Source organism: Giraffa tippelskirchi, chromosome X (assembly GCF_054371585.1).
Source record: "Giraffa tippelskirchi isolate mGirTip1 chromosome X, T2T-mGirTip1v1.2.pri, whole genome shotgun sequence".
Classification (NCBI taxonomy): Eukaryota; Metazoa; Chordata; class Mammalia; order Artiodactyla; family Giraffidae; genus Giraffa; species Giraffa tippelskirchi.
The window spans coordinates 140,443,647-140,702,198 of record NC_137289.1 but is presented as its reverse complement, the minus strand read 5'-3'; the positions used below and the strand labels follow the sequence as shown (position 1 = coordinate 140,702,198).

The window sequence follows — 258,552 nt, the reverse complement described above, 5'->3', positions numbered from 1 at the left end:
TCTTCTCAAGCTGTGGACCTATTTAACCTTCAGGTCCTCAAAATCCAATTCTTTGAATTTTCCTAGCCCTTTATACATGTTGAGTTTTCATACAACAAAAAATTTGAAAGAACACAACCAAACTTTTTATAATGGGAAAAAGATTTGAATGACATTTCACCAATGGAAATACACAAATGGCCAATAAGCAAATGAAAGCTACTCAACAGTCATTAGAAAAATTCAAATCAAAATAAAGATGAGATACCACTCCAGTCAGTTCACTCGCTCAGTTGTGTCCGACTCTTTGCAACCCCATGAACCACAGCACGCCAGGCCTCCCTGTCCATCACCAACTCCTGGAGTTTACCCAAACTCACGTCCATTGAGTTGGTAATGCCATCCAAAAATCTCATCCTCTGTCATCCCTTTCTCCTCCTGCCCTCAATCTTTCCCAACATCAGGGTCTTTTCAAATGAGTCAGCTCTTTGTATCAGGTGGCCAGAGTTTGGAGTTTCAGCTTCAACATCAGTCCTTCCAATGAACACCCAGGACTGATCTCCTTTAGGATGGACTGGTTGGATCTCCTTGCATTCGAAAGGACTCTCAGGCGTCTTTTCCAACACCACAGTTCAAAAGCATCAGTTCTTTGGTGCTCAGTGTTCTTTATAGTCCAACTCTCACATCCAAACATGACCACTGGAAAAACCATAGCATTGACTAGATGGACCTTTGTTGGCAAAGTAATGTCTCTGCTTTTTAATATGCTGTCTAGGTTAGCGATAACTTTCCTTCCAAGGAGTAAGCGTCTTTTAATTTCATGGCTGCACTCACCATCTACAGTGATTTTGGAGCCAAAGAAAATAAAGTCAGCAACTGTTTCCCCACCTATTTGTCATGAAGTGATGGGACTGGATGCCATGATCTTGGTTTTCTGAATGTTGAGCTTTAAGCCAACTTTTTCACTCTCCTCTTTCACTTTCTTCAAGAGGCTCTTTAGTTCTTCTTCGATTTCTGCCATAAGGGTGGTGTCATCTGCTTATCTGAGGTTATTGATATTTCTCCCGGCAATCTTGATTCCAGCTTGTGCTTCTTCCAGCCCAGCGTTTCTCATGATGTAATCTGCATATAAGTTAAATAAGCAGGGTGACAATATACAGCCTTGATGTCCTCCTTTTCCTATTTGGAACCAGTCTATTGTTCCATGTCCAGTTCTAACTGTTGCTTCTTGACCTGCATACAGGTTTCTTAAGACGCAGGTCAGGTGGTCTGGCATTCCCGTCTCTTTCAGAATTTTCCACAGTTTGTTCTGATCCACACAAAGTCTGGCATAGTCAATAAAGCATAAATAGATGTTTTTCTGGAACTCTCTTGCTTTTTCATGATCCAGTGGATGTTTGCAATTTGATCTCTGGTTCTTCTGCCTTTTCTAAAACCAGCTTGAACATTTGGAAGTTCACGGTTCACATATTGCTGAAGCCTGGCTTGGGGAATTTTGAGCATTACTTTACTAGCGTGTGAGATGAGTGCAATCGTGCAGTAGTTTGAGCATTCTTTGGCATTGCCTTTCTTTGGGATTGGAATGATAACTGACCTTTTCCAGTCTTGTGGCCACTGCAGAGTTTTCCAAATTTGCTGGCATATTGAGTGCAGCACTTTCACAGCATTGTCTTTTAGGATTTGAAATAGCTCAACTGGAATTCCATCACCTTCACTAGCTTTGTTCCTAGTGATGCTTCTTAAGGCCCACTTGACTTCACATTCCAGGATGTCTAGCTCTAGGTGAGTGATCACACCATCGTGATTATCTGGGTCCTGAAGATCTTTTTTGTATAGTTCTTCTGTGTATTCTTGCCACCTCTTCTTAATATCTTCTCCTGTTAGGTCCATACCATTTCTGTCCTTTATTGAGCCCATCTTTGCATGAAATGTTCCCTTGGTAGCTCTAGTTTTCTTGAAAAGATCTCTAGTGTTTCCCATTCTATTGTTTTCCTCTATTTCTTTGCACTGATCGCTGAGGAAGGCTTTCTTATCTCTCCTTGCTATTCTTTGGAACTCTGCATTCAAATGGGTATATCTTTCCTTTTCTCCTTTGCTTTTCACTTCTCTTCCTTTCTCAGCTATTTGTAAGGCCTCCTCAGACAGCCATTTTTCTTTTTTGCATTTCTTTTTCTTGGGGATGGTCTTGATCCCTGTCTCCTGTACTATGTCATGAACCTCCACCCATATTTCATCAGGCACTGTCTATCAGATCTAGTCCCTTAAATCTATTTCTCACTTCCACTGTATAATCGTAAGGGACTTGATTTAGGTCATACCTGAATGGTCTAGTAGTTTTCCCCACTTTCTTCAAGTCTGAATTTGGCAATAAGGAGTTCATGATCTGAACCACAGTCAGCTCCTGGTCTTGTGTTTTTTGCTGACTGTATAGAGCTTCTCTATCTTTGGCTGCAAAGAATATAATCAATCTCATTTCAGTGTTGACAATCTGGTGATGTCCATATGTAGAGTGTTCTCTTGTGTTGTTGGAAGAGCGTGTTTGCTATGACCAGTGCGTTCTCTTGGCAAAACTCTATTAGCCTTTGCCCTGCTTCATTCTGTACTCCAAGGCCATATTTGCCTGTTATTCCAGGTATTTCCTGACTTCCTACTTTTGCATTCCAGTCCCCTATATTGAAAAGGACATCTTTTTTTGGGTATTAGTTCTAAAAGGCCTTGTAGGTCTTCTTAGAACCGTTTAACTTCAGCTTCTTCAGCGTTACTGTTCGGGGCATAGACTTGGATCACCATGATATTGAATGGTTTGCCTTGGAAATGAAGGCAAGGACCCTGCTGGCAGCTGGCGTGGCAAAAGGTGGATCCTTCCATCCACAGGGGCCTCAATTCCAGGGTCTCCCAGCCTTATGGTGGCTCAGAGGAGCAGCGGATGCAACGGCGCAGGAGCGACAGCTGCGATGGTGCAGGAGTGGCCGAGAGGAGCTACCCCACGCCCAAGGTAAGGAGCAGCGGCTGTGCTTTGCTGGAGCAGCCGTGAAGAGATACCCCACGTCCAAGGTAAGAGAAACCCAAGTAAGATGGTAGGCGCTGAGAGAGGGCATCAGAGGGCAGACAGACTGAAACCACAATCACAGACAACTAGCCAATCTGACCACAGCTTGTCTAACTCAGTGAAACTAAGCCATACCATGTGGGGCCACCCAAGATGGACGGGTCATGGTGGAGAGGTCTGACAGAATGCGGTCCACTGGAAACGGAATGGCAAACCACTTCAGTATTCTTGCCTTGAGAACCCCATGAACCATATGAAAAAGCAAGAAGATGGGACACTGAAAGATGAACTCCCCAGGTCGGTAGGTGCCCAATATGCTACTGGAGTTCAGTGGAGAAATAATTCCAGAAAAAATGAAGGGATGGAGCCAAAGCAAAAACAACACCCAGTTGTGGATGTGACTGGTGATGGAAGCAAGGTCCGATGCCATAAAGAGCAATATTGCATAGGAACCTGGAATGTTAGGTCCATGAATCAAGGCAAACTGGAAGTGGTCAAACAGGAGATGACAAGAGTGAATGTTGACATTTTAGGAATCAGTGAACTAAAATGGACTGGAATGGGTGAATTTAACTCAGATGACCATTATATCTACTACTGTGGGCAGGAATCCCTTAGAAGAAATGGAGTAGCCATCATAGTCACATCCACTAGAATTATAATAATTAAAAAGTAGACAATAACAACTATAAACAAGAATGTGAAGAAGCTGGGACTCTCATATACTGCTGGTAGGATTGTACAATGTTGTGCTTGCTTTGGGAAATAGTCCGACAGTTCCTTAAAATGTTGAATGTAGTCACCATAAGACCCTACAATTCCACTTCCAAGTATTTACCTAAGAGAAGTAAATGAAGATACATGTCTACACAAGACACATGTCCATACAGACATAGAAATAACCTGTTAGGTAGGAAGTTAGGCACAAGCAAGAGGAGTGGCCTAGCCGAAAAGGATGCAAGCTGATCTCTAAACTCCATCCCAGACATGCCCAGAAGAGCTTACAGATATGCTGCAAAAATAACCACAGAGACTCTTCCAGCTCCTGCACATGCATTGTAAGCACACAGTGGATACAAACTAACCACAGGGGCTTCTCCAACTCCAGCACATGTGCTGGTGATGCACAGCTGTGTCCTCAAGTAACCTCAGGCAGCTAGGAGCCCATTAAGGGTTCATAAATATTCTACACATACATACATCTGATTATAACAGACTGAATTATGGGAAAGACATGTGCAATAGAGCCTCTTGTTATATAACTTGCAACTGTCAATCAAAATGGTCAGTCCACGCCCACATAAATGCATATGTAAAAACCCTATTTTGCATGTGCCCAGACACACCCCCTTCCCTGATTGGCCTTGAGTGTATACTCATTTGCATTTTGCACAGGGCAGAACCAAGAGAGGGAGACAGGAAGTATAAAAAGGAAAGCCAAGACCTACTCACATATTTTGGGAGTGCTTGTTTAACAGAAGGCTTGTTCACTAGGACTTTAACCAGTTTTTTTTTTTTTTTTAAATCACTGCTATTATGATACATGAGTTGAGATGTCCTGTCAGAACTATAATTAGTCTGTCGTTCAAGGCCTCATGACAAGAGAGAGGGGAATAAACTAACCTGACAAACCCTAAAGGTCCGTCAACAAGTAAAAGGGTAAAGTATTTTGTGTGTGTGTGTGTGTGTGCATGTGTCCATGTGTATGTGCACATGTCTGTGCATGTATGCATGCTTAGTTCCTTTAGTGGAGTACCCCCTTTGTGACCCCTCCCCCCAGGCTATAATCTGGGTTACCATTTGCTTACTCCAGGGATTCTTTGCAACCCAGGAATCAAATCTGAGTCTTATTTCCCCTGCACTGGTATATGGAATTTTTACCACTATACTACCAGGGAAGCCTATATGAAGCAATGTGTGTGCTGTGCTAAGTCACTTCAATCATGTCTCTTTATGACCCAATGGGTCATAGCTTACTAGACTCATCTGTCCATGTGATTTTTCTAGGCAAGAATACTGACTGGAGTGGGTTTGTTCCCTTGTCCGGGGGATCTTCCTGACCCAGGGATTGAATCTGAGTCTCTCACATCTCCAGAATATTGGCAGGCAGCATATTGGCAGGCTACATACAGTCCATGGGGTTGCAAGAGTTGGACACGACCTAGTGACTAAACCAGCACACAGAGATAGAGAGTAAATAAATAGTTGCCTAGGGGGCATGAGGATGGAGAATGACTGCAAATGGGCACAGGGACTTTTTGGGAATAAGAGAACCGTTCTAAAACTGGGTTATGGTGATGGTGGCACAACTGTATAAAATTATTAAAAATCAGGTGGTGCTAGTGGTAAAGAACCGGCCTGCCAATGCAGGAGACATTAGAGACGTAGGTTTGATCCCTGGATCGGAGAAGATCCCCTGGAGGAGGGCATGGCAACCCACTCCAGTATTCTTGCCTGGAGAATCCCATGGACAGAGGAACCTGGTGGGCTACAGTGCATAGGGTCGCACAGAGTTGGACATGACTGAAGCAATTTAGCACACATAAAATGAGTGAATTTTATGACGTAAAATATTTATCTCAATAGTTAAGTAAAATATTCACAAGAAATTAAAAAAAATAAATCTGAGGTAGTGCATTGGGCAGTCCTGAGGATCTGTCTTTTGCTTCTACAGTGTTTGAACGGAACAGATGCAGGGATGCCCCTTCTTCCAGCGCCTGTCCACCCTCCAATATCCTGGGCCTCCAGACAAGCCAACACCTTCTTTTGAGCTTAGCTCCTTACTGACCAACCATGAGCTCCCAGATTCATCAGAATGATGCCACCCAGGTAGAGGCTGCTGTCAACTGCCCAGTCAACATGTATCTGCACGCCTCCTATACCCACCTTTCTGGGCTTATTGCCACCACGATGTTGTGGCTCTGGAGTGCATGGGCCACCTTCTCAAGGAATTTGAAACAGGCTGGAAACTGGTCCCTGGGGCCCTTTGCTGCAGTGCTTCCACCTTGACAAACTTCTCCTCTTCTGGAGCAACAAAATACAAAGAAACTATAAGGAACTAAAAATAACTGCATGCATGTATAGTTGGGACAAATTTTGAACAATAAGAGAAAAAGACTAAAAACCCAACTGCTACTTCTCAAGAATTGGAAGCAAAAACAGGGTGTTGGGAGCAAAAACAAGGTACTGCACATGATCCCTGTACTCAGCACCCCTGGACCCATCGCTACCCTCATTCCATTTAAGAGGCCAGCTCACTCCCCTGTCAGGGAGCCAGTAAGGCAACCTGTTACTAGTTTTCACTCCCTCATGCTTAACCCTAACCCAAAAGGAGCAGGGTAAAACCCAGGATGCTGTGGAAGCCATTGAGCTCAGGGAAAACCACCCGAAACCGGTCTTCATGGACCTGCAGGCCCAGGGCTCTGCCAGCGCAGCCCCCACCTTCTCGACTTCCTGGACAGCAGGAAGCCCCCCTGGTGTCAGGGCTTCTGCCTGAAGGCCCTTTCTACAGCCGCTAGGCAGCTTGTTAACCACCCTGGAGACTTTGCCTAAGCCTTGCACCAAGTGGAAACAATAAAGCTTTTTGTAGCAAAACAAACAAACAAAAAAACCACTTGAATGTTTACATCCTGCTGTAACATTTTCATACCTTTTATAGTCCCAGCCTCCTCCCAGAAGATCCTAAGTTGCATGCAGGGAAGAACTATTCATGCCTTGCTCCTGGTTGTAGCCCCACCATCCATGCTATGCCTTTCACAGAGCAGGAGCTCAAAGAGCTATTGAATATACTGAATAAATTGCTTAGGCAATTTCAAAAAAAAAATCACAGACACTTAAAGTTCTTAAAAATCCTACTCAGCAATAAAACACATTCAACAACATGGATGAACATTATGAAAGAAGCCAGAAACCACTGAGTACACACTATATGATTCCATTTATAAAGTTCTAGAAGAGCGAAAACTAGAAATCTGAACAGTGGTTTTCTGGGAGAGCAGGGGGCAGGCATTGAGTGGGAAGGGGTACAAGAGAACTCTCAAAGGTGATGGCAGTTATATAGGTGTTCAGTTCAATTTAGTTGCTCAGTCATGTCCGACTCTTTGCGACCCCACGTACTGCAGCACACCAGGTTTCCCCGTTCATCACCAACTCCTGGAGTTTACTCAAACTCGTGTCCATCGCGGCAGTAATGTCATCCAAACATCTCATCCTCTGTCGTCCCCTTCTCCTCAAGCCTTCAATCTTTCTCAGCATCCGGGTCATTTCCAATGAGTCAGTTCTTTGCATCAGGTGGCCAAAGTATTAGAGTTTCAGCTTCAGCATCAGTCCTTCCAATGAATATCCAGGACTGATTTCCTTTTGGATTGACAAGTTGGATCTCCTTGCAGTTCAAGCGACTTCTTAAGAGTCTTCTCCAATACTACAGTTCAAATGCATCAATTCTTCGGCACTCAGCTTTCTCACATCCATACATGACTACGGGAAAAACCATAGCTTTGTCTAGATGGACCTTTGTTGGTAAAGTAATGTCTCTGCTTTTTAATATGCTGTCTAGGTTGGTCATAGCTTTCCTTCCAAGGAGTAAGCGTCTTTTAATTTCATGGCTGCACTCACCATCTGCAGTGATTTTTGGAGCCCAAGAAAGTAGTCTCTCACTGTTTCTATTGTTTCCCCATCTACTTGCCATGAAGTGATGGGACTAGATGCCACGATCTTAGTTTTCTGAATGTTGAGGTTTCAGCCAACTTTTTCACTGTCCTCTTTCACTTTCATCAAGAGGCTCTTTAGTTCTTCTTCGCTTTCTGCCATAAGGGTGGTGTCATCTACATATCTGAGGTTATTGATATTTCTCCCGGCAATCTTGATTCCAGCTTGTGCTTCATCCAGCCTGGCTTTTCGCATGATGTACCCTGCATAGAAGTTAAATAAGGAGGGTGACAATATACACCTTGACATACTCCTTTCCTGATTTGGAACCAGTCTGTTGTTTCATGTCCAGTTCTAACTGTTGCTTCTTGACCTGCACACAGATTTCTCAGGAGGCAGGTCAGGTGGTCTGGTATTCCCATCTCTTTCAGAATTTTCCACAGTTTATTGTGATCCACACAGTCAAAGGCTTTGGCATAGTCAATAAAGCAGAAGTAGATGTTTTTCTGGAACTCTCTTGCTTTTTCAATGATCCAATGGATGTTGGCAATTTGATGTCCGGTTCCTCTGCCTTTTCTAAATCCAGCTTGAGCACCTGGAAGTTCACGGTTTACGTACTGTTGGAGCCTGGCTTGGAGAATTTTGAGCATTACTTTGCTAGCGTGTGAGATGAGGTCATACTAACTTCAATGGAAACCCCTGAAATGAGTGTTGGCCCCAAGTCTTCCCCACTCAGCAGGCACTGTTTCCAGGTTGTGTGAGATATCACAGGGAAGTGAGAAAACACTGGATTTTAGGTCAGTGGCCCTGAGCACAAGCCCAGCCTCACCCATCATTACCAGGTGACCCCTGGAAGGTACCCACTATACAGTTCTAAGGTGTGGCCTCAGCTTCTGCAAGTTTAATAACTGTCTGTTCAAACTTACTGAGCAACCCTGCACATCAAAAGAGGCAGAGTATGAGAATGTGCTCTTTAATTTAAAATGTTCCATCAGTCCAGAATTGCTAATCACTGCCTTCCTTGTTGGTTTTCTTTTGCACTTTGTCCTCATGTCTCAGTTAGTCCATTGGAATCTGTCAATTATCCCCCAGCTGCTGTAGAACAAAAGAACCACTTGTTCCCCTTTAATCCAACTGGAGAAATGTACACGGAGTAAAGTCTGTATAAAGGGCACCACCTGGCTCAGCGCTCTACACGTTTATTCCCTGAGTGTCTCAAATGTTCTGCAACAGCTGATTATAGTAATTAGCTTTAAAATAAAGTGTGCTATTGCTAGGTCAGCACAAAATCTAAAGGATGGCATTTGTTCTCACCTTTAAGTTTTTTTTGTATTTTTTTTTCCAATTTTGCACAAAGAACACATACTTCTATTACATTAGGGAAAAGAGTTTAAACAAAAAAGAAAAGAAAAAGGAAAAAATTTTATGCTCATTCTATTTTAGACCAACCATATACAGGTAATACTTTCAAAATACTAAGTAAGAGAACCTATTAGAAAAACTTCTATATATTGTCTTCTTGACAACTCTATGAAGTAGGTGTTATTATTTCTCTCCTTTTCACAGATGAGGAAACAGAGGCACAAAGATGAAGTAATCTACCCAGAGTCACACAACTAGTAAGCGATGGAACTGGGATTTGAACCTAAGCACTTTGGTGTTGAAGTCATGCTTTCAACTAGTAGTCCAGAGGGAAAGACTGTGATTTACTGGTATTACCATCTACCATGGCTTTAAGAGTCCAATTACACAAGCAGGTTCCCTTGGGAGAAACCAGTAGGCAAAAATAATGTGTAATTCATCTGGTTTTCTGTACCAGTTAGCTTTTGCTGCATACCAAACGACCTGAAAACTTAAGTACTTAAAAACTACAACCATCAATTTCACTCATAGTTCTCTGGGTTGGCATTTGGGCTGGACCTTTTTTGGCTGGTATTCTGCCATGCTTAGTTGAGCCATGCCAGTTAACTGCTGGTCAGCTAGATGTCTCTGCCTCTGGAAGTTGGTGGGCTGTCAGATGGGGCAGTAAGATCCCCTGGCCATAGGTATCTTGATCATCCAGCAGTCTTGTCTGGGCTTCTTCACATGCAAGCAGTGGCAGAGTCCCAAGAGTCTCAAGAGTGGATAAGCCTCAGTGAGCAAGAGTTTTTCAAGTCTCTGCTTGCATCACATTTGCTATTGACCTATTATCCAAAGCAAATCACATGGCCAAGCCCAGAGTCAATGTGAGAGGGGACCACTCAAAGGCATGAAGGCAGAGGGGTAACTCATCTGTGGCCATTTACACAATCTACTAATATCTCCATAACCAGACACAGAATCAAGTAAAGAGTAGACACAAAATGACACAAAATGAATGCTTATTGAACTGAATGCTATCGCTCTTTCATAAAAGAACAAAAGAAGACCAACAACCTCCCCCTTCTGTACACAAAAGACACCAGATCATGCAGGTGGAAGAGGCTGACTGACACATTCTCACAGAGGAACACCACGCCCTGGATAATGGAGCCTACCACTTGACAGCCAGCTCCCAATGCAGGATCTTCTCAGCTCGTGGGGTGAGCGGTGTGTTCTTACTGGGGGGCTGCTTCCCTAAAGCTCTTAGAATCCCAGGCTTCGTTCTCATCAATGGTTCCATCAAGCTTCCCAAGGGACCTTTCCTTCTCCACAGCTTCTGTGGTGTCCCTCAGGGACACGTCTCTAAAGCTGCTCCAATTAGCATCCCTGCTCACCCTCTAGTGGTTCCCTAAAGTTCTGCAGCCCTTTGAAGAAAAGGGCACTGGAATTGAAAGAGACACGTGTACCCCAATGTTCATCGCAGCACTGTTTATAATAGCCAGGACATGGAAGCCACCTAGATGTCCATCAGCAGACGAATGGATAAGGAAGCTGTGGTACATATACACGATGGAATATTACTCAGCCATTAAAAAGAAGACATTTGAATCAGTTCTATTGAGATGGATGAAACTGGAGCCCATTATACAGAGTGAAGTAAGCCAGAAAGAAAAACACCAATACAGTATACTAATGCATATATATGGAATTTGAAAGATGGTAACGATAACCCTATATGCGAGACAGAATAAGAGACACAGATGCATAGAACAGTCTTATGGACTCTGAGGGAGAAGGTGAGGGTGGGACGTTCTGAGAGAATAGCATTGAAACATGTATATTATCATATGTGAAACAGAAAACCATTCCAGGTTCGATGCATGAGACAAATGCTCAGGGCTGGGGCAATGGGATGACCCAGAGGGATGGGATGGGGAGAGAGGTGGGAGGAGGGTTCAGGATGGGGAACACATGTAAACCCATGGCTGATTCATGTCAATGTATGGCAAAAATCACTAGAATATTGTAAAGTAATTAGCCCCCAACTAAAATAAATAAATTTATTTAAAAAAAAAAAAAGAAACAATTGTCTTTTAGGTCAGTACTTTCCAATAGGGGGCGATATGTTCCTCAGGGGATACTTGGCACTGTCTAGACATTTTTGGTTGTCACCACTGGAGGAAGGGTGCTGGCATCCTAATGGGTATAGGTCAGGAATGCTGCTAAATATCCTATAATGTGCAGGACAGCCCTCACAATAAAGAATTATTCAGTTTAAAATGTCAATAGCCACAACTGGTAAAGAATCTGCCTGCAATGCAGGAGATCCTGGTTCAATTCCTGGGTCAGGAAGACCTACTGGAGAAGGGATAGGCTACCCACTCCAGTATTCTTGGGCTTCCCTCGTGGCTCAGCTGGTAAAGAATCCGCCTGCAATGTGGGAGACCTGGGTTCGATCCCTGGGTTGGGAAGGTCCCCTGGAGAAGGGAACTGCTATCCTCTCCAGTATTCTGGCCTGGAGAATTCCATGGACTGTATAGTCCATGGGGTCACAAAGACTTGGACGTGACTGAGCCACTTTCACTTTCATTTCACACTTGAGAAACCATGCCTAAGCTCAAAGGAAGCCCTTCTCCATCCTAAGGATGCACCCACTGTCCTGTCCGGGACTGTTACATGGCTGGATCCATCACCCACTCTGAGAAGAATCAATGTCTAAGCAACAGTGCTAAATTCTCTGTGCAACTTAAATCTCAGGAACGGTTCACTGGGCACCCATAATTCCCCAAGTTAGACTGACAAACTAACATCTAAATGGGAGGTTGGTTACCTGTAACATGATCTTATTGTCTCTTTCTATTATCTATGCTCAATGCTACTGATTCTGTGAGTAATTTTCTCAAAAAAAAAAAGAGGAGTGCTTAAAGGTTTTTATTGTGAGCCACTTAATAGCCTCAGGAAAGAAAAATGGCTTCCTATGGAGAAGAGCATTGTGTGACTTCTGTGTGAACCATTCAAACCCTTTGATAAAATGCACATGAGTTGCAAGGAATAGATGACAGGCATTTAGTTTTAACAAAATGATACGTTCCGTGGAGGAAGAGAATTTCTTGCTGTCAGAGAGAACACCAAGAATCGAGGGACTAGAACTACCCAGACATTGATTGCTTTGGCAGCTCCACGTATAAAAGCGACAGGAAATGAAAGCCTTGACTCTAGTCACCCATCTCACTGTGGCATTTTAGCAATGCTAATTAGAAGAGAGGCGCTGACATTTCCCCACCATGAAAGATAAACTAAAATTTACCCAGGAAATTTACTTCTGGTTTTCACAGAAGAATTCTAGAGTAAAGGTGCTTTTTATTAACCCTGGACTTCGTATCTTGCCTGTTCACTTTCTTCGACTCCTGTGTGCTAGTAGCTAGAAACATCCTCCTTGCTCATTCCCCGGAGCTCCTCATTCAAGAGAGAAGCATGGAAAGGAAGGCGGCAGTGAGGGTTCATGGCTCCAGCTGCTCTTTGATTTACTTTAAACCTTTTCTTTCTTCACTTCTTCCCACGACCTGAGGCTTCTCAACACCCTCCTCCACCTGCCCTGCAGCTCCCTCTCCTCTTGTCTTCCTCCTCTTTCCCTCACCCCTGCCTCTGGACCCCAGAGCCCCTGGAGGGCACATGGGGACTAACAGGAATCTCACGCATGATGTGGAGATATGACCCGTGTTGGGGGAAGGTACATAGCTCCCTCCACACCCCACTGGGTTTGTGGTGAAGCTCAAAACAGGATTTGGAACAAAAGGCCCTTTACCCTGGGTCATTCCCCTGAGGCCAAGCCAGTCCTGTGATTTAGACTCATCCAAGGAAGAGCCAAGCATCCTTCCCTAGCCCCTTGCATGGTGAGCCCAGCTTCCCATGTGGGCCGCATCCTCTAAGCTGGCTTCTACTGTGATTGCCTAGACTTCTCCAGGTAAGCCTTGAAACAGCAGGAAGAGATGCCCAGGACCAGGCCTTGGTGGAGGAGTTTCTCAAGCAAAGTTCCCCTGAGGGTTCCTGATGAAGATCCCACTGTTACTGGTTCTTATGCCAAAGTCCTCTCACTTAAGAGGAGAAACTTTAAGGGATTGTGAAGCTGGGCTCTCCATCCAGGCCAGGAACCACCTTTGGTTGAACACCATTAATCTCCATTATGTCACAATGGAGTCAGAATCTGCATTGAGTGGTAACTATGGAGTGTAAGGCATAGCGACAGCTGACATGCTGGGATAAAAGGTCCGAATGCACGTTGAAAAAAACATGGGCTTTTGAGCCATAAATTTCTTTACTAAGTGCCTATTCTGTACTAGACACTGCACTAAGGACTATATATATATATATATATATATATTCCTCACCCCCAAAGGCTGTGTGACTTTGGGCAAGGTAGTTAATTTCTCTGTTTCTGTTTGCTTTACCAGACAGAGATAGCTACCTTGCAAAGTTGTTTTGAGGACTACTTGAAACAGCATGTGGAAAGTTCCTGGCATGTGAAAGCTATCTTAGCTCAAGCTGCTGTAACAAAATACCACGGACTGGGTGGCTTCAAAAGCAGAAATTTATTTTCTCATGGTTCTGGAAACTAGGAGGTCCAGTCCTGGCTGATGTGGTTCCTGGGGAGAGCACGCTTGTTGAGCTACAGGTCTTCAGCTCTCTCTGTGTCCTCACACAGCCTCTCTTCAGTGCATGCGTGCAGAAAGGAAGGGCTCTCTTTCCTCCTCTCTTATAAAGCCACTAATCCCATCATGAGGCTCCTATCCTCATAGTCTAAAGTGAAAGTGAACATGAAGTCGTGTCGAACTCTTTGTGACTCCATGGACTGTAGCCTACCAGGCTCCTCCATCCATCCATGGGATTTTCCAGGCAAGAGTACTGGAGTGGGTTGCCATTTCCTTCTCCAGGGGATCTTCCTGACCCAGGGATCGAACCTGGGTCTCCCGCATTGTAGGCAGATGCTTTTTACTGTCTGAGCCACCAGGGAAGTCCACTCATAGTCTAATCTAACCCTAATTATCTCACAAAGACCTCTCTCTAAATACTATCACTTTGGGGGTTTGGGTTTCATGTGGACTTTGGGGAGACAAACATTCAGTACATAACAGTAAGCAGTAGGTATTAAGTAAATGGTAGCTGTTATTACCACTAAATTATTATTAATAGAACAGGTATTGACACTCAGGAAACAGCTACAACAGCATGACTTGGTCTAAAACAAAGGAAATCTGTCTCAAGCACTCACTCCCCTGAATCAGTACCATCAGAAAGTAAAGCATCAGTTTCTTAGTGTCCGTTCTCAGGCTTCCAGTGCTGGAGCAGCACCAAACTATTTCTCCTTGCTCAATCTTGAGGCTTCTGGTAAAGCAGGGTCCCTCAGCACTGGTTGAGCACCACTGATCTGGGCAGACTGCAATTATGGCTATTAACCATGATCACTTCAACCATCTACAGGGCATTCTCTGTGGTCCTCCCACATCTGAAGTGCTACATGCCTATTCACTTGGCTCCCTTCCAGTTGTGGAATATGCAATCCTGGTTGCTTTTCCGTATTCTGAGGATTCACAGCACCCAGGATCAAGATTCTCCCCTCTTGGCTGATTTCCAAAATATATAAACACCTCACACAACTCAATATCAAAAAAAAAAAAAAACCAAACAAAACACCAATCCAATCAAAAAATGGATGGAATACCTAAATAGACATTTCTCCAAAAAAGACATACAGATGGCAAATAGCCACATGAAAAGATGCTCAACATAGCTAATTATTAGAGAAATGCAAATCAAAATCACAACGAGGTATCACCTCACACCAGTCAGAATGGCCATCATCAAAAAGTCTACAAATAATAAATACTAGAGAGGGTGTGCAGAAAATGGAACCCTCCTACAATGTTGGTGAGAATGTAAATGGATACAGACATTATCGAAGACAATATGGAGGTTTCTCAAAAAAACAAGAAATAGAACTACCGTATGATCCAGCAATTCCACTCCTGGGTCTATATCCAGAAAAGATGAAAATGCTAATTTGAAAAGATACACGCACCCCGATATTCATAGCAGTACTACTTACAATAGCCAAGACATGGAAATAACCTAAATGTCCACTGACAGATAAATGGATAAAGAAAATGTGGTTCATATATGTACAATGGACTATTACTCAGCCATGAAAAGAAGGAAATATTGCCATTTGCAGTAACATAGATGGATCTATGAGAATATCATACTAAGTGAAGGAAGTCAGACAAAGACAAATATTATATGATATCATTTATGTGTGGAATCTAAAACATAATAGAAATGAATCTATTAGCAAATCACAAACAGACACAAACAGAAAAGAAACTTAGGGTTACTAAAGGGGAAATGGAGAGGGGAGAAGGATAGATTAGGAGTATCCTAATTATTTAACAGATACACATTACTGTAATATAAAATAGATAAGCAACATGGAGTTACTGTATAGCACAGGGAACAATGTTTAATATCTTGTAATAACCTATAGTGGAAAATAATCTGGAGATATATATATATATATATATATATATATATACATATATATAAAACTATATACATGTGTGGGACTTCCTTCATAGCTCAGTTGGTTAAGAATCCATCTGCAATGCAGGAGACCCCAGGTTGATTCCTGGGTTGGGAAGATCCGCTGGAGAAGGGATAGACTATCCACTCCAGTATTCTTGGGCTTCCCTTGTGGCTTAGCTGGTAAAGAACCCACTGCAATGCAGGAGACCTGGGTTCGATCCCTGGGTTGGGAAGATCCCCTGGAGAAGGGATAGGCTACCCACTCCAGTATTCTAGCCTGAAGAATTCTATGGACTGTATAGTTCATGGGGTTGCCAAGAGTCAAACACGACTGAGCGACTTTCACTTTCATATATATGTGTATATATATAACTTAATCATTTTGCTATACACCTGAAACTAACACAATGTTGTAAATCAACTACACTTCAATAAAAAAGAAAAAAATATGTGCAAGTGAGGAAGAGCAAAAAACAAAAGATTCTCCTCTCTTTAAATCTCTAAGCAGAAGTCTCTACCCTCCACCTGCTCACATTCTTTGACAGCCAACTCAGTTACAGGTTGTGTTCAGGGCAGGCTGCACACCTCGCAATAAACTCTTCCTTTTCCATCCTGAGAAGGGCAGAAAGTATGTTCATTTCTATCTTGGTGAATCTCAAGTTCAAGAAAATAAGTCAAAAATTAAGTTCTCAATTATTTTCTACATGATTTTCAAAAGGATATTTCCTGATGGAAAGATAAGTGCTATAAAATCTCAACAAATTCAGCTAAAGGGGAAATAAACATCCTCATGTGTTTTCATGGAATATGAACTTTCATAAGTTCTTATGCTTAGTCACTCAGTTGTGTCTGATTCTTTGTGACCCCATGGACTGTAGCTCCCCCAGATTCCTCTCTCCATGGGATTCTCCTGGCTAGAACACTGGAGTGGGTTGCCATTTCCTGTTCCAGGTCATAAGTTCTTAGAAGCTATTTAATCAATATTCCCAGATGAAATATTAAATTCTCTCTGTGTCAATTATACCTTTTACCCCAGCAAATGCAAGCAGAATGTCTGATGAAAAGAACATCAAGCTAAACCTCAAGGAATCTGGATCAAACTCAGTGTCTACTGGGGGTTTCAGCTTCCTCGTCATCAGGGTTCCTTTCATCATGAGCATTCTGCATTGGTTTAAGAAACAATTTCCTGAACTCTAAAGCAGCTACAACATTTAAACATGCTGTTCTGTTCTACATGAGCCCCTTTTCCAAATGCCACTCTATTTCAAAGAGCAGAGAGAACCATCACAAACCATTTAATCCAGCAAACACTGATACAGTGTCAACAGAATTCTTGATAGGTTCAAATATTTCAAAATTCCTTGAGCACCCACTGGCTTGAACCCTTAACCAAGCTTATATGAAATACACTTCTCTTATTTACCAGTGCATTCTTAGGCATCAGTCTTCTGTTGAACCAAAGGGGGAAAGAGATAAAATTTCAATATAGACAGACTGAAGTTTACTTTTTTTGAGGCAAATATTGCCCCCTATTTTATCACCCAAATATTAAAGATTATAATATATAATCTTTGGGCTGAAAAGTAAAAATGGGACACAGAAGTGAAGGCTGTATGGATGAAATGTGACCTGTGCATTCGGATAGAATGTAAAGTAGAAGATGGTATGTGACATAAATCCTCTAATGCCTCTCCTGCAAGAATCTGGGAAACAAGAGTGTGATACTTCAGACTTCCATTTATCTTATCTGGAAAATGGGGATGAAATTATGGATCTCAAAGGGAAGTTGTCACAATAAAATACATTCAAATCAGGAGGATTTACTGAGCGTCTAGTCTGTGTCCCACGCCATGCAGGGCCAAGAGGAAACAGAAGGGCAAGAAAGTCCCTGTGCTGGCCATCACAGATTGCAGCCTCTGTTCTCACTAACCAAACAGGACTGAGCAGATCTCTGCAGATGCCATGAAGGAACCATCTGACCAAAGAATTTGTGAAAATTTTACTGATCATCTCCACAGGAGATCAATTCCATTGCATAGCATACAATATTGTCCTAAAAATATTTGGTTTATATTCCTATAAATAACTCTCCCCACATCTCCTCTCTGAGCCATGTAATTCCACCATCTTCTTCTTCCATCTTGGTTACCACTACCCACCTTACTTGTGTGACGATTTTAGCCCTGTCCTGGCTTCTCTCTTCCATCTTGTGTCTCCCACCCAATACTGAGATCGTAAGCTTCTTGAAGTCAAGTGCTTTATACTGAAGTAGCACAACCAAAAGCACTTTTATAAAAAAAAAAATCTTCCATTCTCTCCAAAACAGCAGACTGATGGTGGGTGGGTGTGAAGAGCTGGAGGCACCCCAAATGCCTTATCCTCAGTAAAATGGCTTTCCCATGTCTGAGGAATACTGCTGGGTGGGCACACACAGGAGCAAGATGCCTGGACAGCAGAAGAAAGGAGAGGAATGGAGGAGGGTGAGTAGCCTGGAGCCATAAGTGGGGTGGCTGGTGGTGTCTGGGCTGAATGGCTGAGAGGACAGACTTGGCAGGAGCTATTACTGGAGTTTTTGAGAGCCATAAGTGTACACAGGCCCTGGCCATGAAGTGCGGATTTGACACAGAAGGAGGGGCGGTAGAAGTAAGGGCAACTGCCCCACTGTGAACTGTGAGGGCTTACGTACAGGTGGCAGCAGGGTGTTTTCTGAAATGAGAACAAAAAATATATTTTCAATCTAAAATTTTTAACATTACCGGATAACAATTCATAAATGTCTTCCACCCTAGAATGACCCTTTCATCCCTCTTTCAGTCTTCTTTGCACTTTTCAAGACTCCGATCAATTTCCATTCCACCCAAGAAGCCTTCTCAGAATTTCTGGCCACAGCAGCTCTTTCCTTCTCTCAACTTACAGGTATAATTTGTATTGTTGACCTGCTTTCTTCGGGTTCTCCCCATCCTGCCATCCATCTAATATATTACTGAATATTATCTAAGTAATCCTTAACCACAGTTTTCATACCTCTACTCAAAAAACTTCACTGGCTTCTCTCTGCCAACAGGAATTTAAAAATGGAAGGGGATCAGTCACTTATGATCATTGGCTCAGTACCTCTCATGTGTCAGCGTTTTCCCAGAGCTTGAGTGAAAGTGGCAGTGTGTCATAATTCATTCCTTTTTCATACTATTTTATAGCTTGTGATCCTGCCCTGCTCATCTACATGCCAATTCAATGCAGCTTCCAAAAATTCAGAGCCAGAGGGGACAAAATTTAAGGCAATAAATATATTATTGTTTTTCAAAGCCTATCATAACCTAACAATCAAAGGGTTATGCACTGTATCATCCCCAGAAATATCTGTATGTTATTAAAAGGAGTCTAAAATCCCCTTTGGAAGGAATTATTCTGAAACTTCCATCGTTAGACCACTGTATGTTGCCTGATCCAGTCACACACTCCCCACTACACGATTTTCCTGAAAGTTTATCCTAACTTCCAGTGAATGTTCAAAGGGTTGGAACCAAAGTTACAACTGGTTCAAGCTCTGTCTTTAACCCTGGCTATATCATCAGAATCCCCAATGCTCCCTCCAGGTCAATTAATTCAGGACCTCAAGGATTGGGCCAGATGTCAGTATTCTGATTCCGATACGTGGCCAGGGTTGCAAGCACTGCTGCATCTTGCTCTCTCAGCAGAAAAGGGGATCTTCCTAGGTCAGCTGGAGGGGGTTCAGGAGCCAGGTCAGTGCACCAGCTCTTGAGAAGGCTGGCCAGGGCAAAGAAGGATGGCAGCTTCAGAGAACCTGGGTACCATGCAGAGGAGTGGGGCTGGGACACCCAAGAAGAGGAGGACACCTGCCCCCTCAAGAAGAAGGGAACCTTGGCCACACACACGCTGCCTCCGGGAGGAACCAGCCACATTTCTACGGCCAGCTAGACATGCAGAATCTTTCTGTTATTCCGAGCATCACGTAGCAGTAAGGAGAATCAGTTAAACTTTCCCGCAACACTCTCTTACTTCTAAAGAAAAAAATCTATTTTATCTGTAATTCTGCAGAGAAATCCTGTTGTCCTCTGACTTAATTTAAACCGCTATTAAATCACTTCTTCTCAATAGATTTTAAAGACAGAAAAGACATCTCAGAATGGCTATGTTTTAACACTGATTTTTGTACCAACCACTCCTGACTGTGGAACCAAGCTCCCAGAATGAATTTTCAGGGAGATTCAGGGTAAAGGTCAGTGAACAAATACAACCTCAAGCAATAAAATTGAAACAATTTGTCAGGCGTGCTTTAGCTCAATACTATAGGTGACACAGAAAGCTGGAGACCAGAGATGATACAGCTCTTGTAATTAAACATGACTGAAATCTTCAGATAACATTATATTTTATTCCTGATAGGGTAACTTCCTCTTTCTACAACATTTAGTCTTTATGGCTTCCAGATATTTCTGCAACTCGAATCCAGTTATTGAAAAAGGACAACAGAGTCTTTACATCCAGAATGTAAATCTGTAGAGTGTTCAATGCTGCAGGGTCAATCACCTCCTCCATAATATATAATAAAAACTAGCCTGGTCATGTAAGTAAACCTCCTGGGCCCCATGACTAAGAGAAAAACAAATCCTTGTGGCCTCCTTGTCCCTAGATCCCAAGACCCTCAAACCCTTATTTCTGTCACACTCCTCCATCCACTCAAGCCACACCCCAAACACCCACCACATGGGCCTGTCCTCTCTCCTCAGCCTGCTGTGAGCATGGGCTCACCCCTGGGTCTCTTGCCCTCAAATTCAACTCCATTCTCCCCAAATGGGGAAACATTCCTGCTCTGTTCTTAAGAGGTCAGCTCTGGGCATTTGAAATAGGGGTGTGCCTTACCCTGTGGGACCACTTTGTCACTGGCACTCTCATGCTCTTGCCCACCAGCCTCAGAACAAATGAAAGACATATGTCTAGATACAAAAGTAGGTACACGTATGTATCTATATTTGTGTGTATGGATATGTATGTGTGTTACTATGAATCAGTGAAAGAAAATAGAGGATCCTCCCCCCCAGCTTCCCTATTATCTCAGCCCATTCCTAGTGTGTAGCTGTGACAAAGAGTTAAAGGGAATAAGCATGCTCACACAAACCGAACAGGACATCTCACTCTAGCACCCTGCATCATTAAGCCGGCCTGCGGTTTTTGAGGCCTCAAGGCTCCAGAGATAACATAATTGAAACTCTGACAGGCCCAAACACTAGGTTGTCAACTTGCCATCATATGGAATGTGCAGGATGGCGTATGCTTGAAAGGAGTCCCGGACACATGAAGCAGGAGGCAAGTACTTCTCCCCTCCACTGGCCTTGTCACGCGAGAGATGGACCACCTGTCCACAGCTTTATCCACACTGTGATTCTCCTGTTTAGAATCTTAGCATTTCCAGATCCAACTGTAAACGTCCAACTCTGTTACCTTGGAAATGAATGGTGGGAGTAAGAGAGTGATGTGGAAGGAAAGTTGACCGCAAAGAGAAGGAAGGGAGGTATTGTACTTTCCTAGACTCAGAAAAACTTGGGGCTGGAGGTTCTGGTTGGCTCATAATGACCTCAAATATGTGATCATCCAACCTATGATCAATGCCTTCTGAAGCAACCCATTCTATTTTCTCACGGCTTTAATCATCAAACCCTTTAAAGTAAGTGTCGACATGGTAAGTGTTACAGAGCATGGATCTTAGCCTGAGTTGTTCACTGATCCAGCTCCAGTGACTAAACAGTACCTGGCAAAGAGCTGTCACTAAACAAATACTTGTTAAATGAATGAGCGCCTCCCAGTGGCTCCCAACAATGATTCTATTTCTACTCTGCAAAATTCAAAAGTCTGTTTTTCTTCACTATGATGGCCTGGCACATTTTTTAAGACAACTATCATGTACCCACCACAACTATTTTCCTTTCCAAGTTTAAATCCCTGGTTCGTTCAGCCATTTCTTATACAGTAGATCATGAGTCCCCCCAGGAAAGATTTATCGGATGCCTGCTGTGCAATCACCACTGGAGAGAGGTGGGACCTTCAAAGAATTCTAGGTGTTATCTACTCCATTCATCAGAGGCTGACTCTCTCATCCACCACGTTGTTCTCCTTTGTCCATGAGGACAAAAATGAAAGGCTTTGGCAAACGAACAACATAAATCCAGGTGAACTGCAGCTTCTATTCTGCCCCAATAAAGCTCTTTGGCTACTTCGTCCCACAGGAGGAGGAGGAGAGAGAGGAGGAGGACAAGGCAGAGGAGAAGGAAGAAATGAGGTTAACTTGGCACTATTTTCATGGCTACATGCAATGGTTCTCAACCTTGGCTTCATGTTGGAATCACTTGGGAAGCCTCAATAAAAGATGGACTCCTGGAAGCCCATCTCAGAGATTCTGACTGAATTGGTCTGAGATGGAGACTGGGCACCAGAATTTTTCAAAGCTCCTCCAAGTGATTCTTTTGTGTAGCCAGGGCTAAGGGCCACTGTGCTTAGGCAAACCCCTGGGGATCAACATATCTCTTTTAAAGAGCTTGGAATTTTTTTTAAAGCTCATTTGAAGACCTATCTGGCTCTTCACCCATTTTAAAAAATACAGTTTAGTTGGACCACAACCACACTCCTTCATGTACACATTGTCTATGGCTGCTTTTGCCCTTCAGGAGCAGAGTGAAGTAGTTGTGATGGAGACTATGTGGCCAGGAAAACCTGAAATATTTACTATCTGGCCCTTTAGAGATAAAGTTTGCTGGCCTCTAGCTGAAAACCAGTATCAAATTCAGTCTAGAGTTTGAGGAATTTATGGCTTTGCTCTTGGAAAAACAAGGCACTCTCAAGAGTCTTCTCTGGCACCACAATTTGAAAGCATCAGTTCTTCAGCGCTCAGCCTTCTTTATGTGAGAGCTCTCACATAAAGAAGGCTGAGCGCTGAAGAACTGATGCTTTCGAACTGTGGTGCCACAGAAGACTCTTGAGAGTCCCTTGGACAGCAAGGAGGTCAAATTAGTCAATCTTAAAGGAGATCAACCCTGAATAATCATTTGAAGGACTGATGCTGAAGCTGAAGATCCAATACTTTATCCACCTGAAGTGAAGAGCTGACTCTTTGGAAAAGACCCTGATGTTGGGAAGGATTGAAGGCAGGAGGAGAAGGGAATGACACAGGATGATATGGGTGGATGGAATCACTGACTCAATGGACAGGAGTTTGAACAAACTCTGGGAGATGGTGAAGGACAGGAAAGCCTGGTGTGCTGCAGTCCATGGGGTCACGAAGAGCTGGGTAAGACTTAGCAATTGAACAACAACAACAAACAGTTTGAGGAATTTATGGCTTTTCTCTTGGAAAATCAAGGCACCATTATTTGTTATTAATATTGGACCTTCCTACCTATTATGGTCCTGGACCCATTACTACTTCCCATAGTTGAGAAAAACTGCCAATATTTTGCCAATATCACCTATCGCAACTCTTAAGATGAGAAGCAATAAGTTCTATTCTGTCACATGATTGTATATAGTAGAAAACCTAACATCACCTATGATTGCATTTGGTAATTCTCATTAACAGGTGGTTACTGACCAGAATGAGTATGCATTTTATACATGTTTACATATTTTCTCTCTGAGCAGACTGTGTGCAGCCAAGCTTCCTACTCCATTCTCTAAATCTACAAGCTATGAAAACCTAAGCTTATAATATATAACACATTTGATATACAGCATGTACTATTTAGAATATACCATATGGTATATGGGGCTTCCCTGGTGGCTCAATGGAAAAGAATTTGCCTGCAATGCAGGAGACACAGGGGACGCGGGTTCGATCCCCGGGTTGGGAAGATCTTCTGGAGAAGCGAATGGCTACCCACTCCAGTATTCTTGCCTGGAGAATTCCATGGACAGAGGAGCCTGGTGGGCTACAGTCCATGGGGTTACAAAGAGTCAGACACAACTGAGCGACTAAACACACATACACACATGGTATATACTAGGCAAGCTGTATATGTGAGGCAGACAGCCCTGCATGGTCTCTTGGGTGTTTCTGGATCCCACCCTGCAGATGTCTCTAAAGCTTATGGTCAATGATCCATGGGAAATGAGCCTTAAAATGAACGTGTTTCACTGAAACTTTAGGCATGAAGAATATACAGGAAGACACTTGTAAGAATATCTGCCCTACTCAATTGTTCCTAGATGGTTTCCACATTGTGAATAATATGAATCTCTAAATTCATGCAACATGATCTGCTGATAACACGGCCTGAATGTTTATGAGTAATTATGACAATGCACTTCTGCCCCAGGTGAATTAGAATATCTTTCTCTATTATCTGCATAGTTGACACGAGCTTTCTCAGAGACTCATTTTCCATGGGACATTGATAAGTCCTAGAAATTGCCAGAAACAGCCAGAGAAACTGCAGCGAAGCCTGGAACTGCCTCACTCCCAGACTTGTTGTGGTCTTGGGAGCTTGACAGTTCAGAGGATGCAACGCTGAGTTGAGCTGAGCTGAGCTGCCGGCACTCCTCAGAAATTAAGTGTGTAATCATGCCTCCTGCATCACAGTCACTCTTGTTTCAGTCAGTAAGCCTGTGAAGAAAATGGAATCATTAACTAGAATAGTAAAATCAGAGGAAGCATTTTAATGCATTTACTATATGAAATGCTTTCACCACTGCAAAGTCCTTTGATGGAAGTGTAGAAAATTGCTGAGAATTTACAAAGGTAGAATGATCTTCAGTTCAGTTCAGTCGCTCAGTTGTGTCCGACTCTGCGACTCCATGAATTGCAGCATGCCAGGCCTCTCTGTCCATCACCAACTCCCGGAGTCTACCCAAACCCATGTCCATCGAGTTGGTGATGCCATCCAACCATCTCATCCTCTGTCGTCCCCTTCTCCTCCTGCCCCCACTCCTACCCAGCATTAGGGTCTTTTCCAGTGAGTCAACTCTTCGCATGAGGGGGCCAAAGTATTGGAGTTTCAGCTTCAACATCAGTCCTTCCAATGAACACCCAGGATTGATCTCTTTTAGGATGGGCTGGTTGGATCTCCTTGCAGTCCAAGGGACTCTCAAGAGTCTTCTCCAACACCACAGTTCAAAAGCATCAATTCTTCACCGCTCAGCTTTCTTCACCACCCAACTCTCACATCCATACATGAACACTGGAAAAACCATAGCCTTGACTAGACGGACCTTTGTTGGCAAAGTAATGTCTCTGCTTTTAAATATGCTATCTAGGTTGGCCATAACCTTCCTTCCAAGGAGTAAGCATCTTTTAATTTCATGGCTGCAATCACCATCAGCAGTGATTTTGGAGCCCCAAAAAATAAAGCCTGACACTGTTTCCACTGTTTCCCCATCTATTTCCCATGAAGTGATGGGACCAGATGCCATGATCCTAGTTTTCTGAACGTTGAGCTTTAAGCCAGCTTTTTCACTCTCCTCTTTCACTTTCATCTTCAGAGCTACTCCTAAACATTATACCAATTCGCTTTGAATCACAAGTAATAAATGGCTATACAGTGGGTCCCGTGCACAAATACACAATTTATTAACATGTATTTTGACAAGACAATATGAGGACCCATTTCGATTACCTTAAAGTCACAAATACAGAGACCCAGGTGCACATTTGCCTTGTCTTGGAGTGGCTGAGAAACCATCTCCCAGCTCCACCTCAGCTGAACTGTCATCTCATTACTCAGCATTGAGAGGCACTGCTTCCTGGTCCCTCAAGTGTAACTGCCAACATCATCATTGATTTCTGGAAATCCGCTTCAAATGATCACAAAGAGCTGTTGCTGGACTTTTAGTGTCAAGTATGTGTTTTCTGTCATCTATTTTCAAAAGCAATCTACCTATGGTAGATTCTGTCAGAATGTGCAGTTAAACCAGAAGACCCCATTTTCACATGTAGCATAACATAGTTTAGTACATCAAGTCACAGAAAAATAATTATTCTGATTCCAGCTGTTCTTTCCCTTCTAGAATGTCCCACATCTCAGCCAGCCATGGTAGAAAAGGATTTGACCCTAGCACATCACTTCTGAGCAGGGAACATCATGCTCTGTTTTTCTGCCTTGCAGAGTGGCCCACGTATCAGGTGAAAATGGTGGAGGTGGGATTTGATGTGTGCTATACTGGCTCTAAGGCCATATTATTTGTGCTTCACGATAATGCTTACTAGCTAGAGTAAGAATGGTATAAATCTTTTAATAAGTCAGTTGGTCACCTGATACCCTGTTGGTCAAATCCAAAGTTAAACAGTCACCATATGACCCAGCAGTTCCACTCTTAGATATATACCCAACAGGAGTGAAAATGTAAGTTCACACAAAACTGCGTGAATATTCTTTCCAGAATTATTCGTAAGAGTCCAGCATTGGAGACAACCCAAATGTCCATCAACTGATAAATGGATAAACAAAATGCAGCATTTCCATACAATGGACTACTATTCTGCCATAGAAAGGAAGAAAATTTGGATACATGCTACAATATGGGTGAACCTCAAAAATATTACGCTAAGTGAAAGAAGCCAGACACCAAAGACCACATGCCTATAACTATGCTTATAGGAAATGTTCAGAAAAGGAAAATCTTTAGAGACAAAAAGTAGATTAGGAGCTGGGGGGATGGGGGTGGGGAATGGGGAGTGACTGCTAATGGGTATAGCATTTCTTTGGGGGTGATGAAAACATCTGGATTAGATTGTGGTGATAGTTGATAACTTTGTGAATATACTAAAATCCACTGAAGTGTAAACTGTGAAAAGGTGAGTTTTATGGTATGTGAATGTCATATCATATTTTAAGAAGGAAGGAAGGAAACCCTAGGAATAAGAGGCAATACCAAGGAAAAGACAAACTGAATGGGGTGGGAAGATAGCTCTTCAAGTCTGAGATTCAGCCCTCACTGGAGAGAGTGGGGCTGCAGCCCACTGGGTGGCAGAGAAATTGGCCATGTTGCCCTGGGCCAGAGCTGATTTCTGAAACAAGCCAAGAGCCATGGCCAGGAGCTGTGGGCCAGGGCTGAGAAGCTGGAAATCCCCCCACAAGGAGCCAGCAGGACAAGATGGTAGGAAGAAAACTGGCCACAGGGTGCTGATGAAATTCATTGGAAAGCTGCCCTTAGGGGTGCTGTCAAATTTGTAGGAAGCTGGCAAGGGCACTGGCTGGACTCTCCAGAAAGTCACAAGGGTGCTACCCACAGGAGATGCTGCTGAGCTCACGGGAAAACCAGTCCTTCCATGGAGGGGCTGCCCCTGAGCCCCATGGCTGGGGCACCTGAGAAACTTGCCATGAAGCTGCTTGCAGGGGTGCCACTGAAAGTCACTGGGGTGAGCTCCACCAGGGGTCCCACATGCCAGCCCAATACTGCAGGAAGAAGAAGCAAAGTACACACAAACCAGGAAAAGAAGTCCCTTCCTCCTCCAGGTTCTCCCCAGGACCCTCTACCCACAAAGCTTAACCCAAGGCCAGCTGACAATGGAGCAACGTTCCAGGACCACAACCAGGGCAACAAAGAGTGGATTTGGAGCTGAGAGGCAAGAGATTGATAAGAGGAACACATCCTAATGGTTGTTATTCAAAGAAAAAAGTTCATATTCAAGTGAGTTTAGAAAACACTGCTTAATATGCCACCATTAAAATACACACTAGCATTTTAGCAGCACTGAGGCATGGGGAAGAGCCCTACTGAACTCTGCTCCACGTAGCATTTCCAAAACTCGTTTGATCACAACTATGTTTGTCCTGATAACTGACACCCTGCAGAATCCTCCCTGGTAAACCCTGGGTGTGGTATGGGGAGACTGGCGTGCAATACCCAGCACAGGAGTGAAGCAACACTGCTGGCGAGCAGCTTGTGTGCCTTCGCAGAATCACATGGAGCCCGTCTGCTATTGAAGGGACTCCTCTGGAACAGAATGCGCACAAATGGAGTCATCTGGCTGGGCTCCTTCGTGGCATTTCCATTGCTTTATTTACTGCACAAAAACCATAAGTTCTGCAGACTGTGGAAATACAGTTTTTTAGGTAACTAAAAATATCCTGAATGCCATTTGGCCATTGCTGTATTTCCCAACACCTTCTGCTCACCCAGAATTGGCTCTAAATTACCCCTTGATGGTGCAATGGAAAGAGGATGGGATTTAAAAGCTGGAACTGATGGCATTAGGGTCAGGAGCCTTTGAATGCTATAATCCTGCCTGACCACTCACCCCATTTTCCCTTTTGGCGTTCCTGAGGGAACTAGAAGCACAAAAAGGAATGAGTATAAATGAAAACACTGTTTATTATCTGCACACTGGAAGGGGCAGATTGCAGCTAGGGGAAAGGTAAGCATAGGTGGGCTGGTGGGGGGAGAGCCCCTACATCGTTCAGTCTTGTGTTCAAAACCCAGTTCCATCCCTCTTTTGAACAAGATAGGGAAGGAAAATATAACTTTTCCTCTACCCTTTCATATTTTCATCTGGGGCCCCATTAACCAAAGACAGATTAGCAAGAGAAAACGAACAGGTTTGTTAACATGCATACATGGGAGAGATCTAGGGGAAAGTGAGTAACTTGCAGAGCTGGCTTACAATTCAGGCTTGAACATAGGCTTAAATCAACTATACTTCAATTAGACAAAAAAGAATTCAGGCTTAAATATCATCTTCGACTAAAGACAAAAGAGAGAAGGGTATGTAGGGGACGCCAGTTATGGGGAAGTAATAGGAAAAATACAGCGAATAAGAGTAAGCACTGATATGCAGATTTAAGCCAGTACATCCTCTTTTGATAAGGGGACATAAGTGACAATTCAAGCTACCAGAAAGATTCAGATTATCTATATAGAATGTAGAGGATTTGAGCACTCTCTTGGGTTATTTGCCCTGGGAGAGGCCAGCTGCCATATTGTAAGCTGGCCTATGCAAAGACTGATGTTGTCAGGAACTGATGGAGGCTTCTGACCAACAGCCATGAGTATCTGAGACCTCCTGACCACACCACATGAGTGGGCCATCTTGGAAGCAAATCCTCCAGCTTCAGTCAAGTCATCAAATGACTGAAGCCTCAGTGATAGCTTGGCTATGACCCCGTGAGAGACCCTGAGCCAGAACCACTGGCCAAACTACTCCCATATTCCTAACCCTCAGAAACTACGTGATGATAAATTTTCATTTTAAGTCATTAAATTTTGAAGCAATGTGTTACACAGCAATAGATAACTAAGACTCTCCAAATGCCGTTGCTGTTGTTCAGTTGCTAAGTTGTGTCTGATTCTTTGCAACCCCATGAACTGCAGCATGCCAGGCTTCCCTGTCCTCCACTATCTCCTGGAGCTTGCTCAAACTAATGTCCATTGAGTCAATGATGCCATCCAACCATCTCATCCTCTGTCGTCCCCTTCTCCTCCTGCCCTCCATCTTTCCCAGCATCAGGGTCTTTTCCAATGAGTCAGCTCTTCACATCAGGTGCCCAAAGTATTGGAGCTTCAGCATCAGTCCTTCCAACGAATATTCAGGACTGATTTCCTTTAGGATGGACTGGTTGGATCTCCTTGCTGTCCAACGGACTCTCAAGAGTCTTCAACATCACAGTTTGAAAGCATCAATTCTTTGGTGTTCAGCCTTCTTTATAATCCAAGTCTCACATCCATACATGACTATTGGAAAAATCATAGTGTTGACTATATGGACCTTTGTCAGCAAAGTGATATAATTCTGAGGAAATGATTCTGAACTCTAGGATTTCACCTCATTTTTAAACACACACACAAATAGTGTGCATGTGTGCGTGCTCAGTTGTATCTGACTCTTTGTGACCCCATGGACTGTAGCCCACCAGACTCCTCTGTCCATGGAAGTTTCTAGGCAAGAATACTGGAGTGGGTTGCCATTTCCTTCTCTAGGGAATCTTCCTGATCCAGGGATCAAACCTGCGTCCCCTGCATCTCCTGCACTGGCAGGTGGATTCTTTCCCACTGCACCACCTGGGAAGCCCTTAACACATACAGAAATAGCCTCGAATACAATTCTCTGGTCATGATATCTGGTGAAACCAGGATTAAGATCTCCAAAATCCATTATATCACAACTACATTCCTTGTATTTATTCCCATATTCATTCATTCAGCAAATATTATCAAGCACTAACTATGTGCCAGGCAATGTTCTAGGCGGTGAGGATACAACAATAAGCAAGACAGGTAAAAACCTCTGCCCTCATGGGACTTAGATATTTGTGAAAGAGAAACAACAATATGTAGAATATTAGGCAGCAATAAGAGCTAAGGAGACAGAACAAAGCAGTGAGTTTGATCAATCAAACTTCACTTCTGGCTCTCGGAGCAATCCAGGGCACTTTCCTCTGTGAGGTGATTCAGAGAAAGGCTCTTTTCATCTTCTGGTTCTTCTGGCTCCACCTCTAAAGGGTCTCAGAATCCTCTAAAGATGACCAGCCAATGAGGACAGTAACAGAGGAGCAGGTACACTTGTATCTCAATCACCTCCAACCAAAAGTGGCCACATTCTTTCCACTCACAAACCACAATGGTAAAATGTTATGCGGCCCCACGAAGATACAAAGCACTCTGGGAAATGTAGCCCTAACAAAAGCTCTTTGCTGCAAAGGGGTGCTGAATCTGAAGTCGGGAGCCATTTTTCTCCAGTCCAGTCTTATTCATCTACTCCAGCTCTGCCTGTTCTATCTGTTGGGTCAGACTTAAGCCCAGGCCTATCATGCCAAGGAGGAAAAATGTCTCCTACATTGATATTAAAATCCCATCACAGAAAATTCAATTCTTTTTCTGAGTCATTTCTCTACTTTTTTTTAACATCTTGCCAAAAATGCAGTCCCCTGAAGTGGTGATGTATGTAGTTCTCAATCCTTAGAGCGGCTTACTGGATTTCCTTTTTTATTCCCTGAGATAAGAAATAACAGCTTAGCTGGGAACTCACAACTCTTAATGAGAGAAGAGAAGGGAGGCAGAGTGGACATGTGCCAATAACCACTCACAGCTCTGCTACGAGTGAGTGGTTGGGTTCTCCATCACAAACTTGAAACTACTCCTGGCATCTTCTTAACTGCCTACCAACAGCACCTCTCCCAAGTCAAGGAAATACTTGACAAATGTGTATTAGCTGCATATAGTTCTTCTCAAAGAGAAAAAAAGAGCCCCAGTTAATTGCACAAGCAACTAAATGTCAGGAGTAATCACTGAGATGAGAGTGGTTCATCAAAGCAAGTCAGGAAAGAGGAGTCTATTTAAAAGCTAAATGGGGTTCTAAAAGGTAGACCCTGAAAAGAGTGACTTCCAGGCTGATTTTATTTTAATGCAAATATCCACTCTTTCCTCTCACTCACTATGATTATTTTATACAAATTGCATTATATCAGTCGTTAGCGAAATACAGGCATAAGCTTCATTTTCACTTCCTAGGACCAAAAATGACTTTGGAGGGGCCAAATTGGATTTTTTTAAAAACATCTTTTAAACCTTCCTATGTTCTGGAAGTACCAGATGCAAACTCAGAGACACATTGCCTTAGGTGATACTCTCAGTGTTTCTAACTTCAACCTGCAACCTTCTACGCTAAAGAAATTTGTTCACCCAAAACAATTTACTGGCTTCCCCTTGGAAAGGCATATTTCTATAAAAAAGTGAATTAATTTGTTAATCCACAAGAATAAAGAAAAACTCCCTGGGTTTTTATTAGCAATCACATCTGTTTCAGTTCTATCCTGGAAACAATGTGTAAAATGTCACTACACAGACAGAATGCTGCAGTCATTTTAACCCAGGCGATGCTAGAATACATGTTGGTCTTGGTGTTTCTCTCTGTGACATTAGAATGAGACACTGCATGAGAATAATACTCTCATCCCAGAGATGCTTCTTCAAGTCATTCGAGGGCTGTTCCTTGGAAACCAGCTTGCAACCCGGTCAGGACTCTGTCTATCATTGACAAAGGCTTCAAGAGAGGATATATCTAAAAGATGAGGCTGATTTTTTTAGGTGGCTTAAAAACCACCTTTGAAAAATGTATTGTTTTCTAGGATTTCTGTAAAAGAGTACCACAAACCTGATGGCTTTAAACAGAGGAAATTTATTCTCTTCCAGTTCTGGAGGCTAGAAGTCCAAGATCAAGATGTTGGCAAGGCCATGTTCCCTCCAAAGTCTGTAGGAGAGAATCCATCCTTGTCTCATCCAGTTTCCCATGGCCCCAGGTGTTCCATGGCTTATGGCAGCAACACTCCAGTCTGTCTCCATCTTCACCTGGCCATCTTCTCCCTGGAGGTCTTGGTTCTTCACTCTCCATTTTCCTCTTCTTATAAGGATGCCAGTCCTAATGGATTGGGGCCTGCTCTAGTGACCTCATCTTAACTTCATTACATCACTGAAGACCCTCTGTCCACACATTCCAAACCCTATTTCCTCACATTCACAGGTACCAGGGATTAGGACTTACAATTCAACTCAGAAGGTACTCCAGAGAAGGGGTTCAAAACAACGTTGAAAGATCATAAAACCCTCTAAGCTACTGTGAAGGTGCTACACTCAATATGCCAGCAAATTTGGAAAACTCAGCAGTGGCCACAGGACTGGAAAAGGTCAGTTTTCATTCCAATCCCTAAGAAAGGCAATGTCAAAGAATGTTCAAACTGCCACACAATTGCACTCATCTCACACACTAGCAAAGTAATGCTCAAATTGTCCAAGCCAGGCTTCAACAGTACATAAACCGTGAACTTCAGGTGCTCAAGCTGGATTTAGAAAAGGCAGAGGAACCAGAGATCAAATTGCCAACATCTGCTGGATCATCGAAAAAGCAAGAGAGTTCCAGAAAAACATCTACTTCTGCTTTACTGACTACACTAAAGCCTTTGACTGTGTGGATCACAATAAACTGTGGAAAATTCTGAAAGAGATGGGAATACCAGACCACCTGACCTGCCTCCTGAGAAATCTGTATGCAGGTCAAGAAGCAACAGTTAGAACTGGGCATAGAACAACAGACTGGTTCTAAATCAGGAAAGGAGTACGTCAAGGCTGTATATTGTCACCCTGCTTATTTAACTTATATGCAGAGTACATCATGTGAAATGCCGGGCTGGATGAAGCACAAGCTGGAATCAATATTGCCGGGAGAAATAGCAATAACCTCAGATATGCAGATACCACCACCCTTATGACAGAAAGCGAAGAGGAACTAAAGAGCCTCTTGATGAAAATGAAAGAGGACAGTGAAAAAGCTGGCTTAAAACTCAACATTCAGAAAACTAAGATCATGGCATCTGGTCCCATCACTTCATGGAAATAGATGGGGAAACAATGGAAACAGTGACAGACTTTATTTTCTTGGGCTCCAAAATCACTGCGGATGGTGACTGCAGCCATGAAATTAAAAGACACTTGCTCCTTGGAAGAAAAGCTATGACCAATCTAGACAGCATGTTAAAAAGCAGAGAGATTACTTTGCCAACAAAGGTCCGTCTAGTCAAAGCTACGGTTTTTCCAGTAGTCATGTATGGATGTGAGAGTTGGACTATAAAGAAAGCTGAGTGCTGAAGAACTGATGCTTTTGAACTGTGGTGTTGGAGAAGACTTTTGAGAGTCCCCTGGACTGCAAGGAGATTCAACCAGTCCATCCTAAAGGAAATCAGTCCTGAATATTCATTGGAAGGACTGATGCTGAAGCTGAAACTCCAATACTTTGGCCACCTGATGCGAAGAACTGACTTATTTGAAAAGACCCTGATGCTGGGAAAGATTGAAGGCAGGAGGAGAAGGGGATGACAGAGGATGAGATGGTTGGATAGCATCACCAATTTGATGGACATGAGTTTGAGCAAGCTCCGGGAGTTGGTGATGGACAGGGAGGCCTGGCGTGCTGCAGTCTATGGGGTCGCAAAGAGTCGGACACGACTGAGCAACTGAACTGAAGCTACTGCAAGGACTTTGCAAAGTAATATTTACAGAGCCTAAAGCAAGAATACAAATGGAAGGCCACATTCCATAATCCTAAAGAAATAGCACTTACAAACTAAGCTAGAGCCACAGCCTGGCCCACGATCCCACCTAACATCCCACAGCCAGTTACCTCAGAGAGGCTCACAGAGCTGAGGCTCCTCCAGCAGCAGCTGTACGGTTGAGTCCAGACAACAGAATGGTTCTCACTGGGCAGAGTGCAGTGGTAGCAAGACCCAGGGCTGACTGGACCTGCCCCAAATCAACCAGGTCCTTGAGGAGCCAGAGGGAAGTTCTAAGAATTTTATGACACTCCGCCAGCTGAGCAGAAGGGAAGGAGGGAATGCAGTTATCTGCAAAACCCTGTTTGCCTAATCACTCTTTTGGAATGACTGGGGCAGTCAAGTTTTAATGAAAGCAGCCAGTCTTTTTTGGGTTTTCTGGAGCAGAGGCAGTTCTTCCCACCACCCACACACACACTTACAGGCTTTTAACCAACCATTCTCTGGACCGGTGTGATGTGGGGGGTGGGGGGTCTTTCTGGGGAGCCTAGGTCATCCAGTGCATCTCTCCCATAATTCCCAGTAAAAAGTTACTGTACTTTTTAGATTGTTTTTAAAACTGCAAAATTCATAAAACTTGTTTAAACTTTCAAACTTTATGAGTTCAAAAAATTCTAATGTCACCTTTCATTGCTTGTAATGTGTGGGGCCCAGAGCAAGGGTCCCTCGTATCCTAGTCTAAGGGCAGAACTGAGGCCTGGTTGTTATTTGTTTAAAAGAAGAATCCTTGTTCCTTTATAAGCCCTAGTGTGCATGCATGCTCAGTCATGTCCAACTATTTGCGACCCCATGGACTGTAGCCTGCCAGGCTCCTCTGTCCATGGGATTCTCCAGGCAAGAATACTGGAGTGAGTTGCCATGCCCTCCTCCAGAGGATCTTCCCAATCTAGGGATCGAACCTGGGTCTCCTGCATTGCAGGCAGATTCTTTACCATCTAAGCCAACAGGGAAGCCCATAAGCCCCAGCTGTGTGCTTTGTCGCTCAGTCATGTCCGACTCTTTGCAACTCCATGGACTGTAGCCCACCAGGCTCCTCTGTCCATGGGGATTCTCCAGACAAGAATACTGGAGTGGATTGTCATGCCTTCCTCCAGGGGATCTTCCCAAGCCAGGGACTGAACCCATATCTTCTGCATTGCAGGTGGATTCTTTACCAGGGAAGCCCATAAGCCCCAGTGAAAGAAGTGAAAATGGCTCAGTCAAGTCCAACTCTTTGCAACCCCATGGACTGTAGTCCATGGAATTCTCTAGGCCAGGATACTGGAGTGGGTAGCCTTTTCCTTTTCCAGGGCATCTTTTCAACCCACGGATTGAACCCAGATCTCCCACATTGCAGGCGGATTCTTTACCAGCTGAGCCACAAGAGAAGCCCAAGAATACTGGAGTGAGTAACCTTATCCCTTCTCCAGCACATCTTCCCGACCCAGGAATAGAACCAGGGTCTCCTGCATTGCAGGCGGATTCTTTACCAAATCAGCTATCAGGGAAGCCCTAAGAGGGAGGTACAATTCTTGCAAGGCTTCCACTTTGGAGGAAAGGCAGCCCACACCCATCTCACCAGTAGGGGGCAAAGTGGTTACTGAGGCAAGTCTGACCCCGCTGACCAAACTGTCACTGGCCAATCCAGCCAGGTTCTTCCAAAAGCAAGACACCTGTTCCACTTGATTCTCGGGCAGGGCAACCCAGTTTAAAACACTTTAGTGGAGGCAGGAAAGTGCAGACTGGGCCAAGGTTGTGAGGTTGCAAAATCTGAGGTTGATAGGCTTTTAGGGGACTTTCATTTTTCCTTTGGTTTATCTTTTAACCAGCCCCACCATCCTGCTTTCTGCTCCCAAACTCATTTCTTCCCCCCACCCCCCAATTCCCACCAGTTCCTGGGCCCAGAGGCCTTTTGGGCTTGCCACCTCCTATCAGGAAAGTACACTGTCTGATAAATGCATTTATGCTGACATGTTAGTACATTTAAACATTTTTCTTTCCAAGGTTATTGACTTTTAAAGTGAAACATGGGAAGAGGGGCAACGCTTAACCCAAAGGGAAAACTCTAATAATTGAATTGTAGATGTCAGAAGATATATTATGTTTATACTGGGAATTTTCCTAGTACTTCTCCCTTTATGGCATATAAGTCATTACCTACTCCACTGAAGGTAAAGCTTGTCCTTGTTTTATTATTATTATTTCAATGTTTACATGAAATATTAACTAATTATATTATTAAATAAGTTTAATTATATAATGAATTTATTAGGCTCAGTTGGTAAGCCATTCTAAAACTCGAATTCTTTGCACATACACAGTGGATGGTGTAAGAGCAGAAACAATAGTTCTTCCTGTCTAATAAAACCTTGCATTTCTAGTTTATACTTGGACATCTGATCCTGGGAGCAACTCTGCATAAGGTGTGCTGGATAGTTAGTATGGTCTGTTATTCCCATTTTACAGAAGAGGAAATTGAGGCTTAGGGAACGTAAGTGTCTTGCCGAAGTTCATGTAATTAAATGAAGGGAAGAGGTGAGGTAGGGCTCAAACTGATCTTTTCACTTCAAGCCTGGGAGATATATATTAGCATACAGATAAGAAGAGAGAAATGAGAAAATGTGATGCCAATAGACAACTCCTAAAAAGCAGACATTACAATGTGAACTCTGTAGACAGAGATGTAATAATATCTCACATAGAAATTGAGGTATCCTCCTGAACTTTATCTGAAAGGAAAGTCTTCAGTTGCAATAAACTTACAAACTAGAAGAGCTCAAAAAGTTCTCCAGCTTTGTTAGTGAAAATAGATCTGTCTTTAAGTGGCACAGGCCATGTCCTCTACTCTCAACTAAAAGTACTCTAGGACAATCAGAAAAAAATGGATATGGAATCTGATTACTTTTTTAAAAAAGAGAAAATCAAAAAGAAATGTGAAAGTAGCTTGCTGGGAACCCTCTACAGAGTAGTTCCTCCTAGAGATGGAAAATGAGAAGAAAGTTACTGTCCTTTGACACACATTAGCTTAGACCAGGCACAAAGGAAACTCTTGCTCCTTCTGAAAGGTACATTTCACCTGTAGTGCCCTCAGCCACGTGATTAGAGTCTGACTGCCCCAGTTCTCCACCTGTCCCTGTCTCCATGACTTTTGTCATGAGATTTTTGTAGTTCACCTCACTAATGATGCAGAGTCTATTTCCTCACTCCCTTCAATCTGAGCTCACCCAAGGGCTTTGGCCAGTAGACGAAGCCTAGGCCATAGGAGGCCTTGCATGTTCCCACTTGCTCTGCAACTGCCATGAGAACACACCTCTGATAACCTGCTGGAGGATGAAAGATACATGGAACACAGCCACAGTCAACCTGGCCGAGGTCAGTCTAAATCAGCCAATAGCCAGCTGACCCCCCGACAAGAGAGCGAGCCCCAGAACTCTGAGACATATGAGTGAGTCAGGTCATGATCAGCCAAGCCCAGCCTACAGGAACCTACAGCCAGCCAAGCTACAGATGTATGAGAAGCCCAGCCAAGACCAGGAGAGCCACCTACCAAACAACCCCAAATGTGCAAACAATAGCTCTTGTTATTGCTCAAAGACTGAAGTTTGTTTGTCATGCATTACTGGAGTAGTAGATAACTGATACAGAGTCCTAGCTTTTTGGCTCCACTCTTGTTGAAGGAGAGTCTAGAAAGCCAAAGACAGCTTCATGATACCTTACTACTCAACAGTTTCATGGGGCAGCCAACCAATCCACTTCTTGTAGCATCTTCCCTCTGTCCCTGAAAGGATGCAAACCTCATTAACTCTGTAGGTTAAGCTCTCTTGGTATCTTTCAGGAGTAGACCAGCCCTGACCACATGAATCATGGAGATACAAAAGAATGAGGAAAGTCTACACTTGTTAAGGACACTTGGTGGTAGCACAGCATGGTTTCATTTATATGAACAATTACAATAAAATATATATGCATGTACAGAAAAGGACCTGAAAGGACCTTACATACTGAGGCTCCAAAAAGGTTTTTTCCAAGGAGACTAGGTTGCATTACAGGTTAATATTCTTCTTTTGCTTGCGCATAATATCTAATAATTTCCTGAAATAAACCTGAATTTGTTTAATTTTAACAAAGAGAAATATAAACCAGGAAAGAAACAATAAAACTTTAAAAGAAAAAGAACAAATATTTAAATTTATTTTGGGGGGTTGAGTGGATTATTATCATTTATAGTTTAAATCAATCATGCAGAATTGTCAGATGAAAATTAGCTGACATTTCAAAAGCAGAAATCATGGGAAAATTCTGAAAAGCAGACAAAATTACTTGCAGACATATAAATAGTTGCCAGGAGCACCCAAATTAGCAATGATTTAAAAAACAAGAGAAAGACTGGGTATAAACTTTTTCCAATGAATTTCTGCCTAGAGCAAGGGTGAGCAAACTTTTTCTGTAAAGGGCCTAATATTAAGGAAATATTTGAGGCTTTGTGGGCCAGACTGCCTGTTACAACTACTCTGCCATTGTTACACAAAAGTAGCCACAGACACTCTGTGAATGAATAAGCATAAGTGTGTCCCAATAAAACTTTATTTATAAAGGCAAGTGGCACACCAGGCCTGGCCCACTGCCGTAGTTTGCCTACCTTTGGCACAGACAAACTGCTGGCATAACAGTAGTAGCTAATGATCATATTGACAATAACTTACTATGTCATCGGGATGAAGTGTTCTCTGCATCAGCAGGCCCTGTTCACCTTTGCCTGTTGTCAAATCCTTTTCCTTCTTTATGTCTCAACAACCTCTTCAAAAAGCCTGAGACTGTTTATCTTAGAAGGATGTTATAGTCACCTATTTATTGATATTTGTCCTTCTCCTCCACTAGGCTAAGAGTACCTAACAGCAAGATTATGCCTAAATCACTTTTATATCCCCACAGCCTTGTGGAGAACCTGGACCATAGTAGATGCTTAATAAATGAATGCGCAGTAAATGATTCAGCAAAACAACAGTCACATCAAGACAATGAGAAGACAAGCCACAGACTGGGAGAAAATATTTGCAAAAGATACCTCTGATGAAGACTGCTACCCAAAATATATAAAGATCTCTTAAAATCCAACAATAAGAAAACGAACAATCCAGTTAAAAAATGGGCACTAGATTTGAACAGACACCTCATAAAAGGCAGATGGCAAACAAGCATATGAAAAGATGCTCAACATCCTATGTGTTCAGGGAACTGAAAATTAAAACAACAGTGAGATACCACTATATACCTATTAGAATGGCCCAAATCCAGAATACCAACCACACCAAATGCTGGTGAGGAAATGAAGCAAAAGGAACTCGCATTTATTGCTGGTGGGCTTACAAAATGATACAGCCACTTTGCAGACAGTTTGGCAGTTTCTTACAAAACTAAACATACTCTCCAAATAATTCAGCAATAGTCTTTGGTATTTACCCAAAGACTTATGTCCAGACATACCTTATGTTCACCCAAAAACCTGAATACAGATATTTATAGCAACTTTATTTATAATTGCCCAAACTCAGAAGCAGCCAAGATGTCCTTCAGTAGGTGAATGGATAAACTGTGGAAAATCCAAACAGTGAAATATTATTTAGCACTAAAAAGAAATGAGCTGTTAAGCAAAGAAAAGATATGGAGGAGGCTTAAATGCATTGACTAAGTGAAGGATGCCAGTCTGAAAAGGCTACATACTATATGATTCCAACTATATTATATTCTGAAAAAGGCAAAACTGTGGAGATGGTAAAAATATGAGTGGTTGCCAGGAGCTGGGGGCAAGGGGAAAGGATGAATAGGTGGAACACAGAGAATTTTTAGGGCTGTGAAAATACCCTGCATAATATTATAACAATGCATGCATGTTGTCAAAATCCATAGAATGTACCACACCAAGAGTGAACCACAATGTAAACTATGGACTTTGGGTGATGATGATGTGTCATTGCAGGTTCAGTGATTCTAACAAACGTACCTCTCTGGTGGGGGATGTTGAAAGTAAGGGAGGCTGGGCGTGTGTGGGGAAAGAGGTGTATGGGAAATCTCTGTATTTTTCTCTCAGTGTTGCTGTGAACCTAAAACCAGTCTAAAAAACAAAATCTACTTAAAACACACACACAATTACATCATTATTGCAAGTACTGTCTCAGCCTCTTCTATGGTCCTTTAGGAGACATTTAAGGCTAATTACGCATAAGCAATGGTTTTTAAGATCTAACTCCAAAAGAATAAGTAACAAAAGAAAAAAAACTGATAAATTGGACTTTAATCAAATTTAAAACTTTTGTGCTGCACATCAAAAAAGTCAAAAGACAACTCACAGAACTGGAAAATATTTTTTACAAATCATGTATCTAACAACGGACTGTTACATAGAATATGTAAAGAACTCTCACAACTCAAGAATAAAAAGGCAAATACGTCAATTTTTAAGTGGGAAAAGGATTCAAATAGACATTTCTTGAAAGTGTACAAATAATTATTTCCTAGTGCAAGAGTGAAATACTTCAATAATAATGACTGCTAATACTATTAATTTTATGTTAAAAAGCAATTATTAAATTCTCTCAAATAAATAAATAGGGAAAGGGACTGACAAGAAAAGTGACTACTGAGAGAATGCATTAAATGAATACCTTTAGGAAAACCCTTATAATGGTTTATCCCCACCAATGTTATATAATTTTAATAGTGATTAGATTATATGTAATTCTAATTTCTGCAGAATTGTTCAATGGACATTGTCATAACATTAATCAAAGTAAGCTTTAAGAATTTAATTTTTTAAAACCGTTACAGATATAAAAACACAGTGGGGAACTCTCAGGCCAACTTCTGCAGGAAAGTTTGACACTGCAAAGTTAAGTAGGAAAGCAAAGCCTCAAGATGCTTTAGTCCCGTGGCCCGTAACTACTAACACAAATACTTGTCTTCAATTCCAAGGCCATTCCAATTCAGAGGAACTGAGCCAGAGTCCTGGATACAGAGAAAGGGGGGCCTGCGGTAGGCAGGAGTAGGAGCTGCCTGTCTCTCCCTTCCCCCACACCACTGCCACCAAACCTCTGTGAATGGCATGGATCTGGGCCAAAGCAGGAGGAGAAATGCATCCCAATATTAAATCAAGATTGGAGGAGCCAACTCTGGGGAACAATCATCTACTTAAAATTTTAGATGTTTTTTAAAATATTTGAAATTCAAGTTACCACCTGGGATCCCTTCTTAGCCATCTGTAATCCTTTTTGGACTAAGACAGGTTTAAACTGATATTTAAAATAAAATTTTTCTTTATATATCTATTTTTTAATGTTAGAAACGATAATATCAAAATTTCCACTTTTCCTACCCACTTTGTAGGTTGTGGGTTCCATCTTGCAACAGGCATTTAACAATTAATTTTTATCAACCTCCATAGCAAAGTGAATAAATACAGAACTGTAAAAAAGAGCACTCTCTTGTTTTTACCAAGTCTGTCTCCAAAGTCCCTTGATTTAAACAGAAAAAGAATTTATTTCCTTTAAAAAGAAATAGCACTTGAATAATCAAAAATAAGGAATGTCAAAATGGGAGAAAATAATTGCAAGTGAAGCAACTGACAAAGGATTAATCTCCAAATTATGCAAACAGTCCAGGCAGCTCAATATCAGAAAAACAAATAACCCAATCAAAAAATGGACAGAAGACCTAAACAGACATTCCTCTAAAGAATATAGACAGATGATTAATAAACATATGAAAAAATGCTCAACACTGCTTATTATTAGAGAAATGCAAATCAAAACTACAATGAGGTATCATCTTATACCAGTCAGAATGGCCATCATCAAAAAATCTATAAACAATAAATGTTGAAGAGGATGTGGAGAAAAGGGAATCCTCTTACACTGTTGGTGGGAATGTAAACTGATACAGCCACTATGGAGAACAGTATGGATATTTCTGTTTTAAAAAAATCTAGTAATAAAACTACCATATGACCCAGCAATCCCACTACTGGGCATATACTCTGAGAGAACCACAGTTCTAAAAGACTCATGTACCCCAATGTTCATTGCAGCACTATTTACAATAGCCAGGACATGGAAGCAACCTAGATGTCCATCGACAGATGAATGAATAAAGAAGTTGTGGTACATATATACAATGGAATATTACTCAGCCATGATAAAAAAGCAAATGTGAGCCAGTTCCAGTGAGGTGGATGAACCTAGACCCTATTATACAGAGTGAAGTAAGTCAGAGAAGAACAAATATTGTATATTAACACATATATAGGGAACCTAGAAAGATGGTACTGATGAACCTATCTGTAGGGCAGCAATAGAGATGTAGACATAGAGAACAGACTTGTGGACACAGCAGGGGAAGGAGAGGGTGGGACAAATTGAAAGAGTAGCATTGAAACATCTACACTTGCCATCTAACTCCACAAGATTTAGATCAGGTGCTGCTGCAGCTGCTGACTTTCAGACCCCCCTGACAGGAGTTCAGGGTGAAGAGCAGAAATGAGGCACCCTGTGCTGGAAGAAAAACTGACAGCATAAGTCTTTAGATAGATAGTTTCAGGAATTGATTTTATTAGCCCAATGCTATCTCCTCATATCTACAAAAGCACTGAAATCTATCATGGTGACAAAATATGGGAAATTGCTGTATGATGCAGAGAGCTCAACCCAGTGCTCTGTGATAACCTAGAGGAGTGGGATGGGGTGGTAGGTGGAAGGGAGGTTCAAGAGGGAGGGAATATACATATACCTATGGCTGATTTGTGTTGATGTATGGCAGAAACCAATTCAACGTTGTAAAGCAATTACCCCAATTAAAAATAAATTTTAAAAACTAAGGAATGAAAAAGTTATACCAAATCCAGTCAACCAATAAATAGTCAAGCTTTTTTCCAGCTAATTAAAAAGTAGAAAAGAATCTGGTTTCCATTCCATTATAATTATATTCCTTTCAACAAAAGTGTGATAAGCTACGAGATCATGACAAAATGCTATTACTTAATTCTAATATTTTCAGTCATTTCAAATGTGTTCAATTCTATTCTATACATTTCCAAAAGTCTTGTCTTACTCTCAACACTTTAACTATTATTGGGAACTTCATAATTCCTAAAGCATTAGTTTCTGACTTAAGTGAACCTTTTGCAAATATATTTTGTTCATATTAACTAGAAAAGAAAAAATAATCCTATTACAATCACTTAGACTAATAACAAAAGAATATACAAAGATGCTCTTAGGAAAACTTGTCAAAGACTTGGAAATGGGCGAAAGATAACTGAATGTCCTTTCAATGGAGGGAGTGTTGAGTATTTTCCAGCCAACCTTCCCAGGATTATTTAATTTAATTCAATAGGAGTGTGCACCTTTGATTGACTGTCATTACATTGACTGGGCTGTTTTACAACTCTGCAAGGGTAGAATTTGTGGAAAACTGTAAATAATCAAATTAATTGCTCTCCACTGAAATGCCAGTTCATTTTGTCTAGTAGAAATACAATGAATTTCTGTCCCATAGAAAGAATGATCTCAAACATTACGTTTTGTTGCCACATAGGATAGCACTATATCTATCTATATGTAAAACAAGCCGTGTACCTAATTTCACATTTTCTAGTAGCACATTTAAAAAGGTAAGAGGTAAAATTCATTTTAATATATTTTAAGTCAATATATTCAAAATATTATCAATTCAACAAGTAATCAACTTTTAAAATCCAGAGATATTTTATATTCTTTTTTACACTAAGTCTTCAAAATCTAGTGTGCAGTATTTTACAAGTACAGCACATCTCAATGCATACTAGCCACAATTCCAGTGCTCAAGAGCCCATTATAGTTAGTGGCAACCATATTGGATGGCACAGCTATAGTTTTTCTCGTCTGCATAGGTCTGGATGGTTTAACTATCACATCTTCCTATGCAACTATTTGCTAAAACACTTCCGGCATTAACTTTAGATACTTCTTTAGCACCTACTATGTGCCTGGCTGTTCATTGCTCACTAGGGCAAATATAAAAACTGTGTAATGGATTTCCTCTGCCCTTAAAGAGTAAGGTGAGATAAGATATATAATTATTAAAAATAACTGTATAAATGAATTCTTGAATTTAGTGGATAATAGAGAAGCAAGAAATCAATACAGATAGGCATAGTTGAGGAGGAGGAGAAGATTTGGAAGGGAAGAAGGGAGTCAAGGATATTCAAGGCTTAATAAAACAGGATGAGAAAGGAAAGGGGTATGTTGGAACTTAGACAAAACAGGAAGTTACTGGCCTGATTTTGTCAAAGTATTTATTTGGTTTAGATCGTGGTTTTCATAATATACCCTTGCTCTTTGGTGGACAAATTAAAGTAACTTTAGAATGAAAACAGATGTTCTATGTTGTACAATCTCAACTGTGTTCTACATATGCATTTTAAAATACAGTAGGCAAACACCCAAAAATGGCCCTTGGATGACTAGATTGATTATGGTGGGGTATAGGATGATCCTACTTCTTTGAACTTTGTTATCCCTTTCATTTTTTTTTCAATAATCAGGTGAAATTTTTATAATTAGAAAAAATATGTATTATTTTGGAAAAATATGTATTATTTTGGAAAAAAATGTATTATGGAAAAATGTTGCACTTATATCTGATGACTCCAGAAATTCTGAAATGAGACTGAACAAATAGGTATGTCTAACCACTAGGTGGCGCCAGTGGTAAAGAATCCGTCTGCCAACACAGGGGACGCAAGAGAGGCAGGTTTGATCCCTAGGTCCGGAAGATCCCCTAGAGTTAGGAAATGGCAACCTGCTTCAGTATTCTTGCCTGGAAAATTCCATGGACAGAGGAGCCTGGTGGGCTACAGTCCATGGGGCAACAGAGTCGGACACGACTGAGCAACTAAGCACAAACACACAACCACTCCAGTATGATCTCCTGAGGTTTTAAAAACAGGAACAAGAGTCCCGGGCTTTTCATATCACATATTTCATAACAAATGGCTATTGGACTGATATACAGTGGAGTAAGCTTTCCTCCATTTCCCATGAATTTTGTCTTGCAACTATGAGAGAAGTCAAGCACTGCTCAAGTTAATAAGTGGCCATGTAGGGTTGATTTTACTTTTGGAAAAGCAGCTTGCTGAAGGTGTCCACCTCACTGTTTAATAAGGTTAATAGCTAATGGTTTTTACTGAGATGGTTGTTCACTTGATCACTCAGCGTCTACTGGTCACGCAACTGATGGCGATGTTAAACACAGCTTTCAATCTTTAACCCTCATCTTTATGATTTAGCTTATAGAACAAACTGTTGTCATATTTTCCAGTCAACTTGATCAAACAGCTCTTGAAGGATCACTGGGTTATTTACTTTCACTTTGTCCACCTTACCTCTAGCACCGTCATTATATCTTATCCTTATTTGCTTTTGATATTTACTAATTACTATTAACCATTGCCCTTTGTCTACTTCATTCTCGCATTCTGACTCTTTCCACCTACTCAGCTATTTCTCCTCCTTCCCACATAGTCTCCTGCTTTAGCCCAGTAGTTTCAAGTTGACTTCTTGAAATACGCCTGGCACATTTTCAAAATGTTAGGACACTTGGTAGACTTACAATGAGATGGCTGTTTAAGTGTGGTAACTCCTTATCAATCAATAAAGTTAGCAATTTTTACTGATCAACCACTGTATTTATGGTTTTATGGCACTATACAGACTTTCTTTTTTTTTTTTTTTAAGCAAATGTGGACCTAAAGAAGTCCTGAATAGCTTGCTTGTGCTCATGGAATCAAGCAGAGAAAAGCATGAACTATAGAAAATAGCATATAAATATATACATGCCTTCACTGTAGTGCTCTTTATGCTATTGAAAACACTAGAAACAATCTAATTATCCAACAGAGGGATGGGGGGGAATTATGTATTTGTGTGTGTGTGTGTGTACATATATATATATATAAACAGTGAAATATCATGCAACTATTTGAATAGTGATTGATATCATTTGTGTTACTAAGAATAGTCTTTTAACATGATTTGCTTTTACATACATGATCCCACTCACTTTCCTGTCTCTGGATCTTTAACGGTCCTCTGTTACCTGGATGAGATACCTTTTCTCTCCCCTACCTGCCAATCTCCCCATCTCCAAAACCGAGTGCTACATATGCATCAACAAGCGTTTACTGTGCACGGTGCCAGTTGGCACTTGCTCTCATGGAGCTCATGGTCAAATAATCACACAAATAAATATATGGTCACATCTGGAATGAGTGCTGTACAGTAAGTCCCCTACATATGAATGAATCTCCTTTCAAGAGTGTGTTTGTAAGTCCAATTTGTTTGTAAGTCAAAATTAGCCTAGGTACCCATCTAACACAATTGGCTATATAGTACTGTGCTGTAGTAGGTTTATAATACTTTTCACACCAATAATAAATTAAAAACAAACACAAAAACTAGAGAAAATATTTCTTATCTTACAGTACAGTACCTTGTAAAGTTCTGTACAGCACAACGGCTGGCATATAGGGGCTGGCATCAAGTGAACAGGAAAGAAGAGTTACTGACTGGAGGAGGGAGAGGAGGTGGGAGATGGTAGAGCTGAGGGATTGTCAGCAATAGGAGACGGAGGGCAAGGTGCAATTTCACTTACATCTGACATGACTGGACATGGGAACCCAAGTTCACATCTTTGCGAGTTTCCAACTCTAAGGTTTGTGTGTAGGGGATTTACTGGTAAAGCAACAGATGTACAAAAGATAGTAATCTAGGGAAGTCTTCCCTGGGGAAGCGACACTTGAGCTGGGACCTAAAGAAAAAGTAAGATTTATGAAGCAGTGGGGGTAGACAGCAGGGGGAGCAATGTGTGCAAGGACCCTGCTAGAGAAAATGCATGGGGTTTTCAGAGAACTGAAAACTGGTCAGTGTGGCCACAAAATAGGGAATGATAAGGAAATACTTTGAAACAAAGTAGAGAAGTAGACAACACTGCAGCTAATATAAGACTTCGTGGTGTATATTGAACAGAGCAATGGGAAGTTACTGAAGGACTTGAAAGTTGAGAAGTAGAAAGGTGATGTCATCAAACTTGAACTCTGAAAAGCTCGTACTGGCTTCAGTGCAGAGACTGGATTGGAAAGAACACTGGGTAGACACTGGGAGACCAGTTATGAGTCTAGGACATTGATCTGGGTGATAGTTCTAGCTTGATCTAGGAAGCTGGCTGTGGAGATAGAAGGAGATGGATCTGAGAGGTACTTAGAGGATACAGTTAGTGGGGCTTGATAATAGACCAAAATGGAGAATGAAGGGAAGAAGTGGCCAGGATGACTTCTGGGTTTCTGGCTTGTGGAACTGGATAGACAGTAGTGTCATTCATTAGAAGATGAGGTTCAGGGTTGAAGATCATAAGTTTGGTTAAGTTTGGCCCTCCCATTATGGGCTTATAGATAGTTACTGAAGTCATGGGCATAGATGAGACTGTCTAGGAGGAAAGGATATAGTGAGAAGAGAGGAGGGTCTGAACTGAGTCTTAAGGAACTCCAGTATCAGATGGAAGATGCAACTGCAGAGGCAAAGGAAAAAAAAATGGTTAGAGAGACCAGCAAAACCACAAGAGTGGTGTCTCAAAACCAAGAGTGCCAAAAGCCTTCCATAATCTTTCCAAACAGTGGTGATTTGTCAGCCTCAAAACTTTAGCTAAACATTTTTATAGCACCTTTGCACTTTATATTCCTTTCCACATATATATTATGGCTACTTGTGCACATATCATAATACCACCATTAGAGTGGAGGATCCTTAAAGGCAGAGGCTGTGCCTTTTTTAATCTTTGTGTCTACAACAAATAGCACAGTGTTGATTATATGGTGTGTTCAATAATTATCTGTTAAAAGAATGAATGGATTATGGGATGATAAGTCATTCAAAATTTAGTCAGAGAACTATTGTGACATCCAATGATGTTAATGGCTCCTTCAAAACTGAGGTTTTAGAGATGTACAATACTGTACCCTACTGAGAGGATCTAAGATAAGATGCCTTAGGATGTATAGCATTTTCAACAATACTCAGCAATGCCAGAGAAGTCAAAGTAAAGCCAAATCTGTAGTCTATCTATAATGACTATAGTTACGGTCCACAACATTTTTTGAAATGGACTTCTCCAAGATTGTTGGGACCAATAATCATTTTCAAATTCGCATTGATAAGCTACAGTGAAAACTGGGTCTAATAGTCACATGGTCAATTTACATAACAATCCCTTCATTAAGAAACTTCAAAACTTGTGGTGGGAGGGGATTTCAGAAGCCATTTGGGGGATTGTGGGGTAGGGTGGGGGGATTGTTCAAATCACTGGGAATCTATGTCCAAAGCAGACATCATTAGACTAACTAAACTATAGGAAGTTGTCAACTAGTTTTCATGTAAATAATCTGTTTCTTTCTCTGTACTCCCAGCCTTCTCTCCCCACTACTGGCTCCACTTAAGTCCCATTCAACCATTCAGAAACAAAGTCCAATCAACCAGTGTGGCTGGAACATTTATGGACAGCTCCATGAAACAAGAAGGACCTGAGTGGGGCCTTAAAGAATGGGCAAATCTTCGGTAGGCAGTATATGAAGGAGAAGAGTCAAGCACATTTTTGCTGAGCGGTGGGGCTGAGGAGGAGTCTGAGGGGCCTGGTGTTCAAGAGACCCTAACCTGGCCACAGTAATGAGTTCAGCTAGGAGGCAGGGCCATCTATGGTCACATTAAGAAGGTTCTCAAATGTTTGATGCCTGAGTTTAAATGTTATTCTGAGTTGGTGGAGAATCTGTATTGCAACTGGATATGAAGGGGGGTGGGAGGAGGAGAATGTCAGCATCACACATGGAACTCTTTCAAACTACACACAGTCTCCCTTCACTGCAGCTGCACACTATTGCTGTAAGGACACAGCATGCAGATAAAACTCTCAAAGGCACAGAAAAACTTGCTAACTGTGATAAGAAATTAACCCGCTCACCCCTGGGCTTTGCATTTACCTTCCTGTTCCCTCATTCTGATGGCCTCTGAAGCTTCTCCCTCATCCTCTTTAGCTGAAAACAACTCAGAGTCTTTTTCTTTGTATTTCCATGGCAGAGTAGAGACAGACATTTTCCAAAATTACATTAGCAATCACTAAGATAAATCAAACAAAAAAGGTAAGAAGAACACAAAAAGTCAATTTTCCCAAGTAAGGATTTGGAGTCCAGAATTACCTAAGCTAGGTAATGTCACTGAAGCAGTATGCCTGAAGTGTCCTACTGTTAAAGGAGCATCTTCCATACAGGAACTCGGATCCCTACATAAGGGAATTCAATTCAATACAGAGCATACAGGGCTTCCCAGTTGGCTCAGTGGTAAAGAATCCACCTGCAATGAAGGAGGCGTAGGAGATGCAGGTTCACTCCCTGAGCTGGGAAGATCCCCAGGAGGAGGGCATGGCAACCCACTCCAGTATTCTTGCCTGGGAAATTCCATGGACAGAGGAGCCTGGTGGGCTACAGTCCATGGGGCAACAGAGAGTCAGACATGACTGATGTGACTGAGCATAGAGCATACAACTCTCACTAAATCCCTCTCTCCTCTCCTATTCTCAGCATCCCCAAACTCCCAGGAGCTTTTCCCTATTGAACCTGAGAAGTTACTGTCATCTGTGCTGTCCACTCCCACCATCCTTCTCCCTTGACTGTTTCTCTTTTCCATAAACCATCCCATGTATCACTCCACCACACCAAATATCACAAAGTCTGTGCTACAAACTCTGTTGTAGGCAAGAAAAGACTAAAGGCTATGCCTAAATGTCACACTTTTATCTGAACCCATTCTCCCAATTCCTTGTCTGACCCTAAGCTCTGTGGTCATCAAGCTCTGCATGTTTTTCAGCACCCAGGAAAACTGCCAATATTCACAAATCCGACCTTATTCTTTTTCAAGCCTCCTGTATCTGCTTGAGGCCAGTTTCTAAGCTCCAGGTTCCTGACAGAGGTACATACTTACTTCACACCCAAAGAAGAATACCCAGTAAACAACATAAATCATGTCCATAAAACTACTTGGTCTCCCACCCTTGAATTGACCCTCTCAGCCTACTCCTCTTCCTCTACTCCCAGCTTCCCTACTCTTAGCATGTACCTGGAAAAGATGTTCTCATACAATTTCACAATACAACACTTTCTTAACAGAAAGTGTTTCTTAACTTTCTTACAACACTTTATTAGAAGACTAAGATAAATTCTGAAAGAAAGCTGGCAAATATTAAGAGGAAGGAAAAAGACAGAGAAAATTAGGTAACAACTAGTGGCAAAGGTCTGTTTTAAAAAGGTCCTAAAAGTGTTTACGAACTTCCCTTTCATTATACTTATTTGGGAAAATATATTAAAAGTTCTATGAATACAATTCCCTCAAGAACTCTTAGTATTCATCTGGAAGTGAGGAGCAAGCATAATGTCCTGCTTGAGTGTCCTGCAGAAGACTGTAAGTACTTGTGGCCTAGTTGAAAAGAGAAATCCACTCTTGTGGATCATTTCCAAATTCGGCCACCAAAAATTCCCTCATTCTTGTACACACACGCCACTCCTCCCATCAAGAGGTGGACCCATTTTCTCTTGGACTGATCTTGTAATTTGCTTTGGCCAGTAGAATGAGGCAGAAGTGACTTCTAGTACTGCTAAGAACTACAAGAACTTTAAGACCTTAAAAAGAGTTGTAATTTTGGCTTTTGCCTTTTGGGGAATCAGTTGACAGGTTAAAAATTTCAGGCTAGGCCACTAAGAAGAAAGAGAAGAAAGAGGCCCAGCTATTCATCCCCCAACCACTCCAGCTGAATACAGGAAGACCGCATCTACCAGAAGAACTACCCAGCAGAGCTCAGGCAACTCAGAAAACCCATGAGAAATACTAAATTGCTATGGTCTTCAGCCACTTAGGTTTTGAGGGAATCTATTATACTGCCATAGAAAACTGAGATCTGTTTATTAATTCAGCCCACTTCAGTCAAAGATATCAACATATCTGGATCCCAGATAACCTCTTAGTGTTCCTAGTTTTTATGTTTGAACTGTCCTTTTGTTATTGGAGTGTTCTTTATTGATCTCAAACCATGCGGGAAGCCTGGCGTGCTGCAGTGTATGGGGTCGCAAAGAGTCGGACACAACTGAGCAACTGTACTGACGGATTCCAAAGAGTTTCAGTTTCAAATATTATGCCCCATTGTTTCCATAAGAACAGTCAAACTTATTAGAGCTTACTTTGAGTTCACAAGCTCTGACCATTTTATCTATATTACTCCTTTAATATAGTTAATCCTCTAACTTCCTCCTCGATTCCGAAGATACTTTGGATTTTATTATTGAACTGAATTTTAAATTTTACTTTCAAAGCATCCTGTGCCTATATTTGCTGTGATAATTTCCTCTTGAATGTGTTTTACAAGTTTATTCATGCTTTTCAAATGTAAATTCGATGATGTGAGAGCAACGTGTATTCAGACAATAGCATTCATCAGATGTCACCAGTGAAATGAAAAGATTCTCCAGGGATTCAACTCTAGTCCTTCTCTCTTCCTTACACTATAGAATCTCAGCATGGCTTTATCAATGTCAATGACTTAAACTAGCATTTGTAAAATGATGACTCACAAATCTAGACTTTCCATTTGGACTTCTCTCCTTATATTCAGATATCATTCCAACTGCCTATCAGGTATCTCTACTCAGATGCTCTACAGGCTTCATAAACTCACCATCTCCAAAATGGAATTCATTGTCCCCCAAAACTTATCCTTCCTCCCTTAATCTTTCACTCAATGAATGATAGCAGCATTCTTCCAGAAATCTGGTGTCAGGAAGGAAAAAAAATTCCCCTCTACCTTTCTAGGTTCTTCTGACTGGTCTAAGAACTAAATTGACATGAGGCAGATTAACAGGAAAAAGTTAAACAGAAGTTTAATAGCATTTATACGTGGGAGAGACCCAGGAAAACTGAGAACCTCATTAAAATGGCTGAAACCCTTAAATTCTGCGCTATCTTCAGCTAAAGATAAAAGAAGATGTTGTGGGTAGGCGTTTTGGACATCAAAGGGGAGAAAGGCAAATTGACATGGAGATGGGAAAACAAACATTTTATAAACAAAGGTTTGTTAGGCCATGCAGAGACATTGGGACAGAGAGAAGAATTTTAACAGATTTTGCTGCATTCCTCCCTGTCTACATACCTAGTTCATACTATAGTTATCTATGGAGATAGTCTCCTTCCTGGAACAAGTCCTCTATCTATGATCTTTAGGCAGCTAGAGGGAAGCTCAAAAGTTCCTCCTGAGTCTTTTGAGCCTTGATTGTTTTCAATTAAAAATGATCCACATGCCACAGAGATATTTGGGGGTAGCAAGTTTTGTTCCCCCACAAATGTGGGTCTCCCCCACCAGACCAGAAGCCCTAAGACCCATTCATCCCTACATCTCCAAATTCTAACATATGATCTAATATATTGTAGTGCCCAGTGTTTCTTTTCAATTAATAATTGAATGAACAATGTTTCCATCTGGTTCTATTAACCCCATAAGAAATATCACCCCTGTCTAAGCCAACCAAATGTGCCAATATTTTCAGCACCATCTAGTCATGTTCAAGGTAAGACTTCATGAGGAACCTTGTTACCACAAGTAGGAGGAGTAGGAACCAAATGAGCCACCACCGGCCACATATGCTTGGGAAAATCTTGGCCTCTACATGCCATGACACATAGCCTTCCTTACATGGGCTTGCCAGGTGGCACTAGTGGTAAACAACCAGCCTGCCAATGGAGGAGACTTAAAAGATGAGGGTTCAATCCCTGGGTGGGGGGAGATCCCCTGGAGGAGGCCATGGCAACCCACTCCAGTATTCTTGCCTGGAGAATTCCATGGACAGAGGAGCCTGGCAGGCTACAGTCCATGGGGTTGCAAAGAGTCAGACATGACTGAAGTAACTTAGCACTCACTCGCACTAGGACTGACAGAAGACCTTTGAACCGGTTGCATGATGGACCCACTGCCTCAGTGCCTGAGCCCTACTGAATCCAAGCTCCTTTCTGAGCAAAACACATCACCTTCCTAATTACAGGAATGAGACTTCTTCCCAGTCATTCATGCTGCCATGCCCCCAAGGTATTCTTGTAGTTCACAGTTGTATAATATCAAATGCCTCTATCTTATGGAAAACAAGTTTTTTTAAACATTTTTTTTTTTCCTGATTACAGAAGTCCAGCCAGTTCTAAGTAGTTTAACTTAACGATAACTCAGTTCAAATCTATGAACTTTTTAATGCACCGTGTTGCAGATGTTAATCCCTCTTTCCTTTTGGGTCACATATACAAACCCATGCCCTTCCTGGTTCATAATGCCCCTCTTCCTCTCTCTGTAGGCTCCTGGAGGTCCCACCTGCTTCAAACCCAAGCCAGTCTGGGTCACAGGTATTTTGAGTTTGTCTTGCTAGCCTAAATGTCTTTCACTTTCTTGGAAGGATCATGACTGACAGTTTTGTGAAAAATATTTTTAACATTTATGTCTGTAATAACTGCTTTTTTTATTCAAGACTAATTAATAGTATCTTAAATAATTATTTGATCTGGCAATTTCTTTATGAAATCAAGCACAATCTCAGATATATATGAAATATCCTCTGGGTTTATCATTCTAGACTCTAAAAAGTAACTATTTTTTTGTTCAAAAACATTTGCCTTTCTGGAGTTTGGCGTGATTATAGTGGGTTCATTCAAAATATTCTATTAATACAGTACTTCCCATTTCATAATATCTGAATAAAAAAGCAATTTAATTTCCCTGAAAACAATTTTTGGCATTAAAATTCATTATATCTATTTACATAATTATAGCGAAAGCTCAATGAAAACCACCAATCTATTTAACATCTTCTGCTTGATGAAGCACATTAGAACATGAATATTCAGTCAAAAGACAGGTTTTTTTTTTTTTATTACCAGGCTGTGTTATGCTATTTCTATAACAAATCTTACCGCCCTCTACCCATCCTTTGTCTTTCTGTACATAATTTATAAAACTATGCTATTATAAGTTGAACTAGGGAGGGGAGATTTAACACTTGTGAAATGTGGATTATAAATAAATCAATGCCAATGTGCTATCAGCAAAGGTCTTAACATATGTACTTTACTTAATAAAGTAAAATAAAAGTATTAATAGTTTATAAGAGAATGGATAACGCTCAAACATCAGAAAAAAATAATTCAGTCTGGCAAATCTTTTCACTTAAGCCAGAAAGTAATCTTTGGATTTATAAATTTAACACAATCCCTATCGAAATTCTAGCTGCATTTTTCTTTTTTTTTGCAGAAATTAACAAACTGATCTTAAAATTCATATGGAAATGCAAGGGACCCATAATAACCAAAACAATCTGAAAAAGAAAAACAAAGCTGGAGAACTCACATTTCCCGATTTCAAATTTTATCGCAAAGTTACAGTAATCAAGATAGCATGGTACTGGCATAAGGGCAGACATATAGATTAATGGACTACAATTTAGAGCCTAGAAATATGCCCTTACATTTATGCATCTATGGTCAATTGTTTTTTATAAGGGTTCCAAGACAATATGCAAAAGAATGAAGTTGGACCCCTACCCCACACTACACAGAAAAATTAACTTAAAATGGATCCCTAAGAGATAAAACCATAAAACACTTAGAAGAGATCATAGGAGTACATCTTCATGACTTTGGGTTAGAAATGATTTCTCATATATGACACTAAAAACACAAATGACAAAAGAAAAAAGTAACAAATTGGACGTCATCAAGATTAATGATTTTGTGCTTCAAAGGAGACCATTAAAAAAGTGAAACAACCCACAAAATGGGAGAAAAACATTTGCAAATCACGTATCTGTTATCTAAAATATGTAAAAATCTCTTACCACTCAATAATAAAAAGACTAGTAATTTATGTAAAAAATGGGCAAAGGATTTGAATAGACATTTCTCCAATGGAGACATACAAATAAGCAATAAGCACATGACAAGATGTTCAACGTCATTAATCATCAGGGAAATGTAAATCAAAACCACAGTAAGATATCACTTCATACCCACTAGGATGGTTATAATCAAAAAGATGGAGAATAACAAGTGTTGTAGAGGATGTAGAAAAACCAGAACTTGCACACACTGCTGGTGGGAATGCACAATGGGAACACTTTGGAAAACAGTTTTACAGTTCTTCAAAGACTTAAACACTGTGTTACGATATGACCCAGTGATTTTACTCTTGGGTATATACCCAACAAAAATGAAAACATATTTCCACATAAAAACTTGCACACAAATGTTCATAACAGCACTATATCAAAATAAGCAAAAAGTGGAAACACTCTAAATGTCCACCACCTGATGAATGGTTAAAAATTTGGTGCATCCATTTTTTCAGTGTTCTTGGACCCAATTCCAACGTGTGTTGGTTTCCCACACAACACCACGCAATTCTTGGACACCAGCAGTGTGCTCGAAAACTCAACTCAATTTCATCACTATCTGCTCAGAGATAGCCTCAGAGTCCACAGGTTAGAGGTTCAGTCCTACAAGAATATTCCTGTCCTCCACTCCAAACACCATCTGCAACCCCAGGTTATCTGTGCTTCTGAGCAACTGACAATAAACCAGAGGTCTCCATGACTCCCTCCTTGGATTCAATTACTTTGGTAGAGTGGCTCACAGAACTCAGAGAAACGTTTTATTTACTAAAGCACCAGGATATTACAACAGGATAGAATTCAGGAATAGCCAAGATGGAAGAGTTGCATAGGGTGAGGGACGAAGAAAGGGCACGGAGCTTCCCCGCCCTCCCTATCCGAGTGTCCTACTCTCCCCAAATCTCCAAGTGTTCACCAATCCAGAAGCTCTTCAAACCCAATCCTTTTGGGGTTTTAAGGAGGCTTCATTACATAGGCAGGAAACCATTAACGAAAAGATTTAACTACATCATTGGCCATTGGCAACTGATTCAGCCTCCAGCCCTACTTCCTTCCCAAGAGATCAGGGGTGGGACTGAAAGTTTTAACTCTCTAACCAAGTAGTTGGCTCCACTGGCACCAACCCGCATCCTTAGGTGCTTTCCAAAAGTCAACCATTAACATAACAAAGACCCTTTGCTACTCTCATCAGTTAGGAAATGTCAAGGGTCTCAAGAGCTCTGTGCAAGAAAACAGCTGAAGGCCAAATACATAGTTCTCATAACTCAGGATATCATATCCATGCAGTGGAATATAATTCAGGAATAAAAAGAATGAAATACTGAATTGCAGAAACATGCAAGGGCTAATGAAAAATCCACTCAGAAAATACCACATATTACACGATTCCATTTATATGAAATGTCCCGAATAGGCAAACCTATAGAGACAGAAAGCAAATTAGTGATTTAGTGCCGGGAAGGACAGATGGGGTGAGTAATGGGAAGTACAACCCAGATTTCTTCTAGAGGGAATGAAAACTAGATTGTGATTATGGTTGCACATCCTGGGAATATAAGCAAAAAATGAATCATACACTTTAGGTGAATTGTGTGGTATGTGAATTGTATCTCAATCCAGCTGTTAAAAAATAAAAAAATAAAGTCATCTTTATCCCATCTCATGTCCAAATTCATTACAAAATCTGAATTAGGAAATAAGAATTAGGAAAGGTTTATGAACTTCCTTTTTTTCCCTTAATAGTTTTGATCTTTAGCTGAACATTTTGTAACTGATGTGTCCGCTAAATTGATCCTATTCCTCTCCCCAATGCTAATTTCATCAAATTTCCCTTCATTTGTTCTTTCCCCCATGGAGATCAGTACTCTTGTACTTAAACGATGCAATCCCAAATGACTCATTTATCTCTTGAGTGGCAAGCAGCATTGCCACAAGAAACCATTTTTCTTTTGATTTAGAAGACTTGGACAGTCTGCAATCTACATTTTGCTTCCTGATAGACTGCTCAGATAATATTTCTTTACTTCTGTCAGGAAAACTTGTGAAAGACTTTGAAATGGACCAAAAAAATTATTTTCTGGGTGCGCCACTGGTACATCTTTCCAGGTTATCTGATTCTAGAGAGGCTTGTGCCTTTCATTGTCTTTGAGATATTTTACAACTCTATGCACTATTTGTTGTTGTTTAGCCTCTAAGTCATGTCCGACTCTTTTGTGACCCCACGGACTGTAGCCCACCTGGCTCCTCTGTCCATGGAATTTCCCAGGCAAGAATACTGGAGTGGGTTTCCATTTCCTTCTCCAGGGGATCTTCTCGCCTCAGGGATCTAACTTGAGTCTCTTGTATTACAGGTGGATTCTTAACCGCTGAACCACCAGGTAAGCTCTTCCATTGTGTCATAGCTGGCCATAATGTTAGCACAATAGCTAATATACAGTTGATGCTCAATAAATTTTTGTTAATCTTTTTTCTCTTTTACTACATATCTGGAAGTCATATCTATTGTCAGAGGAGTCCCCTGATGTACAGTTAGTTTGTGTCTTCCTAAATCAGGTCTGTGTTTTTGGCACTGCCTTTCACCAAGAATATCACACACAGCAGATCTGGCCTCAATTCACGTGATTTGAGGACTTGCATTTTACACACGAACTCCATTATTTTCAGTCTCAGTAAAAATGCACCAAAACCAGGGAGAAAAAAAATGTCAAAATAAACAATTCTATAATTGAATAACACACCGGTCAGCCCACTGCCCATCTCCCCGATCATCACTAGCAGGCATGGGAGGATGCCACAATTTCCCATCTAAGAACTTCACTGTGCCTTTGTAAGTTAATTTCCAGTCTTCATGAAGCTAAAGGAGTTGTCATTAAGAGGATCGGTGATTCAGCCTTTTCTCATTCTTGGCAGGTTTAAGGCATAAAAAGAAGGCAAGGGGTGGATGCATAATAAAATGAGGTGCTAACTCTATTATAAATAAAGAGGAGCAGCTTTACAATTATGAAGCAGTAAAGAAGTCTCTCTTCCCCATCACCAAGTTTTGACTGTAATCTAGGAACTAAGGCTTGTCCTTAAATGATGTGTTGTTTACTCATTCATTCATTCACTCATTCAATCAACATTGATTAAGCACCTGCTAGGGGTCTGGTACCTGGGCAATATAGCAGATACCAAAGGTGCCCTGAAGAGAATTCCCTTATAAGCTAAAGGACTGTCCTAATGGCCACTTTTAGTGGACTAAAGACTTTTAGGACTGCACTCACCTGCATATCCTGGAGGTGCCAGGATGGGAGTGGGTAGATAAAAGACCCCGACTTCCTACTCCTCAGGACACTGCACCATAGACTCTCTCAAAGCCTCAGAGGGCTTGGCCCTCTGTTGCCTACAGTGGTTTCCCACTCATCCATGCATCTTTTGATTGCCTTTCCACCTTCCCTTTCTTCATGGAATCAACTCCAAAACAAACCATCTGCACCCTAATCCTTGTCTTGGGGTCTGTTTGGGGGGAAATCCAAGCTAAGCCAGAAAATGTCTGTATCCACATTTGTGTGTGTATGTGTGTGTGTGTGTGTGTGTGTGTGTGTGTGTGTGTGGTTGCTACCAAACCAAACTTGGGTCTACTCCCCAGCAAAGCCAATCTACTGACACCAGACTGTGGTGAAAGAAAGTACAGCGTTTATTGCAGGGCCAAGCACGGAGAATGGGCAGCTTATGCTCAAAAGATCTGAACTCCTCAATGGCTTTCAAGAAAGGGTTTTTAAAGGCAACATTTGGGGTGAGAGTTGCAGCTCATGGAATTTCTTTTGATTGGTTGATGGTAAAGTAACAGGGTAATGTTTCTGAAATCTTAATCACAGCCTTCTGGTTTAAAGGTCCTTCCTTCACAGGTTGTAATTCCCTTTAGTACTCTTTGACCCTTCAGGAAAGCCTGATTCACCTACATATCTACTTGTGAGGGGGTGCTGTGAAGGGCAATGAGAGACAGGATCATGAATGGAGGTGAATCCTCACCACAGCCCTCCTCCTCCCTTCTGAGGACACTCTGGTTAGAGGCAGCAGTGTGGGTATATCCAGGAGGACTGCATTTTAAAACACATCTGCAGTTCAGGTCATGCTCAGCTATGGTTCACAATGGCACAGCCAGTCACACAGCACTTAGAGGATAACAAGAAGGGACCAAGGGAGCCTCCCCTATTTCTCAAATGCACCTGAGCAGCACTGCCCAACAGAAATAGAATATGTACCTCAAATGCAAGCCACAGATGGAATTTAATGTTTCTAGTTAACATATGAAATTTAAAAATTTTTAAAAAGGTGAAAATAATTTTAATTTTGTGTTTCATTTAAATAATATATCCAAAATATTATTTCAACATGTAGTCAATATAAAAATTACTATTAAGATCTTTCCCTTTCTTTTCCTAAGTCTTTGAAACCTTGTGTGTATTTTACATTTACAACACACTTCAATCCAAACTAGGCACAGTTCAAATGCTCAATAGCCACATGAAGTTCATGGCTACAGTACTGGATGTTGCTGGCCTGAGGGAAGTTGACCCTGAAAAAGAACAGGCCCTTAGATAATAACCCCTCATACACAGCGTTTCATGTAGCAGCTCAACCAAGGCTCTCAATAGCAATCAAAGACCAAGGCAAGCAGGAGTAAGCCATGGAAGAGGAATAAGGAATGAGCCAGAAGCCAACCCTCCTCTGAGAGATAATTGTGTGTGTAGGCAGCCCCACTGTCTGGGCCACATCTGCTGTGTCAAAACCCAATTTGGATTCCTACTTTCTACTGTGTCAGGAACAAGTTGTACTTCCTGGTCTCTTTATTTCCTGCTATTATTCCTTCTATAAGTTTCTTTTTTAAAATAAGAAAAAAAAATCTTATTCTGCTTATTTGCTGTGAGCCATGGAGTTCCTTGCCTCTGATCTGGGGGTCTTATATCTTCTGCCAACATTCACGGAACTATGTGTAGGCTAGCTTGTTAGGAAGGTAAACTCCCAGCCCCTCTACAGTTCTTGATATTATCATCCCATCCCTCAACATTTAAGGAAGGTTCGACTCCTCCAATTTGATTTACTAACCCCATAGAGCTCTTAACACTTCTTATTTCTACTTAGTCTTTACCATTTATCATAGAGAATATTTTGTTTTAATTTTCCATGTGTCTATTTTAACATCTCCAACTCCCCACCACCAATGTTGCTCTATGCACAATATTCCTTTAAATTTTTGCTTATTGACTTACTGATTTTTGCCCCATAAATGTGAAAGAGACATTTCGCACCTTGTGATGATGGAGTCCTCCCTGTGCCTTTCCTACCATAAGATGTGAGGATGATGCACGTCCTCCTTTCCTCCCTCACATCCTCTCCTTCCCCCAACCACCCAAACTCTCCCTCAGCATCCCTTTTTCCTAGAGTCACTTACCACACTTTCCTTTTCATAACGCTAAAACCCATCAACTCAGTGAAATCCAGCCTACTGAATCTGGAGTTATGGGATACAGAAGCTAAAGAAGATCATTTTTAAATAAGATCAGTGAACGCCCAGAACACATTCATCTTCAGAATGCCTCAGGAAAAAAATTTTCCCTTCACCAAAGCAAATCCCTTTGGAAGGAGGCTGCACTATTGGGACTAAAGTTAACAGGCCTCCAGTTCTTTTCCTCATAGGAAAATGCATCGTTATGGCATGAGTCCATCAGCAGACACGGGATGTTAACCATTTTATGGCAAGTAAAGTGGAAAGGAAAGTGCAGTCACTCCATCGTGTCTGACTCTTTGCAACCCCATGAACTGTAGCCTACCAGGTTCCTCCGTCCATGGGATTTTCCAGGCAAAGGTACTGGAGTGGGTTGCCATTTCATTCTCCAGGGGATCTTCTCGACCCAGGGATAGAACCCGGGTCTCCCACATTGCAGGCAGATGCTTTACCGTCTAAGCCACTGGCTGCTGCTACTACTAAGTTGCTTCAGTCGTGTCTGACTCTGTGCGACCCCATAGACAGCAGCCCACCAGGCTCCCCCGTCCCTGGGATTCTCCAGGCAAGAACACTGGAGTGTGTTGCCAAGTCACCAAGGAAGCAAGTAATTACACCAGAAAATTTCAATTAGTTTAAGCTACTCAACACTTAACACTTGAAAAGGTACAGAAATAATTTTTTATTCTCTACATTTAAGTGATTCTTATCTTTCTTTCCTTCTTACCTCTTCTTTTTTCCCCTCCCCTTCTTCCTTTTTTTCAAGTCCACAGCATTAAACATGCATTTTTCAGAGCTTTTCAAATTGCAATGGACAAATGTGTAATGATCTTTACTACCTGGATGGAGTACATGGTAAGCAGCTCAGATTAATCTGTAATATCAAAATATTATAGGTTTTCCTGGGCTTCCCTGGTGGCTCAGTGATAAAGAATCTGTCTGCCAATGCAGGAAATGCGGGTTTCATCTCTGGGTGGGGAAGATCTCCTGGAGAAGGAAATGGCAAACCACTCTAGTAGTCTTGCCTGGAAAATCCCATAGACAGAGGAGCCTGGTGGACTACATTCCATGAGGTTGCAAAACAGTCAGACACGACTTAGGGACTAAACAACAACAAATAGGTTATCTCAGTGGCATAGAATTGTTCTCAGACCACAAGATTCGTCTACAATCTGATTAAGGGTGAACATATCTATATGAAATGGAGCACTGCTGTCTGTAAAGGGAGTAGGAAGTTAAGGTAGATTGAACTGAAACTTCCCCTCACTCCCTGCCTTCATTATCAGGGTTAGAGGTAGGAAAAATACTGAACTTTAGAGAACTTCACTGTAGTGTGGTTCATCATCACTGTCATGGAGAGGTTGAACCCTGAAGCTCAAGATGAGTAAGCACTGAATATAGCATGAGCCATGTTGCTATGGATGGAATTCCAGCTGAGCTATTTCAGAGGACAAGATGGTTGGATGGCAACACCAACTCCATGGAAATGAACTTGAGCTCTGGGAGATGGTGAAGGACAGGAAAGCCTGGCATGCTACAGTCCATGGGGTCACAAAGAGTTGGACATGACTGAGCAACTCAATAACAACAACATGTTGCTCTTACTGGGAAATTTTCAAATAATCTTTGGAAGGTGATTAGGGCCCTAGGTGAAGAATGGTGTTCAATTTTTAGGAACCTAACAGGGAAATCATCCGCAGTTTGCCATTTTTTTGCCCACCCCATTCACAGGACCAGAGTATCCCACACTGTAGTACCAGCTGAAGTGGAGAGAAAAGCTCCTCACATCCAGTACACTACTGGGAAGTCTGAATTCAAAAGTCCCAAGAAGAGATAAGGGCTTTACTATTCTACAGGGAGGGTTAGCAATCCACAGGCATGTGCCAGAAAGGAGGCCTTCAATGGAGATGCTCTTAGAGAGAGAGGACTTGAGAGGTAGGACAGCTAGAGAACAAGGGGACATTCACGTACTCCAATGGCTTGGACAGTGAGCACTTTGCCTCTATGTATAATACAAAGGACCGAGCAAGCCTCAGTCACAGTTCAGTTCAGTTCAGTTGCTCTGTCATGTCCAACTCTTTGCGACCCCATGGACTACAGCACGCCAGGCCTCCCTGTCCATCACCAACTCCCGGAGTTTACTTAAATTCATGTCCATTGAACCGGTGATGCCATCCAACCATCTCATCCTCTGTCGTCCCCTTCTCCTCCTGCCTTCAATCTTTCCCAGCATCAGGGTCTTTTCAAATGAGTCAGGTCTTTGCATCAGGTGGCCAAAGTATTGGAGTTTCAGCTTCAACATCAGTCCTTCCAATGAATATTCAGGACTGATTTCCTTTAGGATGGACTGGTTGGATCTCCTTGCAGTCCAAGGGACTCTCAAGAGTTTTCTCCAACACCACAGTTCAAAAGCATCAGTTCTTCAGTGCTCAGCTTTCTTTATAGTCCAACTCTCACATACATACATGACTACTGGAAAAACCATAGCTTTGACTAGACGGACCTTTGTTGGCAAAGTAACATCTCTGCTTTTTAATATGCTGTCTAGGTTGGTCATAACTTTTCTTCTGAGGGGCGTATTTTAATTTCATGGCTGCAGTCACCATCCGCAGTGATTTTGGAGCCCAAGAAAATAAGGTGTGTCACTGTTTCCATTGTTTCCCCATCTATTTGTCATTAAGTGAGGGGGCTGGATGCCATGATCTTAGTTTTCTGAATGTTGAGTTTTAAGCCAACTTTTTCACTCTCCCTTTCACTTTCATCAAGAGGCTCTTTATTTCTTCACTTCACTTTCTGCCATAAGGGTGGTGTCATCTACATATCTGAGCTTATTGATATTTCTCCCAGCAATCTTGATTCCAGCTTGTGTTTCATCCAGTCCAGCGTTTCTCATGATGTCCTCTGCATATAAGTTAAATAAGTAGGGTGACAGTATACAGCCTTGACGTACTCCTTTTCCTATTTGGAACCAGTCTGTTTTTCCATGTCCAGTTGTAACTGTTGCTTCCTGATCTGCATACAGATTTCTCTCTAAGAGGCAGGTCATGATCATGATGACATATTCTTTTTCAAGTGTTAATTCGTTCCTCAATACAGGCAACTTGGCACACTTTTGGAGATACTGTGGGTTCAGTTTCAGACCACCACAACAAATCAAATATCTCAATAAACCGAGTCACACCTGTTTTTTGGTTTCCCAATGCATGTAAAAGTTATGTTTAAGCTATGCTATAGTCTACTGAGTGTGCAATAGTATGATATCTTAAAAAAACTATATTCAATACATACCTTCATTACAAAATACTTCCCTGCTAAAAATGGAAACCATCATCTGGACCTTCAGCTAATTTTAATCTTTTGCTGGTAAAGGGTCTTGCCTTAATGTGGATGGCTGCTGACTATTCAAGATGGTGTCTGCTGAAGACTAAGGTGGCTGTGGCAATTTCTTAAAATAAGACAACAATGAAGTTTGCCATATAGATTGACTCCTCCTTTCATGAACAATTTATCTGCTGCTGTCTTACATAAGTGCAATTCATGGTGCCCCAAACAATTCCAATAGTAACAAAGATCACTGATCACAGATCACCATAACAAATAATAATGAAAATGTTTGAAATATTTCAAGAATTACCAAAATGTAACACAAAGACACAAAGTGAACAAATACTATTGGAAAAAATGGTGCCAACAGACTTGGTCAACAAAGGATTGCGACAAACCTTCAAATTGTAAAATACTCATTATTTGCAAAATACAATATAACAGGTATGCCTGTACATAGAATAGTGTTAAAAAGACATTATTCTGAGGCTCCCTGGTGGCTCAGTAATAAAGAATTTGCCTGCCATTACAGGAGACATGGGTTTGATCCCTGGTCCAGGAAGATTCTACATGCCATGGGGCAACTAAGCCACAACTACTGAGCCTGTGCTCTGGAGCCCAGGAACCACAACTACTGAGCCCACACACCTAGAGCCTGTGTTCCACAACAAGAGAGGCCACTGCAATGAGAAGCCCACGCACCACAACGAAAAGAGTAGCCCCCACCTGCTGCAACTAGAGAAAGCCCACATGCAGCAACGAACACCCAGTATAGTCAAAAATAAATACAAATTAAAATATATTATTCTTATTTTAGACATGAGAAAAAATGAGGCACACAGCCTAAGAGTGAAGTGGAAAATCAAAGAGAATGGAAATGGGAACAGAGCAGGCACTAGTTTTCAGGTTTGTCAGCAAGAAAATCCATCAAACACCGTCAAACAGCAAACCAAAACAATGTCAAACAGCAGACAAAGCTAGAAGAACTTCCACACCGTCGGTGTAGCAGATGCCATCTGCGACCCACCCATATCCCTGTACTTACCACTTCCATGCACACCAATCTGGCTTCCAATGCCCGTGCCTGCAATTCTCTTCCATGGACTTTCTTTGGCTGCCAGAGCAGCCCTTTCCACTGGAGGTGCTGAGGGATTAACATCGCCCTGGGAATAACAAGAGTGGGTGGATGAATATGCCAGCTCTCATACCTCTCAGGAGAGCTGACCCTGAGGTGTGTGTTCTATATTGGTTTCCCAGGATTTCCTCAGTGATACTGCACACAGGTTGACCACAGCAGTAACTAGCATAATCACCCAACCTGTATTTGCTTCCTTCTTTTCACCATCTCACTTCCCCACTCCCCAGCAGTGTTTCTTAGAATTAACTCACTAGAGAACTATTTGCATGGAATTTTGGTCTCAAGATCTTCTTCTTGAGGGGACCCATACTAAGAAAACAGTCTATCCTGTGAAACTAGAACAGTGACAAACATGTATTGGTGTCGTCTAATTCCAATAAATTCACATAACAGAATTCATTCAAGAACTAGTCTGCCAAACATCAACATGAATCAGCCATAGGTATACATGTTGATGTTTGGCAGAAACCAACACAATACTACATAGCAATTATGCTTCAATTAAAAAAAAAAGAGCTAGTCTGGAAAAGATTAGTTTCTATCACCCATTTCCTGGGCTATACTAGCTAGTGGAAAATCTGCAGAATATGACCTGTATCTCACCCTCTCTCATCCCTATATTCCAGGCCATGCCCCACTAAGTTATTTCCAGGAATCTCTGAATGTGTCTCATGTATGCTGCAAAAAAACCAGTCAGGACCCTGCCACTTGAGCTGGCTCTATCCCCTGCCCAATGCCCTCAGTAAGGGGTCATCATCCCCAAAGAGGCAAGAATATACAATGGAGAAAAGACAGTTTCTTCAGCAAGTGGTGCTGGGAAAGTAGGACAGCCACATGTATATCAACGAAGTTAGAACACACTCTCACACCATACACAAAAATAAACTCAAAATGGCTTAAAGACTTAAGTATAAGACACCATGAAACTCCTGGAAGAGAATATAGGCAAAATGTTCTCTGACATAACCGTACCAATGTTTTCTTAAATCAGTCTCCCAAGGCAGTAGAAATAAAAGCCAAAATAAACAAATGGGAGTTAATCAAACTTAGAAGCTTTTCCACAGCAAAGAAAACCATAAACAAAACAAAAATACAACCTATGGACTGGGAGGAAATATTTGCAAATGATGTGACCAACAAGGGCTTAACTTCCAAAATATACAAACAGCTCGTACAACTCCACAACAACAACAATACAAACAACCCACTTGAAAAATGTGCAAAAGACCTAGGGAGACATTCTCAAAGAAGACACACAGATGGCCAATAGGAACATGAAAAGATGCTCATCATCACTAATTATTAGAGAAATGCAAATCAAATATTTTTTTGTACAGTTCTTGTGTGTATTTTTACCACCTATTCTTACTATCTTCTACTTCTATTAGGTCCATACCATCTCTGTCCTTTATTGAGCCCATCTTTGCATGAAATGTTTCCTTGGTAGCTCTAATTTTCTTGAAGAGATCTCTAGTCTTTCCCATTCTATTGTTTTCCTCTATTTTTTTGCATTGATCACCGAGGAAGACTTTCTTATCTCTCCTTGCTATTCTTTGGAACTCTGCATTCAAATGGGTATATCTTTCCTTTTCCCCTTTGCTTTTGGCTTCTCTTTTTTTACACAGCTATTTGTAAGACCTCCTCAGACAGCCATTTTGCTTTTTTGCATTTCTTTTTCTAGGGGATGGTCTTGCTCCCTGTCTCCTGTACAATGTCACGAACCAAAAAAGATCTTCATGACCCAGATAACCACGATGGTGTGATCACTCATCTAGAGCCAGACATCCTGGAATGTGAAGTCAAGTGGGCCTTAGGAAGCATCACTATGAACAAAGCTAGTGGAGGTGACGGAATTCCAGTTGAGCTATTTCAAATCCTGAAAGATGATGCTGTGAAAGTGCTGCAATCAATATGCCAGCAAATCTGGAAAACTCAGCAGTGGCCACAGGATTGGAAAAGGTCAGTGTTTATTCCAATCCCTAAGAAAGGCAATGCCAAAGAATGCTCAAACTACCACACAATTGCACTCATCTCACACGCTAGCAAAGTAATGCTCAAAATTCTCCAAGCCAGGCTTCAACAGTACATGAACCGTGAACTTCCAGATGTTCAAGCTGGTTTTAGAAAAGGCAGAGGAACCAGAGATCAAATTGCCAACATCTGCTGGATCATCGAAAAAGCAAGAGAATTCCAGAAAAACCTCTGTTTCTGCTTCATTGACTATGCCAAAGCCTTTGACTGTGTGGATCACAATAAACTGTGGAAAATTCTGAAAGAGATGGGAATACCAGACCATCTGACCTGCCTCTTGAGAAACCTGTATGCAGGTCAGGAAGCAAAAGTTAGAACTGAACGTGGTACAACAGACTGGTTCCAAATAGGAAAAGGAGTACGTCAAGGCTGTATACTGTCACCCTGCTTAGTTAACTTATATGCAGAGACCATCATGAGAAACGCTGGGCTGGATGAAGCACAAGCTGGAATCAAGATTGCCGGGAGAAATATCAATAACCTCAGATATGCAGATGACACCACCCTTATGGCAGAAAGTGAAGAGGAACTAAAAAGCCTCTTGATGAAAGTGAAAGAGGAGAGTGAAAAAGTTGGCTTAAAACTCAACATTCAGAAAACAAAGATCATGGCATCCAGTCCCATCACTTCATGGCAAATAGATGGAGAAACAGTGGAAACAGTGGCAGACTTAATTTTTTGGGGCTCCAAAATCACTGCAGCATGAAATTAAAAGACGTTTACTCCTTGGAAGGAAAGTTATGTCCAACCTAGACAGCATATTAAAAAGCAGAGACGTTACTTTGCCAACAAAGGTCCGTCTAGTCAAAGCTATGGTTTTTCCAGCAGTCATGTATGGATGTGAGAGTTGGACTATAAAGAAAGCTGAGCACCGAAGAATTGATGCTTTTGAACTGTGGTGTTGGAGAAGACTCTTGAGAGTCCCTTGGACTGCAAGGAGATCCAACCAGTCCATCCTAAAGGAGTTGTCCTGACTGTTCATTGGAGGGACTGATGCTGACGTTGAAACTCCAATACTTTGGCCACCTGATGCAAAGACCTGACTCATTTGAAAAGACCCTGATGCTGGGAAAGATTGAAGGTGAGAGGAGAAGGGGACGACAGAGGATGAGATGGTTGGATGGCATCACCCACTCAATGGACATGAGTTTGAGTAAACTCCGGGAGTTGGTGATGGACAGGGAGGCTTGGCGTGCTGCAGTCCACGGGGTCACAAAGAGTTGGACACGACTGAGCGACTGAACTAAACTAAAATCTACAATGAGGTACCACCTCTTACCAGTCAGAATGGCCATCATAAAATAGTTTGCAAATAATAAATGCTGGAGAGGGTGTGGAGCAAAGGGAACCCTCTTACACTGTTGGTGGGGATGTAAATCGGTACAGCCACTCTGGAAAACGGTGTGGAGGTTCCTCTAAAAAACTAAAAATAGAGTTGCCATATGATCCAGGAATTCTATTCCTGGGCATCTATCTAGACAAAACTATAATTTGAAAAAATACATGCACCCCTATGTTCATAGCAGCACTATTTACAATAGCCAAGACATGGAAACAATCTAAATGTCCATTGACAGATGAATGTATAAAGATACCATACATATACAATGCAGTATGACTCAGCCAGGAGAATGAATGAAATAATGCCATTTGCAGAACATGGATGCAACTAGAGATTATCATATTAGGTGAAATAAGTCAAAAAAAGAAAAATACAAATGCTATCACTTATATGTAGAATCTAAAAAATAACACAAATGAACATAGCTACGGAACAGAAAGACTCAGAGAGAACAGACTTGTAGGTGCCAAGCGGGAGGGGAGAGGGAAGGACTGGGAGTGTGGGATTAGTAGATTCAAACTATTATATGTAGGATAGATAAACAACAAAGTAGGTCCAACTGTATAGCACAGGGAACTATATTCAATATCCTTTGATAAACCGTACTGGAAAAGAATATGAAAAAGAATATATATATATAAGCGAATCACTTTGCTGAAATCAGCACAGCTTAAATTAATGGATTGTAAATCAAGTGTACGTCAATAAAAATTTTTTTAAAAATAAAACTAAATTAAAAAGAAAGGATCACCATCCCTTCCCTGGAGTTCTTATCACACTGAGGTTACACTGAGCTCCATAGGAAGGGAGAAGAATGCCCCCTGTCCTGTCTTAGTCACACTTTTGTCACTTGGGCACCTACATGGTATTGTGTTTCTGAGTCATGTAAGCTCTTTGTGAAAATGCCCCTCTGGCATCTGCTGCCTGTAGCCCCTTCAAGCAGTTACCGCAATCATGATCCCCTGGGGCCATTACAGAGAGCATCTCCAAGACTGGATCATGCTGCCCTCTCCAAAGTCTTCTCCCATAATCATACCTCAGCTCCCTTGATCTTATTCCTCCCCAAACTCCTCTGCCTATAGACCTTTGGTGCCTCATTAGTTATCTCTTCCCAGAAATATATGAATTGCAGGACTGCTCACAGCTGGGGCCTCAGCAGGGATTCACACTTCACTTATTGTCTAACACAGACACATACATATCATCCACACTCTCTATCTTCCCTCAGTCCACCTCAAAAATCAGAGCTAAAATGACTTTGGGCCTGGAATCAATTGGATACAGTGATGAATTGGTCTGATAATTCCCATCATAAGACCAACTCTATAATGTGTGGTCACAGACTCAGTCACTTTTCGTTCTGTTCTGTCTGAAATTCTATAACCTTTACTAAACAACATAATGTACCTTTACTTTGCCCTGGAAATTTTGCAAAGACTATTGGTCCAAAGTCATAAAGTTCTGACCTGATTAGATTTGAGTGGCTGATGCGAAAAAACAGAGGTCCAGGAGTTCTAAAGTATTTCAAGCAGAGTATAATTGGAATGTTAAGAAAAGATCAAGAGGTAACAAATTGAACACAGAAACACATGAAATCTGAAAGATGTTCAAATGCCACATCCTCTTTAAATCCCATCCCGTTCCCTTCACACACACACCCGTAGTCATGCACGTGCCCAAGAGGCCACTTGCTCACTTGAATAGGCACATAGCGCTTGGCTCAACATGGACAGGGTAGCATCTGATTCTGAAATCAGATGCTCTGGGATCAAGTCTGTGACTTGGATGAATTACTTGACCCCTATGTGCTTCAGTTTCCTCATATGAAAATGAACATATAGTCCTAATGAATTAAAGTGATTCATATAGTCCTAATGATTTTAAAGTGCTTAAAATAGTAGCTCACAGAGTAAGCACTATATATACGGTATTTATTTTGCTATCTTCTGTTTTATATTTCATTACCTGAACATTTGTCTTAATCTTTCTACTAGATTTTAGATGTCAGAGGACAGAAATCACATCTTCATATTAATATTTCTCTTGCATTTGCAAGATGCTTGACAATAAATGTCCACAGAATTTGACATGATTTAGTGTCCACCAAAACTGAGGCCTCCTCCAGGCCCATAGGGAATGTTTTTATCACAGCATGATGCCACAATGATGAAATTAATTCAGTATAACAGAAGTAGACAGAAATGAAGTTTGAAATAATATGCAAATGTAGGACTAGGATGAAGGATTTACTGACACTAAACCCAAGTAACAGAAAAGGACCAACTGATGCCACCAAGATCCCTCTAACAATCCCAGCAATGCTTGAGGGGATCCTGTTTCCTTGTATTTCTCACAAGATAAGCCAGAATCTTCAAACTGGGTACTCATTACAAAACTAAAAGGAAACAAATAATCTAAAAATTCATTAAAGCATAAAAAATGTGTGTATTTTGCATGTACCAAAGAGAATGAAGTGAAAGTGTTAGTTGCTCAGTCGTGCCCAATTCTTCACGACGCCATGGACTGCAGCGCACCAGGCTCCTCCATCCATGGGATTTTCCAAGCAAGGATACTGGAGTGGTTTGCCATTTCTTCCTCACGGGATCTTCCCGACACAGGGATTGAACCCGGGTCTCCTAAACTGCAGGCAGATTCTTTACTGACTGAGCTACCAGGGAAGCCACCAAAGAGAATAGGCTCATCCAAATTTATCAAAGGTCCTTCATACACTGGAAGGAATGAAATACACGAATTCTTACTGCTCCACCATCTGCAATGACAGGGACCATTTATTTCATACTTATTCTGGGCCAAGCTATTTAAACATATATGTTGATACCTTCCAAGTGACAGATTAAATACATATCTAAATTTGTTCCTTCCACCAAATTACACTAAACTTTTAAAAAATCCCTTTTTGATAAGTATGAGGAAAGGAGAAGAGAAAATCAATTTTTGAAAGTTGGCCAAGTAAGGTACTAGAGGACCTCTTTAAAAATACTACTCTTCAGAGTGAATTTGAATGGTTAGGCTAAGTAACTAAATTTTTCCATTTCTGATTTCATTCGCAGTGATATGGTCTATGGTGTGAAGCAAAGTTTTTGATGCCTCAATGGAAAAGTAATACTTAATGGCATATCAGAAAATTTTAATTTAATTATGAGTGAAAGTAATTATCTTTTTGTCAGCATCAATACATCATTTAAATATCTTTAGACATCTGTGATTGCATAGGCAAAGTTCACAGCTTAGGGAACTATTAAAAATGTCCTTTGCTTGCTTGCTGAGTTGCTCAGTCATGTCCAACTCCTTGTGACCCCATGGATTGCAGCCCCCAAGGCTCCTCTGTCCATGAGATTTCCCAGGCAAGAATACTGGAGTGGGTTGCCATTTACTTCTCCAATGGATCTTCCCAACCCAGGGATCAAACCTGCATCTCCTGTGTCTCCTGCATTGCAGGCAGATTCTTTACCCGCTAAGCCATCGGGGTAGCCAAAGATATAAGCTACTATGTCCAGCAAGTTTAAATGATCAGAAAGATTAGGTTGCAGTCCCCAAATGTATTTGCCAATAATGAAATATAATTTTTTATTTTCCACTTTTGAGATATAATTGACATATACACCATATAAGTTTAAGGTGCTTAATGTAACTAGCAAAATGATCTGACTTACATACATCATGAAGTGATTACCACAGTAAGTTTAGTGAACATCCATTGGAAAGATGATTTTTTAAATAGCATAATGAATTATCTGATCCCCTTATGTTTAAAATCCCTAGTGGCCACTAAAATATGAGAAATATATTACCTATGAATTAACAATCAGGTTTTTCGATGGCAAGAAATTTTCCTTCTCTTTCATGAATAAATTTGTAAAAGTAGTTTAGAGTCTAGAAAATAAGTTGGTCTACTTATAAATATACGTCTACTTTCTCAGTTGCTAACACCATCGTCCTGGGTAAGTCTACAGATAAGACTTCAAAATGGAAGTGGACCAGAATGTGCCAGCTTAAAATATACCTCTTTGGTATAAATATTATCTTGAGGCTGATTATTTTTAAGGAACAGCAGACACACAGAAGTAGCTCTGAAAACAGAGCAGAAGTTACTGTTTTGTTAGAGACATTTACATTTATGAGGGAAACCTCCATTTGTAAGGGCATTTCCCTCTCTGTACCAGGAAACAGAGGATGACAAAAACTCTAGAAACTTATTAATGGCGAACGCTTGGAGGTCAATCTGTATTAACAACCTTACTCGTGTTTGCTGTACTTTTCCTAACATCCTCCCATAACTGGCTCCCTTCTCCCAACATCTCCTTTTGTCTTTAGTTGGAGATGGTGTTTATAACAGCTTGGGCCATGCCAGGGAGTTACTCAGTTCCTCTGGGTCTCTCCCGTCTATCCAGCAGGCGTGCATGTCATCGAACTTCTGTTTGCTTTTCTCCTGTTAATCTTTTATTACAGAGAAGTTTCTTCCCTTGTGGCTCAGCTGGTAAAGAATCCGCCTGCAATGCGGGAGACCCGGGTTCAATCCCTGGGTTGGGAAGATCCCCTGGAGAAGGGAAAGGCTACCCACTCCAGTGTTCTGGCCTGGAGAATTCCATGGACTGTACAGTCCATGGGGTCGCAAAGAGTCAGATACGACTGAGTGACTTTCACTTTCACTTTTCAGCCAAGAACCTGGAAAGGTAGAAGGAAAATGACTTTTCCTACCCTACAAAATAATATTTATTAAATATATATATATATATATATATATATATGCTGTTCCAATAAGAACATTTCTCACCACAGGTGATAATAAAGCCAACTCAAACTCATTTATATTAAAAAGGAACATTATTGACTTAACTGAAAAGTAGAGGGAAGGAATTCTAGTTTCAGTCACAGTTGTATAAAAAAATAACAGCAGGACTCACTACAGTCCATGCCTTGACTTGATAACATCTATACACACCTTTCTTTTCACACCTAATTTTAAAAATGTATCCTTCCAACATTATGCAACTATTTAATGACCCACCAAAAATGTACTCGCTCCCTTCCTAAAAGGATATAGCCCAATGTTAAGTCTCATTAAGTTATTACACTCAAGATGCCCAGGTGATGTCTCCCAGACAAGCCCACACATAGCGCCTTGTCGTCTGTAAGTCTATGGAGAGAATATTTAACCACCCCAACACACCCAATATACAAAGGTTGGGGGGAGACCAAAGTAGAAAACAGGACCACTGTTAGAAAAACAACTCTCATTTGGGAAAAAAAAGGAAAGGAAGAAAAAAACCACATCACCCGGGCATCTTGAGTGATGGGTCACTCCCACCTGCTTTCTCTTCCTCCTTTCTCTCTCTCTCTCTCCCTTCCTTTCTTTGTATGTATTCAACTTTCTCGTCTGACCTCTCCTTATTATTTATTTTCTCCAACCTCTCCGTGAGGTTGTTACCTGGGCATTTTGATGGAATTACTGCTCCTTAAATTTAGCCAAATGGAAATTATTTCTTTGTTAATAGTTTTATTGAGGTATAATTTACACACCATAAACTCCATTCATTTTAAGCGTATAATCCAATGATTCTTGGTAAATTTATAGAATTGTGTAACCATCACCACAATGTAATTTTAGAGGATTCCCATGACCCCCAAAGATCTCTTGGGCTAAATGAACTTTTCTTGGCCCTCTAGCACAGCAGTAGAAGACTGGTACTTTGACGATGTTGGTATAATCTGGACATTCTACCACCAATTCGTCCAGGTTATCCCATGTATAGCAATTTTGGCTTTGTGTCTTTGAAAGACAAAGTGTACACAACAAACAAAATGTTCTCATGGTGTCAGGGTGTACCACATGGATACAAACAACTCAAAGTGGGTTTTTTTCGCCTAAATGGTTAAGTGCTATCTTCATACAATTTAACTCTATGTTTCTTGAACATCTGTTGGATACAAGGAAATCTGTTTTTTATTTTGAGGGATGTAGAGATGAACAAGGAACAAGTTCTTGTCCTCTAGGAATTTATTATCAAAGAAAGTAGATATATCCTATTTTAGAGGAGCTGTCACAGTTTATAAAGAAGGCAAGGCTGGAATTTTGAATAGAATTTGAAAAGAAAGAGCTGAGGGAGGACCTTCCAACCTGGGAAACAGCATTCATGAAGGTACAGAAGATGACAGATTTAGGGTATGATTAGGAAATGGTGAATCATTTGGTTTGATTGTATGTAGGATTCATAAGCAAATGATGAAAATATTCATTAGGGTCAGATGATGCAGCATCTGGAGAGATTTTTTTTCACTTTTTATTTTGTAAGGGAGTATAGCCAATTAACAATGTTGCAATAGTTTCAGGTGGACAGCAAAGGGATTCAGCCATACATATATGTGCATCCATTCTCCTGAGGAGTTTGATCTCTTCTGCATATATAAAGTGGAGTCAGTGAAAATATTCAGAACAAACATATCTTGAGATACCAGTTTCTGTGACATGAAGGTGGTATGGTAGTTTTAAAGATATGTACATGTCCCTAAATTCTTTGATATGAATTTTGCATGTGGGAGGAAGATAAATAATTAGTGGCCAGAGGACAATTTGTGATGGCTTTAAAGATACATCCACAGATTCTTCGATACTCCTCTTCCCAAGAGATAAAACTTAATTCCCTCCCCTGGACTGTGGGCTGTACTTAGTGATTCTCTTCTAACCAATATGGAAGGAGTGATGGACATCACTTTCAATGTTAGGTTACAAAAAGACTGCAACTGCCATCTAAGGAGAACGCTCACTCTTTCCAATGGCTCTCTGGGAGAAGCCAGCTTCCACGTGCTGCATGCTAAGCAGCCTGGTGGACAGGTCCATGTAGAGAGAAACTGAGGCCTGCTAAACACCCTATGAGTCAACTTGGAAGCAAATCTTTCCCCAGCCAAACCTCAGATGACTGTGACCCTGGATAACACCTTGATCGCAGCCTCTCAAGAGTTCTCCTGATCCAGAACCACCCAACAAAGCTGCTTCTGGGCTTCTGACCTATAGCAAGTGGGAGTTTTAAGCCAAGTTTTGGGGGAGTTTGCTCTGCAGCAATGGATAATTACCAATGGCCTAGAGAGAAGAGAGAGTGGGAAAGGCAAAGAGCTATGTTAGGAGAGATGGCATTAGGCAAGGCAAGAGATGATAAAAATGTGAATCACAACAGTAATGATGAGTACAGAAGAAGAGATCTATGCCCAGGGCCTGAGAGAAATTTAACTGACATGATTTATGGGCTGATCAGATTGGGATGAGGGGCGGGGGAAGCACTACTCAGAGAGAAAGATAATGTGCTTTCCCTGTCCAGTTGAGGGGACCAAGAAGACAGCAATGTTGTTCATAAACGGTCTTCGGAAGAGGGAAGCACATAAGGGGGGCAATAGTGAGTTGACTGTGTGTTGCCATGTCTCTGTGTGTTCTGGTTTTCAACACACCGGCTCTGATATACTAGCTAATATCTGCACAGAGATATCCAAAAAGCAACTGCAGAATCATAGCTGGCACATTGAGGGCACAGCTGATTCAGACTAGAAATGGGAGATTCAAAGTTATTAACAGAGATAGAGCAAAAGGATCCCTAATTTGAGCAGCAAGGTTTTAAGACCCCTTCCACACTTTCAGTCCTGCCATTGCCTGAAAATAAGGGAAGGTTGTTCAATATAATAAAAGCTCAAGGGGTCCAGTGAAAGGGAATTTGGAAAGCAGATAAGGAAAATAAGAAAAGGAATGCTTCAGGACATTCTGTCCCACTACTAATGAGGTAGTGGCATAAGTAAATGATTTAACAATAACATCGTCAAGAAGCCAGAACTCAGAGAGAAAATATGCATGACTTTCTTATGACACCTTATATCATGAACAGCTTCCTACAGAAGTCTGTTTTACTTGAGTGAAAATACGCATTTGTATATTAAATAGAATACATCTAGATAGCCAATTTATCCACTTAAATAATAACCTGTGATGCTTTAAGCCAATATTTGAAAATACATCAAAGATCCAAAGTTTATATAGAAGACTCTAAGGAAAGAATTAAAAGCCTCAGGGAAAACCATGCAGCCAAAACTAGAATGATAATGAGCTGAAATTTCAAATTTTATTCTTGCATTTACTAATGCATTCAGGCAGAAGTGTTGCTTAGAATACATTTCTTTCAGTGCTTCTAATAGCCACGTCTGTCTTTCTCAGCCTCTGCGCATTGCAAAATCACAAGTCTCGCCATGCCCTTCTTAGGTCAAATAACCCTACAAGCATGCCTTCTTGCCACAAGGATCTTTATCTCTGCTTGCTCTGCAGTCAGTAGTGGTCACATTCATCCTGAAAATCCTGTGCATTCGACCATTTCTGCTTCAACAGCTGAGTCCCTCAGCACACAATGCCAGATTCAGGGAGCTGGATCATTATGGACAGTCCACACTAAAAGCTACAATTTATTGGACATTTTTTAATAGGAGACAGTTGTGGATCTCGGCTAACAAATGTAACTGTGCAAGAAAGGCCACATTTCTTTGTTGTCTTGAGGTCAAACTAAATTGGACTCTGAGCCCTAGCTCCTCCTGACTGGCAGGAAATCCAATCTGAATCATTTGAGCCCACCTCCCTTCCCTTCCCCTTGGGTTGTAAAATGTCCCACTTCCAAATCAGTCATCAATCATTAGTCTGAGGCAGTTATAGCTGAAACATCTAGTGACCCATGAATTACAATTATTTCCTACCTCCTGGGATGCACACATTCATCAGTGAGTAATAAGGGCTAGGAAACTCCCTTTGCCCCTAGAAGCTGCCTCAGTGACAGCACTATAATCTTTGTTCTAGCTCATACGTTCCATCTCAGCCCTATGCTGCCCCATTCCACATTTACACCTAGGAAAATATCCAAATTCCTAAGCCCTTGTTGCCATATCATGCAGAATGTAGACAACATTTTCGGGAGCTGAGGCAAGACTGAATATAAAGGACAGAGTTAAGGAACCAGCCAGACTTTACACAAGGACCCGGAAGTTCATAGTCAAGGTGTTGGTAGAGGTCTTGAGCTAAATGAACAATTCAGTAGTGGTGCCAGAAGACTTGAAAGAGTCCAATGGATTGAGCAGTCAAGAAGGTCATTTGGTCACTTTGATAAAAGCCATTCCCAAGGAGTAATAGGAAGGGAAATCTATTTGAAATAGGCTTAAGAATCTTTGAGAAGTGGAAAATGGACACAGAAAGTTTAGTCTGTTCTTTTGAAAATGTGAGAGCTAGAGGTGATTTGGAGGGCTCTGCCAAGGCTTGTTATAGTCTTTTTAAGATAACAGCAACTTGAGCATCTTTAAAAGCTATATAGGGAAGGAGCCAGGTTGAACACATAAGACAAAGAAATATCAGAGGAAGCCATAGCTTTCTTCTAGTGGAGATGCGAGGGAAGAGACTCAAAAGCATAGGGAAAAGGGTTCGTTTGTAAAAGGAGAAGAGAAAAGGATGCCCCCTATGAATAGAAGAAAGGAGACAAGGGTGAAGGCTGACTGAAGTCTGAGGTCACACGGTGAGGCAGTTGTGGAAGCTCACAACTCAGAGCCTCTCTTTCCTCTGTGGAGCATGGGACCAGGTCCCCTTGCTGCATGATGGGGTGGACAGTGGGTCTGAGGCATGAGGCAAAGATTGTATCTTAATTTGTTTTTGTTCTTTATATAAATATGCAGGACCTCACAAAATTTACTAATTATTCTTAATAATTTGAGGAGTCTTGTGGATTTTGTAGATACACAATCATAGAACCTAGAAGTAATGAGCTTTGTTTCTTCCTTTATAAAAGTTGTACATCATTTCTTTTACTTGCCTTATGCCATTGGCTACAGTTGGGCTTAAATTAATTCTCCCACCAGGGATTTCCACATCTGTGGAGACTATAAATTTGGTCTCTACACCTTATATAATGCAGGTTTGGGGTTTTAGTTTCTCACAAAATATTTATTTTTCCTCACTCCAAACCACAACTGAGACAGGATTGCTTCTCTCTTAGATCTATGGGTAGAGTGTTTTACTTACCCTTCTACACAGGGCAGCCTTTCCTGGGGTCAGCTTTAGTCTTGGATTCCAATTCCCCCTCCCCACCTCAACAGAGACCCAAGGACACCTCTCTTTATGTAAATAGACTAGCCTCTGGTGGCCCTAGGTATTTTTCTACATTGTGGATGTTAAACTTTAGCTCCTATATGTGGGGTTCACATCCAGTCCTCTGGGACACCAGAACATCAGCTTGGCCATTACCTTGGATGTTCACCTCCCCCACAGGAGAGAAGAACACATCTGGCATGCAGTGATTTTGTACATCAAATATTTTGCAGACTTTTAACTTGGGAATCTTGTGCTAAATAAACCAGAAAGCCCAGGCAGAGTAAGAGAGCACATGAACTAGGTGGACAAGGTCACTTTGACTCTTGTTTAAACACAAAGACCTCAAACACCCACAGTTATCTGCTGGCAGAGCCAGGCCTAGAGACCAAGGGTTGTGGCTCTCAGTCCAGGGCCCTTCTGCGCGTCCCACATCGTGGCACGAATCTTGGAGCTGCGATGTATTGAAAATGTAAGTAACTGCTCAGCAGGTAGAAACCTCAGGGGATAGACAATTCCACGTCCAAAAAAGAAATAATTTGGAGAGCTGAAATTCACATCCATTATCCCACATCAGCTAGTTCATCTCATGGTGGAGGGGAAGCAGCACTATGTGACCTTGCCTATCTGAAACTAGGAACTCTTTTACGGCAGCATATTTTGTTTGGAGCAAAATCTTTTTTACCGAGTACTCATGGAGTCCTGATCTTATTTTCCAAAGTGTTCCCTCCAAATATCATCAGCTGAAAGAAATTTATCTCTTTCCATAAATTAATTTTGTAGACAATTTTTCACGAACACGTCCCTTGAAGGCTAACACTAAATGAGATACACTTATGCTGGCAACTACAATTTATCTTGCTTAATAGGCAATTTTGCTCTCTGGGAGCGAATTTTCATCTTCAGTAGGAGCAAAGCAACTTGGGAGTGAGGATGTATGTCAAACTGTCAAAGAAAAAAACCAAAGAAACCAGTGTAAACTAATCCAAGGACATAAGGACTATGAGAACCACTGGGCTAAGTTGCCACCTGATGTAAATTTTTTTTTAGCTCTACCCTTGTGATGAACTCTATGCATTATCTGTCAATTTCTTTGCTCATTGTTATAAGTGATATCTCCTAGCAAAGATTTGGAATTCCACCAAACAACCAGATTTATCAGGAAGATCTCAAAATTGGGTTATTAAATTCAGAAGTGCTCCTATGCCAACTGCAAAAGAGCTGCTGCCCCAACCTCCTGGAGTTCTCCCTCCCACACTGACAGGACCACCCAGGTCTGGGGAGTCCCACGTGGGTACTGCCTGGACACTTGGTGCCTACTGGCCTTCCAGCTAGCACACCGCAGCTCTCATGAACCAGCACCAATTTTGACGTGTCCTTTCAGCCAGAGAAGGCTCAGTCCTCAGCTAGGAAGATGCCACCCCACTTGGCAGTGCTGGATGGCAGTGGACAAATGCCCAGGGCCTCTCTCATCTCTAGGCTCTGACCCATCCTCATTGTCTTGTACTCCCTTGTACTAAACCATCTCATTAATCTGGTCCAACTATAACTTCAGGTTTTCTGGTTATTTTTAGTCACCATATCAGTTCAGTTCAGTTGCTCAGTCGTGTCCAACTCTTCGCGACCCCATGAATTGCAGCATGCCAGGCCTCTCTGTCAATCACCAACGCCCGGAGTCTACCCAAACCCATGTTCATTGAGTCGGTGATGCCATCCAACCATCTCATCCTCTGTCGTCCCCTTCTCCTCCTGCCCCCAATCCTACCCAGCATTAGGGTCTTTTCCAATGAGTCAACCCTTCGCATGAGGTGGCCAAAGTATTGGAGTTTCAGCTTCAACATCAGTCCTTCCAATGAACACCCAGGATTGATCTCTTTTAGGATGGATTGATTGGATCTCCTTGCAGTCCAAGGGACTCTCAAGAGTCTTCTCCAACACCACAGTTCAAAAGCATCAATTCTGCGGCGCTCAGCTTTCTTCACCGTCCAACTCTCACATCCATACATGACCACTGGAAAAACCATAGCCTTGACTAGACGGACTTTTGTTGGCAAAGTAATGTCTCTGCTTTTAAATATGCTATCTAGGTTGGCCATAACCTTCCTTCCAAGGAGTAAGCGTCTTTTAATTTCATGGCTGCAGTCACCATCAGCAGTGATTCTGGAGCCCAAAAAAAAAAAGTCTGACACTGTTTCCACTGTTTCCCCATCTATTTCCCATGAAGTGATGGGACCAGATGCCATGATCTTAGTTTTCTGAACGTTGAGCTTTAAGCCAACTTTTTCACTCTCCTCTTTCACTTTCATCAAGAGGCTCTTTAGTTCTTCTTCACTTTCTGCCATAAGGGTGAGCAGTGGCCACAGGACTGGAAAAGGTCAGTTTTCGTTCCAATCTCAAAGAAAGGCAATGCCAAAGATTGCTCAAACTACCGCACAATTGCACTCATCTCACATGCTAGTAAAGTAATGCTCAAAATTCTCCAAGCCAGGCTTCAGCAATACGTGAACCGTGAACTTCCAGATGTTCAAGCTGGTTTTAGAAAAGGCAGAGGAACCAGAGATCAAATTGCCAATATCCGCTGGATCATCGAAAAAGCAAGAGAGTTCCAGAAAAACATCTATTTCTGCTTTATTGACTATGCCAAAGCCTTTGACTCTGTGGATCACAATAAACTGTGGAAAATTCTGAAAGAGATGGGAATACCAGACCATCTGACCTGCCTCTTGAGAAACCTGTATGCAGGTCAGGAAGCAACAGTTAGAACTGGACATGGAACAACAGACTGGTTCCAAATAGGAAAAGGAGTACGTCAAGGCTGTATATTGTCACCCTGCTTATTTAACTTATATGCAGAGTACATCATGAGAAACGCTGGGCTGGAAGAAACACAAGCTGGAATCAAGACTGCCAGGAGAAATATCAATAACTTCAGATATGCAGATGACACCACCCTTATGGCAGAAAGTCACCATATAACATACTAAAATAATGTAGTCTTCTGACACTTATATATTAGTGTTAACTAACTTCTAAAAAATAACTTTATCGCTGAGCAGTTTTTATATAATACAACTCCCAAACTATTGTTTCGCCTAGACAGTAATTTTGCAGTGACTTTAATTTTGTTCTTCATCTACAATCAGTTATTTCAGAAATGGAGTTCTTTGCTGCAACCATCACCCAGGCATGTATTAAGTTCCTGGCATTGTATTCATACACTTAGTATAGGCAGACCTCAGAGATTGCAGATTCAGTTCCATATCACTGCAATAAAATTAATACTGCAAAAAAGTGAGTCACACAAATTTTTTTGCTTTCCCAGTGCATACAGTATACTGTAGTCTAGTAAGTGTGCAATAGCATTGTGTCTAAAAATAATGTACATACCTTAATTTAAAAATACTCTATTGCCATGGATGGACCTAGAGATGATCGTACTACATGAAGTTAGACAAAGAAAGACAAATATCATGTGATATAACTATATGTGGAATCTGAAAAATGATACAAATGAACTTATTTAAAAAATAGAAACAGACTCACAGGCATAGAAAATACATTTATGGTTACAAAAATGGAAAGGAGGGGACTAAACCAGGAGTTTGGGATTAACATGTACACACTGCTATAAATAAAATAGATAACCATCAAGGACCTACTATATAGCATAGGGAACTCTACTCAATATTTTGTAATAACCTATAAAGGAAAAAAACTGAAAAAGAATATATATGTGTATAACTGAATCACTGTGCTTTATGCCTGAAACTAACACAACATTGTAAATCAACTATACTTCAAAGTTTTAAAATCCTCTATTGTTAAAAAATGCTAACAATTATCTGAGTCTCCAGTGAGTTAAAGTAGTAACATCAAAGATCACTGACCACAGATCACCATAACAAATAAAATAATAATTTAAAAGTTTGAAATATTGCCTGAATTACCAAAATGTGACACAGAGCCACAAGTGAGCAAATCTTGTTGGAAAAATGACACTGATCTGATAGACCTGCTCAACTCAGAGTTCCCACAAAACTTCAATTTATAAAAAGCAAAATCTGTGCAGTACAGTAAAGCAACATGTGATAAAACAAAGGCACGCCTGCATAGGAATCAAGAAAGCCTTTAAAAAAAATCAAATAGCCTTTGACCCCAGGAACACAGACAGCTAATAATAACATAAGCAGAAATATTGATGATAAAAAAAAAAACCTCCTATACATACAGCTACAAACTATTTTGCTGAAATATTACTCCCATCCATATATATAAAGCACAAGGAATTCGAGGAGCATTTTTACTGCCTTTGCTTAAGATATGAAGGGTCATGGCTTTTCAAGCTCTAAACTGAGAGACAAGAGTGACAAACTCACCCAGAAATAAACCCACACATATATGGTCAATTAATCTTTGACAAAGGAAGCAAGAATATACAATGGAAAAGAGACAGTCTCTTCAGCAAGTGGTGTGGGAAAGGTGGACATGTAAAAATCAGTGAAAGCATGTAAAGCAGTGAAGCTAGAGCATACCCTCTCACCATGCATAAAAATAACCTCCAAATGGCTTAAAGACTTAAACATAAGACAAGACACCATAAAACTCCTAGAAGAGATCATAGGCAAAACATTCTTGGACATAAATCATACCGGCATTTTCTTAGGTCCATCTCCCAAAGCAATAGAGATAAAAATAAACAAATGGGACCTAAACAAACTTACAAGCTTCTGCACAGCAAAGGAAACCATAAACAAAAAGAAGACCTAAAGAATGGGAGAGAATATTTGCAAATGATGTGACTGACAAAGGCTTAATTTCCAAAATATACAAACAGCTCGTGCAACTGAGCTTCTCTGGTAGCTCAGCTGGTAAAGAATCAACCTGCAATGTGGGAGATCTGGGTTCGATCCCTGGGTTGGGAAGATCCCCTGGAGAAGGGAACAGCCACCCACTCCAGTATTCTGGCCTGGAGAATTCCATGGGCTGAATAGTCCATGGGGTCACAGAGTTGGACATGACTGTGCAACTTTCATTTTCATGCAACTCAATAACAACAACAAAAAAACCCAATTGAAAAATGAGTAGAAGACCTAAACAGACATTTCTCCAAAGAAGAAATACAAATGGCCAATAGGCACATGAAAATATTCTCATCATCGATAATTATTAGAGAAATGCAAATCAAAACTACAATTAGATACCATCTTGCACCAGTTAGAATGGCTATAATTAAAAAGTCTACAAATAATAAATGCTGGAGTGGGTGTGGAGAAAAGGGAACCCTCCTACACTGTTGGTGGGAATGTAAGTTGGTGCAGCCACTGTGGAAAACAGTATGGAGGTTTCTCAGAAAACTAAAAAATAGAATTACCTTATGATACAGCAATCCCACTCCTGGAAATATATCCAGACAAAATTCTAATTCAAAAAGATACATGTACCCCTATGTTCACAGCAGCACTATTTACAATAGCCTAGGCATGAACGCAACCTGAATGTCCATCAACAGAGGAATGGATAAAGATTATATATGCATACACACACATATGTATATTTTACATATATGTATAATGGAATATTGTTGTTGTTTAGTTGCTAAGTAATGTTTGACTCTTTGCAACCACATGGACTATAGCCTGCCAGGCTCCTCTGTCCATGGGGTTTCCCTGGCAAGAATACCGGAGTGGGTTGCCATTTCCTTCTGCAGCAGATTTTCACAGAGCAGGGATCAAACCTGCATCTCCTGCATTGGCAGGCAGATTCTTTACCACTGAGCCACCAAAGAAGTCCATTATGGACTATTACTCAGCCATAAAAAAGAATGAAATAATGCCATTACAGCAACATGGATGGACCTGAAGATTATCAGACTCAGTGAAGTAACTCGGAGAAAGACAAATATCATACCACTTATATGTGGAATCAAAAATATGACACAAATGAACCCTGTCTATGAAACAGAAACAATCTGGGACATAGAAAATAGACTGGTAGTTGCAAAGGGGGTGGGGGGGTGGGAGAGGGATGGATTGGGAGTTTGAGATTAGCAGATGCAAACTAGTATATATAGAATGGATAAACAATAAAGTCCTACTGTATAGCCCAGGGAACTACATCAATATCCTGTGATAAACCATAATGTAAAAGAATATTTTAAAAAAATAACATGTATGTGTATATAATGGAGTCACTTTGCTGTACAACAGAGGTTAGCACAATATTGTAAATCAACTATACTTCAATAAAAAATTTAAAAAGAGTGACAAATTCAAATGACAGTCAAATACTTGGGATCCCCTGGTTTCTCTAAAAATATCAATAGTATTTTTAACAACTACCATCTTTTGGGAAAATATTATGTGACAGGAATAATGCTAAAGACTCGTTGCCTCATTTAATCTTCTCACAAGCCTATGCTTAGATGTTATTCCTTTCACATGGCAAGGAAAGAGGATCAAAAAGGCTAACTTGCACTATCCTGCCTCAGATTTGTCTGACTCTTATCTATTCTGCTACACTGGCGTGTGTCCTGCTCCTATTCAGACATCTCACACCAATGCCAAAAGGAAACAGATGCTCTGAACAAAGTTTGAAATTTGACCTTGATTACAGTACCAGAAGAAAAAAAAAAAAACCTCAGTCTTATTCTCAAAAAGGAAGATTTCCTCACAAATAAAAACTCTCATTCACTCGACAAATACTCCTTGAATACCTATAGTGTGCCTGCCTTTATTCTGGGAGCTGATTATTAAAGTAAAACTGAAACAGCCTCTACTCACTGGGTAACTCGGAACTATACTAAAGATGATGAAAAAAAGGAAAAATGTAATTTAGACTATTCTCCTTAAGTATAGCAGGGAACTCTGCTTGAATCTAAATTTTGTTCACCACAGAAATCAGGTATACTTAGGGGCTTGGGAGGTAGAATAGGAGATCCTAATGCATGTAGAGAAATGTGCCATTTAAAGAAACTCATTGTAAGGGAAAAGAATCTTAAGAACAATTTGGGCAGCAGGACAGCAGACAAGGTCAAAGAAAAAGGTTTGTCATCCAGATCATCTGGATTGATGATGAAGTCCCAGAACCAGGAAGTAGGCAAAACCCACAGGAGCTGAGTCACCAGGTGTCAAACATGGCAGTTCCATTCATAGGCAACAGGACCTACTGCCCACGGCTCTTGCAGCAAAGGAAGACGGTGCCCTCCACGCAGACATCTGTGTCTTCAGCACAGGGCTTGGGCAGCCTCAGGACAAATATTGGCTCTGGCCTCATCTTTGAAAACCGCCAAAGGGAGTGAACTGGCTGCTATCTGGGGCATTAACAGTGTGAAGAGACCTTTCCACAGGGGTCTGGAGCAGGAGAGGGGGAAAAACATTGGTGCCTCAGGACGGCCAAGGGACCTCATTCCTGGAGCCTTCATGAAACTCCTGAGACCATCTGGAAGTAACTGGGGGGACCAGAGTTCAAACTGAGTGCTAGAAGTGGAGGCTGAGCATGGGAATTTAAGGGTTTGCTCATCTTCTGCCAATTTGTTTTAAGCAGATTTGTAATATTGCAGTGTGAGATTAATGAAGTCTCATTTTATATGTGAAATAACTCATCCATAGTTTTTAACATTCAAGAATCTCGTAATTCCACAGCTGCATGACCAAGTGATTTTCATATTGAGTTTATCCTATTGTCACATAGCACAGCCACCTTTGTCATTAAACGGAAATAATGTTCCTATTAGAATATGTATTTATCTGAATTACATGAGTTTTTAATCATACAGCTGTAGGAGCTTTGTCCCTGTTGTTTTGACCTATACAAACTCCAGGCTAGTGTGGCTGGGATGCTTGGGTTATATAAACAGCAGAGACAAAGAGGCTGATGAATCAGATACAGTCATTCCAATCAATTAAAAAGTGCCTTTTCCTTTCATTCCAATAAATTAACACCTATTTTCCTGCAACATAGCATTTTCTCAGAAGGCTCCTGAAAATATATTAAGTAGGAGTTGCATTCTAAGCCAGTTCCCGCAGAGACTTCCCACCTAAGCAACCATTATACTGACATGGCTGTTAATACTTTCATTTTTCAATTCATTGGTGATTACATCAATCTATTTTTCATCTCTTTAATGGGCTTATATTCTGTCCACCCACTCAGAAGTCACTCATGGCCATAAGCAGTTCATGAGCCTTTTGCAAAGACAGTCTGCTGAAATTGAGACACTGTGTGTGCTAGAATGCATTTTGTGGGGGTTTTTTTACTGCAAAGATAAATGTAGTCATTGAGATAAGCAGGCTCTTACAATAAGTTCTATTTGTTTGTTTTTCTAAATGGCTTTGAAATTATTTTAGTAATCACAGAGTATAAAGAGTTAGACCTGCACAGTCCACTCTGGAAGCGATTAACCACGTGTGGCAATTGAGCATTTTACCTGGTTGCTAAGCTGGGTTGAAACGTGCTTTAAATATAAAACATATCACTGGATTTCAAAGATTTATATGCAAAAAATGTAAAATGTCTCATTAATCAAATTTTATGTTCAGGAAACACTGAAATAATAGTTTGGAAATATTGGCTAAATATAGTACTGAAATTGATTTCACCTGTTTCTTTTTACTTATTAAATGAGAGTAATAGAAAATCTAAAAATACATATGTAGCTCACAGTATATTTTTCTTCAACAGCACTGAGTTAGATGCTGCCATGACTCCTCCACCATCATTTTCTTTGTCCATCTTTATGTGGAGGGCATGCTGAGACTGGGGAATTTATCATCTTTCCAGGAGTGGAGGTTTAGGTATCTCCAGAATATTCCTGAATATTCTCAGGGAGTGTCTTTCCTGTCACTCTCAACTGCCTTCATGCTTCTGCACTCTTGGACAGACCATCTTTTTCCAATTTCCCTTGTCCCTAGTTTCAGTCCCCTAAGAACTCATGTTTCTAGCCTCAGCAAGAAATTCACATCCCCCCAAATTTGTTTTTCATAGACACATGCTTTTCTTTCATGAGACAGACTTCTAAGGAGTAATTTAGTTCTCCATTATCTCAATCTCTCTCACCAGATTCAGCTCTGGGCCTTTATTTGCATAACCAAAAATCCTCTTAAAATGTTTTCCCAATCTTTCTTTGCACCCTGATACATAGAATGTGAAATAGCCACTTCAGCCAATGCTAACATTATTCCCACCATGCCTTGCTGCTCCCACTGCACAGCCTGGGTAACACCGCAGTGGGCAGGGTGTGAAGCCAGTGAGAGCTGTTGTAAGAGCTACATGTTTACCATGATTACTTCACTGGGTTTGCTCATTCAAGCCTTTTTGCTTACTTACATGTATTCAGCCTCCACTATGGATTATCTATGTACTTTCGAATAGCTGGTTGTGAATTGTTAACTTTGATCAAAGACCTGTGCCTTTCCCCCTTCCTGTGAGCCAGGTATTATACTGGGTCAGAGCAATGCTGGAGACCTCGGGACAGGCTTTGTCTCTGCCTCCTACTCTGGACACTACTGCCCAAGTGATCTTTTACTGAGCCTCAGAGTATGGATACACCTGGGGTAGGGGTGGCTGTTGGGGGAGAGCCCCAGAATCCCTTCAGCTAGTATCTAAGCAAAGGGAGGCAGGTGTCTCTGTGACATGGATGGTGGAGGCTCACGTTACCCTGTGGTTATAAGGAAAATAGGACCAGGTCAGGGCTGGGTTTCAATGATGACTTGCTAAGAATTCAATAACACACTTTTTTTCAATCATACATTTTAATGTAACTTTTTCCCAATAATTTAAACACTTGCCTCAGAGAAATGGCTGTTTCTAGATCTGAAGCAGGAAAAGGACAAGATGTCATGTTAAGTCAGAAAATACATTTTCAAAGATTAATAGGAGGGGTCCACTAGATACAGAAGTGAGCTCCTACTGTCCAAAGTCATCAAAATTTGAAAATTAAGAATAATGGGCTCTGCCAGAAATAAACTCATACACCTGTGCCAATCAATCTTCAACAAAGGAGGCAAGAATATAAAATGAGAAAAAAAATCTCTTCAGCAAGTGGTGCTGGGAAAGTTGGACAGTTACATGTAAGTCAGTGAAGCTAGAACACACCCTCACACCATACACAAAAATGAACTCAAAATGGCTTAAAACAAAACACCACAAATTCCTAGAAGAGATCATAGGCAAAACATTCTCTGACATAAATCATACCAGTGTTTTCTTGGGTCTCCTAAGGCAAGAGAAATAAAAGCAAAAATAAACAGGACCTAATCAAACTTACAAACTTTTGCATAGCAAAAGAAGTCGTATTTTTAAAAAAGGAAAAAAAAAAAGACAACCTATGGAATGGGAGAAGATATTTGCAAATAATGCAACAGACAAAGGTTTAATCTCCAAAATATATAAACAACTCATACAACTCAATAATCAAAAAAAGAAGAAAAAGCCCAATTGAAAAATGTGCAGAAGACCTTAATAAACATTTCTCCAAAGAAGAAATACAGATGGCCAATAGGCATGTGAAAAGATGCTCAGCATCACTAATTATTAGAGAAAAGAAAATCAAACCTTGTACACCATTGTACAGGTGGTGCAATGAGGTACCACCTCACACCAGTCAGAATGGCCGTCATTAAAAGTCTACCAACAACAAATGCTGGAGAGGATATAGAGAAAAGGGCACTCTCTTATGTTGTTGGTGGGAAAGTAAATTGGTACAGCCACTGTGGAAAACAGTATGGATGTTCCCCAGAAAACAAAAAGAGAATTACCGTATGATCCAGCATTCTCACTCTTGGGAATATTCCTGAACAAAACTATAATTCAAAAGATAGATACATGTACCCCTATGTTCACAGCAGCACTATTCACAATAGCCAAGACATGGAAGCAACCTAAATGTCCATCAACAGATGAGTAGATAAAGATGTGGTACATATAAACAATGGAATGCTACTCAGCCATAAAAAGGACAAAATAATTCTATTTGCAGCAACATGGATGCAACTAGAGATTATCATACTAAGTGAAGTCAGAAAGACATACGAAGTATATCACTTTATGTGGAATCTAAAATATGGCACAAACGAACCTATCAACAAGAGAGAAACAGACTCACAGACATGGAGAAGAGACTCACGGTTGTCAAGGGGGAGGGGGGGGGGAGGGGAGGGATGGACTGGGAGTTTGAGGTTGGTAGATGCAAACTATTATATTTAGACTGGATAAACCACAAGGTCTTAATGCATAGCACAGGGAACTATATTCAATATCCTGTGATAAACCATAAGGGAAAAGAGTGTCAAAAAGAATATGTATATTTGTGTAACCGAGTCACTGTACTGTAAAGCAGAGATTGGCACAACATTGTAAATCAACCATACCTCAATTTTTAAAAATTTAAAAACAAAATAATGGGCTCTAGTTCCACTCAAAATAGAGTAAGACATTCCATGCCATCTGAGACAAGAAGAGTATAGCCATTTTGGAAAAGGACTAGAGGATGGCCTTGGGCAGAACAGGCCTTGCAAGCTAAAGAACAAAGGCCATGGGGGCCTGAGTCACAGAAACAAAAATCAAGCTGATGGGAATAAAAAAATTAACTTTGTTATACTAACGAGTACACCTAGTTGCCACAAGACAAGAAAAGTGAACATGAAGTTGAAGCTCGACTATAAATATCCGTTACTGTGACTTCTTGCAAAAAATACTCAGGCATTCCCTCCCCTTTACAGAAGCACTCCCTATTCCTGATAGTCACCCCAGAGCCACCTGCTGCGGATCAAAGAAGTTTCATGATTTCTGGAAATTATCAGTGATGATGAGACAAACCCTCCCTTTTGTTATAAAAGCAACTCACCTCTTGTACTTGGGAAGCTGGCACTTTTTTGCTGCCTTCTCCCCTGTGCACAAGCTATCTCTTTTAAGAAAAAGCTTTGTTTGCCTAAGAGTCTTGGGAAAGCGATATTCACTTCTATGGTTATGCTGCCCAAGGATCTGGAAAGGGCCTGGTAACACATCTCTCCCTTGGATTGTAACAAAAAACCCTAGACAAGATCCATAAAGCAACTACCAGAGGACTCTGAAAGGTGAATGAATTAGTTTTCTTTTGCTGCGTAAATAAATAATCACAAATTTAGTGGTTTAAAACAACACAAATTGGGAACTCCCTGGCGGTCGAGCGGTTAGGCCTTGCGCTTTCACTGCTGAGCACCGGGATTCTACCCCTGGCTGGGGAACTGAGATACTGCAAGCCACGTGGCACAGCCAAAAAAATATTAAATAAAACAACACAAATATATTATCTTACGGTTCTCGAGGTCAGAAACGTAAAATGTGTCTGCAGGGCTGTGTTCCTTCCAGAAGTGGCCTGCATTCCCTAACTCACGGCCCTTCCTCACATCACTCCGACTTCTTCTGTTATCACATCTCTGCTCAGTCTCTCTTGGCCGTTTCTTATCAAGGCCTGATGATTTCATTGGCCCATCCAGATAACCCAGGTTAATCTCATTGCAACATCATTAAGTTAACTAGGCTTGCAAAAGCCCTTTCACCATGTAAGATAATATACTCACAGGGGCCAGGAATTAGAACATTGACGTCTTCTTGTGTGGGGTTTGGAGGTGGGGTGTGGGGAGGCATTATTCTGCCTACTTCAGTGGAGAAAAAGCAGTGGGACTGGGTAAGGAACCCAGGTCTTAAATGATGACCTGAAAATGAGGTTCTAGGTGTTTTTCCTTCTATACATCGCAGCTCAAGCTCTGGGGTCACCCATAATTCAGGATTGAGAGTCGGAGAAGGCACAGACAGAGGGAACCCTAGGAAAAGCCTGCTTTCTCCAGCCATGGGTGGGGTGGCGGGGGTTGGGAAATCCTGCAGGGCGATGCACTTGGGACTTTCCCTACTCTATGTCAGGGGAGAACCAGCCATGAAGCAGCATCAGGAAATCTCCAAATATCTAAACATAAATGCTTTTTTTTTTTTTTTAGGAATCCAGAATCAAATCACGCAAAAACAATACCAACAGATAGAGAACACCATTGAGTCCTATAGCAATGGTCTTAGAGGACCAGCATAAATTGTTGGGATATCAAGGGTAGATAAAAATTGAATTCTAAGAAGGCTCTTGGGAAATTAAAAACAAGAAAGAAAAGAAAAAACCCTTCAGGATGAAAACAAGGATTAATCACAGGCATGCAGAACAATATGACTCATGAATTTCAGATACAGGCAGAAAATGAATATTTAACAACTATACAGAAGTTAAACTAGAATTAGGCAGTTGCTAGATAAGATGCCAAACAGGCTCCTTCGTCCATGGAATTTTCCAGGCAAGAGTGCTGGAGTGGGTTGCTATTTCCTTCTCCAGGGGATCTTCCTGACCCAGGGATCAAACCTGCGTCTCTTGTGTCTCCTGCATTGGCAAGTGGATTCTTTACCACTGTGCCACCTGGGAATCCCTAGATAAGATGCTGAAAACAGAACCCCTAGTCAGCTAAAGCCTTACCTATTAGAATCAAGAACATTTTTCAAGTAATTAACAACTGCACAATTTCAGGCTCCTTTTGAAACAGGAGGGAAGCAGGGCAGGGCACAACCCTTAAAGAATGACATAGCCATTGAGGCTATAACTGGTTAGAACCAACTAGGTCCAAGATGGTGGAAGATTCAACTTCCAGTGAACCTTGGACCTCTATATTCGCTCATTTTAACACATCAGCATGCCAAATGACATACCCGCAGGTGCCATGACTGTTCCAAGGCCTACTATAAAAGGGCAAAAAGTGGGTGGTGGCCTAATTCCTTGAAATTTCTGCCCCTTCTCCAAAATAGTTGGAATACTCCCATTCATTAGCCTATGAAATTATCCAGCTCTTAAAACTATCCCATATTTGGGAGCCTCTCACCTTCTGAGAACCCACTCCAGTGTTCTTGCCTGGAGAATCCCAGGGACGGCGGAGCCTGGTGGGCTGCCGTCTATGGGGTCGCACAGAGTCGGACACGACTGAAGTGACTTAGCAGCAGCAGCACCTTCTGAGATGGTCCACACTCTGTCCGTGGAGTGTGTTTCTCCCAGGGCCGCTCTCGCCTCTCGAGGCGGGCCACATTCTGTCTATGGAATGTGTGTCTTTCTAAATAAATCTACTTATCTACTTCTTACCTATCACATTGCCTCTCACTGAATTCCTTCTGTGCTGAAATATGAAGAACCTGAGCTTCATTAAGTCTTGAGACCAGGTGTGTGATTTCAATTAAGAGACAGTGGGAAAAAAAAAAAAAGACAGTGGATTCAAGCCCCACCCAAGTTGTGCAGTTTCACTTTCACAGTCATAAATCAAACCAGAGAACGTTACAAAAACCATTTAAGCCAGTCATCTCTTCTAGGAAGGAGTAACGGTTAAAGGACTCAAAAGGAAATTTTAAAGGCATTTTGGAGGAATATAGTTATATTTTGGAAGGTCAAGATATGACTTCAAACAATGACAAATGTGAGGGAATGATGATCATTTGATAGAAATATTATTTCAGTATGAAAAGTCCAACTTATAAAGAATAGCCCCCTAAAGTTAACTAGCAGGACACTGGTTGTTCTGTAAGAATAAATAAGCTAAAATAGAGATCTACTACTTTCTATACTGGCATGTCACTTTGCAATCTGCCAAATCTGGCTGAGATTTTGTTTCACACATTTAAAAAAAAAAAAAAACTGAAAACAAACAAACAAAAAATGATCCTCCCAAACCTTTGGTAATTTCTCCAAAACAGTGTTCTCATCGACTCCACATTAGGACTTACTGGGAGTCTTAAAAAAGACCCAGGCCCATGGCCAATCCTAGGCCAACTGAGTAAGAACTTGTTGAGGGCTGGACTGCTGCTGCTGCTGCTGCTGCTGCTGCTGCTAAGTCACTTCAGTCGTGTCCGACTCTGTGTGACCCCATAGACGGCAGCCCAGGCAAGAACACTGGAGTGGGGTGCCATTGCCTTCTCTGGGGCTGGACTGAGGCTCTAGCAGTTTCTGTATCATCCCAGGTGATTGTAATGTGTAGCCTGGGTTGAGATCCACTGCCACAAATGAGCCCTACTCCACCTGTGTGACTAGAATCAACTCACTTGCTTGAACTACAATATACTGAAAAGTAACCCTGTCATCCCTTCCCTCAGACACACCAAGTTTAGACTTTCCCCTCGCATTCTCATGTCTGCTTCATTTTAGATAAAGGTATCAAGAAAAGTATTTTCCCAAAATAGTTCCCTTTCACAGTTTTGCAGTTTCTGGTTTGGGTACTGTCTTCACTAAATAAAAATGGATTTGAGAGTCCCCTGGCAGTCCAGTGGTTAAAGGGCTTCCCAGGTGACAGTGATAAAGAATCCACCTGCCAATGCAGAGACAGGGGTTCAATCCCTGATCAGGAAGATCCCCTGGAGGAGGACGTGGCAACCCACTCCAGTGTTATTGCCTGGGAAATCCCATGGACAGAGGAACCTGGCAGGCTACAGTCCACGGGGTTGCAAAAGAGTAGCACACAATTTAGCAACTAAGTACACACAGACACACCAGTGGTTAAGACTCCACGCTTCCACTGCAGCAGTGTGGCCAAAAAAGGGGGGGATTTGTGTTTGGCAAGAGTAAGGAGAGGTTGAAACAAAACAAAGGATCTATAAAGGACTCTTGACCCAGACTGGAGACAGAAGGAACAAAACAACACTCTCTTCTTCCCCTTCACTTACCTTCTATGTCTATCTCCAAAGATCCTCTGCCTCACGTATGGATACAAGCCTGTTGGTGTTTCCAGAACTATTTCTATAGGGAAACCCAAATAATAAATATAGGCTGCATCTGTCAACTTACTCTGCTAAATGAAAATCTCACTGAAACATAAAAAAAAAAAACCACCCATGTTGATAATCACTTTTAGATTATTCCCACTCACTGGGAGTCATGGTATTTGAAAATAGTCTCTTTCCTCTCTAAGCATCATGGTGGTGGTTCCAGAGGCAGTGGAGGATGTTAGATGTACATGTATCTTCTTTGAATAACTCTGGATGAACTTCTAAACCTGATTCACCCAGAAACTATGAAGATAATTTGATTCAAACCCCAGACCTGATCCCCTATGTCTTTGCTACATGATGAAATCAAAAGCTGAAAAGAGACAATGGTGTATAACATATTCAAAAGTTACTTGTGTCTAAGTTATATTAAACTAATTAATCTAATTTTATTGTTTTTAATAATTTGTATTGATGTACAGTTGATTTATAATGTTTCTTTAGTTTCAGGTATACAGCAAAGTGAATCAATTATAAACATACATATATCCACTCTTTTTTAGATTATTTTCCCATATAGGTCTTTACAGAGTATTGAGTAGAATTCCCTGTGCTATACAGTAGGTCCTTGTTGGTTATCTATTTTATATTCATATATAGTAGTGTGTATATGTCAATCCGAATCTCCAAATTTATCTCTCTCTGACTGATTAATCTAATTTTAATACTTTTCCTTCTCTTCAACCTAATCATAAATCAAAGGTTTTCAGTAATTCTCAGAGCAAGAAGAATTTCCATATTCAACATGACAACTTGAAATGTTGGAAATGCTTAGACTATTAAGTGATTAACTAAATGAGCACTATTTGCTTATTAAATTACATAATGTAAACTGAATATTACTTTCAAATATTCAAATAAAAGACATAAAATACTGAACATAATTGCTATCAAGTTTTGATTATCTATACTCATGGCAAAGGTAACCTGAATAAACAGAAAGTTAGAACATGTTTCTGGAAGGGAAGACAAGTGTCAATTCTTCAAAAAATAATATACAAACGCCATTCCAATCAGCATGAAAATAAGGATTTTTAAAAAGGTGAAATAATTTTAAAGCTTATATAGAAGAATAAATGTAAGAAAATAAAACAAAGGAGAAACTGAAGAAAATTCTGAGGAGAGTAGTTTATCTTTCCACATATTAAAACTTACTGTAAAATCTGCTGTATAGTATCTGCATAGGAAGAAACAAATTCATGGTAGAATAAAGAATGCAGAATTCAGAAACAAATTCAAGTAAATGCAGAAACTTAATTTACAACAAGGGTAGTACTGCCATTTATTTTTAAATGAGTTGTATTAGGTTAAATGGTTTTCCATCTGAAAATAAACGTCATAGCTCTACCTCATACTGTATTCTTTTAAAATTCCAAAGATTATAGTTTTAAGAGTAAAAATAAACACTAAAAATATTAGAAAACTTAAGACAGTAAATGGATAACCTTAGAAGGTGAATGTCCTCCCTAACAAATAAAAGCTACCATTACATCTTTAGTCATTACATCTGTGATACCTGCATTACAGCAATAAAGTCTTAACTACTCTGCCTGCATTCGCTCAAGTTCCTCTCTAATACATTCCCCAAGTAGGATAATCTTTGGGAAACAAAATCTGTACAGTTGAACATGGTTGGACCTCCTGTAGCTATGTCCTCCTTTTTCATCCTTGTGTTTGTTTATTTGTGTTTTTCTCTTTTTTTGTTTCCTTGAGTCAATTTTTGGGTTTTGTTGAGTTTTTAAAATTGTCTTTGTTTTCTATTTCATTTATTTTTGTTATTGCTTTCTGTATCTTTTTTTTAAAAAAGGTTTTATTGTTATCTTTGGATATGATACATATTTATTAGTCTTTCTTCTTTTCCAATGTAAATATCTAAGAGTATAAATTTCCTCTATAATACAACTTAACTTGAAAGTTTGGGTATGCAGTTTTGTCATTATTATAAAGTTACATTTCCATCTTGGTTTCTTTTCTTACTCGTGATCATTTAGATGTGTGTTAATTTCCAAACATATGGCATTTTCAAGATGATTCTTATTGAAATGTCACATAAGTACCAAAAAGTACACACCTCAATGAACTTCCACAAAATGAATTTACCCATGTACTCATTCTCAGAACAAGATAAAGAATGTTATTAGTTCCAGAAGCACCCAGTATGTCCACTTCAAGTCATCAGCTTCCCCAAAGGTAACTAATTATCCTTACTTCTATCACCATCAATCAGTTAGTTCTGTCCATTTTGAGATTTTGTATTAAGAAAATATAGAATGTTCTCTTTTGTACTGACTGTCTTTCATTCTTTCCCATAGTTGTGAGATTTGTCCATTTTGTTGCATGTATATACAACTCTTGATGGACATCTGGGCTATTTTTTCAGTGTTTGACTCTGATGGACAATGCTATTACTAACATTTTGTAGGACTTTCTGTTGGAAATTGAATTATGTGTTATACCTATGCCTAGATTTAGAGCAGAGACTACCAATTTTCCAGTATGGTGGTACTGAGATACATGACCACCAGTAGAGGATAAGAGTTTTGGGTACTCCCACATCATTGCCAACACTTAGCATGATCCATTTCTCTAGTGCTAGGATTTGGGGAGTGCAAAGTAGCTTCTCATTGTGTCTTAAATATGCATTTCCCTGAAGAACTGAGCCAAGCACCTTCTTTTGATATGCTTATTTGGTATCTCAGAAATCCTTTTTAATGAAGTACCTATTCAAGTCTTCTGCCCATTTTTAAAAATTGTGATGTCTCTATTTCTCTCACTGATGTGAAAGAACTTTTAATAAACTGATCAGTCTTTTATTCAATATTTGTGTTGAAAATTTTTTCTTACATGTCTTCCTTTTTCATTCTATTAATGTTATGTTTTCATGATTAAAGGTGTTTTGTTTAGATATGCAGCAACAAAACTAGTAAACTGGTGATGGGGGTAAATATTAGAACAACAACTTTGGAATATAATACGGTATTACCATGTAAAGTTGAAGATAATCCCTGTCACCCAGTTTTTTTCCTCCCAGGTATCTGTCCCAGAGAATCTCCAGCACAAATGCACACAGAAATTGGATAGCAATACTATAAAAAGGTAAAAATGACAAATGTCCATTGACAGTAAAATAAACAATTTCTAGCATATACACACAATGGAACAATATATGGCATCAATAAATTAAATAATATACATCAACTTGGATGAATCACAAAATTATAATGTCAAGTATAAAATCAATTCTCAGAAGTCTATATGTAAACTATGCAAATACAGTTGAAACTATATCACTGCCAAAATCATACTAAGTTTGACAATACACTGCTTAGGAATATGTATATATTCAGAAATAATGAAATTATAATCACAAAGAAATGATAATAAAGTTTATAATAATGGTTATCCTTCCTGGGAAGGAATTCAATTGGGAAGGTACCCACAGTGTCCTGAAGTTTTGGTAGTGTTCTAGTTCTTAAGCAGGATAAAGGTATATAAAGGAGTTTCATTTATTATGACTTTTATATTATATAAATGTACCATCTATATAAGGCTATTTTATAAGCAAAGGCTTTTTAATATTAAAGTGAAAGTCGCTCAGTCATGTCCGACTCTTTGCGACCCCATGGACTGTATAGTCCATGGAATTCTCCAGGCCAGAATACTGGAGTGGGTAGCCTTTTCCTTCTCCAGGGGATCTTCCCTACCCAGGGATCGAACCCAGGTCTCCCGCATTGCAAGAGGATTCTTTACCAGCTGAACCATAAGGGAGGCCCAAGAATACTGGAGTGGGTAGCCTATCCCTTCTCCAGCAGATCTTCCTGACCCAGGAATCGAACCAGGGTCTCCTGCACTGCAGATGGATTCTTTACCAACTGACCTATTAGGGAAGCCCTTTTAATATAAGGTACACATCAAAGTGATATTTTTGGAGGAGTTTGAAATATCATGGAAATTATGAAGATCAATATATATGCTTCTGTATGCATAGCATACCTCTGGCAGGCTATATAAGAAAGCGGTAACGATGGTTATTTTAGATAGGTTATCTGGAAAGGCTCCATCAGCCCCACTTTTCATCCTTCTCCATCCTGCTCTGTATCTCAGGCACTTTAAATACTGTTGCTACTGTCTCCTTTGCTCTAGAATTTCCAGATGAGTTCAACCAGTTGGAGGCATCAGGGACAAGAGTGAGACTTAAGTATTTATTCCTTCAGCTCCTTCCCTGTCCATTGGCTAGGACTGTCTATGTGTCCCTCTAAGAAAGGCACCTGTTGCCTTGCCCTTTGTATTAGTCAGGGTTCTCCAGAGAAACAGAACAAATACAATGTGTCCGTGTGTATGTGTGATAAAGAGAGACACAGATTTGTTATACTGAATTGGCTCACATGATCATGGGTCTGAGAAGTCCCAAGAGTTGCGGCGTGAGTTAAGCTGGAGAGCCAGGAGAGCTAATGAGTAGTTGCAGTCTGAGTCTGAAGGCCTGAGAACAAGGAGAGCCAATGACATAAGTTCCAGTCCAAAAGCCAATAGGCTTAAGTCCCAGGGAGAGCTGATGTGTTAGGCCAAGTCCAAGGCCAGAAAAGACTGTTGTCCCAGCTCAGCAGTCAGACAGGAGGAGCTCCCTCTTGTTGCTTAGTCACTCAGTCTTGTCCAACTTTTTGAGACCCCACGGATTGCAGCCCACCAGGCTCCTCTATCCATGGGATCTCCCAGGCAAGAATACTGGAATGGGTTGCCATTTCCTCCTCCAGGGGATCCTCCTGACTCAGGGATGGAACTCGTATCTCTTGCACTGGGAGGCGGGTTCTTTACCAATGAGCCACCTAAGAATTGGCAGTTCCCTCTTACTCAGCCCTTTTATTCTATTCAGGTCTTCAATAGAGTGGATGGTACCCACCCACATTAGAGAGGCCAAATGTCTGGCTATTTCATGGCCCAATCACTCTTTCCTATAGCTGTAGCTGCTTCACTGTACCTTGTTTTCCTTAACCAATGCTATTATAAATAGTCCCCTAAGTAACCATTTCTCAATTTATCCTATTTGAGTATATCATCTGTCTTCTTCTTGACCCCTGACTGATACTCATATTTTTAAATATTAGTATTGTTGTTTAGTCGCTAAGTCATGTCTAACTCTTTGTGACCCCACGGACTGTAGCATGCCAGCCTTCCCTGTTCTGCACTAACTCCCGGAATTTGCTCAAACTCATGTCCATTGAGTCAGTGATGCCATCCAACCATCTCATCCTGTGTCACCCACTTCTCCTTCTGCCCTCAACCCTTCTCACCGTCAGGGTCTTTTCCAATGAGTCAGCCCTTCACATCAGGTGGCTAAAGTATTGGAGCTTCAACATCAGCCTTTCCAATGAATATCTAGGGTTGATTTCCTTTAGGATTAACTGGTTTCATCTCCTTACAGTCCAAGGATCTCTCAAGAGTCTTATCCAGCATTACAATTCGAAAGTATCAATTCTTTGACACTCAGCCTTCTCTATGGAGAAGGCAATGGCACCCTACGCCAGTACTCTTGCCTGGAAAATCCCATGGACAGAGGAGCCTAGTAGGCTGCAGTCCATGGGGTCGCGAAGAGTCGGACACAACTGAGTGACTTCACTTTCACTTTTCACTTTCATGCATTGGAGAAGGAAATGGCAACCCACTCCAGTGTTCTTGCCTGGAAAATCACAGGGACGGCAGAGCCTGGTGGGCTGCCGTCTATGGGGTGGCACAGAGTCGGACACGACTAAAGCGACTTAGCAGCAGCAGCAGCAGCAGCAGCAGCAGCCTTCTCTATGGTCCAACTCTTACATCTGTACATGACTACTGGAAAAACCATAGCTTTGAGTATATGGACCTTTGTCAGCAAATGATGTCTCTGCTTTTTAATATGCTCTCTAGGTTTATCATAGCTTTCCATCCAAAGAGCAAGCATCTTTTAATTTTATGGCTCCAGTCACCATCCACAGTGATTTTGGAGCCCAAGATAATAAAGTCTGTCACTGTTTCCATTGTTTCCCTGTCTATTTGCCATGAAGTGATGGGACCAGATGCCATGATCTTAGTTGTTTGAATGCTTAGTTTCAAGCTAGCCTTTTCACTCTCTGCTTTCACCCTCATCAAGAGACTCTTTAGTTCCTCTTCACTTTCTGCCATTAGAGTGGTATCACCTGCATATTTGAGGTTGTTGATATTTCCTCTTGGCCCCCAAATGATACTCTAACTTTTAAATATTAGTAAATGTGGTTAAAATTTCTAACATATAGTAGATTCTGCAAGCTTATGAGTAAAGGGTTTTTTAAACACATTGAGATCAGAGGCCAGCTGAGTGGTTCAGAAGGCCTTTGATTCCCAGTTTCTCTCTCTCCCTGGCCTTCTGGTGTGAATTTCCAAGTGCAGCCAAGGACCAGAGGAAACCTCAAATGCTAACACCCAGACAGCACTGACTGTCCATGGTATCTGACCCAGGATCTTTGAACTACGGTCTGGCCTCATCTCCTCTAGGACACAGCTGGCCACTAACAAGCAATCCAACATGACATTTAAAATTCAAAATGTGAAACACAGAATAATGAAGCCATCTGGTCGATATTGTTGTCCAACAATTATAAGTAATGTGAGCTATAAATACAATAAACAAAAGGAAGCAAACAAGAGACCATTAATCAATACAAACAATTTGCACGAAATATGATGACTCAAGTGTATTTACACAAACAGAAAATCCTTTTTCAGGAGAACCTTTACAAATGGTGCACTAAAGCAGGTCTAGATGGAAAAATACGACCTGCTAATGACCTTCAGTCATGCGACTTCTCTAAAGTAATAAAAAGCTGCATGGGAATTTCACACAGAGAACCCTGATGTTGACAGTTAATAACTCACAGTTATATATGAAAGGTAACAGGACCAGTCTTGGTTCAGAATCCAGAATAACTTAACAAGAGTTACATAAGGACAGCTTAGTGACCAGGACTCTAAGAAACTAGTAACACTTGTCATCAGCCCCACTCATAAAACTGTAGGAGCTTAAGTGAGAAAATAAACAATCACAATAGTTTGCCTCTGGATCTATATCTCCAACAGTCTCATCTCTCGGACTATCCCACAGTCAGCTCAAATTCAGCATATCTAAAACTGAACAAATGCTCCTCCCTTCCCAACCTGGACTTTCTCTTGTACCCTAGGCTTCTGACATGAGCAACTGAACATATGATGCAATCTGCAGAGAGAGAAAACACATTTAAACTACATGGTTGATTTCTCAAAAGAAAGGGGAGTGTAGGAGAATATGTTATTTGTCCTCATTTCTTCCTTCCTTCCTTCCTTTAGCCGGGTTTACTGTGGGCGAAGAATAAATCCCAACCCTCACTGATTTAGCCAATGGAATTAAAGGTTTTAGTTGTGCTTGCAGGGTTTGGGTTGGTCTCTTTGGCACTTCTACCATTGGCCATGAGAACAGGCCTTGAGTAGCCACTAGTGATATATCAAACAAATCAGAAACCAACCTGCAGCCAGAGCCAAGTGCTGCAAAGCCACAACCACTTGCAGACCCATGGGTAAGAAATAAGTGCTTGCTTGCTTTTGTAAGCCACTGAGATTGGGAGCAGGGTGCTTAGCTGTTATGTAGCATTATCACAGCAGAATCCTGACTACAGGTTTCTTCCCTGGGAAGACAAAATAACAAGTGTATATAGCACAGTCTATCCTTGGTAGTTTATTGTTTGTACACACACACACTCCTTTATTCCTGTGCATATTTTTTAATGCTCCCACCTACTACAGCTAATCCACATACAAACAAAAAAGAACTGACCCCCTTCCCCAATAGGAAACAACTCAAAATCACAATCACCCCATCCAGCTCCCAAGTCAGATATCTCTTGGTGATATCCATGACTCAGGCAGAATGAGATGTAACGTCTCATGGTCTTGCAATGTGTGGCCTGAATGATATCCATTATATGATGTAAACAGAGAGGGGCCAAAAATGTTTAATAAAAAGGAAAAAAGAAAAGCAACATGTCAAGCATGGACATGACCCTCCCTGGAACACCTTTAGTAAAGTGTCTACTTGTCAATTTGCCTCCCTGGCAGTGGAGAGAAGTCGTTGATCAACTCAGTTTGTGTCCACTGAATTTCCTTCACCCAGTGTCTTCCAAGGCCCCACCTGAGTGAGGTGGTGGGAGCTTCCCCTACCACGCATGGCACCATCTTAGCAGCCTGCTTCCTAAGGGAGCATGACCGGCAGACCCTGGGTGCAATGGATCGCCAGCCAGGGTGTGTGCTTTCTTCATGACACCGTACACCAAAACTTAGTGCTCTCTTGAAGCACCTTGAGAAAGGCAGAAAAGTAGCCCACCCTGGGAAACATCTAGACATTTTACAGGTATAGGTGCACATTCCCAGGAAAAAATGAACCATAGTCTGATCAGCAGTTTTGCTGCCCTTTATTATAGAAAAGAGGGAGGGCTCAGCCATTCACTACAACTCAATCAGCTTCACATTCTAGGATCTGTTCCTTGCAAAAATCCCTCTTCAAGGTACAAATTAATGACTTAGTTTTCTCCTGGTTGCAAGCAAACAGAAACCAATGCTGGCAATAAGCACAGGGTGAGGGAGTGGGCTGTGGGAGAATCCATCGGAAGAACACACACTCCAAAACAAGCTGAACAACCAAGCTGTGAAAGGCAGAAACCAGGGCCTCAGTGACCAGAGTGCATGGACCTTTCACCTAGGCCTGTAAGATCAGCAAGGTCACAGGGAATGCCCAACATAAACGTGTCTCCCGGGGCTCAAGGAACAGCCACTTTGGGGGCTGATGAAAAGGTTCTAAAATCGATTGTGATGATGGTTGCACAACATTGTGAATGTACTGAAAATCTGTGAATGCTTTTTAAGTAGGTAAATTGTGTGGTATGTGAATTATATCTCACTAAAGCTAGTAAATTGTATCTCAATTATAAAATTATAAAGCTAGTAAATTATAAATTATATATATAGTAAATTATAATTTATAAAATTATAATTTATAAAATTATTTTATAAATCTTATAAAAATTATAAAATTATAAAGTTAGTAAATTATGTCTCAATAAAGCTAATAAAACAAGACCAGGAGCAGACTGTAGCTCAGATCATGAACTCCTTATTGCCAAATTCAGACTTAAATTGAAGAAAGTAGGGAAAACCACTAGACCATTCAGGTATGACCTAAATCAAATCCCTTATGATTATACAGTGGAAGTGACAAATAGATTTAAGGGACTAGTTAGAACTGGACATGGAACAACAGACTGGTTCCAAATAGGAAAAGGAGTATGTCAAGGCTGTATATTGTCACCCTGCTTATTTAACTTCTATGCAGAGTACATCATGAGAAACGCTGGGCTAGAAGAAGCACAAGCTGGAATCAAGACTGCCGGAAAAAATATCAATAACCTCAGATATGCAGATGACACCACCCTTATGGCAGAAAGTGAAGAAGAACTAAAGAGCCTCTTGATGAAAGTGAAAGAGGAGAGTGAAAAAGTTGGCTTAAAGCTCAACGTTCAGAAAACTAAGATCATGGCATCTGGTCCCATCACTTCATGGGAAATAGATGGGAAAACAGTGGAAACAGTGTCAGACTATATTTTGGGGGGCTCCAAAATCACTGCAGATGGTGATTGCAGCCATGAAATTAAAAGACGCTTACTCCTTGGAAGGAAGGTTATGGCCAACCTAGATAGCATATTTAAAAGCAGAGACATTGCCAACAAAGGTCCATCTAGTCAAGGCTATGGTTTTTCCAGTGGTCATGTATGGATGTGAGAGTTGGATGGTGAAGAAAGCTGAGCGTCGAAGAATTGACGCCTTTGAACTGTGGTGTTGGAGAAGACTCTTCAGAGTCCCTTGGACTGCAAGGAGATCCAACCAGTCCATCCTAAAGGAGATCAGTTCTGGGTGTTCATTGGAAGGACTGATGTTGAAGCTGAAACTCCAATACTTTGGCCACCTCATGCGAAGAGTTGACTCATTGGAAAAGACCCTGATGCTGGGAAGGATTGGGGGCAGGAGGAGAAGGGGACGACAGAAGATGAGATGGTTGGATGGCATCACTGACTCGATGGACATGGGTTTGGGTAGACTCCGGGAGTTGGTGATGGACAGGGAGACCTGGCGTGCTGTGATTCATGGGGTCACAAAGAGTCGGACATGACTGAGCGACTGAACTGAACTGAAAGCTAGTATAGACATAAATTTTTTAAGTGAGGAAATCAAAGAGAAACAAAGATTTAGAAAAGGCAATTCACAAAGGTGGAGATCAGAATGGCTAATATTACCAGCAATCAGAGAAATGTTAAAACAAGAAGATACCATTTTGCACCCATCAGACAAAAATTAGAAAAGTGAGTAAGACTTAGCAGGTGGTGTGGGGGATCTGGCCCATCCCTGATCTGCTGATAGAAATGTAGACAGGCAACTTGGCTGGTCGTGACTCAGTTAGGTGTGTCTATTTCCTGTGCATGGGTGTTTAGTTGTGTCTGACTCTTTGCGACCCCATGGACTGTAGCCCACCAGACTCTTCTATCCATGGGATTTCTCAGGCAAGAATACTGGAGAAGGTTGCCATTTCCTCCTGCAGGGATCTTCCCAACCCAGGGATTGAACCTGCATATCCTGCACTGGCAGGCATATTCTTTACCACTGACCCACTAGGGAAGCCCCATTTTCTCTGTTGTATGGTCAGCCACAGAGTCTGACATACCACAGAGAATCACTGCTGAGCACTGGAAATGTGACTAGTCTGCATTGAGGTGTGCTGTCAAGATCAATAGACCCAGACTATATACTAAATTTAAAACAAATGCCCAATAAACATTAAATCTCACTTCTAAATTAAGACATCATTTATGCAGCCACTTGAAGAAATTTTCTGGTTCATAGTCATGGTTTTCCTTTATTAACTGTCATTTTTAAACAACTTTGATTGGGTCATCAGTGTTAGGGGCACCTTTCCTGCTACAGGTTTCCTAGGTTGTCTTCATTCTGTTTCAGATTAGAAAAGAATTATACTAATATGCAATTATTTATTATCAAGCCAGAAACAGGCAGGAATCATGACAGCCATGGAAAGGGATTTGAGTGTAATTTACAAATTTAATAAATTCCCAACTGCAGAGCATGACTGCATTTCCAACTGTTCATCATTCAACAGCTGAAAGCCCCATTATTATTATAAAACCCTTCATGAAACATGTCACAATCCCATAAATCTACCCAATTCTACCCTAGGTTGGAGGAATCATCTTTGAGCATGTTCACATGTATGTACAGCTTCTCTCAGTAGAGGAGAAAGCCTCACATACATGTCATCACCTCCCAGGTAAGATGCCATGACATGATTCTCTCTCTCCATTAAAGAACTCTTGAAAGACTCAGATGTTACTCATGTGTGACTCTCTTCCGATCTGCCCTAACATCAGAATGAATTATCTGAACATAGGGCTCAAAGTCTACTGTCTAGCACCCTACTGGCAAAGTTGACTCAAAAATGTTTGATGAATTGAATTATACATGTGTCTCAACCTTTCTTTTTTAAGAATTCTATTTTCTTCAGTCCTTATGATTAGAAGGGCCAAATTTGCTGACCAACAGTAGCTTCCACCTGAAGCTTTGACAGGTGGTCTGGTTATTTTCTAAACTATACCCAAATCAAGCCCAAAATGTAGAAGTACAACACTGGCAATCAGTAGATTTTGCTGTAAATGTTTGTTTTCCTTTGAATGCAGAAAATACTCATTACTTGCAAATGTTATTAAGGGGAATGTAAAAGAACCTGCCAAGTAAAATTCTCCTATGATGGTCCTGGGTACAGAGTGGGAAACCCTAGAAAAGGAAAACCAACTAACCTGTGTCTTTCCTCTCTTTTAAAAATACTGTTCAGTATCCGGAGAGTTCTAAGAAGAGTGAAACAAGCACTTTCTCAGAAAACAGAGGCAGAGGTAGGGCTCAGGTACCTGGGGGCCACCAGAAGAAACCAGTCAGATGACAGACTGCCAAACCCAACAGCAAGTCTCACAAGTGGCTATACTACACTGGTTTCACCTCAAACACAAAAATATGCATAAGCAAATAGGTGATGATTTATGATTTTAATATTATACTTATGCTCTCTGAATTATACCCAGGGATTCCACCATGAGCAAGCAGTGGATGTACACATCCCCTTTATACAGAATCTAGAGCTGTGCTGTCCAACACCACAGCGACTCCCTCATGCAGCTATTGAGCATTCAAAATGTGGCTAGTCTGAATTAAGATGTGTTTGTAAATATAAAATCCACACCAAACTTCAAAGACTTAATATAACAAAAAGAATGTAAAATATCTCATTAAAATATTACATTGACTACATGTTGAAGTTATATTTTACATATATAGTAGCAAAATACATTACTAAAATTAATTTCACCTGTTTCTTTTCACTTTGTAATATGGCTACTACAAATTTTCAAATACTACATATGGCTCACATTTTATTTTTTTGGATAGCACTGGCTAATATTTGCTTCATGTATTTATGTGCTCCTATGTTGAGTGTTGGGAGCCGTTCTGGAACTACTGCCAGGTGACAAAGTCACGGCACCAATCAAGAAGAAACTGCAAAGCATTTCTCTCCAGGATCGGAAACTTCCCTCCTTTCTGTTTCTATGCTTCTGTTGTGGCTAGCTGTGTTTCTTTCTTTCTGTTGGGAGCCGTTCTGGATCTACTGCTGGATGACAAAGTCACGGCACCACTCAAGAAGAAACTGCAAAGCAGTTTCTCTCCAGGATCGGAACCTTCCCTCCTTCCTGTTTCTATGCTTTTGTTGTGGCTAACTCTGTTTCATTCTTTGATGGCTGGAGTTGTAGGGGCTTCCATGATGAGATCATGAGAGTCCAATAAAAAGAAAAATGATCCCTTGCCCCAGAGAAACATTCCAAAAATGACTAAACCTACTGAGGCCCCTGACTGGTGGGTCCCTAACATCCAGCCAGGGAATAAGGCCATGATCATTGGGAAAACAAGCCCTAAGCCTATTGTGACCTGGCCTCATGAGGAAATTGTTATTGATAACTGGAAAACTTGGGTCATGCATCAGGGAAAGTTACAGAAACTAAGCCAATTGCCTTTTCCCCTCAGAATCTAAGCATAAACAGAAAAGATATATATAAATTGTATTGTAAATAGTTTCTAGGTAAACTGCAAAAGACTTCCCCCTGCCAGAAACAGTCTTGTGGTATGTGGGTAGATGGTCAACAAGCCACCACTGACAATGGCTGTACTATGAAAAACTTTGCCCTTAGCCACCGCTATAGTTTTTAGTCATTGAAGCAAGACGCTGTACTTGCTGTAGTAGCAGGCTGTACAAAATAAGCAGATGGAATAATATGATTTATAGATTACGTTTTAGTAAAATAAAAATAGGTTTCGGGGTAAACATGTAACCAAAATGGGACAATCAGTTCAGTTCAGTTCAGTTCAGTCGCTCAGTCGTGTCCGACTCTCTGCGACCCCATGAATTGCAGCACACGAGGCCTCTCTGTCCATCACCAACTCCCGGAGTCTACCCAAACCCATGTCCATCGAGTCGGTGATGCCATCCAACCATCTCATCCTCTGTCGTCCCCTTCTCCTCCCGCCCCCAATCCTACCCAGCATTAGGGTCTTTTCCAATGAGTCAACCCTTCGCATGAGGTGGCCAAAGTATTGGAGTTTCAGCTTCAATATCAGACCTTCCAATGAACACCCAGGATTGATCTCTTTTAGGATGGATTGATTGGATCTCCTTGCAGTCCAAGGGACTCTCAAGAGTCTTCTCCAACACCACAGTTCAAAAGCATCAATTCTGTGGCGCTCAGCTTTCTTCACCGTCTAACTCTCACATCCATACATGACCACTGGAAAAACCATAGCCTTGACTAGACGGACTTTTGTTGGCAAAGTAATGTCTCTGCTTTTAAATATGCTATCTAGGTTGGCCATAACCTTCCTTCCAAGGAGTAAGCGTCTTTTAATTTCATGGCTGCAGTCACCATCAGCAGTGATTCTGGAGCCCAAAAAATAAAGTCTGACACTGTTTCCACTGTTTCCCCATCTATTTCCCATGGAGTGATGGGACCAGATGCCATGATCTTAGTTTTCTGAACGTTGAGCTTTAAGCCAACTTTTTCACTCTCCTCCTTCACCTTCATCAAGAGGCTCTTTAGTTCTTCTTCACTCTCTGCCATAAGGGTGGTGTCATCCGCATATCTGAGGTTATTGATATTTCTCCTGGCAATCTTGATTCCAGCTTGTGTTTCTTCCAGCCCAGCGTTTCTCATGATGTACTCTGCATAGAAGTTAAATAAGCAGGGTGACAATATACAGCCTTGACATACTCCTTTTCCTATTTGGAACCAGTCTGTTGGTCCATGTCCAGTTCTAACTGTTGCTTCCTGACCTGCATACATGTTTCTCAAGAGACAGGTCAGATGGTCTGGTATTCCCATCTCTTTCAGAATTTTCCACAGTTTATTGTGATCCACACAGTCAAAGGCTTTGGCATAGTCAATAAAGCAGAAATAGATGTTTTTTTGGAACTCTCTTGCTTTTTCGATAGACTAGGAAAAATTTTTTAACACATCTTAGAATCAGGGGATGTTGATCTGAATGGAAAAATATTGTAAGAATCATTACGTAGAAGATCATGTGCTATGTAAATAGAGACTAAAGCAATAAAAGAGGGTGGTCTTTGGGCCATCAAAAAACTCTCTGTCTCCTTTCTTTTCCTTTCGCCGACGCCATTCATCCCTTGGGGACCCCTGGACCAGCTGGAGCGGGACTCCGGCAGTTGAGTGCATATATATTTACAATTGTTATATCCTTGCTTTGATTTATCCCTTTATTATTATGAAATGTCTTTGTCTCCTATTATAGTCTTTGTTTTGATATCTGCTATTTCAGCTTTCTTTTCATTTCCATTTGTATGGGATAGCTTTTTACATCCCCTCACTTTCAGTCTGCATGTGTCTTTAGATCTGAAGTGAGTTTCCTGTAGACAGCATATGTATGAGTTTTGTGTTTGTATCCATTCAGCCAGTCTATGTCTTTTGATTGGAACATTTAGTCCATTGATATTTAAACTAATTATTGATAGGTATGCACTTATTGCTATTTTGTTCATTATTTTCTGGTTGTTTATATAGTTCTTTTTCTTTTCTTGTTTTGTGCTCTTTCTTTGTAATTTGATGACAATCTTTAGTTTCATGTTTTGATTTCTTTCTATTTTTGTCTGTGTATGTATATCATAGGTTTTTGGTTTGTGGTTACCAGAAGATTTACATATAACAACATATGTATATATATACATATATATATACACATACACATATATGATTATTATAAGTTGATAATCTCTTAAGTGTAAATACATTCTAACAACTCCACATCTTTACTCCCCCCAGCCACCTTTAAAGTTCTATCATCATATTTTATATCTTTTTGTTTTGTATATCCCTTAACTACTTATTGTGGATATAGATGATTTCACTACTTTTATCTATTAACCTTCCTACTATATTTATAAGCAGTTGGTTAACTACCTTTAAAGCATGTTTGCCTCTACCAATGAATTTTTCCTTTCATAGTTTTCAGATTTCTACTGTGGTCTTTTCTGCTTAGAGAAGTCCCTTTAAAATATCTTGTAAGGCTGGTTCAGTGGTGCTGAAGTCTTTTAGCTTTTGCTTGACTGTGAAACTCTCTCTCTCCTTCAAATCTGAATGAAAGCCTTGACAGGTAGAGTACTCTTGATTGTAGGTTTTTTCCTTTCATCACTTTGAATATATTGTTCCACTCCCTTCTGGCTTGCAGAGTTTCTGCTGAAAAGTCAGCTAGAGTTCTTATGGGAGTTCCCTTATACATAACTGGTTGCTTTTCACTTACCACTTTTAAGATTCTCCATCTTTAATTTTTGTCATTCTAATATCATATGTCTTTTGGCATGGCTCTCTTGGTTTCCTCTTGTTTGAGACTCTCTGTGATTCTTGAACCTGGACATCTGTTTCCCTTCCCAGGTTAGGGAAGTTTTCAGTCTGCCAGTATTTCTAATACAAGGATGCATCTACTCAACTCCTACTCATGCAACAGGATTTGGTTCAAGCACCCAGCTAGATCACAGGTTTTTCCATATTCTCAGCAGCATCAATTCAGGGTTGGGCACACAGAATGTGCACAATATCTGTGACAAACTGAACTAAAAATTGACCTTTCCCTTGTACATTTTTTTGTACTCACTTTTTTTCACTAGAGAAATATAACCACATCTGAAATAAGAATGCTGCTTAAATATTATAGTAGAACAAGAATTTTTACATGATATGCCTCTGAAAGATCCCAGAACCATTTGATAATGTGGTCTCCAGGGAAGGGAACAAGAATTCTTTTATAATCTTTTTAAGAGAATATCTTCTTTACGTAGAAAAAAAGATTTTTTAAATTTAGGTTCCACTGGAGACTTGTAAATAATTTTTCTTGCCTTGTACCTTTTAGATCAGTAGTCAACAAACTTTTTCTGTAAAGTGCCAGATAGTAAATATTGTAAGCTTGTGGTCTCTGTGGCAACCACTCAACTCTGCTGCAGTAGCATGAAAACAACCATAGATAATATGTAAAGGAAGGTGAATGACTGCGTGTAAATAAAACATTAATTTTAAAAATAGGTGGAATTTAGCCAGTTTACCACCCCCCCACCACAAACTTGCTTTAGATAGTGTCTCCTTTGAACAATACAGAAGGTGTAATCATATTCTTTACTTTTTCATTCTTAAATAGGTTACAACAAATCTCCCTCCAACTCAAGTTAAGAATTATGCTAGGAATGTTGGAACAAAAAGATAAAGATAATGGGGAACAGAAGAAAAACATCTAGTTTATTATATAAAATCATAGAGTTGTGATACTCACTCAGGAAAGCAAAGGTGTTTCAAAAGCCACAAATAACTCTCCTATCAGAAATCTTCCAGGTAAGAATCAATGGTGGCAACAAAGAAGTCATATTCTGGGTTGAAAATTACTTCTGAGTCTCCATACTTCTCAAGTTGGACACTAAAATAATATATACTTGTGCAAATAAATTCAGAAATTGCTACTCCAGAAATGCAGATAATCTAAATTAACTACATATTGACTGCTTACCATTAAATTTTCTACAGAAGTGACCACTGTAGCAAGTATTTTCATCATCCTGGCCTGTGGCACAGGATGAGGATTCTCTAATTCATAGGATCTCCCTGAAAGGGTGATTCAGTGTGGAAAAGTTTAGTTTACTGGGACATTGGCCCCAAACCCCCAGGCTTTTATCTAACTCTTCAGAATACTCCCAGCATATTAGCTGAAATCCTAGTCTCTCCCAGAAAAAAGTTAAAGCAATATTCTATTTTCAAAACAATTTCTTGTTCAAGAAAAAGGGAAGTTTAACACTTACCATTAAGGCTATAAATGAACTATATAACCAAACAGTGCCGACTAGATTCCCCAGCTTTACACTGGTATTCTTCTCAGAAGAAGCAGGTAATACCAAAGAAGTTTTAGGGCTAGAAAGTGGGCCCCATAGAATTTGCCACTATCTTTTAGAGATATTCATGGGCATAAACCTAAAAGACCAAAAGCTGCATAGCAAAAAGCAGCTCAAAAAGTTCAATTTATATTTCCATCAGTGTCTGTATGTCCCACATGGAAAGCCTATGTAGAAATAGGGTAGGATGTCTACCAGATCAGTGAAAAATCTTGATGTTTAGCAAAATTCAAATTAAGATGGAAATCCAGTTGTTTTGATCAAGGGCAGTATGAGTCACAATCAAATGAGCTGTTTTTCAAAATGGCTCACCTATTATTACTAATAATAGAAGAAGCAGTGATATATGCAAAATAGCAGTTCATATTACATTTGGCTTATTAATAAACCCATACTCAAATGTAAACACAAATGAAATAATGGTATCACTCAAGAAAAGCCTACCTCAGAACTGAGAGGCTGGTTACTTGCCCAGAGCTAACTTTCTGGCTAGTACTGACTATGCCACTCAGATTAACGATGAGTATAGAGCCTACTTCCTTATCACTGACCCTAAGACTACAAGTTTGATTCTATTTTGCAGATTCAAAGAATCCTACATCTTCCCATCCACAAGTGAAAGAGTTAGAAGGGAGACTCTCAGAAGGGCTTGGCAGCCTAGGCCAAGAAAGTGATCCAGACACAATGCTGCTATATGATCTTGAGCTCTTTCTTGCTCCAGTCAAGAAATTCAACCAAACCCCAAAAATACTAACACAGAACCCACAGGCAACATTTCACTAACTCTGGATTTCTGGGGTTGTCTCTGTGTATCTCCCCTCATCTTCAGGGTGCAGAACTTCAACTCTGTGGGGAAACTGTGATGAGTGTCGATGTCTGGCACTGACCTTAACAGAGCACATATGTGCATGTAACTGGTACTTTTTACTACAACAAAATAGAAAGTACAAGTAAGAAATACAGCAACAAAAGTGACAATTAGGAATGGAGCTGGAGAACTTATGGAGAAAACAAAGAAGCTGAGTCCCTTGAGCTTCAGTTCAATCCAAATTTCAATAAAGGAAAAGTGTGGGCTGATATCAAGCAGGTGATGACACCAGTGAAACACTATTACCACTTACCCAACTGCCTGCCAGTCTGGGAAACCACACCCCCACTGGATCTTGGAGTTCTCTGCCTACTATTTTTGCACTGTGAGACCATGAGCACAAATTTGTGTAAAACATTTACCTGCTTTGCTCAAAAGGCCTTTCTTGGCTCACTAGTTTGTCAGAGGATCCAATTTTACACTCTCCCATAAATGTCTTTGTCCTTATTCTTTGACATTCATAGCTCCCTGAAGATATCACAATTATAATTAAATGCTTATTTTCCTATAGATTTGTGTAAAGCCTGCCTTCCCCAAAGAAAAGTTCAGGTGCAAGAAGGTAGGTTGCTTCTGCAGGGGAAGAAAAATCATTTTGCCCCTACCCTTCTAGGTTCTTGACTAAGAACTTTCTGTAATAACAGATTAACAAGAGAAAAACAAACAAATTTTGTTGTTGAACCAAAGACTGTGTGCATTTGTCTCCTGAGGCCAAAAAAACTGAAACGTTGGAGTTTGGAGCAGAGAAAGGTTTATTGATTGAGAGGCCACCAGCAGAGAAGATGGGAGATGTAGGCTAATCTCAGATCCATCTTACTGGCTGGCCAGGGTGTAAGATCCTCAAAGGCAAAATGGGGTAAAAGCATGCATAATCAGTTCATGCACAGTTCTCTGATTGTGTGTGAGGCAGCGACAGGGTAATGTTTTGGGAGTCAACATCATCAACCTGGTTTCAATCAATCTGGGGTCTACTGCTTGTGCTCAACAATTAGTCACCATCCATCACTAGGGTGAGGGTCTTAGTTTTTACTGACACGGGGATCAAATCCAGGTCTCCTGCATTGCAGGTGGATTTTTTACCATCTGAGCCAGAAGGGAAGCCCTCAGTTCCTGCAGAATAACTCAAAGATAAGCATCAGATTGTCATGTATCCCTGGAAGAGGAACTAGGGCTCTGTATTATCACTGAACTATTGCTGCCCAATATTTATTTTGGGGGGCTCCAAAATCGCTGCAGATGGTGACTGCAGACATGAAATTAAAAGACGCTTGCTCCTTGGAAGAAAAGCTATGACCAACCTAGACAGCATGTTAAAAAGCAGAGACATCACTTTGCCAACAAAAGTGCGTCTAGTCAAAGCTACGGTTTTTGCAGTAGTCATGTATGGATGTGAGAGTTGGACTAGAAAGAAAGCTGAGCACCGAAGAATTGATGCTTTTGAACTGTGGTGTTGGAGAAGTCTCTTGAGAGTCCCTGGGACTGCAAGAAGATCCAACCAGTCCATCATAAAGGAAATCAGTCCTGAATATTCATTGGAAGGACTGATGTTGAAGCTGAAACTCCAATACTTTGGCCACCTGATGCAAAGAACTGACTCATTTGAAAAGACCCTGATGCTGGGAAAGATTGAGGGCAGGAGGAGAAGGGGACAACAGAGGAGGAGATGGTTGGATGGCATCACCGACTCAATGGACATGAGTTTGAGTAAGCTCTGGGAATTGGTGCTAGACAGGGAGGCCTGGCGTGCTGCAGTCCATGGGGTCACAAAGAATCGGACACGACTGAATGACTGAACTGAACTGACTGTTGCCCAACTGCCTGTCCTTTGCTTCTGCATCCTCTCACTTTCCTCAGTAACTGACTGAGTCTGCTCTTTGAAACTCAGGGAAAGCATAGGACACTGAAGCCTTTTTCTACAACAAGAAACAGGACATGGAAAGTCTTTGGTATCCAGGAGGGTCCTGCTTGGTTTCAGTTTAATAGCATGTATACCTGCTGTACACATGGAAGAGACCCAGGAAAACTGAGTAACTTCTAAACAGCCCAAACCATCACCTTTGCTACCATCTCCAGCTAAAGAGAAAAGATGTTGTGGGGGAGGCCCATTAGGGGAGGTGACCAGGCAAAGCCCAGAAATCCAGGGTGAGGTTGTTATGCAGATTGAAGTCACTGCCTTCTCCACTGAGAAGAGGTTCCGGAGATTTAGAGTCATGGAGGTTTCCCTTATAAATGTAAATATCTCTTAAAAAGGGCAACTTCTATTCAGTTTCCAAAGCTTTTCCTTGTCTGCTGTTTCTTTAAAATCAGCCTAAAATAATCCTTTTGCCAAAGAGACATACTTGGGGGGCAGATTCTGCTTCCCCTCACTTCCCCCAGCACCTACACCAGGTGTTACCCATCCTGGGGGCTCAAGATATATTTGTCAAACGAATGATTTATAATACCTTCCTATGTGTTCACGGCCACAACTGCTCCACTAGCCTAAGCAGGCATGCTACAACCTTTCTGCGCTTCGCTGGATTCCAAGTTCAACGGCTGTCTCCAAAAGAGAAAAATCTCCTGTAGCAACAACAAAGAGGCTGGTTTGTTTTTTTTAAGTGCCCTTCCTTCCGGTCCTATTTACATGCATCATTAGCCCAAAGCCTAAGCACTCTATTATAAGTTACTCTAGAAGTCATAATCATTACAATTGTAAACTCCCAATGAAGTCAGACTACCCCTAGTGCTGTTCAAGAATCCCCTCGGTGCTTACATACCTCTCTCTAGGAGGCCTATTCCAGCTTTTAACCTTCCGTGTGGGCTTTTCATTTGGAGCCTCTTGTGCTCTTCAAGCTGTAATTTTCACAAGTGGCGCCCTAAAGCTCTTTAATATTTTTGTTTACCAGAAGTATTCATTTCATTTCTGCATGTTTGGTAGATGAATTTTCTGTAGCAGTTCACAAAATAATGCTTTACAGCATTAAGAGAAAAAAGTTAAAGGCCAAAGACAACCACAAAAAAATCAAGTGAGCAGTTAAAATATTTATATTAGTTTCAGAAGGCTCAAATGTAAGCAACAACTAAGTCATCGCAAGCACATTCAACAGGGAAATCGGGAAGCATATTGGATAAGAAGGTTGTACAGCCAGCCAGGGACTGGGGCAGGTGAGGGAGATGCAGGGCTAGATCCTATCTTTATTTTAAAATCTGGTATTTTGCTCTTTGTGAATTTTTTAAAATGAGTTTTGGTTTTTAAAAATTCTTACATTAAAATACTACTGATGCTTCCTCCAAAAGTCAAATAGAATTACCGTATGTAATTCCACTCCTAGGTACAGCTGTTTACCAAAAGAGCTTTAAAAAAAAACAAAACAGATATTCAATTATTTACAGAACTTCCATGGTAGTCCAGTGGTTAGGACTCTATGCTCTCACTGTCGAGGACCTGGGTTGGATCCCCAGTCAGGGAACTAAGATTCCACAAACCTCACGGTGTGGCAAAAACAAATACAATTATTTACACATGACTGTTCACAGAAGCACTATCCACAAAAGACAAAAGGTAGAAACAACCCAAATGCCCATCAATGGATGAACGGATAAACAAATTGTAGTCTAATCCATACCAGGAAATTCTATTTAGCCATAAAAAGGAAGGAAGAACTGACATAGGCTACATTGTGGATGAACTTTAAAAACATCAAGCTCAGTGAAAGAGGCCAGACACAAAAGGCCACATATTGTATGATCCCACTAACATGAAATATCCAGAATAGGCAAATCCACAGAAATAGAGAGGAGTTGAGGAGGGCTGGGAGGGAGGAATGGAGAGTGACTGCTAATGGGTGTGGGGATTTATTTTGGAGGAATGGAAATGTTTTGGAACCAGATAAAGGTGGTGGTTGCATAACACTGTGAATGTACCTAATGCTACTGCACTGTTCACTTTGAAATGGTTAATTCTATATTATGTGAATTTCACCTCAATTAAATATGTGCGTGTGTGTGTGTGTGTTACTGATCTTGACTCCTGAATTTTTTTATGCTTCCTTAAATTCAGTGCCTGAAGCCAGGGCCTTGCTTACCAATCCTAGTCCTGTTTCATTTCACTTTTTAGTAGAAATAAACAGCGAGAAATTGAAATAAGCTTGGGCCACATGTAAATCTGTGGCTGAATTCCAGGTAACAGAAGGATTCATTTTTGACTCAAAACTAGTCATTGTCTGTGCCCTGCCAGCCTTCCCATATAGCCTGGAGAAGCCTCAGTTACCTGGATCCTTGCTTACCACCTGGACGTCACAATATGCCAGACAAAACACCAAAATACTTTCTGTCCATTGAGATGGTCGGGAAATGTTTAATTGGCTGAAGAAATTTGCAAGAATCAAAGGTCACCTCTGGAGGAAAAAGAAAACCACTCCTTTGATTCTGGTTTATTGAAGTACGTATTATTAGATTCCCCTCAAGGCTGGACATCCCATGTTTGGTGGAAAACAGAGTGATTCTATGAGTGTGGTGATTTCATCAGATAGTTCCTTCATCTTGGCTTCAGTTACTTCAGAGCCTTAAAAAAAAAAAGAATACACATATTAGCGACATCAGAAGCTGAATAATGTAAGTCTTTAAAGTACCTCCAACTAATCTTTGCATTTTGGTTTGCTTCTGAAAGGCTCCATGTTTGACGCAAACCTAAACAAACCTGGATGTGCCTTCCCTGGTGAACAGCAATGTTCTGTCCCTAAGTGAAATAAGAAGAGAAATCATACTGGAGCGACTGACTCTGTACAAATTTTCCAAAAGCTGCTGTCCCTACTAGAGAGCTGTGGTGCTGGAGAACACTCTTGAGAGCCCCTTGGACTGCAAGGAGATCCAACCAGTTCATCCTAAAGGAAATCAGTCCTAAATATTCATTAGAAGGACTGATGCTGAAGCTGAAACTCCAACACTTTGGCCACCTGATGTGAAGAACTGACTCATTGGAAAAGACCCTGATGCTGGGAACGATTGAGGGCAGGAGGAGAAAGGGACAACAGAGGATGAGATGGCTGGACGGCATCACTGACTCGATGGACATGAGTTTGAGCAAGTGCCGGGAGTTGGTGATGGACAGGGAAGCCTAGCGTGCTGCAGTCCATGGGGTCGCTAAGAGTCGGACACAATTGAATGACTGAACTGAACTGAACTACTGAAGAGCAGGAACAATTTAAGACCTGTCCTACCCCTAGGAATGTCCAAGCAGCATCTGCCTGTGAGTGTGAATGGAATAAAGCCATCCAGGCTGCTACCTTCTCTAATAAAACCTCTAGGAGCTGTGAGGGACATAAGCTGCCCTTGGAAGCCAAGCCAGTCTCTGACATCTCCCTACAAAGAAAGAAAATACTATTTTATTTTCTACAAATTCAAGGAAGTTTGCTTTTTCATGAGCGACCTAGATCATGGGTCAACACACTGTGTTTGGAAATAAAGTTTTATTGGGACATAGCCCTGCCTATTTATGTGTGGATGTCCAAGCCTACTCTCCATCTCCAATGCACTTCAGGGCCTGAAAAGCTGAAAACAGTTCCTGTCTGGCCCTTTACAGTACAAGTTTGCTGACCCCTCAGCTACACTCTTACAGCTCTAACCACCACAGCCTCCATGTATCAATTTATAGGTGCTCAGATATATTTATTCCTGGCCTCATGCACATTCCTAACTGCTAGCTTTCTCAGGGGTGTTCCAGATTACCAGAAGCATAATCAGCTGTCAAGTCTGTTCTGCTCACTATGCCAGTCAAACAAGAGCATCCTGGGATCCTGTGAGATGAGTCCTGTGATGCTCCCTTCTGCACCAAGATGACAGCTTGTCTATAAAACAAACAAGAACTTCAAGGTTCCATCTCACCCTCTCAGGTTGTCCTGGTGATTCCAAGTCATGGGTCAGTTTCAGCTGATTTCCAACTCAGCTAACCTTGGCTCTGAAAAGCTGTCATCACTGGCATCACTGTATCTGTCACTAGAGCAAAAGATGAACTGATTCAGCAAAATGTAAAAAATTTTGCACAAATTATTCTATTTATGATCCCAAACACTTTCCATAATTACCCCCCACTCAGAGAAAATACTAAGGAATATTCTAATACTACTTAGTCACTCCAGGAGGACATTAATTCAACCATAACCAATGGTCTCCTTCTTTTGTCAGAGGAACTGATCACTTGCTTTTATTTTAAATTGGGAGTACTTTATTTAGAAAATTTATAAAAGCATTTCAATTTAGACTGAAATGTATAACCTTCTGAAGACCACTAATATAGGCCAACAGCATGGAAGTTTTCCATTTCAATAAGCATTCTCATAGGTCCAAGGGTTTGAGAAATAATTTATACAATTTTGCTATTTTCAAATTAGAAACTTTACGTGTTGCTCCAACTACATCGAGTTACATGTAGTATTCAAAGCAGGACTGATTATTGACACAGATGCCACCATCTTGGGTTTCTGTAGAAATAAAGCTTCTCCATGAGATAGGCCTACAATTATACTTTGACTTGGAGCCACAGGCTCAGTTTGGGGTTCCTCTTGCTTGGTTCCAAGTAAACCAGCAGGCTGATCAACCCCTCAAGAGCTCTACTGATCTATGAAGATGGGTTTGCCAGGACGTAAGTGTTTTACGCCTGAGCTGCTCCTAGCCTTGGCCAAGTGCCGGGAGCCAGCTCACGATATCCCCACTCATGACAGGGTCATGAGAAAAAGGACTGATTTGAGCAAGGCTTCTCAGGCCTCAGGGATTCTCGGAAGGCTGTCTCAGCGCTCACCTTAAAGATATCTGTCTTTCTGATGTTTACTATAATAAACCTCTTCTTATTTTCTATGACTTAGGCAAAAGGCCTTTCCTGATTCCCTTCTAAAATAGATAATTCTGAAACCTCAAATCAACAAGGCCCCTGAACGGTAGCACCCTAAATAAAATTATCTGGGATATAGAGTATGCTGATCTAAATTCCTTTTGCTAACATATTGGTTTGTTTAATAAATGTACCTGTGCCTTTGGAGCTAATGTGCATAACTGCTCCCTAGTAATAAAACAGCATTGAGAGCCTCCGCACAGAAAGCCCCTATGGGCACAAAACCCTTCGCAGGAAAAAAGGCTTGTTAGGAAATACAAAAAATAGTGCTTTGTGGAACTGTTACTTAATCTATATTTACTCACTATGTTTTTACTCTTAACGTATTTAGCCTATATAATAAAAGCATAATAGTTAGAGATTTATATAAATAGAAGTTTAGCTTTAATACAAATAATAAGACAATTACTGATTTAACTGATGATTCTTACTTAAAGCTAAACTTCAGCTTGCTGTTCTTTGACTTTATAGAACTACATTCTTTTCTGTTAAGCTCAAGGCGTAGAGTAAATTACCAAAAAACAGGTTTTACCTTGAAACTTCCTGTTGATGAATTCTTTCCTGATGTGCCCTATACAAAAGCATTCTGATTGATCAACCTTTATCAATAGAGTCACAAGGTGTTAGCAGGCCACCAGGCCAGAAGATGATGTAAACAAAATGAGGCTTTTTGTAACTAAAGACATGCAAACGGCTTCGACAAGGGTCGAAACTGCTGGCCCATTGAGCTAACTTGATAGGCCCATTAAGATATACCCATTAAGCTAAATTGGTATGTCCCTTAAGCTGAATCGGTATGTCCCTTAAGCTGAATTGGTATGACTCTATACTTTACATTTGTTTCTATATACCACTAAAAATATAAAAGCTATCTTAAAAAACAATAAAGGGGAGACACTTGGAAACACCGAGACTCGCTGTGTCTTCTCATTCGTATCGCCGACACCCTCCATCCTGAGGGAACCCCTGGACCAGCTGGAGCTGGACTCCAGCAGCCAAGGTTTTGCTGACTTATAGCAATGGAAGTCTGAATTCCATAAGAGTTCAAAATTCACTTTTTTTAAAAGAGGGGAGAGGAAACAATTGGAGAAACCCTATGCTGACAGGCTAGAAAACAAAGATTTACGCTAAACATATTGAGTAAATATCAATAAATATATAAACAAAATCATAACAGACAACCTCACTCTCCTCCCTGACTTCTGGACAAAATACTGGAAAGGGGGAGGGTGGGGCTACAGTATGGAGAAGACAAAGAAAAAGCTCAAGAATGGCAGAAAAGACAAGATTTGTTAGATGAACAATCAAGTAGAAAATATCTCCTAGTTAGATTTTAATTCAGGAAAACCACTTCTACGGTTATCAAAGGGTTTTCAATAAAGAAAACACATAATAACCAAAGAATATTTTTTCAAAAAAGGAACCCAAAACAGTTGCTATATCCTTATGCATGCACTCTCACTATACAAACAAAGAGTCCCTTCTGGTTCTCTGCAACAAACGGGGATTTGGAAGATGCACTCAACTTCCTATGTGAGAAGAAATGAAGGTCAAGGATGTTCAAGTGATTCACCAGGCACACAGCTTGTTCGAGGTGGGGCCAGAATCCCCATATCATGCTAACCCAGGCCACAAGTTCAAGTCTCAGCTATGTGCTACAGAGGGCCCACGAGGTGTGTACCCTGACGCCACGAGTGAGAAGGTCCAAAGGGCCAAAGGAACTCCATTTTCTCAAGTAGTTCAAGCTTCCTTCCCTGCTGCTGAACTCGGGAAAGAGTGGGGTGGGCCCATATCTTACCCCTCACTCTCTTGGTTGTACTAGTTATTAGCTACGTACCTTCAGACTGGTCACTTGACCCCTTGAGAGTCCAGAAAAAATTAGTAAGGATAGCTACAACACCTCACCAAAATGTTATGAGGGCCAAAAGAGACTGCACAAATGTACTCTGAAACTACATAAAAACATAAGCCATTGCTGGTTATGAGGGTTATGTGTTTTATAATGTGGTATCTCTCAAAAAGTCATGGAAATATAAAGAAGCAGTGAAAACTGCCAAATGCATGATTTTCCTGTACCAAGAGTAATTCCCTACCCACTTTAGCAAGTAGACTTGGGTGGGTCTAACCTAATGGCTCTCATTTCCTGTCTGCTGGCTATCAGTCCTAAACTCTGCCAATGCATCAATATGGCACAGGGTAAGCCTAACAAAGGGAAGCTCCAAGGCAAATGACTGGGTTCACACATTTTTTCATATGTGTTCAGAAGTGGAGAGAGAACAACCAAATAAACCACAACACTCAAGAACAGAATTCTCAAAATAGGCAATGCTGCTAAGCATGCTGATTTTATGGCATCACGTGCCAGCAAAACACAAGTGCTAGAAACACAATTCTGCATGCAGAACAGCAACACCTCCTGCAAAGGCAATAAAAGCTGTGCCATGTAAGACTTAGGGGTTCATTTTTGTTTCACATAGAGTAGACTTAAGTCATAAGATATACTTCTCTAGGGATATTTTCACTTAGTTCGAAACATCTCAGCTCTATCTTAAGACTAACCTGTCTCTTTAAATATCTCTGTACACACACACACACACACTTCTCAGTGGGGAGAGTTATTAGTTATTAGGGTCTTACATGTTAAATTTTTTGAAATGCCACAGAATATGGAACTATTCATGTGAGTCTTGTTACATTTGAGGAGCAGACAGTTTTAAATCTGCACTGTCCAATATGGTAGCCACAAGCCACAGTAGCTATCTGAATTTAAATCAACTAAAATCAAATAAAATTTAAAATTCCATTCTTCATGTGTATACACTGAGCTCAACAGGCATGTGTGGTTGGTGACTGTGATACTGGACACTGCAGATTTCCTTTTTAAGGTAAAAGCATTCTTTATTCCTAGTTTCAAATATTACACTTCTATGTATACTATAAGAAACCAATATATATTGGGCTTCCCCAGTGGTTCAGTGGTAAAGAATCTGCTTGCAGTGCAGGAGACATGAGACATGGGTTCGATCCCTGGGTCAGGAAGATCCCCTAGAGGAGGGCATGGCAACCCACTCCAGTATTCTTGCCTGGAGAATACCATGGACAGAGGAGCCTGGCAGACTACAGTCCATAAGGTCATAAAGAGTTGGACATGACTGAAGCAACGTAGCACACAAATATATAAAAATTTTGCCAATGCTAGAATTAAAATAGAGCTAAGATTAAAATTGATATAATCATAAGGACAGATTATAAGTGCAGATTATAGAACATTTTTACCACTGCAAAAAAGTTCTATTGGATAGCACTGATTTAAAACAAATGAATAATGATTTTAACAAAAACAAACCATAATCACCATGCAATGGTTCTCCTTGTCACTCTCTAAGAAAGGTTTTTGTAAGGTCTGGCTATGTACAGTCAAAATCACAGCAAATCTCCCTCATGCATGCAAGTACCCTCCAAATAATGGAAGTACTCTTTTCTAAAAAGCTGTTTACTGTACTATTTCCAAGACAAAATCAAAAGCACCAGTGGCAACACACAGGACTTGCCATCCTTCAACACTGGCTCAACTTACAAGACTTGACCACCATGGTCTACATGTGGTTCTCTGACAAACGAAAGGCTTGTCATAGTCAAGTTTGTTTGTCAAAGACTCCTGGTTCCTAATAAATTCCTAATAGAAGAAAACATATCTTCCAAGGCACCAGGCAATGGTAGAGTACTGCCTCACATAGTCCACCTTCTTTGCTACCCTGAGGCAGCTGTTAAACCATTTCTTCTCCATTAACAGAAAGAGGTAGTTGGAATTAAAAAATTCTAATAGCATACTTAAGATCCCCAGCATGCATACATTCCTATAATACTTTATATCAAAATCCATTTCATGTGGAGAAAGCATGTTTTAAAACAGGTTGCCATGCACACAGTTTTCCCCAAAGCGTTGTTATCACTATACTTACTTCCTTCTCAAAGAGCCCCTGGAAGCCATAAAATATAAGAGCAATGGAATGAATAACTTAGCATGTTTTGAATGAGTCTTGCATTGAATAGTAAATGGTAGAACACAACCCTGGCAGGACATTAAAAGCACAGTAGTCTATATCAGTATTAACTCCATCCCTAGCTGACACCACATCATCAGCGGGCAGTGAATCACGATCAATAAAGAGCACATTTTCAGCAACATTTAATCCCTTAGGGAAGGCATACTCAAATGGTGCTTATCAGCAGTACTTTATAAGAAACAGTCTCAAGGTAAGGTTGTGGAATCCAACAATAAGCAGGGGAGCTGTTTTAAAGATGTTTGAAAAAGCTGTTGAAAAAGAAAGCAAAAAAAGAATCTTCTTTTCCAGTTCACTTTTGCTTGAAATGTAACATAGGGGGAAAAATAGTATTTTTATATCAGTTGAAAGTTTACAAAGCACTATCTCAACTGTTCTTCACAGCAACCCTGAAGGATCAAGATCATGAGGTTTAGGAGTGGGGACTTGGAAAAAAAAATTACCCAGGAAGTGGCATATCCAGAAAATAAACCCACAGCACCTGCTCTATTTGTCCACACAATCCCCACAAAAATAAAATATTTGCACCTTATACGGCAAGAATGGTCCCTGGCAACATCAACCATGCAGACCAAAAGTTAAAATAAAAAGCAAGGTGATTCCAAGTTTAAAACAGTGCTGGCAAATGCACGTTAGATTCACACAGGAGAAAAGGAATATCTTACTCTCCTAGTCAAAGAGCAAGAATCACCCCAAGTGGGATAAGGATGCCTTAGAGGGAGAAATGTACACTCTAATCAGTAGAGAGGCCACACCTACCTCAAATGGCCATTTGGGGAACCAGCATCCGAACAAGCTACAGATTGCATTCCACCAGATTGCCAACAGAAGGTGGATTGAGAAGAGGAAAGCTGAAGGCATGGAGACCAGGTAGGAGGCTTTGCAGCAGGCAAGAGATTAATAATAATAATAACAGCACAGTAATAATTCCCATTTAATTGCCTACCATAGACCAGGCACTGTGCTAAGTGCTTTCCATTTAGAAAAAAACACACTCTTTGTTACTACCTTGTGAAGTGGGTACTATTACCATCTCCTTTTTATAAAAACCATCTTAGCTGGGGGTCTGTATCTGAGGAGACTCTTAGAAGAATATTGATGGATGGGAGGTTTCTGGGATATGAATACTGGGAAATGACGTTCCAATTGCTATGTGTGTGCACTTTTACAGGAAGTGGGTCTACAGCTTTCATCACCTTCTTGGAAGGTGATCTGTCAGCCCCAAAATGTAGAGAAGCATTAAGCTACCCGATAAGTCCCCCAGGACAGGGCCTGTGTTCTTATTGGACTAGTCCTTGATTCTCTTGTGCCCAGCACCACGGCTGGGTGGTGTGAGCTCCAGCACATGTGGCCCGTTGAGTAGATACTAAAGCGTGCAGCCATCAACAGTAGGAGTATCAAGCAACTTGGAAAACTGGGTATGAGGTGTTCAGTTCAAAAGACAAGCTTCTGTAATTAACAAAAACTGTGGTGATACTTTGAGAACATAGGAATATTCCACTTTCCAAAACCTTTCATCTAATGGTTTTGGCATCCACTTATGATCCTTATTTGACTCAGTTATTACATCAGGGGTGGCATCTTCATTTTTTAAATTGGCCTTTTTTTCTGAGTATTATTAAGTAATTTTAAAAACATATAATGTGTTATAATCCAATTTTGTCATTACTGTTTTTGATGTTCAAACTGTCCAAAGTGAGGCCAGCATGAATCCTTTCAAGCTAGCTTCTTTGACCTTATACAAAATCTTCCCCTTGGTTTTTAAACTCTTCCTTCCTTTAAGTCCAGCAACACCTTCTGGCCTCATCCTGTACTTTTCTTGTCCCAGACTTGAAACCAACCATTTCTTCCAGGAGCCTTAGTTCATTTCAGTGGGGGATGGTATTTTAGAAACTAAAATGGAGAAAAATGTTTCTTTACAAAAGAGATCTCCAGGCAGTCACTATCTTAATCAGGTGTTAAACTCAGCACCATTCACTGTGTGACTAAAGAGGGAATATTATGTGCCTCACGTGTCTCCTGATGTGTCCTTATGAAGTCCACAACAGCCCCAATGAACTATTCTTCCAAAAATGCCTAACCTGAATCGAATCAAGACAAAATATGAATCAAATTCTGGTCATTGCTACAACCGGCCTGGCCTCTTTATTTTAAAAGTCATAATATTGTAAAGTAATTATCCTCCAATTAAAATAAATTAATTTTTTAAGTCATTGTTATGAAAAACTGAAAAAGAGAGGGTGATTACCCAGATTAAAAGAAACTAGGAAACATAACCAAATGAACCTCAAATTCATCACTGACTAAATTTTTTAATTTCAAAAAAAGCTAAAGAGACATTTGGGGATAAATGGAGAAATTTAAATATTAACTGGATATTAAATGATGTCATGGAATTAATGTTAATTTTCTTAGGTGTAATCATGATACTACAGTTATGTGAGACAATGTCTTCAATTTTAGGAAATGAATGATAAAGTATTTAGGAGTGAAGTGCTGTGATGTCTGCAACTTATAAGTGCTTCTGAAATAAGTTTATACAGTGAGAAAGAGAGAGAAGCAAACATGGTAAAAAGGCAACAATTGACAAATCTAGGTGAAAGGTATACAAGTATTCACTGTACTATTCCTTCATCTTTTCTACAGGCTTGAAAGAATAAGAGAATAGAAAAAAAAGAATTGGGAGAAATACACACACACTCACTATTCTGATTACAACCATGAAAGGAGTCATATATGAGTATAAACTAAAGAGTGGAAGGAAAGACTCAAAAGCGAGGACAGTAACCTAGTTCAGTTTACAGGTTTATGGATCCTTTTTCCTATTTTCCAAATTTTCTCTAATGCCCCAGCTAGAAGTCAACAGAAAACAAAGTTTTCCCAGGCTTGAAGATGGCATATCACTTCAAAGGAAAAGCCCAGCAGTCACAGGACAGAGACCAGAGACAACGGCGAAGGAAATGAGTGCCTTCGGCGCTCCCTGACTGCAGAGATTCGAAGAGAAAAGTGAAGAGGGAAGCCTGAGCTTGCAGGAGAGAAGGGACTCAATCCTAGGAGCACACAAAGAATCAGGAAATAGAAGGCACTGACTGCAACTCTGTACTTCCTTTAAGACCCTCTGATTATAAAGTAGTTTCAACTCTTGAGTTTGGTCTGAAACAATCAGGCAAATACAGTGCACCACAGAGTTAACTTTCCTCCCATTTCTATACTGCCTGCCTTCCGTTTCAACTCAAATAGATGATTTCTCTGAACAAGAGATAGACTGTGTTGGGTGGAGACAAGGAATCTAATTATCCTAAAACCTAGAATAAAATGCTACTCGCATGTCTTAAGATTCTGCTTTTATATTTTAAAAACATGTTTTCCCAAAGAGCTGCATTTCTGTGAACTGAACTCCATCTCGGTTCTTGCTTTCTGACATAGAACAAGCACTATCTAAGCAAGAGAGTTTTACTCTGACCTGACAGAGGGGCACGATAAATGCCAGCAGCACAAAAACTGGAAGTCATTCCTGACCTCAGTGTGGAGTGACTGCACCTCAGGGCCTTGAAGGGCAGCCCCAGAGACACACAAGCTAAAAACAACCTATGACTTTAGACTCTTATCCCTCTTCTCTTTCCAGTTGCTTAACAATGGAATCCTGAAACTGCAAGGACCTACTGTATAGCACAGGAAACTATATTCAATATCCTTTAATAAACCATAATAGAAAAGAAGATATATATAAAACTGAATCACTTTGCTATATACCAGAAACTAAAACACAACACTGTAAATCAACTATACTTCAATTTAAAACAAAAAATGGAATTCTGGACATAAATCATGTGCTTTGTTTCTACATACTGAAGAACTCACAATTATAAGACTCTTTGGGTATTCTATTTTGTATAAATCTCCTACAATTTTTTATTACAATTACATGAAGCAGTCTCATTCCATTACATCATACACCAGCAAAACCATGCAAATTTGTGGTTACTGTTTAAACATGGGACAAATTATACTTAAGATATCAGGAGAGAGATATCAGCAAATAATTACAATGATTTATTTAATGGACCATAATTTCCCATTGGATTTCTTTATTCTAAAATTGGTTTACTGGACTTGTGCAAAAGAGTTAACACAATAGGCCTGAGGCTGCCATCTTTAGAAGGGCCTGTTGCTGGGGAACTTGGCTTTCAGAATGTTTTCTCCATTACTAACTGATAAGGTCATTTCTGGGGGCCCAGGCTATTTGTACAGGCAATGTGATTGTGGTGAATGCTTGCTTTCCTCCTGGGAGCCTGGAATTTGGGTGGTTGCTAGGCAGAGAATGCCCATGTGACCAGCCTCCTTTAGAAACTCTAAAGCCTGAGTGTCAAATGGGCTTCTCTGGGCGTAAACATCACACACTGCATTTGTACTGCTGGAGGGAGGGTGAGCTCTGTGTGACCTCTCACGGGAGGGAGAGAGCATAGGAAAGCTGCAGATAGATTTCTCCAGGCTCTACTTACACTTCTTTCCCTGCCTGAGCAAGCTGTGTATGCTCATTCTGTCACTGAAATGAATTTTAGCATGAGTACAACTATATTCGGATTCCTCCTAATCAATCATTAAACGTGTGGGTGGTCTTAGAGAATCCTCCAAACAAGATTTAGTTTGATTTTGCAAGTACTTTTGAGTAGCTTATAAAAACCTAAAAAAATAATATCCTATAACCATTATGCCTCTTGAGCAGACCCCCACAAGTCTAAAACCAGGTGGACCTGGTCTTCATAACTGCTACCATTCTAGAAGATACCAGAGTAGCTAAGAGTTCAGCTCACCAGCTCGAGATCCCAAAGTAATCTTCTTATTGCAGTAAAATATAAACACGATAAAACATAAAGGTTCTCCACAAGGCAGAAGGCAAAAGTTAGAGGCCAGGTGTATTTGCTCAAAGCCAAGGATTTTTACATTGTGGGTTTTTCAAGACATCGGTGGCACATATGCCATACATTTAAATAATATCAGCCAATTTCTGGGAAAGGAAGCCATTATTCTAGTGTTCAAATTTCTTGTCACATTTGTTTAGGATTGATTACAGACAGTAATCTTGTTTGACAGAAATACAGTCCCAACTCAGCTCACATTAGAGCCTGGCTACCAAAGCAGTTACTTGCTTTTCAATGCTCACTAACACCATGCATGGATCTGGGCAGGGAGGAGCTGAAGCGCAAGGTTCCTCTGGAATCCTAGTGTCTGCCACTGGATTAAGTCATGGGCACCATTCTTAGTTGGAAAGCCCCCTGCAAGGTGTCAAGATTAGACGAGACTATATCCTCCCGGGGTATATTTAGTATAGTAGGGGATATATCCTCCCCTACATTTAGTACTGTAATGGGTAGTAAACAAACACTGCATACTGGGGAGCCAGAGAGACGAAGATAAATAAGATGCTGGCTTCTCTTAAGGAATACACCAACTGGTGGCTGATACACAGGAATTCTCTGATCACTGTGGAAGCCTGCTAGTCAGCTGTGATTCCAATCTCAGCATGAGAGTCTTGTTAAGAGACACACTGTGTTTTGCTCAGGAGTTGCTAGCAAGCAGTCACTTTTCTTAGAAACTACCAGTGAACTTCACCCAGAGACTACCAGCCCCCAGGTGGGAATTCATGGGCCAGCCAGTAAACAGGTGGGCAAGCCACACAAACCAGATGTCATTTATATATTAGTTGATACTTGCAAATAACCATATAGTTACACGTGAACAATTATGCACATGTTATTTCTCCCGGCCATCTAACTTGTTCCACCGTCATCCTCTCATGTGTGAGCACCTGAAACAGTGGGGAAAACAGAGCGGCAGGAAAGGGTCTGAGCATATATGCAACAGGGACCACACTGGAATATGCAATCTGCTGTGTAAGCTGTGCAGCGTCCCAGCACAGGAAACTCTTCATATACAGTCTCATGCAGAATCAAGCCACGGGAGCCAGGACAAGTGGAGCTGAAGCTTCACTGAAGCAGGGAAGCACCTGGAACCACCCACCCCAGTTCACTCCTCAGAGCAGCCTGGATTCCAGCTCCACAGGGCATGGTGTGAAAACCACTGCACTGGTTCAAGAGTGCAGGGAGTGATCATTAATTCATTAACAGGTCCAACGTGCAAAATATGTAAAGCTGTTCCCATCTGAACACACAGTTAAAGGAAATGCTAGGGAACTGTGAGGCTCTCCTAGCAGGTAATATTGCAAAGGAGCAGGCTCATGTAACAAAGTACACACAAACACACCATGCCACAATCCTTTGTTCAGTTGCTAAGTTGTGTCCAATTCTTTGCAATCTCATGGACTGCAGCACGCCGGGCGTCCCTATCATTCACTATCTTCTGGAGTTTGCTCAAACTCATGTCCATTGAGTTGATGATACCATCCAACCATCTCATTCCTTGTCATCTCCTTCTCCTCCTGCCCTCAATCTTTCCCAGCATCCAGGTCTTTTCCAATGAATCGGCTCTTCACATCAGGTGGCCAAAGTATTGGAGGTTCAGCTTCAGTTTCAGCATCAGTCCTTCCAATGAATATTCAGGATTCAGTTCCTTTAGGATTGACTGGTTGCATCTCCTTGCTGTACAAGGAACTCTCAAAAGTCTTCGCTAGCACTACAATTCAAAAGCATCAATTCTTCAGCGCTCAGCCTTCTTTATGATCCAACTCTCACATCCATACGTGACTACTAGAAAAACCATAGCTTTAACTATACGGACCTTTGTTGGAAAAGTGAAGTCTCTGCTTTTTAATATGCTGTCTAGGTTTGTCATAGCTTTTCTTCCAAGGAGCAAGCATCTTTTAAGCCATGCATATGGCTTCAGTCACCATCCACGGTGATTTTGGAGCCCAAGAAAATAAAGTCTGTCACTGTTTCCATTTTTCCCCGTCTATTTGCCATGAAGTGATGGGATCGAATGCCATGATCTTAGTTTTTTGAATGTTGAGTTTTAAGCCAGCTTTTCCACTCTTCTCTTTCACCTTCTTCAAAAGGCTCTCTAGTTCCTCTTCACTTTCTGCCATAAGGGTGGTGTCATCTGCATATCGAGGTTATCGATATTTCTCCTGTCCATCTTGATTCCAGCCTGGGATTCATCTAGCCCAGTATTTTGCATGATGTACTCTGCATATAAGTTAAATAAGCAGGTTGACAATGTAGAGCCCTGACATAATCCTTTCCCAATTTTGAACCAGTCTGTTGTTCCATGTCCAGTTCTAATTGTTGCTTCTTGACCTGCATACAGGTTTCTCAGGAGATGGGTAAGATGGTCTGGTATTCTCATCTCTTTAAGAATTTTCCACAGTCCTGGCAGTCCTCAAACGCAGTATCACAAGACTCATTTGCTACAATGAGGGTCCATAATGGTAACTTCTAAACAAGATATATCCAGTTATTGTGGTAGTAACCCCTACCTAAGCACATGATTCTGGCCAGTTCCTTTCACTTTTAAAGTTATTACATACAATATTCTTAGATGAGAAGTAAAGTTGTAAATTCTCACCAAACTAGTATTTAAATGTAAAGAAATTTTAATGAAATTTAATGAAAATTAAATTTTAATGAATTTTAATGAAAATCCCTAAGGGATTTTTAAATTCAAATTAGACTTTAAAAGTCATTATACAGGTCCTCCAGAAGAAGAGGTAAACACATTTTTAAAAATATTAAATAATAATAAGAGTAGGGTAGATAAGGGCTTGACTTACAATAATGCTATGACAATGAAAAGGGTGGTAAGGATTCAGAAAAAAGAGATGAAATCACCAGTGGAACAAAACAGAAATCCCTGAAACAAATCTAAATTACTTAATTGGTGAGGGTGGAGTGCTGTCAAGGGGACAGAGATCCCTACCTCACATACCACACCAAAAATAAAGTCCATATATATTACATATTGAAACTATAAAACTGAAACTATATCAGTTTCCCAAGGCAATAGAAATAAAAACAAAAATAAATAAATGGGACCTAATCAAACTTACAAGCTTTTGCACAGCAAAGGAAATTATTTTTTAAAAAAAGAAAGAAAAGACAAGCTACAGAATGGGAGACAATATTTGCAAATGATGTGAAAGACAAGGGCTTAATCTCCAAAATATACAAACAGCTCATGCAACAACAACAAAAACCAACTTAAAAATGGGCAGAAGACCTTGATAGACATTTCTGCAAACAAGACCTACAGATGGTCAACAGGTACATGAAATAATGCTCAACATCACTGATTATTAGAGAAATGCAAGTCAAAACTACAATGAGGTATCACCTCACACCAGTCAGAATGGCCATCATTAAAAAGTCTACAAACAACAAATGCTAGAGAGGGTATGGGGGAAAGGGAACCCTCCTACACTGTTGGTGGAAATGTAAACTGGTACAGCCACTATGGAGAACAGTATGCAGGTTCCTCAGAAAACTAAGAATAGAACTACCATATGATCCAGCAATCCCACTCCTGGGCATATACCTGGGCAAAACTATAATTCAAAAAGATACCTGCACACCAATGTTCATAGCAGCATTGTTCCCAACAGCCAAGATATGGACACAACCTAAATGTCCACCGACAGATGAATGGAAAAAGAAGATGTGGTACATACATACAATGGAATACTACTCAGTCATTAAAAAGAATGAAATAATGCCATTTGCAGCAACATGGAGATTGCAGCAGACCTAGAGATTATCATACTAAGTGATGTAAGTCAGAAAGAGAAGCACAAATACAATATGATACCACTTATATGTAGAATCTAAAATATGTCACAAACGAACTTATCTCCAAAACAGAAAGAGACTCACAGACACAGAGAATGGACTTATGGTTGCCAAGGGTGAGGAGGGTCTATCCGGGAGTTTGGGATTAGTAGACACAAAATATTACATTTAGAGTAGATAAACAACAAGGGCCTAATGTATAGCACAGGGAACTATATCCAATTTCCTGGGACAAACTATAATGGAAAAGAATATTTTAAAAAGAATATATATATATATATATATATGTATAACTGAGTCACTTAGCTGTACAGCAGAAATCAGCACAACACTGTAAATCAACTATACTTTAAAATTTTTTCCTCTGAAACTATAAAAGTGCTAGTGGAAAACAAATGGGTAATTATATAATAATCTTTTGACAGGGAAAGAGTTTAGGCATGATACTAAAGACATAATCCACCAAAGTAAAAGATCTGACCATGTTTAAAAAAAACATAAATAAGGACTACATAGTCTTTATTTAAAGTTCTTTAGTGAAAATAAAAACTAAGATAAACCTAACAAAAACTAATGAAAACCATTAACAACTTAAAAACAAAACCACTCTGAAAAAGTATGTGTAATCCAACAAAGGATTAATGTCCATAAAGAGCTTACCAATCATCAAGAAAAAGGATAATAGCAAAAGGAAAATTAGGGCAAAGGATATGAACAGGGTATTAATAAAACAAAAAAGCCAATAAACATATAAAATATTCATGTACATGTATTACTCAGAAAGTCAACAAAAGAAAATCCCTTTTTTTCACCTACCAAAATGACAAATATCTGTAAAATAATACTCAGCATCAGCATGATTTGGAAAACTAACATATTACTCTTATAGATGTGATTAAATCACTTTCATTCAGAGAAAAATGTATGCTTATTAAGAGGGGAAAAAATGACTCTCCACTTAAAAAAAAAAATCCTACAACGATATTAAATTTTCTGAGAAGCCTACAATGTTGATAATTGTATCTTGAGTCACTGCTAAGGACACAGTAAGCTGGTTACCTTGAAGACAGCTTGCATCCCTGTAGGAGGTAGGCATTCAGATTCCCAGTTGCCGCAAGTAACAGCCCCAGGTATGGAGGGGAAGGCTTCATTGGCCTAGAAGAAAACTCGGGATGGAACTGGACACCAACAAAATAGGGGTGATCTGAAATGAGAATAATTATAACGCAATTGAAGCTGATAAATCTGAGAACAGCCTTAAAAATCTTATCTTTAAATAAGAAAACTCATTAAATGGTAAGATTTAACTTGTTACCTATATCATAGCCAGATATTTTCATGATCCAACTTGGTAGTAGAATTTCAAATTGTAAAACACATCTCACTAACAAGAGATTCAGCATTTCATTTGTGGAAGGTATTAGATCAAGCAAAGTTAAGCAAAAGTTTTTGAATGGGAAGATGATCTGCTTTCCAAAAATCTGTCTGCTACCTAGGCCCTTCAAGACTTGCAATGGTTCTATTTCCCTGGGTGGGGTCCAGGGCAGGCTATCCCAAAGTATGTCTCAATGGCATACTGATTATTTTGAATTAAAATTACTTAAGATTGAGCTGATGTAAGAGGGACACTTTGACACACACTCCACCCCGTCTCCCTAAAAGTAGGAAATAAACCTCTCACATGAAAGGTACACTCACAACATATGGAGGTGGAAGGACATCCTTATCACTAGAGACACGGAATCTAGGCAGAGAAGCCTATATAAACACATCTTGTGACTTCTTTAATTTACTACCCAAGCTCAAATTTCATTTAGATTCTTCACTAATTAAGCACTCAAAGCTAAGTTTCTTTGTCCTGTTAATTCCTCATATATTTATTGTTTCTGTGTCTAAAAAGTACAAAACCTACTTTCTTTCTCCACTTTTTAGGTTCCATTTCTAAGAGACCTCCAATTGTACAATTTTTTATTTTTCTCCTGTATATCTGTCTTGCATCAATTCTATTATTAGTCCAGTCACAAGAACTCAAGAGGGTAGAGGGGAAAAGGTCCCCTCCCCCAACAGCCTGATAGCCTCATACGTCAGGCTAACTGTAAGTCACTTTAAGGTGGCTTCAGGCCATTTCCTATAAGTTCTCCTTTCCCAAGGGATGGGTCCCCTGGGAAAGAAGCAGGTATAACTGCTTTTCTAGTCACAGCTCTGGGCTGGATATTAATCACAGACAGCACCATGAAGCTGATCAGGCACTCATATTTCAGCTATGTCAATTTATCTTCCCCTTCATGAATCACAGCCTTGTCATGGCAAAGGGGCTTGCCTAACTCAATGAAGCTATAAGCCATGCTCTGTAGGGCCACCTAAGATGGACAGGTCATAGTCAAGAGTTGTGACAAAATGTGGTCCACTGGAGAAGGAAATGGCAAACTACTCCAGTATTCTTGCCACAAGAAGCCCATGAACAGTATGAAAAGGTAAAAAGATATGACACCTCAAGATGAGACCCACCCCAGGTCAGAAGATGTCCACTATGCTACTGGTGAAGGGTGGAGGGCAATAGCTAATTACTAATAGCAACAGCTAATTACTAATAGCTCTAGAAAGAATGAAGTGGTTGGGCCAAAGCAGAAACAATGCTCAGTTGTGGATGTATCTGGTGGTGAAAGTAAACTCTGATGTTGTAAAGAACAATATTGCATAAGAACCTGGAATGTTAGGTCCATGAATCAAGGTAAATTGGACGTGGTCAAGTAGGAGATGGCAAGAGTGAACACCGACATCTCAGGAATCAGTTAACTAAAATGGATGGGAATAGGCGAATTTAATTCAGATGACATGTATGGATGTGAAAGTTGGACTATAAAGAAAGCTGAGCACTGAAGAATTGATGCTTTTGAACTGTGGTGTTGGAGAAGATGCTTGAGAGTCCCTTGGACTGCAAGGAACTCCAACCAGTCCATCCTAAAGGAGATCAGTCCTGAATATTCATTGGAAGGACTGATGCTGAAGCTGAAGCTCCAATATGTTGGCCGCCTGATGCAAAAAACTGACTCATTTGAAAAGACCCTGATGCTGGAAAAGATTGAAGGCAGGAGAAAAAGGGCATGACAGAGGATGAAATGGTTGGATGGCATCACTGACTCAATGGACATGAGTTTGAGTAAACTCCAGGAGTTGGTGATGGACAGGGAGGCCTGGCGTGCTGCAGTCCATAGGGTCGCAGAGTCAGACACAACTGAGCGACTGAACTGAACTGACCATTATGTCTACTACTGTGGGCAAGAATCCCTTAGAAAAAATGGAGTAGCCCTCACAGTAAACAAGAAAATCCGAAATGCAGTACTTGCGTGCAATCTCAAAAATGACAGAACTATCTCAGTTCATTTCCAAGGCAAACCATTCAATATCACAGTAATCCAAGTCTACACCCCAATCACTGATGCCAAAGAAGCTGAAGTTGACTGGTTCTATGAAGACCTACAAAACTTTCTAGAACTAACACCAAAAAGAGATGTCCTTTTCATCATGGGGATTAGAATGCAAAAGTAGAAAGTCAAGAACTACCTGGAGTAACAGGTAAGTTTGGCCTTGGAGTACAAAATGAAGCAGGGCAAAAGCTAACAGAGTTTTGTCAAGAGAACACACAGGTCACAGCAAACACTCTTTTCCAACAACAAAAGAGATGATTCTACAAATGGACATTATCAAATGGTCAATACTGAAATCATATTGATCATATTCTTTGCAGTCAAAGATGGAGAAGCTCTATACAGTCAATAAAAACAAGACCTGGAGCTGACTGTGGCTCAAATCATGAGCTCCTTATTGCAAAATTCAGGCTTAAATTGAAGAAAGTAGGGAAAACCACTAGGCTATTCAAATAAGACCTAAATCAAATCCCTTATGATTATACAGTGGAGGTGAAGAATAGATTCAAGGGATTAGATCTGGTAGACAGAATGCCTGAAGAACTATAACACTGTACAGAAGGCAGTGACCAAAACCACCCCAAAGAAAAACAATGCAAGAAGGCACAGTAGTTGTCTGAGAAGGCTTTACAAATAGCTGAGGAAAGAAGAGGAGCGAAAAGTCAATGGAGAAAGGGAAAGATATACCCAACTGAATGCAGACTTTCAGAGAATAGCAAGGAGAGACAAGAAAATTTTCTTAAATGAACAATGCAAAGAAATAGAGGAAAACAACAGAATGGGAAAACTAGAGATCTCTTCCAGAAAACTGGAGATACCAAGGGAACATTTCATGCAAGGATGGGCACAATAAATGGATAAGGATCTAACAGAAACAGAAGAGATTAAGAAGAGGTAGCAACAGCAATCCCACTCCTAGGCATATACCCTGAGGAAACCAAAACTGAAAAAGACACATGTACCCCCATGTTCTCATGATGTACTCTGCATATAAGTTAAATAAGCAGGGTGACAACATACAGCCTTGACGTACTCCTTTCCCTATTTGGAACCAGTCTGTTGTTCCATGACCAGTTCTAACTGTTGCTTCCTGACCTGCATACAGGTTTTTCAAGAGACAGGTCAGGTGGTCTGGTATTCCCATCTCTTTAAGACTTTTCCACAGTTTATTGAGATCCACACAGTCAAAGGCTTTGGCATAGTCAATAAAGCAGAAATAGATGGTTTTCTGAAACTCTCTTGCTTTTTTGATGATCCAGCAGATGTTGGCAATTTGGTCTCTGGTTCCTCTGCCTTTTCTAAAACCAGCTTGAACATCTGGAAGTTCACGGTTCACATATTGCTGAAGCCTGGCTTGGACAATTTTGAGAATTACTTTACTAGTGTGTGAGATGAGTGCAACTGTGCAGTAGTTTGAGCATTCTTTGGCATTGCCTTTCTTTGGGATTGGAATGAAAGGCCTGGCATGCTACGATTCATGGAGTCGCAAAGAGTCAAACACAACTGAGCAACTGAACTGACTGACTGACCCCCATGTTCACTGCAGCACTATTTACAATACCTAGAACACGGAAGCAACTTAGATATTCATCAACAGATGAATGGATAAAGAAGTTGTGGTACATATACACAATGGAATATTACTCAGCCATAAAAAGGAATGCGTTTGAGTCAGTTCTAATGAAGAGGATAAACCTAGAGCCTATTATACAGAGTGAAGTAAGTCAGAAACAGAAAGATAAATATTGTATACTAAAGCATATATACGGAATCTAGAAAGATGGTGCTGATGAATTTATTTGCAAGGCAGCAATGGAGAAACAGACATAGAGAACAGACTTATGGACACAGGGAGAGGGGGAGGGGAGGGTGAAATGTATGGAGATAGTAATATGGAAACTTACATTACCATATGTAAAATAGATAGCCAATGGGAATTTGCTCTATGTCTCAGTGAACTCAAACAGGGGCTCTGTATCAGCCTAGAAGGGTGGGATGGGGAGAGAGATGGAAGGGGGGTTCAAGAGGGAAGGGACATATGTATACCTATGGCTGATTCATGTTGATGTTTGACAGAAAATAACAAAATTCTGTAAAGCATTTACCCTTCAATTAAAAAAAAATAAATTTTTAAAAAATAAATAAAAAAGAAGTGGCAAGAATACACAGAAAAACTGTACAAAAAAGATGTTAATGACTCAGATAACCATGATGGTGTGATCATTCACCTAGAGCCAGACATCCTAGAGTGTGAAGTCAAGTGGGCCTTGGGAAGCATCACTACGAACAAAGCTAGTGGAGGTGATGGAATTCCAGCTGAGCTATTTCAAATCCTAAAAGATGATGCTGTTTAAGTGCTGCACTCAATATGCCAGCAAATTTGGAAAACTCAGCAGTGGACACCGGACTAGAAATGGTCAGTTTTCTTTCCAATTCCAAAGAAAGGCAAAGCCAAAGAATGTTCAAACGACAGTACAATTGTGCTCATTTCACGTGCTAGTAAAGTTATGCTCAAAATCTTTCAAGCTAGGCTTCAGCAGTACGTGAACTGAGAACTTCCAGATGTACAAACTGGGTTTAGAAAAGGCAGAGGAATCAGAGATCAAATTGTCAACATTCATCAGATCATAGAGAAAGCAAGAGAATTCCAGAAAAACATCTACTTCTGCTTCATTGACTACACTAAAGTCTTTGACTGTGTGGATCACAACAAACTGTGGAAAATTCTTAAAGAGATAGGAATACCAGACCACCTGACCTGCCTCCTGAGAAACCTGTACGCAGGTCAAGAAGCAACAGTTAGAACTGAACATGGAACAATGGACTGGTTCAAAACTGGGAAAGGAGCTCGTCAAGGCTCTATATCGTCACCCTGCTTATTTAACTTATGTGCAGACTACATCATGCGAGATGCCAGGCTGGATGAAGCAGAAGCCAGAATCAAGATTGCCAGGAAAAATATCAATGACCTCAAATATGCAGATGATACCACCCTTATGGCAGAAAGCAAAGAGGAACTAAACAGCCTCTTGATGAAGGTCAGAGAGGAGAATGAAAAACTGGCTTGAAACAACATTCAAAAAAATATGATCATGGCATTCAATTCCATCACTTCATAGCAAATGGAAGGGAAAAAAGTAGAAGCAGTGACAGATTGTATTTTCTTGGGCTCTAAAATCACTAAGGACAGTGACTGCAGCCATGAAATTAAAAGATGCTTGCTCTTTGGAAGGAAAGCTATAACAAACCTAGACAGCACATTAAAAAGCAGAGATATCACCTTGCTGACAAAGGTCTGTATAGTCAAAGCTATGGTTTTTCCAGTGGTCATGTACAGATGTGAGAGATGGACCATAAAGAAGGCTGAGCACCAAAGAACTGATGCTTTCGAATTGTGGTGCTGGAGGAGATTCTTCAGAATCTCTTGGACTGCAAGGAGATCAAACCAGTTAATCTTAAAGGAACTCAACTTTGAATATTCATTGGAAGAAGTGATGCTGAAGCTGAAGCTTCAATACTTTGGCCACCTGATGCGAAGAGCTGACTCACTGGCAAAGATATTGATGCTGGGAAAGACTGAAGGCAAAAGTAGAAGACAGAGGCAGAGGATGAGATGGTTAGATAGCATCATCGACTCAATGGACATGAATTTGAGCAAACTCCGGGAGATAATGGAGGACAGAGGAGTCTGGCATGCTGCAGTCCATGGGGTTGCAAAGAGTTGGACATGACTTAGCGACTGAACAACAGCAACTTATCTCCTGTGATGAAGAGTCTCCAAGTGATAAAAGGATGGCGTTTCAATACGTTAATAGTGGTTTGGCTCAAGGTGGCAAAAGTCCAATATATTTTTATTTTCTTCATTATAATTCTTTGTATCATATGAACCTTTACAGTGAATCTCTTAAACTGGGCTTCCCTCACAGCTCAGTTGGTAAAGAAACTGCCTGCAATGCAGGAGACCCTGGTTTGATTCCTGGGTCAGGAAGATTGGCTGGAGAAGGGATAGGCTACCCACTCCAGTTTTCTTGGGCTTCCCTTGTGGCTCAGCTGATAAAGAATCCGCCTGCAATTCAGGAGACCTGGGTTCGATCCTTGGGTTGGGAAGATTCCCTGGAGAAGGGAAAGCTACCCACTTCAGTATTCTGGCCTGGAGAATTCCATGGACTGTATAGTCCATGGGGTCACAAAGAGTCGGACACGACTGAGGGCAAATAAAGCTGTTACATGTTGAGAGTTGTAAGAAACCCCTATATGAGCAATTCAAGTTCTCCTAGATGTAATAGGAACAGAAAAATAGTTTTTCTCAGGTATCTGGAATCCCTTGTTTGTGAATGGTAAAAATTAATCGGCAACATTTTCAAATCTGGGTAAAAATTTTCTAGGATTACAAATTCCTCTCCCTACTCAGAACTCTCAAAAACTATTTTTATTCCCAGATTAGGAACTAGCTCCTAATTGGAGATTGGGCAACTCTTTATTCCCATAATTCCCATAGTAAAAGCATGGTTGGTATGTAGTCTTTACTTTAAAAATATTTTAATGGCCATATATACATCAAACTGAAGATGATAAAATATAACTTTTATAGGAAGAAGTAAATATAATTTTAAATCTTTCAATGGGATGCTCTATCAAATGATCTGAAAGTCTAGTATGGAATTCAAAATCACAAATCCCCATCACTTACCACTGAAGACCCCAAACTACTGCTCAGTAGTGAGGAAATGCTGGTTGAATGGCAATATCCACTCTCCTAAGGTTATCATTTAAAGTTTAGTCTTTATTGTAATGAAATAGATAACAGTCTAGCAGTTTGTTCTCATCTAATGGTTATAAAGCTTTAGAATAGGAAAGGACTTCAGAAGTAGGGTAAATGTCCAGGTATAGATGCAAAAGCCTGGAGAAGCTTTGTCCTGGTCAGCTAGCTGAGGATTCAGCTTTCATCACCTGACTATTAGCTGACGCCTCCCTTTGCACCTGTGGGGCCAGGTGTGTCCTGGGGCACTCACTACCCACTTCAGAAGCCTTGATGCAAGATCACCATTTGTTCTCTTCTGCAAAGACTGATCTTTCAGTTTTCAGATGATGGTCCTGCTCCTATTTTGAGTCTTCTTTATAAAATAGTGGCAGTTTTTGTGTTTGTTTTCATTTTTGCTGTGCTCTGCTCAGTCGCTAAGTTGCGTCCAACTCTGTGAACCCGTGGATTGCAGCCTGTCAGGTTCCTCTGTCTGTGAAATTTTCCAAGCAGGAATACTGGAGCAGGTTACCATTTCCTTCTCCATGAGATCTTCCTGACCCAGGAATCGAACCTGCATCTCCTGTGTCTCCTGCAGGAGACAGGTGGATTCCTCACTCACTTAGACACACCTGGGAAGCCCGTTTTCATTTTTACTTCTTACTTATTAACTAAACAAAAGTTGGAAATCCCCCCCCCCCCAAAAATAAAGTTTGCTATACAAAATGGTAGCCCTTGGCCACAGGTGACCATTTAAATTCATTCAAATTAACTGAGCACATTTTAAGTGCTAAATAGCCCCAAACAGCTAGTGGCTACCATACTGAACAGGGCAGAATACTCCATCATTGCAGCAGGTTCTATTGGACAGCTCTGAATTCAGAAAATTCCAGTGTAGAAATCCTCTATAGCATATCTAGGAAGAAGCCTCCTTGAATTAGAGGGACACTCAAGTGTGAAAGCTTGGTGAGAGGAACGCCCTCACCTCTTGGGAAAGTGTCCCCTCAAGAAAAGAAGAGAAACTAGCTGTCCTTAGAAAAGAAACCAATGCAGCTTTTAAATTAAAGATGTGATGAATCCTGCAGCACAGCATCTAGGGATGTCTCTGAAAGAAGCTGACAATAATTGTGTTTTTGTACCACTACAGACAGAAGCTGAGCAATGGATCATGTCATAGCCAGGCAAAGAATATTTGAATGAATGTACCATTGCTCTGAATCACTTTATTCAAAAAATCCCCTGTACCAAAATGAGGAAAGAGACCGAAAAGTTTTTATTTTAATGATATTCTACCAGTCAAAGTATCTTTTAAATAATGCTCTTAATTGCTTTGAAACATATTCTGGCATTATACCAATCACAAGCTTTGTTGTTCCTTTTAGAACTCCTTCAGGAATGTAGAGATGCATGGATACGGTAAGAGTAGCTAAGATCAAAGTCTTCTGGGAAGTTTTCCTTAACAAAATGAACTCCCTTGCAGTCAGCTTTTTTAAAATTTCAAGGTTTTATAGCAGGTCTCATTTCCTTTCCAACCCACATGAAATTTGAAAGTGTCAATAGGAAATGAAATCCTTACAATGAAAGAAGCTTCTAAGTGTTTGCTAATAATAATGAGAGCCAGGAGAATTAAAGAGAATAATGTACTTGAACAAAGTAAATAAACAATAATCTGCTTAAGAAACTTCTTTGCCTCTTTCTCTTTCTTTCTTTCTCCCCGCCACCCCCCTCCCCCGCACTGGGGCATTCTTCTCTTCACGTCTTTGGGTCAACGGTCGGCATTGGAGGATGGATTTTCCTGCTATCATCTAAGTAAAAGAGCTGTAACACTGAACTGTAACACTGATTCGTCTAAGAGCTATAACATGGTCTGTTCGAGACCTGAGAGCTATAACACGGTCTGTCCAAGACCCAAGAGCTGTGACCCACTGAGGGCTCTAATGTCCGTCACTCCAAATCTTTGTTGTGACGAGACAGAACCGAGGAGCATACATTCGCCTGACATCTATGGTGCCATGACTCAGATTTAACCTGGCTGAAACAACCTCGGCAAGGAGGAGACCAAGCACAGCAGGAGCCCGGGACACCGAAAAACGAACTCAGCAGAAAGCTCACGCAGCTCAGCCTCAGATTCCAGAAGACCTCTGGTTAAGAAACCCTGGACCACTGGACAAAACCCTGAGAGGGATTGTCAGAAGATCCTCTGACCAATCCTGAGGAAATCTGGTACACTGATGGAAGCAGCTCTGTCTTAGATGGAAAAAGAAGAGCTGGGTATGCAGTAGTCTCCAATTTTGAGACCATAGAGGCTAAGCCTCTGCCACCAGGTCAACAAGCTACAACATGCAGTGCCAGTTCAACTAAGATATAAAACTACAGCCAACCATGGAAAATATCATTCACCCTTAGATGGACACCACTATGAGGACTCTGAGGCCTGAGACTAGCAAGAAGGGGAGGCCCAATGCCCCTCACCATCCCAATTCAGCAGGAAGTAGCCAGAAAGACCTTGACGCCCCTATTCCCAAAGAATTGGGCCTCCCATCTCTTGAGGGGGGAATGTTAGGTAGTTAGAATAGGAAATACGAGTCCAAAATGGCAGCAGCTAAAAGACAAAGAAGGGAAAAGCCTGCGAAAATAGAACAAAGGAAGGCCCGAGGACAGGAGTGAGAACTTCAGGTTTCTCCAAGAATGAATTTGGGCCATCTCTCGAGACCAGGTCAAGACTATTCTTCTCGAGAGCCTCACCCCGACCTCAGGAAAAGGAGACCCTGGGCCCTAGGACGACCCTCCGTTCCAGACCCAGAACTGTTGCCCCTAACCAGCAGGAAGTAGCCAGAGAGATATGGTGCCCTTTGCCCCATTTTTTATGATTTCAGGGTCTGGAATGAAGGAGTCCTTGGGCCTAGAAAAGAAAACAACAGTCTCAAAGGCCCTGCTGAATCATCTAACTTCAGGGAAAACACAACTGAATTTTAAGTCCCACCCTGATGCTCCGGGCTGGTTGCACCTACCTGGGACTTATCATCCCTGCCCAGAAACCTCCCACCCCCTATATCTGCCAGGGACTTATCACCCCCTGCCCAAAACCTCCCACCCTGTATTCAACTACCAAAGATTACCCAAAACGTCCTGCCTGACTAATGTTTCCCTTATCACTTCCACAAACCTCCCTTTAAATATGAAGCCTCCCTGATCCCTCTCATGCTCAGCCTGGTCGTTAGGCCAAATGTTGCCCCTCCTTGCCTGAATAAAGGTTCCAAATAGGAAAAAAAAAAAAAAGAAACTTCTTTGCCCTCTCACATACCAGACTTAAGAGACTTCAACACCAGTGATCCACACTATAAAAATTGTAAATGATGGACATTTCTATCAAAAGGACGACAGAAAATATATCCTCATATTCTAATTTAAAACTTCAGGCATGGATCGATAATCTTAGGTGGAATGTCCACTGAAAACAAGAACAATGAAGTCCCACAAAGGTGGTGGCAGAAGGCGGCTATGGCCTGGTTTAGATCCAGCCCCTCCAGTGACTAGCTGGATGGCCCTGGCAGGTTTCTTAACCTCTGCACTCCAGTCTCCTCTCTAAAGTAGGAATAACATCACCTGCCTTGTAAGTTACATAGGCACACGGAGTCCCTAGCAAGGGGTCTGGTGAGAAGCATCCAGTGAGTGCAGGCTCAATGTCCACTGCTTGCCTTCTTTCTGGGTCCAGGTAACATGCCACTGTGGTCAAAGAAGCCTTTCCCAACTTCAAGTGTTCTCCCTGCTTGGAACTCTGAAGTACCTGAACAGTTTAGAGACAGAAACCGAAAGGGACAGAGAAAAGGAATCTGGAGTAGAAGAACAGTGATATGGGTTAAGATGGAAAAAGAAGTAGAAAAGTTAGAAGAGTAAGTAGTCCAGGTTATCTGGAGCCCAAATATACAGATTGGAAAGGTAGGTTCTAGAAAATGATGTTACCATTTTTAGAGCATCCTGTACACACTAAGCATTCAATAAATGAGGGCAGTTTATCCAACAGATTATCGTCATATGTACTGCACAGTCAGTTACCAGTAGTGAGGACAACATCAGGCCATTCTTCCTCAGAGGTGGGAGGAAGCAGAGTGCTCCTCAACAGTGGGCTGCCTGCCTTTCCCAGAGGCTAGGAACAAGAGACACCCCAGGAACGGGGCAAGGATGCTAAGGAAGCATACTACTAGCAGAGCTGGTAGGCTCTGAACACTACAGCATTTTATGGCAGTTCACATAAACAGCCCAAAATAATTAGTATTATAAGCGATCTGTTTTTTCATACACTTTATATTTAGTGTATATTATTTCTATTTAGTTGCATATCTATTTCAAGAGAGAGGAGAAAAGAACAAACAAAATGGGTCTCAAGTTATATCTTTGTATGCTTACAGTTGACAAACAGACATTAGCTCACATCAAAAATTTTCAGAAATGAAGATCCCACTTACTTGCCAGTTCAATGATTTCCATCCTCTCTCCATCAACATCCTGACCTACAAAACTTAAGTCTTTCTGCTCAAGTTGGCTGATCAGGCTAGGATTCACCTGGAAAAACAAGAAATTAAGTGTCTTTGGACAGCAGAGCAATACAGACATATCAGCTTATGAAATGATTTTCCATTTTGGTGATGCTCTAACTAGTAGTTAATTTCTATTTATAGTCAAACCTCAAAGCCTATTTTTACACTCATAATGAACCTGAGAAATAGTTTAATCACAGCCCTTAAATCTGGGAGGCCCATCTTCTGTTGCCCAAAGATAAGTCTGAAAAAGTAGGACTGTGAGATTACATCAAACTAAAAAGTTTCCACGTGTGAAGGAAACCATCATCAAAACAAAGAGGCAGGGAGTTCCCTGGCAGTTCAGTGGTTACAACTCCGAACTTCTACTGCAAGGCGCCCGGGTTCAGTTCCTGGTTAGGGAACTAAGATCCCTCAAGCCCATGGCGAGGCCAAAAGACAAACTAACAAACAAAACAAAACAAGGCAACCTACTGAATGGAAGAAGGTATTTGCAAATCACACATCTGATAAAAGGTTAATATCCAAAATGTATAAAGAACTCATACCCTTCAACACCAAAAAGAAAAATTTTTAAATGGGCAGAGGATCTGAATAAACATTTTTCCAAAGAAGACATACAGGTGGCCAAAAGGTACATGAAAAGATGTTCAACATCACTAATTATCAGGTAAATGTAAATCAGAACCACAATAAGTTATCACCTCACACCTGCTAGAAAGGTTATTGTCAAAAAGACAGGGAATAACAAATGTGAGAAAAGATATAGAGAAAAGTCCCACAGTGGTGGTGGGACTGTAAATTGGTCCAGTCACTATGGAAAACAGGATGGACACGCCTCAAAAAATTAAGACTAAAACTACCATATGACTTAGCTATTCCACTTCTGGGTACTTATTCAAAGAACATGAAATGAAAACACAAATTCACTATGTTCACTGGAGTATTATTTACAATAGCCAAGACATGGAGACAACATAAGTGTCCACTGATGGATAAAGAAGATGTGAGAGTATATATATATATAGAACAGAATACTACCCAGCCACAAAAAAGAATAAAAACATGCCTTTTGCAAAACAATATGGGTGGACCTTGAGGCTATTATGCTAAGTGAAATAAATCAAAGAAAGACAAACATGATTTCATTCGCATGCTGGATCTAAAAGAAAACAAAACCAACGAAAAAACAAAATAAAACAAAAACAACTCACAGAGAACAGATTAGTGGTGACCAGCTGGGAAGGGGGTTGGAGGGTAGGCAAAATGGGTGAAGGGGATCAACTGCATGATGATGGATGGTAACTAGACTTTCTCTCTTGAAACCTTGAGACTAGCTTTTTATAGCCATCCCCCTACTTGCTTCTTCCCTTGAATTATGTGTAATAAACTATCTCTCCCCAAATGACAAATCTACTTGAGGATTGAAACTATCTTATTTCTCATGTGATTAAACCAAAATCTTTCTTTATATATAGTTACATAGGTGCTCTAAAGAGAAGCTTGGAACAAGTCTTCAGTTGCTTCAGTCACATTCGACTCTGTGACACACCAGGCTCCTGTGTCATGGGATTCTCCAGGCAAGAATACTGGAGTGAGTTGTCATTCCCTTCTCCATGGGATCTTCCAGACCCAGGGATCGAACCCACGTCTCCTGCACTGCAGGTGGATTCTTTACCGCTGAGCAACCAGGGACGACCCCTTACTCCATAGTAATTTAGTGTGAAAGATGTACCTCATACCGATGTCTGTGTCTTTCTTCTATGAAAGGTACATCGCCATAAAGTTTCCCTGTAAAGACATGAAAGTGAAATTAATATTGGAGTAATCACCTTTGGAACCACATCCATGGCAGCTGTGTGGGAGAAATCTCTTTGATCTCTGTCTGTCTATCAAAGGCCTAAAAATGAACTAGACTTTAGACAGTAATCTCGATTTTCTTTTCTTATAGGACAGTGATATGTTCTTTGAAATTCTGAAGCAGTTCTCAAGTAAGCCATTACCAGTGAGCAAAGGGAAGCCCCCTATGGACTGCAGCAAAGACTCTCCTTTCACAAGCCTGCCTGCAGGGCCGAAAGCCCCAGTGACGTCTGCACTGTAGTGCCTGAGCAGATTCATAACAGGGCTCCTTCTACAAAAGAAGAAAATGAAACCAAGGGAAGGGAAAAGAAACCAAAGGACTTGCCCAAAGCCCAGGTTTGCTGGCTGCATAGTCCTGTCCGGAGCCCAGACGTCCTTACTCCTGGCCCAATGCTTACTCCACTATGCCAGCCACCTCTGCTTTCACATGGTACTCGCCACACTGGTTTACATCCCACTTTAAAAATATGCCTACCCTTTGACTAAAATTTGACCTCTAAGAATTTACCCCAGAAAACAGAAACGAGGACACAGGTAACCACGAAGATGTGACCTGAATCGGGAAGCAGTGTCACATCAAGAACAGAGGGCTGCTGGCACGAATGAGGGCACTGCGCCATGCACAGCTCTCACCCAGGGTGTGTAGTGGAGAATCACACACGGGGCTACTTAGACAGGCCTATGTTGCAGTGGGGGCCACAGCCCAAGGCAGCAACTTGGGAATACCTGTCTGGGATGGACACAGGGGTCAGTGGGATGCCCAGTGACCCAGGGTAAAGTAGCCAGGAGCGGGGTCTGTCACCAGACACCTCTCTCTCAATAACAGGCCCCAGTGGGCACATGGAGAAGCAGGATGGCCAAGTGGGTCACAGCACTGGAACCGCTGTAGCAGCACTAGCCCTCAGCATGCACAGCCCAGGCTTACAGCCAGGGGACAGGAAGACCCCATGATAGTGCTGGAACGCATGGCCTAACCCCAGCAGAATCAGGAGCAGGTCTCCACTCCACAGGCAGGGGACTACCAGACTCCCCAAGATGTCATCAGGCCACGGAACAGGATGTTTCAACCAAGAAAGACCCAATGCCTCACATCCCACTTGAGCTTTTGACCTGGATAAAGAAAACGCAAACTGGCTGTATTCTCTATGACTTGGTATGATCAATTATCGTTCCTGAACTTCCACTTGCAATTCTGTGCATATAGACTGAGCTCCCTGGTGATGATGTTAATGACAGTGAGTATTGAAGTTATCTGTTTTAGAATAAAAATGGGCAATAGTAGGAGCAAGGAACTCCTTTGAGAAAACTCCAACATGCCTCTGCCAAGGGGTCATTTGACACAGAGCCTTTGTACTCAAACTATTGGTTCATAAAAATGAAAAAAAAATTGGAAGACAGTAGCACAATAATGCCCAGTTGGAAAAAATGGAGACATACATCATGAAGTTACAAGAAAAAGCAGCTGAAAGATCTGAACCTAACTTTGGGAGGATTCTGATTCTCCTCTGACTTCTGATTTTGTCTTTGATCTTCTCCTTCTGGAGTTCAAAATGTCTTCTCTGCTTCCTTCATTAGAACAGATGACTAAGCAAATCCAGTAACAGAGTCAGCCAATACTAACAGGTGGTGAAGAAAATGGAAAACCCTCCAAATTAGGAGATAAGGAATTATATTGAGGAGTTATACTTGAGTCACTGCAACTAGCAGGATATGGTGCAAACTTTTGAACCTGTGTGGCTGCCTGGCTAAGGCAAACTTTTGTTTGCTATGAAATCTCAGAGGTGATAGGAAGAGGGGAGGTATAGTGACTCTGAAGCCAGACTGCCTGGCTTTAAATTCCACGATACCATGTAATAGATGTGTGCCTTGGGCAAATTACTTCACCTCTCTGCCTCAGCTTCTTCATCTATAAAATAGGAGTGATGATAGTCTCTGCTTCATGGCGTTATTGTGAGGAATGAGTAAATCAAAACATGTGATGCACGTAAAATAGTAAGTAAACCATGTGATTGCTATTGTTATCTCTAGACTATGAAATCTAAAGAGATAGAATACAAGCTAGAACGTAAGTTCTACAAGATAACAGACAATATAGAGACCCATCCCCTCAATTCTTGAGACTAATGTCTAGCACATAGGCAGGTACTTGATACATATTTGTTTAATGAATGAAGCATATATATGGGAGGATGTATATGGTACATGATGGAATGTTTTCAGAACTTTGGAAATGTTGTTTTGTGCACTCAAAATCTTAATCACTGACAAATCTATTAAGAATGAATTGATGAAATTAATCCATTGTCATATTTATAAAAAAAGAAACTGTGTGTTGAGAATCAGCTCAGAATGTTACCAGGTGAAAACACCTTAAAATCAAAAACTAAGATTCTGATTTGGTGGCTCTCAGGAATCTAGAAAAATGGCATAGATTAATTTATTTGCAAAGCAGAAATAGAGGCACAGATGTAGAGAACAAACGTATGGATACCAAGGGGGGAAGGGAAGGTGGGATGAATTGGGAGATGGGGATCGACATATATTCACTACTGTGTATAAAATAACTAATGAGAACCTACTGTATAGCACAGGGAACTCTACTCAGTGTTCTGTGGTGATCTAAAAGGGGAAGGAAATCCAAATAAGAGGGGATATATGTATACATATAGCTGATTCACTTTGCTGTACAGCAGAAACTAATATAACATTGTAAAGCAACTATACACCAATAAAAAAAAAAAAAAGCAACTAGCAGCAAAATTTTAGAGAAATAAACCCGATAAAGTCTTAGGACCTACAAAATACTCTCAATGTAGGAGGCAAGACCCCAACAATGCATATAACAGCATCATAAGAAACAAAAACTGCCAAATGACACCATCTCCTTCTCTAATTCACTACTGGGTAGATTCTGGCTCATATGTAAAATATATTTAACCACTAACAGTCCTGACAATCCCCACCCTCCTGTTAGTAATCCTAGCATCTGAACCTGAACCTTTCTCTTTCCTTTTCAGAGCAAAAACTTCCCCCTTCCCCAAAGCTATACAAGCTGAAAGGTGGGAACAATCCAAATGTCCATGGACAGACGAATGGATAAATAAAAATGGTATATACATAGAATGGAATATTCAGTTCAGTTGCTCAGTTGTGTCTGACTCTTTGCAACCCCATGAACTGCTGCACGCCAGTCCTCCCTGTCCATCACCAACTCCCGGAGTCCACTCAAACCCATGTCCATTGAGTCGGTGATGCCATCTAACCATCTCATCCTCTGTCATCCCCTTCTCCTCCTGCCTTCAATCTTTCCCAGCATCAGGGTCTTTTCCAATGAGTCAGCTCTTCACATCAGGTGGCCAAAGTATTGGAGTTTCAGCTTCAACATCAGTCCTTCCAATGAACACCCAGGACTGATCTCCTTTAGGATGGACTGGTTGGATCTCCTTGCAGTCCAAGGGACTCTCAAAAGTCTTCTCCAACACCACAGTTCAAAAGCATCAATTCTTTGGCGCTCAGCTTTCTTTATAGTCCAGCTCTCACATCCATACATGACCACTGGAAAAACCATAGCCTTGACTAGATGGACCTTTGTTGGCAAAGTAATGTCTCTGCTTTTTAATATGCTGTCTAGGTTGGTCATAATTTTCCTTCCAAGGAGTAAACGTCTTTTAATTTCATTGCTGCAATCACTATCTGCAGTGATTTTGGAGCCCAGAATGGAATATTATGCAACCTTAAAAAGGAAGGAAATCCTGACACACGCTACCATATGGATGAACCCTGAGGACTTAAAGCTAAGTGAAATAAGTCAGCCATACAAAGCAAATGCTAGATGACTCCACATCTACGAGGCACATAGAGTCGTAAAATTCTCAGAGAGAGAAAGCAGAATGGTGGTTGCAGGGGTTGGGGGCAAGAGGAATCAGGAGTTGTTTAATGGGTAAAAAGGTTTATTTTTGCAAGATGAAAAAGTTCTGCAGATCGGTTGCATACCAGTGTGACTATACTGGACTGTACACATAGAAATGGTTAAGACAGCAAGTTTTCTGTTATGTGTATTGTACTACAATTAAAATTTTTAAAGTAAAAGGTATACATTCTCATTCTTGCTCCCACCATTCCCGCTTCTTCTGAGACATCCTTTATCCAAACCCCTCATCCCTACCCTTTGCAACCCAGCTTTCATTTCTGTCATTTTACTGAACTGCTCTCTAAAACCCAGCAGATCTGTCCTCAGTGGGGACCCGAGTAATGCCCCCATCCCCCATCTGTGACCTCTGCTCCTCTCTGGACTCCGCTTGCCCCGCCTATCTGATCTGCATCCGCCGCTGGGGACAACTGCCCAACTTACGCCCTCCCTTTCTCTCCCACCTTCACTACCCCAGGAAGCTGTCAGTCTGTCAGTTGTATGCTCCCTCTCTATACCTCTTGATCCTTACCTTTCACCTGGCCTACACATTCCCTATCTTCAGAGGGCTGAAAGAAATCACTCAGAGCGTGTTGTTGTTGTTCAGTCGCTCAGCCATGTCTGACGCTTTGCGACCCCATGGACTGCAGCACGCCAGGCTTCCCTGTCCATCACCAACTCCCAGAGCTTACTCAAACTCATGTCCATTGAGTCAGTAATGCCATCCAACCTTCTCATCCTCTGTTGTCCCCTTCTCCTCCTGCCTTCAATCTTTCCCAGCATCAGGGTCTTTTCAAATGAGTCAGTTCTTTGCATCAGATGGCCCAAGTATTGGAGCTTCAGCTTCAGCATCAGTCCTTCCAATGAATATTCAGGGTTGATTTCTTTTAGGATTGACTGGTTTGATCTCCTTGCTTTGCACCCATAGTGCGCAAAAGCTAAAATCACTACTTGATGAGCTTCATTACCTCTCTCTCTTGGTAGACCTGCCATGCTTTTGCATAAACATCTCTCAACCACTGTAGTGGTGTCTTAATTTGACTCATTTTTAAGACTTCCAGAACCTTGTCTTGTACTAATTAGATATTATAGGAGCTAGAGCTTTCTATGTCTATGCAAGAATTTGCCACTGTTTGTCTAATTCAGAGACCCCAAGAGGCTGCCCAGAGTGCAGATTTTTGGTATATTTGGCTTGCACAGTGTTGGCAAACACACAGTGTTTTTATTTTTTAAATAAGTTGCCAACATTTAAAAATCAGGAAGATTTCCCATAAAACTCTGGATTTCCAGATTCTCTTAAAAATTTAGAAGGCTGGCAACAGTGAATCCACAGTTCTTCATGTGACTATCAGCTGTAGCAGTTACTCTTTTGATGGGGTGAGTGCTTTTCAACTTGTCCCAGGCCTGACCATTCCCTATGGCCTCTCCAACTCTGAGGCCCACTGTAACAGCCACTGATTGTTGAGCTTAAGCCATGGCATTTCCTACACTTGGCCATGTGACTCATTCACATCCCCTACCTGGACCTACTGGCCCAGCTGCTCAATCCAAGGTTGATTCCGTGTCCCTCTCAAGCCAACCACCTGGTTTCGATTTGCTTTCAGAAGCCAGGAGTGGGTTCTTCACTCCATGAACCTCCAGCTCTCCTCCATAAGATACTTTCCATGAAACCTGAGGGAGCCTGTTTTGGGGCACTGGGCATGAGGAGGCTCAGCTCTGGAAGCTGTTTAGGGGTTTCCATCACCTCTTTGATCAAGGGCTATCTATTTGGCAAATAAACTGCGGAAAATTCTTAAAGAGATGGGAATACCAGACCATCTGGCCTGTCTCTTGAGAAACCTGTATGCAGGTCAGGAAGCAACAGTTAGAACTGGACATGGAACAACAGACTGGTTCCAAATAGGAAAAGGAGTATGTCAAGGCTGTATATTATCACTCTGCTTATTTAACTTATATGCAGAGTACATCATGAGAAACGCTGGGCTGGAAGAAACACAAGCTGGAATCAAGATTGCTGGGAGAAATATCAATAACGTCAGATATGCAGATGACACCACCCTAATGGCAGAAAGCGAAGAAGAACTAAAGAGCTTCTTGATGAAAGTGAAAGAGGAGAGTGAAAAAGTTGGCTTAAAGCTCAACGTTCAGAAAACTAAGATCATGGCATCCGGTCCCATCACTTCATGGGAAATATATGGGGAAACAGTGGAAACAGTGTCAGACTTTATTTTTGGGGGCTCCAAAATCACTGCAGATGGTGACTGCAGCCATGAAATTAAAAGACGCTTACTCCTTGGAAGGAAAGTTATGACCAACCTAGACAGCATATTAAAAAGCAGAGACATTACTTTGCCAACAAAGGTCAAGGCTATGGTTTTTCCAGTGGCCATGTATGGATGTGAGAGTTGGACAGTGAAGAAAGCTGAGCACTGAAGAATTGATGCTTTTGAACTGTGGTTTTAGAGAAGACTCTTGAGAGTCCCTTGGACTGCAAGGAGATCCAACCAGTCCATCCTAAAGGAGATCAGTCCTGGGTGTTCATTGGAAGGACTGATGTTGAAGCTGAAACTCCAATACTTTGGCCACCTGATGCGAAGAGTTGACTCACTGGAAAAGACCCTGATGCTGGGAAGGATTGGGGGCAGGAGGGGAAGGGGACGACAGAGGATGAGATGGCTGGATGGCATCACTGACTTGATGGACATGGGTTTGGGTAGACTCTGGGAGTTGGTGATGGACAGGGAGGCCTGGCATGCTGTGATTCATGGGGTCGCAAAGAGTCGGACACAACTGAGTGACTGAACTGAACTGATTTGGCAAAGTGAGGTGGTCAAGAGTTCAGGCTCTTAAATCAGCTCAGTCACTTTCTAACAGGTGACTTCACCGTGCTGCGACGCTGTTCTCTTGTGCAGAATGCAGCTGGATCCCAGGGGTACTGAGAGGGATAACTGAAAAAGATGCCCATCGTGTCCTAGTGACTAGTGCTTAGAAAGTGCACAGTCTGGGCCAGCTGCTATCTTTCTCCTTCTCCATTTTTCACTTTTGGATTTTAGCAAATCAGTCCTTTAATTTTTAGAAAACATCTAATTTTTTTTCATTATCTGCTTTTATCTCAGTTTTCTATTATGAAAACGCAAATTTTCTAGTTTAATATTTTCAAAACTCTTTCTTAGATTTTCTGCATTCTTCTGCTAGACCATAATAGCAGGTTGGGAGCCAGGAAACCAGAACAGAGGGGCTGGAGAGAACCCGCAAGATGAAGGGGCTGCCTGCCCACAACTCCTTGGCTGGCCTCTCCTTCCCTCCCACCTTCCCCGTGGAGTCCATTCTTAACGCAAGCCACTCACTGAAGTTCACCCCAGGCTCTGGGAGAATCATAGGTCAATACAATAATCTCTCCCCATTCGCGATCCTAACACCACACTTGAATAGTGTTTCCTGTGCCAGACGGTGTTCTAAGGACCCACAGACATAACTGAGTTAGCCCTCCCAAGGCCCCCCACGAGGCAGCAGCTCTTCTGATGTCGATTTTCTACACGCAGAACTGAGGGTAAGTGCCAGGAGCCGGCTCACGAGATCCCACCCATGACAGAGTCATGAGGAGAAGACCTGACGAGCAGAGCAACTCAGGCCTCAGGGATTCTCGGAAGGCTGCCTCAGCGCTCACCTTGAAGATGATTTCTTTCTGATAAACCTCTTCTTATTTTCTGTGACTTAGGTAAAAGGCCTTTCCTGATCTCTTCCTAAATAGATCAATCTGGAACCCTGATTGATACGGCCCCCGAACGGTGGCACCCTATTAGATTATCTAGGATATAGAGTATTTTAATCTAAACTCCTCTTGCTAGCATATTAGTTTGTTTAATAAATAAGCCTGTGCCTTTGGAGCTAATGTGCATGACTGCTCCTTAATAATAAAACAGCATTGAGAGCCTCCGCACAGAAAGCCCCAATGGGCACAGAACCCTTCATAGGAAAAAAGGCTTGTTAGGAAATATAAGAAATATTGCTTTATGAAACTGTTACTTAGTCTATATTTACTCACTATGTTTTTACTCTTAACGTATTTAGCCTATATAATGAAAGCATAATAGTTAGAAATTTATATAAATAGAAGTTTAGCTTTAATACAAATAATAAGACAATTGTTGATTTAACTGATGATTCTTACTTAGAGCTGACCTTTAGCTTGCTGTTCTATGACTTTATGGAACCACATTCTTTTCTGTTAAGCTCAAGGTGTAGAATAAATTACCGAAAACAGGTTTTACCTTGAAACTTTCTATTGATGAATTCTTTCCTGCTGTGCCTGATACAAAAGTGTTGTGACTGATCAACCCTCATCAATGGAGAGTCACAAGATGTTAGCAGGCCCCCAGGCCAGAAGATGTTGTAAACAAAATGAGGCTTTTTGTAACTAAAGATATGCAAACAGTTTCGATGAGGGTCAAAACTGCTGGCCCATTAAGCTGAACTGGTATGACTCTATACTTTACATTTGTTTCTATGTACCACTAAAAATATAAAAGCTGTCTTGAAAATAATAAAGTTGGGAGACACTTGGAAACACCGAGACTCGCTGTGTCTTCTCATTCGCATCGCCGACGCCGTCCATCCTGAGGGAACCCTGGACCAGCTGGAGCTGGACTCCGGCAGGTAAGCAGCTACAGCCAGTGACTGAGAGCTGGGGCTGGAGGGGGCTCTGATGAGGTGGTGTGCTCCAGGGGCTGGGCTGTAACCACTCCCAGAGTTCCCACGGGTAAAGTGCTCAGGAAAGAGCTGGGCCAGTAAGAGAGACATAAGTGCTTTCATCCCTTAGATTAACGGAGCTATGTCCCAGTCCTGTGAACCCCCCTATCCACAAACACACTTTTCTGGGAAAGCCCCAGCAATAGGCAAGAAGCAGCCAGAGAGAAAAGGGACTCCTAGTGTGTGCTATCCATGGGGTGGCGGGGAGGCTGGCCCACCCCTCTCCCAAAGCCCACCATGCTCCTTTCAAACTCCTGTCTCAGTACAATATGTTACCCCAGCACAGCCTTTCCGGGTCCCTAAATCCCGGGTGACTTCTTTCAAACTGTTTTCTAAATCACCTCATTAACCCAGCCAAGGTTTTTTGTGTGGCGTGGTTTTTTCTCAAACTTCCTAACAATCTAATCACACCACAAACTGGAAGCTGTTTTTCTCTATCAACACTTGGATAAGAGATAAGAAACTAAAGCAGTTTTTCTGGCCTGAAAATTTCTTCCTCTTATCCCCATCTCTCTCAATTCTTTCCAATCTGAGATTGAACCACTCTGCATCTCCAATGCCATGAATTTTACCCAGATCCTTAGTAAAGGGACTCACTCAACACCTTCCTAACTGGCCTCCTGCCTATATTCTCTCAAAACAAAAATCTCTTTCTCTTACAGTAAAGCAGAAGTAAGCCTTTCAGTGAAGTCGTCCTCCTTATGAGGAAATACAGACAAGGTCCCCAGAAGGAATTACGTCTTTTCCTAACGAATTGAATAAATTTCCACCGGCTGCATCCAGACAGCTTCCCTGGCCTCCTGCAGCCTAGACTCTGCCGCACTGGCTAGTGGCTGGGGTCACCCTGGGGAGATCTCCCCAGTCTCCTCTGCCAGCTGACGTCTGCCAGCATCGTCTCATCATCCCCGTGTTGTCTGTCCTGAGGATGAGGGTCATGTTAGAACTCTGCTGGGAAACCACCAGGATCTGGTCTCCAGTTGCAGGCACTGCACTGCTCCTAATTCCTCCCAATATGTCGTGCTGCGTCCACCACTGGACTGGACACCTCTGGAGGGCAAAACAGCATCCCCTCGATTTTAACAACTCCACAGCCCCACACATACTGTGCTCAATACCTGGCTCTCTCCCTCCTCTGCCTCCAGAGTGCCTCCTCAGCACCCTCCCTGCTTCCAGCCCTGTGCATTCCTGATTCTAAAGGCCAGGGTACTGTCTTGGAGGGCAGAGTTACATGAACTGCATACACCATTTGGGACTGCTTTAAATTGGGTTTACTCTAGCGCCCCTAGCATCGCACACCCACACCAGATTGTGCAGTATTTAAACATCCTATGTGAATGGTTGAAATAATGAGTACCTTCTGCTGGGTGGCAGTTTGGTTTAAAGACCACACTTGACATAGACAAAACAGGCTTCCTTTCCTGGATGTCTTAGCAACAGGTCTGGGACCTGACCAAAAAATTAAGCCGTGGGCCTATAATATTTTGGAGATACTATCCAACAAGTTGTCAGCTGTCCCCTGAATGGGCTCTGAACACTGTCTGAATTGCTTTGTACTTTACTATGTCCCCAGCTCTCAGACTCAATTGAGAGTCAAAGCAAAATGATAAAGTTTATTTCTGAAATCTTAAAACCCTCTCATATCAGAGAGTGCTCTCCCCGGCTCTCCTCTTACCTGAGCCTGACCCCTCCCTAGCCATACCTCATTCTACATTTCTCACTCTTCAAAGCACCCCATTTAACACTTAACTGCTCTGCACTGTATGCCCCTACTTTTCAAAAGTCATCTAATGAGTTAATCAACCAAGTAATGTGTCACTATAAGCAGACAAGTCCTACCATTGACATTCCCAGATAAAATATGTGTGGTTTTTTAAGTGAGGTGTAATTTACACCTCAGTTAAAATATTAATATACAGATCTAAAATGTTTAAATAAAATATACAGATCTAAAGTGTCTGACAAGTGTAACAATCCTGAAATACGTATTTAAAGAGTTACATTTTTGGAGAGTGATCATAATGGGTTGTAGAGCCAGAGCCGTGTGTTCCAGTAGAAGACTAGAAACGGTATGAGAAAAGCGGTCAGGGCCTTCCACCCCACACATCCACAGTGAGCTGTTTCACCTCTGGGCCCTCCACTTCCTCAGGTGATCAATACAAAGACTGGACCAAATGGCTTCGGAAAGCCGTCTTGAACTTATTCTGTCACTAAATAGGATATGTAGGCAGGCAAGCAGACAAGCAGGGAGCTGTCCTTGAATGCTCCCGAGGAGGGTAGCAGCCTTGAGGCCTAGGCCTCCTGCTTCAGTTAGCCTGTGCTTCTTTTGTTTAGAACATGTTTCTGTAAGCCATAGCAAACCCCGAGGCAGAACAGGATACCCCTGACTTTGTTCAGCCTTCGAACTAAGAATGGGTTTTACATTTGCAAATAGCTGAAAAAAACCCAAAGAAAAATAATATTTCATAATGCATGAAAATTACATGAAATTCACATTTCAGGTCCCATAAATAAACATTCATTGGAATACAGCCAAGCTCACTCATTTGCATATTTGCCTATGGCTGGTTTCACAGTACAACAGAGTTGAGTAGTTGCATCAAAGACCACATGGCTCCAAAATTGAAAATATTTACTATCTGGCCCTTTACAGAAAAAGTTTAACAACCCTTGCTTTAGACCATCTAGGTAATAGACTGCGGGCTGGTATCCCTCTCTCTTCCCATGTTTAAGTAGAGACTTCAGGATAGATTTCCAGGAACTCTTATTTCTAAAAACCCTTGAACCAGCAATGGGCAATTCCCTACACACTGTCATTAGTCCCTTAATAAGAAAAAGCCTTTGCAGACAAAGACAACACATATATACAGAATACAGGGCAGGAGTGATCCTCTGGAAACACATTTCTTATAAACAGAGCAAATGATGATTAGTAGTACATTTGTCCAAATCAATTCACTCCTATAAACCTCCACTTTAGAAAACTCAAGTTCAACTCATTAAGTGCATACAAGAAATATGTACAGCTTTTTTGTATGTCAATCATACCTTAATAAAATGGTTTAAAAAAAGAAAAATCAAGTTCATAGTTTCTACAACGCTTAAGGAACTAACATGTGACTAAGGAAGAACAAGGAATTGGTCTTGATGAATATAAAAATGAGAATTATTAGACTCCCCTGGTGGTACAGTGGATAAGAATCCGCCTGTCAATGCAGGGGACACAGGTTCAATCTCTGGTCCAGGAAGTAACCTTGGAGTAGCCTTGGAGTAACTAAGCCCGCGAGCCACAACTATGAGCCTGGGAGCTGCAACTACCGAAACCTGTGCATCTGGAGCCTTGCTCCACAACAAGAGAAGCCATCGCAATGAGAAGCTTGCGGACCACAACAAAGAGTTAGCTCCAGCTTGCTGCAACTAGAGAAAGCCCAAGTGCAGCAATGAAAGAAGACCTAGTGCAACCAAAAGTAAATAAATAAACAGACAAATAAATTTTTTAAAAATAAAAATTAGAATCACTTTAGTAATCCAGCCATTCCTGGACTAGGAATCCAGCTAATCCAGTCTGTCGATATTGTTAGGCTTTGGTCCTACTTCAAATACTTCTTCTTTAAGACGTCCTAAGTGGACTAAAAGAAGTCCTACTTCTTTTACTAAAAAAACTTTACCTTGATGTTTTTCCATTTAATCCACAGCATTTCAATCACTGGCCTATAAATCAAATTTAAATAAAGAATGAATATCATCAGGAATTCCCTGGCGGTTCAGTGGTTAGGCGTCTGGGCTTCCACTGCTAGGAGCCCAGGTTCAATACCTGGTCAGGGAACTAAGGTCCCACAAACCATGCAGCACAGCCAAAAATAAATAAATGTATTTATTTTAAAAATGAATGATTGTCATCAAAATGCTTTCCATCAAAACTATAAATTATTCTCATAGGCAATATAGGCAAATGTATTTTTTTTTAAATTTATTTATCTTTGGCTGTGCTGGGTCTTGGTTGCTACATAGCTTTTCTCTAGTTGCAGTGAGTGGGGGCTACCCTCTAGTTGTGGTGCATGGGCTTCTCCTTGCGGTGATTTTTCTTGTTACAGAGCACAAGCTCTAGGGGTGTGGGCTTCAGTAGTTGTGGCACGTGGGCTCAGCAGTTGCAGCTCCCAGGCTTCAGAGCACAGGCTCAGAAGTTGTGACACACGGGCCTACCTGCTCCACGGCATGCAGGATCTTCCCAGACCAGGGATCCAACTCGTGTCCCCTGCACTGACAGGTGAATTCTTCACCATTGAGCCACCAAGGAAGTCCTGTTGGTACCATTCTTACAGAAATATGTTAATTAGGGAAAACAAAAGCCTACAAATAAATGGGCTGACTAGAAGGGAAAAAAGTCCTTCAGAAGAAATGTGCCAGCTTGGTTAAAAAAAAACAACTCCTACAAAAGAAATATCCCAATAGGGGAAAAAAAACACTATGGTGATATTTATTTTTATATTTTTATGACAATCAACAGAGCCATGATCATATCTCCAACACAACCTTTTTGGAGACCTATGGAAAACCTCACACAGGTGGGAAGGCAAAACGATATGTCTCCTGGGGACCACAAGTTCATATACTCACATGCCTTTTGCAAACTATGAAGCATAATTTAAATTTAAGGCAGGCCTGAAAGCAACCCAAATGTCCATCAACAGATGACTGGATAAACAAAATGTGGTCTATCCATACAACAGACTATTATTCACCCATAAAAAGGAATGGAGTACTGACACATGCTACAATGTACATATATCTTAAAATATTATGCTAAATGAAAGAAGTCAGAAAATCCCGTTCCATTTATATGAAATATCCAGAACAGGCAAATCTATAGAGATCATTAATAGATTAACATAACTGGCTTAGGGCCAGAGGGGGAAGGGTGGTGATAGCTAAAGGGAACAAAGTTTCTTTTTGAGGTGATAAAAATGGTCAAAACTTGACTGCAATGATGGTTACCTAACTCTGTGAATACAATAAAAAAACAACAACAGTGACTTGTACACTTTTAAAAGATGAACTCTATGGTATGTAAATTATATCTTAATAAAGCTGTTTAAAATTTTTTCAAGGCAGGCAAAAGATGTTAATTAAGCAACAAGTTTTGGTGATGTGTTTAAGATTCATAAAAATCGTCAATGCTATTTTTATGTCTACTGTAAAGAAAAACAAATCCTAAATCAGTCTTATTTCCATCAAGACAGCTAAAAATTTTAAGTATACTGAACACAATGCTCTTTTTAAAAAGCTTAGTACAATTATACTGATCTTTTACAGCAGATACAATTTTAAAAGATGAAATTTCCCATTAACCATCTTTGCCTCTTAGATCACTATTTGAACAAAGTTTCAGAGTATCTGGAAACACCTGAAAGCCAAAGAATCGCTGCTAATACCTACGAAGAGAAAAATTTCTTACAACACTGGCTTCTCATCCAGAGAGAGAAGGGAAATGTGTACACTTTGAAACTTCTCCTTTTTAAAATTTCTTTCTTGCTAGGAAGCTTTATATTTCTTAGAAGTTGTTTATCAGCCTTAAAGGAGAAACTCATATTTCTAGTCTTATTACGCTTCAGGTGAAGAAGGCTTTTTCCTAAGGTATTCTTATAACTTCACAGGAACAATGCTGGATGCCCGAGATATCTGGGTTCCTGCCTCGGCATCTGGCCCAGGGGTGGTGGGGAGTGTGGGAGGAAGGCGAGCAGGGGTGGTCTCTGTCCTGGCCACCACTCAATTCTCCATAATTGAGCACGGTGCATATGGTACAGAGTAGGCACTGAGATACATTTATCAAGTTGAATCAAGAGCTTGGGGTTACATCAAGTTATTCTCAAATCATTTTAATTTATGGGGAAAAGTTCCACAGAAATTTGAATAACCTTATCAGGAATAGAAGATCAGCAAATATCAGATGCTGAGGCACATCATATTTTCCTCGTCCCATGCTGGAGCTACTCGGGGAACAGAGAAATAGACTTCTGAGACACTGCCCCTTCTCAAGAAGTTCAGAAATTAGTGGCTCAAAGCAGTCAGACATGGAACAGTTAAACAGGGAGCCAGTTTCCATGTAGTGGAGGGAACAGTGGATTCACAAGAATCCACTGGAATCAGGACTGCCCTGGTGCAGGGTCATCTCCAGGAGCATGGGTAAAACACAAAGTAGCCCACTGGTCAGGGTGTGGTGGAGAGGAAATGAGAAGCGGCAGGCACATGTGTTCTACCAACCCTTCCATGCAGAGGAATGGGGATGCAGGAGAAGCAGGGAGGGCAGAGGCAGGGAAAGGGTGAGGGGGTGGAACGGAAGAGGTCCAGGAAGGCTGTGGCTGGGCACAGCCGTGCAAATGATGCCTGCCGAGTTAGAAAACAAATAATCTGAGAAACTTACTTAATATTGAATTTTCAGTTTTGAAAACAGTTCTTCTTATTCCCAGCCTCATCGTTCCTCCCAAATTGCCAGGGTTGTGCTCCGGCATATCAATCACCTTAGAAAACAAAACAAGCCCAGTTTTGCATCTTGCAAAAACATTATTTTCCAAATTTCAAGCTTTACTTTTAAGGGATGCTCACCGAGTAAGGAAGGATGTTCCCTAAAAAATAAAATTTGATCATTCCTTCCAATTTTCCTATTCAAACATGGTTATGCTTTTATACACTCCTCACAGTATGCTGCATTTTCATCTCTGCTTCTCATCTTTCACTCAAATCACAGGTACAAAATTTACTGGGAGCATCTTCATGACCTCCCTCCTGTCATTATTCAAACTCAGTTTTGGTCAGTGTTCACACTTCAAGTTCTGGTCTTCTGGGACCTTCCACGTTGGTCTTCATGTCCCTCGTAATAATAACCCTCTCCTGCTGCCCACTCCATTTCCTAAAGATTTTCTAAAAGCAAATGGCATTAATACAGTCAGTGATTGGTATCTGCAGATGCTGAACCCATGGACATGAAGGGCCGACTGTACTTATCTGCAGAAAATCTTTAGAAGGATTCCTTTTTTTTTTTTTTTGGCCCACACTGCAGCATGCAGGGTCTTAGTTCCCCCGCCAGGAACCAAACCCGTGTCTCCTGCAGTGGAAGCACAGAGCGTTTAACCACTAGACTTCCAGGGAAGTCTTCTAGAAGGATTCCTTTTATTAAAAATATATATCATCTATTCTAGCATATCCCACAGCTCAGAAACCTAAGCGTCACCCTGGATCTCCCTCTCCTTCATCCCTCACATCCAACATGTCGAGTCCTATCCACTTAGCCACTCCAGACTTCCTGCATCCATCCACAGTTCCTATTACACCCATTATGATAGCCTTTCACCCAGGCTGTGGCCAGAGCTCACCAACTACCCACACCCCACATTTACACACCCCCCGCTACCTTGCACACTGCAGGCAGAGTGGTCATGGTATTTCTCCTGCTTGAAATCCTTGACTACGTGGTACTGGCCCAGCCGAGCCCTTCGGCCTCACTTCCCATGACTTCACCCTCCCACCCTGAGCCGGTCACCAAGCCCTCCTTCAGTTCAAGTCCATCTTCTTTCCTGCCGCCAGGAGGACTTTGAACATCTCTCACTCCCCTACTTTCTTTTCCTAAATTAATCCATCCTTAACTTTAAGATCTTAGTTCAACTATCCAATATGAGCTTCCTGGGAGCTGATCCTCCCAGGCACAGCCTAGTTGGGGTCCTCCAGCAACATGTTCCCTGTCACTGTGTCCCCTTCAGTTTGTGTGAAGAGTGCTTTGTGTGCTAGACTGTGAATCTCTAAGAGCGGGGCTGCTTTTCGCTTTCACCATCGCCTTCCCAGCCCCTAGCACACATGGAGCTGGCAGCTGGTGTGCACTGAGTGGATGCATGGAGGACTGAATGAACTCAGAACAAATAATTTCAGATTTATCTTTAGGATTAATTCACAGAAATGCAGAAACACGTGATTTTTATGAAAAGCCTGTTCTTGTTCGTCATCGGTCTATTTTCTCAGTTCTGTTCACTACAATCTCATGGTTTTACTTCACCTTTTAAAAGTTGTTACAAGAGACTATAGTTGGGTGATTTAACCTGTTCTAATGGAATTGCTCAAGTTTCCTCTCATAAAACCTTTCTGTCCTTGTTTTTTCTAAACCTTAACTACCACTTAGTGCTCTACAGGAAACCTTGACAACTGGAATTTTCCAAGAACTTGTCTGATCTTATCAATGCCCCAGGACTTTCTGAGCCACCTGAACCCTGTGGCCCCAGTATACTGTAAGAGTCACTGAGGGGAAGGGGTGGAGAAGAAAACTTGATACATGCCTTGGCAGATGAAGTGCTCAGTTCTGAAGTGCTCTTGGCCTTGGCATGTCTTTCCTATCTTCCTGGGTCAGCTAATTATGGCTAGATTAAGTATTATGGGAGTGAGGTGAGAGAGGGCATTAGCTTCCAGTTCAGAGAGCTGAGCTGCTAATAAATGCCTACCTAGCCCCTTGGGTATTTTCTACAAAAGAACAGATAAGACTATACTATCTGCCACAGACTCATAAGAAGTCCTAGACTGATTCACAGCTTCAATTTCCACTTCAATTGAAGACGATCTGAATCCTTTAGGACGACTACAGCAATAAACTCCCCTGGTTTCTTCTTATAAGTGTACTGTGATGCTTCAAGTCACCCTTACTTACTGTACTAGGTTTTTCCACTCAGGAAGAGTGGTTTTTTTTCAGTTATTAGCATGTTTGGAATTCAAGGACTGTTCTGGTATAAATCACTGAGAATGGAGTCAAATGACCCAACTAAGAACAGGAATCCTGCCTTACTGCTTAGTTACTCGGGATGAATCTGGCAAACACAAGGACAGAAAACACTTCCAAAAGAGATATTTCCAAAAGCTAAATGCAGTGGGCACAGGGCTGCCTAAGGGTCTTAAATATTCCTCCAACATAGGGGGAAGTCTGGAAATTCCTGAAAGAGCAATATAAGAATATTACGTAGATACATGAAGGTAAATATCAGGAGAAACAGCTATAAGAGTTGAGGGTGGTAGAGAGAAGGTGAGGATTACTGAATTTTTTTCATTATACACTTTTTGCAATTGTTGGCTCTTTCAACTTTGAACACAGCATTACTTTAGCGCAAATACAAATTGAAGGCCCAAATGGTGAAATATATCATGAAGGCCTTCCACTAGGGTATTTGTTCACATTATCCCCACTGTTTTCATAGCAATAAGTAAGACCTTCTCCTGAAATGATAGCACAGAAAGAAATCCCAAGGTGTAACTGCCATGGTGACCCTCCAATTAAAATATGCTACCATAGAAACCATCAGAGAGGCCAAGAAAATGTTTGAGAAAAGATGGGAGAGCAGATGGAAGTAGCTTTCCAACTCTGAATGATGCCCTGAACAGCACTGAAAACAGAAAAGCAGAGCGAGAACCGCCAGGAGGCCTCATCCAGTGGATGCCCAGCACACACTCAGCAGAAGAACGTCCAGGCCAGGCACCAGCTGGGGGAACACAAACACACCAGAAGGGGACAGCTGGGGACGGCAGAGAACACAGGGCGCTTCTGGCCACGCCTGGCCCAACCACCTGCCTTGCAAAGTTGTCAGGCCATCCTACCAGAGCTAAAGATGGCAATAAGACTGCCTCTCAGGTTACAGGTGACCTGATTCAGCAACAAAATTAAGGAAACCATCTTTGTTCCTGGCATTCCTTCCACAAAAAGCCTGAGAAATAGGAGAACATCACAGTTTCAAAACATATCTTTTATCATTACTGGGGTGGTTAAAGAAAAGAATCTCAGAAATCCTTTAGTTTTAATCCCCAACATTTCCAAAATACCTTAGATTTTGCATCTAAGAGGGAAAGGCCTCTACCGTTGCAAAAAGGGTCGCCTTTGCCCATTCTGAGCTTGCCTAAATACAAGCTGTCATGTGATTCCCACTATAGATCCATCCTTTCTTGGAACCGAGCCACAGACCAGAAGAAAAATAAAAAAGGATCAATAAGTAATGAATATTGGTGGTGATAAAGCTTTAGGAGATGTAAAAGTGTCATGTAAGGATAAACATGGTCCTAATTAACCTTTACCAAAGTTTCTGCAGCCCATGATAAAAGTGTAATGGGTTTAAGACTTCAGGAGTCCTGGGTGCCTTACACAAGAAAGTCTAGGGAAGTTAGGCTCCCTTATCAAAAATGAAATTCTTTTTTTGGCCACACTGCATGGCTTGTGGATCTTAGTTCCCCAACCAGGGATTGAACCCAGGCCCTCAGCAGTGAAAGCACAGAGTCCTAATCACTGGACCGCTAAGGAATTCCCAAAGATGGAATTCTTAAATGGCAGTGTGAGAAAGAGTGCAAGCCTTCTGACCTACCTGACAGAGCCCTGGTAAGCCCAGCTTCTCCCATGTCCCTGGCCTCTGGACATTGCATCTGGGGACACTCGGGGAGGCTCTCTCCCAGCAGATCGTCTCCAGTAGCTAGCCAGCTATAACAGCCTCCATCATTGCAGATCAAATATAAACCCTCCCAAGTGACACTCAGGTTCCACCTCTTTCAGGAACCATCTATGCTCTTCCTACATATTCTAACCTGTGGTTTCTACCTCAGCTTGGACAAGTCCATGGCCAATGGCACCTCTGCTTCCCTCCTCACAACTCCACTACATATATCGCCTCTTCACTACTTCCCCTGAGATGGCTTCTCCCCACCATTCCACATGGGCTCATGCTTTAGGGGCACCCTCCAGTTTTCCTTATCACGCCATACTTAATACCAGTGTTATGCTCACTCTATCAAAGAAATGACCCACACATTGTTAATTCATTTCAAGTAAGTGGTAGGCTGAATAATGGTTTCCCAAAGATGTCCAAGTCCTAGTCCCCAGAAACTATGAATATGTTGCCTTCCACGGCAAAAGGGACTTTGCAAGCCTGCTTAAATTAAGGCTTTTGAAATGGGAAGATTATCTGGGGTTATCTAGGTAGGCCCAGTGTAACCACAGGGTCTTCATAAGAGGAAGCAGGAGGGTCAGAATCAGAGATGGAGATATAACAATAAAACAGAGGTCAGAGTGAAAGGGAGAGAGGGAGGTTGGAAGAGGCCACGTGGCTGGCTCTAAAAATGGAGGAAAGGGCCATGAGCAGGCAGTCTCTAGAAGCTGGAAAAGGCAAAGAAATAGATTTTCCCCTAGAGCCACCAGAAGAAATGCAACTCTACCAACCCACTTCTGAGCTCCAGACCTGTAAAAAAAAGTACAGTTGTCACTACATTGGTGGTAATCTGTTACAGCAGTGACAGGAATCTAATATAGTCCTTTACTGTATACAACTTTAACCTCTTTAATCATTTCATATATGCACCTCCTCTCAGAAACTAAAGTATGGCCTTCTCACACACAAGGACTAGATCTTCTTTACCTCCACCAGAGTTCAGCACAGTGTCAGGTTCAGATCAAGCACTGCATCATTAAATCTCCCTGGATTTTAATTAAAAATTAACAGAGGAGGCCCAGGGACTGGTCAGTCAGCCTACATGGAGTAGAGAGCCTCTGAGACCAAGCTGCAGACAGAAGGGGAGGGGCAGTGGCCTGTTCTGAGGCTGAGGCACACTGGCCCAAGCCCAGCTCTCACCTGATACACGTGATACAGAGCCAGCATTTCCCTGCAGCCTCAGGGCAGCATGAGGATGGAATCTACAATGGTGAAAGTATTGAGCAGTCTTAGAAATATGTACATATTTTCCAACTTTCGAAATCTGGTTTTTTCCATCAGTAAAGAAGGTCTATGTTATTTACACCAGGAAAAGAAGACTCATACCTTCAGGTGTGATTATGACACAAGTCTAAGTCCTACCTCTGGGCCTCACACTAACATTGTTGACCTCACAGAAGCCTACTCCTCACAGAAGCCTACTCCTGGGACCGGGCAGGTGGCATCTGGCTGAGAGTACAGCCTGGCCTTGGACTTGAATTCCAGCTCTGCCAGTTCCCAGTGATGCGACCTTGACTGGGTCCTTGCCCATCTCCATACATGAGCATCCACTTCACAGGGATGCTGTAGGACTTCTGGAGCTAACAGGTCATGTGTGGAGGCAGCTTCCCTGGTGGCTCAGTGGTAAAGAATCCACCTGCCAATGCATGAGACACAGTTTCAATCCCCGGTCCAGGAAGATCCTACCTGCCGTGGAGCAACTAAGCCCATGTGACACAACTACTGAGCCTGTGCTCTAGAGCCACAACTGTTGAAGCCCACGAGCCTAGAGCCTGTGCTCAACAACAAGAAAAGCCACTGCAATGAGATGTTTGAGCACCACAACTAGAGAGTAGCCCCCCACCCATCGCAATTACAGAAAAGCCCGTGTAGCAACAAAGATTCAGTAGAACCAAAAATAAACTAAATAAATAATTTTTTAATTAAAAAAAAAAAGTGAAAGTCACTCAGACGTGTCCAAATCTTTGCAACCCCATGGACTATACAGTCCATGGAATTCTCTAGGCCAGAATACTGGATTGGGTAAGCTGTTCCCTTTTCCAGGGAATCTTCCCAACCCATGGATCGAACCCGGGTCTCCTGCATTGCAGCCAGGTTCTTTACCAGTTGAGCCACCAGGGAAGCCCAGTTAAAAAAAAAAAAAAAAGCAGCCTTCAATAGTCATGGGTTAGGAGGAACCCAGGGCAGAGGCTGGAAGTGGAAGGTGAACTCCATCATGGAGGTGTGTAGAGGGCTCCCTTTTAGGGACAGTAGTGCTTTGGAAGTCAGGATCTCTCCCAGACGTCAGCATCAAAGACAACACGAACCCAGAGACAGCACTTCACAGCCATTTTGCTATGCGGAGCCCAGAGGTGCTTTCTGAGACACTGCTGTTGTGGCCTTTGAGTAGAGTAACCCAGCCACCAAAGCCTGTGTTAGTCCGAGCTTGTAAAATAAGTTACTCTCTGCTTTCCTAGGAAAAACTGAAGTCTGTCCAAAGATCAAGCAATTGAACAGTCAAGTGAAATAACCTTTGCCTCCCCATTTTTCCATTACCCATCTTGTGCCTGTCATTTTTTCCGCTTTCTCTGGTTTCAAAATGCACTCTTTTGAACACACCCTGTATTTATCGCCCATCTCCATACATTTTTAGTTAATGTTTCATAAGAATATCTATTGGTGGATTTCATGTTTCCCACTTCAGGTTTACCCCCACGCTTGAGTCTACAGGTGAAGAGAAAAATAAGAGACAAGAGAGTCACTGGCAGAGGTGAGCAAGTAACAATACAAGAGGATCAATGGGTTGTTTTTCCAGTTCTGTTAGCGTTTGCTGTTGTTTAGTCTCTGAGTCGTGTCTGACTCTTTTGCGACCCTATGGACTATAGCCCCCCAGGCTCCTCTGTCCATGGGATTTTCCAGGCAAGAACACTGGAATAGGTTGACATTTCCTTCTCCAAGGAATCTTCTCGACCCAGGGATCAAACCACATCTCCTGCATTGGCAGGAGGATTCTTTACCGCTGAGCCACCGGGGAAGCCAAGCCCTCTGTTAGCGTTTACCACAAGCCTAACTTCTGACAAGCAGCACTGCTGCTGCTGCTGCTAAGTCACTTCAGTCGTGTCCGACTCTGTGCGACCCCATAGATGGCAGCCCACCAGGCTCCCCCGTCCCTGGGATTCTCCAGGCAAGAACACTGGAGGGGTTGCCGTTTCCTTCTCCGGTGCATCAAAGTGAAAAGTGAAAGTGAAGTCGCTCAGTCGTGTCCAACTCTTCGAGACCCCATGGACTGCAGCCTACCAGGCTCCTCCATCCATGGGATTGTCCAGGCAAGAGTACTGCAGTGGGGTGCCATTGCCTTCTCCGGACAAGCAGCACTGGGCCTGTTTTAATCAGAGGTCCTCCCTTGAAACTAGAGATATGAAGCCTAAAAGACTGTTAACCAATACTGTTTCAAATGTTTTTCTTAGAGTTAGTTTTATATACACACATACTCACACATGTGTCATATATACAATATGTCATGTGTTATAGATAATATATATTATGTCACACAATATATACTTGTTAAAATCATATAGATATACTGTTATTAAGATCATATATAATTATTAAAATCATTTCTTTGGGACGTCCCTGGTGGTCCAGGGGCTAAGATTCTGTGCTCCCAATGCAGAGGGCCCAGGTTTGATCCCTGGTCAGGGAAACAAACCCCACGTGCCACAAGAAAAAGATCCCACACGCCACAAGGGGAATGAAGTAAATATTTTTAAAAATCATTTCTTCAATATAGACTCAAGAAATAAAACAATTACCATGTTGATTTTAGCTCACAAGTGCTAATTTGAGAGAACAGATGATTTAAGGTGCTATATCAACAATTGAGGAGATGTGAATACAGGCTGTGATAATGAATGGCACTGTGGTTGTGCAGGAGGATGTCCTTGCCCTTAGTAAATAAGATGCTGAGGTATTTAGTGGGTGTCTGGATGTCTGTAACTGATTCTCAAATGGTTGAGGCGGGAAGGGTTGTCCATAGAAAAAGAAAGCAAATGTGGAAATGTTAGTAATTAGTAAATCTGAGCCAAAGTTGGGCTGGTGTTCATTGACTTTTCCTAAAAATTTTCTGTAGATTCGAATTTTTTTTTAAAAAAAAAACGTGTTATATGAAAAACTTATTTCTTTTCATAACCATTCAACAAAAGCCTCCTTCTTCCCAGGTAAAACAGAGCATAAGTATAAAAACCTGAGAAATTCTCTAAAATCCTGATTAAAATACATTACCAAAATCAGAACACTATTTTTTTATATTTTACAAGTAAAAGCAAAACGCCTGTCTTTAAGAAGTGAGTTAACACACAGTCAGTACTATGCATGGAAGTGTCTCAGTCACTCAGTCATGTCCAACTCTTTGCAACCCCATGTCTGTAGTCTGCCAGGCTCTTTTGTCCATGGAATTCTCCAGGCAAGAATACTGGAGTAGGTTGCCATGCCCTTCTCCAGGGGATCCTCCCAACCCAGGCATGGAACCCACGTCTCTTGCATTGCAGGCAGATGCTTTACCATCTGAGCCACAGGGGACCCCACTGATGCATACCATAGTCAAATAATCTGTAATAAAGGCTAGAATAACATACACAAGACAGCTAAAATGCATGGAATGATCAAGGCTCAGGATTGGTGGGAGCTTTCAAGAAACTCTATACATAAGATTTCACATTTGTTCTTTAAGGTAAATAAGGCCTTAGAATTTTAGAACTGAAAAGCATAGAGAGAAATATAGTGCAATATTTCAATACTGAATCTGTACATAATATAACAAAGGGTCAGAGAAAAATAAATAAAAAATAGAAAAGGTCCATAAAAGTATGGATGTATACAAGTATTTAAATGCTTGTAGGTGCTTTTAAAGTTGATCTGAAAAAAATAAAAAATAAAAAATAAATAAATAAATAAAGTTGATCTGGAACCCCTTCTTGTGAGTTACAATCAGTATTGGAATAATGTTCCCAGGAAATGTCCTAATTCTTTCATGAAACTCTTTCCAAGAGAAATAAAATTAGTCTCCAATTTTAAATCCTGGCAGTTCCAAAAGTTTTAAGTAATTCCAACTGAATAAAAGTAAGTCAACTCTTTTCACAAGTTTTTAGAATGATTAACAAAATAGATTTGGCAAGGAAAAGCAATGAAGAAATAAAAAGCACATATGGAAACAACAAATACTGAAAAAGTTGAAAAAAAGACCATGCTACTTGGCAATATTGGTTTGCCAAATGAAACCATAAATTATTGTGTATCTTCCCCCCCACTTCTTAAACCTGCTTCTTGATGATACTTGATTCATTATTATTCAAAAATTTAAGCCGCTTCGGGTGGCAGGGTCTGGGGAAGGGGAAGCAGGTGCCATGTTGGGGCTCTGAAGGAGGCAAGAAGCCCCTGAAGCAGCCCAAGAAACAAGACAAGGAGATGGACGAGATAAGGCATTCAAGCAGAAACAGAAGGTGGAGTAGAAGAAACTAAAAATAAGAGCTAAAAGCTAAGGCCTCGGGGAAAGGCCCCCTGGTCATGGGTAGAATTAAGAAATCTGGAAAAAAGTAAGCTGTCCCTTGCACCTGAGGCAATGATGGCCCTTAGTTCCATTTCTGTGTAAACGTGTGGATTCCTTGCCATAACATCTGTTGCCATCTATAGCTAGAATGAAGTGTTGTCTTGGAAACTATTATACATTTAAGAATAAACTTTGAAAAAAAAAAAATAATAAATAATTTAAGCACCTAATATGCACAAAGGGACTTTAAAGGCTATACAGAAGTTTTTCAAACTATTTAGTATTCAATCTTTTATTTCAGCATTTTTTCTTGATGTGCAGAAAATTATTTTTTTCAAAACTAAATAGGAAACTAAATTAAAACAAAAGCCAACCCTCCATATTTGAGCTTTCTGAAATATGAACAGTGAGAAAATATCCTAATTCCACTTTGGAGAGAAAATATAATCTAAGGAGTAAAGAATCCAAGTGTACTCTTGGGACTCTGAACCATTAAGTAACCATCGAGGTGGCCCTTTATTGGATCTTGACCTTAATTATGAAGTTCATGCAGTCTTAAGATTGGGTTTCAAAAATCATTAATAATTACCTTTAAATGGCAAACAAAAGGAAAATTTCACAATCAGGGTGGTGTGTCTGTTAAGACTATAAAAGTCACAGGATCCGGCTCAGCTCCTCACACTCCTACTTGGTTCTTCTAGCTGCCTCACTGCTGAACAGCCAGGTAAGTGTGCTTTTAGTACTACCTGTAGCTCCTTCTGCTTCCTTTAAGAATGGTGTGAAAGATCATGGTCTAGAGAAAAAGTGGATTTGTGCCATCTAAAGATATTACCAGTAACTTAAGAGGCTAGAAGCTGTGGTCAGGTTCCTTCAAGACCACAGCCTTCGGTGTGCAGATCAGGTACAAATGAAGAATGTCATAATTTCTAGTAAAAGTATTTGACTTCAAAGCCTATCTTCTAACAGACGTACTCTAAGAACAGACATTTCACATACTATCTAAGATGATTATTTTAAAAACACATTAGCAATCACTGGTATATTGCCATTTTCACAGTTCCCGCCCTCCTCTCTCCTCCTCCTCCTCCTTTTTATCTCCTCCCCTCCCCTTTTTGTTTATTCTCTCTCACCTTGCCCAAAAGCACTCAACTCCTGCTGGCTATCATCAGTATAAAATACTCCGGCTTTCTGGTAAGTTCATTGTCTTCCCAATTTACAGGACACCAAAATGAGTGCTAAAAAGTCTCCGGAAGAACTGAAGAGCATTTTCGAAAAATATGCAGCCAAAGAAGGTGATCCAAACCAACTGTCCAAGGAGGAGCTGAAGCTATTGATTCAGATGGAATTCCCCAGTTTGCTGAAGGTGAGTGCACCACCGCAGAGTCCGCTGACAGGGCAGGGGTGGTGGGAAGGGTGGGGAGAAGACAGGACTCAGGGGGAGGCTAAGGTCCTCGGTGATACTGATCAGAGCTCCATTTGGAGCAGAGCACCCAGCAGCCAAGGTGTGGGCATCACCTGAGAGAGGACGCTTGAATGTCTGCCTTCCTGCTCTGGGGCAGGCTACATTTCAGATGGCAAGCTCCTAGAAAGAACGGGCTTCGCCGTCTATCACCCCCAGCCTTGACACACAATTCCCGAGGTGCCCAGTCATAGTAAACAGAAGCCACGATTGTACTTTTACCAAGATAGGTTTGGAAGATCCCCAGGTTGCCAAGCAAACATACTAAGTCCTTCAGTATGGGTTCGGCACCTCTGTGTCAGGCTTTAGAAAAACAAAGAGACCTGTACAATTATAGAAGTTGGACTTGGATGTGCTTCTCTGTTATAGGTAGGATCTCTCAACTAGACCAACACTTACTTGGCAATCTGTTAAGGAAACCGGCTTCATGCTGATAAATTGCCCTCCTGCGACACCCATTTCTATTTCAAAAGCATTTACATTTGTGTTAATTTGTGTTAAGCACCTAAGTTTGTGTGAATGAGCAACAATACATTTCTAAACAACTTTCAGGAAAGGATTACATTTCCCCAACCATAAAGTTTCTCATCAAAACCATCCCAGAGTTGTCAAAATCAAAATGCATCTAGAGGCAATAAGAAACAGGGAAAAACTGATTCTCTTTGCTCCTATACCCTTTCTTTCCCTTGGAACTAAAAATCATCTTCAAAATGGAAGCAACTGTGCAACTAACTGTTACATTTGACTTGGTCCCTATTTAGCTCTAACTTCAGAATCTGGTTCTCGTATTTTAACCAGAAATGTCCCTTTTGCCAATATGACATGGGAGGTTTCTAGTTTTAGCTGTTGAGGTTTCTGTTTTTAGTACTAAAAAGTGAAGTAGCTGAATTTGATGACCTTATAATCAATTTTCTTACAGTTAAAACGTGAAATAACTTTTAAAAAGTTAAAGGCACTAGCAGAAAAAGAGACTTTCTAATTAAAAACCAACATTTCTGAGAAAGATTTAACTCAAAAAAACCCTTAAATTTTTCCAAAAGGAAGAAAAATAATAATAGGAATAATAAAAAAATAAGAAAAAGAAGAAAAATAATAATCTGACAGGAAAGCCTAGGCAATCTAGTCAAGTTGTTTTTAAAGGTAAGATTGGTGAACTTTTGTGTATTTTTCTATATTTTATGTATTTCCTATAAAAAGCACATATGAGTTTTCTAATTTGGATAAAGGTAGAAAGACTAGTGGTAAGTTGTGAAAAATCTATGTATGAAGTCATGTACTGATTGTAGTTCCATACAGACTTTTTGTAAAACAGATGTTGAATAGCTAACTTACAGTTCGGTCTTGTGAGCATAGCTAAGTGTCAAATGTCTTTGTAGGAATCTTAGGGGTTAAAACATAACTTGATGTAGAGATTTGCCGCACAACAATGTGAACATATTTAACATTACTGAACTGTATACTTAAAAATAGTTAAGATGGAGAATGTTGTCTTATGTGTTTTCTACCACAATTCAAAAAAACTTTTTGAAGCTGACTTACAAACTAAACTGCTATTTCAATAGGTTTCCTGGATACCATTTTGCCAAAGAGACTCCTTATCTTAAATTCAGAGTTGTAATGGCTTTACGATTTGAGTTTTATGGTAGTGAAGGGGCTCAGAACAAGTCTCCTCGAAATATGCCACTTAAGTATGGAGATTATTTTGAACGAAAAGGAATCAAAACCGATAAGATTCAGGGAAAGCTCTTTACCTCCCACTCAACTGCCTAAATTTACACTGGAAAGGGGAGCCTGTCCCAGGAAGAGAGCTCTTGCTATAGATTCCTTTTTTCCTTAGAAATGTATCTGTATAACAGGCTAAACTTTTGTTTTCCAAACATCTCCGCCTTCCTATGAATGGCCTTCCTTCCCTTTGTATCCTTAGCTCAGGATGTTATATAAGCCTCAGTTACCCGGTTGCCCTTTGGGTCTCAAATTTTTATAGGGTACCCCATATGTATGTAATTAAACTTGTTTTTCTCCTGTTAATCTGTGCAAATTTAATTAATAGACCAGCCAAAGAACCCAGAAGGGAAGGAGGGAAATTTTTCCACCCCTACAGCAGAGACAAAATTAAGTCTGCTTAAGTCACTAAAGCAATACCAGTAGTCAAAAGGGAGTCAGGCTGAACATGATCTGATGCTTTGATAACAAGCAGTGGTTCTCTGAGTGGTTGGTTCTCAGCATCAGCACTGCCCAGGAACTTGTTGGAAATATAGATTCTCAGATCTGACTCAAAGCCTAGTGAACTGGAAGCTCTGGGATTAAGACCACCAATCAACTTGGGTTTACTAAGGTCAGCAAGCCTACCTACCTGGAGTAAGAACCACTGAGCCAAAGTCACCTTGCATAGAAGTGGGCTGCAACACACGATTTGGGGAAAAAAATGGGATGCTTGCTAATCAAGGGATTGAGCTCTAGAGTCAATGTTTGAACCCCAATCCCCTTCTTACCAGCTGGGAGCCCTGGGCAAGTCAGTAGCCGTCTCAAAGCCTGTTTCCTCATCTGTAAAGTGGATCTCCCCCACAAGGCAGCTGGGAGAATCACACAGACTAAGGAAAAGCTTTGTCACAGAGCTGGCCCACAGCAAGCCCCTGGTCATATGCTGGCTCAGCCCTGCAGCTGGATGCCAAACCAGCTCCCAGGGAAACCTTAGAGCAGGGCCCCTCGGCAGCCAAGTGAAGCCCTGGGACTTCTCAAAAGAATGATTTAGATTACAAAGGAAACCAAATATTTTAAAATATACATTATTAATTTCAAAATAATAAATGTGATATCGTTGGTTGTTGGTTTTCTTAATGGGGGGTCGGTAGCCAGCTCTGTGACATGAAGCAACGCTACAACTAAAGGTGTTTTGTTTTTATCTCTCACTATTAGTAACATGTGACTGAAAACTCAGTTGCCTTCTTGGAACATCGACGCGGTGTTTCTAATTTAACGTGCAGCAGTAACTGATTTGTTTCTCCCCCTTTTCTATTCCCTCCTTTTTGTCTAAAACCAGGGTCCAAGCACCCTCGATGACCTTTTTGAAGAGCTGGACAAGAATAGAGATGGGGAAGTTAGTTTCGAAGAATTCCAGGTGTGGGCGAAAAAGATATCCCAGTGAAGGAAACAATAAAATGTCATTCTCAGTATTGGAAGAAGAGTGCCTGGGATGTGGTCCTACTCTGTTTCAAAACCACCAATGTCGCCACTTAATTCTTCACAATTGTAATGATCCAACACTGAGGTCTAATTACTGAATAAAGAAATTCTCAGACATGTCTCACCTTGTCAAGTACTGACTCCTGTAGCTTACTAGATTTGAAAGTAACCTTAATTTGATGCATCTAATTTACAGATTTATAAAGTAAGAAAAAAAGAGGCCCAGAATAGTTCCATGATCTTTACCAAGACCACAAAAATGGTGGCAGCGACTTGGAAAGAATTCTGATGAGTCAAACCAACTCCCTCCCTCCACTTGTCCACCAGAATAACCCTCTCCTTGCTCTCCCTTTGCAGCCACGCAGGGGATCACATGATTCCCAACATCAACTCACATTTCACTCTAGTCAATGGCTAGTAGGAAACAGACTTCACAGAACAGACACTTGTCTTTAAAGTCATCTCCTAGCACCAGCTGTGCCTTTTCGATCACTGATCCTTTGGAGGAACAAAAGGAACATGGTCCAGAGAGTCAGTTTTACTCCATGACCAAACAGGTGGCCTTGGTTGTGGTATGTGATGTGAAAAATAAAAAGGACAGGAAGGCAGGGCCCTCCAGATCTGGCATCCTGTGCTACTGGGGTTCTGGGTATCTGAGAAGCAGCTAGCCCTCAAGGTCCACAAGCTGAGACCAGTTCAGGGGAGGGAGGGAGCGAGTGGGGAACGTGGGAGGAGACTAACTTTCTTCTGCCCCTCACCTGACAGTTAAAATGACAAAGTCATATGAGTGCAAGCTGGCCATGAGAGCCCACGACAGTAGTACCATGGAAGCCAGGTTTTTATCCTGACCCCCACTCCTCTCCTCAGAAAAACCATCAAATCATCGCTGCTGCACACATTCTCTTTGATCAGCATCTTGACCTTTCTGTTCATTATCACCCTCTTAATGAGTCTCATTAAACATTTTTTTCCCAATCACCCTTCCAATGAACATGAGCTAAAAAAAATTCTCTGAAAGGACACACACACAAAAAAACCTAGTATCAGTGTTTACATGTTAGTTAGTTAGTTAGTGTTTACATGTTTCAGTTCAGTTTAGTTCAGTTCAGTCGCTCAGTCGTGTCTGACTCTCTGCGACCCCATGAATCGCAGCACGCCAGGCCTCTCTGTCCATCACCAACTCCCAGAGTTTACCCAAACCCATGTCCATCGAGTCGGTGATGCCATCCAGCCATCTCATCCTCTGTTGTCCCCTTCTCCTCCTGCCCCCAATCCTTCCCAGCATCAGGGTCTTTTCCAGTGAGTCAACTCTTCGCATCAGGTGGCCAAAGTATTGGAGTTTCAGCTTCAACATCAGTCCTTCCAATGAACACCCAGGACTGATCTCCTTTAGGATGGACTGGTTGGATCTCCTTGCAGTCCAAGGGACTCTCAAGAGTCTTCTCCAACACCACAGTTCAAAAGCATCAATTCTTTGGCGCTCAGCTTTCTTCACCGTCCAACTCTCACATCCATACATGACCACTGGAAAAACCATAGCCTTGACTAGAAGGACCTTTGTTGGCAAAGTAATGTCTCTGCTTTTAAATACGCTATCAAGGAGACTTCCCTGGTGGTCCAGGGGCTAGGACTCTGTGCTCCCAACACAGGGGGCCCAAGTTCGATCCCTGGTCAGGGAACTAGATCCCACATGCCACAACTAAGACCCAGTACAGCCAAATAAATAAATAAAAATTAATGTTTAAAAAATAAATAAATAAATAAATATGCTATCGAGGTCGGCCATAACCTTCCTTCCAAGGAGTAAGCGTCTTTTAATTTCATGGCTGCAATCACTATCTGCAGTGATTTTGGAGCCCCCCAAAAATAAAGTCTGACACTGTTTCCACTGTTTCCCCATCTATTTCCCATGAAGTGATGGGACCAGATGCCATGGTCTTAGTTTTCTGAACGTTGAGCTTTAAGCCAACTTTTTCACTCTCCTCTTTCACCTTCATCAAGAGGCTCTTTAGTTCTTCTTCACTTTCTGCCATAGGGTGGTGTCATCCGCATATCTGAGGTTATTGATATTTCTCCCGGCAATCTTGATTCCAGCTTGTGTTTTCTTCCAGCCCAGCGTTTCTCATGATGGTCTCTGCATATAAGTTAAATAAGCAGGGTGACAATATACAGCCTTGACGGACTCCTTTTCCTATTTGGAACCAGTCTGTTGTTCCATGTCCAGTTCTAACTGTTGCTTCCTGACCTGCATACAGGTTTCTCAAGAGACAGGTCAGATGGTCTGGTATTCCCATCTCTTTCAGAATTTTCCACAGTTTATTGTGATCCACACGGTCCCCCTAAAACTGAATTCCTCTGATGAGTTTATGATTAACCTATTAAAATCCTTTCTTTCCCAGGGATTCCCTGGCAGTCGAGTGGTTTAACACTCTGCACTTCCACTGCACACGGTGAAGGTTCAATCCCTTGTTGAGGAACTAAGATTCCCCCATGCTGAGCAGCATGGCCAAAAAATTAAAAAATAAATAAATAAGTAAAGATAAAGCATGCCACATAAACCTTAACAGTGGTAGAACATTTAAAAAAATCTTTTTTCCCTTTCTCATCCCTTCTGACCTCAATCCTGTGCTATCTGAACACTAATCAACCACAGTCAGAGGACTACAAGCGCTCCTGTGGCTAACATCCTTAAAGCACTCAGGTTGTTTCTCCAGGACAAGATGAGCTAACAGATCATCCCCTCCTCAGGATCAGCTAGCCAAAGACTTAGACATCCTGACTTCTGAAACTGCGATTAACAAATGTCACAAGACAATGATTAACCCCAGTATTTTTTTTTTTTGGCCACACCAAATGGCATGTGGGATCTTAGTTCTCAACCAGGGATTGAACCCAAACCCCGTGTAGTGAAAGTGCAGAGTCTTAAGCACTGGAGCACTAGGGAAGGCCTTAACCCCAGCCTCTTTGTTCTTCCCTTTTAAAAGGAAGACCAAGTTGGAGAGGAACTGAGATTTGTCTCCCACTCTCTTTCCTGGAGCCTGCAATAAACTCTTGCTCTTGAGAAACCTGTATGCAGGTCAGGAAGCAACAGTTAGAAATGGACATGGAACAACAGACTGGTTCCAAATAGGAAAAGGAGTACGTCAAGGCTGTATATTGTCACCCTGCTTATTTAACTTATATGCAGAGAACATCATGAGAAACGCTGGCCTGGAAGAAACACAAGCTGGAATCAAGATTGCCGGGAGAAATATCAATAACCTCAGATATGCAGATGACACCACCCTTATGGCAGAAAGTGAAGAACTAAAGAGCCTCTTGATGAAAGTGAAAGAGGAGAGTGAAAAAGTTGGCTTAAAGCTCAACATTCAGAAAACTAAGATCATGGCATCCGGTCCCATCACTTCATGGGAAATATATGGGGAAACAGTGGAAACAGTGTCAGACTTTATTTTTTGGGGCTCCAAAATCACTGCAGATAGTGATTGCAGCCATGAAATTAAAAGATGCTTACTCCTTGGAAGGAAAGTTATGACCAACTTAGATAGCATATTTAAAAGCAGAGACATTACTTTGCCAACAAAGGTCCTTCTAGTCAAGGCTATGGTTTTTCCAGTGGTCATGTATGGATGTGAGAGTTGGACGGTGAAGAAAGCTGAGCACCAAAGAATTGATGCTTTTGAACTGTGGTGTTGGAGAAGACTCTTGAGAGTCCCTTGGACTGCAAGGAGATCCAACCAGTCCATCCTAAAGGAGATCAGTCCTGGGTGTTCATTGGAAGGACTGATGTTGAAGCTGTAACTCCAATACTTTGGCCACCTGATGTGAAGAGCTGACTCATTTGAAAAGACCCTGAAGCTGGGAAAGATTGAGGGCAGGAGGAGAAGGGGACAACAGAGGATGAGATGGTTGGAGGGCATCACCGACTCAATGGACATGGGTTTAGGTGGACTCCGGGAGTTGGTGATGGACAGGGAGGCCTGGTGTGCTGTGGTTCATGGGGTCACAAAGAGTCAGACACGACTGAGCGACTGAACTGAACTGAACTGAACTCACAGCAAATACTTACTGTCAAAGTTTGGCTTTCTGTGCAGAGAGTACACAAGCCCTTGCTTGGTTTGAAGGAAAGGACTGGGCAGATGAGGGACAGAGTTGTGAGAACCACTTCTGACTTCATATTTTATTATACATTTTTGATTTTTCAACCCTGTGGATGTGTGTCCCGTCAAAAAGAATGTGTGCTCACTCAGTCGTGTCCAACTCAGGGATCAAACCCACATGCGACTTTTTGTGACCCCATGGACTGCAGCATGCCAGGCTCCTCTGTCCATGGGATTCTCCAGGCAAGAATACCAGAGTGGGTTGCCATTTCCTCTTCCAGGGGATCTTCCCGACCCAGGAATCAAACCCATGTCTCTTACATATCCTGCACTGGCAGGGGGATTCTTTACCACTAACGCCACCTGGGAAGCCCATCAAAAAGAATAAAAGAAAATTTTTAATAAAAAGACAACTTTTGTAAAATACCATATTGTTGCTTTTCATAATGAGCTTCTTTGCATCCTCCTTTTTATTTGGAATAGTCAGAACATACAACTCTCTAAACTTTGGGAAATGCATCAGAAGCTATTTCAAAACTCAGAAATTTAACCAGAGAAAAAGAAAAACAAGTTATAACCCTTCCACCAAGAAACAAAGATTTTTATACACCATGAGGGAATGTTTAAACACAATCTGTATCATTCTAATTCAACACAAGAGCATTCTCATAGCATCAAAAGCCTTAAACAATTCTAATGACTAATTATACTCCACTGTAGGGATACCCCTTAATGGTCTCAACTATTTCTCCACTGTGGGGCATTAGGATTACTGTCATTTTTGATTCTTCTAACTAATGTTATAGTGAATTCCTGTTCACTTCTTTGTCAATATATCAGATTTTCTTAGAATTTCTGAGAAGTAGATGTCTGAGTCAGATAGAATGAATATTTTTATGGTTTGTGAGACCATCCTAGTTAATTCCCAAAAAGTTGTATTGATTCATATTTCCACAAACAGGTGGGAGAGCGCCAGCCTCACTCCCCAGACAGCATTCATCAACTTCATTTTACCTACTTCATTAGTTGCAACAGTGTACATCTTTCATTCATTTATGGTTTTTATAGGAATCTCCCAATTACAGATGGTACCCAAATTACCATGGTTCAGCTTTCCATTTTTCAACTCTAAAATGGCACAAAAGCAATGTGCATTCAGTAGGAACTGTACTTCAATTTTTGAATTTTGATCTCTTCCTGGGCTTACAATATGCAGTATGATCCTCTCGTGATGCTGGGTGGCAGCAGTCACAGCTCCCAGTCAGCCACACCATCAAGAGGGGAAACAACTGACACACTGACAACCATTCTGCAACCAGACAACCATTCTGTTTTTCACTTTCAGTACAGTATTAAATACACTGTGAAACCAAGTAGGACTCTGAAAGGGCCTCCTGGGTACAAGCCCCTCTGTATCCCCTGTTTGTTTGTATAAAAAGCTTTCATCTCCTAGGCCTTCCTCAGATTTCAAAGAGAAGATCCAGTTAATGATTAAAGAAGTGGAAAATGCAGAAACGGAAAGCAGTCAAGCAAGAAAAGTAATAATAGCTTAAACAATAGTCACAGGACTCCCAGTTCCCCCTGAAGGGTACAGATAACAATCTGATCCATATCTTTGAGTTGTTCTGCAGAAACTAAGTGGAGGATGTTGAGTACATGCTGACCACAAAAGCACATAGACCTCAGACTGGTTGGAACCAGAAGACTAATGACTGAGATTCCCGAAATACCATCCTGTTACTTTACCACCAACCAATCAGAAGAATATCCACGAGCTGATCAGGCACCCTACAACCCTCACCCATAATGTTGGCTTTAAAAACCCTTGCCTAAAAGTCACCAGGGAGTTTGGGTCTTTTGAGCACAAGCTGTCCATTCTCCTTGCTTGGAGGCCTGCAAATAAATGCTGTCCCATCCTTCACCACAACCTGGCGTCAGTAGACTGGCTGTGCTGTGCATCAGGCAGGTGGACTCAAATTTGGTTCAGTAACAATTTAATGACATTTTCAACACTTTATTATGAGATAGGCTTTGTGTGAGATGGTTTTTCCAACTGTAAGCTAATGTAAGTGTTCTGAACACATTTAAGGCTAAATTGTGATGTTCAGTAGGTTAGGTATATTAGCATTTTCAGCTTCCAATACTCAGGGCATAACCCCAGCATAAGTCAAGGAAGATCTTTATTTCCCCACTGAGTTTATGGTTGAGTACTGTTTTGTAAGATATTCTTTCGTTTGAAGTACCGTTTCAAGTTTGTTATGAGATTGTGACTACTACGGTGTAGATACTATACACTGCCTATTGAGTGTTTGTGGTGATATGGGGGTTCACTCTTGTTTGATCAATATGATGCATTAATCAATTTAATTCCCAAGATAAACACACTATCCAGTCATGACTGATTATCCCTTAAATGCTGTTAAATTAGACACTTTGACATTTTATTTAAGGTTTTTACATCTTTATTAATAACCAACATTAGTCTACAGCCTGGTAGGCTACAGTCCATGGGGTCACTAAGAGTAGGACACGACTGAGCGACTTCACTTTCACTTTTCCCTTTCATGCACTGGAGAAGGAAATGGCAACCTACTCCAGTATTCTTGTCTGGAGAATCCCAGGGACGGCGGAGCCTGGTGGGCTGCCGTCTATGGGGTCGCACAGAGTTAGACACGACTGAAGCGACTTAGCAGCAGCAGCAGCAGCAGTCTATAGCTTGGAGTTTTATTTTTTGTTGCATATGCTTTGTTGAGTTCTAATATTTAGGTCATGCTAGCTTCCCATTTTTGTCTCTGTTTTCAATCTCAATCAGCCCCTCACATAGTAAATACACACTATGTCTTTCAACTCCAACATACGTAAAGCACCTACTACAGGCAAGGCATTATACAAGATGCCATAGAGATACAAATTTCCAGACCTCTGAGATCCTAAGTCAATGATTCTGGAATTACGCCAGGGAAAGGCTTAATCTAAGAAGTAGTATTGCAACTGGGATTTGTAGAAACAACGTTAAAGAGAACTTGCAGGGAAGTTGAAAAAGAGAGAAAACACATCAAATCAACATCATGTTGTTAAGAAGGAAGCCATTTTCGTCTGCCCTTCTAAGATCTTCTGGCTGGTCTAAGAGTTACACTGACATGAGACAGATTAACAGGAGAAAATCAAGCAAAAGTTTAATAACATGAATACATGGGAGAGACCCGGGAAAACTGAGTGACTCACCAAAATGTCCAAAACCCTCACCTTAAATACCAACTTCAACTACAGACAAGAGGATGTTCAAGGTGGGGACAGTCAGTTATGGGAGGTGACCAAGAAAAGCACAGTCAGCAAGGGTAAGATCGTGATGCAGATTTATGCCCTGCCTGGAGTCTTTTCTTCCCTCTCATCCCTCTGTTCAGAGAAGGCAATGGCACCCCACTCCAGTACTCTTGCTTGGAAACTCCCATGGACGGAGAAGCCTGGTAGGCTGCAGTCCATGGGGTCGCTGGGAGTCGGACACGACTGAGTGACTTCACTTTCACTTTTCCCTTTCATGCACTGGAGAAGGAAATGGCAACCTACTCCAGTATTCTTGCCTGGAGAATCCCAGGGACGGCGGAGCCTGGTGGGCTGCCGTCTATGGGGTCGCACAGAGTCAGACACGACTGAAGCGACTTAGCAGCAGCAGCAGCAGCATGCTATTTTATGGCCAGATCTTAGACATTCCAGCCCACATATGCCTCCCCCCCTTTCAATGAAGTCTCCCAGCATTTGACAATCTTCCCTTCTTACTTTAACCCACAGTATTTCCCCCACAAACCCTGAATTCTTAAGTATTCAAGGCCTACCTGTGCTGTGCAATACCGTGGCCACTAGATTAAGTGGCTATTGACATTTAAATCAATTAAAATTAAACAAAATTTAAAATTCAGTTCCTTGGCCACTCTAGCTAAATTTCAAACGCTCCATAGCCCGGTGTGGCTAGTGGCTGCCATAAAGGATGGCACAGATCCAGAACACTCTCTCATGCCAGAAGTCCTGGTTGTCAGGGCTCATAGCACTGAGAGTGTAGTCACACTCTGTCCACACATTTGTTTCTATGTTTCACAAGTTTACATCTTATGTCTCCAACTAAATTGCAAGCAGGGTTGTGGCAGCTGCTCATTTGTAATGCACTATATTTAGGATGGTACTTAAGTGGATGAGTGCCAAATGCACAGTGAGTTTTTTTCTTCTTAATAATCTCTTTCCACTGGAATCCAGTTATTTCTACTGCAAAAAAAAAAAAAAATCTTTCAAGTTGTTGAAATATCTATTCCCAAGGCATTTCCCATTGAGCTAAAAGTACAAAAGCTTTAAAATGCATTAGCTTTGAAGTACTCATTTAGTCATTTGGTTATTGTTAAAATTATGGACTACCCCTGTTGATTCACTAATGGGAGCTTACTCCCAGCTGTGCTGACTCCTTTTAAAAACTAGACTCCAGAAAGAGGGAGGGTCAAGTGGAAGAGAAGCCTTAGCCATTAGGCAGCAGCCATCATGCCTGGAAGAATTTTCTTTCCCAGATCGAAACTAGTTACTATGGCCAACCAACAGCCTGATATCAACTCTGAACCTACAGTCCCCACAGAGACAGGATTAAATGACTATTAGGCTCCCAGACTGGTCCATAAAAAAACATTTTACCCATAGTATAGCTGTCTTCCTGACAGCTACTTTTATGGGAAAAAGCTTCTTTAGCCCAAACTAAGTTCCAAATGACTTCTTTAGGATTGCTTTGTTAGCTGGGAGATGCTCATTATAATGTTCAAAATTAAAGCAGTCTTCAAAGTTATAAAAGTTGCTTGGAAGGTTACTCTAAGTGGTTGTCTGGGTTTTTTAACCCTCTTAATTTGCTTTCCATATGAAATTGTCGAAAAATTAAATGAAAGTAGAAAATAATTCAAAGAGGGCTACAACTAAAGGTAGGAAAATGTTAAGCATCCATTATGCTTAATATATAACACACCTGAATCCATTTTTTTTATTATATGTGTCTCTATCACAAATCCACTGTGTCAAATATAAAATTAATTTTGACTCTGAAAATCCTTGGATCAAAAAGGGGTAAAAGAAGTCAAATCAATGATAAATAAAACTGAAATGATATCAAATGCCACAATCTCAAGTCTCCATTTGCATCTGCTTAAAATGATTCACATTTCTCACTTTTCCTCACCAAGACCACCATCCAAGTGTACATGTGTGAAAGGAAAATCAAAATGGAGTCAGTATTGCAAAGAGAACTCTCTAAAATGGAGCTAGGAGGCCATTAAGGAAGTATGACTTATGCACGTCAGCTTGGATGGAATCTGACCTTTTGACCTGATGATGTCATCAGAACTGATACTGAACAGGACCCTTTGGGGCTCCTTTTCTGTGTTCCCCTTTCTTGATTACAGGAAATAGGCTTCATTCAGTCTCCATGACCTTCCCTGAGTTCCAGTGAGCAGGTTCAAACAGATGCTAATTAGGGAAGGGAGGGGATGCAGAGAGAGGAGAGAGTCAAAAGAAACAATAGCGCAGCCTTGGGCAGGGTCCTGGTTCCCCCTCCAGGGATATACAGAACAATATTTTTCAGTTGTTTTACAGATACTGAAATCCCCACCAGGTGGGAGAAGTTAACTGAGTGCTGCCCACAAGCACTAGACCCTAGACCTGATGGAACCACAAGGTTGATGATGCTGACTCCCACTTACCTCACCACCAACCAATCAGAAGACTGCCCACGAGCTGACCATGCCCTCTTTGAACCATTACTATAAAACTCCTCACTATTCCCCGCTAGATCAGAACACAGTTTTTAGGGCATCAGCCCACTGTGGCCCCTTTTGCGTGGCAAAGCAATAAAGCTATTCTTTTCCACTTTGCCCAAAACTCTGTCTCCAAGATTTAATTCAGCGTTGGGGTACAAAGGCTGGATTCAGCTTCAGAACACCTGCCAGAACTTATTGGACCCCTACCTAAAACAACTCATGATTCCTCAAGGGCAAGTATTCTCTGACTCACATCAGTGGCCATCATAATTCTTACCAGGCAACTTTTAACATCTTGGCTTTTTGTCTTTATAAGCCCTGACTCTTTCTCTTCCTCATAACACACTTTTAGGGTTACCCAAATCGGAATTTTTTTTTTTGGCCACACCGCACAGCTTGTGGAATCTTAGTTCCCCAACAAGGGATGGAACTCAGGCCCCCAGCAGTGGAAGTGTGGAGTCCTAACCACTGGCAGGGAATTCCCCCGAACTGTAATTCTTAAGATTCCAAAGAAGCTCTTATTTGAAATCTCCTGAATTTTCTTTTAGTTGACACAAGTCGGTGTTGATGTGTTTGAATGTGGATTCTGTTTCCAGATTCTCTTTCCATATCTAATGTAACTTCAAATGTTTAAAGTTATTATTTTCAATAAATAGAGAAAAAATGCTAAAAAGTATGCATATCCACATCCCTAAACATCAGATTGAGATCATTCTTCCTATATATATATCAAAAATCAAAAATATTCTAAATAAAAACTCTAATATGCCACAAGCTATCTTCTACATGAACTGGAGAGATCTGAAGGCAAACTCAAAGTCAAGGGTGTCAGCAGCAGCCATGTGATTGAGACAGAGTCAGAATACAAATCAGCTACAGCTATTTTCCTGGTACGCATCATCTAGAAGGCAGGTGAAGCTACTTGCAAGAAAAGCAATGACAAACCTAGATAGAGTATTAAAAAACAGAGACATTACTTGGCCTACAAAGGTCTGTTATAGTCAAAGATATGGTTTTTCCAGTAGTCATGTGCAGATGTGAGAGTTGGACCATAGCGAAGGCTGATTGCCAAAGAACTGATGCCTTCAAACTGTGGTGCTGGAGAAGACTCTTGAGAGTTCCTTGGACAGCAAGGAGATCAAACCAGTCAATCCTAAAATAAATCAACCCTGAATATTCATTGGAATGACTGATGCTGAAGTTGAAGCTTCAATACCTTGGCCACCTTATGTGAAAAGCCAACTCATTGGAAAAGACCCTGATGCGGGGAAAGATTGAAGACAGGAAGAGAAGGGGGTGATAGAGGATGAGATGATTGGATGGCATCACTGACTCAATGGACATGAGTTTGAGCAAACTCCGGGAGATAGTGAAGGACAGGGAATCTTGGTGTGCTGTAGTCCATGGGGTCACAAAGAGTCGGACACGACTGAGCAACTCAACAAGTCAGACTTGCTATAGAACCTAAATGTTCTGCAAAGTCCCAGAGCCTTCTATTTCACCATGTGGATTAAGCAGAGGAATGACACAATGAAATAAATTTTACTCATTCTCTCCTGGGACTTCTAGACTCAGAGTCTACCTTCATTCTTAGTAAACCATTTCTCATTTGATGTGTATAAGAGATGCCTCTTCTTGGATATCCTGTATGCCAGTGTCTCTGTTGATTTAGTAAGCAACCATAAGACTAATCATGCACGCCAAAGGAGGGTCACAATGGCCCATGAAGGGGAGCAGAATTTGCCGCCTCAAAATATGTCTCTTTGGCGTAAAGATTATAGTGGGCTGATTCTTTTTAAGAAACAGCAGACAGAGGACAAGCTCTAACAACCTAGTGGGAACTTCCCTGACAGTCCAGTGATTAAGACTCTGTGCTTCCACTGCAGGGAACTAAGATCCCACATCCCACATGCCCTGAGGCAAAACCAAACCAAATAACATTAAAAATAAAAATAAAAACAGAGTTGAAGTTACCCTTTTGTCAGAGATATTTGCATTTATAAAGGAAACCTCCATTTGTAAGGGCTTTCCTTGTGGCTCAGCTGGTAAAGAATCTGCCTGCAGTGTGGGAGACCTGGATTCGATCCCTGGGTTGAGAAGATCCCCTGGAGAAGGGAAACACTACCCACTCCAGTATTATGGCCTGGAGAATTCCATGGACTGTAATCCATGGGGTCGAAAAGAGTGGGACACGACTGAGCGACTTTCACTTTCCATTTGTAAGGGTGTCTCCCTCACTGTACCAGGAAGAGAAAGATAACTCTAAATCTCTAGAAACTCTTAACAATGGAGAAGGCATGGACTTAAATCTGCATGACAACCTTACCCTTGTTTACTTTGCTTTGCCTTGAAAACCTCCCATAAATACCCCCACCCCCAACATCTTCTTTATTCTTTAGCTGGAGATGGTATTAAAGATGGTGGCTTGGGCCATTCTGGGGAGTTACTCAGGGTTTCCTGGGTATACTGGAGGTATCCATGTTATTAAGCTTCTGCTTGGTTCCCCCCCCACCCCGTTAATCTGCCTTTTGTTATACGGGTCTCAGCCAAGAACCTAGAAAGGTAGAGGGAAAATTATTTTTTCTCCCCCACATCCATGGAACAGATTTCAGCTGCAAATATATCCTAAAGGAGGCTCCTGGTTTCCAAATTATTTACTTTTTTAGTGAGAAGGGCCAGAATGGCTATTACCCTCTGTAAGTCACTGTTATTTGCTCAACTTTAAGAGATTCCAGAGGCTTCCTGGTGTTTGCTGCCTGGTGATTCTATTACCTTAGTCTTTTTCTTTAATAAGACTTCTCCCCATCCTCACAAATACTGGCTCTTAAGGCTATTTTTCTCCAACAAACTGATTGTAGGCCATAAAAATGTTCAGTAGCAATTAGGTTTTATTGTTCTCATCTCACTTATGAGTATAGAAGCTATCAAAATGTAAAATGTACATTTCCTCCAACTTCTCAATTCCTCTTCTAAGAATTCATCCTATAGAAGTGTGTATGTGTGGCTACAAGGACAAATGTACAGATACTAATTTGCAGCATGATTTAAAGCAGCGAATAATAGACACAACCTAAATATTCATCAATATGAGACTGTTTAAATAAAGAATGATGCAAATATTAACAGCAAGGCAAGCGTTTGGAAGATCCCTGTGCACTGAAGTGAAGTGATGAGTACAATGCAAGGGGAATGATGTCTTAGGCATGCCAGCATATGTATTTTTAAAGGAATATATATCCATATATGGAAGCAGGTAGGCGTTTGTATACACACACACACAATCTTTAGCAGAATAACAGAAGAAATGGATGAAGGTAGTCACCTCTGGGTAAGGGAACTGAGGTGAGGTAGGGGCATGTAAGAGGCAGTTTTATACCTTTTCTTTAGGGCTTTATTTTTTTATCCTGTGTATAAACGTTTTAAAAATACACACACACAGAGTAAAGAAGAGTCAAGGAATAAACCTTGCCAAAGCTATCTAACAGTGGCACCTACTGGTAAAGTCAGTTCCTACCCCAAAGTATTCTCTAAGAGAAGAAATCCCAATGTTTGCCTGGAACAGCCATTTCAGCCATTAGTCAGGAAATATGTTTCTATTAAAGCCTTATAAGGAACTCTTCACTCATATTAAGTCTTCTGAGCATAAGACTTAAAAGTACCATCTGGCTGGGAAGTTATGGTTCATTATAGTCTGAATTGCAAGCCATAAAAACGAGTGGAGAATATCTCTATATCCTTCCACAGAGTGATCTCCACTCCAGCAGAGAATGTTGAGTGAAAAAAAGCAAGGCAGAAAAAATATGCAGGGTCTGCTGTCATTTATCTAAGAAGGGGAGGGGCTTACAAATATATGGTTTGCTTGTATTTTTTTAAATGGAAAGATAACTCTTTAAAGAAAAAGAATTAATGGTTGCCATAAGGAAAGGAAGGGACTGTACTGAGGGGAGAGGAAAAGAACTAGGTTTCTCTATCGCATGACATCCCTTATATGTGAAATCTAAAAAGAAATGATACAAATGAACTTACTTACAAAACAGAGACAAACTCACAGACTTACAGAATGAACTTACGGTTATTGGGGGGAAAGTTAGGGGGAAAGGATAGTTAGGGAGTTTGGGATGGACATGTCCACAGTGCTATATTTAAAATGGATAACCAACAAGGACCTACTGTATAGCACATGGAACTCTGCTCAATGTCATATGGCAGCCTGGATGGGAGGGGAGTTTGGGGGAGAATAGATACATATATATGTATGGCTGAGTCCCTTTGTTGTTCACCTGAAACTATCACAACATTGTTAATCGGCTATACCCCGTATAAAATAAAAAGTTACCAAAAAAATATTAGATTTTTCTAAATCAGTGCTTCTCAAAGGAGACTATTTTGCCTGTGTCCCCAGGGTATGTTCTGCAATGTCTGGAGGTATTTCTAGTGTCACAGTTGGGGGTTGGGAGGAAAATACAACAGATATCTAGCAGGTAGAGGCCAAGGATGCTACTGAACATCCTACAATGAACAGGACAACTATCTGGCCCCAAATGTCAATAATATATCTAATAAGGAACTTATATCTAGAATATATAAAAAGCACTTCCAACTTAATAAGATGACAAATAATGCAATTTAAAGTAGGCAAAGGATCTGAATAGACAGTTCTCCAAACATGATATACAAGTGGCCAATAAGCATATGAAAAGATGTTTAACAACCTTAGACATCAAGGAAAGGTGAATCAAAGCCACAGTGAGCTACAACTTCACCCCCACTAGAATGGCTATACAACTGACCCTTGAACAACACAGGGCTTAGGGGTACTGACCCCTCAAGAAGTCAAAAATTCAAAGTTGGCCCTCCATATCCACAGTTCCACACCAACAAATTCAACCTACTGTCAATAGTGTAGTATGTAGTATATATTTATTGAAAAAAAAAACAAACCCAAAATTGAAAAAGACACACGTATCCCATTGTTCACTGCAGCACTATTTACAATAGCTAGAACATGGAAGCAACCTAGATGTCCATCGACAGATGTATGGATAAAGAAGTTGTAGTATATATACACAATGGACTATTACACAGCCATAAAAAGGAATGCATTTGAGTCAGTTCTAATGAGGTGGATAAGTCCACAGACTTCCCTGTAGCTCAAACAGTAAAGAATCTGCCTGTGATGCAGGAGACCAGGGTTCGATCCCTGGGTTGGGAAGTTCCTCTGGAGAAGGGAATGGCAATCCACTCCATTATTCTTGCCTGGAGAATTCCATGGATAGAGAAGTCTGGTGGGCTACAGTCCATGGGGTGGCAAAGAGTTGGACACAACTGAGCGACTAACACACACACACAATGAGGTGGATGAACCTAGAGCCTATTATACAGAGTGAAGTGAGTCAGAAAGAGAAAGATAAATACCATATTCTAACACATATATATGGAATCCAGAAAAATGGTACTGAAAAATTTATTTACAGGGAAACAGTGGAGAAACAGACATGGAGAACAGACTTATGGACATGAGGAGGGGGAGGAGAGGGTGAGATGTATGGAAAGAGTAACATGGAAACTTATATTACCATATGTAAAATAGATAGCCAACGGGAATTTGCTGTATGGCTCAGGAAACTCAAACAGGGGCTCTGTATCAACCTAGAGGGGTGGGATGGGGAGGGAGGTGGGATGGAGTTTCGAAAGGGAGGGGATATATGTATACCTATGGCTGATTCATAGTGAGGTTTGACAGAAAACAGCAAAATTCTGTAAAGCAATTATCCTTCAATAAAAATAAATTAATTAAAACAGACTTACAAAAAAAAAAATCCATCTATATGTGGACCTGTGCAGCTCAAATCCATGTTGTTCAAGAGTCAGCTGTAATCATTTCCCAAGGAAAGAATATATGTGGCTCACAGTATGTTTGCAGTTAATATGTGCTGAGTAAATTAACATAGAAAGGGGGAAAAGTTTCCTCAAGTGTTTCTAATGCAAACTAAAGTATAAGAACCACTGTTTTCTCTAGAAAAACAAACTGTTTAAAAAAAAAGTCAACTGTAATAAAAAAGATAATAACAAGTGTTGAGGAGATGAAGAAATTGGAACGCTCACACACTGCTGGTGGGAGGCTGCAACCACTTTAGAAAACAGTCTCACAGTTCCTCAAAAAATTAAACATACAGTCACTATATGACCCACAACTCCACTCCTAAGTATAGACCCAAGTGAAACGAAAAAATATGTTCACACAGAAACTTGTAAACAAATGTTCATAGCAGCATTATTCATAGTAGCCAAAAGGTGGAAACAACATATGTCTATCAAAGTATGAATGGATAAATAAAATGTAATCTATCCATATAATTAAATATTATTTGGCAATAAAAAGAAGCAAAGTACTGATAGACACTACAACATAGACAGACCTTGACAACATTATGCTAAATGAAAGAAGCCAGTCACAAAAGGCCACATACAGTATGATTCCATTTGCAGTGGATCAACACAGGTCTGAGACGTACAGGTCCACTTAAACAAGCCTTTCTTTTCATAGTAAATACTACAGTACTACATGATCCATGGATGGCTGAATCTGCAGATATGGAGGAACGCATATATGGAGAGATGGTTAGCAGTTATAGGCAGATACTTGACTGCACAGAGAGTCACACCTAACCCCCGCATTATTCAAAGGTCGACTGTATATGAAATGGCCAGAATAGGCAAATATATAGAGACAGAAAACAGATGAATGGCTGCCCAGAGCTGGGAGTATAGTCGGCTTGGGGGTGTCAGCAAAGGGTGTGGGATTTCTTTTTAGAGTAATCAAAATGGTCCAAAATTGACTGTGGTGATGATTATAAAAATCTGTGAATGTGCTGAGTCATTGCATTATATACTTTCAATGGCTAAATTTTATGGTATGTGAATTATATCTCAATAAAACTGTTAATAAAAAACAAATCACAATGATGAGGTGTATACTCTAATAGAGGTGGTGCGAGGCATAGAAGGCAGAGGTCCAGAAAGCCTTCCCAGGATGAATAGGAAGTCATCAGTAATCAGATTTGGTTTATTTTTATAATTAAATTCTTCACTGGTTTTGAGATTCCAGGGGTAGGGAGGCTGCAGGACAGGAGAGATCTCAGGTGTAGGGAATGTCATTCAGATTGTCCAATCTAAAACTCCAAGTGTGGAGAGACAGGGATGCCACGGGATGAGTTAGCAGGGTGGCAGGTGACAGAGCACAGCAGCCTTCGCTCCTGGCCAAATCCTTGGACTATTTTATGGGAAAAGGAACTGATAAAAGCTGAGGAGCAGCAAAAGAACAGACAAGGATGGTCTAGAGACAGGACAGCCTGCGTGTTTACATCAGCTCTGATAAATTGTCAAAGTCAACTCAACCTTTTCCTGAATGTTCAGCCTGAAAACTACTGCAGAGAAACCAGTCTAGGACCGTTTCTTCCTGCAAGACACAGCTGACAAAATGGACAATGGAGAATAAAGTGGTTTGATATAAAGTAATAACAATAGAGTAATAAGAATAAGCAAAATCATATATAATTAAAATGTCCTGATGTCATAATGAAAAAATAGTAATAATAGCCCCTTATGAGCATAGGCTAGAGCCGGAAACAAAATAATGACCCAACCCAAAAAGATAAACAATCCACTTACCACAGGAACACGGGCGTTTGGCTCAAATTCTGTGGAATCAGCATCTGAAGATAAAGAAATGAGTTCAGTAATTCACCATTATGTAGCTGAAAAATTCTTTAAGTAATAAGAATGCTTTTCACTAAGAGGTTTTTAGAAAATCTCAGACTTACCTTTCAAGTTAAGGCAGTTTCTCGCAAACTCTATCACTGCCAGCTGCATCCCAAGGCAAACTCCTATTTTAAAAAACACATATACAGAACAAATGAAACTATTTTGTACTCTGTCATATTTTCTGTTCATTTGTTTGCTATCTTCTCCATCTAGAATGCAGGCTCCAAGAGAGTAAGTTTGCTGCTGTAGCTTCTGCCCTCAGAATAGGCGTGGAAGGGGCACGGAAGGGGTTTGGACGACCCAAACTGAAGTAGGAATAAATAAATGTGAAGTTGGAAAAGAGCAGGAAATGAGAAGGCAAGGTCCAAAAGGCAAATCTGCCTGCCTCCAAATGTGTCTCTAGATTGAGGCGCATGTGTGGCCTGCAGGGCTGCTCCAGAGTACCCAACTCCTTCAGAGAATGTCTAACAACACCTCAATTCACAAGGGAGTCTCTGTGGGCTGAGTCTTCACACTCTCTTCTCTAGATAGTTTCATGGCCTTAAATGTGGGCTCTGTTTGCAGGCAGCCCCTGCCTGGCAGCAGGCTGGAATCCAAGGAGCGCCCACAGGCAGGCAGGGGAGTGAGAGGTCTGTGCCCAGCTGCTGAGCCCACAACAGCCCGAACCTTCACTGCAAGGAAACAGCAGCAGCTGGGGGAGCTGGTACCTCCACTGCAGGCTGGAGCATGATGGAGAAGTCAAATGGAACTGAGCAGAGAGCTCAATGAGGAGAGAAAGGGACCTGCATAGGCCCAGGCCAGTTGCCACTGGGATGTACCCCTTGCCCATCTCCACATTCACTATGGCCCACCAATACTCTCCAATAAACAAATGCCAAGGAGCATTCCAGATGCTTTTTCAGATATATCCAAGATACACAGAGACTCAAAGGAGAGAGCAATCAATATACCAAGCACGCCAGAACAAAAGTCAATAAGTGTGAAACAGCTGAGTCTTTGGAGGGATTTCAGAAAGACCCACAAAGCTAGGACATAGAGACAGTGTGTTAAAGAGAAAGCTAAAGAGCTGCAAACTATTCTGTACAGTGAAAATTATCTGAAGAATGCTAATCATGTTTAGACAGAAACTAAACAAGATTACTTCAAAAGAAAACAGTGGCCCAGGTGAGCTTAGATGGATAAAACAAAGCAACGTACCAAGGTAAACTACTCCTAGCTTCTCTTTTGAAAGTCGATCCCTAGTGGAGAATGACTAGGAAGTTAATCAAAGAACAGGCAAGTGGGGGAAATGAACCTGTTGATATTAAGTAAACGGTACCAAAGCTGGTCCACTCAGTTCATAAACCCAGCAGCCCATACAAGCACAGCATGAAACATGGCCTCTCCCCACTCCCTCTTTCTTCTGGACTTCCAGTTGCAGAGCTGCCTTTTATCCCATCAATGTTCTATTACATCCAGTTTCATTGCTAAGGAAGCCATGCTTTGCAATTTGAACAAAAGCATTGAAAACACCAAGCTCTAATTCTTAACAGAGCTGTCTCTGTAATGTTAGATGATTTTTCTGTATTATCTTTTCTAGAAGGAGTATATACATTTCAATTTAAGCTTTTTTTCTGATTAGAAATAACACTGTGGCATCCTATTGAGATGTTCTCTGCTTGAAGTGGTAAAAGATAGAATCAGGTGGGAATCGGAAAAGGTAAGGGCAGGTTTGAACACAGGTTCTTCCCAGCCTCTTGCTATACAACCAGACCAGTGGTAAGTTTTGTAGGTTGACAAATTTTTTTGGTAAAGGTCCAGAGAGTAAAGATTTTAGGCTTTGCATGCTGTAGGGTCTCCATCTCTGCCACCGTATTGGAAAAACAGCCACAGACAATATGTAAACAAATCTGTGTGGCTGTATTCCAATAAAACTTTATTTACAAAAACTCTGTGAACCAGGTAAGGCTTGTAGAATATAGTTTCCAGACCCTGTAGCAAACTATTTGGCACCTGAATGTTGAAATTCGAAATCACACTTTTCACATTAACAAACTCTATCACATGTTATCCCAACTATCAAAAATCTAAAAAAACTCATACTCAGGATTCATAAACATCAGTTTTACCCAGAAAAGGAATCTTCCTTGACCGTGCCCAAGAAATTGCCTGGAGTTTTCCCAACGTTCCTCTGATTCCAAAGCCTCCTGGCACAAGAACACCACTGCAATCAACACAAGAGGAGGGGAAATTTGACATTATTTTTATTTGTGAAATTCTTGTTTTCAGATCATACTTATTGATCCCAAATTCAACACATGGCACAACTGCTAGAGAATATGCTTGGAGTCTATTTTCAAAATTGATTACACAATTTCACATCCTGAACTTTCTTCTTGAAATCCTCCCAATGTTATAAAGCTGTTGTGACAATTTCTCACAACTGACCTTGATATATATTTTTTTGATAAGTCTCTGCAGCACATGAGCATAGTAACTAAGAGACTCAATTCAGTTAAAAATGCCACTGAAAGAATTATCTGAATAAAAATAGGTTAAGTACTTCTTTTAAAAGTACTGTTATAAAAATGTTTTAAGACCTCTTATATAATCAGAAAGAGTTAAACTGGTGAAATAGGCCTTTTGATTGCTAATTAAGTTATGGCACAGGAAAATTTCCTGGCTAGGAGCCACTTTAGAGACTTTCTGGATAAACACTCTCATTTGAAAACATGAGAGCTCAAGAGAAAACTGGAGGGTAATGTTATCCTCACAGTACAATGCCACCCCCAAGAGTTATACTGATTACTTACAAAATAAAACCTTGAATCAAAAGATGTGGAAAAGAAAACAAAACCAAGAGAGGAGGGAAGATTGTCATTCTTGCACTGTAACTTTGTATATGGAAAGTCTGTCTTTGCATCTTTCTGTAGCATCAACTCACTTTCCCATCAATACGGTAAAAACTTCCCTCCATTTCCTTCACTGAGCCAGAGTGATTCTAAAATCACTCTCTGTTCCTTCAGACCTTTCAGTGGCTTCAAGTCTCTAAAGTGGCTCCTAGCCAGGAAATTTTGCTGTGCCACAACTTAATTAGTAACCAAAATCTAAGGCCTATTTCACCAGTTTACTTTGAAACATGCCATGTTAGTGTTAGTGGTATGTGCAGTGAAGATGGTTTTATTCTGGGGAGGAGAAAGTGAGTTGATGCTATGGAAAAATATAGAGACAGACCTTACATATACAAAGTTACAGTGCAAGAATGACAATCTTCCCTCCTCTTTTGGTTTTGTTTTCTTTTCCACATCTTTTGATTCAAGGTTTTATTTTTTTAAGTAATCAATATAACTCTTGGGGTGGCATTGTTTTGTGCCATGAAGGGTTAACATGACTTTCCAGTTTTCTCTTGAGCTCTCATGTTTTCAAATGAGAGTGTTTATCCAGAATAAAACCATCTCCATTGCATGCGCCACTAATACTAACATGGCATGTTTCAAAGTAAATGCAATGTGAATGCAGCACAAGCACCAGAATCACAAGTACTCCAAACTATCTTTCAAGTGCACAAAAGTTCGTAATTGGGGTAAGTTGAATCATTATGGAAAAATCGCAGTGGCATTCTCCTAACTGGCATGGACAGTCCTTGGTACTTACTCAGCTTTGCAGAGCTTCTGCCAAGCTTCATGGAATTTCACAGGGTCCTCAGTTTCAGTAGTCTGCTCCAGATCAATGGAATCTATGTACTAAAAACATCCAACAAATTTAAAGATTTCAGAAAAATAAAAACTGGAAAATACTAGAACCATCTAACACACAATTATTCAATAACTACTTATTATGCACTGTACTGGTCACTTAGCATAGAAAAGCGCCATCTCTGTCCTGTGGCTCTTACAATCTTTTAGGAAGATTACAAAACCAGATAAATAGGCACCCATAGCACAGAGAGATAAGAGTTACTATGGGCAAAGAAGAGAACACTGCGGAAGAAAGCAGGACCCACACCAGAGCTAGAGGTGAGCTGGAGAGAAGAAGGGAAGGAACACCTTCATGGAAGCTTTTGGGGGAGGGGATGGCCAAGAAGCTAAGCCCTGGAGCAGATGCAAGCTGAGCGTGTGTGTGTGTGTGTGTGTGTGTGTGTGTGTGTGTGTGTGTGTGTGTGTGTGTGTCAGGCAAGATAAACATAGCACAAGCCCATGATTCAAACAAGACTTAGTAGAGGCCACCATCAGTGAATTCCATTACAAGAAAAACAGTTATGACAATTCCTGTGTACATAACAGTCCCTATATATCTGTTATTTTAGTATTTCTGTTATACAAATTACTATCTGAATATATCTTAAGATACAAAATTTTACTTTATAAAACTTGTATTATAACAGATTTTCTATTATTGCTTTCTTTTTTCTATGAGGGCCTGGGGGAGCTGAATGAATAGGAAGAATAGGAAAGGAACAATTCCTTCGAAAGTCAAAAACAAAAAGTGTTCACAGAAAGAAGCTACAAAGAGATGAGAGAAAATCAGATAGGTCCTAAGCTGGAAATTACTCAATTTCTTGAAGATGTAAGTGTATCTTTTGGTTCATTACATAAAAGTTTTACCATTTAAATCAATATAATAAGACCTTCTTAAATTGTGATATACCCAGAGAGAATATCATTAAATATACACATTTATATAGAGAGAGAAAAGTCTGGAAAGATACGCATCAAACTGGGAATGACAGGTACAGCAAGAGAAGGATTTCAGGGAGGAAGAATCTTCTACTTTCTGGATTTTGCATTATGCTTTGCTTAAATTTTATATGCTGAGCATATACTACTTCTATATCTAACAAAGACAAAGAGTATACTCAAGCTATATATATATAACTTCATCTCTGCTATCCCATATGTGCCTGTGTGTGTATGTGCTCTGTTGTGTCCAACTCTGTGCAACCTCATGGACTGTAGCCCGCCAGGCTCCTCTGTCCATGGGGATTCTCCAGGTAAGAATACTGGAGTGGGTGGCCATGCCCTCCTCCAGATCTTCCCAACCCAGGGATGGAACCTGCAGCTCCTGCACTACAGGCAGATTCTTTACCACCGAGCTACCGGGGAAGCCCCATTTGCTTTTTAAGTAAACACAAAATACTTAAATGAGCATGGAGTATATACGTCCCTGAATGTGCAAAGCCTAATTTCAGAAACTGTGCCTTAAACCTGCATGCAGAAAAAAAGTTAACATGGTAGACCTGACCGCTGTCCTTGGAAAGGCCTGCTTACAAGGTTGGCCCTTGTCTGTCATCTGGAAACTTGGATTTCAGGAGGTTCCCCTCCATAACCAGGCTTCCCTGGTGGGTTAGCAGTAAAGAATTTGCCTGCAATGCAGGAGATGCGGGAGATATAGGTTTGATCCCTGGGATGGTAAGATCCCCTAGAGGAGGAAATGGCAACCCACTCCAGTATTTTTGCCTGGAATATCCCATGGACAGAGGAGCCTGGCAGGCTACAGTCCATGAGTTTGCAAAGTTAGAAATGATGAAAACATGCACACATGCCCACTATTAACAAGAACTGGTAAGAGTGGCTTGCTGTGCCTACAGTGTTGGAAGAAACAATATGACTTATGTAGAGCACCCACTTTCCTCCTGGGAGTCTGGAATTTTGACACTCTGGAGGCAGAGGGCACCTATGTGACCAGCCCTCAGGAAAAACCTTGGGTGCCAAGTCTCTAATGAGCTTCCTTGGCAGTCAACACTTTACCAGTGTTGCTACAGCTTGTTCCTGGGGGATTCAAGCACGTCCTCTGTGATTTCACTGGAGGAAGACCCTTGGAAGCTTAAAGGTGGTTTCCCCGAGACTTCATCCGACTAGCCCTCTCCTCTGCTGATTTGGCTCTGTATCCTATCACTAAAATAAGTTATAACCATGAGTACAGCTGTATGCTCAGTCCTCTGAGTCCCGGTGAATCACTGAACTTGGGGGTCCTTCAACACAACCTGCCTCTGTACAACACGAGATTTCACAATGAATGGCTGAAACATGCAGAAGACCAAGCAGGGGCTCACCATCAGATTCAACTTGTGGTTGATGGCCAAGGCTGAGTGTTCCAGGGCTTTGAACACAGAGGCATAGCAGTCCCTGAGCTTGGTGTATTTGCCAACCAGGGCGATGGAACACATTTTCTGTAACCTTTCATACCTGGGAAGGAAAAGAAGCTTAAAGGTTATATGCATGTAACATCACATCACAAGCATAATGACAGCCACTGTTCTTATCCCAAGGTACTTTTTAAAACCCGAGGAACAGATGTGCCTTGAATTTGATGTACTTGACTCAAATTTCCCACCCTACCCCCAAAGAATAAAAATCTGTACTCCAAGATATTTGAAAATCATGAGAAAGCCCAAAATTGGCTTATATGATCAAGCACAGACATAAATCCAAGGAGAAAAAGAAAAAGTTAAAAGCATTACAAATAAAAAATAAAAAAGTCTCCCATCTCATCAACATGAGCTGTCCTTAAATTCACTTATAAGGTGACACTGTATAAGAAAATGCATTCTCAGTGTCAATAGGAGACACTCCCAAGATTAACTTTGTAAGGTGACATCATATGAGAAAATGCATTCAAAGTGTCTACATTAAAAATTGTTACATTCCCAGCTGACCCACAAAAGCCAAGCTATTTATGACATTCCTGAAGAATGGTGCTGAGAGAACTATTTAAAATACTATAAGCCACTTACATCATTTTTATGAGAAAATTCCATTCTACATAAGATGCTCAATCACAATTTGCCATTAGAGACACAATCTTTACTATTGCTTCTGTCAGGAGATCTGTTCAAAGTATGTGGAAAACGTGTGGTCTGGTACTAAGTATGTGGAAATGTCACTCAGGGCTGAAGATCTTTTAAGGCTCTGAAGCAAACTCTTCCCCCAAATACCTTAGAAAAATGTTACTGGAATGAGGAATATTCCTCTTTTATATCTATATCTGCAAAGAGTGAAAGAGAAGCGTGATGGAAACAGGGTAGGAGGAGAAAAACACATGAAGAGCTAAGAAGTCAAAACTGACAGCAGAGGTGACTTTCTAGGCAGGTGACTGAAGAACATCAGAGAAAGCTGCTAAACCTTTAACTTGCCACTTAATTTTATGTTGCTCTGGAGACTGCCTGCCTGCGCTTCACCTCAGCTGTACAAAGGACATAGGTAACAAAGCAAGTTGGTACCAAGGCAACATTCCAAAATGATGTGATGGGGTGGGAGCGCATCCTGTCCCAGAGTTTGGCCCAGGTGAGCACAGCAGTCTGGCTGGGGCTTCCCCCTGCTCTCACACCTCCACTGCCAGAGGGACGCAGGACTGCAGTCAGCATGGCCAGTCCCTCCTTCCACTCTCCACTTCCACTTCCATTCCTCTCTCCACTCACTCGTGGCTTGTTTTCCCAGGGAACAATGAGCCACGCAGCAGCTGGGTGGGACAGGGGAGGCCGCTGGTCAGGCCAGCTGCCGTCCGGAGAGATATGCTAAGCCTACACCCCTGTGCCCTCTTTAGCTCTTGTGCTCTCCATTCAGCCATCAGCTGGGTATGAGGCCTCTGAGCAACACTGGACCTCCACGATCAAGGCTGCCCCTTTGACTTCTGTTTGCCTTCTTGTATCTATCTCTCTAGAGGCTGCACTGAGGGGAAGGGGTCTAAAGAATGGACACTTCACACCTCTATGACCAATGAACCAACATCACAGCCAACATGATGCAGAGAGACTATTGCTCAATATTCCCTTTGCTTGAATCCTGAGCTGAATGGTGGCTGAAAAAAAACATATGCCCCCCAGAACCTACGAATGTGTCCATATCTGGGTGGGGGGACCATTTTGCAGATGCAGTTAAGTTAAGGATCTCCAGATGAGATCATTCTGGATTAGAATGGGCCCTGACTGCAAAGACAAGCATCCTTATAAAAGAGAAAGGAAGAAGACACAAAGGAGGAGGACATGCGGCAAGAGAGACAGAGAATGGAGTGACATGGCCATAAGCCAAGAACACCAAGGAAGCTAGCCCACAGAGGCGAGGAGAAACACATGGGGCAGATTCTACCTCAGAGCTTCGAAAGGAACCAACCCTGCTCACACCTTGATTTTGTACTTTCAGACTCCACAACTGTGAGAGAACAAATTTCTGTTGGTTTAAGCCACCCATTCTGTGGTAACTTGTTACAGTAGCCACAGGAAACTAGTACAAAAACCACTCTGGCTTTAAAAAGCACAGAGGCATAGAGTATAGTTTAGAACTAGTTTCAATACAAAGAGTTAAAATATTAAAGTTTCTCATGCTTAAAAAGGATCGGCCCCAAGTACCTAGAAAATTCCCACAAACTGACTGATTCCTTAAGTATTCTGGAGGACAGGGGCTTATATGTATCACCAGTCATTGGAGCACCTAAGTTCAGAAAATGCACTTCATTCCCGGTTCTACTTACCCAACAAATTCTAAAATGCTTTTTAAATTTTAAAATGAAAGGGCAAAAGAACTTTCAATCTACTAGTTATCTATCAAAGGTCAGTGATTTTGTCACCATCCAATCACTTGTTTTATATTTTTATGCATTTGCTCATTTAAACACATTTCGTGGGTTTCGATAAATCAAAATTATTATCTGTTTGGAAGCTCAAATTGTCCCATTTCTGACCAGTCAATGCTCTCAGTCACTCAGTCGTGGGTGACTCTTTCCAACGCTATGGACTGTAGTCTGCCAGGTTCCTCTGTCCAGGGGATTTTTCTCAGGAAGAATACTGGAGTGGGTTGCCATTTCCTCCTCCAGGGGATCTTCCTGACCCAGGGATCAAACTCTAGTCTCCTGCATCTCCTGCACTGCAGGCAGATTCTTTACCACTGAGCCACTAGGGAAAGTGAAAGTGAAAGTCGCTCAGTCGTGTCCAACTCTTTGTGACCCCATGGACTATACAGTCCATGGAATTCTCCAGGCCAGAATACTGGAATGGGTAGCCTCTCCCTTCTCCAGGGGATCTTCCCAACCCAGGGATTGAACCCAGGTCTCCCACATTGCAGGCAGATTCTTTACCAGCTGAGCCACAAAGGAAGCCCAAGAATACTGGAGTGAGCAGTCCATCTCTTCTCTAGCGGATCTTCCCAACCCAGGAATAGAATTGGGGTCTCCTGCATTGCAGGTGGATTGTTTACCAACTGAGCTATCAGGGAAGCCCCCCCCAAAATATTTTGATTATTGTAACAGACATCAGTAGCCAATAGTGCCTGATGTGAAGTTAAGGCCCAATGTATTTTCTCTCAAAATTGCCACAGTGTGGTACTAGCATCCCCCAGTTATATATAGATGGAAGAACAAGCCCAAAGAGATTAAGTAATCTGGCTAAACTCACACAGCTAGTGAAAGGAGAAGCTAGGGTCTGAATTTATGGTGCCTGACACCAGAGCTTACATTTTTTTTAATTGAGACATAAGTGATATATAACATTAATTAGTTCCAGTCACACATGATAATTCAATATATTTATATATTACAAAATGGTAACCACAAGAATTCTAGTTAACATCCATCACCACACAAAGTTATAAATGTTTATCTTTTGATGAGAACTTTTAAGATCTACTCCTCAGCAACACCGAGCCTACATTTGTAACTACTGTGCCAACTGCCTCTACCTCAGCTACATGAGAAGTGAAGCAGCCAGCAGTTTATGGAGTCATGCCTCATCAACATTTAGTATAAGAAAATAGGCGATGGGGATTTCCTCTGTATACAACATCAAATTAGACAAACCTTGCTGAAATTAATATGATTGTCTTAAAGCTAAAACCCATCAGGGGTTTTTAATACCAACGCTGATAGTTCATAACTGCAGGACAGAACAACAATGCCGTAGCCAAATCTTCCTATTCAGAAGGATTTTCTTTAAGGAATGTTAGCCAAATCTTAAAAATAAGCAAAACAAAATAAAGCCTATAGCATTTTAAACTGTTTAAAATATTCAGAGACTAAATAATAAATCAAAATGCTACCAAAAATTTTTTTTAAAATTCTGGAATCCAAGTTCTTTCAATTCACTTACTTTAAGTAGAGCAAAATCAAAGGCCCTGCAAATCTTCAGAGTACAGCAAAACACCATGACAATATGCTAGAGCTTTAGATATTTCCCAAACCAAACACGCCCATGTGGAAAGCAGACTGCTACATGGTTACCTTCTAAGGTAGACCTCAGTCCTACCCCCAAAGCCAAGAATTAAGAAAGATTACGTTAGTAATTCCTTTCACAGTACCTGTCAGCCATATTTCTCCACTTGGAAAGCAAACTGCTTGCAGAATCCCCGATGGGCAGATCCAATCTCTCTTTAAAATATTTAATGATGCCTTGTTCCTCCAAAAGCACAGGTACTCGGTAGGTGGAAGAAACATCATGGATACATATGACCTGATTAATGATGATAAAACACCATATTTATTGGAATGACTCAAATATGCCACAAAAACATACACAAGAATAAGCCAAAACTCAAGAGAGATGGCAGTTTATTTATACTGACAGAAGAAAACCAAGAACTCAGCAACCTAAACAGGAGTCAGAATTAACACAAGGTTAGTTTCATCTAATTACAAAACACTGAAGTCATTATTCCACACCTGGAACTGTGGATGCTATGGTAGAATATATATATGTGTGTGTATATATATATATGCTATGGTAGAATATATATATATGTGTGTGTATATATATATATGCTATGGCAGAATATATATATGTGTGTGTGTATATATATATCCTGTACCAGGAACTAGGAACAAAGAATACACACACACACACACACACACACACATATATTTTAAACGTTTGAAATTTCTTGAGTTACAGGAATAACTTTGTTAGGTTAACGAGGCTGCTACTGAGATGACTTTAGGATTGGAGTTGGTCACAAGAAAAAGCAAGCAAGTCATTAGAAGGCTGGAACTTTCAGCCACCTGACCGCCAGGGAGGGGATGGGGGCTAGAGACTGAGTTCAATCAGGTGACCAATGATTTACTCAACCATGCCCATGTAATGAAACCCCAATAAAAATGGTGAACACCAGGCCTCAGGGGAGCATCCTCATTTGTGAATATACAAATGTAATGGGAAGGTGGTGCCCCCTAACTCCACAGGAACAAAAGCTCTTGTGCCTGGGACTCTCCTAGACCTTGCCCTATGTGTCTCTTCATCTTACACCTTTCATAATAAAATAGTAATCGTAAGCAGAGGACTTTTGTGAGTTGTGAGTCATTCTAGAGAATTATCAAATCTGAGGTGGTTATGAGAAGCTTCAACTTGGTAGTCAGCCAGGCAGAAGTGGGGTGGCTTGGAACAATGGAAACTTGCGGCTGGTGTCTGAAGTGCAGGGCAGTCTTATAAAGGCCTACAGAGTCTGATGCTCACTCCAGGTACTGAGCATCTGAATTGAAGTGCAGAAACCCCAGGGGTGTCAGAGATTTGGTGTCGGAACATGGATGCTTTATATGTGGTTTGCTCGTTCACTCATTTTTTGTTGTAGCTGCTACTATAGTTGCTTTTTTGTCTGCCCTTCATTTGGGTAAATTTATAAGCACACACTGAACACAGTCAAATTAATTACACCTATGAGGGGAGAAAGGCTCCTTTAAATGCCAGATGGTACGGTTGTTTTTCACACCCTAATGAGCTTTCACCATCCTCTCAAGTACAGATAAAAGGCTACTGGCAGGCATTTAAGGATCTGCCACATCCTAAATAGATGCCAAGAAATGTTCTGCAAACTCTATGTGTTCAGTCTTTCCAAATCCATAGCTATCCAACCAAGGGTTCTTAAGCTGTTTGGACACTGACAACTTGATCTTTAAGACAACTATGTCTCATCTGTCCATTCCCTGATGCAATTCAAAGTGCCGAGATGTCACTGATATGAGGCTCCATCCCAATTATTAATTAAAATTAAATCTCTGGACAGCCACAACTCCCAGAAGTGGAAGGCATGGGGTATGGAGCTATTTACTCATCTATCCTCTAGGCCAGAGACATTTTTTCAAATATCATGGTAACAGAGCACATCACAGAGATGCCTGTGACCTTCCACTCCCTCCTCGGCAATCCAAGTGAGAAGAGCTCTAAATGCAAGCTCACGAGAAACTAAGAAATGGGAGAATTAACTCACGTCAAAAAAGGCAATGTGCTGACAGATGTAGACAGCAAACATGGTTACTAGAAGGTAAGGCAAGGATGGGGACAGGGGAGAGAGATAAATTAGAAAACTGGGATTGACATATACACACAACCATATATAAAATAGATAATAATAAGAACCTACTGCATAGCACAGGGAACTCTACTCAATGCTTTGTAATGACCTATATAGGGAAAGAATCTAAAAAATAGTGGATATATGTATACATATAACTGATTTACTTTGCTGTGCACCTGAAGCTAACACAACATTGTAAATCAACTGTACTTCACTAAAAAAATTTTTAAAGCAATGTGCTAAAAAAATGACTAATAAGCTAGCCTGTGGACTGACAAGATAGAACATTCTTTAGAATCTATGAAGAAAATAAACTCGGGAATTCCCTGGTGGTCCAGTGGTTAGGACTCGGTGCTTTCACTGCAGTGGCTGAGGTTCAATCCCTGGTCAGGGAACTAAGATCCTGCAAGCCATGCAGCGTAGTCAAAAAAACAGAAAGAAAACAAATTCCACATGGTTGAAAGTTTGGACTGTATCATCTGTTCTCAGAGGTCTTGGCAACCCAACTCTAAAAGCTGTATCCTCCTCCTATTTCAGAAACCAGGTAAAATGTGTGTGATATCCATACCAAGTACTATTTACAAAAAACAAACAAAACCAAAATGGCTTGATGATATACAGATACAGAGGAGTGCTTTAAATCTGCCGTCATATTTTTCAAAGGCGTTCAGACTTGTGCACTGACCCTGAAGCAACAGCCAGTGAATACATCAGCCTGACTCCTGAGACTCAAGAAATCTGAGTAGGTGGTTTTTAGGCTTCAGAAAACCTCGAAATAATTTGAAGGAAACAAAAGGTTTTTGCCAAACCTCACCCTTTTCCTGAGCATCCATCAAATCACCTTTTAAACTCCAATCCCTTGTGCCTGAGCCTTATTACAAACAAGAGATAAGTGGATAAGTGGATAAAAGAAAAAAGAAAAGCCAGTTCTCAGATACACAGGTGGAAAGTCCTACAGAACAGAGGACCTGAACCCACATCACAGTAGTTTTTGTAGCAATGAACTGAACTGAGGCCATTGATGTAATCAGAAGTGATAGTGTGAATGTCACTGTAATGTGTGGTTTGGGGTGACCTAAGCTGTAACAAGTACAAAGGAGAAATTGAAGTAAAAGCCCTAAGTGTCCTGAAAAGACAAGATAAAGAGACGATAAGCAGGCTTCAAATGGTTCTCTCTCCAGAGGTTGGACTGCAAGTTTAAAAAAAAAAAAATCTGCCTGATTTTGCACCTATAATTAAAATTTAAGGAGTGAAATACACAATCTATTTAAAGAGTCAGTAGTCTTAAGACTGTTCACTTAAGGGCAAGGGAGCCATAGTTGCATATGAGTCCCCCAAAGCTTTTATAAATGTTGTGAAAAGTAATACAATAATTTAAGAGGTGTAAAACGCTGGCATCAGCAGAAGTGCCTGCAAGGCAATCAAATCTAAAGAGCAGCACTAACCTGTTCAGGGTTCACGTGACAAAACATAGAAATCTTTTCCTTCACAGCCATTTCGATGGGCGTTGAACTCCGGCAGACAATCTGTCAAAGTCAATCATGCACAGGTTAGCAGGCAGGAATTACTGAGCTGTTCACACCGCCATTGGCTTTCAGGAGGAAGCTACGTTAATTTTGCTCCAAGAGACTTGACCGAGTCTTGACTTGACCTTATAGAGACTTGACTTATCCATCCTTGGCATCCCACTGGGTTACTAGAAATTGGTCTGAGCACTAATATGAGCAAGTGTAACCAAACTCACCACAAATCCACGGGTAAGAAATATCACAGCATATGTGATGAACAGACATGAGGCTCACAAACGTTACTTCCTAAAACTACAAGAAGCCAGACCAAGGGCTGGCAAACTCTTCTCTAAAGGGCCAAATGGTAAAAGCTTTAGCTTCTGCAGTCATGCACTTGCTGCCCTGACTCCTCAATGGTTCTGCCATGGTGCACAGGTAGCTATAAACCAATGTGGACAATGAGTGGCAGAGTGTCACAGAACAACTTCCTTTACAGGCAGCAGGCTTGCAGGCCCTTACTTGCCCACCCTTGATCTAGACTACTGGCCATAACTGGATTACTGCTATAAACAAGAGAAGGGCTAACCTGACCTAGCAGGCTCAGAGGAAAATCTCCCAGGTCCCAACTCTCTCCAAAGGACCCAGGGACCACACAAATGACAGGACACTGCACTTGCCCAGATGTCAGTGTGGCCAATCAAATGAGGGCCTGGAGAAGAATTGATGGCCAATTCAGAAATGTGTGAAGCAACAGTTGATGATGAGGGAATAAACCTTCCCCAGGTCCCAGATACAAAAAGTTCAGTCACTGAAACCATTTGAGAGCTAGGACTCAGATGATGCTACGGGTTAAGAAATGAAGGTCCTAGTCCACAAAACTTACCCACTCTCCTTAACTCACCAGATCGGGAGACAGGCCTAATCCCCTCAGCGCACGGACACTGTTTTGTGTGGGTTTGGTTTTTTGTTCTCCGGTAGAACTGGGCTGAAAAGAAATGGATCACTGTCAGTATGCTGGACATCTGGCTCTTCTGGATAATGAATGGCTCCCTGATTTAAAAGATGGAATAAACAGAGCATCACAGGAAAACCTACAGGAGTTGCTGCCTACATACTTATTTGAAAAGCTCACCTGTGGGACAAGGCTAACATGGATATTACAGAAATTCTCTCTTTTTGCTTTAAACTGGAATTGTCTGAACGCTTCCACAAACGGCATTCCTTCAATGTCTCCAATGGTGCCACCCAGCTGGGAATGGGAAAAAAAGACACAAGAGATCAAATAAATAGCTTCCATGGTACACAGCCTAACAGAACAATTCTTAACACACTAAGCATAAGAACTAAAGTCCCCTGAAAATGGGGGATCACTAAAAGGCTATCAACCCTTCATCTCACCAAGACTGAAACAAACTTTTTTAAAGAAAAGGAGCACTTTAAGAGAATTTCTAAGCAGATAAAAAGACTCAGAATATACACCACCAGGAGTGAGATCAATTAGCTTCTACCAGTGGTCCTACTGGAAGGGAGATTTCAAATCCAGTGACAATATGAGAAAGCAGAGAGCCATCTGGCTCTGCCCGGTGTGAAACAGCATTCTCTCTCCATCTCTGCATGAACCCACACACACACACCCACACACACCCTTGTATGTAGCTGAACAGCCTCCTTGTAATGGTAGTACTACCAGAATTAAATCACTACTATTAAAACATTCTGGCTCTCTGAAACAAGTAGTACCAAAAGCCCTGAGAATATTCCTGACAGTATAATCCTTTGATAAACATTTACTTAATTTACATTGTACTGCCAATAAAGTTACTTAAGCATTTTACTTTAGACGAAGATAAAATTCACTTTTACCCATTCATCCTCACCATATTTAAATACTTAAAGATTATCACATGGATTTTTAAATTAATTATTTAGCATTTGAGTATCTCCTACAGGCTCAACACTATAAAGAAGCCCCCAGGAAGAATTTAAGACAACCTGCTTGCTCCTGAGGAGCTCAGAAGTGAGCGAGGAAAATAAGGCAGCGCTAAAGAACAATAAGCAAGAATAAAACTTGAGCACTAAGTGGAATGATCTGGATGTTGAGAAAAAAGAGATCTTGGTGGACCCAAGCCCAGAATTCACCACCTTCCCTGGCTTCAGGTACTTGACTGGGTCCAAAATCTACTTGTAGCCCTGACCTCTCTTTCCACTGGGCTTTGAAGCCAACTTGTCCTTGATGTCTCAGATGGGTCAGTAAGTATTCAAACTTACCATGTCCCACACTGAACTCCTGATCCCCACAGCCCTGGGCCTGCTTGTCTCGGTACTTCCTCCCTCATCTCAACAACAGCATCTCTTCCCAGTAACTGGTTCAAGCTAGAGGTCTGGAAATCATCCTCAATCCACCTGCTTTTCCTTATCCAACCCCATCCAGTGAGCTGTATCTCCAAAACATTCTTGCAAACCTCTCCACTGCTACCACCCTAGACACCCAAGCCAACATGACCTTTTGCAGGGATTACTGCAATCATCTAAGCCTGGGGTGGCTGAATGGCCCGCTGCCTGTTTTTACACAGGAAGCTGTACCAGCACACAGCCCCACCCACTCACACATCGCCTAAGGCTGCTTGGGCACTACAATGGCAAAGTGGAGTAGTTGTGACAGAGACTCTCTCACCTGCAAAACTAAACATATTTACTATCTAGCCCTTTAAAAGTTGGCTGCCCCCAATTTTGACGGCCTCCTAGCTTCCACCCTCTCCTGTCCTACCAACCGTTTGTCATATAGCAGCAGAGTGACCTTTTAAAATTCAGAATACATCTCTTCCATTTTATATCTTTCAGCAGCTCACTGCTTCACTAAAAATAAAATCTAAACTCCTTTAGGCAGCTAACAAAAGGACCTGAATGATCTGGCCCTCGCACATGTCTCTAATCTCATCTCATGTCCCCACTCCCACCTGCCCTTTTCCCCTCCCCCTACTCTCCCACCCCCACCTCTGCACTTCAATCTCACTGGCCTTTCAAGTCCTCAGACAGGCCATGCTCTTCCTTCCTGCCCCTTAGACCCTCCTACTCACCTTCTTCATATACACCTATTTCCCTTTTATCCTTCAGCCTAGGGAGCTGTATGCCCCTCAGAGAGTGTGACCTTGACCACCCACCTAAAGCACCCTGTCTGTGCCCTTCCTAGTAACACAGCACAGGGTGCTATTATTTTATTTGAGTTCTTATCTCCTGTCTCTCGGGCTTCCCTCATAGCTCAGTGGGTAAAGAATCTGCCTGCAATGCAGGAGACCCAGGTTCGATTCCTGGGTCGGGAAGGTCCCCTGAAGAAGGAAATGGCAACCCACTCCAGTAGTCTTGCCTGGAGAATCCCATGGACAGAGGAGCCTGGCAGGCTACAGTCCATGGAGTTGCAAGAGTCAGACACATCTTAGCAACTAAACCACCACTCCTATCTCTCTACCCCACTAGGCTGTAAGGTCCTTGAGGGCAGGAACTTGCCTGTCCTATCTCCAGCACTAGCCCAGAGCCCTGCAGGCAGCGCTGAGAATTTAGATTAATAGGACAGGACAGAAGGTCTCGAAATTTAATATAAGCCCTAGGTCACAGCATTCTAGTACCTGTTACCATAAGTACAATAGGATCAAACTAAGATGTACAAGGATTTCATTGTTGCAGAAGAAATTATTCTTTACTAACTTTAAGATAACAAAACAAAATTAAAATTCAAGTCTCCTGGCTATGGAACAGATAGAAATATATGGCCATTCTGTAAGTGAATGAGAAACTTAATTATGAAAATCCAAGAAATAAAACATGCAATCAGGAACCTGGCAGGGGGGTGAGGGGTGTAAGTGCTCCCTAACTATAATGCATCAGAAGCTAATGGGGGAAAAAATTAGGAAAAAAAAAAGAGGTCTGCACTTTAAACCGTAAAGAGACTTTTTCTGGTTTTTGATGGGGGTGGTATTCTGGGAATAAGCAGGGAATCCAGAAAAGGAAGCAAAAACTTGAAACATTATCTGCTTTTGCCCCCACATGGCCTATACTGGTACTGCATTCTCTCTGCTAATTCGGAAAGTACCATTACCTCTCCTTTGGTTCACCATTATCTTCACTGTGATCAGAAACTTTCAGTATTATTACTAGAGTAGTCCTAAGTTAATTCTCTTCCCGTACAACAGGGAAAATATCACCCATAACAACATTTTAAGATCTATGCAAAGCTGAAACTGAAGCAGCAGCAAGCAAATCTATGAGATGTGCCATGTCCATTTCACTTTAAGGAAAGGAATCTTTCTCTGAAAGTTGCTGAGAGAATAAATCTTAAAAATTCTCATCACAAGAAAAAAAGTTTGTTTAACTATGTAAGATGATGGATGTTGACTAAATTTATTATGGTCATCTATTCACAATATATACATACATCAAATCATTATGTTGTACACCTAAAACAAATACAATGTTATATGTCAGTTATATCTCAATAAATCTGCAGAAATTTTTAATTAAAAAGTGAAAATAAAACTAAAGAAGTCCTTACATACATGTATAACTGAATCTGCTGTACAGCAGAAATTAATACAACATTGTAAATCAACTATACTTCAATAAAATTAAATATATATATACAAGAAAATTAAGACAACTTTAAAAAAAAAAGTAAAGGAGTCCTTTTTGGGGGAAAAGAAGAAACTTTTATTCCTTTAAATCAGGTGTAAACTTTTCCAGGCTCATGCTTGGATGATCTGCAGTGATAGGAATAAAGCCTGTCAGCTACACTGGTCTAAGAAGCAGAGGGCTCATCTGCCAAAAAAAAAAAGGCTTTGGAGACATTTCAACAGCTTCTATATGTTTAAAACTAAAAATCAGCTTTCGTGGTCCTTCTTAAAAATCTTACATTATGCACAAGCACAACTGTTGAGCACAACTTAAAATGAACCCCCCCCAAAAAATAAAATAAAATGAACCCAAAAGGATACCTGATTTGTGTCCAATAAGCAAATATAAACAACAAGGTTGTATAGAGAAGAAGGGGTTTTGCTGAGGACAATTTGACACAGTATAAAAGCTTTGTTCAAAGAGGATTCTCAAAAAACAATAGCTAGAAAAGCTAAGAAGATGAAAAAGAAGTGTTAAGAAGACTTCTCCCATGGCCAAATAGGGCTTATATCTTTTGGCGAAGTTCAGGAGCAGCTCAATTACATTTTTAAAAATACATTTCCTCTTCTCTTTTGTGTTATTATTATTTAAAACATATATATATATATATTTTATAAGAGCAGAATCAAGGAATAAAATGCAAAAACACTCATATACATGACCATTTGGAACTTTTCCTGGGATTAAGAAAAAGCTATTCCTTCACCTATCAAAACCTAAAAGTGAGAAAAAAATCAATAGAAAAGTTATAAAAAATGTTCAGGTTTGGTCATTACTTTTGAGCCAAGGGACCAATTCTGGGAAGATCCTTTCTCTTTCCTGCTTCTTGAACAACAGCAAAACTCAGTGAAAGCACTAGACCAACACTGTCCAACAGAAATATAATGTGAGTTACATACATAATTTTAACATTTTTAGTTGCCATATTTAAAAAAGCAAAATTAAACTGGAGAAATTAATTTTAACACTACATTTTATATAGCAGAGGATATTCAAAATATTATCAACATATCGCCATTTTTTAAAAAATCATTAGGTGTTTTACACTTTTTTTTTAAACTAAATATTTGAAATCCAGTTATATTTTAAAGTCACAACACACCTCAGTTTGAATGGGCTACTTTCACGTGTTCAACAGCCCCATGCGGTAAGTGGCTACCATACTGGACAAGGTGGTACTCTGCAACAAATAATCAGTGTAAACCAAAGGAGTGAGGGCTTCTCCAACCCTCTGCTGGGCTTGAATAAAATCAGTCTTGGACTGACCTTTAAGATATTGATATTGTTAAAGGGCACCTTCCAGTTGGCATTAATTCATGTTTTTCAAAAATTAAAACAATGCATGCACATGGTTAAAGAAACAAATTGTACAGCAGAACTTGCAATAGAAAGCAAGAGTTCCCTGCCCCACTCTTCCCTCTCCCAAGTCTGATTCCCCAAAGCAAGTGCTTTAACTTCTCTGTTGGGATTTCTTCTGGTGACCTCCATATCTCTAAACCAAAGTTCATCCAGCTCAGCTCTTTCTTGACTTAACCATTTCAGACACCCTCTTGGACTTCCCAGGTGGGGCTAGTGGTAAAGAACCTGCCTGCCAATGCAGGAGACATAAAAGATGCAGGTTCGATCCCTGGGTTGGGAAGATCCTCCACAGGAAGGCATGGCTACCCACTCCAGTATTCTTGCCTGGGAGATCCCATGGACACAGGAGCCTGGTGGGCTACAGTCCATTCGGTCGCAAATAGTCGGACACGACTGAAGCGACTTACCACAGCTAAAGGATGTAGGTGTACTTCCTGCTGTGACAGATGAAGCTACAGCTCTCTGGTGCTCCTATCCCCAGATCCCAATCTTAACTGGTAATTGTACTAGTTACTAACCTGAGATACTTTTGCTTCTTTTTTCAGCCAGCTACTAACAGTATCTATAGACCCTCGCAGGGTTAAATGAGAGTGTGCTCTCCCTCTCTGCCCTCCAGCACTCCTTCTCACTTCCACCTCACAACACAATTTTTTGTGTGTGTCAGTGCCATGCTGATAAGTGATCCAGCTGGGCTATGAACCCAAGCAGTCTGGCTCCAGACTCTTAACCACTAAGCCAAACACTGGGGGCCATGACAGAAATTTGAACTTCGGCAGTCTGCCTCCAAGAAACAAAAAATGTTCATTATTCTCCTCTCCTGCCTGGCAGTTAGATCAACTGACATTTACTTATTTTATTTTTTTATTTTTTAAACATCATTTATTTATTTGGCTGCACTTGCTCTTAGTTGCAGCATGTGGGATCTAATTCCCTGAGCAGGGATCGAACCCAGGCCCCCTGCATTTGGAACACACAGTCTTGACTACTGGACCACCAGGGAAGTTCCTCAACTGACATTTAGATAAGGAGTACATGGATGTTATTCTCATTCTGCACATTGAGAGGAAGGGAAGCAGTGAACAAGTGGCAAGTAAAAATACTATGCTCTTTCTTTAAACAGCTAATAGTCACTTCTCACCTCCAAATCACCTCTACAGTTGGACTTCCCTAACTGTCTTTCCTTTCAAAGCATTTTGCAAATAGCACTGAGTAGAATGCATTCTGCAACTGTTTGGTCCCCACTTATAGACTGGTGCATGCCCACCCCAGGAGTACTCATCCAGTTTAAGCCAATCTTGCCCACTGACTTGTGACCAAAAGAGCAAAGACCATATTGCTCCATGCTGTAATCCAACCTCCTAGCTGGGTGTCCAGCACACATGATACCATCTATTCACATTCCTTGAATGAAGGAAGATCAGCTGCTTAAAAACCCATAAGAAAGGGACTTCCCTGGCAGTCCAATCATTAAGGGTTAAGACTTCCTGCTTCCATGGTAGAGGGCGCAGGTCCAACCCATGGTTGGGGAACTAAGATCCCACATGCCCACAGGGTGTGGACAAAAAAATTAACAAATAAAATAAAAATCTCAGTAGATCCATTTAAAAAAAAAAGGTTTTTTTTAAAACTCATAAGGATATAAACTTATAAAGAAATAAAGTTCCATGCTTGCCTCAATAACGCATATTTGGGGCTCTTCCTTATGACCATCCACAGGCACCATGGCTTGATTCATAACCCACTCCTGGACAGCATCAGTAATGTGAGGGACAACTGCAGAAAGAGGTAATAATTAGCACAAAAGCGTATTTCAGTGTCATGGTTATGAGAAATGAATGTATTAGTTTCTTTTGACCTCCCAAATAACCTGAAAGCCACCTGGCAAATGAGACAAGCTCCAGTCCTACTGTTAATATCCATGTCACTGAAATTAATATTACTGACCCAACATAGATCTACTCATTTAAATGTTATGCCATCTCTCTTAAAATCCACCAACCCCAGAGAAACACAGAGCAGAAGTGCCATCTTTGAAGCAACTAGAAAACACCTAAAATGCCAACTAAAAACTGTGCAAGGAGGGCTGCTAAGGGTGCTGAATGCCGAATTCCTAGGGGAAGAAGGACGCAGAGTGGTCCAGCCCTGCAAACCCTGGGCAGCCCGCCAGCCAGTGGGGAGGAGTCACTGAGAGGGTGTAGAGGAGGCCTGCACGCTGACCAGAGGCCCGCAGCGGCTACTGTCAGCTGAAGAGGCTAAAAGGTGGTATCTCCACAAGCATGAAGCCCTGGGGTACCTAAGTGCTGAGCAAGCCTGCAGCTGCTGGTCTCAGCCAAAGAAACAAAAAAATGTTTTTGTTTCTAATTAACGAACCTAATAGGACATAAGGAGGAGAAACGGTGGCCTCTGGGAAGCTGACATGGAAACGCGCCTGTCAAGTCAGTCACCTGCCTCACCAGCCCTTGCCGCTCCCAGGCACCCCTCCCCCTCCCTCGAGGCGGGAAGAAGTCGTCTCTGATTGGTGCACTTGGAACGACCCACTGCAGCATGCCCAGGCCAACTCCTTTCTGTGAGGACTGGGTAAGTCAGCTCTCCCTCCACGTGGGCAGCACAGGGACTCAGATTCCAGGTCCAGGTTTGGGACCTTGCCCTTTCCCTAATTTTGGGAGGTGACTGGTATGAGGCAGCAACTCTCCGTCCCTCGGGTTTTCCCAATACATACACTTGGAGGAAAACTGTTAGAAAGCACAGCTGTATCAATAGTTGAGATCTAAGCCACACCATCCAGTGTCAGCAGTAACATAGCTGATCTTTTGAGCTCCATCTGTCCAATTTCTTTATCTACTTCTCACCTGCTTTTCAACCTGAAGGTGATTTAAACGGGGTGGGAAACTAGCATCTTTACCCTACCATGCAGTTCAGTTCAGTTCACTTCAGTCGCTCAGTCGTTTCCGACTCTGCGACCCCGAGGACTGCAGCGACCAGGCTTCCCTGTCCATCACCAACTCCCGGAACTTGCTCAAACTCATGTCCATCCACTCGGTGATGCCATCCAACCATCTCATCCTCTGTTGTCCCCTTCTCTTCTTGTCTTCAATCTTTCCCAAGATCTGGGTCTTTTCCAAAGAGTCAGTTCTTCGCATCAGGTGGCCAAAGTATTGGAGTTTTCAGCTTCAACATCAGTCCTTCCAATGAATATTCAGGACTGATTTCCTTAAGGATTGACTGGTTGGATCTCTTTGCAGTCCAAGGGACTCTCAAGAGTCTTCTCCAACACCACAGTTCAAAAGCATCAATTCTTTGGCGCTCAGCTTTCTTTATGGTCCAACTCTCACATCCATACATGACTACTGGAAAAACCATAGCTTTGACTAGATGGACCTTGGACGGCAAAGTAACGTCTCTGCTTTTTAATATGTTGTCTAGGTTGGTCATGGCTTTTCTTCCAAGGAGCAAGCGTCTTTTAATTTCATGGCTGCAGTCACCACCTGCAGTGATTTTGGAGCCCCCCAAAATAAAGTCTGTCACTGTTTCCACTATTTCCCCATCTATTTGCCATGAAGTGATGAGACTGGATGCCATAATCTTAGTTTTCTGAATGTTGAGTTTTAAGTCAGCTTTTTCACTCTCCTCTTTCACTTTCATCAAGAGGCTCTTTAGTTCTTCTTTGCTTTCTGCCATAAGGGTGGTATCATCTGCATATCTGAGGTTATTGATATTTCTCCTGGCAATCTTGATTCCAGCTTGTGCTTCATCCAGCCCGGCATTTCGCATGATGTACTCTGCATATAAGTTAAATAAGCAGGGTGACAATATACAGCCTTGACATACTCCTTTCCCAATTTGGAACCAGTCCGTTGGCCCATGTCCGATTCTAACTGTTGCTTCTTAACCTGCATATAGATTTCTCAGGAGGCAGGTAAGGTGGTCTGGTATTCCCATCTCTTGAAGAATTTTCCACAGTTTGCTGTGATCCACACAGTCAAAGGCTTTGACGTAGTCAATAAAGCAGAAGTAGATGTTTTTCTAGAACTCTTGCCTTTTTGATGATCCAGTGGATGTTGGCAATTTGATCTCTGGTTCCTCTGCCTTTTCTAAATCCAGCTTGAACATCTGGAAGTTCACGGTTCACATACTGTTGAAGCCTGGCTTGAAGAATTTTGAGCATTATTTTGCTAGCATATTCCCTACCACATAGGAACTTATGAATACAAGGGGCAAGGGTTGCAGAGGACAAAAGAGAATAATCAGAATTGTTAGGTAGGAAGTTAGGCACGAGCAAGAGGGGTGGTCTAGCCGAAAAGGATGCAAGCTGATGTCTAACCCCCAACCCAGACACACCAGGAGAGCTTATAATATGCTACAGAAATAACCACAGTGGCTTCTCCAACTCTAGCACATGTGCCCTTGATGCACAGCTGTGTCCTCAAGTAAGTGTAGGCAGCTAGGAGTCCATTAAGGGTTCATAAATATTCTATACATACATACATCTGATCATAACAGACTGAATTATGGGAAAGACATGCACAATACAGCCTGTTATTATGTAACTTGCAACTGTCAATCAGCCTTGTGTGTATACCAATTTGCATTCCCTTTCCTGATTGGTGGTGGCTCCAAGCCCTATTTTGCATACGGCAGAACCAAGAGGAGACAGGGTGTATAAAAAGGGAAGCCAAGTGGGAGTTATTGTCACCCCTTTGCCGTTGGTCTGCTCCCATGTTTTGGGAATGTCTGCTTAATAAAAGAACTGTCTGTTTCCACTAGAATCAATCTGATATTTTGTAGAAGTAAACCAACCTGACAGAAACAAGTGACCAATAGAAAAGATTGGTGAAAAAAGTCATCATGTTGCCCTCCTGTTCAATCCCATGTCCCTTCCCACCGCTATTCTTCAAAAGGAAGTAATCATCATCAATGCAAAGATTCAAGAAAAAAGTAGAAAAAGAACATATTAAGGACAGACAAAAATTGACTCAGATCTACACCCAGTCAGATATGTGATAAACACTCCCTATGGATTTCATAAATAAAAGCTAAAGCGAGAAGGATAAAGAGGGCAGAAAGGGGGGCTAAAGGAAACAATGGCATTAGTAAAAAAGAAAAGACTGGTGAAAATACAATCAGGAACATGGAGGATAAACTTGAAGTTTGCATGGTGACATGGTAATAGACACCATAGTGATCATTTTGAAATGTATAGAAATATCAAATCACTATGTTGTATAACAGGAACTAACATAGTGTTGTAGGTTGTGAAGTTGCTCAGTCATGTCCAACTCTTTGCGACACCATGGACTGTAGCCTCCCAGGCTCCTCTGTCCATGGGATTTCCCAGGCAAGAATAACGGAGTGGGTTGCTATGCCCTCCTCCAGGGGATCATCCCAACCCAGGCATCAAACCCAGGTCTCCCACATTGCAGGTGGATTCTTTACCGTCTGAGCCATCAGGGAAGCCCCATAGGTTAGTTGTAGGTTAGTTATACTTAAAAAACAAACAGGGAAAAAAATATATCAGATTTGTGGTTATGGGTTGGGGGAATGGATGTGTGATTGTGTGCTCAGTCATTTTGATTCTTTGTGACCCCATGGACTGTAGCCCACTAGGCTCTTCTGTTCATGGGATTTTCCAGGCAAGAATACTGGAGTGGATTGCCATTTCCTCCTCCAGGGAATCTTCCTGACCCAAGGATCAAACCGGCATCTCCCTTGTCTCCTGCATTGCAGGCAGATTCTTTACCACTTGAGCTGATGAAAGCAGACAAAAGGTACAAAATTTCAGTTATAAGATAAATAAGTACTAGGGATGTATTGTACAGCATGATAAATATATTAATTATATATATTAATAATTAACATGGTTCTAAGTTATATAAGTTAAAAGAGTAAATCCTAAGAGCTTTCATCACAAGGGAAACAATTTTTGTCTATTTCTTTAATTTTGCATCTATATGAGATGATAGATATTCACTAAAGTTATTTTGGTCACCATCGTATGATGTCAAATCATTACACTATACACCCTAAACTTATACAGTGCTGTACGTCAATTATATCTCAATAAAATTGGAGATGGGGAAAAAGAAGGAAAGAAAAGAACAGAGGGATTTGAGGACTGAAGCTTGTAAAGCACAGGGACCTCCTCATCTTTAGGTCTATTTTAAGCTGAGTGTGAGTGCTCAGCCAACAGGGCCCTCTAGTGTTTGTGGAATATAATACCTTGTACTGTTTTCCCCAGGTAATCGCCACGCCTCTCTTTATTGATCACGTGTTGATATATCTTCCCAGTAGTGATGTTGTTGTCTTTATAAAGATTAATATCCAAGAACCTTTCATAATTTCCAAGGTCTAAATCAACTTCTCCACCATCGTTTAAGACAAACACTTCACCTGGGATAAAAAGGCAATGTAAAAATTAAAAATTTGCTTCCAGTAGATTATTTTCCAAAGATGAACACAATATGTTAAAAAGCTGGTAAAAGACATTTATAAGCCATAGTCTATCACTATTTCCTTATTTTAATGGGAAAATTGAGTAATTCTAATCTACCCATGATAATGCATTAGAAAAATTCTAGTATTCTATAATGGTAGTTTTTAAATGCTTACTGAAATTCTGTCTTCAAGATTTAGCTTTTCCAAACTCATCATATACCATATCAAAAAGGGACTTTCAAACAGCAGTTTTAAAAACAAATAGCAACTGACTTCGAAGCATCAGTATCCTAGACTCTGAAATTGGCATAAGAAAATTTTCATGGACTCTCATCTTGGGTAAAGACACTGTTAAACAGACAGCGGATGAAAAGCAGAGCCTCCATTAGCCCATGGGGCAACTTGGTGAAACTGAGGCCAAAAAGAAAGTGAGCAATAAGCCACCACCTGCACAACAGCACCGTCGAGAAGGATATAGATGAAGACTTAATCACGCTACAGGCACCTGTGGTGACTACTGGTTATGCGTCTGGGTCTCCAGTGTTACTTAAGGGCATCAATTTGGAAGACAATGTCCTAACGCCACCTTGTCAGAAATGAACCTCTCCCTGATTAATAAAATTCTATCATTTACTTCTATTGCTAGATGTTCACAGCATAAAAAAAAAGGAAGGTTGGCTAGCTTCTGAACCTAATCTGAAGCCTTTTATGCTCTCATTTATGTATTCTTCATAAGGTACCAGTGTGATCGGAAAGATCTCTAATTTTAAAGACAAAAGAACAAAATAACTCCAATATTTTGTATTTCCCAAATTCCATTTCTAGTTCAAATTCTACTTTCCAATATTTATCAGGAATCACCAATCTACGGGAAAGTCTTTGATCATTTTAACTTCTGACAAATAGGGGAAGATCTCTGAAATCTCTTAGTTAATTCAGGCGAAGTCCAGTTTGGTAATAATCCAGGTATACAGCAAAGGTCTTGAAATTTTAGATTCTTAAATTTTAAAAGTATCTATTAAAAATTTAAAAGTATCTATTATGTTCCTAGGAGAAAAAGAAGGGCTTCCCAAGTGGCACTAGTGGTAAAGAATCCGCCCGCCAGTGCAGGAGAAATAAAAGACGCAGGTTCGATCCCTGGGTTGGGAAGATCCCCTGGAGGAGGAAATGGCAGCCCACTCTGGTATTCCTGCCTGGAGAATCCCATGGACAGAGGAGCCTGGAGGGTTACAGTTCATAGGGTCACAAAAAGTCAGACATGATTGAAGCAACTTAGCATGCACACAGAAGAAAAAGAAAAGCTGTAGATCATGTCTTCAAAAAGCTTTTTTTTTAAACTTAATGGAATTATAATAAAAATTCCAATGTTTTTTTTTTAACTTGACAGTGAAACTTAAGTTAATTTGGAAGAAAAACATGTGTGATTACCAAAATAAAACACACAAAAAAATAAATAAAAATAAAAGCCCTTATAAAATAACAATGAGTACAGGAAGATTGAAATATACATGTATATATATTTATATATTTCAATATATACAAATATGAAATAAGATAGCACAAACAAATTCTACACAAAACCAAAATACACCCAAAAGGTCCCTATTACATAAAGGAATTTAATATATGATTAAAAAAAAAAGATACCATTACAAATCAAAGTAGGTAAAATACACAGAAATAAACTTCAAGAAATGTATAGGACCAATACGAAGAAAAGTTTAAAATTTTACTTCAGAGACATAAAAGCAGGTATGAATAAAATGAAAGCCACTTATAAAGTTTCTGAATAGGCCAGTCAATAATTTCAGTGTTTAATTCTTCCCCAAATTAATTCATAAATTTAAAGGGCAAGTTTGATAAAAGGTCTCTGAAGTTAGTCTTGAAGACAACTAACATTTTGAGGTAAAAAAAAAAAGGAGAAAAGGCATAATGGGGAAAGTTCTGACCTACTTGATAATAAAAAGCTATAGCTATTAAAATGGGGTGTGTGTGTGTGTGTGTGTGTGTGTGTGTGTGTGTGCATGCATGCTCAGTTGTGTCCAACTCTTTGCAACTTCATGGACAGCAGCCTACCAGGCTCCTCTCTCCATGGAATTTCCCAGGCAAGAATACTGTAATGGGTTGCCATTTCCTACTCCAGATAATATGGTGGGCAGGAATAAACAAAGAGATCTGAACAGAACAGAATAATAAGAGAGAAATTTAGTGTATATTAAAAGGTGGTATTTCAAATCAATGGAGAAAGGATGAAATCTTTGATACCTGTGATTACGAATAGTGACTAACCTCATCTTCATCTTTCATCAAATTAAATTCCAGATGTATTAATATTAAAGTAAAAGCAAATGGTGGTGATCATTTTGAAATCTATGAGTGTTACGTGCTAAGGCGCTTCAGTTGTGTCTGACTCTGTGCGACCCCGTGGACTGTAGCCCGCCAGGCTCCTCTGTCCATGGGATTCTCCAGGCAAGAATACTGGAATGGGTTGCCATTTCCTCCTCCAGGGGATCTTCCCAACCCAGGGATCGAACCTGCGTCTCTTATGTCTCCTGCATTGGCAGGCAGGTTCTTTACCACTAGTGCCACCTGGGAAGCCCTTGAAATGTATAAAAACATCAAATCACTATGTTGTGCACCAGGAACATAGTGTTATAAGTCAATTATACTTCAAAAGCAAACTCATAAAAACAGAGATCAGATTTGTAGTTCCCAGAAGCAGGGGTGGGACTGTGTGGAATTGGATGAAGGCAATCAAAAGGTACAAACTTCCAGTTTTAATATAAATAAGTATTAGAGATATAAATGTAAAACATGATAAATATAATTAACACCACTCTACGTTCTATATGAGAGTTGTTAGAGCGTAAATCCTAAGAGTTTTCATCACAAGGGAAATAATTGTTCATTATTTCTTTAAGCTTGCATCTGTATGAGATCATGGATATTCACTAAACTTATTGTGATAATCATTTCATGATGTATATAAATAAAATCATTATGCTATATACCTTAAGCATATACAGTGCTGTATGTCAATAAAACTGGAAGAAAAAAATAAAGTACAAGCAAATGAAACTCTAAACATGCCAGAAGAAAATACAGATATTTAAATATTTCTGGGATGGAGAAGCTAACAGGTGACATCAAAGGCAGAAACCATAAAGGAAACAGTGGATACATTTAGTCACATGAACAGTAAAATGAAATTTATCAGCAGCAAACAGAGGTAATATTAAGACAAACTGAAAACAGGGTAGAAATATATTCATGTGGTAAGTATAGGTTAATATACTCTTCACAAAGTATTCTTGAAAATCGTTTTTAAAGATCCAAAGGAAAATTGTCATAACACACGGCGTTAGTCAATTCTGCTGCCTGCCAAACAACCTTAACATCTCAGCAACTTATAAAACATCTATTGATTTCTCCCTCATGTGACGTAGGGGTTATGGGTCAGTTGTGAGTCTACCCTGTGTCTTCTTATTCCAGGACTTAGGTTGAAGGAGAAATCTCTCTATGGGGCAGGCAGCTCGAACAGCAGAGGGCAGAAACACAAGACGGACTGAGCGAAATCATGCCATCGCATATGCTTCAACAAGGCATATGTCATATTCACTAAAGCCCTACAGGGCAAAACAAATCACATGGCCAAATAAGGTGACCGACCTCTCTGCGTTGCCCAGGAGTAAAAGTATTCCCAGGATTCGGGACTTTCAATTTCAAAAGCAGGGAAGTTCCAAACAAACCAGGAAGAGTTCATTATCCTGTGCGGCCAAAGGCCAAAGTCAGTGGGGCGTGGAAGTTTACTCACAGAAGGAAGTTGGGTGATGGTTTCAAATAAATATATGATTTACCATAGACTCGAATAAGCCATTTCACCAACAAAATGAAAATCAAAGAAATCTAAATTAACATAATGAGATATCCAAAAAAGGTTTGTTTTTTCATGTACTCTCAGGTTAGTAAAGTTTAAAAAGAATAGTATTCAGCAAAGGTATAAAGAAAACTAAAAAACCTGAAAAACATATCTACCCACCAAATCAAAAATTCTGTACCTAGACATTTATGTTAAAAAATTTTTTAAAGTTTCTTGTCACAGTGTTGCTTATAATATCAATAAATTGGAAATGATTTCCTATTATTGTGCAGATTCTATGCAACCTTTAGAAGTATAGAATCTATTAAAATGTCTTCAGGATTAACAGGTACACACTACTGTACGTAAAATAAGCAACAAGGATCTACTGTATAGCACAGGAAACTATATTCAATATCTAGTAATAACCTATACTGGAAAAGATTCTAAAAAAGTGTGTGTGTATGTATATATATATATATATATATATAAAGGGAATGGCAACCCACTCCAGTATTCTTGCCTGAGAAATCCCATGGATAGAGGAGCCTGGTGCACTACAGTCCATGGGGTCAAAACAGTCAGACATGATTTAGTCTGACTAAACCACCAAACCACCACCATAATGTATAACTGAATCACTCTGATGTACATCTGAAATATTGTAAGTCAAGTATACTTCAATTTAAAAACTAGTTTGACTGTAAGATTCAGCTCATTTAATGTTCAAAAATAAGCCAACTGATCTATGATGTTGGAAGACAGGATAGTGGTTACCCTGGTCATTTCAGATGGGGAGAAACTGGAAAGAACATAAAGGGGTTTTCTGTTTCTTGATTTGGGGGCTGTTAACACAACATGTTCATTTCATCAAGTGGTACACATATGATTTATACACTTTCTTGCTTGTATGTGAAAAGTTTATAAGGAAAGTATGTAAGGGCTTGTGCCTTTTTAAAAATAATTAGTAGAGAGAATTCCCTGACAGTGCAGTGGTTAGGACTCCATACTTCCAGTGCAAGGGTACAGGTTCAAGCCCTGGTCAGGGAACTAAGATTCTGCAAGCTGTGCAGTGTGGCCAATAAATAAAGAAAAATAATGAGTATATACATAAAAATTTCAACATTAATAACAATTATTCCAAGTGGTGGGAAATGGATGATTTTTATTCAGGTCATTTTATATGGTCAATATAGTCTATATTGTCTGATTTTTTTTCTTAACAATAAAATGTTGAGAAATATATTACCTTTATGATAAAAAAATAATAATAATCCACACTACAAAAGGTACAGTGAGAATGGTATCCTCACATACTGCTTTCCAAAAGTGTGGACTAATTTGGAATGTCATCAGCAATCTGAAAAATGTATCAATAACCATGAGAACCTTCACAGATCCATAATGATCCAGCAACTCTACTTCTGGAACACTATCTTAAAGAAATTACCCAGATAGAAGAAAGAACTGCAATTTGACCCAGTGCTTTATGGGGGCGGGGGGGGAGTGGTTCTCCCTCATACCGTGCTCATAAGGTGAAAAAGTGCCTGCATCGATGTTTATATAGGGGTCAATTTTGATGGCAGTCACTCGGAGTCCACATGATTTTAGAATCGTCCCAATACTGCTGGCAATGATCCCTTTACCGATGCCCGAGATGACCCCACCAGTGACCAAGATGTACTTCATTGGCAGAGGAGTGGCTGGGTGCCAGCACCCAGGTATAATCTGAAAGGTAATAAAATTAATGGTCAGGGAAGAGAAACATGTTCTTTAATCAGTAAAGTAGAGAGTGTGTTGAACCAAAATTTCAAAAGCCCACAGCACTTTTTCTATCTAAGTATTTGAAACAAAGTCTTATCGTCTAGGTTTTTCTTTCATGTCAATATTCAGGAAGCTGTGGATACTTTCTGCAAGCAAAATGTCTGGCTCCACTACCCTGATGTTACATTTACCCCAACTTTCATGTGACAAACTTCATCAGAAGAAGCCAAAATTCTCTAAGATTCAGAGGCATAGTAAAATGTTTAAGAGATCAGGCTCTGTAGTCAGATCTGTACAAGCTGTACCTGTTTCTTCATCTGTGAAATGAAATAAAAAGTACCATTCCTTTGGAATATTATTCAGCACTAAAAAGAAATGAGCTATCAATCCACAAAAAGACATGGAGGAAACTTAATGCATGTTACTAATTGAAAGAAGTCAATCTGAAAAGGCTACATACTGTACGATTCCAACTATATGACATTATAGAAAAGACAAAACTATGAAGACAGTAAAAATATGAGTGGTTTTCAGGGGTTATTGGGCAAGGGTGAATAGGAGCACAGAGTGTTTTTTGGGGCAGTGCAACTATTCTGTTTGATACTATAATGGTGGATACAGGTCATTATATATTTGTCCAAACTCACAGAACGTATAACACCAAGAGTGAATTCTAATGAAACCTGTGGACTTGGGATGATAATGATGTGCAGGTTCACTGACTAACGAATGTTCCTCTCTGGTTCAAGATGTTGACAACAAGTAACACTGTGGTTATGGGACAGGAGGTATATGGGAACTCAGTACTTTCTGGTCAGTTTTGCTGTGAATCTAAAATTGCTTTTTAAAAAACAGTCTATTTTTTAAATCAATATTCAAATAGGCCAACATTTTAAAAAATCTTGCAGGTGGTTGTGAGGATTAAATGAACTAAGGTATAGATCAGAGGTCAGGAAACCAGGGCCCACAGGTCACATCTGGCCCACTATTTTTGTATGGTCCCCAAGCTAAGAATGTTTTTACATTTTAAATGACTGAAAAATGATCAAAAGAATATTTCATGACACATTAAAATTAAATGGAACAAAAAAATTATATGGAACTCTAACTTCAGTGTCCATAAATCAAGTTTCATTAGCACACAGCCACACCCATCATCTACATACTGTCTATGTTGCCTTTCTGGCTACAATGGCAGAGTTGAGGAGCTGGGAAAACAGAGACCTCTGGCCCACAAAGCCTGAAATATTTATTATCTTTCATGGAAAATGTTTGCTGGTATCCGGCTTAGAGGGGGTCAAATCGACTCCTCTATTAACATGTTGCTGTTGTTGTTCAGTCACCCAGTTGTGTCTGACTCTGTGACCCCATGGACTGCAGCACGCCAGGCCTCCCTGTCCCTCACCATCTCCTGAAGTTTACCCAAGTTCATGTCCATTGTATCGGTGAGGCCATGCAGCCATCTCATCCTCTGACGCCCTCTTCTCCTTCTGCCCTCAATCGTTCATCAAGGACTTTTCCAATGAGTCAACTGTTCACATCAGATGACCAAAATACTGGAGCTTCAGCTTCAGCATCAGTCCTTCCAATGAGTATTCAGGGTTGATTTCCCTTAAGATTGACTAGTTTGATCTCCTTGCTGTCCAAGGGACTTTCAGGAGTCTTCTCCAGAACCAAAAGTTAGCTACTAATGTCACTATCAATTAATAATAAATGTATCCTCCTTAACTAAGCATGTGGAACACTGAATCTGTTCCTTACCCATCCATTTCATCATACAGAAATATTCAAGCAGGGAAAAAAAAAAGAAAATATTATGTCATAAAGAATTTTATTTGACTTTGCCGCTGCTGTCTGATCCAAACCCTCTTGTTTTAAAGGCAGACAGGGAGTCCACGAGCTACTTGGTTTTCTCTATTCTGAGTACTATTGTTTTTCTCTTGAGCATTGCCAGGGGCTACGCGCCTGTGCCATTTCACCATGCATGTGAAGGTGAGCCTTATAGTCCTGGCAGGCCAACTGCCAACAGAGTGAAACTATTAATATAAAATTGCAAGTCATAAAATTTTTTAAATAAATTAAAATTTAAAAATTCAAAATAATTAGAAATTGCAAGTACAAGAAAAGACAGTCACTAGCAAAAACTAATAACTATAAATCCCACTTTCTACTGCAACTCACAATTTTTTTAAATACCTGGAAGTTAAGTGTAAGTGCAATCAGGTAGGAATAATTTCAGTTCCCTGTTTATCCTATGTCTGTCGTCCCCAACGAAATGCCCATTCTGATTTTGTAGTTTCCTCTACTTGCAAAGCGAACTAGCTTAACTTAAACAATGTAGAGTTATCTCACCTCAGAGCTGTGAGTTCTTTTTGATCACCATCAGGGTGAGTAGACTGAAGTCATCCAGCATACACAAGTCCCATCCCAAACGGCTTCCATAAGTCTCTGGGCCTGCCTTTCTCTACACACTACAACTGATCACATTCAATGTCATCGTTCCTCTTTACTAGCCACCTGGCCATCTACCCACTCACCTGAACTAGATTTAGCCTACAAGATTCTCAGTCCAAACCCAGAATGCTCCTTCTATGGATCCAAAATGTATCTAAATCTTCCTCTTACCCCTCCTACTAGCCCAGGTAGTTGGTAGAGTGGGAATTTCATCACAGTCTTCCGTTACTCATCCCACTGTTGATTTTTTTCTATTTTGATTAATGCCCCTCCTCTGGAGTCAGACAGCCCAAGTTCAAGTGCTGACTCTGTCCCTCACAGCTATGACCCTGGGCACTTTCTCCAACTTTTGCAAACTTTTATTTTCTCCACCTGGGCAGTACACAGAAATAATACCGGTGCCTGCCTTATAGAGTTGTGTAGGCATTTCCGAAGAGAGCACCCAAGTGCTGAGTGAAGGTTAGCTCTTATTTTTCAGAGCCACCTACGCACTGATTCAGTCAGCTAACAAATGTTTATTGAAAATCTGTTAGGTAGGGGAGGAAAATCTGCCACCCCAAAAATGTGCCTCCTTGGCATGAGGATTAATTTGATTATTTTTAAGAAACAAGGACTCAGTAAGTCTTTCTTTTTTACTGCCCCCCCTTGCCGCCTAAGGAATTTAGATAAAGAACCTGTTCCCAGAATAGAGCTATCACCAGAGATATGGATTGGCAAAAAAAAACTCCTTCAGGTTTTTCTATAACAGTTGATGGAAAAACCCAAACAAACTTTCTGGTCAACCCAATATTTTCAGAGACTATGAGCTAGATGTAGTGTCAGAAACTCTTTGAGATCAGAATCTACTCTGGGTCCCACTGTCTCTGCCTGGCCCAGCACACGTTTGTTTAGGGAAATATTTGCCTTTCTGTCTCCAAATTAATTGCCTTCTTCCCTCTTCAAGTCTTCCCAAAACACTACCTCCAACATCCTCTTTCATCTTGAGCTGAAGGTGCTATTAAAGGCGAGGGTTTCAACCCTTTTGGCAAGTGACTCAGTTTTCCTGAGTCTCTCTCAAGAATTATTAAACTTTTTTTTTTATTTTCTCCTATGAATCTGTCTCATGTCAATCTAATTTTTAAGTCAGTCAGAAGAACTTAGAAGGACAGAAGAAAATTTTCTTCCTCAAGGACAATTACATGCTTGATGTGTTCCCAGATCCTGTGTGTATGGGGGTGAATGTAAAATCAAGGTTCCTGCCCTCCTGGTTTTCACCTTTCCTGTGGGATGAAGGGGCAAATAAGCGGCACTGTAACTACCTTATTCCAGCACTGTCACACTATTAAAATGACTTCCCATTTGTAAAAGTTAGCAACATGGAAAATGGCCATAAAAACGGAAGAGTATTCATGAGAAGGTACATTATGTGGTTGTCAGAAACCCTAAGACTCTTTCATGTAAAATATGCTTATATTATAAGCATTATATTATCTATTATATAAGACATTATCTCAACTGCTTTTTAAAATTAAGACTGCTCAAGTCACACTAAAATGATACATTTTAATATATTTAGGTGGTTGGGTTACAGGTAATTATCAGTTTTCCACATTTTCAAAAGCACAAGATAACTGTTTAAGCACATCAGATATTTTGCAAAGCTCTTTTTGAAAATGTAACTTAAAAATAGAAAATATAACTTAATATCAAGGAGACACCTAGTCCTTTCCATCTCTTTTAAGCAAACAAGTAAGTTTGAAGCAAAATTTTAAAACAGTAGAAAAAGTAGATTCTTCACGCTCCTTCTAGAATCAGTACTTTTTTACTTTTGTGAATTACATTAGTTACATTGACTCATACGCAGTGAGCAGAACCAACTGTCTGTAAAATAGGGGTGTGTAGAGCTGTCCGCTATCCAATAAAAACGTAACATTTGTGTAATTTTAAATTTTCCAGTCGCCATATTAAAAAAATAAAAAGAAACAGATTAAGGTCATTTTAATAATATCTTATTTAACCCAATGTATCCAAAATACTATCATTCAACACATAATCAACGTAAGAATATTTTGGTGAGATAATTTACATCCTTTTTTTTTTTGGTACTGTCTTTCGAAATTAGGTGTGTCTACTCAAAGCACATCTCAGTTCACACACTTGCCACATTTCCTGCTCTCAAGAGTCACATGCTGCGAGTGGCTACCACACTGGACAGCGCAGGACTAGAGCAACTGAAAAAAAAAAAAACATCAGAGGCAACAAGAGACACCTTCTCGATGACGGCCATTTAGAAAGCAGTCAAAAACAAAAGAATACTTACTGAATGAGCCCACTTTATGGAAATTCTAGAACTGGCAACACTAAGTTCTGATGAAAATCAAGGGGTGAGGGCGGTTGTGGATTGACTGGAGAAGAGCACGAGGGAACTTTCTGGAGTGATGGAAATGATCTAGGTCTACGTTTGGGTAGTGGTTACGCAGGTGTATAATTTGTCAAAATCCCTTATCTGCACACTTAAAATGGGGGCATTTATTGAATGTAAATTAGGCAGCATATGTGGAGAAACTGTTGCAGAAAGAAAGCTACGTTGTAGCAGCAGCAGACTCGGGCTCAGCGAGCCCTAACCAGCTAGGAACCGGGAAACGAGAGGGTCGCGGGGCGGAGGAGGGGACAGAAAGGCCCTCTCCCTCGGCGCTGGGCTGCACTTCCGCCAGCGCCATCTCGGGGCTCCCGGGGCCCGGGAGAAACCGGGCTAGGGGCGCGGCGGGCCCCGGCGCCCGATTCCGAGGCCAAGTGCGCGCAGAAGCGCCGCCTGGGGACGCGGCGCTCCGGAGCCCGGGCCGCTGGCCGCCCCAGGGCGAGCTCGCAGGGCCCCGGCCCCGCCCGGCCGCTGTCGGCCCGCGGGCAGAGCGCGCGGGGTGCCGGGACGCGCGCAGCGGCCGCCCTCGGAGGGGACAAAGGCGCTCGGCCCCACGTGCGCGCCGGGCCTGGGGCGCGGGCAGGCGGGCGGCCCCGGCGCGGAGGCCCCGGCGGGGGATTACCTGTGAGCCGGCGGCGCCGAGGACGGCTGGTGGAGCCGCCGGGCTCCGCCTCAAGGCCTGCCCGCGCTCACCTGTCGGCTGAAGAAGAGGCAGCCGCCAGGGGTGTCCCGAACCGCCCTCAGGTCCCTCCCGCCTCCCGCGCGGGCCTCGGGGTGCGCGGCGCCCTCCTAGCCCACCTTCCCCTCTCCGGCCGCCGCGGGCCCCGCTGACTCACTCCGGTGAGCTAGGGGTTGGCACCCGGGTTTGTGCCACGCTCCGAAACAAGCGGCCCAAAAGCGAGTCCTCTGGCGCCGGCGGCTTCCCGTCACCCTCCGCCCTGGACGCACTCGGCCCCAGGCCTGGCTCAGCCCCGGGGACTGCCCCTCCCCTCCGCGCCTGGCTGAGCACCGGCACCTCGGGGACGCGGGTGAACGCCACGTCCCGGCGCCCCGGCCCCTCGGCACGCCCAGAGCCTGCTCGGGTCCTCGCGTCAGGCTCTCGACGCCGGAAAGGGCTTCTGGGTCGCGAAGAGGAACTGCGGGAGCGCCAAGCGGAGGACGACGGTCAGACGGAGTGCGGCCCTGTGAGGGGCTCACGATATGCGGAGAGGGCTACACCTCTAGTGGAATCAGTAAGGCTCCTGACCAGTACGCGTGTAGCAAACATTAAAATTAAAAAATTAAAAATGCTAGGGGGTAGGGAGACGACAATCAGGGCTTCGCCGAGTGACTTTTTAAAGAGGATGGTTGGTGCCTTGCTGCAGAAAGGACACAGGAGGTTATTAAGGCGAAGGGAAGAGCGTACACAAACCACTGAAGGAGAAAGGATCTAACTGGGGACAACAGGAGGGTTGGGAGTGAGATGGAAGGGCTGGGAAACTGGTGAAAATTTTGACTAGCCAGCCAGGTGAGTCACTCGAGGGCCCAGTGAGACGAGCATCACCGAAGACCCAGTGGAGTCTAGAAACCATTACTGTACAATGAGCTCCAGCTATAGTTGTGCAAGGTATCTATAGGTCGACATATAAATACTGATATTGTGATAAAACCAGAATTTGCTGACTGAGTAGAAGGATGAGAGTAAGGATGTTAAGGGCACTGAAAGAATGTGACGATGGTGATGCACCAGGGGCCTAGTCCCCAGAAGAAAGGAAGGGAGAGGAGCAGGGAGCAGGTAAACTGGAACTAAGGAAAGAGATGCTGACTTCCCTGGTGGTCCAGTGGTTAAGATTCCGCGTTTTCAGTGCAAGGGGCGGGGGTTTGATCCCTGTTTGGGGAAATGAAATCCCACGTGCAACACAGCACTGCCAAAAAAAAAAAAGAGAGATAGACCAAAAGATGAGGGCCTGTGAGGATGAAGGGACTGAGGAGTTGTCACCAGACTGTGGGTGTCAGCGATGTCAAAGGGGAAGAAATTCCAGGAGATGATCCAGTTTAGGGTCTGACCCTGAAATGGAGTCAAGTGAGATGGGCATCACTGGAATTGGGCCTAGGGCTCACCAGGCCAGTGTGGGGGACACTGAGGACCCCCAGAAGGATGTCAACAATTGGAGGAGTCAATCGAGGCCAAGGAACCAGATCTTCGGTGAATGTGGAGGAGCAATGAGGAAGCTAGTAGATAACAGCAACAAGGAAGGTAGAGGGATGGTTGGCAAAATTCAATTTTTTTCTTTTTTTAAGGAGGAAACACCGTATAAAAATGCAGGAAGCACAGAGGACTTTGTTGTAAAACAAGTCTTCCAGACGACCCAGCACAAAGGATGCTTGTGAAACAGGTTCACATCGATGGTAATACTTAATACTTACTGCCACATATGTAAGGCTTCCTTCTACATTTCAGTATTTCATTTCCTTTTTACAACCAGGACAGTTATTAAGATCCCCTTTTTTATACTGCAGAATCTGAGGCTTAGAGTTGTGAAATGCCCTGACCAAAAAGTCTGTCCCCAAAGCCAGACTCTTCATCACAGGATATAAGGCCTCATCTTAATTCTATTAATCTACGAGGCCAACAGATGATAGATACTCTGTGAATACAAAGGAATTATTATAACTACAGTATCATTAATCCAGAATGGGAAAAGATTTGAGGAGAAAAACAAATTTGATAACATGAGTAAGACTGACTGACTCGTGTGGGATCAGAGTGTGTCCTCCCTCACCAGGTGCTTATGTAGCATTGGGGATAAAAATTTTTTTTTTTCATGAGAAAAGGAATTCCCTGGCAGTTCAGTGGTTAAGACTCCACACTTGCACTGCAGAGGACACAGGCTCAATCCCTGGTCAACTAAGATCCCACCAGCCGCATGGCAAAAAAAGAAAAATCTGTTATTAAGTTGACTGCTCACGCTCTTTTATAATCTTTTATTTTGAAGAATTCTACCCTTCAGGACAATTGTAACAGGATGTCTGGCATTTGCTTCAAATGAATACAGGAAAGGGGGAAATAGGTGGGGATACAGATGATACAAACCTGGCCAGGGACTGATAACTGTTGAAGCTCAGCTTTTAGGTTGGTTTTCTATATATTTAATTTTCCCACAATAACATGTAAACTCCAACTCTTTTAAACACATACACACAATAAAATTAGCACAATTTAAAAATTAATAATCCATATGTTCATCACACATAAATGGGTAAATAAAATGTGGAGTATACATACAATGGAATACTATTCAGCCTTTTTCAAGATAGCTTTTTTCATTATATTCAATGATTTCAATATTTAGATTTCACATATAAGTGATGACATACAGTATTTGTCTTTCCACATCTGGTTTATTTCAGTAAGCACAATATCCTCCAGGTCCATCCATGTTGCTCAGATAGCAAAATTCCATTCTTTTTTATGGCTGAGTAGTATTCTGGGGGGGGTGTGTGTGTGTGTATGTGTATACATACCACATCTTTATTCATTCATATGTTGATGGACACAGGTTGCTGCCATACCGTAGCAATTGTAAACAATACTGGCATGAACATTGGGGTGCATGTATCTTTTTAAATTACTGTTTTCCTTTTATTTGGATATATACTCAGGAAAGGAATTGCAGGATCACATGGTAGTTCTATTTTTAGTTTTTTGAGGAACCTCCATACTGTTTTCCACAGTGGCTTCACCAGTTTCCATTCCCAACAACAGTGTACAAGCATTCCCTTTTCTCCACATCCTCACCAACATTTGTTATTTGTGGTCATTTTGATGATAGCCATTCTGACACGTGTGAATTGATACTTCATTGTGATTTTGATTTACATTTCTCTGATAATTAGAGACGTTGAGTATCTTTTCATATGCCTGTTGGCCATCTGTATGTCTTCTTTGGAAAAATGTCTATTCAAGTCTTCTGCCTATTTTTTAATCAGGTTGTGTGTCTGTTTTTGATATTAAGTTGTATAAGCTGTTTTTGTATTTTGGATATTAATCCCTTATCAGTCATGCCCCTTGCAAATATATTCTCCCATTCAGTAGATTGTCTTTTCACTTTGTGGATGGTTTTCTTTGCTGTACAAAAGCTTTTAAGTTTAATTAGGTCCCATTTGTTTATTTTTGTTTTTGTTTCCTTTGCCTTAGGAGACAGATAAAAAAAATATTGCTACAATTTATATCAAGGAGTGTTGAAAGTAGCCTTTTAAGCCAGAATATTAAGGAAGTTCTAACACATGCTACAACATGGATGAACCTCGGGGACATTTGCTCGATGAAATGAGCCAGTCACAAAGACAGTTGTGGTATGCTGCTGCTGCTGCTGCTGCTGCTGCTAAGTTGCTTCAGTCGTGTCTGACTCTGTGTGACCCCATAGATGGTAGCCTACCAGGCTCCTCCATCACTGGGATTCTCCAGGCAAGAACACTGGAGTGGGTTGCGATTTCCTTCTCCAGTGCTTGAAAGTGAAAAGTGAAAGTTAAGTCGCTCAGTCGTGTCCAGCTCTTTGCGACCCCATGGACTGCAGCCCACCAGGCTCCCCGTCCATGGGATTTTCCAGGCAAGAGTACTGGAGTGGGGTGCCATAATTCCACTTATATGAAGTTCCTGGAGTAATCAAAAATCAGAGACAGAAAGTAGTTTTGTTGCCAGGGACTAGGGGAAAGGGAGATTGGGTCCTTGTTTAGTGGGTAAAGAATTTCAGTTTTGCAACAGAAAAAGAATTGTGCAGACTGGTTCCACAACAATGTGTATGTAGTTAATACTATTTAATTGTACACTTAAAAACTGGTTACAGTGGTAAATTTTGTTTATCTACCACAATTAGGGGCTTCCCTGGTGATTCAGTGGTAAAGCATCTGCCTGCCAATGCAGGGAATGTGGGTTTGATCCCTGGGTCAATAAGATCCCCTGGAGAAGGAAGTGGCAACCCACTCCATTATTCTTGCCTGGGAATCGCTTGGACAGAGGAGCCTGGCGGGCTACAGTCCATGGGGTTGCAAAACAGTTGGACACGACTTAGTGACTAAAAGAACAACCACAATAAGAACTTTTTGAACTTAGTTTCTTAATCTCATGAACTAAGCAGTGCCCAAATTTCCAATTCTTACGTCAAAAAGTTTTCCCCGTTGTGTTTGAGGATCTAAATAAAATCCACAAGTTGCCATGGGTCCTCTCTTAAGCCATTCTTACTCTGTAGAGTCCCCTTTCCCTTTCCTTACAATTTATTTGAAAAAACGAGGTCGTCTGCCTGTGGTTTCTCACAGCCTAAATTCTGCTCCTTATATCCTGATGTGTCCTATAATAGTTTCCTCCATCCTGAGCTAGGTTTGATGTGGACTCAGGAAGAGCTTAGGGCTTCCCTGATATTTCAGTTGGTAGAATCCGCCTGCAATGAATCAGACCCAAGTTCGATTCCTGGGTCGGGAAGATCCACTCCAGTACTCTTGGGCTCCCCTTGTGGTTCAGCTGGTAAAGAATCCGCCTGCAATGCGGGAGACCTGGGTTTGATCCCCTGGGAGAAGGGAAAGGTTACCCATTCCAGTATTCTGGCCTGGAGAATTCCATGGACTATACAGTCCATGGGGTCGCAAAGAGTCGGCCACGACTACGCGACTTTCACTCACTCACTCAGGAAGAACTTAAAGACATCCATTTTCAAGGGGCCAGCCCAGCTGAACCTGAAAAGGCGAGGCTAAGTCGCCAGCTAAGCGGCTCTGGGTAACAAAAACGCTGTTGACTACCCTACATCTGCTGCTGCTGCTGCTGCTGCGAAGTCGCTTCAGTCATGTCCGACTCTGTCCCCATAGACGGCAGCCCACCAGGCTCCCCCGTCCCTGGGATTCTCTAGGCAAGAACACTGGAGTGGGTTGCCATCTCCTTCTCCAATGCAGGAAAGTGAAAGTGAAGTCACTCAGTTGTGTCCGACTCTTCGCGACCCCATGGACTGCAGCCCACCAGGCTCCCCCGTCCATGGGATTTTCCAGGCAAGAGTACTGGAGTGGGTTGCCATTGCCTTCTCCTACCCTACATCAGGAACCTACAAAATCCCGGGGACGAAGGAAAAGGGGCGGGGTTGGGCGACGTGGGGAAAACCCTTTGTCCGGTTTCCACGCGCGTAATCGAGTTACGAAATAAGGGGAGGGCGGGGCCTTTGTCCGGAAGTGACGCCAGCGCGGCCGGTGGCGGAGTTGTCGTGTAGGCGGGGCAACGGACGGAGCCGCGGCTCCGGGTTGCCCTTCCTGCTATCTTCCTGGGAGATACTTCTTGCGGAATTGAGAGTAGGCGGCACGCTCAAGGGTCTCCCGTGACCCGGACCGCGGTGGCGGCCCCGCTGACGGGATGTTCCAGGGTTTGAGCAGCTGGTTTGGCTTGGAGCAGCCGGCAGCGGGTGGCCGGCAGTCCCAGGGAGACGGACAGCCCAGGGGACGCGCTCCACCCGATCAGCGCTCCGAGGCGGTGGCGGAGTCAGCGGAGGGGGAGCCACAGCTAGCCAGGAACCAAGAGCTCCTTCATCAGGCCAAGGGCCTCGGCAGTGAGTCTCCCCCGGGACCAACAGAGTTTCAGAGAGCGCCCGCATCCCTCCTGCCGCCCCTGGGTGTGGACCACCAATGATCGGGAGTGTGGGGTGGGGAGGGGAAGGTGTGTCTGTCGATCAGTCGGTCCTCACAGTACCGGAGAGGTTGGTGAGGATCTGGGCAAGACCGAAGCCTCATCTAGTAGTCAAACCCTGTGCTTGAAGTCCCTAGTGGCTAGTGACATGTCACTCTTTGCAGAGTGTGTCAACACTGAGAGCAGAGGCTCAGTAAAGCAATGGGGCCCGACATCTTTAGGTTTGACGGGGGATCTTTTTTATTGAACTCGCCAACTTTCACCTCCACGGCCTCCCAGCCAGAGAGGACAGGGGACTTTGAGGAGCTTTTTGCCCTTAAATCAGAATGTGTCGTCCCAGTTAAATTGAGGAAGAGTTACTAAAGGCCTGTGACAAGTAGGCTGTGTCCTTTTAGGTGCAGCTGGACCTTTTTCCTTAAGGCGGGAAAGTAATTAATTGCCAACTATTGTCTGTGTTCCAGGTTTCAGCACTAGATGTTTTGTGAACGATGTCTCATCTGTTAAAACACCCCAGTGAGTTGGGAGAACGAGCTCAGAGTTAGTGGCCCAAAGTTAGGCTGATATGTAAATGGTAGAAGTAAAATTTGAATCTGGGACTAATTTCAAAACCCATGCTCTTTCCCAGCTTACAGTCTAGTTCAGGAGGAGGGTATAAGTAATAAACATGCAAAATAAACACAAGCTGTAGTAATTCTGCGTCTGGAAAGACCTTGGCAGGCTTAAATAATCAAAATGTCTTTGAGAAGGTGGCCCTAAAGCAGACACTACAAGTGGGAGATATGAAATTTAGCAAACAGTTTTAAAGGATTTAGTTTAAGATACTGAAAGGCAAGAGCATAGGGCAGGCTGGAGCCTGAGAGTGGAGAAACACATATTTGAATAGGAAAGGCTCTAATGTTCAAAAAGTTTAATGTTCAAAAAGTGGGGTGGAGAGGCAGGGAGAACAGGCATCATCTCACATCGTGGCAGTACACACTATCAGCCCCAAGCCTCTAAACAGTGCACAAGAAAAATAAAACTAAGTGCTGTGCACTGAAATCACTTAAGAGGGAACAACTATTTCCTCTGTGGAAAATTGGGGAAGAAATGAGCTTGGAATATTTGAGAGATGTGAGAAGATGAATTTGACTAGAGCAGAGAGGCTATGTTAAGTAGCTGGGATAAATAAAAGTGGGACCACGTTAGGAAAGGCTGGGTATGTTTGTTTCCTTGATTTCGTAGAACATAGAGAACCATTTTCGTTTATCTTCAGAAGAGTATCAAAAGTGACTTCTTAAAACTCAGGGCTTTATTGAAGCTTCATGTTTATATTTAGTAATAAAGACTTCCGAATACTTATAGTAAGTATGTTTTCAATATGAAAACTTTGAAACTAAATACTGCCATCTCTTCTTTCCTCACCGGACTTTCTTTAGGTTTAGGAGGCTAAGGTTAGATGAAAGACTTCCCTGCCCACACACACATTGTGAATGCAAAGTTTCCAAATAAATTAGAGCTCATTTGGCTCTGAAGTTTGTTTATTTATTTATTTTTTGGCCAAGCCATGCAGCATTATGGGATCTTACTTCCCTGACCTAGGATAGACCACTGCAGGGGTCTTAATCACTGGACCACCAGGGAATTCATTTGATTTTAAAAAGATGTAAAGGTCGTAGCTTGTACACAACCCCTCAAAAAGATGAGAGACAATCAAATATTTTTTGTTTTACATAGTGATCCTAAGAGGTATATTCTTTAAAAAAAAAAGCCATCTCTGTTTTGAAACTTTAGTTAAACATCTCTGTGCCTGACTCCCACTGAGTAGATTAGTTTCTTTGGGGCACCAGCTTGCCATTTAGAGGCAGGTAGCCTGTGTTTGAGTTCCTTGTACTTCTTACTGCCTTTACTGTGATGTCATTTGCAAATTACAGTAAGTCCAACAAACAGGCTTTAACAGAGAGGACCAAGACTACCCCCAGGTTTCATGAACACCAACCGAAATTGGAGTTTCTTTGGCAAGGAGGAAGAGGATAGGCTATTGGCTAGGCAACAAGGTCTGCCCCATCTTCATGGACAAGTCATTTATCCTCTGTGCCTCAGCTTTCCTATCTGTAAACTAGGCTAATTATACCTACTCTTCCTGGGATGCTTGTGACATGATGAAAATGAAGGTAAGATATTAGCGATCTGCCCCCTCCTTCCAGAAAGTTGCTGTGTCTATTCACTTGCGGACATTTTACTTAGACTATCTTTTCTTTGGGCTTCAGTTCAGACCCCCTCCTGTGCCTAAGTCCCTGAAGTGGACATTGTACTCCTGTTACTTCCTGTTAACTCTTACCTGCGTCTCAATTTTTCTGTCTTTAACTTGGTGTCAGCCAGTCTCTGCCCAATTCCAGACTTCTAGTCTTTATGCGCATCTCTTTTGAGAATCTCTTGTCCTGTCTCCCACTGACCCCTCCTGACTTAGGAATCCAGGCCTCTCAGTAATTAACTCTTGGGAGACATCCCTCCCTTTTGGAGAGCCTCTGTTTAATGAATAATCTTGCTCCTCCTGTTGCCTTTCAATCTTTCTTTGTTGGTTTATTTGTTTATCAATGGACATCCTTTGAGGGCAAGAACTGTGCATTCTCGGGACTTCCCTGGCAGTCCAGTGGTTAAGACTCTGCATTTCTAATGCAGGGGGTATGGGTTTCATCCCTGGTCAGGGAACAAAGATCCAAAAAAAGCCCAAAATGACAAATCTATCAATAATTCAAAAGGTATTCCTGAGAAAATCTTCAAGGGAACCCTGTTCTTTTAGAAGTTCGGATTTGTCTATCTGCAGAGAATATTTTTACAAAGTAATGTGGCTGTATTCTCATTTTATCATACTGCTCTGGGTAAATAAGCTAGTCATAGCCAAAAGGAAATCAGGGGTCTCCCTAAAGCTCAGCATTTAGTCACACCCCATTCATGCACTCAGCAAGTACTTACTGGTCACTTTCTGGGGATACACTGAATCAGACAGCCTCGGTCCCTGCCCCAGTGGGGCTTAGGATGGGTCTTCAGTCTAGCTGAGAGGACATATTCACCATGTAATGGATATAGTGTCATGGGTATTGTTGATCTGGCAACACAGGTAGTGAGGGAACCCCTCTTGGGGACACCTATGCTGGCCAAGGAGCCGAGGTCCATTTGCTGAGAAGTGATGTGTAAGTAGAGGTTCACAGGATGTGTAGAGTTAGCTGGGTAAAGAGAGGGTGGCCAATAAAAGTGTTTCAAACCAAGAAATGACATATTTGGGGCTTCCTTGGAGATACTGAAGAATTTCTTGTGGTCATATGAAGGGGGAGAATGGTGAGAGAGAAAGAGACCAGGGACAAGGAGTGTCCTGAGGTATAGTCACAATGGATGTTAATACCAGGAACAGATGGACAACCCCAGACACAGTGGGAAAAGGGAAACTGTTTAGTGGTAAAGGAGGTGGTAAGTGGGCGAGATGTCACTTGATTTTCCGTGGTACCAGCCACAGAGTGAGGATTTAATCAGGTGTGCTGGGCTCCCTGGGGTGTTCTTCTCAGGGTCTTCTCCCTGCCGGTGTTGCGAGTCAGCCCACCTGCCCTCTCAGCGGGTGCGTCTCACAGAGGAAGACCGCCCTAGATTTTGGAGCATTTTCTGTGAGATGAAATTTGAAAGCCAGTTGCCTGGGAGCATCCCCCACCACGACCTTCCTGAGGTCGCTTCCTGCAGCCCAAATTCTGTAGAATGTGAACTTCAAAATGTTATTTATCCACAAGTATGCCTTTACATCGTAGTGCAAAAAGAGCCCTGATAACAAATGTGTTTTCAGGTCTTTAGAAAAGTTAATTTTGTGTTTTTGTTTTGTCTTGTGAAGTTTGTATGTTCCAATTTGAATTTCATTCCACATATTTGCTCATTATTATTAGTGAAGAGTATTTACATTAGGGCTTGCCAAGATTTCTGTTTATTAAAAACTCCCCCAGATTTATCATGGGATGAGTTAATCTAGGAGAGGAGGGGCTTTTTTTCTTCTTTTTTTGAACAAGAGGAAAGGAGAAAATTAAGATGGGATACTTAGGGTCTAGAAAGGAAGGAAAGTAAGGAGCCTTGATCTTATTGTAAAGTAGGACTCGGAGATTACTTGCTGAGATAAATTAGAACTAGAGGCTGGAGAAGGGCAAGATAATTTTGAAACAGCTACTGGGGTGAACTGAGGAGCATGCTAACAGTCTTTGAAAGCAGTGAATTAAAGGCTCAGTGTGAATTAAAGGCCTGTCCACTGAGAAAGTGGAGCACTATTGGTGCTTCTCACTCCTTGAGTTTTAAGTCCCAATTAACAAGAAACGCGTCCTGTGGTTTTAGTCTTACAAGCACTATTTAAGGGAGAAATTTACAAATATAATAACCATCACACTTGAATGGAGCATAGACTCTTTTTTATTCTTTACAGACTATCTGTTTAACTTTGCAACTGCTGCTACAAAAAAAATAACTGAATCAGTTGCTGAAACAGCACAAACAATAAAGAAATCAGTAGAAGAAGGAAAGATAGATGACATCATTGATAAGGTACATTTAAATATCTTTTGGAAATATAAGGTTATGAAATTCATTAGCAGCTAATGTAATTGTCCCTTCTTATGAACTTTATTAACCCAAATAGGGTATCATTCTGATAAAAATGTTGAGATTCTTGTTTTTTTCCCTCTCCCCTCTCCTTTTTGTATAATAAGTAGCTATAAGTTACCTGATTTAAATAACCTTTGTTTTTATTTAAATATATTCCAAAATACGTTGATGATTTTGGGTAATACTAAGCTTTTCATGTTGTGAGTTTAATTTTCAACTATAACCATTTCAGAATACATTTATGCCTTTGAATCATTTGAGTTCATTCAGCTGAATCATTTTAAAAGTCCTGGACCAATAGGAACAACCTTTTAAGACTCTAGAGAGTGAATTTGTTCATTTTTTGCAATGGTAGGGTACAGGCCTAGGGAATTTCATTTCTGTTGGTAACTGTTTGAACTAAGGAGGTCATCAATTAAACTTAAGACAGCTTGTTATTTAGATATTTTCATTGTGTGTACTATTTGTTAGAATGAGATTTGACCTGTCTTTTATTGTTTTATAGAATAACATAAAAATTCTGACTTTAACTCCTTTTATTTTTGCATTTGAAAAGATCGTCTATCATAAAGGCAGTTGAACACTTAAGAGTTCAGAAATGTTGAAGATTCCCTCTTATTGGGGAAGGGAAGACATACCACTTTTTTCTCTCGTTATTTGAAGAAAATGAATAACATGTCCCAAATGAACTTCACAATCTCGAATGTAATTCTTATCTAATAATAAGCTTTTGAAAAGTAATTTAACTCTGTATTTTTTAACAGACAATTATAGGAGATTTTCAGAAGGAACAGAAAAAATTTGTTGAGGAGCAGAATACAAAAAAATCAGGTATGGTATAGGTTTCTACGTGACTTACTTGCCTACCAAATTTTACTGAACACTGGTTATGTGCTTGACAGCCCACTAAGGCTATGAGATTACAAAAATGTCCAAGTTAGGCCCCCATCTTTCAGGTAGCACAAGGACTAGTGGAGACAAACCTTCAGAACTTGAAGGAAATCTCTCCCCGTGGCTAGGATGTGGGTGAGGTAGCCCTTCTGGGGAGCTGGCTCTGAAGGAGAGAGAGTGGGCTTTTCTTTTTTACTTTCTCACATGTCCAGCAGAGTCTCTGATGTATACCTAGCGGGCACTTAGCAAATGTTGGCTCCCTTCCTGAAAAAAAGGAAGGGCTTTCCACGGAAGTGACAGGGGGCTGTGAAAAATCACAGGGTGTTGGAGAACTTACTCAACACATTTCTTTACTGACAGATGTTTGTTTAAATGTTTGCAGTTGCAAGATCTCAGAATGCCCGCTTTTACTGTTTGATGGTTTTCAGACACAAAACTGGCCTCATATCTTTGAATCTGGCAAAAGTAGTGTAAAATATTTCAGTTGGTTTGAGCAGTACCACAAATTCAAAAAGAACTAGTTAGTCCTGTGCTGAGTTCCCGTCAGGCATTGTTGCCCCTAGGTACCCAAAACTGGGAAGCGACTCTTTGGGACAAGTCAGCTACTGTACAGGGCAGTGTAACCTGGTGATTCGTGGGAAGCAGTAAAGTTGACCCTGGCTCAGGGACTTGGTATAGGAGCTAGTTGGTGCCTCTGAGATGGGAACTGTGGATGGATTGGGAGTGAAAGGTTTGGAGGCAGGTTCACTTTTATTTTTCCATTCCATTCAGTATGCATTTCCTAAGAATTAGAGATATTCTCTTATATAATCACCAATGGTACAGTTACCAGCTTTAGGAAATTTAACATTGACATAATATTCATAGTCTAATTTTGTCACTTGACCCAGTAACATCCTTTATACATTTTTCCCCCTCAGTACAGCATCCAGTCTTGGATGCAGTACTGCACTTTCTGTTGTGCTCCTTCTTTTAGAATATCTGGGCTTGGTCTGATATTTCCTCATAATCAGATTCAGATTATGCATGCTTGGCCAGAAGACCACCTACATGATGAATCCTTCTCAGGAGATCACATCTGGAGGCCTACAGTGGCCATCTCTCTCTCCTGGGTGATGTTGATTTTGGTCACCTAGTCAAGGCATTGTTCAACTTTTCCATTGTATAATGCAAGTCAGTTTTTACCAAATGCATACATGCATAAGATTCGTACATTAACTCTGAGGATTACAATGAGTGTTTGTATTTGGAACTTATTAGTGAATTGCTAAAATGGTTATGTGGAAACTTTTTCATTCTTTCAAGCCACAGATGGCAGTGTAACCCCCTCCCCTCCCCCCTTTTTAATTGTAGTATATAGTTGCTTTACAATGTTGTGTTAGTTTCTGGTGTCGCAGTGTAACCCTTGTAACCTGTTTTTACTTCTTTGCCATTAAAAACCTTTTAGAAGTAGCAGTGCCACCATGGGTTGATAGTAATGATGAGGAAACAATTCAACAACAAATCTTGGCCCTGTCAGCTGTAAGTATCTTGTGATACCCTATAACGAAATACTTTCTTCTTATCATGACTTCACCCTTAGCAGAATGTTTTTCTTCTATACAATTTTTAAAATATTTTGAGATGTTAGGAATGTACACATCAACTTTCACTATTTTTTTCAATGTCTTTAAATTTGCTTTTCTAGTCTGTTTCACAAAATAATTAAAGGATTTTTTTGTTATTAAGACAATCTTCTTTTAAGACAGTCTTTTGAGATGTGCTATTAAGAAGTTTCTAGGTAGCATTCTAATTCTTCCAAATGAAACGATCATATTCTAATTTTGCTCTTTAACTACTGTATATATTTCTCTGAAACTGAAATTGAAAGAAATAAAACTCCATATGCTGCCCCCAAAATATTAGAGTGTTACCACCTAAGAATCCTGTAGCACCTGACAGTTTCAGGAAGTACTTTCTCACACATTATCTCTTTTGAGCCTCCTGGTATGTCTGTGAGGTAGGTAGGGGCTTTTATCACCACTGTGCAGGTATGGAAACCGATACTCTCAGATGCGACCCTCAGTCCTTATCTTTGTCTCTTCTGGGCTATGAACTCTCAGCAGAGGCTGGCTTTGAGCTCTGTCTTCAGCACCCAGCATCTACGTGGCATGGGATGCAACAAATAAGGCTTTCACTATACCAGTGATTTTCAAGCTTTATTTTTAACCTACTTTTGTTTAACCAAAGTCGTAAATGGAACCTTGGTCTAGAAAACAAATGTAGAGCTGGGCTTTCCCTCCCTTACACTGCCCCAGGGCATTTAAGATTTTTTTTTCTTCCCATTAGTAAATCCCTAAAGGCCTGAGGTCCAATTCCAAGCTCATTGTGGACACCATGTATTTTGATGACCACCTTAGAGTCAAACTGGACGTTGATATCACACATCTGCTTGCTTATCCCCAGAAGGGGGAGACTTGGAGTGTCGGGTGGGGGCCCTGGTCCTAACACGTGCTCAGCCAAGGTTCCCCAAGTGAACCAACAACAAGCCTTTCCCTGCCTGGCACTCTGCAGAGAAGCTGCACTGTGTCTCTCTCAGTCACCCTTGCATTCTCATGCCCTCACTGCAGGGACTGACCTTCAGAGCTTAACAGAGATTTCAGGCAGAGCGTGGGCCCATCAGAAGGTATGGAACTAAAGTGTGGTTTGTGTACACTTGAGAAATGACTTTGGGTCATGGGTTTTACTTTTCTGATAAGACCACCATGGTTAGCTGACTCCAACTTTGAGTTCTTTTACACTAGTTTTCACATACTAAAACAGGAGTCTTTTTCTATGGTTTCAAATTATGTAATTTCAACAAGTTACATGGTTGAATTTCCTGACCTCCCGTGACGCTCTCTCTAGTTGAAACTGTTAAAGAATATATGAAAGGATTGATCATTCTCCACTCTCTCTAAGGCAGACAAGTTAATGACAGCTCATTGCACTTGGTGGCTGAAGCATTTAGGGAATTTAATGTGTCATATCATTGATGCGTTGTTACCTATTCATTGCAGTCTATGGTTTCCCCCATTTTTCCTCTTTTTATCCAAGGACAAGAGAAACTTCCTTCGTGACCCTCCAGCCGGGGTGCAGTTTAACTTTGACTTTGATCAGATCTACCCTGTCGCACTGGTCATGCTCCAAGAGGACGAGCTCCTGAGCAGGATGAGATTTGACCTTGTTCCTAAACTGTAAGCATTGGGCTCTTGAGCCTGATGGGAAAGAGGCGTGGGCTGGGGGCCAGGATGTTCTCAGACATTCTTCATGAAAATGGGCTCTACGGCTCTTTAGCAGTACCCACCCCCCACCCCCCCACACACAGGGTGCCATAGAATCCAAACTCAGGGTGGACTTTTGGGGAATTTTGGAGTACAAATGAGATGTGCTCTTTTATCCCCAGTTAGATGGTAGAAAGAATTTTCCTATAAAAAAAACACATGTACCTGCACCCTCCTGAATAAAACTAAGATCCCCAAGGTGCATCAGAACATGGCGCTGCCTTTTCTCCACTCGGGCTCCTCTCCATGACAATGGTCTCTTTCTCCTTCCCATCCAAGGCTCCTCCCCTCCACAAATCCCTGCTTGTCCCTTAAGCTCCAGCACATGTATCATGTCTTCTGTGACTGGGCGATCAACAGAGGCCCCCTTTCTTCTCCTCTGCCACCGTGAGTTCTTCCTCACCTTTTCTACCTTCTTCTGAATCTGCCCCATTTTTAAAGTCAGTGGTCTTTGGTGTTCCGTGAGTGTTCCTGTTTTATGCCTCTCTCTTCTTGTATGATGGGGTTATCTTCCTGTTCTCTGAGGACATGAAGTCTGGCTTTCTTAAGATACCCTTCTCACTCTGCCTTCTCTGCATCTTGACTTTGGGTTCTGTGGTTCATGCTGGAGGCTTCTCTTACCCATTCTTTGGGGCTGTGTGCTCCCCTGGGCCACTGAGGCGGGGCAGCTCAGTAGCCGTGAGCAGACTCCTCAGCCTGGGCTGGCTGTAGATGGAACAGCGGGTTGAGCCTGAACCCCGCGGCTTCAGTACAGCCAGGAGCCCCTGTTTTCAGCTGTACCAGCTGTCCCTGAGTGCAGGGACTGCGACTGTTGGTCTCTGCCACTTGATGAAGGTGGTGTCTGCCAGCCTTCTTAACTATAAAGTTATTCCTTTCCTCTTTGAAATTAATAACTGTTTTCTGGAGAGGTGCTTTGAAACTCTGTAAATATGTCATTCCTCATCAAATTTTCCATGTATTCATATATTTATGTATATCTGTATGGACTCAAGGTCCTGTTTTATGCAATGGTTATAATCCATTGCTGTCATTATTTGTTTTGATGCTCAAATCATCACCTATTTGCCAGTGGAAGCCCATTCAAGCTGGCTTCTATGTCTTTTTAACTCATCCCATTCATTCATTGAGTCCTTCCTTTCTAGCATGAGATAGTCCTCCAGGCTCACCTTGTACTTCCATTGCTATAACCCTGGAATTGGCCATTTATCCCAGGGGTTCTGGTTCCTTTTAGTGGAAAGTGGTGTGCATTAGGCATGCTCTTTGTTATTGGGGTGTCACTATTCCTTGGCCCACTCAGTGGGAGAGCTAGTGTGCTCATATACACACAGATGCACTTGTTTGCATCTCTATCGAATAAAAACCATATGGTTACAGTGATACTTCACAGCAAGGATCATTCTAGAATTTTCCCTTTCCGTGATTGTAACTCCCTTTTCTGATGGTGAGAAACCTAGTTTCCACTATCCTTAGTATTTTTATTTAAGCAGTCAATCCCTTTGCGAGTGACCAATCTTCCTTTATCACCACCACCACCTCCCCAGCTTAGACACCCTCCTGTCCCTGCCCAGGCTGTCACTCACCATTCCAGGCCACTGCCATGTGGATACTCACCTTACCCTTCTTGGGGGCCAACACCTTACCCCAGGTGACGAGTGTGCAGCCAAGTTGAGAACCACTGAAAGTTCTCAGGTTGAACTGCACTTCAGTCTTCTTACCAGTCATCTTCCACTTCATTACTGTTACTGATTGCTAGTTATATGCAAGCTGCCAAACATGTCCTCTCATAAGGAACAACACCCACAATCCTTTATTCTCACTTCTTGAAAGCATTTAATCCTTTGGTAAACAGCAAATAATTGGTGGGGACCTGGCTCTGCTTCCAGTCTCCCAGGCTGCTCATGGTGCTTTGACAGCAGTCCCCCACTTCCCTCTGCTGAGGGCAGTGTCACTATCTTTAAAATACCAAGAAACACTGAGGATTCATTGGTGCATTATAAACTTTGCTGCTGTGGAGAAGATAGTGTTCTTTTTATCCTATTACTCAGCTTTCAATTCAAAAGCAAATGAGAATTTCCTTTGAGCCTCATTCAGATTTCGAAACTGTCTGTAAAAACCACCTGTTCCAATCTCCACTGCAACAGATAAGCCCTGCACACATGTATGCATGCATTCTCAAGTGCGTTGTTGTTTGTCTTTGAAAGCGTGAAGGAAGAAGTGTTTTGGAGGAACTACTTCTACCGCGTCTCCCTGATTAAGCAGTCGGCCCAGCTCACAGCCCTGGCAGCCCAGCAGCAGGCTGCTGGGAAGGAGGAGAAGAACCACGGCAGACAGAATGAGTTGCCACTGACAGGTATATTCAAGACTTCACTCTGCAGGGCAAATGTCACAGACATTCCTCTGAGATTCTCATGAGCCTGTCATTGTGGACATATCAGAAATGTCCTCGTCATCTTAAGGAAAGTCCTTTTCCTTCCAGAGAAGATATTCATTCTTCTCTTGTTGCCCTCTCTCTGACCCTGCCCACCGTCTTCCCTCAGTTTTCATTTACTTTGCTTTTCCTCATTCTTCAGGTTTTTTATTTCTTCTTTTTATTTCTCCCTCCATCACCAGTCATCTTCCCATCTCTCTCCTTGCCCTTTTCATGCTTTCTGTTCTCCGCTGACTCAGTTCCCCACTTGCCTTTGGTTCTCAGTCTTCCATTCAGCCTGCTCATTTCCCCAGTTCTCTGGTCTGTAGAGCTGAGCTCAGCCAGCCAGCCTGGAACCAGACCTCAGTCAGTGACACATGTGACTTTTCCTTATTGTGACAGTTTTACCCTGGTTGTTGGGGAAAGTGGTTTATAATATCAGCAATGATTTCATACAGTGGTCTCCAACCTTTTTGGCACCAGAGACTGGTTTCATGGAAGACAATTTTTCCCCGGGAGCGGAGAGGGGGCAGGATGGTTTCAGGATGTTTCAAGCGCATTACATTTATTGTGCACTTTATTTCTAATCTGATGCTGCTGCTGATCTGACAGAAGGGGCCGGTCAATGGGCCAGAGGTTGGGGACCCCTGATTTAATACCTGTAATAATTATTAAAATAAGATATGTGTCTTGTGTCATATTTTTAATGTTTAATGAACACCTGCTTTGTATAGGTACCTGTTACAGCTGGAGACTTATCCATACATGGAATTTTAAATGATTATATAAAATAGTGCATCCTAAGGCACTGGCTGTATGGACCACTAGGAAGGCACCTGACAACTGCATTTAGGGTCAGGAAACGTAATGAAGTTGCTCTCACAAGAACATTTGGCGCTTTGCATGTAGATGTTAATATGAATTCCAGTTGTATCTCATACTTTAATATTTCTTCTTTATTAATTTTATTGGAAAATGCCATTTTACCCAAAACTGTGTGTGTATCAAAATGGGCTTAACAGAAGAGGCGCTGTGACTGAGCGTTACATTTTATTGATACTTTGTGCTTTCTAGCATTTGTGACAAAAGGAAAACTTAACTTAATTCTCATTATCTTAAAAGAAAGAGCAGAATTATTCTTCAATGCATTTTGCTACTAATCAAAATTTTTTTCCTGCTGGAAACCTTACATAAGGGGTATTAGAATATGATGATATATACTAAAAATATCCCCAAAAGAAAGAGGTTGAGATGGTTTCATCTGGGTAGTTCCTATGATAATTACAGAAAAACAGAAAGCATGACATTAAAAACTCATTTCTGAAAATTACTTAGTATCATCATGCTCATGGGTAATTTAGTTGTTATCGTCATATGTATTCAGAATTAAATCAAGTAATTCTTGACTCTCTTCTTCTCCCTTCTTAGAGGCAGTACGGCCCAAAACACCACCTGTCGTAATCAAATCTCAGCTTAAAACTCAAGAGGTAATACAGTCTTACATTTTACCTAGTAGTTGATGTCTGGAAATGAAGTAACTCTGTTAACTAGCTCAGATACCATTTCAAAACTGCTTATGTATACGGGACTTATCTGTTCTGAAGAAGAGGGATCTGGTACTTGAAGGGTGAAAGACCTACAGCTGAGACCTGAGGCGATCCTTCGGGACTAGACAGAATGACTGGAGTGATCCAAACCATGAGTGAGTGGAGAGACTCAGATGGTCACTCCTGTGGTCAGCAAGCCAGTGTGCAGGTTAGGAGTTGGAGCACAGCGACCATCCAACTAGCGGAGGAGGGGAATGAAAGTAAGGCTGCAGTAAGTTGTTAGATGACCATAAACACGAGCTCTAATCTCTGTATGTCGCTTCAAAAACCATTTCCAGGGCTCATGTATTGCCTTTCAGGATGAAGAGGAGATTTCTACCAGCCCATGTGTTTCTGAGTTTGTCAGTGATGCCTTCGATTCCTGTAACTTAGATCAGGAGGATCTGAGGAAGGAAATGGAGCAGCTGGTGCTGGACAAAAAAGAGGAGGGGACAGTCGCACTGGAAGGTACAAAGCCAATGACATCACTGTTCTCATCCCCAGTGCCAAAGTTGACGTTAGAAAATTTTGTTATTTTGGAGCAGATATACAAAACTATGTTGTAACTTTTGCATCAAAACTGCTCTGTGTTCCACACTAGAACGTGGATTCTGGCACACATGACCAGACTTCCCATTCCTCGGCCCTAAGCACAGAAGCGTAGAAAGGAGAAACTGAGACCACAGAGGTTAAGTGACTCTTCTGAGGCATCTCAGCCCCAAGAATATGTGGCCAGGAGTGGGCACCAAAGCCACCCCTTTCTGTGGAGATGCTGCCCTCCGGCCATCTGCTTTCAAAGGCTGCATCCTGCTGGAGTTTATACTGTAGGTTTAAGACTCTTTTTCCAGCTGCTGTGTGCCACAAGCACATCACTTCTGGGAAGAAGCAGGCTGCCTTTTAAAAACCAAATTAATTTAAGGTGATGTAGGAAAATAGTGCAAATGATGGGGCTGCTTTCTTTGGCACATCAGGACAGATTGCTGGCTTCCTGTTGGATGACAAACAAAGGCTTCATCATTCATGAAGCTTTCAGAGACTTACCATCGGGGAAGACAGCTGTTCCCACCGTTGTGCAGAAAGCACTGGTGATAAAGCTGGCCTCCCAGAGGTGAACCACCTGCAGATCAGGTTCCATCCGTATGTCTGTCACTGTCACGCTCTGTGATCTTGGACAAGTCACTTAACCTCTAAACCTCCATTTCCCCATCTGTCAAATGTGTATAACTGTGTCCCTAGTCCATGGATTGTTCTAAGGTTAAAGAGTGATATGCAAAGAGTGCTTAGCCCTCGCCTGGCTGAGTGAGTGCTCTAGAAACATTAGCTGGTTTTGCTGCCAGTATTAATTATCAGTTATCTATTTAAATAGAAAGAAAATCAGAGGCCTACATAAAGAAAAATAACACGCAAAATTTACTGACAACATCTGATCCCTTTGCTTCTGCATTTAATAAATGTATCTCTGTTATGATATTTCTCTTCAGTCACAGTTAAAATCTGTTCAGTTTCTTAGCATACACAGTGCTGAACGAAGCCTGAGACAATAAATATTTCTGTGGTTAGGACTTAACACAGGTAATTATAGTGGACTGCATTGTTCAGACCACCGTAACACAGGTAATTATAGTGGACTGCATTGTTCAGACCACCGTGATGAATTCAGAATCTTTTTTATCTCATTTGTTTCTTTTAGAGGATTCTGTAGATTGGGAGAAAGAACTACAACAGGAACTTCAGGAATATGAAGTGGTGGCAGAATCAGAGAAACGAGATGAAAACTGGGATAAGGAAATAGAAGAAATGCTGAAGGAGGAAAATTAACTGTCTCCTGAAATAAAAAAATAAACCTTAACATTCTATAACTGACATTAAATTCTAGATGTTGAGACTCGCTGAATCAGAAGGCACAAAGGAGTATAACTTTATTAAATTCAAAATTATTCTTTTTTCAAGCTGAAACTTGCCTCTTCTACTTAAAAAAAAGGACATAGGACATTTATTCTAATAATCAAAAAGGGATGTTTTAGGTAATGTTCCTTTAATATAAATCTAGTTGGAGATGTTCTTATAGTCAGTACAGACATCTTTCTGGTAGTCGGTACAGACATGTTTCAGAAACACAAAATCTTAGAGTGCAGTTTTCTGTGAGGTCAGAAATATAATATATTCTTCAATTGTGGTTTTCTAAACATTTGTACTTCTTGCATTTTTGTTGATACATATATGTTAAAGTTCTTAATGGATTAATAACTATCAAAATGACCAAATTGTACCAAAGAACTTAAGAGGAAGCACTTTCTGAACTATTTTCTTGCAGATATTTTCTAAAATTCCATCTGGAAGCCAAAAGATAAAATGAGTAAGCGTCACACAGTTTGACACTGAGAAATACTGTGTAAAAATATTTGTTTTTCTTTGGGGCCTTTTTTGAAAAAAATCTATGCCACATTTAATAATGGTTTCCTAAATTTCACATCATGGTTTTTGTAGAAAGCAGGGTCTTTCATCCTTTAAGTATCAATGACTGTCAGAAGCCCCTTCACCTTAAAGTCTCATGTTGTTTAAATCATCTCAACATATAATACATGTTTTTGTCTTAATTAAAGGGTCAATCTTTATAAAATTGTGTTCTCTGAGTATAACTTTTGGAACTTTATTGATCAATCCTGCCTGGATTCTGCTGTACCGGCAGGACTGTTCACAGAACGTGGTTACTTGAAAGGGACAGATGGCTGACTATCAGAACACTCCACAGTGTTTGCTTCCTGAACCTTTCAGGTTTTTCAAAAAGCCTTTATTTCATAAAGGGGAGCAGAATTAACACAGTTCTTGTAAGAAACATGTACTTATTTATATTCTTGATACCATAAAAATTAGTCTATAGTCCTCTGACAGATATAGTCAACGAGAATTAACTGTTTAGGTTTGTAGTTTGGGATATGCTTCCGCAAAGAAGCCAGACTTCCTCAGCTAGAATCACTTGGGTTGTATTGGATGAAACCACTGACAACCATTATCAAGAGACTTCCACTTGTGGGTCTGCAATTGCTGATTACTCAGAGGTGGTATCTGGCAACTTTTGAGACAATCCTGTTGAAAGGAAAATTTTTAAGAATATAGAGTTTGCTGTAGGGAAACAAATGTTAAATGTTTTTAAGTAGTTAAAAATACTAGATACAAGCAGCTCAGAATATGACAGTAGTTGGCTATTAGTATATGTACTAAAATTCTTATTGACGAATGTTGAATAAACATAAAAAAGGAAAAGTTTCAGAGAAAGTTAAAAACCTGGGGCTTCCGTGGTGGCTCAGTGGTAAAGAATCCACCTGCCATGCAGGAGATGGGTCTGATCCCTGATCCGGGAAGATCCCACATGCTGCGGACCAACTAAGCCCCTGTGCCACAGCTACTGAGCCCATGTCCTAGAGCCCGTGCTCTGCAACAAGAGAAGCCACCACAATGAGAAGCCTGCGTACTGCAACCAGAGAGTAGCCCCTGCTCATTGCACTTAAAGAAGGCCTGTGCAGGGCACTCTCTGACATAAATCACAGCAAGATCCTCTATGATCCACTGCCCAGAGTAATGGAAATAAAAGGTGAACAGATGGGAACTGGTTGAACTTAAAAGCTTTTTGCACAACGAAGGAAACTCAGCAAGTGAGAGGACAGCCCTCAGAATGGGAGGAAATAATAGCAAACAAAACAACTGAAATCTCTAAAATATACAAGCAGTTCATGCGGCTCAATACAAGAAAAGTGAATAACCCAATCAAAAAGTGGGCAGAAGACCTAAACAGACATTTGTGGTACATATACACAATGGAATATTACTCATTTATAAAAATGGGCATTTGAGTCAGTTCTAATGAGGTGGATGAACTCAGAGCCTATTACACAGAGTGAACTAAGAAAGAAAGACAAATACCATATATTAACGTATATATATGGACTCTAAAAAGATGGTACCTGATCCGATGTGCAGGGCAGCAAAGGAGCATGCACACTAAGTAGCTTCAGTCTTATCCGACTCTGTCCAACCCTAGGGACTGTAGCTTACCAGGCTCCTCTGTCCATGGGATTCTCCAGGCAAGAATACTGGAGTGGATTGCCATTCCCTCTTCCAGGGAAGCTTCCTGACCCAGGGATCATACCTGTATCTCTTACGTCTCCTCCATTGGCAGGCAGATTTTTTACCACTAGTGCCACCTGGATCCTACGTACAGGGCAGCAAATGAGGCACAGAGGTAAAGAACAGACTTTTGGACTCTGGGAGAAGGAGACAGGGTGTAATGATTTGAGAGAACAGCATTGAGACAGATACATTACCATATGTAAACTAGATAGCCAATGGGAGTTTGATGTATGAAGAAGGGCATCCGAAGCAGGTTCTCTGAGACAACCTAGAGGGGTGGGGTGGGGATGGACGGGGGTTCAGGATGAGGGGGACACATGTATATCTATGGCCCATTCATGTTGATATATGGCAGAAACCATCACAATATTTCAGAGTAATTATCCTCCAATTAAATAAATTAAAAAAAACCTGTGCAGCAAGAAAGACCCAGTGCAGTCATAAATAAATACTAAATATCTTAAAAAATTAAAAACATGAAAATAGAAATGTTACAGTTGTTGCTATTAGTTTTACATGACAGTCTTAATGCTTAATTGTATGCTACCCTGTGAAAATAAAAGGATAAAATAAGATTTATTTTTATTTTTATTTTTTTAAATTTTTTTTATTGTTGTTCAGTTGCTAAGTCTTCTCCAACTCTTTTGTGACCCCATAGACTGTGTAGCCCACCAGGTTCCTCTGTCCATGGGATTTCCCAGGCAAGAATACTGGAGTGGGTTGCCATTTCCTTCTCCAAAATAAGATTTTATACACAGCATATAAGTACACTAACTGATTGCACCACTGGAACTCCTATACACAGCATAAAGATACAGTTAGGCTACACTTTTATGGCTCCATCAGTGGGTGAAATGTTCTGCTTTTGTAAATTACACAGGTAACTGAAGTGTTATTCTTTTTTTTTTCTTTTTTTGGCTGCACTGTGGGGCTTGCAGGATCTCACTTCCCTGACCAGCGATTGAACTTAGGGCCACAGCAGTGAAAGCCCAGAATCGTAACCACTAGGTCATCAGGGAATTCCCTGAAGTATTATTCTTTGAAAGGGCAAAATAATTTTAAACTCTTTGATGGGAAATTTTTCAGTATTTATTATATGCTTCCGGGTCAGCCAACAAGTTATACTGTGCATAAAAATACATAAGCTTCACGAAAGGGAGCTTCATAAAAGGAAACAGAATTAAGGGGTTAGACATGCAGGGTCTCAAGCCCCACCCCAGACCTGCTGGCCCAGGGTCTTGCATGGTACCAAGAATGGACCTCAAGAGCTGAGAGAAGGAAATGGTACCCACTCCAGTATTCTTGCCTGTGAAACCCCATGGACAGAGGAGCCTGGTGGGCTACAGTCCATGGGGTGGCAGAGTCGGACATGACTGAGCAAGCACGCAGGAATTGACGGCGCTGCACCAATGCACTGATGCGCTCAGGGCAACAGAACTTTCTGGTGCTTTTTACTCTTCCTGTGGCATCCTCAGCTGACACTGACTTTCTAGTTACAAGTACCTCCAGTTGTCACCCGTTGCCCACTCCCCTTTCCACAGGCCCAAATTCAGAGGAACCAAGTTCGCAGGGGGACAATAAATAATCCTGCTAAATCAGATATTTCTCAGCACATTTCAGAGTGCGTGCTCTACCAAACACAGAGGCAAGGCTTTCTGAGAACCATGTTACATGTTCATGAGCTTTCTCTGAGATTCTCGGGTGGCATCTAAGGGCTGATGTGCCCATCCTGAAGGCTGTGAAGGCTGGATGATGTGTTTATGCACATAAACCTAAACAACAAAAATCATTTAAAAGGTAAATAGAGCATCGAACCATACTAAGTCTTTTAAGCCTATTTTAGGTGCATGGAGTCAATATTACACAAGAATTAACAATATCCATCTATTTTGCGATTACAGCAGTTGATGGCAAGTAAGTCAAATCCTCAGTTGACCCTGCCAATCTCAGGAGGTTGTGTGCTGCTACCATGCACTTGTCACAGTGGCAGAATCTCCTACACGCAGAAGTGCTAACTCACACAATGTGACAAGTCTCAATGTGCAATATCTGAAAATTAAAAAAGTTTATCTTTTAGGAGATAAAGCGGGTATTTGTACTCATTGTGCTTTCAGATGCCCCGTTATAACCAAGATGGTTTTGCACAATCAAAATAATGTTACAGTGCTAGAAGCTTCAATAGCACATATACTAAAACTCGAATGATACAGAGATTAGCATGGCCCGTGCGCAAGGATGACACACAAATTCGGAGAAGGGTTCCATATTTTTTACAATTTTCCACATTAAAAAAAATATTATGAATAGGATTCACAGAATATTTTTAAAGTTTACCGAAAGAAAACAAGATTACATCCAACTTGCAATTTTTTATTTGCCTTCTTGACTGCTTTAGGTATTAAAAAATAGGACTCTGCATGTGCTTCTATAGTGTGAATTATTTGGTAGGTTGCTCTTTCTGGTAGATTTTCCCACCATTTTAAAGTAAAGATACACATCTTTCAACCCTGAAATTAGGTGCATTCAATTTTAACAAATAATTTTTGAGTTTTAAAAAATATGTGGTAGAAATTTTGATATTGTTAATATAATCAATTAGTTTCACTGGGAGAAGACAGACTATTTTAATGAATGATTAGTTCATGAAAGTATCAACTATGTTGATAAGAAGAAAATAAAATTACAAAATGCATGTTACAGTGCCCCCAAAGATGCTTGGAAAACTAGTAAGTCCTGGCAGATGGCATATATATTCATGAAGCTTTAATTTCATGCAGTTGTGTATTTCTCACAAATCACTTTGGTGATGTGATCTTCACGCTGAGGGATTTGTTTAGATAAAGACATGATTTCAGTGGTTAAACTACAATATGTTATAGCATTTATTCAGTGCATCCTGATTTCTTTAAGGTTTAAATGTTACTGTTTTTCCTGAAAACTAAAAATTCTCTTCTGGTATAGAGGACCTGTCAGCTCCTGTTGTTAGAATTGAGACTGCCCTGAGATAGTCTTGAGTTTTAAGAACACATTTTACTTTCACTGTAGACTTCTCAAATGCAGTGACCTGTCCTTCATTATAAAAGATCACTGTAACCCAGTTACCATCTTTTTTTTTGAGGGGGTGGGCTTCACTCAGCTTGTAGGATCTTAGTTCCCCCAGCAGGGATTGAACCTGGTCTCTCGGCAATGAAAGCACGGAACCCTAGCCAGCAGAGAATTCCCTCCACATGGTCCTTCACTCTAAATCTGTTGTAGGATTTTCCCCTCCTCCAGTCGTGATGATATATATTGACCCATCTTGTTCTTTTCTGATAACCATGATGAGCAATGAGTATACTTTTTCCAGGCTAAAGCTAAAACTCAGCAAGACTAACCAGCCCCTCTAAGAATTAAGCCTGTTCTCAATAACGCTTTGCGGGGCGGGGCTAATATAGTGCGTCCGTGTGTGCTCAGTCGTGTCCCACTCTTTGCGACTCCGTATAGACAGTGGATCAATTCATAATAATGGAGGGTTTTGGTGACTACGACTCAAGTATCCACATTATAATCACAATAATAGTCACTAAGACCATAATATTCTCCACCATTACTGCAGTCCAGCAATGCAAAAATCCAGATACAGCAAAATGGCCACATCACTGGACAGTTTTCACTCCGTCATGGCGACTTACTGCAGAGTATAAGTGTGATGTGAGGACTGAGCTAAATCCTATGTCTCTGCCAAATGAGTGTGGCACAAAAATACTATGTTAATGCCGCTGTGTGCTTCGTTACTCAAATTAACAGAAGACATGCTTATGAAATTAAAGCATGAAAACAGACACTATTCAGAATCTAGACAACACACGAAAGTAACTGCATAACAAGAACACGGGATGGATTACGGTCCAAATATTACCATTCTGTTATAAACGGGCTAAACCAGTGAGCTGCTTAGCCGAGAGCAGTGACTCTGCACTCCAGAACCACTTAAGAGCTTTAAAAATGCTGATGCCCAATCCCCACACACAGAAAAATTTAATTGGCTCAGGGTGGAGTGCTGGGCACAGGATTTTTAGAAACTCCCCGACTCCTTTGGTGGACCGCCACGATTGTGAAGCACTGGGCCCTGAACAAAGAGACCCCAGGGAAAGTCAGGCTTCTTTGGGCAAGATATTCCAGTAGGGGGCGCTCCGCTGATTCCATGTTTCTTAACGTCCACCTGTGTCCCAAGCGTTAACCGATTTTCGGAGAGGCCTTTCTAACATAGATGCTACTCTAATTGCTTCAAAGTTTTAAAGATTTTCTAAAAGTAACGGGAATTCCCTGACGGTCCAGTGGTTGGGACTCCACTGCAGGGGCAGAGGCTCAATCCCTGAATGGGGAACTAAGGTCTCCCAAACCCTATAGCGCGGCCAAATAATAATTATAATGATAATAAAATCTACAGTATCTTCGGATTTCATGTTGAATATGGCAGATTAAATATATCCATTTATCTCTACTCTGTCCACAAAACCCCACTAAATGACAGTAAAGGAATAAAAAGAAAAGATATGTCCTTATTGACAAAACAGGAGAGCAGGTTAACAGCAGCCAAGTAGGGACAAGGACATTTTAATGCTTCAGAACCCTGGAAAGGCTCAGGAATTCTAAGCTATCTCTGCAGGCTGAGGAAAAATTGATATCAGAGTGGGCATCTAGCCTGTCTGCTACAGTTTAGAACAAAACAAAGAAAGAGCAGTATAAGCATATTATGAGTTATAGAAGCAAACAGATGAAACTGCTAAGG

The 258,552-nt window shown here is 41.2% G+C and overlaps 3 protein-coding genes and 1 non-coding gene across 14 annotated transcripts; 3 read left to right on the top strand and 1 right to left on the bottom strand.

Moving 5' to 3' along the window:
- Positions 1-116,739: 116,739 nt before the first annotated feature.
- Positions 116,740-231,214, bottom strand: CTPS2 (CTP synthase 2). 9 transcript variants are annotated; one of them, XM_081564731.1, is made up of 19 exons: positions 230,842-231,214; positions 225,127-225,331; positions 219,529-219,699; positions 214,985-215,085; positions 208,421-208,537; positions 208,190-208,273; positions 207,226-207,306; positions 203,795-203,946; positions 199,564-199,696; positions 197,166-197,254; positions 195,641-195,735; positions 193,592-193,654; positions 193,440-193,483; positions 161,648-161,744; positions 146,449-146,504; positions 144,642-144,738; positions 133,069-133,213; positions 118,205-118,315; positions 116,740-116,885 (listed from the first exon to the last, which is right to left on the bottom strand). In XM_081564731.1, exons 2-18 carry the CDS (start codon positions 225,290-225,292, stop codon positions 118,246-118,248), a joined length of 1,761 nt encoding a protein of 586 aa, XP_081420857.1. In that variant the 5' UTR covers positions 225,293-225,331; positions 230,842-231,214; the 3' UTR covers positions 116,740-116,885; positions 118,205-118,245. The 9 variants fall into 9 exon arrangements, with proteins under 9 accessions (XP_081420857.1, XP_081420856.1, XP_081420855.1 ...); XM_081564730.1 differs by having other exon boundaries at positions 231,018-231,214; XM_081564729.1 differs by having other exon boundaries at positions 231,056-231,214.
- Positions 172,475-175,850, top strand: S100G (S100 calcium binding protein G). The gene is made up of 2 exons (XM_081564742.1): positions 172,475-172,609; positions 175,746-175,850. The coding sequence occupies exons 1-2, from the start codon at positions 172,475-172,477 to the stop codon at positions 175,848-175,850; spliced, it is 240 nt and encodes a 79-aa protein (XP_081420868.1).
- A 132-nt stretch (positions 231,215-231,346) lies between the features above and the next one.
- SYAP1 (synapse associated protein 1) lies at positions 231,347-252,273 on the top strand. Of its 3 annotated transcripts, XM_081564741.1 has the most exons (10): positions 231,347-231,451; positions 232,500-232,607; positions 241,289-241,407; positions 242,232-242,298; positions 243,806-243,879; positions 245,434-245,573; positions 247,862-248,010; positions 249,496-249,554; positions 249,974-250,121; positions 251,344-252,273. In XM_081564741.1, exons 2-10 carry the CDS (start codon positions 232,580-232,582, stop codon positions 251,469-251,471), a joined length of 912 nt encoding a protein of 303 aa, XP_081420867.1. In that variant the 5' UTR covers positions 231,347-231,451; positions 232,500-232,579; the 3' UTR covers positions 251,472-252,273. The 3 variants fall into 3 exon arrangements, with proteins under 3 accessions (XP_081420867.1, XP_081420866.1, XP_081420865.1); XM_081564740.1 differs by lacking the exons at positions 231,347-231,451; positions 232,500-232,607 and adding an exon at positions 236,467-236,782; XM_081564739.1 differs by lacking the exons at positions 231,347-231,451; positions 232,500-232,607 and adding an exon at positions 236,467-236,845.
- A 3,671-nt stretch (positions 252,274-255,944) lies between these two features.
- LOC145537249 (U6 spliceosomal RNA) lies at positions 255,945-256,052 on the top strand. Its single transcript, XR_014076280.1, has one exon. It is a non-coding gene; the product is annotated as a U6 spliceosomal RNA (small nuclear RNA).
- Positions 256,053-258,552: the final 2,500 nt, after the last annotated feature.

What these genes read in the sequence shown, in the direction of transcription:
- S100G (XM_081564742.1), top strand. Translation starts at nt 172,475, where the DNA reads ATGAGTGCTAAAAAGTCTCCGGAAGAACTGAAGAGCATTTTCGAAAAA. An exon ending in AATTCCCCAGTTTGCTGAAG is followed by an intron (nt 172,610 to 175,745) that starts GTGAGTGCACCA and finishes GTCTAAAACCAG; the next exon opens with GGTCCAAGCACCCTCGATGA.
- CTPS2 (XM_081564731.1), bottom strand. Translation starts at nt 225,292, where the DNA reads ATGAAGTACATCTTGGTCACTGGTGGGGTCATCTCGGGCATCGGTAAA. An exon ending in ATGTTAGCCTTGTCCCACAG is followed by an intron (nt 208,274 to 208,420) that starts GTGAGCTTTTCA and finishes ATTTCTTTTCAG; the next exon opens with CCCAGTTCTACCGGAGAACA. An exon ending in AACTGAAAATTCAATATTAA is followed by an intron (nt 146,505 to 161,647) that starts GTAAGTTTCTCA and finishes ATGTCTTTACAG; the next exon opens with GGAAACTTTATGGCGATGTA.
- SYAP1 (XM_081564739.1), top strand. Translation starts at nt 236,590, where the DNA reads ATGTTCCAGGGTTTGAGCAGCTGGTTTGGCTTGGAGCAGCCGGCAGCG. An exon ending in ATCCCTCCTGCCGCCCCTGG is followed by an intron (nt 236,846 to 241,288) that starts GTGTGGACCACC and finishes TATTCTTTACAG; the next exon opens with ACTATCTGTTTAACTTTGCA. An exon ending in GGGGACAGTCGCACTGGAAG is followed by an intron (nt 250,122 to 251,343) that starts GTACAAAGCCAA and finishes TGTTTCTTTTAG; the next exon opens with AGGATTCTGTAGATTGGGAG.